Source organism: Leptodactylus fuscus, chromosome 9, assembly GCF_031893055.1.
Source record: "Leptodactylus fuscus isolate aLepFus1 chromosome 9, aLepFus1.hap2, whole genome shotgun sequence".
NCBI classification, from domain to species: Eukaryota; Metazoa; Chordata; class Amphibia; order Anura; family Leptodactylidae; genus Leptodactylus; species Leptodactylus fuscus.
In genome coordinates, this window is record NC_134273.1 from 22553285 (window position 1) to 22841642 (window position 288358).

General features: G+C 42.9%; 1 protein-coding gene and 1 pseudogene across 1 annotated transcript; one reads left to right on the plus strand and one right to left on the minus strand.

The window, feature by feature from the left end:
* Window positions 1-5824: 5824 nt before the first annotated feature.
* BRINP2 (BMP/retinoic acid inducible neural specific 2) lies at window positions 5825-236538 on the plus strand. The gene is made up of 8 exons (XM_075287107.1): window positions 5825-5914; window positions 18180-18475; window positions 48054-48238; window positions 95033-95214; window positions 199448-199553; window positions 208020-208256; window positions 217747-217969; window positions 235268-236538. The coding sequence occupies exons 2-8, from the start codon at window positions 18231-18233 to the stop codon at window positions 236382-236384; spliced, it is 2295 nt and encodes a 764-aa protein (XP_075143208.1). The 5' UTR covers window positions 5825-5914; window positions 18180-18230; the 3' UTR covers window positions 236385-236538.
* LOC142219011 (small nucleolar RNA SNORA17) lies at window positions 45586-45700 on the minus strand (annotated as a pseudogene).
* Window positions 236539-288358: the final 51820 nt, after the last annotated feature.

The following is a 288358-nucleotide window of genomic DNA, read 5'->3' on the forward strand; positions in this document are numbered from 1 at the left end:
GTTGCTCCGCGGACATGGCGGCGTAATCTACTGTGGAATCCATGGCAAGAAAGGTCAGCTCACTTCTTTTTTCCACCAGTGGCATAAAACCGCTGGCGGAAAAAAGAAGTGAACGGCTCCCTTTGAAGTCAATGGGAGGCTTTTTTTTGGAGCCAGATTCTGCGTCAAAAGCTGGTCCAAAAAACCCTGTGTACGGGCAGCACGGTGGCTCAGTGGTTAGCACTGCAGCCTTGCAACGTTGGAGTCCTGGGTTCGAATCCCGCCAGGAAAAACATCTGTGAGGAGTTTGTATGTTCTCTGCATGTTTGCGTGGAGTATTTCCTGCCATTCTACAAAGACATATTGATAAGAAAAAAATTGTACATTGTGATCCCCCTATGGGGCTCACAATCTACTGTACATACTCGAGTATAAGCCAAATTTTTCAGCACAGTGTATGTGCTGAAAATCCCCCCCCCCCCTCGACTTGTTTGGGGGGGGGGGGCAAGACCAGCTGCAATAGTAATGTATAGAATCTTCCATAAGATAGTGAAAAAAAAAGAAGCTTTAAAAAAAATATAATAAAAAAACAAAGTAAATAAAAGTTCTGAATCCCTCCTTTCCTTAGAATACATATAAAAGTAGAAAATTTCTATGAAACACATACACATTAGGTATCCCTGTGTCTGACAGTGCCCGGTCTACTGAATATAGGGGATCTGCAGTGCTCCTGTTCCATCCGGAAGGGGTTAATAGAAGCACTGCAGATACCCTATACTCAGCCAGGCTGAATTCCAAATGGGGGAAAAAAAATCAGTCCTTATGCTCAGGAAAGGGGCAGACAGACAACCAAAACACCCCCTCCCCTTTCCCAGCAACTACTGCACCCAAAAACTCCAAAATTTTAATTTTTGAAATTTTCCAGTAGCTGCTGCATTTTCCCCCCTCGGCTTATACTCGAGTCAATAAGTTTTCCCAGTTTTTTGTGGTAAAATTAGGGGCCTCGGCTCATATTGCACCCGGTGATGGAACATTATATAAGTGGTCCAATGGGTTGGTGCATGTAGAGTTTGTATCACTGTTATTTGGCATCATCCCTATTCCTAGCACAAGTATGTTTGAGGCACATGGAGATACAGTATGGGGCCAAATAACACCGATCTATATAGCAGATCTGTAATTTCGCTATACTTCATCCATTGCTTAGGAGCTATTCATTATACTGTACCACTGTAGATAACAACCCAAGAAGAAAGACTCGGCTCCACCATTGTGCTGAAACACAGGGATCCAAACACCTAGCTGACTTTTTTTTCTAATTCGCCCTTGATGGACTGTTTCACCCGCTGTGCTGTTAAGCAATAAAATTGCATTGGACGCACATTAAAACTCCCTGGTGCCTTTATTAGTTCTACTCCAGAAATAAGCCCGCACCGGCGCTCCATGCGAGCTCCTCGTAAAGGGACATATTACTACCATTTAATAGGGACTACCACTCCTCCCAGAAGGTCTCATATATAAAGATACACAAGTTATTCCCATCTATATGGATATGATGTATATGTAGGAGCTGCGCTCATTATCAAAGACCTATGTGGTTTATATCAGGACTGGTTATTAAAAGTAATTGACTGAGACTAAGGGGCTACGCTCGAGGCCGGCCGGTGGAAGCTCTACCGCAACCACAACGCAAGGAAGAAGCCTCCTGCAAAGCACTGGGGACGAGTAACCTTGGTCAAACGAAACATCTGTGTGGCTCCCAATCCCTTTCATATAAGCCTACATTCACACCCCAGTCACGCGGCTGCATTAAATTCACTATAGGTGAACGGGGAATATTGGACAGACCGTCCAAAAAAATAGGACATGTCCATTTCACGGATCCAGCATTACACTGAAATTTATGCGGAATCCCTAAAAACAGCCATTAAAAATGTCCTTTTTTCACGGCCATTTTCTACCACGGTCATGTAAATCTAGGCTAAGGGGCTCAGTAGTCGACATCTCATTTTAAAAAGTAAGTTTTCCTTTAAGATGAAAGGTTATTCAAGATTTGAAAGCACGTTCTGAGTTATTTCCCCCCAACAACAGCGCCACCATGGTGTACAGGTTGTTTGTGGTATTGCAGCCTGGATTTATTTGCTTGAATAAAACTGAGTGACATGGCAGGCACAAGACAAGGAGAAGAGGAAAGTAAAAAGACAAAAAAAAACAACATTTTATTACATTTTATACATGTCTTTTAGATGAATGCTTATGGCGGAGGCCACACTTTGCAGATTTTACTGCAATTTTGAGCCACAGCCAGGACTGGATTTAGATGAATGGAGAAATATCAGATTCCTCTTAATTTACTCCTGGCTTTGGCTCAAAAAACTGCAGCAAAATCTGCAACAAAAAAATGCAGCTTTCCTGCACGATGTGATTGCAGCCTATATCTTTGGTTTTTTTACCGTGCACTGCTGCATTGTGTGTGATCCTGTTCATCCTGAGCTACCTGATTCATAAACCTAATGTTATCAATTCACAGAAAAATCAGTAAAACAGCAGAAAATGCAAAAAGATATTCTGTAACAGTGTGTATCCAAATGCTATTCGGGCACGTTGGAAAGCTGGGTGGCCATTGAAAACCCCTGACTATTATCTATGGAGTTACTTATTTTGGCAAGGTATTGTAACACAGACAGGACTGCACAGAATAAGAGGCTGCACCACCCGGGGGGTCTTTGAGTATAAATAGAGACAATAAGGAGACTTCACAATGGCCCTATTATCTGGGAATGTAAGGTAACATTCCTTTAGTCTGGCGTTTCAATAATCTAGAAGGTCTGGACATCCAGCTTTTTTTTGTGGTGTTGGATTGAGAATCCTTGGGCTAACCAGATAACATGATCCTGGGGCCCACCTTCCAATATCCATAGGAAATAGACCATGGTACCCTTCAAATGCAGGAGTCTTCTGCAGGACCATTATTGGTTGAGAGCTTGGACCCACTGATACTCTTCTGGGCCAGTTTGTTTCTAACCCAGCGCTGTCACATTGTCCATGTAAGATTGTCCAACCGCAAATTGTTAACCTGTATCTAAACACCCTAGTCCAAGGTAGAGCGGCTTCTTGGCATGCCAACATGGCACCCAAAACCCAGGATACATGACCACCAGACCAGCCCTTCGCAACCCACCCCTGAGCAAAGTGTTACTAGTAGATTCTGTTTTTATATTGTTTTTTATCTTTACAAGAGAGTTTTATACAGGAATAAGCCATAACAAAGAGAATAACATGGATACTTAGTGACAATGTCAACCATGTGGTGGTGGAATACGTCAGGTGAGAAGATAGCTTTATGGACATCATAGCTGTATAACTTAATATATACTGGTAGGGGGTAGGGTAGAGTACTCAACTGCCCCCCTGTCCACTACCGAAAGTGCCTACAATGGGCTCGTAACCAACTGAACTGGACCATGGAGCGATGGATGAAGGTGACCTAACCCGATGGATCACAAATACTTCTACATCAACTCAATGGTCTGAGTTCAGGATACTTTTCCATTGCCATCTGATAATCCGGAATATCTGATAATCCATCACTTTCACTTCCCAATACCGTAGTATATTGAGTAAAGAGTACCGATTGTAGGTGTGTTCCCGAATTCTAATGGGAATGATGCCTCGTAGGCGCTGCTGATCGCTTAGGCACGTCTACAGGTCACTTAGAGGGTACACGTTAGATTTTATTACTTCATTGTCTCATAACATATGACATATGGCCACTATGTGTGCATGTAGATGTGATGTTATAACCTTAATATAAACTAATATACAGATGGCGCCAGTGGCATGTATTACCCAAAGCCTATAGCTATAATAATCGCAAGTATGGAGATGGATGAGATGGATCAGATGGAAGACTTGACCCCTAGAAGTTTTTCATAAATGACGCACCCACCTAGTTATGCGCTAAAAATCAATACACACATCCAGAATAAATATTTGTTCCTTGCATAAACCTACGCCTCATTCTACACGGACGTGGCGGCTATATAGGTCACATGTTAAGGAGTTCCAACCAAGGCGGCTCAATATAATTATCCTCTATGACTATTTTCTACCGGCCATTAACGGCCATTGAAGCAGGCCGCGTGCGAGGCTTTAATAATACCGCCACAGCACGCCTCACCCCACCGCTATAACACCGCACAACACCTTTCCCATGATAAGTACGTCCTCAGCCCATTACCCGCGTGCAGAAAATAAGGAGACAACCCAATTTGGAGACATTACATGATGGGCAGTATAATTATCCGAAAACTGCATGTTTACCATGCAGAAAAGCAAAGAGAGAATAGAGGAAAGAGCTCCATAATGGAGGCAGCTGTCTTAAACCCAAAGGAAATGCTTATTGTCTGTTCTGTTCCTCGCAGCTTAAGTACTTTTCCATAAAAACTGCAGCAATTCAACAGCTAGAATGAAATGACTAATATTTTGCATACTGTTAGCAAATGCACTTACATACCGGGAGTTAAAGCAAATGCGCTTTTCAAGGCGAAAGTGGGGGATTTTTTGTACGGCTGGCACAAAAAGAACCTAATTTTAAAGGACTATAATCATTGGCCTTGTAGGGTTTTTTGGGCATGTCATGTCAATTATCCAGATTATAAGGGATAGCGGGTCCTTGGAAAGCAAATATTTGGCCCCATGCATCTCCCGGTCCAAGGTGCGGGAGGAATCGAACACTTTGTACATGGCAGACAGACAGTGATCACCGCTTTGGCATCAATATTTCATCCGGAAGGGTATTACGGAAATAATTGTAATTCCACTTTACTGCTCCTGTCCCTTCTTACACTACAACCTGTGTGGAGCAGAAATTGCTGCTCTGAATTGTTATTACATGATATACTATCTCCTGGGTGTCTTATTACATTAAGGATCAGGGATTGTAGAACAATTGGTTTCAAACTCAGCTACTTTAAGTGGAAATAAGAGACTTAATAGATTTGTAAATCCAGGCAGCTGCAGCCCTAACTCCCCCCTGCTGCAATTCTCTATAAGATATTGTTCAACACTGATGCTCCGGAAAGCACGGAGGGGGTTAAAGCACAGAGCTCCGAGACGTCCAATCAAGTGTCGCCCCGGGGACGGATTTAACCAATTGTCGTACGGCGGAGGCGTAGCTTTCGGTGCCATTGGCTGCGGTGGGACAGGCATGGAATGGGGGAAAGGATGGGAGAGAGTTTTCACACTGACTTGGTGCTGAACTGGTGCTTGCGAATCCTGCAGGTAACAACACACTTAGGAGCCGAGAGAAGAGAGAGCGACACACAAGAAAAATTTTTTCAAAAATTCGATATTAGGAGAAGGCCACACCGAAGGGACGAGAAGAAGCTGGGAAGGATTGACACCTAAATCCACAGAAGAGTCTGCATCACACCAGTGACAGATCATCTCCATGGCAAGACAATGGGAAGCAGACAGACCTTGATACAAGGGAAAAAGAAGCGAAAGAAAAGCAGGATGACCTTATAGAAGGATTGCACGCTGGGCTCCCTACGTTCCTCAAAATGATTGACATCCGGCCAGACACAGGACATGCACAGCTGTAGACATCCATTTACAAGCACGCAGCTTTACAGCCTTGCAGGGGGTGCAGGGGCATCCTCTGTCCCCAGGTGACTTTTTGACCCGTGGATCCCAAGGATTGATCCCATGTCTGCTTTTTGGATTTTGCACGGACAAAGATGGAAGACAAGTGGACTGATATACAGCTAATCTGCAGTTGCTCAACTTTCAGCCTGGCATCTGGGAAACTATAAGGATCAAGTCAGTGAGCTACCGCTGGATCCCTTTTTCTGATCAAGGCTCGAGCAGTCGTGGACATTTGATTGGCAGTGCCAAGGTGGTGTGTGGGGCCCCCTTTGATATTGCCCTTTGGGTAAGCCATTCTTATTATATTACCGTGACAAGCTTTGTAGCTTAGGCAAGACGTTGAAATGATCTCGGCAGATATGGGAGATGGAGGAGCTTTAATTGCTGGAAGTAAAGTGAACAGCAAGTCATACAGGCATGTATAGCTATATCCAGTATATATTCATTATGTTTGTGCGCCACTGCATGGGTATTATTTATAGCACACTGAAGACATCTTGGCAAAGGTATATAGTATAAGCCAACCTATGTGTCTTTTAACCCTTACGCATTCTCCATGTGCAGGCTCCTATAGCTGAACCTTGAATGGGTTAAACTTCTTTCCCTGCAATAATGCTGTAGGGCACCACTCCATTGACCTGTTCCTTGCTAAAGAGACCCACAAGGCATTGCTCCATTAATCACTTTATCGCTGGGTTTTATGTTCTCAGTGCACTGCAGAAAATCTAATAACCCTCCTGAATAGAGGTTGTGTTACCCCATAACTGCTAGAGGGGCCGCCGGTGCGGACTCTACACAGGGGTGCTCTTAGACTTGCAGAAGATCCATCTCCAGGCTCGGTTAGCAGGCCATAGGCATTGATGCTACTTGAATTTTAGATCTAGGCAAGGCTGGAGGTATACAGCACAGCCAAGTAGGGATGCCAAGAACTGCACCAGTATCATCATGGCAGTAAAGAGCTTCTGCAGCAGCTCAGATCATAGTCAGTATTGTGCATACAACCCACCACTCCCCAGTCATCCACTGCTCATAATATATGGATTGGAGGAATCGACAAACTCCAATACACCCCGTGACTACCCAACTCCAAGTTGAGGCAATAAGTGAATAATTGCAGCTGTTAATATGGCTACTTAGCGCCATCACTCTAAGGAAGTTTTTTTTTTTCCTCCCAAATGTCTTTTCAAGGTAGAAAAATTTCCAGCCTTATAGCAAATCGATCTACTGAGCAATTGGTCACCCTTCAGCGCTGTCCACTACCAGTAAGCATTGCTATAAAATATGAATGATGCTCCTCATTTTCGGAAAAAAAAGGGCGGTAGAAGGGACATCGTGTTCAGCTGCAAAATACCCATTCATGGAATGCACAATTTGTATCCAAACTAAAACCTATATATTTTTTTTAAATGGCTCAAGGTCCCTTAGGGCATTGCAGGCCATTCCAAATATAAAGGGTGAAAAAAAACCCAAGAAGAGAATAATCGGATGAACATAGGGACGAGTTAATGGTAGCGATGAATGGAACACTGTATGGAACCACAGCTGTGCTGTCACGCTCCTATAGGCAAATTAGACTTCCCCTCATGCCCTCTGGCCTCATAACAGGTTGTTTATGGAAAATTATAAAAGCACCAGGGCCCACTTATACGCCGCCGCTAAGTCCTGCCGTGCAGCTGGGGGCTGACTGATAGAGCCGTACGGAGGTTTCAAAGCAAAATACGTCCTGCTTTTAATTTGCTAACGTAATTTACTTTTCCTTTAAATCACTGGAAATTTCTATTGGTGTATGAGGCAGCTGCAGTATGAGCCGACAGCTCCCGCTACATGATGGGCAGTGGGTTTGGAGTCTGGGCAGACTATTGGTGATGCCACATTTGCTAGGAGAACGATCACTTGCAGTCCTCCACCCGTCTAAGCCGTGGAGGCTGCTGCTGACTCTGGAGGTGCAGTGTAGGCACAATCCGCCTCACTCGCCTTTTTTTTTTTTTTTACCGTGCCGTATTGATTGCATTAAAACAATGATGTATCTGCCAGGGAAAAGCTCCATTTATCCAAAAGCGAAGAGGCAGAGAAGTCACAGCTCTTCCTAGCAGTAGTTATTATACATGGCGTGTCATCTTTTTGACTTGGGGACATGATTGATACTGGCCCGTAGGCTTTCACTAACCCTCGCGTTTCCCGTAAAGGGCTGAACTCTACGCCTATGACATAATACACCAGTCTGTCTGAGAGCTTCTGTTCTCTAGTAAACATGCTATGAAAGCTAAGTGACAACCGTGGGTGAGAAATGCAGAACGTTCCCTCTAAAGTTTTTTTTTTTTTTTTCTTATTTTTTCCCGGGGGCGGGGGATTTTGAGGATCTCATTTTGATTGACTGTGTTGGCTTCAATAGACCAATAACAGTCATTAAAGTAGCAGGTTTTTTGCCGGCCTGTTGGCACATCACGAATTTCTCATGCCAAGGCAGGATTCACCTTGTCGGTACTGAGCAAGGAAAACAAAGAGCAAACAAATGGAGAGAAATATGAAAGGCATCAATTCCGAGACCCAGACAGCTTCTCGTTCCCTTCCACACCTGCCTTGTTCATGTTCTTAGTGTCGCCTGCAATTCGGTGGCAGACTGCTTGCTTGCTTGCCAGCCTACCTGTCTATCAGCTCCGCCAAATCTGTCTCTCATTGTCCCATAGCTGACATTGCTGGAGCTTCTGCACTCCATCTAGCTCAGCTCTCTTCTTCTTCCTCACTCGGTGCATCAACATATACCCCAGGCATGGCAAAATTTGTCAATTGGTTGTGTTGTGTACCAAAGGAAATGTCTCCAACCACTCTGTTCTTGGTGCCAACCTTACCACCTACAGGCCTCGATATAAGCAGTTGGCATCACCAGATAACCTTCTCAGATGACCCTTATGTCCTCCAATCTCAGCATGTAACACACTCCCCTTATATATCCACACGGCTCAGGTTTTTGTGCCTTCTGTCAACTTTAACTTGACATTTTCAATGGCATTTAATGTGTTAATTGACAAAGTTTGCTGAATCATGGCATGGAGTGTGTTGAATGTCAAGTTAAAGTCTGCTAATATGGTGTCATTGGTGACCTCTGGGTTGATTTCCTCTGGATCATTGAACATGATGGACTTGCGTCAATGTTCACCCTTCTGTATCTGTGTAGGACCCTGCTAAAGGGTTAATCGACTCAGTTAGATGCAAGGCATAGCGGTGATGGCCGTCTACTTTAGGAAGGCTAAAAGTTACAGGGGTCCTGTCTTCTAGTCTCGTGGCCCTAGTTCATCTAAGTGGTGGTCTGGACAAATTTAGGGAACTGCGCCCATCCCGATAACCTCTTTGATATTAAGTCTAATCGTCCAAGAGTCATGGAAATAAATCACAGCATGAAGGTGTCAATGGCAACATCTGATATAGCGAAGCGTTACATAGTGCATAATATAATACACATAGGCACAGTATATACAGTAAAGTATATATAGGACAATTTCTGAACTGGAGATTAGAGACAACAGGGCAAACGATTTTCTGGACTTCCTATAGTGATCCAAGTAAGGAATAGTCCGATCAATCGCTTGTCAGCTTGACATAGCAGATAACAGGGAATAATAGATTACGTTCTCCTATATAATAAATGGAGATGACATAAAGTAAGTTACGGTTGTTAGTTCATTGTTGTAGCATGAGCTTAGACATTCCACCATGGAGACTTGGTCTTGAGATTGTTGGGATGTAGATGACAACCAGTGTGGGCAATATTATCATGAACTATAGGCATAGGCTAATAGCCACATTATTCATTGCTGTATAAACACTGTAACCACTCACAACAGTCCCTGCCCCAATGGGCATAAGTCACCTGAATCACATACACTGAGACCAATATAATAGGGAGTCAATTAACTGATCAGTATTGATCCCCTATGGATAGTCCATTGGAAGCAACTACAAGTTACGCTAGGTTCACACTATCTTTCGGGTCCACATGGGGAGACCCTGTCTGCTTAAAAAACTATTACCTGGGCCCCGTAGAGTATAATGGGGTCACCCAGGTTTCCGCCAATTTTATACTGAAACTGGCGGAGAGTAAGTCTTTCTTGTGAGACTTCTCTCTCCACAGATTTTAGGTTTCGCCCATGGAGAATCCAACGCAAATATGAATCCAGCTTTATATGTGAGGTTCATGATGTAACGTCTCCATCCTACTTAAGACTAGAGTCAATTTCTTAGTAATCCAATCTATATGAGTGTGTAGTATAATGTAAATGGATCACCCTGGAGTAACCCTCTAAAATACTAAACTTTTAGGGGAGTCTATCACCAGAACCCAGCTCTGTAGATAGATATGTTAGGAGAACCTTGTAAATCTCTTTTCAGCAACAAGGGCGTGGCCACTTACTTCTTTGGAGCAATGGGAGTGCCCTTATTGCTCCAAAGGAAGCTCATTTGCATATTGACAAAAGCAGTGAAGGCACCAATTATCAATGGAAAAACACTGTCTGATTCAAGTGACTCCCAACCTAAGTATCTCCATGAGTGGGTTGATATATTGGGTGACCCCAACCTAAGTATCTTCAGGGTTGGGTTGATATGTTGGGTGCTGGTATCAGACTCCCTCTAAGCAGAGTGATTTTCAGCTAACATGACCAAAGCCATTGAAAAAGTCAAGTTAAAGTTTCTTCCAAACGTGTTATGTGTCAATTTAAAGTTTGCTAGATCTGTACAAGCTTCAATCTTGACCAGATAAGAATTCCCAGTCCCACCGGAAGACATTGCTAACCCCTATACGCAAATGAAAAATCCTTCTAACTTTTTTAAGTTTTTGAAATCTTGGTCAAGTTTCTTAAACTTTTACGAAGCAAAAATAGAGACAGTATACAGCCCATATATTATGTCATTACCTCGGGCTACATATGGCGCATACCGCTTTACAGCCGGCTCCATATTTTCAGCCACAATCTCATGGGCAGGCGAATGACTCTATGGCTTAGGGATTGTGAAAAAGTCGATTTCACATTTCATCAAATTAGATGTTCTCACCCTTTGCCACCAACATTAATATTACACTACCCAAAGGCCCCTTTGCTGCAGAGTGTTCATATCATGTCCGCCCATTGAAAGCCTGAGGTGGATAGAGATTGAGGTAAATATATGGTCATGTCTTTGAGTAGAGACTTGTGCTCTTATCAGTTTCAGTGCCATAGGGGTCAGCGGTCTATTGCATTGTAAATCACTGCAGGCCCCATCAAGATTAAAAGTGTATCCTCCAGCAGCCAGGAAGATCCAGCGTTTGTTTTCGCCCTCTGCCTAACCTTGTGCTTTTATAAAGCGCTAACCTCCGTGCCATACCTTACTGTATTGGCAGATGCTCCATTTATACGCGGGAACATTTTCACAGACTCATAAAACAAAAGTGCCTTCATCATACATTAAAGTTACCACCTGGCTCACATTCATACGATCACATTAAACCATGAAACGCGTGAGCCCGGACTGGCGCTGGCGCTTACTGGACGATCAGAAGAGAACTTCATATCTATTTACGTACACGGTTTTCTAGAAAGAGATCGCTCTGATACATAGGAACAATTTATAATGGAAATGGGCGCTTTCATGTCTGCCCATGATGGACACAGTACACAGATTATGGTAATGTATGGATACACTCTAGCAAATAATAAGCACTGAATGCAGATGATGTCATAGTGCGTTAACGGTGATGTCATTGCATTAGTCATCATACAGACAATTGTAAGGGATAAGGCTTATTGCCAAGGTCAAACTGATCCCTTATGAGGATCGAATTTGGTTAGGGGTTCCATTCAATATAACCTAATGGCATGCTAACAAATCTTTGAAGGACTGTAGTTCAGAACACAATCATTGGTTGGACATACGTAGGCACCTATAGCATATCGCCTTGTGACAAAATATCACAAAATAATATTGTCTTGAAAAGCTGCTCACTATGAACACATCACCATGGACATGTCCGGGTAAGTGTGAGGAATGGATGCCTCTGGATATATCTATACATGCCAATTATCCTAAAGTTGAAATTTTTCTGGAACTATTGAAAGAAATTGGACCTTCGAGGGTTTGCACAACTCTACCCAAAAGTAGGGAATTACAGTAAACAAAGTACCCCAATTTTGTTAGCTGAAATTTTGGCAAATATTCATACCATATAGGTAGTCTATAGTAGGACATCTTGCTATAGGAGATCATGAGGAGAGGGGCCCAGCTCATTCTGGCCCCTGAGTGGGGAAGTTATCCAGGGGCTGTTTAGACAAGCGGGCTTACTGGCCCCATCCAAGAATAATAAAAACATTCCTAACTGTCTATTAGGTTGGGGGGATATTGTCACTCCATAGGGAGAGAACCACCTTTTTAGGTGTGTGGAGTCTTATTAAGCCATGAGCACTCCACTGTGCAAGGGAACATGGGAAGAATATGCAAATCTGACTTCCATGATGTAATTAGTTAGCCAGTGCCTCAAGTATGCACACCAATAGAGGGCGCTTACTGAGAATGTGCAAGTCTATCTTCCATGATGTAATTAGGCAGACAGAGTCTCAGTCAATCACACCTATAGAGGGCACTCCCTTTAACATCATGCCGACCTTCTCAGAGGCCTTTGTTTGCAATGATGTTGGGATTATACCAGGTACAGTCTCTTAGCTAAGGACAGCTGTTTCGATGTGTTGCATCTCATCAGCTTGGGGCAGAGAGGATGGACCTGGCAGAGGTGAGAGGCTTAGACAGGGTTGGGGTGATATCATCACTTCATAGGTAGAGAACCATCATTTAGGTGTGTGGAGTCTTATTAAGCCATGAGCGCTCCACTGTGCAAAGGAACATGGGAAGAATATGCAAATCTGACTTCCATGATGTAATTAGGAAGCCAGTGCCTCAAGAATGCACATCAATAGAGGGCTCTGACTGAGAATGTGCAAGTCTATCTTCCATTATCTTCTATTAGGTGGCATGCAAAGCATGGTGCTAGTGACTCTCAATTCGGTGGATGGAGAGCCTTAAGGAGAGCCTTAAGGCTGAGTATCCGCCTCAAGATCCTTCCCAAAAAGACAGCTCCCATTGAAATCAATGGGAGCCGGTCTGTTCTTTTTTCCGGGAGCGGTTTGTTCCAGCTCCCGGAAAAATAGACATGCTCATTCTTCAGACTGAGTCACCTTGCAAATCTGTCTGAAGACACTCCCGACTAGGCCCATTCATTTGGGCCTAATCCAAAGAGGATTGCACAGGCATCCAATTGCAGCTACCCGTATTTTGGACCGAAACTTGAGGCGGCCTCCACCCCAGGTTACGGGCCAAAAAGACCCACGTGAACTCAGCCAAAAGGGATTCTAAATCCAGAACCCAGCATATCAACCGGCATTATAGGTATTGTTTCTAAAAGTTCTTCACTGCCCCCAAACATTTGGACAGTAGGAAATTATGTTAATGATTACTCGTATTGTATTGCTCCATCAATAAATATAGCACGCATCCTTCTAAATAGTACAACAAACAGTCTCTGGCCAGGGGCGCACTATAGGGGAGGCAGCCGCTAAAAATATGCCACTATTCTAAATAATACAAGGTAGTCAGGAGACTCAGGAGCTTGAGGGGATGCCTCTGGCTCTGGCTGATAACAGAGAACGTTAGTTTGCACAGGACTGAAGTACGACTGCAGATTTTAGACTTTAGGCTTAGTATTCTTTTAACAAACCACATCCCTGCGGAGGAAGAAAAACTCGTAAGAATACAATAATCCCGCACTAAAGTCGGCAAAACCTGCTTTTTGAAAAATATCTTGTATTGGTGGGCTGTAATCCGGAGTGTGAATTATGGCAGTAATCTTGTATTCTGTATTTCTTTTGTGAGGCCTAATGCCGGCTATTATTTATTTATAATTTTTATTGTGAGTCGGTGATAATTATAAGCTGCGGGCCATAATACAGGGCCATTACTAATGCATATTACATTCCACCGGCTCCCGTTACCGACAGCTCCGGCTTTGCTCATTTCTCACTGATTTAATTTGGGCCAAGTTAAATAATGTTAATAAAAGCCACATTTTACCACCAGTGTCTTAATTCCGACCGGTTTCATACAATACAAAGCAAAAATGTAACGCAAAAATAGGTACAAGGGAGATCGGTCGTAGAACCGCCAGACTACGGGAAAAATTCTAAAGATCTTTCAAGGCTTGCCATGGTTACTTTAGCTGCGACTCCTGAGATCAGTGATTATCCTGTCACTCCTTCACTAATGTAATGGAATGGATTGGCGTTGCGACCTGAAGGGTGCCGAGAATTATAATCTAAAAAAGAGTCCGGCAGTGCTTGATCTTTTTGTCACCTGGAAGTCACGGGGCAGCACCATTAGGATCGCAACGTTACTCCGCTTACTTGCGTTAGTGAAGGAGACAGGGGAGTCACGACCAAAGTCTACGTGTAGCCCTAGTCTATAGAGACAAAAACACTGAGAAGATGTCAACAAGGTCTTACTATGGGACTCCTTGTTCAACATACAGGGAATAAACTCTGGCCTTAAAGAGTAAGGCCTTGTTCACATGGGCACGAACAACAATTATTCATATGGCAGTGAGAAATGTTTTTGAAAAAGTCGCCACTTGGCCACTGGAGAACCCATGAATTTCAGTAGGTCTATTCACATTTGTCCGTTTTGCCAGACAAATATAGTACATGTCAATTTTTTGGACGTGAAAAACGAACCTTCAAAACAACGGACATGTGAACACACCCATTGATTCCATGGACGTTGAAAAAATGCACAGTACAATGCCTCCAGATTGTCCACAATAGGTCTACACTAGGATTGAGCGATCGGGATAGGAAAAGATCAGATTTCGATCGGCGATCGAGAAAATTTCACAATCGTGATCGGAATTTCGACCCGATCTTTTCCAGTGGGATCGAGATCGGAGGTGATCTCAAGATCGGCTCAACCCTAAAAGTGACTTTTCCCATAGAGAAGCATTGACTAGGGTTGAGGATCGGGTTCGGAAAGGATCAGATTCCGATCGGCGATCGAGCAAATTTCATGATCGCGATCAGGATCGAGATCGGCTGGAAAATGATCGGAAATCGGATTTTAAAATCGATCTTGAAATCTCAAGATCGGCTCAACCCTAGTCTACACTTCTCCTCCTCGTCCACCATAGACAAGGCCCGCTTCTTCCTATACCAAAAACTTTCAGAACAAGTTTTTTACATCCCCTAGACATTGACCTTCTCAGTGCCCAGACTCCATTAGTCGTACCACGCCATAGGGGTCAGAAGACTTTCAGGACAGGGGAGAGGACATAAAAGGACCACTAGGTAGAACCTGTATAACTATATTTTGCCTTATTCCATAGAACTTACAACTTGTAATGCCCATCAGTAATATATCCCCGGAGTTCACGTCCAACTAGGTTTTCCTGATACGCAATGGAACAAGTTGGTATCTATGGGTAAATTCATCTGCTGGATTTTGCTAAATCATCTAAAATCCATTTCACCTAAACCATCAGGCAGGGAATTTATTTTTTCCCGCTTGCTTCATTTTTTTCATCTAGCGGAAAATAAAGCCTCCCATTGAAATGAATGGAAGTGGAATTTTTTTTACCGGGCAAAAATTCTGCAGTATGAATTTAGCATCACCCTTTAAGTTCTATGGAATAAGACGATATACATTATTTTAATACAGATTCTATCTAGTAATCCTTTTTGTCCTTCTCTCCCCTGTCCTGGCTGTCTTCCGGCTTCTATGGAGCGGTGTGACTAATGGAGTCTGAACGCTGAGAAGATTGATGTCCAGAGGCTGTAAAAAACTTACTGTGGAAGTGTCATGCTATAGGAAGACGTGGGTCCTGTCAATGGAGGCTCTAATAAGGAAGGAGGCGACGTGTGGACATATTGTGGGCAATCTGGACGTGTCGTACGGTGCAAGCAGTGTTGCATATGCATTAAAGAGGCCATGCTGGCTCCGGACATATATGTTTAATGAACACCTCCACTCACTATAAAACAGTTTCCTTGTTTGCATATTCATATTTGCATAACCTTATTTCAATATTCGTTCCTAGAATTCCCAGCAGAGCATGCACAGTTTGTAAGACTGCATACTTGGTTGCTTGTAGGAAAGATCTGCCAGGTCTTGCTGGGCAATCTGTTCTCTAGCTATATAAGGCCTGGTTCACATCAGCGTTCGGGTTTCCATTTGAGGAGTCCACTCGGGGACCTCCCCAAACGGAATCCTATACGCATTAAAAAGTGGTTACCTAGCATATCCGCAGACCCCATAGACTATAATGGAGTCTGTGTGATTTCCGCTCAGTGTCCACATTAAACTTGCGGAAAGAAAAGTACTGCAAACACCACATGGACTCCATTATAGTCTATGTGACCGCGCCTTTCCTGACGGTAACCGCTTTTTAATGCATATAGGTTTCCGTTCAAGGGTCCCCAAATGGACTCCCCAAACGGAAATCCGAATGCTGATCTGAATCGGGCCTAAGCCTTCATACATAATGTCCTATCAGTTCTTCTGCTGCTAATAGCCCCATTATTGAATAGCATATTTTGCATTTGATTCTGAGGCAGGGGGTTTGTTGAGAGCAGTCTGAGCCCCTCCCCCATCCACTATCACTACTACTGTTTTCTTTATATGTCATTCTGGAAAGTAGAAAACATACATCAGCTGAGAATGGCCCAAGTGACCATAACATATAAGTGCCAAGGACACACTAAATTACATATTCAGGTTATGATGTGGCTAAAACGTTCCCTGATAGAGAAAACTAAAAATAACACAACAGTAACACAAGCAGCTAGTTAGAAGTAGATAGACTCAGTCAGGAGATAGCTGGAAAGAGAGAACTTTCCCTGCCCCTTTACTCAGTGTATTCCCATCTTGAACTTACTGGTTTCTAAAGACAGAACTTCCCTAGTAACAGGAAGTAAACGGAAATTAGCAAGAAAGGAGACACCTAGTGGCAGAAACTTCAGGTTTTCAGACAGAAAACAGCAACATTATTTTTTAAAATAAAGTGCATTAAATTTTGTCATGTTGCAATCATGAAGAATCAGATATTGCAACATGACCCTATAAACAATCATTAGGTGGGATATAGTTGATCTTCAGGTTGTGCGACACACGTCAGCCTAGCCTTAAGTACAGCCAGCGCCGCACCTCCCATGAGGCGACCTGAAGCATTTTTGCTTACCTAAGCCAGTCCAGGACAAGCTGTCCTAGACTGGCTTAGCGTCAACCTCTCGGCAGCCCGGCACGGGAAGCGAGTGGTGGATTGGGGAGGCCCTGTGGACGCAGCGCTGCTCCAGCGGCCTCCCCTCACGCTCAGGCAGAGAGCAGGTCCTCTCCCTGCCTGCTAACACCGCTCCGCCAGGCCCCCTTCGCTCCGCCCCCTCCTCCCGGAGGAGGGGGGCAGCTTTCTGTCGTCCACCTCGGGCGGCAAAAAAGGTAGGTTCACCCCTGAGTACAGCGAAGGGTTTTTTGATTTTTGAGACCATATAAAATAAGACCACTTGTGGAGTATGTATATTTTTAGTTTTTAGCTCATTCCACTTATACCTTCCGTCCTTTACGCTGATGTTTAGTCATTATTGCATTTTCAAGTATAATACTCCATGTACAATCTCTTCTGTCGATATGTTTCTTCCTTAAAGTACCTTCTCAGATCTCCTAATGTCTTAGACCTATTAATGACCTACGCCAAGATGACTAAAAACAAAACACTCAATATCCCAAAGCGTTTTTTTACAACCTAATAGTATCATTCTGTTTACCAAATACCCGTTTCATTGAGACGCGCACTACCCACACGTAAATTGATTTTTCTCGCCCTTTTCCTTTTTTTTACCGTAATTGTCTAATTATGTGATATCCAGACAAAGACATAAGTGCAATAACACCGGATGAAAATAGGATACTTCATACATAAAATTATAGGCCATTAAGCTTTCACAATTTTTAGTGTTGATATTTCCAGCGTATTGCTCGCAAATGCTAAAACCGATGAGGATTATTATATAATTCGCTCCCTCGGAAAGCGATGACCACCAACGCCTAATCTTTAATTTCACATCGACTAGACCTGTATCCGGATGGAACGGAAATTTAACGAACCCGAAGGATACAGTAAAACGAGGACTCTTTGGAATGTTTACGTTTCAAGGTGACGGAATGTTTACAGAAATTGTAAATTTGTTGCCATTTTATTAAATGAGGAAGTTTGAAATATTTCTCAGCGAAACTTGTTTTGTGGTCGCTATCAACAGTTAACGGTAACCGTGCCGTCGATTTAATGAGTGTTAATGGCGGGCATTTTAACTTCTCAGGGAAGCAAATTCTGAGCTATCGGTATTGTCAATTTTTGATTATGCAAAGTAAACACAACAGAATGTTCAGTACATAAAGATGGAAATAGGCGAAATGGAAAGTGACTGTTCATAACCGTGATTTTCTCTCTGCTGATTTTCCCGTTTTTTTTTTCTCGTTTGTGTCTTTCTTCACAGGGAGAGAGGGTGTGAGGGGGAGAATGAAGCATTTCGCTGCGTCCGAGAAGCATGAGGTGGCACCTGTACACCCGCTCTGACTGGGCATGGCTGGTGCTGACTTGGTTGTCTGTAATGCTGTGTTTGGCAACCGCTACAGCCACACTTTCTAGGCAACATGGCTCGGCCGCTTCATCCGGTCAGGCATCACTGGACTGGTTGCTTAGTAACAGAGGCCCATTCCATGGGGCCCAGCAATACATGGACTTCGCAGAGAGGTACCAACAAGGGTATACCACCAGGTATCGCGTTCACAGGTGAGAGGTCATCCGTTACTTTTATATCGTAATGTGTTGTGCATGTTTATGTTCTATTGCAATGACAAATATACTGTAACAAAGTTTAACATGAACCTTATAACTCGCTTAGGCCCGGTTCGCATTTGCATTCGGTATTCCGTTTGGGTAGTCCGCTTGGGGAACGGAAACCTATACACATTAGAAAGCAGTTAACTAAGAAACCACACAGACCCTATAGACCAGGGGTAGGGAACCTTCGGCTCTCCAGCTGCTGTGAAACTACAACTCCCATCATGCTCTAGTCACTTCCATGGGAGTTCCAAGAACAGCAGAGCAAGTATGCATGCTGGGAGTTGTAGTTTTGCAACAGCTGGAGAGCCGTACGTTCCCTATCCCTGCTATAGACTATAATGAGGTCCGTGTGGTTTCCGCTCGGTGTCCGCACGAATCATGCAAGCACCACTTTTCTCTCCCATGTTTTGTGCGGAAACCAAATGGACCCCATTAGAGTCTATGGAGGCCGCGGGTTTCCTTAGGTAACCACTTTTTAATGCATATAGGTTTCCATTTGGCAGATGTGAACTGGGCCTAACCTTGTTATGTCTGTACATACATATATATATATATATATATATATATATATATATATATATATATACAGTATACACTTTAAAATATACCTTGAGTTATACAACAACTCTTCATCAATAAGTAGTGCAGATGAATATAAGAAACGTTGTAATATAACTTATTAAAGGAATATGTTTACTTATCATAGGGCAAATGACCTATTTTTTAAATATGCATTAGGCACATTTTAAAGAATTTTTGGTGAGTTTTTTTTATTATCTATTTAACAAAATCCTAAAAATCCTGCAGTTCTGACTCTGGCTACAAAGCCAAATACTATGCAACAACTTCCTATTTTCTGTAAGAGGATTTTTAGCAGTAGCCACCTTATATATCAGCACATCGATGCTCACATCTGTCACGTCTATATAGATAAGACTCCACCAGTCACAATAGATGATTTCACTTTTTATGAACTTCCTTCTATGCAAAGACTCCTGCTGAGGTCACAGACCATGACTAATAAACTCATCCTTAAACTTCAATAGGGTCTTCTCCAGACCACTGTCTTTATCGCTCATGGTCCATCTCCAGGAGACAAGAAGTCAGAAACGAATTTAGAATTGGTGGGAAGAGTTGGAATTAAAAGTTTTTGTTTGTGCATAAATTACAGTTTTGGCTAAATTCCATATCAAATGACTTAATCATCTTACTGAACTTACAAACTCAGCACTACTCTGGGTTCAATGATTCCAACATGAAGAACCAAGTAGAGTTGAAATAGGGACCCACTGCCACTTTCCCACCTAGAGGGCCCCCCTGCTGCCATAGGGCTCAGTACAGGCACATCATTGGCCCTATGGTTAAAGCAGTCATGTCTGTATACACTGTTGTTAAATATATTGGAGCTGCTGATTGTAAAAGTTGGTGGCCAGTTATACTATCTAAATATATTAGGGCTCCTCTAAGGACAGCGGGACACAACAAATTAATATCCGTGTAGCATTCCTCTGTGGCGGGTATGATTGTCTTATTGTGTTTGGAGACCAAGGAGCCCCATCACAATTTTGCAATGACATTTTAGATAAACCCATATCTGCAAATCATCTTATAAATGAGTGGATCTGACTGTTCAATAAATAAATGATGGGGATTATCCTTTTAATTATACCGGGACGACGGAGTGTATTTATATCAGCCTTGTTAGCGTCAAGCAGAGATCTGTGTATGTAAGGACTAGAGATGGGCGAATCGCTTTGTCATGAGTCGGGTTCGACCCGAATATCCCAAATTATTCAGACGAACTAAAATGACATGTATTTCGGTAAATTATTATACTCTGGGGTTTCTTCAAAGTATAATAAGTGGAGGCACAGGGAAGATGAAAAAAAAATGAATTCTCACCTTTCCTCCCCTCTTTTGGACCTCTTTGAGGCATCTGGTGGTCTCATGGTGGCATCATGTGCACAGGGTCACCACTGAGGCCTGGTATTGGACCAACATCAGTCACATGGGCATGCCGAGCAATAATAGGTCATGATGCTTGGCGTACCCAAACATAGGCATCAGCGATGACTCAGGGCACCACCAACAAGACCATGAGATAGTGCCCAAAAGAGTTGAGGCCTCCACCTATGTTATACTCTGGGGTCCGAAGAAACCTCAGAGTTAGAGATGAGCGAACAGTAAAATGTTCGAGGTTCGATATTCGTTTCGAGTAGCCCCTCAATATTCGACTACTCGAATCTAATATCGAACCCTATTATAGTCTATGGGGGGGAAATGCTCGTTTCAGGGGTAGGCAACGTTCGAACAAATTATACTTACCAAGTCCACGAGTGAGGGTCGGGCTGGATCCTCCGAGAAGTCTTCTCCTTGTAGCGTCCCCGCGGTGTCTTCCGGCTCTTCATTCACTCTGTCAGGCATCGGGCCTGGGCAGAGCCGACTGTGCATGCCCGCACTACAAGCGGACATGTGCAGTCGGCTCTGCCCAGGCCCGATGCCTGGCAGAGTGAATTCAGAGCCGGAACACGCCATGGGGAAGCTGCGCAGGGAGAAGACTTCTAAAGGTAGGAGAAAAACCAGCATTGATTGGCCGACTGTATAGCATTCGGCCAATCAATGCTGGTTCTGCATCGAACTTTTACATTCGAATAGCGAGTGGTACTCGATCGAGTATGAGTATTTCGAATACCGTAGTATTCGATCGAATACCTACTCGATCGAGTACTACTCGCTCATCTCTACTCAGAGTATAATAATTTCACTTCCGGTTCCACCCGAACTTGTTCGACCAGAAACAAATGAAGGACCAGAGACACCCGAACCCAAAACGAAACAATTCTTGGGAGGTTCATCTACCTCTACCAATGACCCTGGCTCAAGCCAAAGTAGATTTTCAGCACCCCATTATCATTAGCACCTAGGTCACATGTCAAACCAACCCTGCTCATCCTCGTGAGACTATGCTCATGCATCAAGTCTAATATATGGTCAACATCTTCTTTTCTGCTTCATGTGAAGAATCCCTGAGCACGGCATGAAGCCTCAATGTACAGGATTAGCATCAGCCGTGAAATCCGTAGACTATAATTTAGCCACAGGTGGCTCATACTTATAATGAAAGACAAGTGAGTCTCCGAGAAAATGCTTCGCCAGAGTTTCGCCAAAACACTAGTTTCGCAATATAAAGCTATGTATGCAACGGTGGATCCAAAATACCGCCTCCATTTCTTACGAAAAAAAATAGCATTTCATCCATCTCTATCATACTTGCTCAAAATTTGCCAAAATTTTTGCCAACAGATTAAGCTTGTCCCAGTTAATTTCTACTCAAAAAAAGGAAGGATTTATGGAAACTCCACTCAAAAGTGAGCGTTCCTATTTGGTGCAATGGATGCCTCAGCAAATGACCCACCCTGACCTCCCCTCCGTCATCCCCCCCATAAATTCTAAACTTTGACAGGGAGAGAGCGTCATTTTAACTTTCACAAATGCAATATTAATAGGAGAGCTGGAACGAGCGCATGAATGCAAATGAGCGAATATCAAAAGATCAGCTATTAAACTATATTCTCCATTCCCATGTAGTGATAGTCCAGAATATCAGTTATTCTGTCAGTAATATTATGTGAACAGTAGGCTCCCGCGGCAACAAAACTATCTACTATCATACACTGTAGTAAATCCTCTTTATAGTCTTCCTATAGATATACTGTAGTTTACGCAAAAGCTCTGCAACATTGCAAAATACTAATTCTACATAGTACAATGTATTCCCTATCTGGGAATATCTGCATTTGGTATTCCGTTCGAGGAATGGAAACTTATATGCATTAAAAAGTGGTTAGCTCAGAAACCACACGGACCCCATAGACTATAATGGGGTCCATGTGGTTACCACTTGGTGTCCACACAAATCGTGCAGAGAGAAAAGTGCACACAGAGCAGAAACTACATGCAACCCATTACAGTCTATGGTGTGGTTTCTTAGCTATCCGCTTTTTAGTGTGTATAGGTTTCCATTCAAGGTGGTCCCCAAGTGGATTCCCAACAGAATACAGAATGCAGATGTGAACCGGGCTTAAGTGTAGAGTGATTGCTCCCTGACTATGTCATCAGCAGATGTCCTCCCTATGCACAGTGGTGCTAGGACTCCTAGGACTGATGGGAGTCCTAATGCAGAGATATGCAAGGAATATAGTTGGTTGTAGTCAGCTACGCTAAGCCCTTGGTATCTCACCGAGGTTAGTGCAACAGTTAGGGCTGGTGATAGTAGTTATCCCCAGGGCACTCACTGTAGTATGTTTTCTGCTTGATGATGGTTGAGGTGCCCTTGAGGTTGGTGCAGCATTGAGTGAAATGTTTCGGGACATAGACCTTTGTCAGCCGATGGATATAATTGGAGGAATGGAGCAGTCCAAACATGGCGAATGGAGGGTAGAGGATGCTTGGCCACTATGCTGTGAGTAGTACCTATGAGGTCTGTCCAGACATTCCCCATACAATCTCTGTCAGGCACACAATTAAAGACAGACACAAAAATCAGGTTCAAACTGTGTGTTTATAAAAAATAAACAAGCCTTAACTTCAGGCAAAAAACAATAACATAAATCCTGCTCGTCTGAGCTACTAACTAAACAAAGAAACCCTAACTGTACCTGTGGCTTGCTTCAGCCACACGGTCAACAAAAAAAGCAAAAACAAAGGCAACAGTTCACATGGGTCTCTGAGCAATTGTCAGGGTGTTAGGACAGAACCTGGCTCCTCCGCTCTCACCCCCAGAAACTGTCCAGGACAACCTTTTATAGGCCTTTAATGAGGCCCAGCTCTCACTAGCGCTAGAAGGGTCCTTCATGCTGTAGGATAAGGGGGCATTCACATGGAGTAACGCGGCGCTGATTCTGGCATGATAACTTGTGTAAGAATCGGCGTTACAAAACAGAATCCCATTGACTTCAATGAGTTCCGTTTAACGTGCGTAACACATTGAAATGGGTTAGAAAGCCTCCCATTGATTTCAATGTGTTACACGTGTAAAACGGAACCCATTAAAGTCAGTGGAATTCAGTTTTACAGCGCTGATTCTGCTGCGAGTTATTGTGCCAGAATCAGCTCCGCATTACTGCGTGTGAATGCCCCCTAAGAAATGCTTAATTGAAAAGCCATCTCACAGCTGAGGTTTTGTTACAGACCTGTGTTGTGACCTCAATCACCATACATAAATGAGGAATCTGGGGGAGATATAGCGACCTTCCAGAACTTTACCTGTCACCTTCTCAAATAAGATACAAGCCATATTATAGCTTAAAGTTGCCTCCACATCCTGCTGGTTGTCATTGGGAACAGTCAACAATCTTGTTGTCAGAAACACCCCTAAGGCCTCGTTCATATCTGCATTTGTATTCCCTCCGGGGGAGTCCGCATGAGGACCCCCTCGAATGGAATACCGAACGCAACTGCAAGCGTAGTGCCAGTGAAAGCACACAGACCCCAAAGACTATAATGGGGTCCATGTGCTTGCCGCCAGATTTCCGCAGGGATCATGCAGACAGGAGAGTAGTTCACAATCTACTTTCCTGTCTGTATGATTCATGCTGGCAGCGCGCGGCAAGCACACGGACCCCATTATAGTCTATGGGGTCCGTGTGCTTTTGAACAGTGCTTGAAATTGCATTTGTAATTCCGTTCGGGGGGTGCTCATGCGGACTCCCCCGGATGGAATACCAATGCAGAGGGGTAACAGTGTATAATGCAATGGGAAGCATTAAGAACATCAGATTGCTGAAGAGTAGCCCGTGCAAAGATGATATTTTCCATAATGCATATCAGTAGGACAAGCTGTATGCAGACATTAAGCCACCAAGGAATGCTGGGAGGCTGCAGAATTGTGAATGCAGCTCTGGGACATCGCCTTATTAGATATTCCCTTATACATGCATTAATAAAGCAAGCAGAGGTGATTCAATATTAATCCTGCCAGACTACAGGGGACTGCCTTGCACTCAGGCACTAGATACTGAAAGAGGAGGGGGATTAATTCAGATTTTAATATAGGGTCATTTTTCTTTAGGGCCTTTGTCAACATTGAACTTATTGCTGCTTAAATTATCCTCCCTATAGACACAAGTGTGACATGTTACGTAAATTTTTCTTCCCGAGAAGTATATACCAATAAAGGGAAGATTCTTAACAATGTGCAAGTAACACGAGGGGGTCAGGGGGAAAAAAGGGGTTCCCAGACGAGCTTGTCGCAGCATAGAGAGGTGTCAGTAGTGTTACTGCATAAGGAAGAGTGGAAGTCCGAAATCACTGAGCAGCACTCACAGGGATCAACCTGTCGGAAATCTTCTAGGTTCAGGAATAGGGAATCATGCATTGAATTCTGATAAGCAGCGGAGCACAGATAGCATGAAAGTGGAGCTGTGTGTGCAAGAACAGAGTATTTACAGAACTGTACGCATGGAAGATTTGCAGCTGCAGAGAAGGGGGATAGGGCCCAGGCGCAGTATACAATGAAGGACTGAAATGAGAGAACTGGCAATGGCAAGGACAGGAACTGCAATTAACAGAGCGGTACAGACACTATGACAGCTCAGTGCACATGTAGGATGGGGATCAAATGTTAATGTATATAAGGAGCTGAGAATCACAGATCACTGCACATAGCTTGCTGATGTCACCAGATCAGTGCAAGGATCACAGTGATAGTCATAGAGCAATGCACTCAGGTGATAGTCACAGATCAGCGATCATAAGGAGCTGATAGTCACAGATCAGAGCACATAGGGGCGTGATAACCAGAGATTGGAGCACATAAAGAGGTGATAGTCATATATTAGTGAACATAAGGAGGTTATAGTCACAGATCAGAGCACACAAGGAGCTGATAGTCACAGATCAGAGCACACAAGGAGGTGATAGTCACAGATCAGTGCACATAGGGGCGTGATAACCAGAGATTGGAGCACATAAAGAGGTGATAGTCATATATTAGTGAACATAAGGAGGTTATAGTCACAGATCAGAGCACACAAGGAGCTGATAGTCACAGATCAGAGCACACAAGGAGGTGATAGTCACAGATCAGTGCACATAGGGGCGTGATAACCAGAGATTGGAGCACATAAAGAGGTGATAGTCATATATTAGTGAACATAAGGAGGTTATAGTCACAGATCAGAGCACACAAGGAGGTGATAGTCACAGATCAGAGCACATAGGGGTGTGATAACCAGAGATTGCTGCACATCATTAGTGTGATAGTCACAGATTAGTGAGCATAAGGGGGTATAGTCACAGATTAGTGCATTTAGGAACATGATAATCCGAGATTAGAGCACATAGGGATGTGATAACCAGAAATTGGTGCACATAAGGAGGTGATAGTCACAGATTAGTGCACATAGGGGAGTGATAACCAGAGATTGGTGCACATCATTAGTGTGATAGTCACAGATTAGTGAGCATAAGCGGGTTATAGTCACAGATCAGAGCACATAAGTAGGTGATAGTCACAGATCAGTGCATTTAGGAACATCATAATCCGAGATTGGAGCACATAGGGATGTGATAATCAGAGATTGGTGCACATAAGGAGGAGATAGTCACAGATCAGTGCACATAAATTGGTGATAGTCATGGATCAGTGCACATGGGGACGTAATAATCAGAGATTGGTGCACATCATTAGTGAGATAGTCGTAAATTACAGATAATAAGGAGGTGATAGTCACAAATCAGTGAACATAAGGGGGCAATGGTCACATATCAGTGAACTAAAGGAGATAATAGTCACAGATTAGTGATCATTAGGAAGTAATAATAGATCAGTGAACAAAAGGAGTTGATAGTCACAGATTAGAGATCATAAGGGGGTGATGGTCACAGATCAGTGAATATAAGGAGGTCATAGCCAGAGTTCTGTGAACATAAGAAGGTGATAGTCACATATCAGTGCACACATGAAGGTGGTAGGTATCTGTCGCATGTCCGTCTCACAGCGGGGCGAGGTAGGACATAGTGTATATGAGTTCTTGGATATTAGAGAGCTTAGACGAAGGGACAATCCCAGACAGCAGTTGTTGTTAAGGTTTTACTTCTCTTCTCTTCACACAGTCTCCACAGCTATCACATACAGTACATGAGTCTTTCATAACAGATATCACTGTATACTGGCAGTTGTACTTATCACTGGGAAAAGATGGATGTCTCAATCAGTTCTGGCCTTCAGCTGCTCAGCTAAACTCCCTTCTGTTCTCACTGTTCTGTTCTACAGTCCCAGGTTTCTAGCTTTGTTTCAGGACCAACATGGCATCTCTTCCCTTTCCCTATTACTCCCCTAGATCACTGTCTCTCTCCCAGTACACCCTGCTGTGTCAGTGACCACTTCCTGTGTCTCTTTTGTTAGAGCTTTAACTCCACAGGTGCTGGATGATTTTACATCATGGCTGCAGTCTGTTTCTACCTGTCACACTCTCCCCCGCTAATTTCATGTCGTCCCTGACATTGGCCCAAAAATATGGCCTACGTATGGTTAATTTGGACCCAATTGGAACTGTCCTTACTCAAAGGTCAACACCCCTTTTTCCTGATTGTAGGACGTCTCCCACATCCAGGATCCCAGTATCTAACTGGTGGATGTCTCCATTGTCCCTTCTACTGTCCTTAGTGAAGAGGTGTGAGACAGTGTCCATAGTACTTCCCTTAACATTAACACATCAACGATAACCATAACCTGACTAAACATAACATTAACAATAACCTTCTTTTCATTCTTCAGCTGGAGCTCTTCCTCCGTCTTCAACCAGCTCTGAACAACTATCCTGAAAGTAGGTTGATTCTATTCAAGATAACCAAACTAGTCTATTCATCACAGTTAAAGTCCTCAGTAAAGTAGATTGTGGGTAGATACCACTCTGGTTGGTTTACCTGACCCTTAGGTGTCCACACCTGTCTGACCTGGACAGTTCTTGGTACTTCTCTTGGTTCTCCTAGAGTGTCATACGTCAGGATCACCGGTTTTCTTACTTCTCTACTTGATACTTTCCTGCTGGGTAGTTCTCTTGATGATTCAGTCCTAGCAGCTCCAATGGTCTCTGCTTCCATGTCGCTTGTTAGTTCATTCTCTGATGTGTTCGGAACTGCATCTGTAGGTCCTCGCTCTTCCATTGGACAACCTATTTCTGCATCCTCTAGGGGTTCCTCTGCTCTTACCTCTTCAACCATTTCTTCAGTAACTGGTGACGGATCATCTGAGACCATACAGTTATTGGGTGCATTTTGAGGTACAAACTCAGGAGCCTTAGGACATAACTCACTTTGTTGAGGAATGTTGGTTCCGCGTCTGTTCGGTATACGGAATACAAGGGTTTGGTTTTCCTCATCTGAACTCTCACTGTCATCACTTCCATCAATAACTTCCTTCCTAGGTCGTTGTCTGAGAGGTTTTGATCGACGTTTATCAACTTCCTGAATGGCTTGCTGTGGTGGCAGGTAATCACATGGTAGGAGTATATTTCGGTGCAATATTCTTGTTTTATCACCTCCTATTTCTGGTCTTACTTCATAAACAGGGCTGTCATCAGATTTTCTTCTCACAACCACATAAACCTTATCTTCCCAATATGATCGAAGTTTTCCTGGACCCCCTTTCTCTCGTAGGTTTCTGACTAACACACGACTTCCCGGTGTCAATTCTGCTCCATGACATCTTCTGTCATAGTATTCTTTGCTCTTTTTCTGCTCTTCCGCAGTCACTTTTGATGCTATGTTGTATGCTTCATTCATACGTTCCCTCCATACTCGGACATACTCAGGATACGTCTTGTATGTTTCTGAAACTGGGGTATCAAACATAATATCAATGGGTAGCCTTGGGGATCGACCAAACAAAAGGAAGAATGGCGAGTAACCTGTTGCTTCACTCTTGGTGCAGTTATAGGTATGTACCATTTTTGTTAAGGAATTCTTCCAATCTCTTTTCTCAGCAGTTGTCAGAGTCCTCAACATTGACAGTAATGTCCTATTGAAGCGTTTTACTTGTCCGTTTCCTTCTGGGTGATAGGGCGTAGTGTGCGATCTTTGGATTCTACAGTATTTCCCTAACTTGGCAAAGAGTTGGTTCTCAAACTCTCTTCCTTGGTCATGATGTAGTTTGGTAGGAAATCCAAACTTCAGAGCAAAATCATTGAAGATCTTTTCTGCTGCTGTCCTGCCTGATTTATTAGTAGTGGCATACGCTTGAGCAAATCGAGTAAAATGGTCCATTACCACTAGGATGTATTCATATCCACCCTTGTACTGCTCCAGGTGTAGGAAGTCTATTGAAACCATTTCAAACGGGTAAGTAGTTTGGATGTGGCCCATGGGCGCTCTGGTCGCTTTGTTAGGATGTTTGTCTTTCAAACACCCACATTTTCTGGTCACAAAACTTTCGATATCTCTTTGCATATAGGGCCAGAAGAACCGTTCACGAATTAGGTTCACTGTTCTTTCTACCCCCAGGTGTCCCATCTCTTCATGGAGTTCTTTGAAAGCCAATCTGTGGTATACTCTGGGTAACACTAACTGTTGATTCGGTCCTCTCTGACAGTATAAGATACCGTCTGAGCTGAAGTATAGCTTTGACCATTCTCTCAGTAAATTAGTTACTTCTGGTGATTCCGACTCCCTCTCTCGTCTTCCTGGAACCCTGTTCTGGTCCATATACTGGAGGACCCTTCCAATTGTTTCATCTTCTTGTTGCGCTTTCCTGATAGATTCTTTTGACAGTTGTTGGAGGGACATGGAGGTGTAATCTTGTTCCCTCACTTCCGTAGCACTTGCTACTGTCAATGGACACCACAGTGGTGTATATTCCTGCTTCTGAATTTCTATCGCCTGAGTGGTGCTCATAATGGTTCCCAGGCAGATTTCCTCTGAGCAAGCTTGCATAAATTCTTCAGGCTCTAACGGCATCCTAGACAATCCATCTGTGTCAGCATTGCATCTTCCTGGCCTGTACTTAATACTGAAGTTGAAGTCAGCCAGTTCTGCTACCCACCTCTGACCAGTCGCGTTCAGTTTTGCTGTCGTGAGGACATAGGTCAAAGGATTATTATCAGTGTAGACCTCAAACTCTTGACTGTAATACAGATAATCCCTAAATCGTTCGCAGATAGCCCACTTCATTGCAAGGAACTCGAGTTTCCCAGAATGTAGATGGTAGTTTTTCTCAGCGGCTGTCAGTGTTCTGGAACCATAGCCGATGACTCTTAGCTTGCCATTCTGTCGTTGATACAGGGCAGCTCCAAGCCCCACCTGAGAAGCATCACAGTGAAGGACGAAAGGGTGGTTAAAATCTGGATATCCCATGATGGGCGGTTTCACAAGATAATTCACTAGTTCTTCTAGTACTTCCTGGTGTCCTGCAGTCCAATTGATTGGTTGCTGCGCAGAAACAGTGTTTCTTTCCTTCGGCTGTGACCCGCCTCTGGTCTTTTTCCTATTTACTGATGTGGGTGAGCTAATTGGCATGCCCAAGAGGGTATATAGTGGAGCTGCAATCTGGGAAAAGTTCTTGATATATGTTCTGTAGTAGGAGAGGAATCCCAAGATCTTCCTCAACTCCCCCACTGTAGATGGAGGCTTGTCTTTAAATGACATTACTGGAGCGATCTCTGCTGGGTCCATGGTATAACCATCTCCAGACACGATTTTTCCCAGAAATCGAACCTGTCTCTTGAACAGTTCACACTTCTTTGGTGTCAACTTTACTCCATGTTGCTGGTAACGTTGGAGTACTGATCTCACATGTTCGACATGTTCAGCAAAGGTCTTGCTGTGTACCACCGTATCGTCTAAGTAAGGCTGGCAAATGTCATCTCTTAATCCTTCTAAACATGTTTCCATACTTCTCTGGAATTCTGCAGGAGCAGAACTAAGTCCAAACGGTATACGGATCCACTCGTACAGTCCCCATGGTGTGATGAAGGCTGTTAAATGTCGGCTGGATTCTTCCACAAAACCTTGGTGATAGGCCTTCCCTTGGTCAAGAACAGAGAACCAGGTACTTCCTGACAAGTTATCCAGCATGTCTTGGATTTTAGGGATTGGGTGCCGGTCAGGGATTGACTTCCTATTCAGTTCCCTGTAGTCACAACAGAGTCTCAATGTACCATCTTTCTTCCTGACACATACGATCAGGGAGGAATAGGATGATTTAGACTTTTGGATCCATCCCCTGTTGATTAGATCCTGCAGGTATTCTTTCACTTCTTGGTGTAATGGTTTAGGTACAGACATATAACTTTTAGTTACTGGGGTAGTGTCTCTCAATTTGATCTTCAGGTTCAATGAGGGTATACAGCCTATGTCAGAGTCATCTTTAGAGAATGCATGGCATTCTTCCCTCAGCATCTGTTTCACTACCGGCAGTTCTTCAGCACTCAGCTGTTCCAGAGGTACTGGGGGATCCCACAGTTCTGGTGTAGTTTGTACAGGTCTTTCGACTGGACCACCATTGTTACTGGGTTGTATCACCAAATTCATGGAAGAGAACTGCACTGGTCTCACATTGGCAGGATACACAGTCTTAATGGTTTCTAGATGGCCTAACACAGTCTTAGGGTTCAGCCTCACTTCACGCTTTGTCGTATTTCTCACTAACACAGCCACCCGAGCAAAACCACCAGTAGGTATAGTCAATATGGTCTCGCCTTGGATAATGCCCTCAGGAAGATCTGAAGAGTCTTTCGGTACGAACAGTCTCTCTTGTGGTTTTCTTCCTGGTTCCATTCGTACACCACACTTCACTCTCACCGTTCTATTCGCAGGAATGATGGTTGGACGCGAGCCGAGCTTGACTTCCTTCACCCTCACTGTGTTCTGTGCTTCCTTTATCCTGCTGACCACCTTCTCCGCTTGCCTGCTAGATATGGTAAACGAGGTGGCTATGGCATCGATTAACGGTGAGAAGGAATTAGTTCGTTGAATGACCTCAATGATCACATTGTACCCAAGGATCGGTTCTTCAGGCACCTTTGGATCACTTGTGACTAGAAAGGGTACGAGTAACTCAATAGTGTTGTTCCTCTTAGCTTTCAGCTGAAACATCACTTCCACCCAACCTAGAAAAGGAATTTCAGTTTGGTTCACGGCTAGACCACAGAGTTCTACCGGACCCATGAGTTCTGCAACTGGATGAAGACAAGTTTGCGGCAAATGACTCCTTCTCCAATCTTCATTTATAATGCTGGCTTGAGCTCCTGTGTCCCACAAAGCTTTCACTAGGAGTCCATTTAGCTTACATTGAATCAAGCACTTCTCACCAATTAGGCTAATGAGTCTGTCTTCACTACCTGAGAACTGTCCTTGGTTCTGGGGATGCCTGATCAGACTATCACACTGATCGCCGAGTGGTTGATGCCCCTGTCCGCCTTGCTGTAACTGTTGAAGGCGATCAGCTCGCAGTTCCCCAAATGCTTTCTCCCAATTAGTGTCGGCTGTTGTCTCTGTCAAAGATGATTTGGTGTGCACAGCAAGTGTAGGAGAATCTTCTCGCCTACCTTCCGGCTGATCGCTAGACATATTCATTTTCAGCTGGCCCAGCTTGGTCATTTTAGTTATAGAGCCCTTCTTTAATTTTTGTTCACTCTCAGACCCCAAACTAGCTGCCTCATTCATCTTCTCAATTAGGGTTTCATCTGGAATGTTAGGATCTTCCAGGTACTGCTTCATTTGCAACTTTATGTCCTTACTTATTAACCCGGTTCCTAAAGATCTCAAAAACTTCTTCTGTACTAGTCCTGCATCAAACCTTTCCTCTGCATCTACTTCGCTGGATGCAAACAACAGCTTGTCTTTGAGTTCTATGGCTCTGAACAAGAAGCTTTGAGGAGATTCCTTGGTATCCTGAGAGATGTTGATGAGTCTATGGAACAGCTCTGAGGTGTTTTCTTCTTTGTAGTGCCCCTTTAAGATCATCTTTAGTTGTGGTAAGGTCAAGTGACTTTTCATTTCTAGCATGTTCCGCAAATTCAGTCCTGGGCTGATAGCTTTTACCACTGCCTCGATAATTTCTTCCGGCAGATAGCCTTTCTGCAATCCTGCCTCTATCTGATGCATCAGGTTTGTGTAAGACAGTTTCTCTTTTTGTTCACGTTCTCCAATCTGTCCCAGGATCTTGAAATCTTTCCTGATGGTGATTTGTGATGCTAGAGAGGTCTGTTGTCTTGACTTCCCTAACCTGGGTGGGCTACAAGTTCTACTGGGTTCTGCTGCTCGTTCAGGGGTTTTGGTTGATTCTTGCACGGCTCTCTTCAATGCTACCAATTGCTCTTTTAATTCCTGCAGCTCAGTCTGTGGGAGGGATTTCTCCCTCTCAGTGTCCTGCACTGCCTCTTTATACCCCGGTCTCAAGCTGGTGATGAACTTCATTAAATCATTAAGGAATGTGCACAAGACATCCTCCTCCTCACTATCCCCTAGCTCATCCATCTGCTTGTTGATGGCTGTTAAGAGCTGTCTGTGGTTGCATGTCTTAGAGACCTGTTCTTCTGACACCTTCACATGTGCAGCTACAGCACCCAGTTCCTCATAAGTCAATTGAAGGAACAACTTACTGATGCTGTTAAGCCGTGTCTCAACATCCATAGCTGTCTGTTTGATACTGTGTCTTTAATTGTTGTGGCAGTCTTTACCCAGAATCCCACCGCTGGCAGTCTGATCTTGTCTCTAAATATCCCCGTACGGGCCACCAATGTCGTATGTCCGTCTCACAGCGGGGCGAGGTAGGACATAGTGTATATGAGTTCTTGGATATTAGAGAGCTTAGACGAAGGGACAATCCCAGACAGCAGTTGTTGTTAAGGTTTTACTTCTTCTCTTCACACAGTCTCCACAGCTATCACATACAGTACATGAGTCTTTCATAACAGATATCACTGTATACTGGCAGTTGTACTTATCACTGGGAAAAGATGGATGTCTCAATCAGTTCTGGCCTTCAGCTGCTCAGCTAAACTCCCTTCTGTTCTCACTGTTCTGTTCTACAGTCCCAGGTTTCTAGCTTTGCTTCAGGACCAACATGGCATCTCTTCCCTTTCCCTATTACTCCCCTGGATCACTGTCTCCCTCCCAGCACACCCTGCTGTGTCAGTGACCACTTCCTGTGTCTCTTTTGTTAGAGCTTTAACTCCACAGGTGCTGGATGATTTTACATCATGGCTGCAGTCTGTTTCTACCTGTCACATATCAATCACATAAGGACTTAAGGAGGTTATAGTTACAGATCAGAGAATATAAGGAGGTGACTTACTGATCAGTGCAAGCAGGTGAGAATAGATACCAATCTCCACCATTGCTGGCTGCTAATTTGCCCAGATTAGTGTACAGATGGCGATCACAGATCAATGCAAACAAGAAGGTTATAATAAGCGCAGTACGTCTTACTGAATACACTGCGGATACTGTAGGTGATAGTCACAGACCTTACACCAAGGAGGGGATAGTGACAGATCAGTAGAGGAAATATCAGGAACTAGCTGCACAAATGTCAGTGCACACAGGGAAGTGATAGTCACAGATAAGAGCATACTGGGGGAGCAATACATCATCTATGTACCCCAAAGGAGCAGATTCAGAGATCAGTGGCCATAGAGAGGTCAGATAACTTAGGGTGACTTTTTGGACCATATAACTGGGTAGAGGGGTTGTATTCATGTGTGTAATCATTTTGGTCAGGTTCACACGTCAGTTCAGTGTACAGTAGAAAGTCCTAGATCAGAGTTAGCAGTGCAGTGTTTGCACAGGGGTGTATAGATCATCACACATTAGGAAAGTAATAGCCTGCATAAGAGAAAGAACCCTATAGCAGTGCCAGCAATCACCAGAGATCACCTGTGTATTGGGGGAGTGCACCCCCCCCCCCATCATTGTATACATGGAAGCTAAGGTCTGTGGGGGCAACTAAACTGTCTTATGGCATTACCTGAAACTTAAGGAATGATTAAAGATATAAAAAAAATATTTTAAAATGTATGGAAATCTGAGATTTTCTCCATGCAATGCTTCATAGACTGGTTGGCATGATATGTAAGTATATACATAGGTGTAGATTAGCGTGCGGCGTTCACAGATGAATGATTCTTGCAGATCTGCGCTCACGTGGAATTGATACGCCCGGATCTGTGCAACACAAAGGTGACAAAAACAAGAGGTGAAACTTACCATTACACATTCAGTGCGATAATGTTACCTGTTTATACCGACACAGCAGAGCTGAATATGTCACGTATTGTGATGATACATGGATAGCAGAAGGATTGGACATGGATCAACAATGGAAATACACTACAATGTACAATGTCGCCAAGCTAAGCTTTACTATATCCGATAAACTTGGTACTTCTACATTTTGCAAACCAAGCCTTTGTACATGTGACAAACTCAGCCCTGCTATATGTGTGAGACTTGTCCCTGAAAATACTGCTGAGATATTATATACTAGTAACTTAATATTATGCACAATTGCTATAGGTTGCCTATAGCAAGGCATAGGTAGCCAGTCATACACCGGACGAAGGCTCGCATCAAACACAGCTCAGCCATTCTGGAAGTTTTCAGCCAGCTATTGGCCAATTATACCAGTGCTTGGCATTATCGACACTTTTACCCCATAAGTAGCCAACCTATGTAGACCTATGTTGTACTTCCACGTCTGCATTTAGCGGATGCGTGATGTCATAATGATGATAATCGTGGACGGGGATCCATCTTGTTCATTGGTGAGTGGTCTGCTGTCCGTGGCTGATCCGTTTTTTTTTCCCCTTCCTATACTTTCTACGTTTCTAGTCTGGGAAAAAATAGATGTCACTCGGATGCCATTTGTCTCTCTTCACAGACCCATAGGCTTGCATTGATGTGATTCATGCATTAGAAATTTTACATTATCTAATTTTGGACAATTGGGCAATTTATTTGTGAATGTTGACTGTACAAACAATCTCATCATCATCAATCCTCATCCGGTATGGCGGCCATCGTCAATCTAATGTGTATGTCTGGCTTTAATAAAAGTAGAGTTGTACAAAATGAAAAACTCTGCTATACCTATCTAGATGCCATAATATGCAATAACTTAACGCATGTTCACTGGCAGACACTGGGGGAAATTATAAACCCATCTATATCAGTTTTCTGGTGTTGCTAGGTATTCATATGGTGCTTCTTTGGTGCATGGCTCTTTCTTGTGCCATATCCCCCATTGTGCACTTTGCTCACCGTTTTCTGCGAACACGGGCGGGCTTGCCTTATATAGGAGATCTATGATGTTCATTTCCAAGTCTGGTGCATGGGCGTGCGCTTGATTTATTACAGAGGACCTTCCATGTCCTTGGGCACATGCAGTTTTACGCCGGGTTTTGGGAGCCGGCGGTGCTATTTTGCGGCCGCCGCAAAATCATGCCCGCAAAATAGCGCTGCGTATACGGTACCGGCTCCCATTGAAAACAATGGGAGCATATACAGCCTGCAAAAGCTCCCGCGGCGTCTACGTGCCACATTACGTGCCAAAATACATCGTGTGAACCCGGCCTTAGGGGGCATTCAAATGGAGTAATGCGGCGCTGATTCTGGCACGATAACTCTCGTAAGAATCAGCGCTGCAAAACAGAATCCCATTGACTTCAATGGGTTCCGTTTAACGTGTGTAACACATTGAAATCAATGGGTTAAAAAGCCTCCCATTGATTTCAACGCGAGTTATCATGCCAGAATCAGCGCCACATTACTCCGTGTGAATATTCTCTTATATACCAATAGAAAGCCGACTGTGCGCTGTATTCAGTCCATTGTCAGCTTTCCTGTTATATGCCCAGGGCTGGAGATATTGGTGCCGTTACCGATCTCTGTCTACTGTCAGAAGGGCGTCCCTGACAGTATAGTTGGGCTGTGAGCAATGCCCCCCTAGTACAAGTCTATGCAGGAGAAGCATCGGGAGGGGGAGGGCGTTCCTCACAGCCCAGGAACGCTCTTCTGACAGTGAAGAGATACCGGTAACATGAATGGTCCTCTTTAAGCATGTGGGACGCCTTGATAATTCCACCACATCTCATCCCAATTAGGACCTTTACTAAGCCTGGCATACGAAACATCCCCCACTGAGGATTATATAAAGCACCTATAGCATAGCACTCCATTAAGTTACAAGTTACTACGCGTTACGCCAAATGACAAACTCAGCTCTGCTACATCGGATAAGCTGAGCCCAGCTACATCTGTCTGATATATAGAAATAATATGCCATCCGTTCACAGTCCTGCACGGTCGCTAGTAGTGGTGATTATATAGAGTGCATCCAGCCACCCATCATTCTCCGAACAAGTGGCCCTGACACTCTGCTACATAAAGGCTTGTATAATCACAGGGCTGCGCACAAACAAATCTTCCAGCCTGAATATTCACAGCAAACTAATAGTCACAAAGTAATGCTGCCCACAGCGAGGCTCCAGCTGTAAATGAGTGCATGCAGAGCGCAGTGCACACAGGGAGCGGATAATCAGATTGCTGCACAAAGGGAGCGCACAGTCCCAGACCAGTGCACTGTGAGCACATTACCATAGATCAGTGCACACAAGGAGCCGCAAACACCATTCTTATCCATCACTGAATTGTCACATGCCAGTAGTCGCAGCTAACACTGCCATCGCACCGTACAGACTGGGCAAACGCATTACCGAGGGGCATTCATGGGTAACTCAAGTGCCATCCTGACGGGGGATGGGGGAGGTCGCCGCCACCCGCATACGGATGTTTAAGTCACACAACACTGCACACAGGTTTGCGGCAGCCAAAAGTCAAAGCATGCAGAACTAGAAGCCTTGGAAGCGTCCATGGCCTTCAAGCTGGCATCCAGATAGCGGTGCGGCCTACGTGCCCGAGATCCATTCTAATTCCAGCAATAAAAAGGCAGACAATGTGCTGTTTTTCTGCTCCATAAGCTTTATGGCAGGTACCGTCTTATTGGAGCATCCACTAAAACTAATATGGTGCCAGCTGAGCAGTGGGCACGACGAGCATCTGGTACGATCAATCCTACCACACCTGTTGCCATAGCATCTCGGTGCCATGGAGAGATGGGAGGCGGGAATGGCTGCCTTGTATTCTTTCCACCTTTGTGCCAAGGGGGCCATTATACCTCTCTAGAGGAGGCAGAGTGACGGAGGAGGGACAGGAAGGGGCGCCCCCGGGGGGATCCCTACTTACTTCCACACACACCAGTCAGGAGGATGTCTATGTGGCGACGGCAGAGAGGATACGAGATTAAAGGAAAGAAGTAAGATGGGGGGGGGGAAGCGAAGGAACGGACATGAAAGTGAGCGATATTACAGAAGTACATCTTACTCCGCCGCCATACATTATTCACTCCACTTCTCTCATTATTCGTATTAAGAAAATAAATATTTCCCGATAGCCGCTTTTCCCTCCACTTTCTTTTATGTGTTTTCGGCGTCCTGAATAAATATGGACGCTACTAAATGGAAGGCGACTTTTATTTTTTTATTTTTTTATTTTCTTTTTCCCCTTTTTTTTTTCTCATTTCAGAACTCTGCCGGCGAGAGCGACACGGGGGAAAAAAAAAATATGTTCCTTTTTTTTTTTTTTCTTGGCTATTTTCATTCCCTATCATATTAAAGGTTTCCATGGTGACATTAGCGGCAGCGATTCGATGCCTTTAGGCTTTAAACTTTTATCAAAATAGCTAAAAAAACAGCTGCATTTTTATTACAGTGTCTTTGCCGCTTACTTGCTCGCTTTTTAGTACGGTACAAAATGTCACCGCACTGAGCATGCTCCTTGGATCATCTTAGCTGCCTCGGAGTGCGTTTACAGCTCCATATCATCCTCTATGTGATGTCTGAGCAGTCGTATCTGCCTGCAGATGTAGCAGCGCTGAGTATACATGCGGCACAATGTCACCGAACAAATCTTACAGTGGCCCTCCACCCTCCTTACTGGCCCATTGGTTTGATCTAGTTGGCGGGTTTATATCTTTAGTTAACCATTCTGCAGGTTTCTGTAATACATATGACTTGTGAAAGCCTGTGATAGACTTGTGATTATACACAAGAGCCAATCAGAGGTGAGAGAGCTGAAAGGGGAGGGGCAAAGCAACAGACTGAACCAATGACAAGATAGGAGGTGTGTCTCAGACTACTACAGATCCCCTGTAGACAATGCAGCTAAGCTGTAGTCACAGATCACAGCACAAACTAAACTGAGCTTTAAAGCAGCAAAGCAGAAAGATCTTAGAAAGAAAAATAGCAGGTAGTCATGCGCTATAGGTACTAAGCGACATACCGTTTTGGATCTTATCCTTGGACAGTCACTTTAAGGCTCAGATTTGCAGAGGTAAATCTATGTCATATCGATTACGTCTTGCGAAACGGATCCGTCTAATGACGGACAACAACGTATCCCGGGGGACCCTATTGGCTATAAAGGGATTCGTCAGGTATCGGACAAAGATCTTGCAAGAGTCTAACAGGAGTTTTCGACAGCAATTTTTAGATGTACTCTGTGCCAATGGACCCTTATATATTTATTCATTTGATATAGCCTTGCGTTGTTTATATCAGATGCATGTGTGTGTGTGTTGGGGTGTTACATGGTTAAAACCACCCCCTTGTAGCCCCCAACTGGTCACAGATCTCCAACCAAGCTGTGTTGCAGCAGGAGAGTGGTGGGGTGCCAGTGCTTGCAGGACATCAGGTAGTGGCAGGAACACGTGCAGATCATCTATCCCTTCCTGATAACCTACAAGTGTCATCGCCATCGTTCTGGGACTTTCATGAATGTTGATCATAATTAAAGTCCGATGCAGTGGGAGACATGGGAACTTGGGGAAGGGGGGTATCAGTAGCCGGAGGAGGGTTATTTGGTGGAAGGTGGAGGGTTGACCAGACAACCCCCCCTGGAGGAAATGTTCTATTTTCCCCTGGCTTGTCTTCATTATGAGTTATATTATATACCCCAGAGCTGTAATCTTAACGCTGCCTGAGCTCCTATACTGCAGCGGGATACTTAGTTTTATCATCCTCCCATCACTGTACAGGACTTGTAAAAATTCTCCTTTCCAGAATACAACCAGCGCCAACCACCAAGCAACTCATTTGGAAAGATTTCAGCTCTGAAGCCTACAGAATCCTAAATGCAGCTGTGGGCAGTAAAACAGGTTGTGACTTGGGATCAAGAAGAGTGCTAAGACTATAATATAGTAGTGAGCAAACGCTGAAGTTAACCCTGACATCCATGTCACAATTCCAAGGATCCGGATATAATGTAACGTCCTCCTCTTGGGCGCCTGAGACTGGAGAGCTGATTTAGCTGTATCTGTGTCTGCAGACTGACATGGACATAATAATCCAATACTGTACAGTATATAAGGAAAGGAATCCACCGGTGACATGTTCTTCCTCCGTGTGACAAGGATACACAAAACGAAGCAGAGCCGAAGTTGTCATTTAACCCTTTAGGCTGCACCGAGATAACTATAAGATAATACAGTAGGGTGACTTGCACTTTGGATATTGCAATGTATTGTGCCATCTCAGCTCTGCTACATCTGCTGTGCCGATCAATGCATCTCCAGTATACCACGTATGAATCAATCTTCTGGATGTCTATCAATATAAGGTAGCTTTTCATATCAGGTGATCAATCTTGTCCATGTCTTTGTGATCTATTGTCCTTCGTCTCAGTCTCTAGAAATGTCATAACCCGTCCATCTTATCAATGAATCTTTCCCTGTCTTGTCAGTCCGTGTCATCGATGATTTCCTATTATCATTTCACCGTAATGGTGTCATCAGCAGCCATATACATTAGACGGCCATGGCCATCATAAATCTCTACTATAATGCTTTCGTGCATACGACAGACATCACTGAAGATAGAATCTGGTGAATGAAAACGTGAATGGAAACACTCCGCCTCCGGCGTGCCCATAAGACATTCGGAGTACCCGCCCTGACAAGAGAGACCCTGTTCTCCAAAGTCTGCCTGATGTTGCCCAGATTGTCCTATGGCTTGAAGAAGTATTGCAGCACATGGAGTCCGTACGGTTCCATACCGCAGACTAGTAGGCACTCCAAGTACTGCCATATGTTGTCTCCATATGGCACTGTATTACAGAGGTTTTTACCCAGGAAGTATTACGTCTAGGGAAAAATATCTTCAGGAATATTACTTAGTTTTCTGGTTTGGATTTCACAAGCATCCAATAGAAAAAACCTCTATGTGAAATCGGAGGCAACAAGGTGCAGTATGAGCCCATAGAGGTGCCTTTTCTGCCATATTACTGTCTTGTGTATGAGGCTTTATATGGTTGCTAATTGTGAATTCAGCTTTATTTTGAAGAACCCATATACCTTAAAGGGATTGTCAAAATTGGTAGGGGCCAAACACCCGGCACAGCCATGGATCGGTTGTATGAAGCCACAGCAGTGCCCTGGGAGTGCCGATTTTGCTTCATAGTCCATGTAATGTTGTGTTTCTTGTTCACATAACCTAATTGCCCTTCGAATGAATGGGGCTGAGCCTCAAAATCGAGCATAACCTCTGTGCAATGTAGGGCACCATGTATGGTTTTCAATGAAGGGGTCACTCAAAGCATTCACGGAGCATCATGTAGCTTCAAAGAGCTGAATGGCGGGAGTTATGTTTGCCGCACCCTCACCGATCTATGATTGATGCCCTATCCAAACAGGCCATCAATCTGAAAAGCCAAGAAAAGTCCCTTTAAATTGTTATTTCTCCTGACACCTAGACCCTCCAATACACATATAAGTACCCTGAATTGGGAGAAGGGGTAAGCCAAACACCCTGTAGCTTAGCTCCTCTGACAACAATTGGATCGGGCATCGACATATGTCCAGTCCTTTCTCTAGACCTCTGTCTGGAGAGAATCAGAACAAGAGATGCCCATATGCGTAAGGGCTCATTCACACTACAAGATTCATCAGCCGTGTGCTAGCCGCTGTAATAACAGACCTTAATATGACCATTAATGATCCGTGTGCACAATCTGAAAAAATAGAGAACTTCACAGATCCCTTAATCGATGGATCCATGAAAATACATTACCTTGAGGCATACACTTGTACTTTTTTTAACCACTGCCATGTCAATGTAGCTTGAAATGGTTGGCCATATCTGGCCAATAGGGTTGAGTGATCGGGATTGGAAAAGATCGGATTCCGATCGGCGATTGAGTAAATTTCACGATCGCGATCGGAATTCCGATCCCGATCTTTTCCGGCGGGATCGAGGTCAGAGGTTATCTCAAGATCGGCTCAACCCAATTCATATATATATCATAAATAGGGCTGAGCGATTGGGATCAGGAAAGATTGGATCGGAAGTTTCACAATCGCGATCGGAATCGGATCGGCTGGAAAATGATCAGAAATCGGATATTAAAATCGATCCTGAAATTTCAAGATCGGCTGAACTCTACTGGCCAACTAACAGATCAGGTTTGGCCAACTTAATGTGATGTGTATAGGGGCTAAGACTATCTCTGCCTGTCCCGTCTCCACTTTATCAGAGGTATCTCTTTCATGTGGCTACATAGAGTAACGTCAACTCAGACTGAAACCGAGATCACTTAGAAATCAACCCTGAAAAATATACCCTATACCAGATCTCATGCCAATAATGTCTTATCGAAGACTTACAAGTCTGTATCCTCGGGGGCCGCTCTATCTCCAATGATAGCTGGAAGAATACATGGCCATACCGTACATACATGCATATTGTGTTTGGCGGTCACATACCTGTCTATAAGTGTTTTTATATTCACATAATCTTAGCGTATTGTCAGTCACTTAAGGACTCGCCTTACACTAGAACTGTCTCTATTCTCCTTAGTTTGTCCTATTGAATGAAATATTTCCATATAATACAGAGAAAATATTTATTCATAGGAATTCCTTGATACGTACTCTGCTTATTCTATAGCTGTAGATATATATGTCCTTGACGGTATAATAAATATTGTGCTTGTATGTAACAGGGATTGGATTGGTTATTGTCATGACCGCGCTACCCCTTTCAAGGGTGTCTACCATGAGTACGTTAGTGACATAGTAACCGTTTTGTGTCAATCTCGCTGCAAAATAAATAATCTTTTCCTTTGTATGATCAGCGTGGTGCACCAGGGGCATGGACGTACCTGGAAGAGTGCCCGTTTTCATTTATGGCTGTCCCAATGAGTCTCAATAACTGGGTGCTCCGATAGATGCAACGATGTCTGTAGTTTACAGAACAGGTCATTTGCATATGGATTAAAAGTTGCTTTAATTGGCAACAAGATTAGCACTTTGACCTAAAAACAATAGGGCAGATAAACTAATACTAACTTTTAGTCAGTGCAAAGTTAGACCAGAGAGTCGTAGGCTGGTCTTACACGGCCGTAATGTAAGTCCGCAAATGGTCCACAATTGAGGGTTTTCAATTGCGGACCATTTGCGGACATATTATATTCAGTGCAGCCTCTTACACTACCGTCTACCGGATATTTTATCTGTGGTGTGCCGGGCCGCAAACGAGGTCTGCACTTTATAGAGCAGATCCGCAAAGGCCATGAATTCACGGCACTGCACGGACTCACCCATAGAACTGTGTCTGCGGTATCTATGTTGCCGATCAGCAACTAGTGTTGCTGATCAGCAACTTGCGAACCGTAAAATCATTACGGCCGTGTAAGACCAGCCTTAGGGTAACGTACACAGCAGACAATGAAGATTAATTCCTCTTCATCCTCCACCACCGGCATTTTCGCATTTTTGCCATGGTCTAGCTGCAACGGGATGTCGATGCAGTGCATCAGCATTCTAGCGTGGCATCCCACTCATGATTAGGCCCGGATGAATGTACCTAAGAAGGAAGGAGTCCCGAGCCACGGACCCCGCAGCTGAATCATCCATGGAATCAGCAGCAAGTTCAAGCAGGACACTTCATTCCGAGTCCTGCTTCGATCTCTGCCTCCCATTGAAAACAATGGGAGGAGGATTTTGGGAGGAATCCAACAAATTCCTCCATGGAAACACACGCTTAAAGTGCGCCAGATTTTCCAAAGTGTCTAATTCAGTTTGGAAATCTACCGTCCTTTTTGACTGTCTAACTTTACACCACTGGATTACACCAGAATTTTTGCCCATTTTTGTGGCACAATATTTCCATATGTCACTAACCTCCCCTACAACAGTATGTAAGTGGTTTACAAGGTATTTTGCTGTTGGTAGACTCCTTTTACATTTGCTGTTGATGTTTCCCCTACTATAATGTTTACGGTACCCATACTACTTTTCATTATTGTTCAGCTGGACCTCCCCATAAATGTGCAAGCTTTATTTCATCTCTGGAGGTTATTTCCTGGGGCAAGAAATATAAGACATGTGTCTGATCCCTCCTTCCCTTGACTTCATCTATCTGGAGGGAGTCAGAAAACCCCAAGCACATACGTAATTCCAGGGCCGCCATCAGGAATTTTGGGGCCCCATACAGCCTAAGTGTCTGCCCCCCCCCCCGCCATTTTAAAACGACCTTATTTTGCGACACATCAATTCTGTATTACATTTCCCTTTATTTAGCAGCATTACAAGGCTTCATCAGATTCTATTTGCAGGTAAAATCTGCTACGTGTGACAGCGCCTATAGACTGCCAACACCATCTATAAGAGCCCTCCTAATAAATCCTCAGGGCTTATTCACATTGCGTTTTTGGCCTCCCTTGCCGGGATACGTTGGTAACCAGTCAAAATCAGCTGTCACCTTATCCCTGCACGAAGAACTGGCCATTAAAAAAAAGGAGGGGCCTGCAGTTCACCATGCAGGGATAAGTGGGGAGCTGATTGTGACTGGTTACCAACGTATCCCGGCAAGAGAGGCCAAAAACACAACGTGAACACTCCTTTACAGCGAAAGTCCCACCCCCAAACAGGCTGCTATGCTAGTAACATAGCGGCCTACATCATTATTATTCTCCAGCTAAAAACTTATATATTATATATTATTGCCCCAGTTCCCTCTCCGCAGTGCCGCACACCCGATGTCCCAACAATCCCCCCCGTCCACCCTCTAACATCTTTCCATTGCCCCCTGTACCCATACCTCCCAATTGTTGAAGAACCAAAAGAGGGATAAAATGTGCGGCGCGCTTTGTGCGCCGCGGGAAATTTAGCCCCACCCACTGTTATGTTGACTCCGCCCACTCATTAATTTTCATGTGCCCGCACACTGTATAATCCTCCTACAGTCCCCCGTAAATTATATGTCCCCCCCTCCGTCTCTCCCCCAGCTTCATATACACCCTTCATCTGCCCCCAGATTCATGTCCCCCCATCTCTGCCCCCAGATTCATGTACCCCCATCTCTGCCCCCAGATTCATGTCCCCTCCATTTCTGCCCACAGATTCATGTCCCCCCATCTCTGCCCCCAGATTCATGTCCCCTCCATCTCTGCCCCCAGATTCATGTCCCCCCATCTCTGCCCCCAGATTCATGTCCCCCCCATCTCTGCCCCCAGATTCATGTCCCCCCCATCTCTGCCCCCAGATTCATGTCCCCTCCATCTCTGCTCCCAGATCCATGTCCCCTCCATTTCTGCCCACAGATTCATGTCCCCCCATCTCTGCCCCCAGTGCCATGCCGTCCTCTCCATCTCTGCCCCCAGATTCATGTCCCCCCATCTCTGCCCCCAGTGCCATGCCGTCCTCTCCATCTCTGCCCCCAGATTCATGTCCCTCCATCTCTGCCCCCAGTGTCATGCCGTCCTCTCCTTCATCTGCCCCCAGTTTCACGTTCCACATAATCCACATTACACTTACCTTTTCCTCATTCCCCCGCTGCTCTCTGCGCGCCTCTCTCTCTTACTGGCGCACAGTTACACTGCCGGGTAGCCGGCGGCAGCGGCGAAATGAGGAGCTGACACAGGTCAGCTCCTCGCTTCAGCGTCTGAAGCGAGCTGACCTGTGTCAGCTCCTCGCTTCGCTGCCGCCTCTCTCGCTGACGCTGACACATATGCGGCTGAAGCGAGGAGCTGACCTGTGTCAGCTCCTCGCTTCGCCGCTGCCTCCTCTCTCGCTGACACATATGCGGCTGAGCCAGCCGCATATGTGTCAGCGAGAGAGGCCGCAGCGGCGAAGCGAGGAGCTGACACAGGTCAGCTCCTCGCTTCAGCCGCATGTGTCAGCGAGAGAGGCGGGCAGCGGCGAAGCGAGGAGCTGACCTGTGTCAGCTCCTCGCTTCAGCCGCGTATGTGTTCAACTCAGATCTGCGTCCTCTGGACGCAGATCTGAGTTGAAACAAGCAGGACATACAATGACTGCTGCCGGCGCCAGGGGCCCGGGCCCCCCCAATTTTTAAATTTGGCCGGGCCCCTGACGCCAGTAGCAGTAGTACTGGCCTATCGGCGGCCCTGCGTAATTCTCATCTTGTTTCATTGAAATTGGCCACTTTGGAATTGTTTTCTATAGTACAATATGGAGGCTAATAGACTTGGGATTTGCTATAAAGAAGTCGCCAAAGGCTATGGTAGTGAATAGAGATGAGCGAGTAGTTAAATACTCGATATTCGATATTCGTTTTGAGTAGCCCCTCAATATTCGACTACTCGAATCGAATCCTATTATAGTCTATGGGGGGAAAATGCTCGTTTCAGGGGTAGGCAACATTTGATCAAACTGAACTTACCAAGTCCACGAGTGAGGGTCGGGCTGGATTCTCCGAGAAGTCTTCTCCGTGCAGCGTCCCCGCGGCATCATTCGGCAATGAATTCACTCTGCTAGGCATTGGGCCTGGTCAGAGACGACTGCGCATGCCCACACTACAAGAAAATGGCCGCATACAGTCAAAGCGGCCATTTTCTTGTAGCGCGGGAATGCGCAGGCGGCTCTGCCCATGCCCGATGCCTAGCAGAGTGAATTCAGAGCCAGAAGACGCCGCAGGGACGCAGCGAGGAGAAGACTTCTAAAGGTAGGAGAAGAACCAGCGTTGATTGGCCGACTATATAGCATTCGGCCAATCAACGCTGGTTCTGCATCGAATTTTTCGATTCGAATAGCGAGTGGTACTCGATCGAGTACAAGTATTTCGAATACTACTCACTCATCTCTAGTAGTGAAACAAGAAGGCCACAAAAAGAGTTATCACTATGTATGAGTAAATCTATAAAACTGTCTTCTCTCCAAAATTTGTCTCTCATTTAATCTTTAGACAGTTCCTTTATCTGAAGAAGTCAAAGGTTGCTAAGACGCAATGGCGCCACACATCTCTTTCCAGTTCCGTACACAGGGCAGAAATTATCCATTCATTGGGGTTGCCAGGTGTAGGACCCCCACAGGTCTCATATCCTAAGGATAGACCAATCAGGGCTCATCCCACATCACGTTGAGTAGATTTACACTTCTGTACCCGATACATAGACTCTGTAGCGTTGCATTTCACAGGTCATAGTGGGTAATATTGTTTTTTTTTTTCTGGCCAGGAAACAATTATGTCAAAAAGTTAGCTATATAGCGGTGGCCTGTGTAGGTAGGAAGTATAGGTTGTCATAGAGATCAATTTTCCCCGAAGCGGCAGCTTTTTGTAGGTGGCTAAAAAACAGTTTAGAAAGAACAGCGGGCAGCCGTCCATCTATCCAGCCCCAAACCCTGTGCTATTCTATTAGTCCCATACTAACCAGAAGTGGAGACGTGCAAAGAATATAATAGAGGGAGCATCGTTTTTATAGACTGTAGGTTTTCTGGAAAGTTTGGTGACCTCTTATCGGGCCAGTTTGGCTTTTCGATGGGAATTCATTGAGCGTTGGTAATGGCGTCAAGATGAATGGGAAATATAAAGGATGGACTTTGCACATTGGGGTTATATTTCATTATCTATCACTTAAGAACATTATGTACTTGGTGTCGCCTTATATTTTTTTGACTCCTTAGTAGAGATGAGCGAACACTGTTCGGATCAGCCGTTCCGAACAGCACGCTCCCATAGAGATGAATGGAAGCACCTGGCATGGCGACCGGCCGCCGGCAAAGTGTATGTACCAGGTGCTTCCATTCATTTCTATGGGAGCGTGCTGTTCGGAACGGATGATCCGAACAGTGTTCGCTCATCTCTACTCCTTAGTACTTTACTCAGAACTTTACTTGAGTGCTCGGCTCGGTGGAGCCATTGAATTATCTACGTCGATGATGTCTCGTGATATGAGTATATGGGACTTTAGTATCTTTATAGTTTAATATGAAAATTCATATTAGTTGGAAAATTGGTTTAAAAACACATAAAGTGCTGTAGAAATTCTGTAATAATGGTCCATTAGAGGCACGGCTCCATCAGCATCTACTGCTGGGAGATGGCATGGCGCTGCCATCTGTTAGATAAAGCAAATATGAAGAACAATAAGCTTTATGTAGAGAGTGAAATGTAATTTCTTTTTATTTGATACATTTAGTCTTGAATACGTTGTAAAATGATCTTTATCTTCTCAGAGAGTTTGGTCGCTGGAAAGTGAAGAATATGGCGCTGGAGAGTAAGGAATTTCCTAATCTAACGTTAGCGCCAGAGTTTGTCCGGAACATCCGCCAACTGGGGAGGAGACCCACCTCGGCGCAGATCACAGAGAACTTGATAAAGAAATATGGCACGCATATTCTGCTTTCTGCTGTGCTGGGAGGTGAGTTGAGTTTGCCATTGTCATAATCTTAACTTTAGGAGAGTTAGAGGTCATGAGAGACAAACGTTTGGCTGTTGACCATGCCATTTACCTCCCAATATCCATGTAGTCAGTCCAGTGATTTTACAGTGACATTTCAATGACCTGTATGACTTGTACGGTATGTTTAACCAAAGAATAACTATATCCAAAATACTCTTGTTACGTTAGACTTTAGCGCATACAGCTCTGCCAGAAGTATCCAGCAACATATAAGGACTTTGACTTTATAGGACTAGTCTCTCATTGCTTTTGGTTGTCCTAGAGCTGTGATGGCGAACCTATGACATGGGTGTCAGAGATGGCACTCAGAGCCCTCTCTTTGGGCACCCATCTGTGGAACAGATTATACTGTGTGGGGGCCACTGTTCAGCAGATTATACTGTGTGGGGGTCACTGTGGAGCTGATTGTACCGTGTGAGGGTCACTGTGAAGCAGATTATACTGTGTGGCAGCCACTGTGGAGCTGATTGTACTGTGTGGGGGTCACTGTGCAGCAGATTATACTGTGTGGCGGCCACTGTGGAGCTGATTGTACTATGTGGGGGTCACTGTCAAGCAGTTTGGACTGTGTGGGGGTCACAGTGGAGCATAGCACTCTATAAAGCCCCATTCACATGACCGTATTTTGCAAGTACGTAATTGTCTGCAATTGTGAATCTGGATATTATTGAGGTTAAATTCCCGTGTTGGCACTTTGTGATAAATTAGTGAATTTTGGGTTACAATTTGTTCACTTGGTCTCTAAAAGGTTCGCCATCACTGTCCTAGAGCAGTTGTTTGATGGAGCTCCAGCAGATAAAATATCAGTTGGAATTTTTTTGCTAGCCATTACAGTTCCTGAGCATTTGGTGTCTTAGTTTCAGCACCCCATTGGTTAATTAAGTTCTCTGCGGTCAGGTGGGTGGTTCAGAACTGGATTAGATGGCTTAGAACCACCCAAACCACCCCATGACAGTAGAGAGCTTAATTAGAATATTGGGTGCTGAAAATATCAGAAATTAATACTTTGTATTGTTTACAGAAAAAATTAAATTTCGCTGGATTAAGGGGAGCATCAGCTATTGAAGGATATAGAGATGAAAAACCCTCTTTAGTAGTGGTCCACTTTTGACAATGCCCATTGGTTATAGTGCCCTTCTGGGTCCATCGCCACATAAAAATATACTGAACTTGGCAAACATATATGTGTTCTGAATGGGAGAGTGGAGTAAATCATAACCAGATATCTCTGGCAGTGTCTTATTTTCCCCTAGGAACAAAGGACTTGATGTTGAAATTCAACATGCCCAATCCATTTTTTCCCCCAACACTTTCTATCGGGGTAGAATGAGGAGGACTATAAACATAAGATAATTTGGAGGTCCCACTGAAGTCGGGGGGTTAAGTTGACTTTGCTATAGTGTGTATGGAGATCATTATAAGGTTCCTCAAAGATAAACTGGTCACATTGTTGTTGTTCTGATGAGAATTGAATGATCAGCTACGTCCTGTAGAGAAATCCAATAGATTGATGACCTATCTTAATCAATGGACTATAGCACAGGGGTCAAACACAAGGCCTGCTGGTTTTCTGGCCCACGGTGGCATGGCTACCTCTGCCATGAGGTGAAATGAGGCAATAGCCTGAGGTGGCGCCTCATGGCATGAACTGGTGGTGGCAGTTTTTTTAATTGGGCACTACCTATTGTATTATTGCCATAGGTAGCAGGCCAATAATTAGCCTGGAATGGAGCATGGATGGGGGAGTAGTATATACTTTGTGGGGGAAAAAAGGGGGTCTTTAAATATCCTTTTGGCCATGCTGTCTTCCGCTCTATGGTACCAATTGTGATACCATGGTGCAGGTGTCAGGGTAGTCAGGAGGATAACAGAAGAGGCGCACAGCCGGGCAGTAAGAATGGTTAGTATAAAATTACTAGACTTTATATAATATAATCTGGGGTGGGTGGGGAGGACTATTAAGTGTGGGGGTCACTAATATCTCTGTGGGGGGATAAAAAGGACACTATGACCTATGTGGGGACTGTTACTTATAGGCGAGATAATCAGGACTAGTGTTGAGCAAATAGTATTCGTTGAATACCTCGCTCCCATAGGAATGCATGTAAGCGGCCGTCAAATATTCACTGCACTTAACCCCTTGGTTTCCGGCCACTTACAAGCATTCCTATGGGAGTGAGGTATTCGACGAATACTATTTGAATACTATTCGCTCAACACTAATCAGGACACTATTACCTATGAGTAATAACACTATGTTAACATCAGCCTTATGGTTGTCTTCAACAGGCTATAAATGTAACTACACCTAACTGGTTCATCTACAAAAATTCACCAAATTACCAATGGCCCTTACAGGACAACCATAAAGCTGATGTGGCCCTTGGCTAACATTAGTTTGACACCCTTGGCCGATTGGAATAGTTGGACTGTCTTCCAGATCACTTTGAAGGGTTTCCAAAACCAAAACATCCGTGAAGTTATAGTGTTTATCTCTATGTTTTACGGCCACCTAAGGTTGGTCACTAGAGATGAGCGAACAGTAAAATGTCCGAGGTTCGATATTCGTTTTGAGTAGCCCCTCAATATTCGACTACTCGAATCGAATATCGAACCCTTTTATAGTCTAGGCGGGGAAAATGCTCGTTTCAGGGGTAGGCAACGTTCGATCAAATTACACTTACCAAGTCCACGAGTGAGGGTCGGGCTGGATCCTCCGAGAAGTCTTCTTCTTGCAGCGTCCCCGCGGCGTCTTCCGGCTCTTCCGGCTCTTCATTCACTCTGCCAGGCATTGGGCCTGGGCAGAGCCGACTGCGCATGCCCGCACTACAAGCGGACATGCACAGTCGGCTCTGCCCAGGCCCGATGCCTGGCAGAGTGAATGAAGAGCCGGAAGACGCCGCGGGGAAGCTGCGCGGAGAAGACTTCTAAAGGTAGGAGAAGAACCAGCATTGATTGGCCGACTGTATAGCATTCGGCCAATCAATGCTGGTTCTGCATCGAACTTTTAGATTCGAACAGCGAGTGGTACTCGATCGAGTACGAGTATTTCGAATACCGTAGTATTCGATCGAATACCTACTCAATCGAGTACTACTCGCTCATCTCTATTGGTCACTTATTTCCAACAATTTTTGGTTTTTCGGTCGGAACCATCTTTCGAATACAAAATTCCAGACTAGTATTTGTTAATATATTTAACCTCCTGTATATTTGCTTGGATATAACCTGGTAGCATTATATAGAGATAAAAGCACAACGTCGCGCCCACCACTGAGAAGCTTTACCGTCATAAATGCAAAAGTTACACAAAGGTGAATAAATCTTTTAAAAACAAGTATATATAAGACTTGTATCGGATAAAGAGCAAATTATTTGCTGCTATGGTAACAAATCATATAGGTAACAACATCCAGTTACCGACAGATGTGCAACAATATGTTTTCTCTATTCAACTTGTTCTTTCTCCTACTACTTCACCATGATCTGTTTCTTCCTTTAACATTAAAAAACTATAATCTTGAATAGCTCTTATTGTGTTTCTCTCAACTCTAAAAGGATACATTGGATAGATGTAAAAGTTCCCCACCATGACGGATGCACTTAAAAGTATATAAATCCAAAGCCAAGAATGGATTGTATGTATGATTATGTTAGATGGCATTATCTCCAGTGTTGTGCAGTTCTCCATTAGCCTACAGTATATACAGGCAGACATCGAATCAAGTATATAGCTTCATAATCACAGCCACAAGGTTGAAATATGGGATATATACTGTATATAACCTGAAAGCTAAGAGGTTTGACGGTACGATGATATGGGATGTTTTTAATATACAGTACTTAAAGGGAGTTTGTCATTAGCAGCCAGCATATCTCCCCAGCCCTACAGATAGATAGGTTAGTGTCACCAGAACCAGCATATCACCCCAGTCCTACAGATAGATAGGTTAGTGTCACCAGACCCAGCATATCACCCCAGCCCTGCAGATAGATAGGTTAGTATCACCAGAACCAGCATATCACTCCAACCCTGCAGATAGATAGGTTAGTATCACCAGAACCAGCATATCACTCCAACCCTGCAGATAGATAGGTTAGTGTCACCAGAACCAGCATATCACCCCAGCCCTGCAGATAGATAGGTTAGTGTCACCAGAACCAGCATATCACCCCAGCCCTGCAGATAGATAGGTTAGTGTTACCAGAACCCAGGATATCACTCCAACCCTGCAGATAGATAGGTTAGTGTTACCAGAACCAGCATATCACCCCAGCCCTGCAGATAGATAGGTTAGTGTCACAAGACCCAGGATATCACCCCAGCCCTGCAGATAGATAGGTTAGTGTCATCAAAACCCAATATATCACCCCAGCCCTACAGATAGATAAGTGACCCCAGCATATCACCCCAGCCTTGTAGATAGATAGGTTAGTGTCACCAGAACCAGCATATCACCCCAGCCCTGCAGATAGATAGGTTAGTGTCACCAAAACCCAATACATCTCCCCAGCCCTACAGATAGATAAGTGAGGGTTACCAGACCCCAGTATATCACCCCAGCCTTGTAGATAGATAGGTTAAGGTCACCAGAACCCAACAAATCACCCCCAACCCTGAAGATAGATAGGTTAGTGTCACCAGAACCCAGCAGATCAACCCCGACCCTGCAGATAGATAGGTTAGTGTCACCAGAAATCAACATATCACCCCAACCTTGCAGATTAGGGTTATAGGTTAGTGTCACCAGACCCAGCATATCACCCCAACCCTGCAGATAGATAGGTTAGGATCACCAGAACTAAACAGTATTCTCCTTGTGAATCGCTGCCTCCATTGCCGAGATATAACTGTTTTTGTTAATATGCAAATCAGCACCTTGGAACAATATGGACATTGCCATTCCTCCAAAGAGGAATTTGTTGCTCCAAAGAGCTCATCTGCATAGTAACAAAAAAAGGCTATGTCTTGGCAACAGAGGCAGCGATTCTCAAGACAATTTGTTGGGTTCCGTTGAAGGGATTATCAAGCCTGTTAATCAATAGAATAACACATCAATTTTAGATTAGCAGGGGTCCAATTGCCAAGAACCTTCACAGATTAGCCGCTTCATTGTAGCAGCAAAAGCCTAAGCATTCACTCACCGTACTTTTACTAGTGAGTACTACAATTGGTAGTCCAATAGACTTGCATGGGACAACCACTGCAGCTCATGCCAGCATGTGGAAGCATCTGATCTGCAGGGGTACCAGCAACCAGACTCCCTTTCTGTCTAAAACTGATGTCCTACTCTATAGATAGGACATCAATTTTAAAAAGCTGGACATGTTATTCTGTACATTGCATTTGAAGAGTATGTATTGATTCAGTCCGGAGTGTAAATATCAGAGATGTAGGGGTAGCATAAAATATAAAATATACACCACATGAAATATACCGCTATACTAAATAGCACAAGAAATCCTGGACAAAAAAGTTCTGCAAAGATTGTCCTGAATTGTTATTTCATGAAGTATTTAGTACAACAAGCATGTTAGAAGGAGTGACAGGTCATCTTTAAGTGTATTATGGTTGACCAACCACAAACAGATTGAAGTTATTTTGCCACCAGCAGATATTTTTGACACTTTTGTCTGTCAGTGGATGGAGGTGTTGTTACAATGTGCTGGAAGCCATCATGGCAGTCCTTGTCAATTACAGATACAGGTAGTGCATGGTCCTTGTATTCTGCTGAGGGCGCCAGGAGTGCTTGCTGCTTTCCTTACCTATGACCCAAAAACTTCTCCCCTTAAAGGCAGATATCGAGGTGTAGGAATAGATGTTGGTTACAGACTTGACAATACATCCACCAAAGGAAATTGGGGATTTAAGTTACTGTTTAGTGACCATTGCCTCTATGTTTAGCAATATTATGTTCAACACTTGGCTCCCATAATTGTAAGGGCAACATCTAAAAGTGGTCATACACGTGAATCTTGTGTTATCAAAACTTGCCAATTTTGGCTGGAGCAGCCAGTTTTCTATTGTGTATAGGGGTGTCTTGAATTTCCCCTATTGGTAGAAATCAGAGGAAAGAAGGATTACACTGTTGGATTCCAACATGATTGATCTTTTTGTTCCCAGGGCAGATAGGGGCCATGAGAGATGTCTGGTAGAGGTAACTCCTCTCCTTTGGGTCAAAACATGTGCACGCTCAACCAGAGCAAGAATTCATGAGTAGGTGGGGTGATCGGTATTAATACCTGGTGTCTCAATGTGCTAATGTGTATAATAAGCTTAAAGGGAACCTCTTAAGTGAATTTGCGATGGCCTAATGGGCTGGTGGTTAATATGCCAAATATCCTATAGTAAGCCTATCCCTGAGAAAGTCCTAGTACTTACCAAGAGGTGAGTCTGATATTCTGATAGGGTATGTATATATCACTAGAGAAGCAGATATATTACACCACATCTTCACGGTCCATGCACTGGATATCTCGCGCATGCGCAGTGAAGCCCAAGTATACTCTACTGGTGCATGCACTAACAGCACTCACTTCTTCATATTTAAGTACTAAGCCACCCGTTCACAAGGACATGCTCATAGTTTAGTGTCCCATTTACACCTGACAGATTCCCTTTAAAGAGGACCATTCACCGCCTCCACCACTTCTAACTATTTCCATCCTTCATGTGCACTGCTCCACTGATTCCAGGGCAGTTGGAATTTTTTCTTTAGCCCCACCATTACTGAGCAATCATTTCTATAGGCTTCAGCGCCTGGTATGTTAAGCAGGCTGTCTACTGTCAGGTGGGCAGTCCCTGTCTGCCTGATCCAATCTAGGACCGCCCATGGGAAGTCTAGGACCGCCCACCTGGCAGTAGAGATCTACTTAGTGTATTGGATGCTAATACTAAAAGAAGTTATTGCTCAGAAATGGTGTGCGCTAGAGAGAAAACTCCAAATGAGCACGAATTAGTGGAGCAGCCCCTATTATAGTAGGCAAAGAGTTGGAGCCGGTACAAGTGGTAAAATGTCCTCTTTAAAAGTGCCCATGCTCCTAGATAAAGGTCAAGTGATCCTGATTATTGTAGTGGGACTGGGTGACTATCTTAAGCATCCAATTCACCCTTGATGGCAGATGTTAAGGGAAAGAAAGATTTGGTATATTACCAGAGGAGCCTGGAGGGGACAAAGGGGTCAGCCAATTGACCCCCACATGTGTGCATGTATATGCCTACTTGGGAGACATGGCTAAGCTTGTGTGAGCAGCTTAGCTATAGTACAATATATCTGTTCATCCTACAACGGGTTTCCTTCGCGTGCAGATTTTCTACCGAAATGTAAGCACATAGAGTTCTATACTAGCGCCATAAATTAGATTGTGAGCTCCTTCGAGGACCAGGACTGGTGTGAAAGATGACAATCTCGATTCCGGCACTGTGAAATATTCTCTATAAACAATGGGAAAATAAGATAGCGTATCCCCTTGGTAGACTCCGTACAAAGTGCTGCTGAATAAAGTCAACTCCTCGGTGTATTTGTTTCTTGAGCACAATGGTCGTGGGAGTTTTCTCTGAAGACCGTGGTGTCAAACACGATCTCATGCCAAACTTATTTTCAACTTTTTGTTTCCCATATTAAAGCAAATGGAGCAGTCTAATTGTAAAGAAAGCCTTGCACTCTGGGCTTATATTGGTGAATGAGCTCCATTATGCCAGGTTGACCTTCTGTATAAGCGGATGTATTCAGAGTCAGCCCAAAGATTGTTCTAATGAGCTTTTGATACCATGTACTGTTAGGTAACAAAAAGACACCCACTGTTATTTGACTAAAGCTGCATTAACTCCACTAAGCCATAATACGCTATAAATAAAGATACAGGCTCCCAGGAAAGATCTGGAGACTTTTGTTAGACCTAATTTTACAAGGATAATGGTAAGAGTAGAACTCAATGTAAACCCCCTCGAGCACCTTCCGAGCGGTGAATATACAGAGTCTCTACAGTACTCAGACAGGGTGTGATATTTATATATACACCTTACATACTTATTTATTGCAGCCAATGTACAGATGTCGCAGCCACCAAACCAACATCCGTATCATAGGAGACCATGTATTTTGAATGGAAAGCGGAGCAAAAAATTGTGTAAATGATCCTTCCATTTGGCGACTGCTACGATGTGCAGAGATTTTATTCCCTGATATCTTTCCTTGTCTCCAGTAAGGATCACAATCTACTTTTTCTGTCTCAGGCACGCACATAATAGGGCCGATTCCATGCAAAGACAAAGGGGTGGGACACATGCAAGTAAGAGAACTGGTTGTCATTGGCTGAGTTTAATGCCAGGACCCTAGAGCTGCTGGACAACACTGCCAGTTGCTAACCACTAGCCCATTGTAACATCTCTGCCTGTTCGGGTCTCTGCGCCACCCTCTACTCGCATGCTGTGGCGCAGGAGTGGTGTGCAGTTTTCTATTGCCTTGTGCGTACTTGCTTTTTTCTGTCACTGTTATTCCTTGTATTCTAATCCTTGACCTCTGGCTTTCCCTACTGACTATTCTTTTGGACTTCGATTTGGCACTGCATTGCTCGACTGTTTCCTTATGCTTGGCTAGCTGACCTCCCTTTGTTGTTGTTTGTCTTGTCTGCGTTTTGTGTATCTCATATATAGGAAGGGATCATCTTCGAGTTGCCGCCTATTATGTAGGATAGGGCCTGGCAATAGGAAGGGACAGTGGTGGGCTTCAGCTTAGGGCTCACTGTCTCTTGTGCCCCACCCCAGGGTTTCCAGCAGCTACTGGGGAATTGCTGTCCTAGCAATTCCGTAACACCCACCTTGATATTTTGCTTAAAGGGAAAGTGTCACCTGGAAGAATATCCTAAGCCAATAATGCGCAAAAATTAAGGCAAGGTTCACTCTATTGTTGTTTGATGTCCGTTGTTCTTATCTGTCACAGGATGAAATCAATGGACATTAAATGACAAAGGCAGTCGCAGCTCCCTCAATGGGTGTCCACCTGCATATATCCCAATGTAAAAAACACATGATGGAAGCTTTCTTACCTCATTTTCAATACATATTACAAAGCCCATAATCCATGCCCGTACTCCATACACAGTTACTCAGTGAGAGACAAGAACAGCTCTCAGTACAGTAGTGAGGGAAAGAATAAAAAGATTCAGGATTTCACAGAAAGGAGTCGAAATGTGTTCATAAAGTATATTAAGAATTTGTTATCGACACAAATACTGCCAGAAAATCAAAGGTTGTCCAAACGTTTAGTTATGCTTTAATGTCCATCGCTGCCATCCTATGACAGATGACAGCAACGGACATTAATAACGGTAGTATGAACGTAGCCTAAGTGTGCTCAGGCAAGGTTCATATAAGCGCTCGGTCCCTGTTGGGGTTTCTGCCCCCCATTCTGCTTGAAAAAAATTTTGGGTGGAAACTTGTCAGACCCCTTTATAGCCTATGAGGTCCGGGGGTTTCCATGGGTGAGGAATGGAAACCCAAGCGTAGGTGTGAACCAGTGTCAGCTCTTGCTTCTACAACGCAGAGTTGTGCATTCCCCTTTCAATTCATTCTCCGTTCACATCAGTTGGGAGTTAGGTGACCCCAGTTGTAGAGATAGGTATGAAGCCAAGAATCTATAAGAAATGTACGGTATATCCAGTGGACATGCAATAAAGGATTAAGGTTGGAATACCCCTTTAATGAACTCCTTTATACGGTTGAGTTAAACAGTCTAGAGAATTGATTTAGATTGCCGTCCACGCAGTCTATTATTTTATATTCCAGTAACTCATTTGATGAATACTCATTTTTGGGCAGCTTTAGACCTTCTTCTGGTGGCCGAGGTACGCTAGGCGGTTATTAACTTTGCAGGAAAACCCCCTCCATTACACCTTATAATTACCGCACTTTGAACAACGTAAATGAACACTTTTCTCGCGACTCTGCCGCAGTTAATTAGACAACCTCTACAAGAAGCGGGTCAGAAAAACCAAAATAAACACGGGGACATTTAAGACAAAACAAAAACATAACCTCGACATAATTGGCCAATGTCTCGCACCAAGCGAATCGATCACAATTCAGAATAAGCCGAGAAACTCTGTTTTAGTAACAATGTTATGGGAAACTTCCCTCAATCTGCAAAGTAATTACATGAAATCTAATTCCGGCCGAACAAGGCGCCGAACGGAAGAAAAGCAAAAATATACAAAACAGTCATTGATTCGCGATGATGATTTACTTATATGGGCGGCTTTGGTGCACTTGATGAATTTTGATTTTGTTCTTTTAAGTATTTATGTGCGGAATTTAATAGGAATGATGAAGTCAATGTGGCGTGTCGTAGGATTTCTGGTTGCGTTCGGTGGTAAGGGGGTGATTCAGTGCGAGGCTCGGGGACTAGGCATAGCAAGCTGCTTTGATGGAAGGGGGTCTTGTTCTGTTTGTGATTATTTTGTTAGGTATTGTTACATTATTCCGGAGGAACGCAAAGTAAATAAGGCTGGAAGTAAATGATTTCACCGCAGGTTGCGGCTTTTATGTTGTCATTTGTTTATTGTATACTTAAAGAGAATTAAATAATTGATGCGGAACATCTGAAGGGAAACTTGAAATTTACTTAAGGCACATTAAGGGCTGTATTTCAAGACGTGATGCCCTACATAGAATCGGGAAACGCATCTTGCATCGAGTTTCGGTTGACGTCTGTGATTTTTTTTTGTGTGTTGCTCTGTTTAAAGCACCACTTTGCGATCTTAGGATAAATCTGTATTGGGGTCAGTCTATGTTTCTCTTTGATCGAGATAACCCAGAGGAAGACAAAAAACATTCTTTATTATGTATATAAGGACATAGGTTTTTTTAAAAATATATATTTTCATGTTATGGTTATTTCTTCTCAAGTTAATTTTTGGAAACCATCAGCAAGCTGGTCAAGAAATATTATGTCTGCACTTGTAATCTCTTCTGACCTCAAAGTATCTCCTAATGTATCATCAAAAAAATTGCTGTATTTAAAGGGAATGTCCTGCCATTGATTACAATTGCCTTTTTTTCTATTTTTTTATTTTTTTATTTTCTGATTGTAATTTTTTTTAATTATTATTATGGGGCGGCCATCTTTTCTGCACCCCTCCACTACTCTGTTTACAGCATTTAGTGATATGCTTTACAAAATAGTCATGACCATAGGTAGGTAGCAGTAGACTGAAGTAATTGAGGTTTATAAGAAAGTTCTCCCTATGCAGGAAGGGGGAGCAGATAAGATGTGACATCATGGATGCAGTGATGGGTAGGGTTGAGCGATTGGGATCAGGCGATCAAGCAAAATTCACGATCGGGATTGGCTGGAAAATGATAAAGAAATCGGATTTTGAAACCTCAAGATCGGCTCAACCCTAAAAGTGACTTTTCCCATAGAGAAGCATTGACTAGGGTTGAGCGATCGGTTCGGAAAAGATCAGATCCCGATCGGCGATCGAGCAAATTTCACGATCGGGATTGGCTGGAAAATGATCGGAAATCGGATTTTAAAATTGATCCTGAAATCTCAAGATCGGCTCAACCTTACTGATGGGTATTATGTAGTATTATCCATAGAGCTGTTATTTTCTATTGTAATCCTATCTGTGATGTAAACAAGGTCACTGCTGAAAAAAACAAACAAAAAAACCTATAAAGAATTGGAAGTGTCACTCTATTAGTAGGATTAGTAGCCAGAGAGAAAATTGTACATTCGGTATATTTGTTCTTCTAAAAATAGATAGTGACATGGAATTAAAAAAAAAAAAAAATCAAAACTTCTTAAAATATAAGATGTTTTCCTGATATTTTATGTTATTATTAGAGATGAGCGAACAGTAAAATGTTCGAGGTTCGATATTCGTTTCGAGTAGCCCCTCAATATTCGACTACTCGAATAGAATATCGAACCCTATTATAGTCTATGGGGGGAAAATGCTCGTTTCAGGGGTAGGCAACGTTCGATCAAATTATACTTACCAAGTCCATGAGTGAGGGTCGGGCTGGATCCTCCGTACAGTCTTCTTCTTGTAGGGTCCCCGCGGCGTCTTCTGGCTCTGAATTCACTCTGCCAGGCATCGGGCCTGGGCAGAGCCAACTGCGCATACCCGCACTATAAGTGGACATGCGCAGTCAGCTCTGCCCAGGCCCGATGCCTGGCAGAGTGAATTCAGAGCCGGAATACGCCGCGGGGAAGCTGCATGGAGAAGACTTCTAAAGGTAGGAGAAGAACCAGCGTTGATTGGCCGACTGTATAGCATTCGGCCAATCAATGCTGGTTCTGCATCGAACTTTTACATTTGAACAGCGAGTGGTACTCGATCGAGTCTGAGTATTTTGAATACCGTAGTATTCGATCGAATACCTACTTGATCGAGTACTACTCGCTCATCTCTAGTTATTGTGTATATTTAAAAAATCATATGTTGCAGTTTTCATTGTGGCCACTTAGCCTAAATCTAGGCTGACGCTTCCTTCTCTGTAAAGATCACTTCTTACAAGTTATCTCTTTATTATCAAAGGCAGGATTACAATGAAATATAAAACTTTCATACAGATAACATAGGTTCATCATTTGGAGTCATCTCTAATTTACAGGTTCCTATGGCCTATGTAGCATCGGTGAACAGATAAGGGCAGTATCTCTGGTACGATAGTCCCAAAGCGCGTATGGTATGATACTTGCCTTGGTACTTGTGGAGGGGGACTTGGTGCATGTCTGTACTTTCTTAGACTCTGCAGATTTTTCCTTAGGTTTGCCCAAATGAGAGCACCTGCCAATGAGCAGCTCTTCGTGCTTGTCCATAAAGGACTCCGTTGACTATCAGACCCCCCTTTTATGGCATTTTGGATCAATCCCTATTAGTGCAAAAGAACTTGTTACAATAAATGTTTAACTTGACATCTATTACAACAAGGCAAACGGTCTTGGCCCGTGAGGCTCTAAACAGCTGCCATTTACAATAATATCCCGACCCGAGTAATCAGATCATTACCGGGCCTGCTGGTAAACCCAATTGGAAGATGGCCACAGTCAATATATGTGTAAATTTTTCATGTGATAACTCCATCAGATCCAGGCGGCAGCAGGATGGAACGCACATAACAATGATTCAGATGATTGTCTATGGTCCCATTACCGTATATTGTATAATGCGCTATTATTTACTGCACTACGTGGCAGTTTTTATCAGATAATGTAACTCATGATTCTCCATCCATATAAATGCTGACCGGTGTCGCCAGATACAGTAGCTTTCTATATGATTTGTGAACTGTACAGTTCAGTAATGTTCATATAAAAGTGCTATCATATCGTAGGATAGACCGTAGTGACTTCTGAAATTCTAAATGGTGGAGGTAGGGGTAGTGGGACCCTTAATGATAGCTACCTCTCTTTGAAGTTACCTCTTGGGAGCAATAACAACTAGAGATGAGCGAACAGTAAAATGTTCGAGGTTCGATATTCGTTTCGAGTAACCCCTCAATATTCGACTACTCAAATCGAATATTGAACCCTATTATAGTCTATGGGGTGAAAATGCTCGTTTCAGGGGTAGGCAACGTTCGATCAGATTATACTTACCCAGTCCACGAGTGAGGGTCGGGCTGGATCCTCCGAGAAGTCTTCTCCGTGCAGCGTCCCCGCGGCATCTTCTGGCTCTGAATTCTCTCTGCCAGGCATCGGGCCTGGGCAGAGCCGACTGCGCATGTCCGCACTATAAGCGGGCATGCGCAGTCGGCTCTGCCCAGGCCCGATGCCTGGCAGAGTGAATGAAGAGTCGGAAGACGCCGCGGGGAAGCTGCACGGAGAAGACTTCTAAAGGTAGGAGAAGAACCAGCGTTGATTGGTTGACTGTATAGCATTCGGCCAATCAATGCTGGTTCTGCATCGAACTTTTCCATTCGAATAGCGAGTGGTACTTGATCGAGTACGAGTATTTTGAATACCGTAGTATTCGATCGAATACCCACTCAATCGAGTACTACTCGCTCATCTCCAAAGAGCTAATTTACACATGGACAAAAACAGCAATAGCAACCAAGGCAATAATTCACAAGGGAATAATACGGTTTGGTTTTGGTAACCCTAGCTGCAAGGCTGGGTTGGTATGCTGGGTTCTGGTGGTAGACTCCCTTCATAGGGCCACCATTTCATTAAATGGGTAGACCCTTTAATCCCCTTATATATACTAAAACTTATTATATCATATTAGGATATAACAACCTCTTTCTCCTCTTCCAGCAGCTGTAGTTCCTCTCTCTTTGCCTGCAGGATCTGCATTTTTTCTTTGCACAGCATGCTGTGAGAGGGAGGGGGTGAGAACAGAAATAGCATCGCACCAGGTAGAGCTCTTACAGGAGCTACATGGGCTACCTGATGGAACCAAACACATTTAGACCGTCTTTAAAAAGTTTCTCATAGTGTGTAATTTTTTTTGCAATTCTAACTGATAAATTTGGTCACATGAGATTCTAGCTTTTGCTGGACATCTCGTAGCAATGAAGAGGATCATAGATACATTGATATTATGTTATCTGTCAGACAGGCACCACACTGTTACGGGGTATTCAGTGAATAAGATCTGTTCATGGAAGACGTCTGGCCATTGTTTCCTTCCTGCGAGCCTTCGTAATTTGGAGAGGAATGAGTTAAAGTAATATTTTGACGAATTCTGCAACCCAATAGCATCTGTATCTGTCAACAGGGTTTGGAATATTTAACAAATTTCTAGAGAAACGGGGGCAGACGTGCCATATGTGCAGCATGTGCACAGGGCCTAGCACTATGCTGAAAGATATTATTTCATCTTAAAGGGGTTGTGCAGGATCCATCTAAATTTCTAGAATTTAGATTCATTGCTGTAAGAGCAATAGGGCTATGGAAGTCACTGCCACACGGTGTTGCGATGGTAGATTTATTGTACAAGTTCAAGGGGGAACCGGGACACTTGTGATAGAAGGAAAAATATTAAAGGTTATTGGTATTAGATTTTTGTAGATTAGGTTGATCCAGGGTTTTATACTCATTGCCAGATTTGGAGTCAGGAAGGATCTTTTTTATCGGACATGGGGCAATCGTCATCAGTTCCATGGCTATTTTTGCCTTCCTCTGGATCAACACTGTAGGGATATTGTGCAGACTTGACGGACCGGTGTCTACATCCAACCTCATCTACTATGTATTACCTATTAGATCCTCTGCTACTCCAGCACCTTTACTCTGGTGCCACTATCAGTATTTTGCAATGGCTCAAGACTGATGTCACATTGGTTTACACCAGTGATTGGCTGCAGCAGTCACATATAATATCATGACATCACTGCTCAGTACAGTAAACAAACATTCCCCTGATGAGAACCAAAGCAACAGCACTGGATCAGCAGTGGATGGAACAAGTAAGTAATGCTTTTTTTTAATAATTTTATAGTATTTACACCCATTGACCAGGTTTTGGTTGATCCCTGACAACTAGGGTTGAGCCGATCTTGACTTTTCAGGATCGATTTTAAAATCTGATTTCTGATCATTTTTCATTTAAACCCGATCTCGATCCCAATTCCGATCCCAATGCAAGTCAATGGGATTTTTTTTATTAATTGGAGATCGGATTTTAAAAGCAATCCTATTCACTATACAGCATGGAATCTAACAATTGTTAGAATCCATGCTGTGAAGTGAATCACTAATGTAGCCAGAGGATTTTTTTTTAATCCTCTGGCTACTTAGTCCCCCCTGGTGTCCACTTACCTCCAGAGATGGCTGGTCCTGTGCCCAGTGCCTTCCTTCTTTGCTTTGCTGCCACTCCACGCTGCTCCCTGCCCCCTCCCTGCCAGGTTAGGAGAGTGTGGGCGGTTTAGGAGAGTGTGGGCAGGTACTGGGAGGGGAGACATCATGTCTCCCCGCCCTGTACCCGCCCACACTCTCCTAAGCCACGAGCCCCGCCTACCTAGCGCTTTAAACACTAACCTGGGAGGCGGGGCAGCGAGGCAAGAAGAAGGAGGGCACTGGAGCAGCCATTTCTAGAGGTAAGTAGCTGCTAGAGATGTTAGTTTAGCCTCCCATTAGAATGAATGGAGGCAGCCGGCACGCAGGGGGTTAAGACTGTGTGCCGGCTGCTTCCATTAATTCCTATGGAACTGCAGCGGAGCCTTCACACTGAGTATACAGCGTATACTCAGTGTGAAGGCTAAACAAAGAATTGTGGGAAAAGATAACCTATCTCGATCCCACATAAAAAGATCGTGTTCGGAATTCCGATCACGATTGTGAAATTTTCTTGATCGCCGATCGGAATCCGATCTTTTCTGAACACGATCGCTCAACCCTACTGACAACCCCTTTAAATAGGGCGAACATTCCATTCCACTAGAGGGCGCTCACTTACTAAGGACTGATATAGCTCAGTTTGGATTTAGTGCGAACCCAATAGGCACTGAGCTCCCCAAGTGACAGTCAGAATGATAAAATTGAGAGTAAATCTTGGTATATTGGTATTATATATATATACCCTAACGCGTTTCAATGCTCTCAGATCTATAGAAGTGGACTCTTACTGGACAACTCCGCAGTTGGAGAGTGTATGGCCACCCCATGAGCGCAGCTTTTCTGCATAGTAATGCTCCCGTGCACAACGCCAGGCCAATTCTGAAATACTTGAAATAAATTTACACATAGAAAATAAATTGATAGCCAACAGTGGCGGAGGAAGGAATCGCACAGAAAATGGATGAGTCTTAAACACTACAATTGGAGGAATCTGTCTTCTCTACACATCAATAATTGTCACCCGGTGCTGGCGAGGAAACACTCCGTTCCATCTTGTATCTTGGAATACGTGAGAAGTCCTGGAAGTATTTGCATGCGCACTGAGATATTATATTCTTGGGTGATCAGATCACCTTCACCCTGTGTAAACCTGTCAGTAGCGCGGCACGGAGCGCCCGTCTGTTTAGGATTACTTTATTGTGTGCCGACATATTTGCATTCTTTCTTGCAGTTTGTGCACACTTCCACCAAGGTTAGTAAGATGTGTCCCCGCTCTGGCATTTGTTTTCTCTGACATTGACTTATTAGCTCTTTTCTTACAATCCAGGCTTCACTGACCAGTGTTCAGATGAGTTCTGCCGGGGCTTTCGTACACGTTGCATTGTTGTGTGGGAGATGATGTATTTTTGCTTTTGTTTGTCACCGTTGTTGCTATATAGTGCTGCTCAGTTCCTTATTATGTTACTTGTTCAACATTTTGAATAGAAACATATGTAGTACAGTATCTCAGTGGTTAGCAGTGTTTCCTTGCAGCCAGTTCTTAAATTGGGCCGGAACGCGCCGGAACTCAGCTCCAAAATAATTACAAACTGTCTTTCAGTGTTCCGGTATAAAGAAATCAAAGTTTCGATAATTAAATGTGTCAGAAGCGGAATCCAGAACATAAAAAAACACAATGACTTACCTCTCCTGGATCCAGAAGGCTTCAGGGCAACGTGGTGACTTCCCAGACGTCACGTGAAGACTTCCTTTTAAAGGTCATATTATGGTTTGGCTTTAACCCCAGATCATGTCTCGATTAGAGATGAGCGAGTAGTACTCGATCGAGTAGGTATTCGATCGAATACTACGGTATTCGAAATACTCATACTCGATCGAGTACCACTCACTATTGGAATGTAAAAGTTCGATGCAGAACCAACATTGATTGGCCGAATGCTATACAGTCGGCCAATCAACGCTGGTTCTTCTCCTACCTTTAGAAGTCTTCTCCGTGCAGCTTCCCCGCGGCGTCTTCCGGCTCTTCATTCACTCTGCCAGGCATCGGGCCTGGGCAGAGCCGACTGCGCATGTCCGCTTGTAGTGCGGGCATGCGCAGTCGGCTCTGCCCAGGCCCGATACCTGGCAGAGTGAATTCAGAGCCGGAAGATGCCGTGGGGATGCTGCAAGAAGAAGATTTCTCAGAGGATCCAGACCGACCCTCACTCGTGGACTTGGTAAGTATAATTTGATCGAATGTTGCCTACCCCTGGAACGAGCATTTTCCCCCATAGACTATAATAGGGTTCGATATTTGATTCGAGTAGTCGAGTATTCAGGGGCTACTCAAAATGAATATCGAACCTCGAACATTTTACTGTTCGCTCATCTCTAGTATCTACGTTTCTAGAAAAACAAGCATTGATGTATAAGAAGCTACCTTCCAAAAGGTGGCACTAGAGAGAGTTTAACTTTTTTCATATTCCTTTCCCAGGATTCTTAGCAAAACATATATGGTCTGTAAGACTCTTCACACCTTAAAAGGTTGCTTTCAAAGGCAGTATCCTTAAGAATTCATGTCTTGATCATGTGGGAGAAAAACTGCTGCAAAATGGCCCGCAAAAGCAGTCTCCTTAAAAGGAGTCTATCACTAGAACCCAGCATATCCACCCAGCCAGTCACCTGAACCAGACAATGTTTTCCCCTCCATTGCTGAGATCTTGACAAGACAAGAATGAGCTCTTGTCTTTGGAGCAATGATGGTGTTGCAGCTTATCTCTTTGCTGCAATGGCTACATCCTCATTGCTCTGAACACCTCATTTGCATATTGACCTAAACGGTGCTATCTCATCAATGGAGGAAGCGAATGACTAGGGAAAATCAATATCTGAGTCGGGAGATCCTAAGCTATCTATCTGCAGGACTGGTGTAATATTTTGGGTTCTGGTGACAGACTCCATTTAAGGAGACTCAGTACCCTTCTGACCCACTGTGTGAATACAATGAAAAAGAAAACAGTGATAAAAAAATTTAAATAATAGCTAAATCGCTGTGTCCTCGGAAGGTAGGTATTCGCTCCTAAAACCATTGTCATGGTGAAATGTCAGAAGTTTTGATTGGTGAGGTCCACATGCTGAGACCCCAACTGATCACTAAAGCAAAGGGCAGACATGTTCACCTGTGCTGTGTCCTTTCATTTCTAAATGGCTCTGCTACGCCCTATTTTGAGACTAAAGCCAGTGGTATACAAGAGCGTAGAACATTTCCCAAAAAGGAGTCCATACATTACTTACTAGATCTGAGTTGACCGGGGTCGAGACTCTAAATAGACATGAGTCAGGGTCATTATGCATTATCAAAATATTTCAGGTTCAGCCAAACCCTACATTTTTTGGATTCACCACCCATGAACTATTATTATTTTGGGGGTCTTTTCAGATCCCAGAATATAAGAATGGACGTCCACAGGTTGTGTGAACGAAATAAAAACACCAATACTCATTACTCATACCAATTCCTCACCTCTCCTTTGCATTTGGTCTTCCTTCTTGGTGTCTGATCTTCATTGTCTATTTTGCAGCCTCTTCCATCCTCTTCTAGCATCTTCACCCTCCTTAGGGTCATGTGACGTCTGACGCCCAATCACAGGCTTCAGCAAAGACCTTGGGGCTTGTGACAATAGAGAAGACACTGGCAGAGGCTTCAAGAGCTGATGGGTGAAGACTGGATAATGGGAAAGATGACTGGGTGGTGGAAAGGAAGACCCGATGCCCAGTTTATGTGAGACCCTAGAGCAGGGGGAGGGAACCTTCGGCTCTCCAGCTGCTGTGAAACTACAACTCCTAACATGCTCCATTCACTTCCATGGGAGTTCCAAGAACAGCAGAGCAAGTATGCATGCTGGGAGTTGTAGATTTACAAGAGCTGGAAAGCCGTATGTTCCCTACCCCTGCCCTAGAGTGAAATAATAGAAATCCCTCGCAAAATCATTCCATGAGGTTCACCCATTACTATCTTTACAGGACACCTCGCTTTAGAATCCAGTCCATAACCTTAAGACTATATTGGGACAAAGCAGTCAATGGCTGAGTTATCATAATGGTGACCCACGGTACAACTCTATGGCACAAACAGATGCATTCCAATCCTGTTTACTAGAATTTGCCATAATCTACCAAATTCTAACCTTTGTTTCTCCACTTAGGTCACACCTACAACTACCAGCATGCCCTTTCCATATACGTTGGGCGTTCTACAACATCTGTAGAGCCACAGGTTGGAGACCGCTGCCCTAGCCTATTATTTTTGATCGTGGCGCGGCCAGTAAATCACTCTGTGAATCTCACCGATGCTGATTAAAATACATTGCCGAAAATTGCAATTAATCCCCCCCAAAAAACTGATTAGGTATGAAGGACAAAATGGCTTCTAATGCGTGTAGGCGACAGGTAAATTTAGATTGCTGTTAATCTAGAAGTGGAAGGGTAGCGCGACTTTCTGTACACTCCTCAGTTTTCCTGACAACTCCATAATCATTGTTGTATGACATAATTATATTAATTGAATGGCGCCCACCAGGGGTATAATTTAAACATTATTTTCAGAAGTCTCCTCCGGTGTCACACGGCTTACATTGCCGAGCATGAGATTTCCATTTCTCACAGTAGACTTATATCCTAATTATATTTTATTTGTGCATATATATTTTCTATTAGCTTGTTTGTGCTCGGTTGCTTCAGATGATATTCTTAAGATCCGAGGCGCGCGGAACGTGAAATAATATCTCTTACTAATTAGCGCGTTTGGTGGACTAAATTCATTAAATATTTACCAAATATATAAGTGATAAATAATAGGTTTTTGTTAACATACTGTATTCTCAAGCAATGTTTTATGCATGGCGAGATATATACTTATGTAAATGGAGCAGATTGCATGGGAATACGAGGATTTCACATCCATTAATGATGAATATTGAATGCCGTCTCCCATCATTTTTCATGACGATTTGCCGAAAAGACAAACGCGTTCCTTAACAAATTTGGCTGCTTTTATTTAAACATATATTTATGTGTTGTCACAACACATGGCGACTTCTGCTGTGAGATTGTCACCTTCACACCGGGTATGGCGGATCCGTTAGGACGCTTTCTGAGGATGCAGGAAAATCCGGAGTAGGCACAGAAAGGTGGCGGTGGCGTAGAAGTTCTGGAGCAATGTCTAGAATTGGCACAGGTTTAGCCGAATGACAAGGAAATAACTGAGACTTGGGATACATTGATGTAATGGAGATGACTGTTGGGGTTGAGCCGATCTTGAAATTTCAGGATCGTTTTTAAAATCCAATTTTCGATCATTTTCCAGCCGATCCCGATCGTGAAATTTGCTCGATCGACAATCGGGATCCAATCTTTCTTGATCCCGATCGCTCAACCCTATTATTGATATATACATGAATAGGGTTGAGCCAATCTTGAGATAACCTCTGACCTCGATCCCGCTGGAAAAGATCGGGATCGTGAAATTTACTCGATCGCCGATCGGAATCCTTTCTGATCCCGATCACTCAACCCTACTGACTATTTGACATGGATGTAGCAGAGTTGACTTGGTTAAAATTGATATAGCAGGGTTGGGTGGAGAAACTTGGCAGACAATGATGCTGTAGTACAGAGGGCAATGGTCCTACCATAACAGCTGGACACTACCGCCGCTGTCTGTCCTAAACCCTGGTGAAACTGGACAAGGGACAGCTTGATGGCGGTTAACTTTAAAAACTATAAAAAAAACTGGACAATTCCTTTAATTTGCAACCGTGCGTAGTGTACTAGTAATTCTCCTTGTCCTCTTCTTGCCATCCCTGGATCCTTCCACGTAGAATGGGCAATTTGCAGACAGGGTTTGTTGCATGTTATTGAGCAGAAGGAGCTGAGCAGGTTGATATATAGTATTATGGGGAAAGATTCAGTGTAACTTGTATGGGTGATAGTCCCATGCAGTGCCATCGCCAGTGTATAAACCAGTGCCATAAAGATTCTGTAACACTGGCTGGTAAGCTGAAGACCTGGAAATAAGGAGAGGAGCAGAGCACAATGTGATCCAGGGTAGTATAGAGGACAGTATGGACACTGGCCAGTCCCTGCTAAATATAAAGGGATCAGTGACTAATACACATAGGGACAAGTCCTTCACTATAATCATTTATTCTGAAACTGGAGATAAGATTTAGGCCTGGCCTACCTGCTCACTAGTCTATCTCTAATGCTGGGATCAATGAGCTGACATCAGGATTGATACAATGTTAACCACAGAAATTGAGAGCATTCCACATTGCATGTATAACTTTGTAACACCTAAGGATATACAATAGTACAGCTATGTGATATGAGATATGAATATTGAGATTATGATAGATAGATAGATAGATAGATAGATAGATAGATAGATAGATAGATAGATGATAGATAGATAGATAGATAGATAGATAGATAAGATAAGATAAGATAAGATATAGGTAGATGGATGAGTTGGAGGATGGATAAATATACAAATATATATAGCAGACATGTCCTCACCCCAGTTTCCAGTGAATGCTTTCTTGCAGTGACGTCACTATAAGATTACTAGTGAGGAGACAGTCAGGAGATATATAAAGCGTCTTCTTACTGACTGTGCTATTAGCATCAATGGGAGGTTTCTTCTCTTAGCTCTTTCACATTTCTCTCTTACTAGTATATTTATCTCTATATATAATGCATTGGTATACCGAGGAATAACTGTATATGCCAATACATTGTATGCTGAACTATATACTTATAAGGAGACATCTGGTTCAGTCAATGGGGTGACAGTTTTGCATTATACCATGTTGTAGGATCAATCCCTGCCTTATATACCGGATGGAAGAAATAAGACATAGATTTAAATGGAAGGATATGCTCAGGAGCTTTCTGAAAGAAGTAGTCATTGGAATAAATTCATATCAGTTTTTTTTTAACTACTTTGGACTGCTAGATAGATAGACAGATAGATGATAGATAATAGATAGATAGATAGATAGATAGATAGATAGATAGATAGATAGATAGGAGATGATAGATAGATAGATAGATAGATAGATAGATAGATAATAGATAGATAGATAGATAGATAGATAGATAGATAGATAGATAATAGATAGATAGATAGATAGATAGATAGATAGATAGATAGATAGGAGATGATAGATAGATAGATAGATAGATAGATAGATAGATAGATAATAGATAGATAGATAGATAGATAGATAGATAGATAGGAGATGATAGATAGATAGATAGATAGATAGATAGATAGATAGATAGATAGATAGATAGATATGACATAGATAGGTAGATAGATAGATGATAGATAATAGATAGATAGATAGATAGATAGATAGATAGATATGACATAGATAGATAGATAGGAGATAGATAGATAGATAGATAGATAGATAGATAGATAGGAGATAGATAGATGATAGATAGATAGATAGATAGATAGATAGATAGATAGGAGATAGATAGATAGATAGGAGATAGATAGATGTTAGATAGATAGACAGATGATATATAGATTACAGGTATAAGATAGATAGATAGATAGCTTTGCCACTTTTTGTTAACTCCACGTATAACATGTCAGATTGATTGGACATCCAGGCAAATAACTTTACATTCCCACCCAGTCATTCTGAATGTGAGAAACTTGTCAGACATCTTTATATCTCTTCCATTAAACACATTACTAAATTGATTTTGGCAAATTAGGAATGTCATTCTGCTTCTCCTCGTGAATAGACGTTCCATCTAAGTATTTCTTTCTATAAGCAAATATTTCAGTACTGTGAGAATTTAGACAGTCAAACTTCATTTTTGGTGTTTTTCAGCTATAGGGATGTGTGTGAATCTATCAGTAGGTCGTGTCTGGGTGTCTGGAGGTAATTGGATCAGGGCCATGCTATGCAGATATCTGCTGTAAATTTCTAGCAAAAAAACCCCCCAAAACTAAATGCAATGCTGTGCAAAACAAGTAGAAGGCAATAAATTCATGTGCTGGGTACTTGCAAGAAAATGAATGATTGTGCATACTTTGATGTAATATATAGTAACTGGTATAAAGGAGGGACAGAAGATGCTGGAGGAAGGAAGGAGCTTACAATGGCTGACATGTCTGAGAAATGTCTTTGTTTTTAGAGTTGGTGGGGGTAAACAGTCCTCAATATGTAGTAGTGATAGCCCAGGTCTGGAGAGTTAAGGGGATTAAAGGGGATTTTGAAAACAACCTAAACAGCAGCCAATGTGATAAAAGATAATTTCCATAACTTTAAGTCATTCTCCACTCCTAAGATAAGATAAGATAATCCTTTAATAGTCCCACCATGGGGAAATTCAGTAAAAAATTGGAAAAAGATAAAAAGCAATAAGGATAAAAGAGTCGTGAAACAGCAAGGTATGTCCTAGGGTCTCAGGACCACCAAATGGATAAAAGTGGTGCATGGCATCCATTTGAGTCCAATTAGGAAAAAGGTGGCCATTTGAGTAGCCCCTGTCTTCAGGATATCTATAGGATAAGTAGGGTTGAGCCAATCTTGAGATTTAAGGATCAATTTTAAAATCCGATTTCCGATCGTTTTCCAGCCGATTCCGATCCCAATCATGAAATTTGCTCGAATCCGATCCTTTCCGATCCCTATCGCTCAACTGTAGTCAATGCTTCTCCATGGCAAAAGTCACATTTAAGTTTGAGCCAATCTTGAGATTTCAAAATCCGATTCCTATTATTTTCCAGTTGATCCCGATCGTGAAATTTGCTCGATAGCCGATCGGGATCCGATCTTTTCCGCTCAACCCTAAGGATAAGTCATCAGTATCTGATCTGTGTGGATCTGACACCTGGACCCCAGAAACATCTGCTGATCCTGCCGCCTCCAGGCACCGAAGGGTATAGCACTGTATGGGGAGGGCAGAAGAAGCTCCCATCTAAGTAATAGGCTCCATCCACTGTATGGCATGGGTGCCAGGGAACTGCAACTCCACTTTTATTACTTGAATAGAAGCAGACCTATCCATTGCTGCAGTTTTTGGCCCTTGAAGGCATTCAGATGGGCAGGTCCATCCAGTGTGGAATTGCCATGAGCATCAGAAATTCATTTGGGGCCACAAAACCCCCTTAGAGTTGTGAGCCACAATATAGTTTAATGCAATAAGTGTTTTTTGGCCAAGATGATACTGATAATATTCGTGGGTTCTGGTACCTAGACCCTAGAAACAATCTTTTGTTCTAGGGGCACACCATCACCGGAATCTATACAGGGGAACCAGATGGCTCCATTGACCGTATAGAGATGGTGATGGGGGTACTGCTTTACTGCTCCCATTCATGCGGCAGTACCCTAGTACCACATCTGTACAATGGACCGAACTTTCTGCTTCTAGCTCTGTCCCCTGTGTTGGTTTTGGGACTAGTGGCTCTCTAGACTAACTCATCGATGTAGGGCTCAGTTGTTGGACCTCCACCATTGTGTTACCGATGATGACCAATCTTGAGGATAAGTCAAAAAATGCTTCTAAAAACTTGTTTAAACTTTGCTAAATCTATAACTAAGATTTTGGGAAGTAGGTAAGGACATCATGTACATGTGACACGTCTGTCGTTTTACTCAGACATATTAGGAGCGGTCCAGCTAGTTTTGTATATCTCCAGATGATCCTCCACTTACAACGGCTTATCCGATAACCATTGAACCTCCAGTGTTTGGCCTACAGCTGTGATGAGGACTTGCTGACTGTGAAAAGTCTTCGTATTTAGTCCCATCAACGTCATTATTTCCAGCAACGAAGCGTATGTTCCTCTTTGTTCCTTCTACAGCTAGATTGATGTAAGCACCCTGGCATGAAAATGGTGTCTACTTATGGCCAAGAACCTCTTGTTTACTGCATAACCCATTGCTTTAATAAGTAGTCAGGGGGAAGAGTGATGGGTTTTCTTTGCAGGAGTTCTGGATAGTTGGTTCTATCAGCCATGATGAAGGTTAAAATGAAGAAGAAGAAGAAGGAAAGGACAGGAAAGAATTGTACAAATTGACAAAATTGCCTGACTTATACATTGTGTCAAAGAAATGGTTATTGTAGCCGGGGAGAAATCGCTTGTGGAACACAAGCTCGGAGTACAGTGTATAAAAATAATGGGAACATGTCAGAATAAATGGGATTGTGACAGATGTAAGAGAAGTTGGAAGATTATCACTATAGAGTCCACGTCTCCAATTGTAACGCTGTAATTAACTTAAACGGCAAACAAAGAGAGCGCGTAAAGGATAACTAAACTCGCAAAATTATTTTAATGTGTGTTTCCAAATCTGGTGAAAAATCTAATAGGGCTGTTCGTTTTCATTTGAATGCAGGGTGCAGTTTTTCCTCTTCATTGTTTTCAGTTCCCTGACAGCAGCCTGCTGTTACTGACACTCCATACACCATGCCTTAATATCTCCGGAGCTCTTTGTTTTCTTCCTGACTGCTCACCCTCAACCAATGCGTCAGACCTTACATCCCCAAACTGCTTACAGCACTTTCAGCTTTAGGTACTTGAGAGATCCCCTTATGTGAGGTTGACACAGGGTGTTTGTGTGGCCCTTGTCTGACGGTTCACTATATGAGTGGCCAGGCTTATTATTTTTTTGTTCCAGGGGGGCTAATGGGCACATGTGACATCACCTTGGGGAGCCCTTGAGGATAGAATCCAACTACTAACTATCCTAAAAATGGTTAGCAAGCAGTCCTGGCTTATAGTACATTAGGATAGACATCTTGTGATAGAGTATCACAAAATCATGTAGTTTTGTAAAGCATCCCTGTATGTGTCCAGTCAAGTGTAAAGCAAAGTATGACATGTCTGTACATAACTTAAAGGGATTCTATCCTTAGAATCCCGTTTTTAGCTAAACCCACGTCGGAATAGCCTTAAGAAAGTCTATTTTTCCCCTACCTTTAGACGTCTTCTCCGCACCGCCTTTCGGTATATATTCCTAGTTTCTTTATCATGGTAATGAGTAGGGTTGAGTGATTGGGATCCGATAAGATCAGGATCCGGAAAGATCGGATTCCGATCAGCAATCAAGTAAATTTCACGATCGCGGTCAGAATTCCGATCCCGATCTTTTCCAGCAGGATCGAGGGCGGTGGTTATCCCAAAATCAGCTCAATTCCATAGAGAAGTATTGACTAAGGTTGAGTGATCGGGATTGGAAAAGATCAGATTCCAATCAGCGATCGAGCACATTTCACAATCGCGATTGGGATCAGCTGGAAAATGATCGGAAATCGAATTTTAAAATCAATCGTGAAATCTCAAGATCGGCTCAACCCTAGTAATGAGCTTTCTCGCAGCACTGGAGGTGTCCTCAGCGCTCAAACAGCACTGGGGGCATCCCCTGTTCTGCGAGTAAATTCTCCAGTGCCGCCGCCTTCTTGTTCTCTGCTTCTTCTCTCCTGTTCGGCCACATGAAAATGGTTTCTTGTTATACTCTGTCTGAATACAGCTCTATCCCCTCACCTCTGCTATTCATTCTTCACCACACCTATCTCTTCCACTCTCCCATTCAGCCACAGGAGAATGGTCGATGGACATGGGCAGTGGGCACAGTCGGCCATTTTCCTGAGGCCGAACAGGAGAGGCCACAGTAAAATGGCCAACAGACATGTGAGTTGAAGAACAAGAGATGGAGGAGAAGAACAAGAAGAAGGTGATTCTGGATGATTCTCTCGCAGCACTGGGGGTGCCCCCAGTGTTGTTTGAGTGCTGGGGATGGTCCCCAGTGCTGCGAAGAAATTAATTAGCATATGGACAAAAACTGTGATATATAAGGAATGGTGGCGCAGAGAAGACATCTAAAGATACTGTAAGTAAGGGAAGAATAGACTTTCTTTCCGATATGGGTTTAGCTATAAACTGGATTCTAATGATAGAATCCCTTTAAGAAGTGGCCTTCTTTATGGTCAAAATCTAAGACTATAGCCAAACATTTCTTGGCTTTGAAAAAAACTGACAAATTGGCTCAATTTTAACGCTCATGGTGCATCTATTTTGCATCTGTTCCTTGTCTGTTTGTCCATTTTGCTTCCTTTTTAATGGACTGTTAAAACAATTTAAGATAAATTTTATTAGTCTTTCTTTTACCCAACGCAGTGATCCATTTTTAAGAGCCGTCACTACCATGCAAATCCAATTTCATAGTCATTAAAAAAAGACCCATTGAATCCAACGATGGCCGTGTAGCCGTCAAAAAAGACAAAAACAGACAAAAGACAAGAACATCTTTTTTGATGGACTTGTAAAACTGCAGACAACAAAACGGAAAAACTGATTCACTCTCACAGTTTGTAAAATGGCCGTTTTTCACTTTCCTGTGACTAACCCCTAAGGTGTCCAATGATCCAGCTATTTTTTGTGTTGAATGAACAACTAGAGAAATATATAGTGCCGATCCATATTATTACGACACAATTCATCTAAGTGAGTGTCATTGATACGCTGAGCTCTAGAATACAGATCTGTTTTGTCCTTATGGAAGACAATAAGGTCTAGAAGACAGAGTTATAGTTTAGACCGTATTGACTGATACAAGGATCCATGTTATTTTATATTTTCATTCTTTTTCTTACAAGTATTTTTTTGCTATTATTGTAACGTCCGTATCTGTTCAGGATTTGGCACTATTCTATGGCCATATGATACAATGCAGGAGGTGAGTCTGGCTATGATTTTATGCTTATCGGTTTCTTGTTATACTCTGTCTGAATACAGCTCTATCGCCTCACCTATGCTATTCATCCTCCACCACACCCATCTCTTCCACTGTTTGTGTAAGGGAATTGCTAGGACCGCAATTCCCCAGTAACTGTTTGAACCCTGGGACGGGACACAAGAGACAGTGAGCCCTAAGCTGAAGCCCCAACTTTCCCTTTCTATTGCCAGGCCCTATCCTACGTAATAGGCGGCAACCATGAAGACAGTCCCTTCCTGTGTAGGTGAGACACAAAACGCAGACAAGATGGACAACAACAAAGGAGGTCAGCTAGCCAAGGGTCAGTAACAGTCGAGCGATGCAGTGCCAAATCGGAGTCCAAAGAATAGTCAGTGAGGAAAGACAAAGGTCAAGGATAAGAAAGCAAGAAAAAATAGTGACAGTACGAAGCGAGTATGCACAAGGCAATAGCAAGCATAGGTGTGAATGAGAGCCAAGGTTAAATAGGAAGGAAGAACCCGCCCATGGAGTTGACAGGAAGGCACTGTCAATCACAGGGCAAGGCCAGATTAACCATTAGAGGAGCAGAGACAAACAAGGCAGAAGACAAGTGTGGTGCAAATACAATCATAGCAGTAGAGCCATGTTCACACAGTGCAACCAAAAACTTTAAGCCATGAACCAAACTGCACACGCCTCCTGCGCCGCGGCAGAGGGCGGCGCAAAGACCCGAACAGGCAGAGATGTTACAGTTTGTTTCCCTCTGCTCCTCAAACAGTGAAACTCAGCCTTGCTTTTGTAATTGACATCCTTCCTTTCCAATCAATCCTGGGGCCGATTCCTGACATCCTATATATAGTTCACTAACCCACACCTGAGTGCTTGCCATTAGTCTCTGTGGATATGCTTGCGGTTTTCCCCTGTACCTCTGTTTTGCAGACCTTCTTTTGTTCCTGACGCCTGACTGTTCAGACCCTTACCTGTTCTCCTTTATTTGTCTTGTGTTTGCACTTGTGACATAGGAAGGGACCGTCACCCAGTTGTCCTCTGCCGCTTAGGATAGCTGAGGCAAACAGGCAGGGACTTCGTGTGGGTCTAGTATTAGGGCTCACTGTCCTTGTCTTCCTTTGTTCTTCTTGTCCTTGTCTTGCTAATTGGTTTTGTAACGACTATGGTGCATTTTATAGGATCACGTTAATGGATGATTTATCACCCGTGTTTTGTAGTATTTGCTATTTGACTAATTGAAGTAGCAGCCTTAATAACCACAGGATTGATATATTTGCATCACTTTATGTTGCTATTTACTTGGGATTAATGCAATTTGTATGCAAACCTGTTCCACTAAATGTGTACGTTGATGGTCTTCGCGGAACGGGTGTGCGTGGCACAGCGCAACTCCACTAGATGATGGGACATTATTGTACCCTGACTGTATATAAAGGGAATCTTGGCTGACCATGACAAGCTGCTTTTCAATCCTATATGGAAGATGAAAAAGGGATTAAAAGTAGTATAATGTCATAAACATAGGATTAAAGGAGCAGCGTGCACACAATATAGAGGGCTAGATATGGCTGAAAGACCAGGATCAAATCTAGAAAATGGAACCCATATTATGTTATAAAATATTACATTTTTCTGAAACACTTGTCGAAACCCAGAACACATTTCCAGCCGCCGTAGCTCAATGTACATCAATAGACCAATTTCAATGTGCTGAGGATACACACAGGGCTGTCCTGAGAATAAGCCATTAATTAGAAAGGCTGACTAGATGGACCGACGGGTCTTTATCTGCCGTCAACATACTGTCCTATGTAAATCCATAATCTGTACAGAGCGCGCCGGTGTCCTTGTAGATTGCAGGCCCATCACTTGGGTCTCTGTGTTATCACTGGTCCAGAGTAAGACTGAATTAACAAGTGGTGACCCTCTAATTTCCAAGGAACGGGATTTATGCAAGGTTTAGTACCATGTAATAGGGTCTTGTTTTCATTAATTTTTCCCATTGTTCTCATGTGTTCGGTTATTTCTGCTGAATTCTGAACTGAATACAGATGTAGCACTATAACGTTTCTCGGTGAAGCAGAGGTGAGTTTGTCATCGGAATACTTTGCACCATATTAAGTCCCTCAAGCTTTAGGGACTTGGGTTCCTTATGTGCTTTGTCAGTGGTTTTAATGGCTGGACGTGATGTCATTGCCTAAGAAGAGGAAGTAGAGCTCAATACCAAGATTCCTAAATCTGTAGAGTTAACCAGTCCTTGGAGTGACTGATACCTCTGCACCCCCTATAGCTATGACTCTGCTATTTGTATTAAATATATTGCATCTTCCAACCTTTTTAATGGAAATAGAGATTTCATTGTAAGCCCAACAATTTGCAATAACTGTCAAGACATTAGACCATATAAATCAATGCAATTGCTCCATTGTTCTTGTATAGGTCAGTACTGTGCCGAACTCATCACAATGCATGCTGGGTGATGATGGATACGGTGTTCACTGCACCAAAGTTACAAACTGTAATATGACCCAGTTCCTACTGACTTTAAAGGGAAAGTCAACCTTAAAGGAACTTTGTTAACAGATTTGACTCCTTAAAGCTAAGGCCACATGTTTCGAAAAATATGCTTTTTTTGTTGCAGATTTTGCTGCGTTTTTTTGGGTCGAAGCCAGGAATGGATTGAGCGGAAGGTAGAAGTATAAGAGCCCTCTTTGAAGTTGACTTCCTATTTCAAGTCAATGGGAATTGGGATATAATATAATATGTGATATGTGATTTCGGAACAGCTACTGACCTATACAAGAACAATGGTGCAATTGCATTATTTGCATTCCAACATCTCATTGAGGTCCTACTAGATTAAGGATTTCTGTCTGAAGGGCCCAAACAGCGCTATGCCAGGGCCCCGGGCGGGGGTGGGGGGGCGGCATTTTTGCTGGACTGGCTTAGCATCACCATCTCAGCAGCCCGGCACGGGAAGCGAGTGGGGGATTGGGGAGGCCCTGTGGATGCAGTGCTGCTCCAGCGGCCTCCCCTCACGCTTAGCAGAGAGCAGGTCCTCTCCCTACCTGCTCTCTGCCTGCTAACGCCGCCCTATCCGCCCCGCCCCCTCCGCCCCACCCAATCCGCTCCGCCCCCTCCGCTCTGCTTTCTGTCGTCCGTCTCAGGCAGCAAAAAAGCTAGGTTCACCCATGGGCCCAAATCATAGTGCCCTGTAATGTGCCTAATGTTTCCATATTGGACCATGTCAATGGTGAACTAGTGGTTTCAGAACCCTAGTGGTGGAAATGTCCGAATAGCACCAGCGTGCACACCCTTCCTGGCACGTAGGATTCTGACTCTTTGCTCCACAACCTTGGTAATGATGGAGGATTCTTATGTTTGATCCTTACCATAGTACCATATAGTGTATGCACATTTATAGACTTATCTTCCAAGATAATTAGAATACAGATATCTAAATTGTAGATTTCCTTGGAGAGGAATCCATCCCTTGAACATAACATTGTGAAATCAGTATACAGTACATGTAGTAGACTATTACCTATATGTATAGAGGATAAGAGAAATAATATCTCCTGATATCTTATTCTCCTATTACTCCGGCTATGTGCTTAGATTTATGGCATGTGGGCCATGTTTTTAGATTATTTCTACATGTGCAGGCAGAAATTTGCACTTGGTAAGGTCCTTGGAATAATTTGCTTCTCATTTTTCTTAGTCACCGTTTATAGTATGGTAATGCATAGCACTGGTTGATACATCAAAGTCATGTTGGATGAAAATGAGTGTAATTATGTGCCCGGGAAAGCACATTTTCTCACCTGTATCTGCCCAGATACTTGACAGTTCTAGAACATTCCATGGATGACTTGGAATTTTTTTTTACATAAGATAGGGAGTATTGTTCTGTAGGTATACATACCGATATTCATACCTGTCAGCACGCCTGATATGTCTGTTTTAAACAGTCGAATTCATGGTAAAAAAAAAAATCGAGATTTTTTTTTTCTTAAAAGCCTAGGTTGTGCCGTTATTACTGCTGGAAATTTGTCAATGAATTGGGTGTTAATGCGGCAGCCATAGTGGGAAGGATCTTAACCAGATACTTCTATGCTCCTCCTGGGCTGGTGCTTGTTGGTGGTTGGAGAACGAATGATGGTAGGAGCAAGAATGAGACACAGGAGGCAGGGCTTGTGTTCAAGGCAAATAAAATACCCCCAAGGCCCGATTCACATCTGCATTCGGGCCATTCCGTTCCCGTATCAGCATGAAATATGTGGAGAGAAAAGTCCATTAAGCAGCACTTTTTTTCTCTGAATTTTTCGTGTGCAAACCAAGCGGAAACCACACAAACCCCATTATAGTTTATGGGGTCTGTGGGTTTCCTTAGGTAATCAGCTTTTTTATCTGGATAGGTTTCCATTCAGGGAATCCCAAAGTGGACTCCCCAAATGGAAACCCGAACTGGGCCTTAAACAGCTTCTTGTAGATGACTTTTCTTCCATTTGGAGGAGATATTCTGGTCTGGCTTTAAACTCAGGTCATGTCTTTACTAGAGATGAGCGAGTAGTTAAATACTCGATATTCGTTTCGAGTAGCCCCTCAATATTCGACTACTCGAATCGACTATCGAATCCTATTATACTCTATGGGGGGAAAATGCTCGTTTCAGGGGTAGGCAACGTTAGATCAAATTGAACTTACCAAGTCCACGAGTGAGGGTCGGGCTGGATTCTCCGAGAAGTCTTCTCCATGCAGCGTCCCCGCGGCGTCTTCTGGCTCTGAATTCACTCTGCCAGGCATCGGGCCTGGGCAGAGCCGACTGCGCATGCCCGCACTACAAGAAAATGGCCGCTTAAGTGGCCATTTTCTTGTAGCGTGGGGATGCGCAGTTGGCTCTGCCCAGGCCCGATGCCTAGCAGAGTGAATTCAGAGCCGGAAGACGCCGCAGGGACGCTGCACAGAGAAGACTTCTAAAGGTAGGAGAAGAACCAGCATTGATTGGCTGACTGTATAGCATTCGGCCAATCAACACTGGTTCTGCATCAAATTTTTCCATTCGAATAGCGAGTGGTACTCGATCGAGTACGAGTATTTCGAATACCGTAGTATTGGATCGAACACCTACTCGATCGAATACTACTCGCTCATCTCTAGTCTTTACGTTTCATGAAAGCCAAACTCTGACCTATAGAGAGCTACTGTCTTCCTTTTTCGGTTAAGTAAAACTTACTTGCATATTCTTTCCTACATTAACACTCCGTACATCGCCCTATAACAAAGAGAATGCTAAAGCTCATCTGGCAATTCATTCAAAGCTTCCAGAAGGAATAACAACGGAGCAGCCAATAAAAAAGTTCTTACAAAAGTTGCTCCCGAAATGTTATTTTTCTAAGAAATACAAGAATTTCTTAAACCAAATACTTCCGGAGAGCTGACAGGTCTTCTTCAAAACCCAAGTGAGGTCTACATGGAGTCTACATGGAGTACAGCAGTCAGGATGAGAGCGATGGATTTTCTTTTGTTTCCTGACGCTTCAGGATATTTTGATTCCAAGATGGCGTCTGCTTACAAATAGAGGTTGAGAGGTTATACAAATGAGTAGAAAAATAACATTGATCCGCCATAAACTCTGATTATTTTGCGCATTGATTTTCAGCCGAACATTCACAAGGCTCTCATGAGAGCTCTGACGAATACAGTAAATTGTAACAAACACTTGCATGCGCTTGCAATGAAAATGAACATGCTTCTCCAGCCTTGACAAATAGATCCCCCTGAGTTTGTCGTTTGCAATTTTGCATGGCTGAATATTTTTTTGTTCAACCAAATGTTTGTTGTCACCCTCTGTGTTTTGTCAGCGCTTTGTTATTATTTTTTGACTGTCGTAACTGGGATTTATGTCTTCTCCTCTGTGTACGGCATGTTAACGGTGATTCATATTGAAATGTACATCGGTAGGCACATAAATGGAGCAGGGCGGATGTCTTTTTTTATCCTTGCTAGTTTTATTCGTTATACTTAGACTCAAGCAACATCACAACTTCTGTCATGTGATACTGGTGCATGTGGGTTGTAGAGTTCAGGTCACGGAAAGAAACATCTGCAGTTTAAGGCTGGATTCACACCTGCGCTTGATTTCCATTGGGGGTTTCCATCCTCCATTCCGCTTGAAAAATTTGTACAGAACAGTCTTGCGAGCAGAAACCCAGTGGACCCCATTATAGTCTATGGGATCCATGGGCTTCCATGGGTAACTGCTTTTTAAGAGGATTGGCTTTCCATTTTACGTGCCCCCAAAAGGAGCCAATGGATGGAAACCCAAGTGCAGAGTAAGACATACTGAGGTTGATTCATCAATGCTTTTACGGTTTTCTTAAAGAGGACCTTTCATGTCCCCAGGCACATGCGGTTTTACATACCACTAGAAAGCCAACAGTGCGCTGAATTCAGTGCACTGTCAGCTTTACCATTATGTGCCCTGTGGCTGGAGATATCCTTGCCATTATAATGGCACAAGCACAGCACCCTACATTGAACTGTAGTTGTGATTAGTATTGCAGTTCAGTACCAGTTACTTGACTATAACATCACATGACATGTGAAATGGTAGTAACATTCACTGGAGTGCTGCTGCCATTGATACATCCATGTGAATCCTTGATGGCTGACCGTGGGCAATCTGAAACTGAAAACCTATGGCACCCTATCCTTTATATGAAGCTGCATCAACTTATCAGTGTTTGCTACTTCTGTATACCGAGCTATTAACATAGAGGGCTCAGGGACCCCTATTTATGTAGGCCATACTTATATCACTGATACTGTGGACACGTGTAACATCTCTGCCTGTTCGGGTCTCTGCACCGCCCTCTGCTCACGTGCTGTGTCGCAGGAGGCATGTGCAGTTTGGTTCTTGGCTTAAAGTTTTTGGTCGGACTGTATGAACACGGCTCTAGTTCTGTGATTGTATTTGCACCACACCCGTCTTCTGCCCTTGTTTGTCTGTGTTCCTTAAGTGTTAATTGGTGTGATTGACAGCCTGCCTTCCTGTCAACTCCTGGGGTGGGTTCTTCCTCCCTATTTAGTCTTGACTCTCATTTACACCTATGCTTGCTATTGCCTTGTGCGTGCTTGCTCCTTGCTGTCACCATTCTTGCTTGCATTCTTATCCTTGACCTCTGGCTTTCCCTACTGACTATTATTTGGACTCCGATTTGGCACTGCATCACTCGACTGTTACTCAACCCTGGCTAGCTGACCTCTCTTTCTTGTTGTCCGTCTTGTCTCCGTTTTGTGTATCACATATACAGGAAGGGACTGTCTTTGTGGTTGACGCCTATTACGTAGGATAGGGCCTGGCAATAGGAAGGGTCAGTTGGGGGCTTCAGCTTAGGGCTCACAGTCTCTTGTGTCCCGTCCCAGGGTTCAACAGTTACTGGGGAATTGCTGTCCTAGCCATTCCCTAACAACATGACAAATACCATTTAAGGGCCAAACCGTTTAACTTTAATAAAGGAGAAGTCATTTTGCGGAGCTTCCAGTGGAGTCTACTTTGAATTCTTTTATGGGGTTCTCTGATTTCTGTTTAAGCTCCTTAATATAATAATAACCATAATTACTCTCTAACACTTCTAGCTATTGTATAATACTTATGGTAACAATTTTTTACAAGTGTAACACAAATTATATTATTACATTATAATTATTATAATTATTTTAATGAATTTGCATATGCAACTCACGATTTCCTATGAAAAGCAGGGACAACCCAGTGAAATGTTTACAAATAGGACCTATGTCTTTAGGAGAAGAAAGGGTCATTTTCCAGCCTCCCAGGAACATGAATGCTGATTTCCTGACAGTTACTACGGACAATCCTCAGCCAGAGCTTCTCGGTCACGTTTGTCCTCACAAAGCTCATGCAAATTCTGCTTCAGTTCAAACAAAGCACTTTCCAGTCAAGATGACGTCTACCAGTAAATGAGACTGACTGCAGGAGCAGAGGAAGACGAGGAGATGGAGAACAAAACTGGGTGGGGGAATTGAGTATAGACGGCGGCACAAAGAGGACAAAGACACTAAATGAAAGGCAGATTTAAAGAATTTGTATGCAAGATGTATGTAAAGCAGAAATATGTCAAGTCATCATTTCAGGGAAAGAGGTTTTTAGGGGGTTAAATTAAACCTTCTTATAGGTTTAGGCAAATTTAGGTAGATGTCTTCTTTCCTCCTTAAATTAGTAGACCAAGCAGAAAAGAAACTTTATGCTATGTATTATTACATAGATATTCACTTAGCAGATTCCTCTCCTCCCCTCTGGTCTATTGCACAGATTGCTCGCTATAAATTCACTGGTAATATCCATCCTCAGTCGAGAGATGAGAAACATTATCAGTTACTATGAGGGATCTGGTTACATCTGTGACTTATAGAAGGCTATGGAGAGGGGAGGATGGAGTAGCTGCAGAGAGATACACAACGAGGCTGCTGTTTATAGTGTCCTACTACATCTCAGTGCTGGATTAAAAATAACACTGTTTGGTACTGCTGTGTAATGTGCTGCACACTGCTGCTACTTCTAAGTATAAGTGTAACATCTCTGCCTGTTCGGGTCTCTGCATAACCCTCTGCTCGCGTGCTGCAGTGCAGGAGGCATGTGCAGTTAGATAATTTGCTTAAAGTTTTTAGTTGCACTATGTGAACTCGGCTCTAGTTCTGTGATTGTATTTGCACCACACTCGTCTTTTGCCCTTGTTGCCTCTGTCCATTCAGTGGTTAAGTTTTGTCTTGCCCTGTGATTGACAGCCTGCCTTCCTGTCAGGTTCAGGGCGGGTTCTTCCTCCCCTATTTAGTCTTTGCTCACATTAACACTGGTTCCTGTTATTGCCTCATGCTTGCTGGCTGTCTCTTGCTGTTTAGTTACTTGTATTCTAATCCTTGACCTCTGGCTTTCCCTACTGACTATTCTTTTGGACTTCGATTTGGCATTGCATTGCTCGACTGTTACCGAACCCTTGGCTAGCTGACCTCCCTTTGTTGTTGTTTGTCTTGTCTGCATTTTGTGTATCACTTATACAAGTTGCCGCCTATTACGTAGGATAGGGCCTGGCAATAGGAAGGGACAGTTGGGGGCTTCACCTTAGGGCTCACTGTCCCTGTGCCCCTTCCTCCAGGGTTCGCCAGCAGCTTCTGGGGAATTATCATCTGGCTATTCCCTAACAATAAGCTATAGAGAGGGAGGAGGAGGATCAGCTCTTCTCTGTTTATGTCCCATATGGGAGATATTTTAGAAGCTACTCTACTCTACAAGAATTAGAAATGGAGCATAAAGTGGGCTAAAACTGTTGATAAATGCAATATACAAGTCATATAGTAGATAAAAAATGGTGGCATTGCTTATATATTATTTACTTACTCTTATTTGAAAAAAAAAAGGCTTTATCTATGTGTGAGTAAGGGGAGCAGAACTCATAGGTTTTATCTGTGTGTGGGTTGTGGTAGCAGGACTCATAGGCTTTCTCTAAGTGTGACTAAGTGGAGCAGAACTCACAGGCTTTTTCTATGTGTGTGTTGGTGGAGCAGGACTCATAGGCTTTATCTATGTATGAGTAAGGGTAGAAGAACTCATAGGCTTTATCTATATGTGCGTTGGGGACGCAGGACTCATAGGCTTTATCTATGTGTGAGTAAGGGGAGCAGGACTCGCAGCTTTCTCTATGTGTTTGTTGGTGGAGCAGAACTCATATGCTTCCTCTATGTCTTAGTGGAGTGATTGGGACTCTATGGCTTCCTCCATGTCTTAGTGGAGTGATTGGGACTCTATGGCTTCCTCTATGAGTTCCATAAACATGTAAAACAGCTTTTTACTAGAGATGAGCGAACACTAAAATGTTCGAGGTTCGAAATTCGATTCGAACAGCCGCTCACTGTTCGAGTGTTCGAATGGGTTTCGAACCCCATTATAGTCTATGGGGAACATAAACTCGTTAAGGGGGAAACCCAAATTCGTGTCTGGAGGGTCACCAAGTCCACTATGACACCCCAGGAAATGATACCAACACCCTGGAATGACACTGGGACAGCAGGGGAAGCATGTCTGGGGGCATAAAAGTCACTTTATTTCATGGAAATCCCTGTCAGTTTGCGATTTTCGCAAGCTAACTTTTCCCCATAGAAATGCATTGGCCAGTGCTGATTGGCCAGAGTACGGAACTCGACCAATCAGCGCTGGCTCTGCTGGAGGAGGCGGAGTCTAAGATAGCTCCACACCAGTCTCCATTCAGGTCCGACCTTAGACTCCGCCTCCTCCGGCAGAGCCAGCGCTGATTGGCCGAAGGCTGGCCAATGCATTCCTATGCGAATGCAGACTTAGCAGTGCTGAGTCAGTTTTGCTCAACTACACATCTGATGCACACTCGGCACTGCTACATCAGATGTAGCAATCTGATGTAGCAGAGCCGAGGGTGCACTAGAACCCCTGTGCAAACTCAGTTCACGCTAATAGAATGCATTGGCCAGCGCTGATTGGCCAATGCATTCTATTAGCCCGATGAAGTAGAGCTGAATGTGTGTGCTAAGCACACACATTCAGCACTGCTTCATCAAGCCAATACAATGCATTAGCCAGTGCTGATTGGCCAGAGTACGGAATTCGGCCAATCAGCGCTGGCTCTGCTGGAGGAGGCGGAGTCTAAGATCGCTCCACACCAGTCTCCATTCAGGTCCGACCTTAGACTCCGCCTCCTCCGGCAGAGCCAGCGCTGATTGGCCGAAGGCTGGCCAATGCATTCCTATGCGAATGCAGACTTAGCAGTGCTGAGTCAGTTTTGCTCAACTACACATCTGATGCACACTCGGCACTGCTACATCAGATGTAGCAATCTGATGTAGCAGAGCCGAGGGTGCACTAGAACCCCTGTGCAAACTCAGTTCACGCTAATAGAATGCATTGGCCAGCGCTGATTGGCCAATGCATTCTATTAGCCCGATGAAGTAGAGCTGAATGTGTGTGCTAAGCACACACATTCAGCACTGCTTCATCAAGCCAATACAATGCATTAGCCAGTGCTGATTGGCCAGAGTACGGAATTCGGCCAATCAGCGCTGGCCAATGCATTCTATTAGCCCGATGAAGTAGAGCTGAATGTGTGTGCTAAGCACACACATTCAGCACTGCTTCATCAAGCCAATACAATGCATTAGCCAGTGCTGATTGGCCAGAGTACGGAATTCGGCCAATCAGCGCTGGCTCTGCTGGAGGAGGCGGAGTCTAAGGTCGGACCTGAATGGAGACTGGTGTGGAGCGATCTTGGACTCCGCCTCCTCCAGCAGAGCCAGCGCTGATTGGCCGAATTCCGTACTCTGGCCAATCAGCACTGGCTAATGCATTGTATTGGCGTGATGAAGCAGTGCTGAATGTGTGTGCTTAGCACACACATTCAGCTCTACTTCATCGGGCTAATAGAATGCATTGGCCAGCGCTGATTGGCCGAATTCCGTACTCTGGCCAATCAGTGCTGGCCAATGCATTCTATTAGCTTGATGAAGCAGAGTGTGCACAAGGGTTCAAGCGCACCCTCGGCTCTGATGTAGCAGAGCCGAGGCTGCACAAGGGTTCAAGCGCACCCTCGGCTCTGATGTAGGAGAGCCGAGGGTGCACTTGAACCCTTGTGCAGCCTCGGCTCTGCTACATCAGAGCCGAGGGTGCGCTTGAACCCTTGTGCACACTCTGCTTCATCAAGCTAATAGAATGCATTGGCCAGCGCTGATTGGCCAATGTATTCTATTAGCCTGATGAAGTAGAGCTGAATGTGTGTGCTAAGCACACACATTCAGCTCTACTTCATCGGGCTAATAGAATGCATTGGCCAGCGCTGATTGGCCAGAGTACGGAACTCGACCAATCAGCGCTGGCTCTGCTGGAGGAGGCGGAGTCTAAGATCGCTCCACACCAGTCAGGTCCGACCTTAGACTCCGCCTCCTCCAGCAGAGCCAGCGCTGATTGGCCGAATTCCGTACTCTGGCCAATCAGCACTGGCTAATGCATTGTATTGGCGTGATGAAGCAGTGCTGAATGTGTGTGCTTAGCACACACATTCAGCTCTACTTCATCGGGCTAATAGAATGCATTGGCCAATCAGCGCTGGCCAATGCATTCTATTAGCCCGATGAAGTAGAGCTGAATGTGTGTGCTTAGCACACACATTCAGCTCTACTTCATCAGGCTAATAGAATACATTGGCCAATCAGCGCTGGCCAATGCATTCTATTAGCTTGATGAAGCAGAGTGTGCACAAGGGTTCAAGCGCACCCTCGGCTCTGATGTAGCAGAGCTGAGGGTGCACAAGGGTTCAAGTGCACCCTCGGCTCTCCTACATCAGAGCCGAGGGTGCGCTTGAACCCTTGTGCAGCCTCGGCTCTGCTACATCAGAGCCGAGGGTGCGCTTGAACCCTTGTGCACACTCTGCTTCATCAAGCTAATAGAATGCATTGGCCAGCACTGATTGGCCAGAGTACGGAATTCGGCCAATCAGCGCTGGCCAATGCATCCCTATGGGAAAAAGTTTATCTCACAAAAATCACAATTACACACCCGATAGAGCCCCAAAAAGTTATTTTTAATAACATTCCCCCCTAAATAAAGGTTATCCCTAGCTATCCCTGCCTGTACAGCTATCCCTGTCTCATAGTCACAAAGTTCACATTCTCATATGACCCGGATTTGAAATCCACTATTCGTCTAAAATGGAGGTCACCTGATTTCGGCAGCCAATGACTTTTTCCAATTTTTTTCAATGCCCCCAGTGTCGTAGTTCCTGTCCCACCTCCCCTGCGCTGTTATTGGTGCAAAAAAGGCGCCAGGGAAGGTGGGAGGGGAATCGAATTTTGGCGCACTTTACCACGTGGTGTTCGATTCGATTCGAACATGGCGAACACCCTGATATCCGATCGAACATGTGTTCGATAGAACACTGTTCGCTCATCTCTACTTTTTACACCTAAATATCGAATCACATCAAAGAGCACTGCATATGCCTGAGCTCATCTTCTGCTCCTTTATCCTAGACTGTTCTCTTACAGGAGACCTGACAGAGACCTGAAATAATTATAATGATTTTGGAGGAATTAAATATCAACCATCTCATTTGTGGTCCCAACCTGCTGCCCACTTGTCTCATTCTCACCTACTTCACACCACTGATTTTTTTTTCATCATCCTTCATATGTTTTGCCCCTTCTTAACCTCCATCTTCCCCCTCCTTTTCGCATCCATTTTCCTTCAGAGGAGACTTGGCACATGTTTACACAAGATGTGAATAGAAGTGTGCGGATGGCATATCATCGGCGCTGCACTTGTCAAAAATGTTACAGCAGCGATGAAGATGAAACTCCAAGCCGGAGCCCTCACAGCCAAGTAGACTGCTCACTTCTGTGAAAAGATCATTTCACTTATTACATGGAAAACTAATTACTTGTTTACCTCAAAGGGCTCCATATAATGTCAGAAGAAAGAAGAGTCAATACATTGTTAGAAATTATGATGGAACTGTAACTAGTCCGTGACCTGTAACCACGAGAGTATGAAGAAACATAATTACTCTACGGTTCCCAGTATTCATGATGGGTTCCAGGAATTGCAAATGTTGGATAAGTAGTATAGATATGCATATAGCAAAGATGCCAGGTCATTAGTATAACTAATATGCCAAAATACCTTTACTTTTGGCGGTATTGGTTTTTAATGTCATGTATGAGAACTGCATACCTTTACCTTTGTATAAAAGTACTTTTAGGTATGATTTCTTTGACATGTTTTACATGCAAGCTCTGAGCTCAATGGGTGTTCCTCAGTGAAGCATGTTCCTCCCCCCCCCTTCTTATAGCACTCTAGCCTGTGTGCTTACAATTAGAGATGAGCGAGTAGTTAAATACTCAATATTCGTTTCGAGTATCCCCTCAATATTCGACTACTCGAATCGAATATCGAATCCTATTATACTCTATGGGGGAAAAATGCTCGTTTCAGGGGTAGGCAACATTCGATCAAATTGAACTTACCAAGTCCACGAGTGAGGGTTGGGCTTTATTCTCCGAGAAGTCTTCTCCGCGCAGCGTCCCCGCGGTGTCTTCCGGCTCTGAATTCACTCTGCTAGGCATCGGGAATGGGCAGAGCCGACTGCGCATGCCCGCACTACAAGAAAATGGCTGCTTACAGTCAAAGTGGCCATTTTCTTGTAGCACGGGCATGCGCAGTTGGCTCTGCCCAGGCCCGATGCATGGCAGAGTGAATTCAGAGTTGGAAGACGCCGCGGGGACGCTGCGCGGAGAAGACTTCTAAAGGTAGGTGAAGAACCAGCGTTGATTGGCCGACTGTATAGCATTCAGCCAATCAACGCTGGTTCTGCATCAAATTTTTCGATTCGAATAGCGAGTGGTACTCGATCGAGTACGAGTATTTTGAATACCGTAGTATTCGATCGAATACCTACTCGATCGAATACTACTCGCTCATCTCTACTTACAATTCTTTTCCCCCGTTCCATATCTGCTAATAGGCCAATGCAAGCTGAGATTACTATGAAGAATTCTGCAAAGATTCTTTACATGACTGCAGTACCAGACTACACCCTTGGTATATGTCTAGAAGACTATAGCTTTAACTATGCAGCAGCCCATTATAAGTAGGGCCAAGAGGTTAGGAGTAGAAGTAGCTGTGGTCACAGTGAGAAGGATCTCTATTAGACCCCCCCATCTTCCTGAGGGTTGCTGCAGTATAGAGCGGCTCGGAGAGTGTATGGTTCTGATTGTAGTTTTCCCCTCATTGTAATGAAAGACTCCTCCTGAGTCTGATGGTGGTTGGAGTGTCCTTGATGGTGAATACAGGAGTAAGACTCTCTGAGAAGATGGTGTTGTAGATTACCCAAACTCATAGTTTACTGATAAGAACCAGTGACAAACAGTTGAACTAAATCAATGTAATGGAGGAAAAATTCTTAAAAACATCCCCTGAGATGGTGCGGAAGGTTGTATGATAATAGATGATGGACAGTCTCTCCCTCACATGGACATTTTTCCTCTTGTACAGTATGCAGTAAGTCTATCTCTATCCAGAAAATATCTGTAATTCCCCTGGCACAGATACAAAAGGGTTTTCTGTCTGACCTGAGTCTAACACACCGTGGTAGCCATGAGCTCTATATAATGATTTCTCTCTGTGAGGTAGGTAGCTTGGTAGCAGCAGTGGTGCAGACCCAACCAGTCAGAGACAGGGACACAATGTCTGGTGCAAACTGATTTATTTGAAAAATAAATTAACCTTCACGTCAGGCACAAAAATTAGCAAAATGAAATACAGTCTTAACTTCAGGCAAAAGGGAAAACAAAACCCTGCTCGTCTGAGCTGTAACTAGTACAGAATAGGCTAACTATACGTGTGGCTTACTACCAACCACACGGACAAACAAAATAACACAGTTAGGTCTCACCAGACTCTGAGTATTCCTGGATACACCCAGACTTCTCTTCTCGCTTCCAGGCTCTGCAGCCTTTTATGGCCCAGAAACAAGCTCAGAAACAATACCTGGGCTGAAGCCTACTCAAGACCCACACTGGACCACACATAAGTTAAAAATCTGGGGGGAGATATAGCCCCCAGATATATGTCACCTTCTCACACCTCATAGTATCTTCTTGCACTCAACTTCCACCAGATGAGCAGGGATTGCTCCCATCTCCTGACTACAGAACAACACAATGACTGACATCCAGCCTTACAAGGGACTCTAGCTCAAACTCCCAGCGCCACACCTCCCATCAGGCAACCTGAAGCGACCGCTTCAGGCGGCGCTATGCCAGGGCCTCGGGAGGGCAGCATTTTTACTGACCTAAGCCAGTCAAGGACAAGCTGTCCTGGACTGGCTTAGCGTCACTGTGTCTGCAGCCCAACACGGGAAGCGAGCGGTGTACTGGGGCGGCCCTGCTGGACGCAGCGCTGCTCCAGCGGCCGCCCCTCACACTCAGGCAGAGAGAGCAGGTCCTCTCCCTGCCTGCTCTCTGCCTGCGAACGCCACTCTCTCCACTCGGCCCTGCCCCCTTTCCGATCGGCCCCACCCATTTCTTGTGACCACGCTCCCTCCTCGGGAGCTTTCTGACATCCGCTTCAAACGGCAGAAAGCCCAGGTTCACCCCTGCAAACTCCTTACTATTTCCTCCTCCGAACACAGGGAAGAGGAGACTGTCTTCTCTTCTAATGTTACTAGAGGTTACTAAGCTATCGAATCATCATCTTAACTCTCAATATGTCCTGTTAAAGGTGCATTGCAGAAATGACAACAGTGTAGATATGGCAATACACATATACAAAGTAGGGTTGAGCTGATTTTGAAATTTCAGGATCGATTTTAAAATCCTATTTCCGATCATTATCCAGCCGATCCTGATCGTCAAATTTGCTCGATCGCCGATCGGAATCCAATCTCTTTTCCGATCCCGAACGCTCAACCCTAATACAAAGCAATGAAACCAACTTCTGCTCCAACTGGGGCACCAAATGGTAGGATGTTTGTTCTGAACATAATTTGACTAATGGAAACAAATGATAGTTTATAGGGTTAATATAGCCTTTAAGTGGGTCTTCAAACACCTATGACATCACTGTTCAATATCCTGTATAGAATATAATTCCATATATTCTGCATATATGAAATAAGTAGCCTAGTGAATTGTTGTAATAAGGAAAAGAAACACTGGCGGTAATAGTTAGTTACTGGGAATTCATAGATTTCGGCTTCCTTATCGCTGCAGAAATGTTTCTTTAGCAGGTTTTTAATGAAAGAAGCCCCATGTAGCCTTGGACGCAGGAGCAGAGATACATTTTATGGCGATGAAGTTCAAGCTTCTATAAAATATTAAATATATTACATTTTTGCGTATTGGCCCTTAAATCATCATTAGTTCAGCGCACAAGTTATACATCCCTAATTTACAGCGAGAAAATTATTATTTTGTAATTAACTTGCTCAATTTTTCTGCCTTCCAAACTGCTGCTTGAGGCATCTACTTCATGTTGCCAAATGATAGTGGCACCTCTGTGTATAGCCTTATTGCTTTTATGGTTTTGCGTAATAAGCTGTGATTTATGTTAATCTGTTTCTGAATATCTGTTGAGCGGTGTTCACCTCTGAACGCAACGAAAGACCACGTGGGAAGACCGGTTACTAAATCTCATGGACAACATCTGAAAAGCTTGAAGGTCCCGAGCTAAAGAGAATATTTGATTTGGGTCAAGACAACCCCTATCTATATGTCCTGTTGGGTGACCCACGTAGGACTTGTCCTGTTACCAAAGGTTGGGTCAAGACAACCCCTATCTATATGTCCTGTTGGGTGACCCACGTAGGACTTGTTCTGTTACCAAAGGTTGGGTCAAGACAACCCCTATCTATATGTCCTGTTGGGTGACCCACGTAGGACTTGTTCTGTTACGAAAGGTTGGGTCAAGACAACCCCTATATATATGTCCTGTTGGGTGACCCACGTAGGACTTGTTCTGTTACCAAAGGTTGGGTCAAGACAACCCCTATCTATAATTATATATATCCTCATGATGCCCCCCTACCATGCACAGTGGCTGGTTTGATATTTTGGGTTTCTGGGTTGTAGACTCCCTTTAAGGGTCTACATGTATGAAAAAGGGCATTTCCAAACATCAAGATATTTTTAGCATGATATTTGTTCTAAAGGGGTATTACAAGTTAAAATGATTTCATGAGCTAAAAATATTGATGACCCCATTCACAGCAACTGATACAGAGAACGGAGCAAGAAGCAGACAACACCGTTCTCTATAGAGTTACTGCAGATTAGTTCCCATTCATTTGAATGGGAGATAAGCTGCATTGACATGATTCAGCCACTATGCAGATAACGGCGCTATCTGCTTCCTGCTCCATTCTCTGTGTATCAGCTGCTGTGAACTGCTTATTGATGGAGCGTTGGGAATCAGACCTGCACCAATTTGATACTGAAGACCTCTCCTTGGGATTGGTCATCAATATTTTTAGCCTTGAGTCCTACATTTTGTCATGTTGGTTGGAAATGATAAGATATCTGTCATTATTACGGTATCGGTATACATGTAATAATATGGCGAGCTCTTTGTAACCTACAATTACTCTTATATTTGCTTCTGTTCTCAGGTGAAGAGTCGCTCACTATGTTTGTGGATAAGGGAAGACTGAAGCGAGAAGCCGGAGTGCGTGGGAACGCATCTGCCCCCACGTTGGATACTCTACACCAGCTGGCAGCTTCATATTTCATGGACCGGGAGAGTGCGCTAAGGCAGCTGCACCACATTCAGATCACCACGGGAGCCATTAAGGTACACGGAGCAGGGGTTAATGAAGCAGTAGCCTCTGGACGATAGTAGTGATTAACACCTCTGCCATGAGAGGAGCCTTGAGTTGCATCTCCGAGTTTCATTAAGATATGCATTGTAGGAAAAGCGAATAATTCCCAGAATGCAGGGAGCTAAGGATTTACAGGACTGGATAAGACAGTCCTGTCAATGGAAAGTTGTTTGATCTCTTAGCTCTGCGAGGGGTTTGGCAGTAGGAAAATTGCCTTTGGTTGATTATCTGCAGGAAGTTCATTATCCGAGCAATCCCTTGACAATGTATTTAGATAGAATCAGGAAGTTAATGTAATGGAATGCAATATTCTCCCGATCTGATGATTATAAAAGTGCTCGCCATCTCCGCCATCCATATACATAACACGTTCAGGTGTATTCTTCATCCTAGCAGGTCTAACTAGCTATTTTTTGGTTGCCCGAGGCATAATGAGAGATAACATAAGGCTTCGTGTCATGTGAGACAAACACTTTGGATTTGTATCAGCTGAAATTGAACCTAGTGATGTTGGACATAGATTTCCCCTTAGTAATAATATCCCTCTATGACAGCGTGCCGCAGTTATCCAATTTCTATTACGCGGGGAAACCTTAAAAAAGCCCATAGGGGATACATTTCAAATTTAGGATTTGTAGCGTAATGAATGCACCATCTTATCTTAGTCTATTGCCTACATAATATGGAGGCGGATAATTCGCCCATTGACCTTATATTGATGAGAACGCATGCAATTTATGTATATACTTCATTAGTCCCAGGTTGCTTGGGACCACCGCATACAATTGTTGTAGGGGCCAACAACCCCTAGGAAATGGACCATAATACTCTGCAAATTTGGTTGTCTTCTGCTGTATCATTATTGTCGGAGTCTGGGTCCATCGGATGGACCTTTTATACTCTGATGAGACAGTCTGACAATGTATGAGATAGAAGAAGAACCTTCAAAATGGAACATTTTTTTAAGGAATTTTTTAATATGTTTGAATTTTTTCTGTAACTATATGTAGTGCCATTTCATGTATAATAAAAAAAAACTGACACTTGGAAATTCAGTAGGGTAGTGGTAGCAGTCATGATTACAATAGAAGATAACACCTGTATAGACAACATTACTGACTCATCATTACATCTACTACTGCCAATAGATGAAGTCACATCTTATCTGGGGGTCTCTTCAAAAAACATTCATACTCACCTTCCCTCACCACTTTTGGGTCTCTTCTTGGCATCTTGCGTTCCAACTCTATCTTCTCAGTGACATCATGCGTCCAAGGTCACCACTGAGGCCTGTGATTTGGCTTTAGCCTCTGAGCCCCAAACACAGGCCTCAGAGGTGACCCCAGGCACATGAGGAGACTAGAGATGAGCGAGTAGTATTCGATAGAGTAGGTATTCGATCAAATACTATGGTATTCAAAATACTCGTACTCTGTTGAATACCACGCGGTAAACGTAAAGGTGTTTACCGCGTGGTATTCGACCGAATACGAGTATTTCGAATACCGTAGTATTCGATCGAATACCTACTCGACCGAATACTACTCGTTCATCTCTAGAGGAGACCATGCAAGGAGGCCCAAAAGAGGTGAAGAACGGTATGAATGTTTGTTTTTTCTTACCACCGCTGGGCTTCCTCCTATTATTCTGTGGGGTCAGAAGAGACCCTGGGTATAATAGTTTACCGCAATGTATATCACGGAGGCCATTTTGGTTTGTCCAAGTCAAATCCCCAATTTTCATTAAAATCTGGACAATTTGGAATATTTGAATCGAATCAAGTGGTTCGGCCATCTCTAGTCATAACAAATGGATGCATCTTCTTTCTTGTAGAGATGCTTAAGATGCCCATAAACAGATGGACAAACCAGACCTATAAGGTATTAGTAACATATCTAAACAGTCTTTGGAAAGGGGGGAAAAAAGTATGGGGGCTATGAAAAACATCACCGTCCTTGCAAAGTATAACCGTTGCACGGTTAATGCACTGAAGGTAGAATGAAGACAGCAAAAGGAAATCCAGCATCCGGTTACTCCATTAAAATGTAACTTATAATATGTCAAGTCAACATTTACATAGACCCTATAAACCTCCATATGATGCCAAGGCATATATGACATTATATGGAGGTTCATAGTACCTTGTGCATTTTTTCTAAAAATTTACGTAAATATTGACTTGACCGGATGCCGGATTTCCTTTTGCCGCATTAGTAACATATCACCTAAACCGGTTTCCGAGGCTCTCCCTTGGCTCGCCAAAAATAGACTGATTCTTAATGTAAAGAATAGCTGCTGTATATTTTCTATAGGATGACACAATGTCTTTACAAACCTCTCTAGAGTCTGTTTACCTGAAATAGTTGACATTGAAAATTCCCATTTCCAGACCCCTAGTGCGTCCTGCCTGTAATAAATCTGCTGTAGTGTATTCGATATAACGCAAAACATATTATTTCGCTTCTGAGCAAGTAGATGACAGCGTTATAATAGCTGAAGTCAAACTGGCAGAACACCTTTCATGGAACATTGGGTGAAAAGGTCTAACGATAAAAATGTATTCTATCCTAAGAACAGTTAGAGTTGTTTTTTTTGGACTTCAGTCGCAACGTAAGCCATTAGGTCTATAGATTAGAGGTAAGCAAAGCAATCTCTCCAGTACGGGGGTGGTTCAGGTCACAGTGAAATTGACTTTGTGTCTGGCTCTTCACTCTGGCATATAAGGGGCTATCAATTAAAGGACCCCCTCTATAACATCCATATAGCCTTCATGCTTTAAAGGGTATCCGTCACCCTGAACATGGTGTCCAATCTACAGCAGCATATTATAGAGCAGGACTAATATATAGTTTTTTGAGAAAATATTAAGCATAACTTGTTATTTATTCATTCCAATTCTTACTTTTTCTGGATTTTAGGAGTCCAGTGGGCGGTCCTACTCAGTGATTGACAATGACAAAATAAGTTTTCATTAGTGAATATTACAATTTAATATAAGCAACTTTGTAATATATCTTATGTAAGAACAGGTTTTCTTCTCCACTTATCAGGCTGAGTTACTGTTACATAGAAGTCTATGGAGAGGGGAGGGAGAGGAGGCGACTGCTAGAAAAAAAATAAATGCTGCTAAACACTGTGGGTTAGGAAGTTCTTCTGAAACTATTAACATTCAAGATATGAGTCTACCACTTCACCAAATGGGATGATAAATCTGCCAACAACAGCCTCTTCCTCTCCCTCCCCTCTCCATAGACTATTGTGAAGCTAAAAGAGGAGATTAGACTAATAAATGGAGAAGGAAACCTTTATTTAATAAGATATATTATGAAGTTTTTGTTCTATTTATTTGCGCTATTCATGTATGAACAGTTGTTTTATAAGTGGACGGAACCTTTAAGCCCCCTATTATTCTGGGAGCCGAAAGTGTTCCGAAATCACAAATTGCACCTATAAATTTTTTGACATGTATCGATGACATATTGCAAGGACATTGTGGCTCTATTTCATCCTTAAGAACCACCTTTAACTGAACAGTACTCAAATTAAAGGGGTTGTTCGCTTTCAGACCAATCTTAAGAGACAAATGTTATTGTTTGTATAATAAAAAGTTGTGCAATCTTCCAATATACTTTCTGTATCAGTTCCTCGGGGTTTTATAGATCTCTGCTTATTGTCATTCAATCTGCTTACTGCCAGTGGATTTAAGTCAGACAATAGTCATGTGATATACAGTCCATGGTCATGTGATATACAGTCCATTGGTCATGTGATATGCAGTCCATGGTCATGTGATATACAGTCCATGGTCATGTGATATACAGTCCATGGTCATGTGATATACAGTCCATGGTCATGTGATATACAGTCCATGGTCATGTGATATACAGTCCATGGTCATGTGATAGACAGTCCATAGTCATGTGATAAACAGTCCATGGTCATGTGATGTACAGTCCATGGTCATGGGATATATAGTCCATGGTCATGTGATATACAGTCCATGGTCATGTGATATACAGTCCATAGTCATTTGATAGACAGTCCATGGTCATGCGATATACAGTCCATAGTCATGTGATATACAGTCCATGGTCATGTGATATACAGTCCATGGTCATGTGATATACAGTCCATGGTCATGTGATAGACAGTCCATGGTCATGTGATAGACAGTCCATGATTATGTGATATACAGTCCATGGTCATGTGATATACAGTCCATGGTCATGTGATAGACAGTCCATGGTCATGTGATAGACAGTCCATGATTATGTGATATACAGTCCATGGTCATGTGATATACAGTCCATGGTCATGTGATAGACAGTCCATAGTCATGTGATAAACAGTCCATGGTCATGTGATGTACAGTCCATGGTCATGGGATATACAGTCCATGGTCATGTGATATACAGTCCATGGTCATGTGATATACAGTCCATAGTCATGTGATAGACAGTCCATAGTCATGTGATAGACAGTCCATGGTCATGTGATATACAGTCCATGGTCATTTGATAGACAGTCCATGGCCATGCGATATACAGTCCATAGTCATGTGATATACAGTCCATGGTCATGTGATATACAGTCCATGGTCATGTGATATACAGTCCATGGTCATGTGATAGACAGTCCATGGTCATGTGATAGACAGTCCATGATTATGTGATATACAGTCCATGGTCATGTGATATACAGTCCATGGTCATGTGATAGACAGTCCATGGTCATGTAATAGACAGTCCATGATTATGTGATATACAGTCCATGGTCATGTGATATACAGTCCATGGTCATGTGATAGACAGTCCATAGTCATGTGATAAACAGTCCATGGTCATGTGATGTACAGTCCATGGTCATGGGATATACAGTCCATGGTCATGTGATATACAGTCCATGGTCATGTGATATACAGTCCATAGTCATGTGATAGACAGTCCATAGTCATGTGATAGACAGTCCATGGTCATGTGATATACAGTCCATGGTCATTTGATAGACAGTCCATGGCCATGCGATATACAGTCCATAGTCATGTGATATACAGTCCATGGTCATGTGATATACAGTCCATGGTCATGTGATATACAGTCCATGGTCATGTGATAGACAGTCCATGGTCATGTGATAGACAGTCCATGATTATGTGATATACAGTCCATGGTCATGTGATATACAGTCCATGGTCATGTGATAGACAGTCCATAGTCATGTGATAAACAGTCCATGGTCATGTGATAGACAGTCCATAGTCATGTGATAAACAGTCCATGGTCATTTGATGAACTTACAGGTGCACAACTTGTGACTAGTCAGATGACCATGGACTGATTTTTATCCACTGTAAGTAAGCCGAATGAATGACAGCAAGCAGAGATCTGGAAAACCGTGAAGAACTAATACAGAAAGTATATTGGAAAACTATAGAACTTTTCATTACATGAACAATAACATTCTCCTCCTAAAATTGGTCTGAAAATGGACAATCCCTTTAATGGACTTAGCAGACATTGAAAATATTTATTTTTCGGCGTTGATATTCAAGGAGATTTCCTTTGGGTTGCTTATGTATGGAAAAGTTAATGGAGCAGAATTGACTTTGTATTGTGAGTGGAATGGGTTAATGGAGCAGAGTATCAGCAAAGGGAAAAGCTGCTGTAGCGACATTATTAATGGAACATTGGCCCCGTTAATGAACTTGCCACTCATTAAAAAGCAGCCAGCTCCCTTCTGTTCCGAAAATGAGCTCCTTCAGTTTTTTTTTTTATATTTCCAATCTTCGGCAATTTCTCTCTTACCCCACTTGTCGCACCTCCTCGTGGTTAAATGATGAGCGGTTTACAATATGTTCCATCAAATATTGCATGGTCCATGTAGATCCTCTATTGGAATCCGGACCTGAGACACATGGGTGTTTGATTACCGGGTCCCTCTCAAACCTCACAACAGATGTTGTTGTAAGCTAATGATATCACCACCTGGCTTATGATTACTACGACAGGTCCAGGACTTCATAAAGAAGCGTCTCTGGTGGCAAATACAGTTCTACAAGCTGGCATTTCCGAAACCAACAACTTAGACTTACTATGTGACCAGTCAACCTTGCTAATTTTGGATTCAGATGGAAAATCTCCAAAATTTCAAGCGCAATAAAGACAATTAATTACTAGAGAATGCAGGATGTACAGATGTAGCAATCGCCAACCTGTATGGCACAGTGTGCTGCAAAGTTATCGTCGAAGCACACCTATGCTAACGGCATGGCACGCCAGTCAGTGAAACGCAACGGCAGCACAAATTGCACAGTGAGCTAAGCAAACATTTGGTACATTAAAGCGGTTGGCCATAATTTTTTAGAATCCTTAATATGGGCAATAATAATCTGATCGGTGACGGCAAACAGCTGGCTGCCATATGGATCTTTGGGTCCACTTTTGATGTCCATACAATGCATGGAGGCAGAAGCCGATAGCTACATGGGCTGTATAGGGGCTGAGCATTGACTGCTACCCGGCCACTATATAAAGTACCGAGCCACCTGCTAGTACACATGCCCCATTGAACAACTGTTTTTTGTAGGTGCCCACCACCACTCAGATGTTTATTGTCTCTCCTAAGGCCAGTTGCAGATGAACGTGGCCGTGTCAATGTGATATCCATGTATTTCATGGATAGCACACTGACCCATTCATTTCAATGGGTCCGTACACATGGCCGTGAATTTAGGATCCCTTGCGAGAGTCGACAGTCCAGGCCGCCAAATATACAACAGGTCCTATTCTTGTCCTATTTTGCGTCCGTTGCTTCCATAGCTCCTATTAATTTAATGAAAGGAGCCGCAGAAGCACAGACCGTGCACGGGCGACATACGGGGGGCATCCCCGTGTCCCTTGTGTGCACCTGTGCTTTTAGTTCACAGCTGGCCGGATGCAACACAGTCATCTGCAACCAGCCTAAGAATCAGCAGCTCAGCAACCATTGGCTTCTATATGAGCTGAGCTGCAATAACGGCTCCTGGCCACTATGCAGAGCACGGAGCCAAGCTCTGTACACTGTATAGTACACTTCCCCCTGAATCTGCCATTGTTGGACATTCACCCACCCGTATACAGTGAACGTTTGCTTAGGCCCATCAAAATTTGTGGCAACCTTTATCGAATGATTTTGGTCATCGTAAGAGCTCCTTCACACAGCGTAAGAGCTCCTTCACACGGCGTAAGCGCTCGGCTCATTCCGAGCCGTACACACGAGCGCTTCTAAACACTTCCCATTCACTTCAATGGGAGCGCATGTAAAGCCGGCTTTACGAGCGCTCCCATTGAAGTGAATGGGAAGTGTTTAGAAGCGCTCGCGTGTACGGCTCGGAATGAGTCTAGCGCTTATGCCATGTGAAGGGGCCCTAAAAGTTTCCACAATTACATTGCTGCTTCCATCACTTCTGGTCCTTCAAGCCTTAATGAGCTTCATCTATTCTCTAAGTAGTTGTATGCGGTTTGCTGACATCATGTTAATATTACTTTTATCATTAAAGGAGTCTCAACTTTTTCTTACTTTTTAAGGTCCCTTGACAGGTCTTGTATATATTAATCCCAACATAATCATATTGTCAAATTTCAGACAACTTTTTAAATAAATTTCCACTTTAATATACCGAACACAAATCCTCGAAAAATAACCCATAATTATAATGGGGAAAAATAAAATTTGTGGCTGAACCTTTTACTGTATAAAGCCAAATATTCGCTTAGGGATCAAAAATAAAATAATATTAAATAGACCGTATTAAATAAGCCTCTCCGGATGTGGCGGCGGCATACAGACCTTCATAGAGTCAACACTTTTTTCCTCTAAATTGTTCTCATTTTTTGTCATAAAAAGTACAGAACATTTTGGCCAAAGTGCGGCAGACACCTTAATTAGGCTTCTGTACTCCCTGTGCACCCCATTAAAATAACTCTTATACATCTCACATAGTAAAGCTCATCCATCTATATCTCATCTTTAACGCTTACTCCATTTTTTCCCAAGGATTATTTATTTTTCGGATGTACAATCATATAATTAACATGGGACTTAGGATGTACGATCTGAAACTAGTCTGTTCCCAAGGAGAGTATGATTGGGATTAATAATTGGGGCTAATTATTATTATATATACTGTATAATGACCTATTAATGTGTTTCCATCTAGGTAAAAAGGAAAAAAAAAACTCAATTCACTTCTATGTCATTAATAGAGATGGATAAACTGATTTGGCATGAGCCGGGTTTGAACCGACTATTCTAAATTGGTGGGTCAACATGGTGGCTCAGTGGTTAGCACTGTAGCCTTGCAGCGCTGGAGTCTTGGGTTCGAATCCCATCAGGAGCAACATCTGCAAGGAGTTTGTATGTTCTCCCCGTGTTTGCGTGGATTTCCTACCATTCTACAAAGACATACTGATAGGAAAAAAATGTACACTGTGATGCCTATATGGGGCTCACAATCTACATTAAAAAAAAAAAAAAAGAATATTCTAAATTGGTGAGTTTTTAACAAAACCGAAACATTTTAGATAAATTTCGAATGACTTAAAAGGTCTGCTGTAACATGCAGTAGGTGGAGGCGAAAATGAATTAAAAACATTTATACTCACCTTCCCTCACCTCTTTTGGAGTGTCCAGAGATCTCCTGGTGACATCAGGCGCCACAGTGGTCACATGGACACACCAAATGTCATGATGTCATGATGTTCAGCATACTTATGTCACCTTTGAGGCTCAATCATAGTCCCCAGCGGTGACCCAGGCGCATGATGTCATTGAGGAAACATAGAAGGAGGTCCGAAAGAAGTGAGGGAAGAGGAGAATTGTTACAGTCAGCAGGATACTATATAAAAAACTAAATAATAAATATCCTGCGGAGCCCAACTGGGCTTTGAGCCGCAGAGCTACTCTGGTGTGAACAAGGCCCGACAGTTTATGTCACTGCCAGGCTAAACTCCATCTGGGTAAACACAGTAATTTAAATATAATTCTCTGCAGGACAGAGCAGCTACAAATGAATTCTAAAGGCTTGCAGTTACTCCACTGCAAGACAAACACAAACCATGACCGTGTGCTCCCAGAAAGCTCATTGGGCCGCACTCACCACAGGCACCTTCTGTGGAGCACCACAGGTAGCAGCCTGACTAAATTAGGAGATTCCCACATTATTAACTAGGGAGGAGATTCCCACGATTTTAAGTCAAGGGTGGAAATTCTCACTACCTATCTAACTAGGCAGCTTGATGCCAAAACTAATGTCTTGCACTGACGTGCACAAAATGCAATTGAGGCTAGAGCATCGGGCTACCAAAACCTGCCTCCTTAAATGGAGGGATAGCAGGCCTGATCAGCCAATTCAGGTGCCCAAGCCAGGTGCTCAAAGGTTAGCACCGCTGTCAGTCACAAGACATAATACATCCACCGGGCGCAAAGGGATTAACCCCTGCTATGCTGGACTGAGCAGTTACAGCGGAGAAAGCTGCGACCCTGCTACCTTGGCTGCATCTGCCGCACAATCCTAACAAGAATAAATGTTTCTTATATTTTACATCTCCCCTGGGCCTTCACCTACTATATTCTCAGGTCTGAAGAGAAGCCAGAGTATACAGTAATAATTTCATTTCTAGTTGTATCTAAATGAACCAAAGGACTACTTCGCCCGAACTCAAGAAGAAACAGATCTTCAGATGTTCAGCCATCTCTAGTTGTTACTCGTGTTTATGAGCGATCTTGCTATATGGGTACTTGCAACCATATCTAAGTTGTCATAATAAACTGATACCTGGTGACTGAATATCCTGTTGCAAGGCTCTTTAATGAATAGATATTGATGCTCAAGGTAATTACCTATATATATCTCCTTCCTTACCTTTCCTCTTAGGGAGATATGTCCAGCTATGTGTATCAAGGGATGAGCAGCTTTTCGTGATATGATATCACAAGGTGGTGAGCTATTACAAAGTAATATTCTGTCTAGATGGGCTATTACAGAGCGATATGCTCTCTATCCTATATATGTTTATGTGCAGCCACCCAGTGCTTGTGTTGTGAATTGCAGTCTGTCAAAGTTGATCTCATGGAGTTGCGATATTGTTATGAGTTGGTTTAAATGGGTTGTGTGGTATTACAAAACATGGCTAATCCTCTTCTTAAGAAATGACATTCTGTCCGATCGTCACCAAACGAGAGACCCTAGACTATAACAAGTGGAAGCCAGGGGAGGTGAGTAAACTAACAAACAGTTATACTCACCTCTCCTGGGTGTCCAGTGGTCCCTCAGTGTCCTCTTCTGGCCTCTTCCAGCCTCTAGTTTGATATAGTCTAGAAATGAAGGAACCAAGGCTAACAATATGAACACTCTGTAATGCACCATCCTTCATTAATGCAGAGCAGGGTCTGGTTGGAGGTATGAGAGTATGGGAACGTATTCTTTAAAGGGAGTACTAACGCTGTAGAGTCTGCTTTTGGGGTCAAGACCTCTAGTGAGCCTCATTTGGTTAAGGGTAATTTTTCTTTTCCGATAACTTTTTTTTTTTTTTTTTTTTTTTTTTTTTTTTTACAATGACTTGGTCTTAGATCTAAAAATGGACAGAAAATTAAAGGCCTGTAGGGGCCACATGGTGGCACAGTGGTTAGCACTGCAGCCTTGCAGCACTGGAGTCCTGATGTTCAAATCCCACCAAGGGCATAAAACCATCTGCAAGGAGTCTGTATGTTCTCCCCATGTTTGCATGGATTTCCATCCCATATTCCAAAAAGACATACTGGTAGGGAAAAAATGTACATTGTGATCTTTATTGTATGCTCACAATCTACATTAAAAAAAAAAAAAGAAAAGAAAATTAAAGGCCTGTAGTATCTGTAGGCGTCTTAAAGCTATCTGTTGTCAGAGCAGAACCTCCAAACTAGCAAGTAAGTGAGCTGAACTGATGCCTAAGTAAGAGATCTCCGGGGATGGCAATTTGTTTTGCCCAATAAGCTCTGAAAAGCTTCCAGCCATTAAAGGACAGTAACGCTTAATAGTTATACAGTATATACATTATAACGTAAGTGGGATCCAGGATTTTAGGTGTGTGTTATTGTTATACCCTTGGAAGATATTCATAGATAGGCCTGTCAGCAGCTCAGAGATCTGGAAACAGTCTAGAAAATAATGAATACTAAGAATAAGTAAAAGAAAGCAAAGAGAATAACTCCATGTGATGGCAGCAGCAGATGACTCAGGAGATTCAGCGTCATGTTTCAGTTTCGAGCTAATATCATGTGTTGATAGACAATGCATTTCTGCAATGTTATGATGTCCTAGACCCCATATACAAAGCCATGTGTTCTCAATAGGGGTGTAAGCCACTGCCAGGCACCTCCGGGTACAACTTAGCACTTACCTTATCTGAGAACAAAAAGTTTGGCATGTAGAAATCAGACTGCCAGATCCTCCTAGATTCAGGAGGCCACCACAGGCATTAGATGGTCAGCGGACCACATGGAAATTGACTGGTTCAGCCCACATTAAAGGAGTTTTCCAGGGTAAGGGTGCATTCACACTGAGTAAACGCTAGCTTATTTTGTAGAGTAAAATTACACTTGTAAATTTTGCTATCCCATTGACTTCAATGATATTTTTTTACAAGTGTAAAAATACGCCTGTAAAAAATACGCCTGTAAAAAATACGCCTGTAAAAATACGCCTGTAAAATGTCATTGAAGTCAATGGGATAGCAAAATTTACAAGTGTAATTTTACTCTACAAAATAAGCTAGCGTTTACTCAGTGTGAATGCACCCTAAAGTTAACTGGGGATGTGGGGTAAAATGACCCACCTAGCCCTGGTCCTTGTTACAGGTGCTGAGTAGGGTTGAGCCGATCTTGAGATTTCAGGGTCAATTTTAAAATCCAATTTCCGATCATTTTCCAGCCGATCTCGATTGTGAAATTAGCTCGATCGCTGATCGGGATCCGATCTTTCCCGATCCCAATCGCTCAACCCTAGTTAACACTACTTTATGGGAAAAGTCACTTTTAGGGTTGAGCCGATCTTGAGATTTCAAAATCTGATTTCCGATCATTTTCCAACCGATCCCGATCGTGATCATGAAATTTGCTCGATCACCAATCGGGATCCGATCTTTTCTGAATCTGATCGCTCAACCCTAGTGATGAGTACCCCCATCAAGTTCCCAATTCCCTCCAGTCCTTAGTTGGTCAGGTGACCACAATGGCCTCAGTTTTCACATATTGGGTTTCGGTAACATCATTAATGATACAGAAGGGGCAAAATTTAACATGACTTATAACGCATCAGATGAACAGTTGATAACTCTTTTTTTCCAGTGCTTTTAATGGCTATTGTAAGTTATCTTGGTGTTGCGAGTTATCAGATTCAAGGTTAAGATGGCTACATTTGTGTGTCAAGATAGCTAACATGACGCCAGTGATCAGTTGCAATTAGAGATGAGCAAGTACTATTTGAAACTCCCGTTTCGAATAGCACGCACCCATAGGAATGAATGGACACAGCCGGCACGCAGGGGGTTAAGCGGCCGGCCGCTTCCATTCATTCCTATGGGTGCGTGCTATTCAAAACGGGAGTTTCAAATAGTACTTGCTCATCTCTAATTGCAACTGATCACTGGCGTCATGTTGCAAGTTGCAAGTTGCATGTTGCTAGCTGCAAGTGGTGACCACTTTGCCCCTGGCTCGAGCAGTACAAGGACTGGGGATAGATGGGTCTCATTTATTTTTTTATTATTTTACCCCACCCTAGTTTTTCAGTTAACCCCTTAAATCTAATGTATATGACCGACTTTGTGTCTCTCAGTATATTTTTATTTTACTAGCGTTCAATATAATGATCTCCCTCCTGACATTTCCATATAACTAGATTCAGATAAATTGCATATGTTCAGTCCCTTTAAGGCTTACAGACTTAATACTTCAGAGATACAGTAAAGCAGATAACACAGTTATCACACATGCTGCCTTGGACAATATGATGAATGTTCCTCCTTACCTCATGTAAAGATCATGCCGAGATACATAGGGACATAATTACCACACACCAGATTTGCATATGCCGTTTTAGCGGCACTAATTACGTTACTTTGTAATTTCATGGCCAAATCCGGCATATGTTATCCTTAATGTATAATGTAGGCGCTGAATCGGCTCTGCCCTCGCCATCCCTTTTATTGTTCTTACCTTGCCTTATATCTTGAAAACTAAAAAACAATGGCAACAAAACAAAGCACCTTTAAGTATTTTATATAATGTGAAGTATAGGGTTGAAGTGACTTTCTATATTATTTCTTACTGGATTGTCCAAAACTAAAGAAAATGGTTTACAAAAACAGCCCCACTTTTGTACATGGGCTATATCACCGTAGAGATGAGCGAACACTGTTCGAATCAGCCGATCCGAACAGCACGCTCCCATAGAAATGAATGGAAGCACCTGGCACGCAGACTTTGCCGGCGGCCGGCCGCTTAACCCCCCGCGTGCCGGCCGCTTCCATTCATTTCTATGGGAGCGTGCTGTGAGCGTGCTGTTCGGAAAGGCTGTTCCGAACAGTGTTCGCTCATCTCTAGGCCACTGACTAACCCTGAGCTATATGGTCAACGGACAATTAAAATTTTACAAAAGTTTTGGGCTATTATACTCTGGCATCTGAAGAGATCCCCTAGAATATAATAAGTGGAAGCTTGGGGAGGTGAGTAAAAATAACAAACAGTTATACTCACCTTGCCTTGCCTCTCCGGGGTGTCCAGTGGCTATTGGCGTCTTCTTGAGACTTCTTCCAGCCTCTAGCTATGGTCACGTGCCCCAAGATCACTGCTGTGGCCTGTGATTGGGCCAAAGACTGGGCAACCCCAAGATACATGATGTCAGCCAGGAGGCTGGAAGGATGTCCAGGATTCTATAACTGTTTGTTATTGTTACTCACCTCTCCTGGGCCTCCACTTATTATACTCTAGACGTATCTAGGAGGTGTTGTCTCATATATCACAATATATCACACCCCGTAAATCTTCAGGTATACCAGTGACATAATACAAGAATTTCTGTTTTATTAAAGGGATTGTCTGGTTTACAGAACCAATTTCTTAATACAGAGCGTCTACTGTTCTGAGGTTCATGTCTGTAGCACCTGGATTTTATGGACAGCTCACTCATTTGACTGAATAATGTTTAATTCTTCACAACCCCTTTGGTGGTGCTGCAAGGAAATTGAACTTTTGCCCCCAGGCTCCCCCATAGATTGCAGCTAATCACTAGGGGTCTCAGCAGCGAGAAAAACTCTCTTCGACTTACTCTCTTAAGAATTTGCTGCCTAAAAGGCAATGTTCATGTCAGATAACCACTTTCTCATCAATTTATGTCAAGGTAAATCTCTAAAATAAGACATCATCATTTACTGGTCGATATCATGAGATCCTGGGCCCTGCCATGTTCTTGCTCCATCATTGTTAGTCTCCAGTCCGCACCTACAACTCTCTCTTGTGCGCTTTACTCAGATTCCTAGTTATGGCAGCACAAGTCTGTATTCCCTACTGCTGGAAACAGATGAATCCTACTCCCTTGTCCTCCCTGGATTTTGAAGGTCTCCCTTCTTCCATTGTTCCAGCAGCAGCAGCTCTAGGAAATTGCACAACTAGCAATTCCCTTACAATATTCACATGGAGGAATTTGGTCAAACAGAAAAAAATCTGTTTCAAGAATTTGAATCAAATTTTGGAAAAAAATCTTGATGCCTTTTTTTAAATACTTCCAAAACCTTTAAAGAAAATTCCAAAATCTTCCTTCCATTGATTTCATTGAGTCTCCAGAGGAATCCACCTATAGAATGGGCATGACATTTCCTTATCATTCTAGTTGGAAAAAAAAATCAGCTAACATAAAAAAAAACAACCTCTGTCTGACACTGAAATGAATGGAAGGCAGATTTCATATTGATTTTGCAGATGGAATTTGCCTCAAAATCAACTCCAAATTCCTCTATGTGAACGAACCCTAGAACTAAAGTACTGTAAGTCTATGTTTATGTGCCACTCCATAAACGCAGTCTGTAGTTCCCTGTTAGTAGCCATTTCAGGATGACTGTACGACAATTACCTAGTAAACAAAGCCATCTAAACCCAACTGGGTTTGGGTAGGATGGAGCTACTATCTTATGTGTATAGGATTGTCTTGCCTGCCTGGCCCCCCAAAAAGTCGCGAGTGGTAATATTTAGTTGGGCCACCATGAGCACGAATAACAGCACGCATCCGTCTCGGCATGGAGTCTATAATGTTCTGTAGTGTAGACTCAGGGATTTTGATCCAATTCTCGAGTATCAGGGAGCCCAGGTTACGCAGATTCGTTGGCGGTGGTGAGTGACAGCGCAGGTTCCTTTCCAGCACATTCCAGTGTTTTGTGTGCTTCTCGTCGCACCCGGATACGACCATCACTCTGGAACAATATGAAATGTGATGCATCTGACCACATGACCTTTCTCCACTGCTCTAGGGTCCAATCCTTGTGGTCTCTTGCAAATGACAGGCGCTGACGTTTGTTGGTCTCTGTCACCAATGGCTTTGGTGTGGCGACACAACTGTTGAGATCCATTCCTTTGAGTTCTTGTCGCATTGTTTGCTCCGAAATGTGTTTCTCCGTCAAGTTGAACATCTGTGTGAGCTCAAAGGTGTTTTTTTTACGGTGGTTATTCTTCACCAGTCGCTTTAGGGACCTACGACCTTGAGTTTCGAGTATAGTCTTACGCCCACACTTTCCACGGTTGGTGGGGGGTTCTCCACCATCTCGCCATGCTCGTATGATACGCTGAACAGTTCTCTGTCCGATACCAGTTACTTCGGCTATTTCCTTGGTCGATTTGTTGGCCTGATGCAATCCAATGACTTGCCCCTTCTTGAAGGCACTAAAATCTCTGGTAGCAATTCCGTTGGTAGACATCGCTTCACACCTTTAATTATGATCTGCACTTGACAGGCTACAGCTCAATTATATATATTCAAGAATATATGCAAATTCCTGTCATGAACAGTTCATAATTATATCAGGGGTGGAACGGTACCTTGTTGCACAACGCGACGTTTTTTTTGGCCAGGCAGTATAGCTACATAGTTACATAGTAGATGAGGTTGGATGAAGACATCAGTCCATCAAGTCCAACCTATAACCCTACAGTCCCCTACTGTGTTGATATGTGGGGTTAAAAGGATTGTCCATGCTTAGCTTCAACACCTGATCCTTTTGTTGTCAGGGGAGAAAAGGTGATGTCATCAGTCAGGCACACTTGACCAACCCAGAATTTGGGAGTATGGGGGTGCTGAGGAAGATGAGAGTGTGGCCATGTACATGTATTGACACCTACTCCTGCCCCCACGATCACTACTTTATCTCACTTACCTCCCGTTCTGAGAACCTCCACAGATATATTTACATATGTGTCAATGACATCATCGCCTCTTTTTATAAACTCATAAACTCTCCGAATAGGTTTATGTGCCTGACTATTCACAGGAATACATCTCCTTATGTGTCATCCCTCGGAGGCTGAGTCGGTTTATTTCAGTTATTTTTGCCAAGCATTCCTAGCGTTTGGGTGTTGCGATATGATTTATGATTCACCGTTCCCATTCAGAGCTCATCATGAGATTTTTTTTCATGTTTTTGTGCATTTTTCTTTTTTTTTCCCCCTGAAGAAAAGAACTTTTTGACCCTCCAGTATTGAAACATATTGTGATTCATAAGTGACATTGAAAGGATTCTATGGCTTCATTAAAGGACCAGCAATTATAAAAATTCAAGTGTCGGATCGGATGTAGAGTGGGATCCTAGCAACAGAAGACAAGTACGCTGCGAAAATTCAGGAGCCACAATTAGAAACTCTTTATCAATTACAAAGGTTCATGGAAAATGACCTGGAGCCATAATAATGTCTTCCACCTAGGAGTGGCTGGTTTTTGGGGAGGGGAATGTGATTATTTTGTAGTTGGTATGAGAAGGGGTTAACGAAAGAGAGTTCCAAGGGCAATTCGACAACTCGGAAGGAAAAAAAATCTCAGCAAAAACTGGTGAGGCCACATCTGAGCTCCATTGTGATCAACCCGTATTCTCCGATAATGAAGTTACTGTGTAGAGATGGTAAACTGAGCCTTCCTGCATTAGCGCCGAACAGATGGCTCCGAATACACAAGATCTAATAGAAGACTACATGGAACGGTGAAAGGAGGCTTGTACTGATGGCGGCTAATACCAGCAATAAAGGCAGACAATGCAAGACAATCACTTTTAATATAAGTAAATGTTTGCATACAATAAACAGCTGCCGAATCGGATATACAGTAAGATGGTGAATTTAACAATATAATGGGACGCGTTGGGTATTCAGACTATATCTTCTTTGTATTTCATGTTATATCCATGAATGTAGTCACTCCAAAGTTTTGTGATCCAATGCAAAATCTGTGACTACTAGTATTAAGGTGTTTTGGACCCTTCAAGGAACCCGGACACTTTGTATACCCTGTAGAGTTTCATATCGTTTTTCATATGTTATAGAGAAAGTGGCGTAACTAAGAATGGCGGGGCTCCATGGCGAACTTTTGACATGGAACCCCCCCCCACCGAAGACGCTGACCGACCCCCCCCCCCCCCTTCCTGCATTCCTGTACACAAGTATGGTGCCCCATAGTGGCCTATACATACAGTATGATGCCATTAGGAGTCCCTGCACACAGTATTATTCCCCATAGTGACCCAACTCCGGAGCCAGGATCGGTAAGTAAATAGGGCCCGTTACCTGCTGGGGTAATGGATAATTAAAAAAATAAATAAAAACACAGCAGTAGCAGCTGCTGCCATGCCCCCTAATGTCCCGGGCCCCCTAATGTCCCCGATAGTTACGCCCCTCCATGAGAGAATGAAACATTGTGCTTTGACACTTTGTACACAATATATTACATTTTTTTATTCCCTTATGTCCTTCCAGCAGCACAATGTGGGGCAGAAATATCCCATATTGTGCTGCTGTTAGGACAAAGGGAAAACAGATTAATATCATAATCAATGATTGAGTTGTATCTATAACATCTATTCAGTAACAGACAACAAACACACATTGTGTAGTCTGATTCTGAATCATTGCCATCCATCTATCCTTTACTTTGTGCTAGCCTACTAAATATAAGGCAGGGTAGAGATGGAAGGGAGTGTTACGCTATGATCAGACTACACAGGGTTTTGCTTGTAGTCTGTTACCATAGAGAACCAAAGATCTGCATAGAAGCTGAAGAAGCAATTAGTACAAAACATTGTTGCAAAAACTTGGTTGTGATGGCGTACATAGCCTTTAGAGTTATATTACCTATAGAAGATTATATAGACTATGATATTGACTTTGATATCAATTCTGTGAGCGTTCACAATCCATAGTACATTATTTTGTGGGATATTTCTGGTGATGTAAAAAAGCACTTCAGGGGCAGCCAGCTGAAGATTAAGCCAGATGGAAGTCCAGCCCTGTAAATTGTATAGTTCTATAGAATTCTGTTTTTTGTCATGGATGGGCAGTTAGGCGTTGCTTTCCCAGGAGGAATGGCACAGCATCTCAGGCATTTGTAAGGGTCTCCGGCAGAAGAACCCTCCACGATTAGCTGCAGGGAAGGACTCAAAATGGAGATCTGCTTCTATGGGTAAATAAAATATTTCCCTATAGATGACTAATAGAGATGAGCGAACAGTAAAATGTTTGAGATTCGATATTCGTTTCGAGTAGCCCCTCAATATTCGACTACTCGAATTGAATATCGAACCCTATTATAGTCTATGGGGGGAAAATGCTCGTTTCAGGGGTAGGCAACGTTCGATCAAATTATACTTACCAAATCCACGAGTGAGGGTCGGGCTGGATCCTCCGAGAAGTCTTCTCCGTGCAGCGTCCCCGCAGCGTCTTCCGGCTCTGAATTCACTCTGCCAGGCATTGGGCCTGGGCAGAGCCGACTACGCATGTCCACACTACAAGCGGACATGCGCAGTCGGCTCTGCTCAGGCCCGATGTCTGGCAGAGTGAATGAAGAGCCGGAAGACGCCGCGGGGAAGCTGCATGGAGAAGACTTCTAAAGGTAGGAGAAGAACCAGCGTTGATTGGCCGACTGTATAGCATTCGGCCAATCAATGCTGGTTCTGCATCGAACTTTTCCATTCGAATAGCAAGTGGTACTTGATCGAGTACGAGTATTTTGAATACCGTAGTATTCGATCGAATACCTACTCGATCGAGTACTACTCGCTCATCTCTAATGACTAACAATAAGAGCGTGTGGAATCAACTTTTTTGTTTTTCAAATTTGCAATGGTCAATGTTCTGCCTCTCGAAATACCAATAAATGCTTTAATTTGGGACCCTAAATGTACCACCTGCCATTTTCTGGAGCCTCTAACAAGTAACCCGTCGGATTGAATATGGTGTCTGATCTGCAGGCTGCATGTTACAAAGGGGAAATTATTTAGAAAATTGTAATTTATTCATGTATGGTCGTGCTATAATATCAAGACAGATTTATCAAAACTAGGGTTATTTAGTTTGGAAAAAGATGACCCATTAACAAGGCGGTATCATCCCTTACGTTTACAGGAAGAAGCCTTCTTCACCAACATGAAAGGGGTTCTTTACTGTAAGAGCAGTGAGATTATGGCACCCTGTCCTGGAGAACGTTGTAATGTAGAATTCCCTCAAAGACTTGACGAAAGACCTGAAAGCTTTCTTTGAGAGCAACAATATTGAAAGTTATATCTCCTAGTTTTGGGGCTTTGATCCAAAGGTCTATTCTGGTTACTAGACTGGAGTCCGTAAGGAATATATCCAATAAAATGTGGAAAATTGACTTCTACCACATCGAATTTTTGACTTTCTCCTGATCAACTTTGCAGGATAATAGGCTGAACTTTGTTGACATATGTCTTTGTTGTCCCTACATGCTACTTTGTTAAATCCCTGCTCTTTCTATTATTAGGAGTCCAGTGGACTGTCCTACTTAGTAGTTGATAGCCTTCCCTGAATCACTGTGTATAGAGACATAACTGTTAGTTAATGATTAGGACTGCCCACATGACTCTTAAGCTTAGCTATAGCAGGGGTAATTAATAATTTTAAGCATATAATTAATTAGATGTATAGTTTGTTACATATTTACTTTCATAGGAATTGTCACTCAATTTTTTGATAAATTATGGGAGCCACTAGGGTTGAGCAGTTGGGATCGGAAAAGATTGGATCCCGATCGGCGATCGAGTAAATTTCACGATCACGATCAGGTTCCGATCCTGCCTAAAAAAGATCAGGAAGGGAATTCCAATCCCAATTGCTCAACCTTAGTTACCTGCACAGAACCACTACCACTCCCTGGAGCTCTGGGCCATTGTTCTCTGTCCTCTCCTCTCTTATTCAGATGCTGGCCGAGTGCCGTGCGCGCCCCCGCCTCCCTAGGCTAGTGTTACTGATGCTGGGAGTAGGCACAACAAGCCCCGCCTACTCCCAGCATCAGTAACACTAGATTAGGGAGGTGGGGGCACTCACGTCTCCCCGCCCTGTACCCGCCTATATTCTCCTAAGCCACAAGTCTAGCTTAGGGAGGTGGGGGCGTGTACGGTGCTCTGCTGGCATCTGAATGAGAGTGGAGAGGACAGAGAACAACGGCCCGAAGCTCCAGGATACGGCAGCGGTTCTGTGCAGGTAACCAGACAGCAGGGGGGACTAAGTAGCCAGCAGATTTTTTAATCACTACACAGCATGGAGTCCAAAAATTGAAGCCTTCAATTTTTGGACTCCACGCTGTGTAATGAATAGGATAATTTTTAAAATCTGATTTTCGATCATTAAAAAATCCTTTTGACTTGTATTATGATCGGAATCGGGATCGGGATCAGATGGAAAATGATCGGAAATTGAATTTTAAAAACGATCCTGAAATCTCAAGTTCAGCTCAACCCTAGGAGCCACTACTACTTGACAGTAGCCTACCTAGTAAACTAGTCCATGGCTGTCAGTCATTTATGAAGAAGTCAAGATCAGGCTGTGGGAGGTGGAATCAGAGTTGGAGCTGGTTGTTTGGTCTACTAACTCTACTCCATGAGGATCCTTTGTCTAAAGTTGGATTCGTACCAAATGCTCGCACTCCGTTCAGGGTTTCCATTCATGAATCCGCTCGGAAAATGCACTATTCAGATGGAAACCCAGTGAACCCCATAATATTCTTTCCATGGGGGATCCACTTTTTAGGTGGATTGGGTTTCCTTTTTTTGGGTCCTGAAGAACGGGAACCCAAACTCTAGTGTGAACCTAGCATCAAACCATCTTGAAAACATAAAAAATATAATACTAATAATCAATTACATGAATATACTATCTATATAGTATAATTATATAGCTAATCCTGTAGCTCGAAACATTTGGTAGAGGTTGGTGTCCTACGATACAAAGTTACCATACTCCCAGAACATAAATTTTTCCCATTGATAGGGCCACACGTAGAGTATGAATAGTTCATATTCTCTCCATATACGAGCCCTAGGACATTGCTGGATGAACGCATGGTGAATATAAAAAAAAACGAAAAACTGGAAGATGCTCAGCATGGACTCAATCAGACTTACACATCTCAAAAGTAATAGAGACAGGATGGGAGCGCCCCGAACAATTGTCTGGTAGAGCTAAGCAGGAGGCTAGAGGAGTAGTTTAAAATGAGAGAACTGTCAAGGTAGCAGCAAGTTGGAGACCATATGGGAACGAACAATAAAGTGGAAATGTATGAAATTCTTATTATAACCTAAGAAATGGATTTTATACAGTTCTCCTCGGCAGCACGGCGTATTACTTGTTACTGTACTGCGGAATGAAACTTTCATATAAAATAAGCAGTGTGATTCCGAGGATGTATGAAACATCTCAAAAAAAATCTGGATTGGTTATCGAGGTGGCGTACAAATCACCTCTGTGAGGAACACAGAACCGAAAAAGCACAACCATGGACACTGGTGAGGAACAAACTATGGGTCATCTAAGAAACCTGAAACAAGATGAGGCAAGTCCACAGCGGGATACGTAATGTCTATCAATGGCTTTTTATTTTTTCTTACAAGGGTCTGTATAACTCAAAGCATCATGTGGTGCAAAGAGGCCATGACGGACAAAGAGAAAGGAGAGACTAAAAGCCAAGGAGCTTTTGAATGTCAACAGGTTGCCAACACATAAAAACACTATAGGAGAGCATTGGATAAATGTGACCTGCAGGCTGGAGCTGCCGTGGAAGAATAGCGGCAGCGTTTGTGATGCCAGCGAAAATGAGGGAATCAAATACAAGAGATGATACTTTATCAAGCAGAAGGCAATAAAGGTCATCTACCCTACTGAAAAGTATGCACCTCACACTGTGCCTATGATATTTGGCTCTGTTTAAACTCAGCTGAATCTGGTTGTAAGCAGCACAAACAGACGATCCAAGGTACAATGGCCACGTTTACAGGGAATGCCACATTCAAGTCTAAGTATACTTTTATTTATTTATTTTCATATATCCAGAGTGAAGAGATCCCATTTTTCATATACTTTGGCTTTTTCTTAACTTGAAGAATACAATAGAAGTCTATGGAGAGGGGAGAGGAAGAAATAGGAGAGACATCTGCACCATGGGGAGACAGTTTTCTTTCACAGTACAACTGGCTTATTGAGAATTACTATCTAATAGGGTTGAGCGATCGGGATCGGAAAAGATCGGATTCCGATCGGCGATCAGAATTCCGATCCCGATCTTTTCTGGCGGGATCCAGGTAGGAGGTTATCTCAAGATCAGCTCAACCCTATTCATGTATATATCATGAAATGGTTGAAATTTCAGGATCATTCTTAAAATCCGATTTTTGATCATTTTCAAGCCAATCCCAATCATGAAAGTTGCTTGATCGCCAATCGGGATCTGGTCTTTCCCGATCCCCATCGGCGATCAAGCAACTTTCATGATTGGGGTCAGCTAGAAAATGATCGAAAATCGGATTTTAAGAACGATCCTGAAATCTCAAGATCGGCTCAACCCTACTATCTAGTCTTCTTGTAACAGAAATGACTTATTTAGTGCTATGTCTGTTTTTGTCCTTCTCCTCCTTCCACTTCCCCTCTCCATAGACTGCATTGTAAACTGACACTGCTTGTGTATGGAGTATGGACTAAAATCGCTCAGATAAGAAGTACAGACAGGAGTAATAGTTAGACACAGACACTTTTCTTTAGTGTAATAAGATGCCTGCACTATTCTATATACTAAGTATCCTATTTATATTGTATCTATATGTGTCCATATCTATATGAGCGGAGAGTTGGATGAATTGCAGCTTTTCTAAGCTTTTGCTGGTTGGCAGCATGTCGTCTAGAATTGGTTTTATGAGAAATTGAAGTCCTTAAACGAATTGGAGATCAGTTGAGTGTGGACACATCTGCACCTCCATATGTGAGCTGCAAATTACTAAGACATTGTTTCCTTCAGCATATGCTTTATTGATAAAATAAAAAATTTACTTCTAAAGGAATTAGATAAAATTAGAAAAGGGTCACCTTTGTCGCAGATAAAGATGGGGTCGGGCATTGTGTACGGTGCCGTAGCTTAGCCCCAATTTACTTTGCTGGTGAATTGTCTTTTTTATCTCCTATAACCTCTTTGCAAGTTAATGGAGCAGAAATATCGCACAACAGCGCAAAGTTCTATGTAAGACAAGTGTTTCACTTATTACGGCACATTCACATTCAATTGCATATACTATAGGAAGTCATCGAAAGAATCATAAAATCTATTCACCTACAGTTGACCTTCAAAATTAGGACTTTAATTCTATTTCACTTCTACTTTTACTACGTTTTGTCAAAAATTCTGCTAGAGTTCTACTTTTCTACTTATTTTTTTTTAACTTTCTACAAACCGCTGAAATGTACCGTAATGAGCGGGTTGTGAAAAAGTAATGAGAGATGGCGATTAAATGATTAAATATACATAAAGAAACCCAATGATTTGGTTTAACTCCTTATAAACTTACTGGAAAGGGTTTTCTTACAAACATGACCATATTTATATGTATAGAAAATTAAAAATTTAAACATTTTTGCAAAAATAAATTATGTAAAATTTTGCAGAATTTTCAAGCTTTTTCTATAGTAGTGATAGTCTTTTTTTGTTTTGATCTATCGCCAATGGATACAACTGTGAATGCAAGATCTTTTTATATTCTGGGACTTGATACAAACACTGTCATCGGTGGTATAACACAAGTAGAGATGAGCGAACAGTGAAATATTCGATATTCGATATTCGTTTCGAGTAGCCCCTCAATATTCGACTACTCGAATCGAATATCGAATCCTATTATACTTTATGGGGGAAAAATGCTCGTTTCAGGGGTAGGCAACATTCGATCAAATTGAACTTACCAAGTCCACGAGTGAGGGTCAGGCTGGAGTGAGTCCACGAGTGAGAGTCAAAGCGGCCATTTTCTTGTAGCGCGGGCATGCGCAGTTGGCTCTGCCCAGGCCCGATGCCTGGCAGAGTGAATATAGAGCCGGAAGACGCTGTGGGGACGCTGTGCGGAGAAGACTTCTAAAGGTAGGAGAAGAACCAGCGTTGATTGGCCGACTGTATAGCATTCGGCCAATCAACACTGGTTCTGCATCAAATTTTTCCATTCGAATAGCGAGTGGTACTCGATCTAGTACGAGTATTTTGAATACCGTAGTATTCGATCGAATACCTACTCGATCGAATACTACTCACTCATCTCTAAACACAAGTCTTTTGGGCCCCAATGCAATTTTTTTATCCGGAGGCCCCCTACCTCATCCCTACAATGAATTCTTGATAGTGATGGTTACGGGTGCTAAGGAGTTTAATCCACCTTAGTGTGGTTAGGGGTAATCTGTGGGTCTCCTTGGTTTATGGGCCAGATGGAAGCTGCAATCCCAATACTGTTGCCAGTAGGGCTCTTGGGCTTTGGTGCAACTGCACCCTCTACACCCCCTCAAATTATGCCTCTACCTGTTATGATTTCCTTATTCTGGCTGAATTATATTTGCACTTGCAGAAGATAACCCAATCATAATATGAAAACCATAGTAGGGCTTCTGACAATTGCAGGCCATGGAAAGTTCCAGCATTCATGATTGTATTTATCGGCAACCAATCAAGACAAAATCAAGACACCGATGAGATGGTTATTGGTTAATGAAATTTTTTTAAAATTCAGCCAAATTTTTACGTATCTAAAGTTGAGAAAATGTTTCAGCTTTAATTCTCTATGGTTATGTTGATGGGGAACCTCCCTTAAAGATAATGTGTCGACTCTCCTGACTTGTTTGTTTTAAGAAATAAGTGCCAGACTATAGAAAGTTCCTACATTCATGGACATGTCCATTGGCAACCGATCAAGACAACAGACTGTCACCAGATTTTTAGAGGAAATCTTCAAAATTTGCTAAATTTTTCGTTACTTATCCTTACAAAAATGTTTAATTATCCACAAATTTTAAATTGTTATGTACATGGATAATCTCCTTTAAATAGAACTCGTCGGTTCTCCTGACGTGTTTTAGGAAATACTTTAATTCTCCATTAAATTCCAATGGTGGACCATCTTTTTGTACAACTCTACATGACCCTATATGTTCTTCTTCCCAAAAAATTATGTACACGTGGACAATAAATTGGGGTTGTCCTTGCAATGCCTGACATTGTTAGCTCTCATTGGACAGAGTCAAGGTGTATAGGGTCACACCCCCAATTGGTAACAATTTATTCAAAAATTTCTAGGAGGACTAACAGAGGAACGGTAAAACGAAGAGTCATAATAAAAATTATCCGGAATATTTGACAAATTCAAGTATTTACTAAAATAGACATGTCAGAAGAGGCGACAGATCCTCTTTAACTGAAACTCAAGTGAACTTGTAATTTTCTTTTAAATTACTTTCTATAAATCATTAGTGTCGAAGAGAAGAAGAAATAGATACTTCTGAAAATCCCCGTACTCATCAGCCTTCTGCGACTTTCCATGCTACCTTGATTGAGGTCTCCAGTGAAGTATAGTGACTGCCCCCTGCCGTCATTGACTTTGCCATTAACAAGCGGGTGATTACTCTTCTGCATATTAAAAGGAAATACTCCTTTATTTGAAGGTGAGAAGCCAAAGAAATTTATGAGATCTTCTTCCCTGAAGAAAAAGTGGAGATGATATGTCAGTGTGTGGATTCCGTATGCAAATTCACCATATTTTCTGTTAGATGCGTCTCCCGTAATAAGAAGCAACACAACTGAACATAACATTTGGCAGTGGAAGGCGCTGTCATATTTCGTTAGGAGAGGTCCATTTGCATAATAGGTATCTTGTATTGTATTTGCTCCTCAAACATGAAGTTGTTTCCTTGAGCCAGAGGCTTTCTATAGACAAGGTGAACATGTAGACTGTAAACTCAACAACAAGGTGCAATAAGACAAAAATTACGAGGAGAAGGAGGAAGAACACATCAATTTGTATGTTGGGCTGTCTATAGCTTTGGAAAGAGTAGACCAGTCACCAGACATATGGTAATGCTTTATATTTCTACTCACAGTGATGGAACGAGGTTCTTTGGATTCACCAGATAAAATTATTCTGAGGTCTACCCTGAGGAACCCCAAGGGAATAAAACATAACACCCTTGAAATTTGGGTGTCTTCTGCTAGGCCATTATTGGGTTAGAAGTTGAACCTGTTTCCACCTGAGGATCTTCTGATAGTTTGGTGGGCCAGTAATGTATACTTCAGCCACTGTTGTTCAATGTATCCCACAATTGAAGATACAAAATGATCATCTCAATTGTTCTAAATGGAACTTGATGGAAACCCCATTTTTGAATATGTCATTAGGGTGAGTTCCTAAGATCCGTCCATTGGAGGTAGCAAAGAGCAACCCAAACAGAGTTGTCCTATCAAGAAGACTTGAGACATCCATTTATTATACAGATCCTAGATGCAATACTTTATTTTCCCTGTGGAGGCACTGCAGGCAAATTCATCAGCAGGTTCCTCTGCAAGTTAAAGCTGGTGGCTGAGGATCCTTGTGTGATGCAATGAGGTTAATTCCAGGGAATCCTCTATTAGGCTGAAGCCCCAAGTTTCAGAAATTCAACACTACATAGCTTGCTCTAATCTTTCACGTATAGTATAGAGGAAAAGTTTTAGGCAGGTGTGGAAAAAAACATTGCAAAGTATGAATGGTTTCAGAAATAAAAGAGTTAATAGGGAGCCAAACACAGAATGAACTACTAGTATCTAGATAGTGTATTGTATAGGTCCCCAACCTTTTGTTTACTGAGATCTACAGCCAACTTTGACTGGTGGTCGAGAGCATCATTAAATTTTTTTTAAAAGGAAGTAAATATGGAGAAATAAATTATGAAATTACAAACTTTTTGGGATATTTTTCTGTAATTATATCAAATTGGCACTGCAGAGAGGTTTGGAGTCATATTCAATATTGCCAGTATTGATGCTGTATGGTAACCCATGCTGATGATCATAACTGGAGGCTTCCATGGAGCCATACAGTTGGGGCTTATGAGCTACTAGTTGTGGACCACCGCTGTATAGCAATAAAATGTGGGGAATTCTGTATATTGTCATGTTATCTAGCACTGCATATCAGTATTTATTGGGCACTATTATTTGGTTAGAATTCAGAAAAAAATGCAATGAAATGTTTCCATTATGGATGAGATTCTGAATTCCAGGGGACTATTTGGCAGTTTACTGTATATAGTGGGTGTACTGAACTTAGATGGTATATTGTACTTGGTGGGTATACTGTACTTATTGGGTTTACTGTACTTAGTGTATATACTGTACTTATTGGGTATACTGTACTTAGTGTATATACTGTACTTATTGGGTATACTGTACTTAGTGTATATACTGTACTTATTGGGTATATGGTACTTAGTGTGTATACTGTACTTATTGGGTATAAGGTACTTAGTGGGTATACTGTACTTAGTAGGTGTACTGTACTTAGTGGATATACAGTGTGTAGTGTGTGTATATTGTATTAGTGGGTGTACTGTACTTAGTGTGTATACTGTACATAGTGGGTATACTATCCTTAGTGTGTATACTGTACTTAGTGGGTGTACTGTACATAGTGGGTATACTATACTTAGTGTGTATACTGTACATAGTGGGTATACTGTACTTAGTGCGTGTACTATCCTTAGTGTGTATACTGTACTTAGTGGGTGTACTGTACATAGTGGGTATACTATCCTTAGTGTGTATACTGTAGTTTGTGGATGTACTGTACATAGTGGGTATACTATCCTTAGTGTGTATACTGTACTTAGTGGGTTTACTATACTTAGTGGGTATACTGTACTTAGTAGGTGTACTGTACTTAGTGGATATACAGTGTGTAGTGTGTGTATATTGTATTAGTGCGTGTACTGTACTTAGTGTGTATACTGTACATAGTGGGTATACTATACTTAGTGTGTATACTGTACATAGTGGGTATACTGTACTTAGTGCGTGTACTTTACTCAATGTGTATACTGTACTTAGTAGGTGTACTGTACATAGTGGGTATACTATCCTTAGTGTGTATACTGTACTTAGTGGGTGTACTGTACATAGTGGGTATACTATCCTTAGTGTGTATACTGTAGTTTGTGGATGTACTGTACTTAGTGGGTTTACTATACTTAGTGGGTATGCTGTACTTAGTGTGTATATTGTCCTTAGTGTGTGTAAGGTACATGGTGTATATACTGTACTTCGTGTATATGCTGTACTTAGTGTGTACACTGTACTTACTGGGTATATTGTACTTAGTGGGTTTTTAGTGGTATAAGTTGATCGTCTCTATATAGGTACCTGGTAAATATTGTAATTTTCAAATGTCTATTACATCTACAGATCTTCTACAAAATTCACAACTTGCTTTTTTTTTCTTTTTTTTTTTAAAAACAGATTCTAAAATCTTTGTGTGCAACCTGAAAATGGAGATTTTAATCTTTGGTAATCAATTTTTCTCTAAACCATAACTGAAAACAGTGCAATTCTGAATTAATTACGTTTATTGGCCGCTCCGGCTTTAGTATTGAACACTGGCCAATAGAAGACATTGCCAGAACCGCAGTTGCCAGCTTCAATCTCAGGAGACGATGAGAGTGTGGAAGAAACCACAGTGCAGGTGGAGACGTAAAACGATCCATTTTACAGGAAGAGCAGATAGCTGGAGAGTTGCTTTGACCTCCAGGATATATGCACCAATTAGAAATAAATAGTGCACTTGCTGGTGTCTCTAATTGCTTCTTCTCTATTGATCTCTGGCTGCTAGAATTCACTTAAGGTACCATGAGAGTGGGAAATGATGATCATGAGGTTAAATTATAGAGTAGCCATCCTGCTGCTCTGCATAGAGTTTTTGTCTGTTTTTTGTGGTGTATACATGGTTTGGGGTTGCATTGTAGTCCTAACCTCAAATTAGGCAACAGTCAGGGCATCCCGATCAGGAAGACGGCCATATGCTTAAGATTAATGCACAGCCAAACCCTAAACTTTGAACTGGCTGACCATCTAAGGCAGGGGTAGGGAACGTACGGCTCTCCAGCTGTTGCAAAACTACAATTCCCAGCATACATACTTGCTCTGCTGTTCTTGGAACTCCCATGGAAGTGAATGGAGCATGATGGGAGTTGTAGTTTCACAGCAGCTGGAGAGCCGAAGGTTCCCTATCCCTGATCTAAGGTGTATGGAATATAGTCTAATGTATGTGAGGGGGTTTCTGATATGGAAAATGTTGGGGGAAAGAAGGAACAAAGGACAAAGCTAGGCCAGGTCAGGAGGAATAGCTTCACAGCGTTCGCTGACATCTATCTAAAGTGAATGACCTTCATGCTATCCACATAATGAGTAGGAACAGCTTTCTTTCTGAAACTAAGAGAGGCCTCAAAAGAAATGAGCACCCTTGTACCTTCTTGGTATAACATCTTCCAAGCACTCCAGTAAAAAAAAAAACCCCTAACATCTCATTTGAAAAGGTCTGTGAGAACCTTGATAAGACTCCCATAGACTTTCATTGTGAGTGTGACCTCTTGTTCACACAGGAAGCACTGTGTGCATCAGAGGAGCAGAGAGGAAGTCAGCGCTCCTGCGAGGAGCATATAACTTCACTATAAACTAGTTACTTATTCTATAACATTACACTACACATGGACTCATTTTAAAATGGCAGCTATTTTTTGTCTTTATACCTGGGTGTTATAAGGTCTGTGAGAACCTTGATAAGACTCCCATAGACTTTCATTGTGAGTGTGACCTCTTGTTCACACAGGAAGCACTGTGTGCATCAGAGGAGCAGGTATCCCATGCATTCTGATGGAAGCAGATATCTGATATCAGGGGCATAAGAGGAAACCAGCATGTCCTCTCTGTATTTGCCTGCCAAAATCTAGTGTTTTTTTTGTTTTGTTTTTTAACTTTAGTAGATAGTAGTGTGGATTTGCAAACTTAAGGGGGATGGCCGAGCAAAAATTTTATATTTTAAATACGCCGGGGGAGGTGAAGAAAAAATAATCATACTCACCTTTCCCTGGTGCTCCGGTGCTTCCCTGCATGGTCCGTTCATGCTGGTCCATTATTGTTTTTCGGAGGATGTCCCCACTGTGCGTGAACACTGAGACCAATCAGCGGCCTCAGCAAAGAACACGTGATGTGACTAGCTACTGTATGATGTCTTGGGGTCAGATCATGTTGCTCCAGCAGAAGGGATCCAAGATGTCACAGCTGGCAAGGAGTTTCACTTCAAGAAAACACCGAAGCGGCAGGATCTAACCTTGTTGGAAGAGCACCGGAGCATCAGGAACAGTTTTTTTATTTTTTATTTTTCCATCACCCCAGACAACATCTTTAAGTCTAACTACATTGATGACTAGAATAAAAAAAATCTGCATTTTTCCATAAGCTGTAAACCGTGACTATTATTGCCGCTCAACCCCTTCACTATAATGGGGATGATTTACAATACCGGACACAACCAAGCCCATTTTGTAAACCTGAGCGACCCCTTTATTTTACCCTTTTAACATCAATTCATTTTCTCCACCATTGATTCCCATTTGTATAAAGGGGAAACCTTCTATTACTGCTTGCCCGGGGTTGAAAGTCCCATAGCCTTTTGTTTCATCCCGGTACATATCTTTTCCATTTCACCGCTCCTTCTTTTATCCATGTTTGTGTTGACAAGACAAATTAGCAAAGTATTTCCCTCCATAGAAACTGGAGAGCCAGATAAGAAGAGAATTTGCACAGAATTTTTTTTATATTTTTGCAAAACATAGGTCACAACAATAGCGGGATTCTGCTTACACAGTGATAGAGATAATGTTATGAATTCATTTTTTAACCCTCAAAAATTAAAAGAAAAAAGTTTCAGAATTTTTTTTCGTTTCTCCCGTACGACAGGGGTATAATAAAATGGGAAATGTTCTCAGTAAGTCCCATGCATTCTGATGGAAGCTATAGGCTGCCAGGATTCCTTGACCTCATTAACAGTTATGTTCATGTTCTGCAACATTTTATAGAACCAGCGCTGTAACGCGTCTTGTCTTCTGGCACCAGTGAAAGCTTTACATTCGGCCCAAATTTAAAATGGGGTCTTTGTCTTTGTGATGAGGCAGAAGATTGGACGGCTCCTTCCTACTAATTTCAGATGACAGCATCGAGAACTGTGCGGAATGAAATTCAGATTGCATTGCACTTCATATAGAACTTTAATTAATAATTTCTACTTTGTCTACCTTACGAAAATGGAAAAAAATAAAGGTTTGTTTTTCTGGATTCGCACAGTACAGTCCAAAAATATTGGTTTCGCAAGTCTACAAATTAGGTATAGTATTGTAAATTTTTCATCAAAAGGATTATTCCAAGCTGCTTAAAGGTATCCCTAAAAATGTTCTCCAATCGACCATCCTCATGTTATAGAGCAAGAGAAGCTGAGCAGATGGATGTATCAGCTTGTGTAAAATTATTAACTTGTAAGTTATGGATACCTAGGAGTCTGATTGTCGGACTTACTCAAGCAGTCATCCTTATGTGACGATGAATACAGAAATGGGTGTCAAGATGATGATGTTGGGGGAAGCAAGGATTGGGCATGCTACATTTCATCATGCCCACTCTAAGATAAGCTGCCAAACACTGGCGTAACAATGGCGTTACAATGGCCCAGCCCATAAACCAGAGGCCTCGCAAGTCATTCTCACCACAATAGGACCAGTTAAGCTTCATCTATCTCCTTAATGATTTCTTTTATTGGCTGGCAGTTTGTACAACATAAATGTATTACCCCTGCCCTCTAGTGCACTGGAGTGAGACATAGGAAGACATATTATACATAGCCTTTCATTGTCAAAAAGGAGAAATTTGGCCTTTTATGTCCAGCAGTTGCCATTGGTCAGCATATAGTCGAAGAAGGCTTCTGTGGGGGTTGGCTGAGGAAGACAAAGAGTACAATCAGGTCCCTTGCACACGACCATGTTTGGGTCTCTGGAATAGGGGCCACGGAAACATGGTCGAAACAACGGACAGGAATAGGACCAGTCCTGAGTTTTACGGACCGGACTGTCAGCCTGTGTAGTGATCCGTGTAACACATGATAATGCGCATGACTTACAGAAATGAATGGGTCACTGTGCAATCCGGGAGAAACCCGAATACCACACTGACCTAGCACAGCTACTACTCTGTAGGTGGAAATGACAGGGATGGTCATCTCTAATAGCCCCTATAGAGGATGAATTTCCCATCAAGAGATTATCTTGTCATGTAAGGTGCAAAAAGTTGTAATTGTATTCAATATTGGCAAAGACAATATTTTATAATATACAATGGTAATACAGTATATTTCAGGGCTCTGTAGGCTCTGCCATCAGAAATGTCTATTTCAATGAATGAGAAGATGATACTAAGTGACAAAAATAACAAGTACGATGTTCAGAGAGCAGTGGGCACCCTTTTTTTGTTAGTGCTCACTTGGGTCTTGGGCAAAGACCAGTCAGTGAGAGATCAAACCTTCTGTACATGGTTGTGTTATCTAACTGGACATATAGAAATTCTGGGGGGAGTCTCCTGCATTAGAAGATGGTGCACCTAGTACCTAGTGAGGTTGTGTCTTATCATAAATTAGGCATATCCTCTAAGTGTCCTGGGAACTAAGTGCTAATCCATGCCATGCCCCTCGCTGGAGTAGGTATGCTATTTTCGTGGCATAAATGATGATGAATTTGGTGTGGGTGGCGAACGTGCCTTACCCCATGTAGTGTTGCAACCTATCCTGTCCCATGTGGTGTGGGTGGTGAACCTGCCATGTTCCATCCTCTCCCACTTTTGGAAAAGTGTCAAGACCTGCACAAAAACTCCATTTGCAACTATTTTAGTTCCAAGTGGTGTTAAACAGTTGCTAAACATTGATCTGTGACTATTCTATGGTACAAAAGTGGCAGAAATATCAAAGCACAAATGTGAATAACGGTGTAGGTTCACTGCAGAATACACACCATAGCTTTCCTTCATACCTGTACATATGTTGTATATCTGTCATTCCACTGTGGGTACAGAGCGGGTCCATACTCTATTTGCAGCACCAGCTGTAGCAGTAAACACAGGAGTCACGTAATATGTTAATTATGAAGCGTTGTTTGCCTTTATCTATTCACCGAAGCCTCTCCATGCAAAGAAATGTTCAATCGGCAGCCAGCGACTCGGGAAATTCTGACCCTTCCAACCTACTGCTTCTGGGCGGTGGAATATTATATCATAACATTAGTATTTCCAGTAAATAAGTCATGGTCCACACTATGGGGTGCCTTAGGCGATGCAATGTCACTCACAAGGACTATTGGATAGAGACTGTAGATAGCAGCTTAGCGGATAAGACAAGGAGATGGGATCTGCGCGGTGATTAGGCATATGGGCATCATTCGGAATAAAAGCTATTCATAAACTAGATCGGCCAGTCTGCCCGAGGCTTCCTTTACAGCATGTGCCTTATTATAAATGTGGCCTACTTTGTCAAGCTTTCAGCTAGAACCACATAAAAGGCAAGGCCATAAGTACTATAAAGAGCGGAGACCATGTGCTGTCTTCATTGTAAAAAATCTGAACTGATTTGCTCTCCAACCTGCGCTGTGATACCAGTCATTGCCCTTTGATGTGTTCACCATCAATAATACTCATGCCTCCTACTCGGTGCATTGGCAGCCATTTTGAGGGACTGAATCAATATTTATGAAACAGCGGTCCTCCAATTTACCAGTTAGGAAAGACTCTCTGAGTCCTCCGGTGATACCTCTGGTGCTCACTAAATGGATAAATGGACGGGCTATGCATTCATTGACTCTGCAAATGCAAGGCAGCTACTCGATGCAACAACAGACTGGGCTTACAAAGCAGGAATTTAGTGGGTACTAAAAATAGTCAGCGTGCCGCTAGCGGACATCAAATTTCTATGTACTTTAATGATATTTCATGGCTATTCTACAGTCTTCGAAGCTCAGTGATGAGATTTATGGGCTTTATGTTATGCCTTTCATTTTTTACAGTCTCCAGAGATTTACAGTCCCTACAGGTCCTAATATTAACCTCAAAGTCCTTGCAGCTTCAATCTATCTGCATGTACATAGTGGATGGGACTCTCCTATCCCTCTTAAAGGGAGTCTGTCACCAGAGCCCAACATATCAACCCTACAGATAAATAGGGTCACCTGAATCAGTGATTCCATGTCAATATTTTTTGCAACATGAAAATTAGCTATTTGCAGTAATGAGGGCATTGTCAGTGACAATACCCTCGTTGTTCTAAAGAGCTAATTTGCATATTGGCAAGAACTATCAGTTTTTCTACTGCTAATAGTCTCATTATGGCTGCAGCACATTTTGCAGTTGGGCAAAATGCAGAGCAGTCTTCCCCCTTCCCTATCCATAATTACTAATACTGGTTTCTTTACATGCACTAGCAAGCAAATGATGAGAAAAGCCCAAGTGACCATAACATAGACCAGGGGTGCTCACACTTTTTAAGCATGTGAGCTACCTTATAACATGACCAAGTCCAAAGATCTACTACCCACTTCTTGTGGGCGGGGCCGGGGCGGGCCTGTGGGCGGAGCGGGGCATGTCGGTGGGCGGGCCGGGCATGTGGGCGGGGCCGGGCAAAGCGTGAGAGCAGGAGACAGCGGCGTTCTGTGGCCGCCCAGGGATCCCTGGTGTCTGCTTGTTCACAGCGCAAGCTGAGAGTTATCTCTGGACACTGGAAGACTGGGGCTGTGGCAGCCCCGCCTGCCAGTGTCCAGAGGTGACTATCAGCCTACGCTGTGAACAAGTAGCACCCCGGCTTCCTCCATCCCTAAGAGCAGGGAGCACATCATCCCCCGAAGCTGCTGCTGCCTAGCCTGCAAGTGTCCGGAGTGACACCGGGGATCCCTGGCTGCATCCCGCGATCGACCCATATGTCCATTGCGATCGACCGGTAGATCGTGATCGACGTATTGGGCACCCCTGACATAGAAGATGCAGGGACACTGGACTTAAAATCCAGGTGATGCAGTTAAAAAAAAAAAATCCATGTCTCAAAGAAAAAAGAATCTGAGCACAAGCAAAAAAGCAGCGTGCTGACTATAACTAACATCCCATCAGCAATAACACAGTCAGCTAGTTAGAAGTATATAGACTCTCCCTACACTCACTGTGAGCTGTGAGAAAGTGCAGACTCCTCTCTGAGCAGTGTACAGGAAAGGAGCACAGAGCAGCAAAGCTGTGAGTAAACATACAGAGGCTGTGAGGAAGACCTGCCCCTCCCCTCTCCATTTCATCTACTTCTTCTGGAACCCGTTGGATTTGAAAGGGAGTGAACAAGAAATTAGGAAGGGGGAAGACACCTAGTCGCAAGTACTTTCGAGAGGTTTTTCAGGCCGAAAAGAGCAACTTTTTTCAATAAAGTGCATTAGATTTTGGTCCAGAATCACATACTGAATAAAATGTGGCTAAGTTGTGTGAAAGGTTAGGACTATTTATAGTTCTATTAGAAACATTGATTTTATATTATTTTTTAATTAGTGCAGATCAACGATAAGCAGCACTACTCGTTCTGTCTATCAGGCAGATGCAGAGCATGTCTAGGAGGAATGATCGCTTAAGTTATTGTCCTCTGGTCTCTTGTGTCACTGCTGAGGCCCAATCACTATCATGATGTCAGCATGCCCCACAGGACTGCTGAGGCCCAATTACAAGCCTCAGTGGTGAGTCTGGGGTGTATAACAACAAGATTCGCCGTGGATCCACTGAACGTCCAGGCCAGGTGAGGCATGGTGAGTATAGCTGATTTTTTTTATGTTGTTGCACCTCTCCTGTGCTTCCACTTACACTCTGGGGTCTGAAGGAACCCCAGAATACAATAATGTTTCACAGGTGATGAACCCCAAACTTTTCGGGTGTGGGTCAAACTAGAAACTTTTAAAAATTTCAGGTTAAATGCTTTGCTTCAAACCGGTTAACTCACATCTAGGGATTAGTGTTGGTTGCCAATGACTAGGCTGTCAATGGTTACGATTAGAGATGAGCGAACAGTAAAATGTTGGCGGTTCGATATTCGTTTCGAGTAGCCCCTCAATATTCGACTACTCGAATCGAATATCGAACCCTATTATAGTCTATGGGGGAAAATGCTTGTTTCAGGGGTAGGCAACGTTCGAACAAATTATACTTACCAAGTCCACGAGTGAGGGTCGGGCTGGATCCTCCGATCAGTCTTCTCCTTGCAGCGTCCCCGTGGCGCCTTCTGGCTCTTCATTCACTCTGCCAGGCATCGGGCCTGGGCAGAGCCGACTTCGCATGCCTGCACTACAACCGATGCCTGGCAGAGTGAATTAAGAGCCTGAAGACGCCGTGGGGAAGCTGCACGGAGAAGACTTCTAAAGGTAGGAGAAGAACCAGCGTTGATTGGCCGACTGTATAGTATTCGGCCAATCAATACTGGTTCTGCATCGAACTTTTACATTCGAACAGCGAGTGGTACTCGATCGAGTACGAGTATTTCGAATACCGTAGTATTCGATCGAATACCTACTCGATCGAGTACTACTCGCTCATCTCTAGTTACGATCAGATATCCAGGAACGTTCTATGGTCTGGTACTTATCAGAAAACCAGCCATGATTTCCTTATTCCTTACAAAGAAACAGACAGGGACAATGCCAACCTGGCCACAGTAAGGAAATCAACACAAAGATGGACCAAATGGCAGATTGGTTGTTGCAAACCTGGACAAGAAGGACCCCCGCTTGCCAAATAGGTGAAAAAAACATACGACTTTTATTGAATAACACACTACGCGTTTCGGGTGTACACTTTGCCCTTCTTCAGGTGTAAAAGTTCTTTGCCGTCAGGCTGGGAGGCTTCTTTTTGAGACAGTAAGGAAATCGGGACTGGTTTTCTGACTATAGAAAGTTCCTACATTCATGGTCATTTCCATTGACAATCTATTGAGACGCAAAAGAAAATTAGAGAAAGTCGTTAAAATTCTGCAAATGTTTTAATTATTTATATATCATTTAATTGTCTTAAAATCTTATTTAATTTAAATATGGTCATTTTCATGGGAAAACCTGATTAAGGGACAAGGTTTATGACAAGGGTGGCACAGCTAGAGATTGAACTGGAATATTAGATGTAATTTATGGACCCTAAATATGCTGGATTTTGGGAAATTTTACTCAAATTTTAAAATATACATCCATGTACTCTTTATATTTGTTGAGTAGGAGGTTTCTAAAAATATTATTTTATAGAATGGATTGACTGCTTTATGATGGGACACGTAGATCCTATTACGCATAAGACGTTAAGTCCTACTAGTTCAGTATCAGGTTGTCCCTGGAAATCTCCTTAACGTCTTGGCAGAACATGTTCTATGAAAGTCAACGAATGAACTGTTGTTCTTGAAATGTCCAGGTTTCCTTTGATTTAGGAGATTTTACATTTTGGAGCCATAATTCAGTTTTATTTTTGGACTTGTCAAACATTTGTAATTTAATGTATTAAGATCCTTCAGGACTTTGTAAGGTGAGGAGTCTAATGCAAATGATTACTCAGAGTGGGAACACGGCAGGATCTCTTGTAGCTATCACCACCTTCTTTAATTTATTGTCCGTCAGACAAAACCTGCTTAGGTTCCTAAGGGTTTGCATTGTGAAGGCATGAGCATTAGTATGAAAAATAAAAACCTTCGCCTAACATACTGTGAATGGAATATATCATCGGTGTAGGGATCCAGAAGTTTTTTGAAACCATACTCCAGCCTTTCAATCATGTATGTTTATGGATAGTGCATTTATTTTACTACTGTAAATGTCTATGCACATAGAGAAGATGCATTGAAGGACACATTATGGCATTGAAGTAGTCTGTGGTATTGGTGATGCTGTCACCCATGGGTATTACCTGTACATGTGTCCAGTTCTTCTTCCTGCAAAGCAATGTAGAACTTACAATATACTTTCCAGGACTTTACATGGTGTGAATGAGTTCACCAAAGGTCCTGGAAGCTGCACCATTTGATGCTGATAATACCTGCGAAGGGAATGGGGGTATGGTGACTTGACTATGATAGAGATAGGAGTTATAGGCAGGGGCGTAACTTGAGGGGGTGCAGAGGGTGCAGTTGCATCAGGGCCCAAGAGCCTTAGGTGGCCCATCAGTATTGAGATTGCAGCTTCCATCTGTTCCATAAGCCAAGTAGACCCACAGATTACCCTAACCACACTAAGGTGGATTAAACTTCTTAGCACCCATAACCATCACTATCAAGAATTCACTCTAGGGATGAGGTAGGGGGCCCCGGACAAAAGATTGCACCAAGGCCCACAAGACTTTAGTGATGCCACTGGTTATAGGCATTGTGTGAGAGTGAGGACTATAGAGAGAGCAGATTATGCAAGAAGGAGGCATTTTCATAGAAGAAATAGGACAGAACAAGGCGGAAGGCTGATGAATCTGAGTTCACACAGTAGCTATCAAAAGTATCTGCTGCCGGCACAGAGAGACATCCTGTTTGCACCTCAACCCGTGCTTGGAAAAAAAGGCCCATTGTGAACATATGATTTTTTTGGATAAGGTGAAAGCAAGATAAGGAAAGACACTATGAGTAGACAACTATCACTATGGAGGAGATGGCAATTCAGATAATATATTGAGAAAAAAAAAAGGAGTGTCTCTTTAAGATCTGTTCTCCCTTTAAGTAAGTTTTCTTGTTTTTCTGTTATACCAAAGGGGCTGAAAAACAAAAACAATAGCATGAAAGATCCATCTTATGATGAGCACCAGTGGCACCTGACGGACCCGGTTGACTTGGGTCTCATGCAGTTCAAGGTGAAGCTCCATTCCTTTCCAAGGATTATAGAATATGTCTTATAGCTGAGTGAAAATAGAAACCAATGTAGCATGGAAGGCTCTTAGATGTAATCTGTGAGTGCCTTCCATTAAAAAATCTGAACCCTTCAGCCTGCATACTCGGACTTACAAAGAGGTTCATCAGGTTCTGCCATGGTGTCCATCAAGAACTGTATGCCGGGCAATTCATGTTATATCTGACAGGGTCTTTGGTGGAGATTGCTGAAGAAGCCACCAATGGAAGTGCCAACAAATAAGCAAATTGTATCTACTCTAAAGTACAACATGGGGTCCTAATATTATCTTTTTATGGCCTAGTGGAAGTTGATGGTGGAACAAACATTTATGATCTCATCAGATTAATAATCTTACTATGGCACTGTTATTTGGACAATGCACGCCAGTATTATTCGGGAATCTGGAATCTTTACGACAACCTACCGCAACCTTTTGCTTCTTCTTTGACAGTATTCTATAAGGGTTACTTAAAAGTAATGTATATACGCAGCAGGAATATTTTTTGAGATACAAAGGTGGGATGTCAGCTGTCAAAACCACTGTTTTAGTCTGTAATGCGTGATTTATGGGATCCATTAGAAGTCAGCACATTTGTGGCAGCTAAAGGGTTTAATGAGGGTTGTTACATGCAGCTTAATTTACTGCCCACTTTGAAGATCAGTCTTTGTCCTGATGAAGCCGCTGTGGGGTACAGCTCTCCTATTGAAGACGAAATTGTTCAGCCAAGGAAGGTGTCAGACGCACTTTACGAGACAAAATTAATTACACGAATGACATACTTTAATTGTCTGCTGTGCAAATTTAACCCCCGAAAATGGTCTTGATGAAAAAGTGCTCTCATTGTTAACATGTGGATAATTGTTATGTCTGATCTGTTGCACAGTGTTTGAGAAGGAAAGAGCTGTGGGTGGAATGACAATCCAGAGTTTTTGGCAGAGCCCAAGAGTGGCCGCGTATTCGGGGGTCAGTTAGGCAATTCCTTAAACTCTGAGTCCAGGGCTTGCAGAAAAAAAATTCAGGTGACTAGTGAAAAATGTATTTTTGGACTAGTATCTCATTGAAATTCTGATTCGGTGAGGCCACACGTTGCAAAAAAGCTGGAGGTTTTTGTTGCAGATGTTTCTGTGGATTTTTTTAGCCAAATTTGAGCACTTTGGAAGTTTGTATTTGGGAACAACTATAAACTAGAGTTTCTATATATGACCTGGGGTCCAGATTGCTCTCATTGTGCACCTTTGCACCTGTTAGTATATAATATATATGTTATGTGGAAAGATAGGCTCAGTGATAGCAGCAGCAGACACAGACAGTCAGAGACAGACACAAAAATTCAGGTGCAAACAGGTTTTACCCTGTACGTTTATTTAGCAAAAAAACGGCAAAATAAAATAAGCCTTAACTTCAGGCAAAACAATAACAGAAATCCTGCTCGTCTGAGCTACTAACTATACAGAAAATACCCTAACTGTACTTGTGACTTGCTTCAGCCACACGATCAACACAGAGTACAGAAGCGGCAACAGTTCAGACTGGACTCTCACCAGTTTGCAGTGTGTTAGGACAGAACCCAGCTCCTGCTCTCTCGCCCAGAAACTGCCCAGGACTGAGATCTTGGTAACCTTTTATAGACCTTTAAAGAGACCCAGCTCCCACCTGTGCTTGAAGGTTCTTCCCTAGTAGATTAACAGTAGGAGCCATCTTACAGGTAAGGCCTCGTTCACATCTGCGTCGATAATCCGTTCGGGGAATCCGCATGGGGTCCCCCCATCCCGAACAGACTACCGAACACATTGACAAGTGGTGTACAGTGAAAGCACACGGACCCATAGACTATAATGGGATCCATGTGCTTTTGGTGTCCGCACGAGTCATGCAGACAGGAAAGTAGATCGTGAACTACTTTTGTGTCCGCATGTCCCATGTGGACACCATGTGGAAAGCACATGGACCCATTATAGCCTATGGGTCCCTGTGCTTTCACTGTACACCGCTTGCCAATGCATTCGGTAGTCCATCCATGCGGATGTGAAACAGGCCTAAGGTGTTACGTGAATTGTAGCCTCACCTACCACATATAAGTGAGGAATCTGGGGGAGATATAGCGACCTTCCAGAATCTCACCTCTCACCTTCTCCCCCTCGCACAGCCCAAGGAATTACATTCACTCCTGATTTTTTTATAGACTAAAATTCTCTTTACACTGAAGACTTCTTTTTTAACTTCTTAATGAGATTAGTTTATATTCTTATACATTTACAAGAATCCTATTCCACCACACAAGCTTTCTCATTCCACTATACCTCCAAGCAGAAAAAAAAAAAAGCTTGTAAATTCCGCTAATAAATGCAAAGGTGAGTAGCAGTCTGAAATATTGAGCATCCCTGACTGTGGAAGAGACGCTGGAAGATATTGTGCCAATAATGAGATATTCACGATTCATCTTCAGGTCAGGGTTTATATAACTTGTCGTGTTTACTCCGGTATCTCTATAGGAACACTCAACAATAGGCTGCGGGCACACTGGAAAGGAGATGAACTCTTGTGGTGACAATCCTATGGAGATATCTCTTGGGCATTAATGGTTAGACTTTCTCGCAATGCAGCCATAATATCTTCCATCTCACGGAACGTTCTCTCATTGCATAGCAACGTACATTTTATTTTCTATCTTGCAAAAAGAACTCTAAGAATTTATGATTTGTACTTGATACTTTGATAGAGATAATATTGTGTTCTTGACATGTCATATACTGCATAGTGGCGTTATACTGCCTCTGTGTCGTGTGGAGCTGTGATTTGGCACCCATAGAAATTTATGGGACTCTCGTGTAGCTCCACATGCTTTCAATTTCATACGATGGCGGTATACTGGAATGTAGCGTATCCTATTACATGTCATGATATGCCGGTATTCTACTCTAGAAGCATTGCAGGGTCATATTGAGGCTATTGTATTCAGACTACTGGAATTTGAAGCTGAATTTTTCCACTCGACAAAATTCCTGCGCAGAACCCCGCACCGGTTAGGCGGTATTTTTCCACCCTCATTGACTTCAATGGAGGCGGAGTCCACCTATACATTAAAATCAGCTGTGTTTCCCATTAGACCCAAATGGGTCATGGTAGCCAAAGTCCATAAGCCAAGGACATCTATAATATTCCATAGCAACAGAGGTTCTTGTGTTCTTCTTCTTCTACATGGCCCATCAATCCTTCATTGCGGTTCTACCGATTTTGTGGTGTTCCACGAAGCAAAATAGACAAGACCTCTTGGTCAGATAACTCCTGTGGCCACAAAGTCTGTCTAAATCAGCGATGCTCACACTTTTTCAGCATGTGATTTACTTTATAACATGACCAAGTCCAAAGATCTACTACCCACTTCTTGTGGGTGGGGTGTGGCGTGTCTGTGGGCGGGGCCAGGCAGAGCGTGAGAGCAGGAGACAGCGGCGTTCTGTGGCCGCCCAGGGATCCCCAATGTCTGTTTGTTCACAGCACAGGGTGAGAGTTATCTCTAGACACTGGCAAGCTGGGGCTATGGCAGCCCCACCTGCCAGTGTCCATAGATGACTCTCAGCCTGCGCTGTGAGCAATCAGCACTCCGGCCCCCTCCATCCCTAAGAGCGGGGAGCGCGTCATCCCCCGGAGCTGCTGCTGCCCGGCTTGCAAGTGTCCGGAGTGCTTGTTCACAGTGCAGGCTGAGAGTCGACTCTCAGCCTGCACTGTGAACAAGCAGACACCGGGGATCCCTAGCTGCATCCCGCGATCGACCCATACGTCCTCCGCAATCGACCGGTACATCGCGATCGACGTATTGGGCACCCCTGGTCTAAATGGTTTTTACTGTTTCTGAGTCTTCTTTGCCCATCCGAGTGACCTATGGTTCCTTCTCATTATTATGATATATATGTTTCCATATGGAGCTCTCTTTTGTGACATTTTTTTGCATTTCTTTTAAAGATCCCCTAAATATCCCAGGAGTTATTTTACATCAGTATTCAAGTCAAAATATTCTTTTCTTTAGGGCTATTTTTTAAACTCTGTTTTGACTTCTCCAGTAAATACATGAAAGGAAGCCATGCTTGGAGGAGGTTCACAGAGAGAAACAAAGCATCAAGTATATAGGACGGTCAGAATAATAATTAAGTGGAGCTTGGGAGCCAAAAATGGAATTGTACTATATGTACCTTTAGTGGAGATGTCTGTAGGGTGGTTTCAGAGTGTTAAAGATACCCCAGATAGGAAGACCAGATACCAGAAGCTGGATATGTTGTCCTACAGGGCACGCCATAGACTTATATAGGGCATGGCAAATGATGTCACAATGATTGGACTGGTTAATAGAGATGAGCGAACACTAAAATGTCCGAGGTTTGAAATCCGATTCGAGCAGCCGCACACTGTACGACTGTTCAAACGGATTTCGAACCCCATTATAGTCTATGGGGAGAAATGCTCGTTTCAGGGGTACGCAAAATTCGATAAAATCATACTTACCAAGTCCACGAGTGACAGTCGGGCTGGATTCTGCTTGAAGTCTTCTCCCGGCGCAGGGTCCTCGCGGCGTCTTCTGGGTGGAATTCACTCTGCCTAGGCATCCGGCCTAGGCAGAGCCGACTGTGCATGCGCGTGTATGCCCACGTGAATTCATAATCAGCCGATCCAAACAGCATGCACCCATAGAAATGAATGGAAGCACCTGTGACGCTGACTTTGCCAGCGGCCGGCCGGCATCACAGCTTCCATTCATTTCTATGGGTGCTGTTCGGATTGGCTGATTTGAACAGTGTTCGCTCATCTCTATTTATTAAAGAAAAGTGCCTGTTTCTTCACTTATTTACCTCCTTCTGCCACTGATCAAACCTGTACAATAGAAGTCTATGGAGAAGGATAGACATCTGCAGAGAGCCAGTTCACTTTCACTATTTTCATTTACTATGCGGTAAACAAATTACTCAATTAGGCTAAGGCCCCACATTGCGGAAATGCAGCTTTTTTTTGTTGCAGATTTTGTTGCGTTTTTGTGAGCCAAAGTCAAGAATGGCTACAAAAGGAATGAGGAATTTATAGGAAGTTCTTATACTTCTACCTTTTGATCAATCCACTCTTGACTTTGGCTCAAAAAACCTCAGCAAAATCTGCAACAATAAAAGCTGTGGGGCTTTAGCCTTAATGTTCTAGATGGCTCCTCCTCCCCCTACTCTCTCCATAGACTTCATTGCCTATCTCACAACAGAGAACATAATTGTGCTGACACTTATAGCAATGGTGTGAAGGGGGGGTGGATAAGTTAGAGGAGAAATTCCAAGTGTGGCCGAATGAACAGAGTGGCACCTATTGAAGGATGCGAAGAGTTGGAGGTAGTGAAAGGTCTTCGAGAAGGTAAGACATCTCTTACCAGCCCCTTAGTGTCACTTTTGGGGATGATTATATAGTTTTCTGCCCAGTACTGAATCCATTTATATTGCATATTGCTCTTTAATCCCCCTCCCTATATTACATTCCGGCTCTGCTACTTTTGCGCAATACTTCCAGACCACTTTAATGAAGTTTTCACCTAATTCAGCAAGAGCCATAGAGATAAAACCGGGATTACCAAAAAATATCCGTATAAATGAATGCAGGGAAGAGAAGAAAATCTCTGATCTATGTCGATCAAACAGACTCACTGAAAAGGTGACATTATTATTTGCATAATGCATCTGTACTCTTATGGGATCCTCGCAAGTGCTGAGATGTAGGTAGGAGTTATTGAAGAGTCCCTAAAACACACCAGGAAAAAAAAAAATCTGCAGATTTAATGCTCCCGGAATGATGTTCTCTCCTAAACCTCTTCTAAAAAGTACATTGCAAGTGAATAAAAATTCAAGAATGCCCAGAATTGTATAAGATAACTGATGCATATAAATAATGCATAGACATTGACTCAATACATGGGTTCTAGGGTAGAGCTAGTAATTTTTGCCTGGAGAGCCAGCACAAGTCAGCGTCCCATGGTATACAAGAAGCTCCATGTTTACTGCTAGCACAGCAACCCGTGATGATGGGAAAGCAATGCCGTGCATAATAATTATAGTCTGGACGCTTTCCTCTATCGGGAGCTTAGAAATACATTTTCTGGAAAATTGCTATAAAGGTCCATTGAGGGCAGACGTATAGCGGTATAGCGGTATAGCAGCGCCCGGGCGGGGCTTGTCTGACTTGATGTACTAAGGAGTCTTCTGATTGGTGATTGAGGTGTGCACCTTCAGTATATACAATGTCCTGTGTACCCTATGTGTGACCTGTGTAAGGCTGAACTCACACCTTGGCCCATATATTATACCAGCACATTGTATGTTTGCATACAATATACTGACATATATCAGAGCCACAGTCTTGTGTGTGCAGGTAGAAAACCAATGTTGTTTCCATTTTTCTTTCTTTTATGTAATAAAGCTCAATCATACTATGTTACAAAGTTCGGTAACTTTATGTTACTCTTTATATAGGATATACTTTACTGGGATATTATAATGACTGCCTGTGACATCACAATAATTACTCTCTTCATAAACTATGATGTCACAGTGTAAGTAGTAATTATTTTAAGTATGCATTATCCCTGTGATGCCATAGTGGGAATAATACCTATGCTGTTTATCCTGTACTGTGACATCACTGTGTATATTATCTCTGTACTATGACATCACTGTGTGTATTATCCCTGTACTATGACATCACTGTGTGTATTATCCCTGTACTGTGACATCACTGTGTGTATTATCCCTGTACTGTGACATCACTGTGTGTATTATCTCTGTACTGTGACATCACTGTTTGTATTATCCCTGTACTGTGACATCACTGTGTGTATTATCCCTGTACTGTGACATCATTGTGTGTATTATCTCTGTACTGTGACATCACTGTGTGTATTATCCCTGTACTGTGACATCACTGTGTGTATTATCCCTGTACTGTGACATCACTGTGTGTATTATCTCTGTACTGTGACATCATTGTGTGCATCATTTGTACTGTGACATCACTTTGTGCATTACTTGTACTGTAAAATCACTAAGTGTATTATCCCTGTGTATATAGGAGAATATATATCTTACACTTTTCCAGTTCTGAATGTGCTGCTTATACATTTCTCCACAGGTTGTTCAGTGGGTTGGTGTCAGGATTACATTTACTTGCTGCCGTGTTTGGCAGATTCGGTTCCTGGGGCTGCCCCATCTGACCTGCTTCTAGTTGCCTAAGTTCACTGTATTTTCACTGAACCTGAACTCCGGCTTTCAATGCATTCCTATGAGAGCTTTATTCTGAGTTCCATAGGAATACATTGAGATCCTGAGTTTCAGTTCAGTGAATAAGACAGCGATCTCCGGCAACTTAGAAGCAGGTCAGATAGGGCAGCCCCGGGAACCATATCTGCCAAATAGGATAACAAGTAAGCTTAACCCTCACACCGCCCCACTAAACCTTCTATAGAGAACTCTGAAAGGCTATAGAAAAAAAGTTGACTGTTTCTTTAAGGTGGTCATGATGGCCCCATTAATAATTTTGCCATTGGACCCCATGCTTACGCCCCGGCCTTGATGTTTCTATCCCTCACTATTTTCCATTGCTGTCAGTGAATGGAAACATGTAACTATTTCTTTATCTCAGAACTGAGAACAAATAGTGATATAATTAATCTATATTAATCTAATGTCTATAGCTAGTTTAATTGTTGTAAATCTCATTTGGGCTATGTCCCCACATGACGGGCCACAGGGAAAAAGCAATGCGGGAAAAACTGCGGTAGAAATGCAGAGTGGGATTGAGCCGATCTTGACTTTTCAGATTGATTTTAAAATCTGATTTCCGATCATTTTTCATTCGAACCCGATCTCGATCCCAATTCCGATCCCAATGCAAGTCAATGGGATTTTTTTATTAATCAGAGATCGGATTTTAAAAGCAATCCTATTCACTATACAGCATGGAATCTAAGAATTGAACGCTTTAATTGTTAGAATCCACACTGTGTAGTGAATCACTAAGTAGACAGAGGATTTGTTTTAATCCTCTGGCTACTTAGTCTCCCCTGGTGTCCATTTACCTCCAGAGATGGCTGCTCCGGTGCCCAGTGTTCTTCTTTGCCTCGCTGCCGCTCCACGCTGCTCTTCTCGCCTCGCTTCCCCCTGCCTCCCAGGATAGGAGAGTGTGGGCGGGTACTGGGAGGGGAGACATCATGTCTCCCTGCCCTGTACCCGCCCACACTCTCCTAAGCCACAAGCCCCGCCTTCCTAGCTCTTTAAACACTAACCTGGGAGGCGGCGGCAGCGAGGCGAGAAGAGCAGCGAGGAGCGGCAGCGAGGCAAAGTAGAAGGAGAACACCGGGCACCGGAGAAGCCATCTCTGGAGGTAAGTAGCTACTAGAGATGTTAGTTTAGTCTCCCATTAGGAAGCCGGCGCGCAGGGGGTTAAGGCTGTGTGCCAGCTGCTTCCATTCATTCCTATGGAACCGCAGCGGAGCCTTCACACCGAGTATACACTCCACTCAGAATGAGCGGAGCATATACTCAGTGTGAAGGCTAAGCAAAGCATTGTGGGAAATAGTACCGATCTCGATCCCACCTAATAAGATCTTCTCGATTGCCAATCGGAATCCGATCTTTTCCGAACACGATCGCTCAACCCTACTGCAGAGTATAACGCGGTGAGCAATTTACTTTGTACGAGACGAATCTCCATTTGTTCGGTTTCATAAACAAACAACTCAGGTCGAACCTGGCTCTCTGCGAAACAATTTACCCATCTGTAATCTTAAGGATCGGTCATCAATTATTGAGTCCTTGGAAACCATCAGGAACACGATAGTCAGCGTCGCTCCGGCATGCAACGGCTAATGGCAGGGAATATAAGTCTGCACGCAGCTGCACAGCAAAAATAGGATAGAATTCAGTTTTTTTTATTCCTTTTCCGGTTGGCAGTGACTCACAATGTCTTGTACCCAGCACAGAATTTAATGGCCTATTAACTCAATACAAATGAATGGGAATTTCCATAAGAAGTTTCTCCTAATACGGTTTTCCTAATACACCATGTTTGTTTTATTTGCCGGTGTTTTTGTGCATTTTGCCGTCCACTGTAAGAACAATCTAGGCCACAAAAGCCGGGCAGTGTGTTCGATACATTGATGTGCCGTCACGCTGAGATAAGAATGCCGCTCATTACATTGTTGCAATAATGTAGTAGTCTGAGTTACGTAACTTGTGTTCTAGGCGTTCAGCCATTGATTCAAGGCTTTGGACGTAGGTGAATGAACTGAGGCCTTTTTTATTCCTTTCAAAATCCTGCACAAAACTGCAAAATGCTACAGACAGAATCAGAAAGCTTACCTAAGTCTATGTAAAAGCAGATGGAAAATTACTCTGGGATAGCTATTTCCAGCGATTTTCACCCTTAGGCGAAACGTGTACCTGCTGCTGAATTACTAAACAGAAATCAACCCTAATGTACAAATAGCTGAAACGTGTTTTCTAATAGACGGATTGTCAGCATATTGGGCAACTCTGCTTTGTTTCAATGTTTCGAGAGTGTCATACTAATGTCCTCTGCTCAACACAATGGGGACAATTCACTAATGTGGTCTAATAGACAGTGCAATCCTAGACTAACAGTCTCATACTGTGCCAGATGTAGCACGATTAGAGATGAGCGAGTAGTTAAATACTCGATATTCGATATTTGTTTCGAGTAGCCCCTCAATATTCGACTACTCGAATCGAATATCGAATCCTATTATAGTCTATGGGGGGAAAATGCTTGTTTCAGGGGTAGGCAACATTTGATCAAACTGAACTTACCAAGTCCACGAGTGAGGCTCAGGCTGGATTCTCCGAGAAGACTTCTCCGCTCAGCGTCCCCGAGTCGTCATCCGGCAATGAATTCACTCTGCCAGGCATCGGGCCTGGGCATAGACGACTGCGCATGCCCGCACTACAAGAAAATGGCCGCTTACAGTCAAAGCGGCCATTTTCTTGTAGCGCGGGCATGCACAGTCGGCTCTGCCCAGGCCCGATGCCTGGCAGAGTGCATTCAGAGCTGGGAAGCTGCACGGAGAAGACTTATAAAGGTAGGAGAAGAACCAGCGTTGATTGGCCGACTGTATAGCATTTGGCCAATCAACGCTGGTTCTGCATCGAATTTTTCCATTCGAATAGTGAGTAGTACTCGATCAAGTACGATTATTTTGAATACCGTAGTATTCGATTTAATACCTACTCGATCAAATACTACTCGCTCATCTCTAGTCACGATGTCTAAGGGCTCGTTCACACGGAGTAAACGCGCCATGCAATGTGGCGCGTTTACGGGACGTGTACGCCGCGGTTTTTTATGGTGCGCGCATATGCCGTGTTAACGCTGTGTGAACGAGCCCTAATATTGTCTGATAAATCTGTTACAGTATTACACAGCACAGCCTCACTTTACACCTCCTATTAGTTGCCTTAGTTTATGCCACAAAAAATTGCCAATTTTTTTTTGACGCACAGTATTAAAATTTAAGTCCCTTTTCACATAAAAGTCTTAAAACTATCAAAACCGTATATAAAACACTTGATAAATGTGGTTCGGCTGGTTCGACATTTGCAAATCATGCCAGAATTCTGAAACATTTTGCTTGACAATTAGTTTTGGTGATCTAATAGTTAAACAATTCTTTGCTGAATTATAATATATCTTTATAGCTCTGCTCCAAATCCCCTGTTTAGACTTAATAAGAAAATAATCTAGCTGCCTGCAACCACCACTAGGGGGAGCTAAACAGCTAACTGCATACAGGTTATACATTGTAATTCATAACTAACAACAACAAAATAACAACATACAGTATACAATTAAGCTCCTCCTAGTGGTGGCTGTAGTTAGTGGAATAATTTAAAGGGGTTGTAATGAGTTTTCAACTGTCTTAGGTAATAAGTGTACTGACTACTGGTAATGTGCTTGGGGGGTAATGGAGATGGGGGTTAAATGTCTAACTACTGGGAATCCTACTGATCACTATAATTGGGTCTTATGTCCCCTTTATGAAAGGAGCAGCAGGTTGAGTATACATTTTGCTGCTCCATTCATGTCTATGGGAACTACCAAAAAGAGGTGAGTGGTGGAGGTGGTGAAAGGTCCTGTTTATGCTGCTACAAATATATTATTACAAGGTAGTTGCTCTACTATGCACACAATTTTGAACCAGAATCATATCCTATAGCACCAAACTTGGAATAAGCGTGCAATATACTCTGGAGAGAGACAATGGACATCCGACCAGTCCTAAGGCATCCAGCTCTATGACTTGCTAAGTATCTCCTCGCCCAGGAGTAGAGCTGATCAGTGTCATCACATCAAGGGGGATCTGACTTGGAGGTTTTTAGCCATAATTTCACAAATGGTAGTTTTGCCCCATTGGCTCCTCAGCTGCGCTCATACACCATCATCAGTAGATAAAAGTAACCTGTCTCACGATGGTGCTAAATCATTCATAGACAGCGCGATTCTGGGTCAGGGTTTTGTGTATAGCAGAGCAGCTACCTCTTATTATCAGACTCCTTTATCACTATCTGCACATCCACTCCACACTTAGTAACGATACTGCAGTTTCCTGTCGAGATTTGCAGGTGGAAAATTCTCAACATAAAGTAAGAAATCTCATCCAGATTCTCTAGAAAAATAGCCAGACATAAATGAAGTTGTGGTGCGGATCTGATTCCACGGCATGTCAATTCTTTCTGCAGGTTTTCACCCTTTGCAATGCATTGAGTGAAATCTGCAGAAAACTCAGTGAGACAATATTCATAGGGATCATGTGGCTTTTGCCATCGATTTTCTGTCCATCCATTTGTCGGGTAACACATGTCATTTAGGGGGGTAGATAGGCTTTCCTACATTGGGCCAATATTACATTTTCAGTTCTAACCCAGTATCTTAATATCCTTGACAAGAAAGATTCCCTTAATGATACCCTCCTCCATATGTAGTGAAAGCTCAGCCAGTTGTCACCCCATTACATTCTTGATGAAAGGTGGACATATACACTCTATTCCCAATATATATCATGGAGGTTGATATTTGTGTAAAATGGAGTCCTCACCCCCAGACAGTTGCTGGGACCCAAGGAAGATAGTCTGTAGGGTGACCATAGGGGAAGAACTGTTGAAGTTTGAGTGTAAGGAAGAATGAGCTGCTTGACCAAGTAGCCAGACCTTCAATGGGTTGAGATTGAAGACTCTGAACAGAGCCAGAGGATTAAGTTCTTGTTTGGTAACCCAGTTTGGAGAGATCAGTACTGATCACGGAGACAGATCCTGTTCCAGTGAAAGCCTGAGGGTTGTCATACGAGAGAGAAATTGGTGAGCCCAGTTGGTGATGAGAGCCAAAGGTGAAGACCATTCTTGGTTACAAAGTTGGCAATTCCACCACCACCACCAGGTTGCACGTGACTGGAAACGAGACTTACCTTGAATGGTTTAGAGGGCTGAAAACAGAATTGAACTTTTTGAACCCTGCTCCAGTTTGTTACTATTCTACCACGTAGAGTAAAGACTTGAGTAAAACTTTATTGAGCAGAATCCTGTTGGTGATCCTTATGTCCTTGCCTGCACATCTTACAATTGAACAACCACCAAACAAAGAATTTCCTGACGAAGGAACATTTCCCAGACTCAGCTACATACATCTTAATCTTTATTGGCCTTACTTGTTCAAAGATATCGGTCGAAGGATGAAAGATCTTTCTGGGAACGTTCTTTCGAGGAAAGATCGGTCGGGCTGGATCCTCCGAGCAGTCTTCTCCTTGCAGTGTCCCTGCGGCGTCTTCTGGCTCTTCATTCACTCTACCAGGCATCGGGCCTGGGCAGAGCGGACTGCACATGCCCGCACTACAAGCGGACATGCGCAGTCGGCTCTGCCCAGGCCCGATGCCTGGCAGAGTGAATTCAGAGCTGGGAAGCTGCACGGAGAAGACTTATAAAGGTAGGAGAAGAACCAGCGTTGATTGGCCGACTGTATAGCATTTGGCCAATCAACGCTGGTTCTGCATCGAATTTTTCCATTCGAATAGTGAGTGGTACTCGATCAAGTACGATTATTTTGAATACCGTAGTATTCGATTTAATACCTACTCGATCAAATACTACTCGCTCATCTCTAGTCACGATGTCTAAGGGCTCGTTCACACGGAGTAAACGCGCCATGCAATGTGGCGCGTTTACGGGACGTGTACGCCGCGGTTTTTTATGGTGCGCGCATATGCCGTTTTAACGCTGTGTGAACGAGCCCTAATATTGTCTGATAAATCTGTTACAGTATTACACAGCACAGCCTCACTTTACACCTCCTATTAGTTGCCTTAGTTTATGCCACAAAAAATTGCCAATTTTTTTTTGACGCACAGTATTAAAATTTAAGTCCCTTTTCACATAAAAGTCTTAAAACTATCAAAACCGTATATAAAACACTTGATAAATGTGGTTCGGCTGGTTCGACATTTGCAAATCATGCCAGAATTCTGAAACATTTTGCTTGACAATTAGTTTTGGTGATCTAATAGTTAAACAATTCTTTGCTGAATTATAATATATCTTTATAGCTCTGCTCCAAATCCCCTGTTTAGACTTAATAAGAAAATAATCTAGCTGCCTGCAACCACCACTAGGGGGAGCTAAACAGCTAACTGCATACAGGTTATACATTGTAATTCATAACTAACAACAACAAAATAACAACATACAGTATACAATTAAGCTCCTCCTAGTGGTGGCTGTAGTTAGTGGAATAATTTAAAGGGGTTGTAATGAGTTTTCAACTGTCTTAGGTAATGAGTGTACTGACTACTGGTAATGTGCTTGGGGGGTAATGGAGATGGGGGTTAAATGTCTAACTACTGGGAATCCTACTGATCACTATAATTGGGTCTTATGTCCCCTTTATGAAAGGAGCAGCAGGTTGAGTATACATTTTGCTGCTCCATTCATGTCTATGGGAACTACCAAAAAGAGGTGAGTGGTGGAGGTGGTGAAAGGTCCTGTTTATGCTGCTACAAATATATTATTACAAGGTAGTTGCTCTACTATGCACACAATTTTGAACCAGAATCATATCCTATAGCACCAAACTTGGAATAAGCGTGCAATATACTCTGGAGAGAGACAATGGACATCCGACCAGTCCTAAGGCATCCAGCTCTATGACTTACTAAGCATCTCCTCGCCCAGGAGTAGAGCTGATCAGTGTCATCACATCAAGGGGGATCTGACTTGGAGGTTTTTAGCCATAATTTCACAAATGGTAGTTTTGCCCCATTGGCTCCTCAGCTGCGCTCATACACCATCATCAGTAGATAAAAGTAACCTGTCTCACGATGGTGCTAAATCATTCATAGACAGCGCGATTCTGGGTCAGGGTTTTGTGTATAGCAGAGCAGCTACCTCTTATTATCAGACTCCTTTATCACTATCTGCACATCCACTCCACACTTAGTAACGATACTGCAGTTTCCTGTCAAGATTTGCAGGTGGAAAATTCTCAACATAAAGTAAGAAATCTCATCCAGATTCTCTAGAAAAATAGCCAGACATAAATGAAGTTGTGGTGCGGATCTGATTCCACGGCATGTCAATTCTTTCTGCAGGTTTTCACCCTTTGCAATGCATTGAGTGAAATCTGCAGAAAACTCAGTGAGACAATATTCATAGGGATCATGTGGCTTTTGCCATCGATTTTCTGTCCATCCATTTGTCGGGTAACACATGTCATTTAGGGGGGTAGATAGGCTTTCCTACATTGGGGCCAATATTACATTTTCAGTTCTAACCCGGTATCTTAATATCCTTGACAAGAAAGATTCCCTTAATGATACCCTCCTCCATATGTAGTGAAAGCTCAACCAGTTGTCACCCCATTACATTCTTGATGAAAGGTGGACATATACACTCTATTCCCAATATATATCATGGAGGTTGATATTTGTGTAAAATGGAGTCCTCACCCCCAGACAGTTGCTGGGACCCAAGGAAGATAGTCTGTAGGGTGACCATAGGGGAAGAACTGTTGAAGTTTGAGTGTAAGGAAGAATGAGCTGCTTGACCAAGTAGCCAGACCTTCAATGGGTTGAGATTGAAGACTCTGAACAGAGCCAGAGGATTAAGTTCTTGTTTGGTAACCCAGTTTGGAGAGATCAGTACTGATCACGGAGACAGATCCTGTTCCAGTGAAAGCCTGAGGGTTGTCATACGAGAGAGAAATTGGTGAGCCCAGTTGGTGATGAGAGCCAAAGGTGAAGACCATTCTTGGTTACAAAGTTGGCAATTCCACCACCACCACCAGGTTGCACGTGACTGGAAACGAGACTTACCTTGAATGGTTTAGAGGGCTGAAAACAGAATTGAACTTTTTGAACCCTGCTCCAGTTTGTTACTATTCTACCACGTAGAGTAAAGACTTGAGTAAAACTTTATTGAGCAGAATCCTGTTGGTGATCCTTATGTCCTCGCCTGCACATCTTACAATTGAACAACCACCAAACAAAGACTTTCCTGACGAAGGAACATTTCCCAGACTCAGCTACATACATCTTAATCTTTATTGGCCTTACTTGTTCAAAGATATCGGTCGAAGGATGAAAGATCTTTCTGGGAACGTTCTTTCGAGGAAAGATCGGTCGGGCTGGATCCTCCGAGCAGTCTTCTTCTTGCAGTGTCCCCGCGGCGTCTTCTGGCTCTTCATTCACTCTACCAGACATCGGGCCTGGGCAGAGCGGACTGCACATGCCCGCACTACAAGCGGACATGCGCAGTCGGCTCTGCCCAGGCCCGATGCCTGGCAGAGTGAATGAAGTGCCGGAAGACGCCGCGGGGAAGCTGCACGGAGAAGACTTCTAAAGGTAGGAGAAGAATCAGCGTTGATTGGCCGACTGTATAACATTCGGCCAATCAATGCTGGTTCTGCATCGAACTTTTACATTCGAACAGTGAGTGGTACTCGATCGAGTACGAGTATTTCGAATACCGTAGTATTTGATTGAATACCTACTCGATCGAATACTACTCGCTCATCTCTAATAATAACTAGATTTGTATTACCAGGCTGCATAAATTTTTTGCATATCTCCTCACATAAAGGCGGTTTTTGTAGCTAGCCAACCATAGCAAATACAACCACAGGCGTCTCATTACCTGATAGATTAAGCTAAATAGGCCAGTGATAAGTGACAAATTGGCATACCTTCCAGCGCCAGGAACGTTCTCCAATGTTAAAGACACATTCATTTATAGTAGACCCTATTCTGCATTCCAATAATGCCCGTCTGTAAATATCACACCGAAGGCGTTTTTTTTAATCTGCCATCGAAGTAAAAAGTGTCATAAATTAGTTAAACTATAATTGAAGCAAAATATAAAAGGTTTTGTAAAATTGGAAATTCACAAGGTCGGACAGCATAAATATTCAGGACCTATGATTTAAATCCAAAGCATCAAAGAACAAAAACATTACCATATGAATTATTAATAAGTCAGACCAGCAGGTCAGATGCCAACCAAAAATGTAATAGGACAGGTGCGAGGAGAGGATGTATAGGAATCTCACAGCGTTCGGTACATGGGAAAGAGCCCAAAGATCTTCGTAATCAGATTTATGCATATGGATATGGCTGCGCCCTCCCCTCCTCTCATCTTAACTAGAGAGCTCAGCAGTCAGCACTCAAATAGAAAATAATTCAAGAAGACATAAGATAGGACTCCAACACAGTTCTCCGGTAATACAGCTCTGAAGTGAAGCTCTGCGGGATCTGTAAATCACACCACGAAGGCTATAAAGCAGGTACCAAAATAGTGTCAGATTATTACCATAGTATATTACTGAGGTTGAGATCATAGTGTTCTTTCTGTTTTCTTCTGCATTACCAGATTTAAAGGGATGCTCCAGTTTGGGGGATGTGTATAGGTACATACAATTAGGGGGACCCAGGCAGATAGCAATTCACTAAAGGATTATTCTGATAAAAAAAAGATATATGCCTCCAAAAATACCTGCAAGTAAACGGAAATTTACAAAAATCTAAGAGAAACTCCTGGATTTGGGGACATTGAACAAACCTATAGCATAATTTATCTGCCGAGGATTTTTACACAGTGCTCTTAGATTACGCGTTTTGGGTTCGAACGCCCCCTTCTGCCAGTCAGGCCAGAGGTGACACGAGCCCGAAACGCGTTGTGATGTTTTATCAATAAAAAGTCTAAGTGAATATCTTTGGTTGTTTCTTTGGTCCTGGAACAATGGGAGCGTGTTTCTCTCCGAGCCTCCATGGCTCTTTGTTGATTGGGTTTAATCTTTTGTCCAGGGCTCCCTACCTCATCCCTACATTGAATTGGGTGCTAAGAAGTTTAATCATGCTTAATCATCCATTTTTTTTGTGGCTGCTTACGCTCTGTACTCTGTTGAACTACTGGAGCATAGTGCGCATGTGCAGTACGCTCGCGTAAGCAGCCACAAAAAAATGGCGGTGGGCATGTGCAGTTGGCTCTGCTCGAGGCCCGATGGCATGTGTAGAAGTTTGCCCGAGAGCCGACTGTGCATACGTAGAAGTTTGACCCCAGTGCCGGAAAAAGACGCGGGGAGAGGCCGTTCCAGACAAAGATGGAGGTGGCGCTGAAGATTTCTCTCACAGCCTTGGGGACGCCCCCAGTGCTGTTTGAGCACTGAGGCCCGCCCTCAGTGCTGCGAGAGAACTCATTTGCATACCGAAGAAAACTGGGATTTCTACCAAACGGCGGTGCGGAGAAGACATCTAAAGGTAGGAGAAGAATAGCCTTTCTTAAAGCTATTCCTACATGTTAGTCAGAAAAAATGTCATCTTAATGCAAGGATCCCTTTAAGGCTCAGCACTTCTTCCTAGTTAACTGTGAGAAAATTCTTATCATTAAGTGCCGTGTTAGATATAGGGGTGCTGCGGACTGGTCACTGGTCAGTGTTTGGGTATACAGGCCCATATTATACTTGCCGCATCTTTCACATTGCTTGCAAAAAATCAATGCTGATGCTGCTGTAAGCACAGGTACATAGATCGATAAATGAAAAGAGATTAATAGATAGATAGACCGACCACAGGAGATTTTTTTTTTGGGGGGGGGGCTCTCTCTTACTACTCGACTGATTAGACTTTGCTCTTATCATTGTCAATTGTGCTTATAAGACTTCTCTTATAGACCCCGAAGGACCCCATTAAAGTCAATAGAATCTTTATATTTGTCTCGGCTCTCGTGGTTGATACATAGTAAGTACCATTGATGGCAGTTTATTGTTCTCTTTTCAGGATATAAATGGATGTTTTTGGATTGTCATTGGCTTGTTTTCTGCCCACTGGGCAGTAAAGATTTTTTTTTAGGATTGTACTAATTTAATTGTGTGTAAATAGATTGCTGCCAGCCCTTGATGCAAGTGTCTAAGCTGATTACGTACAGTCGGGTGGGTGTAGTACCCGAGACTTAGGGAGCCTCTTTAATGATGTCTTGATGTGATCAGTTTGTCGAATACTGTGAATTTCAAGCTTGACAGTGAAAATACATAAAAGGATATCAGAGACAGCGCTGACATTACATGGCTGACATTTTTCTTTTAGTTACTGAGTTACTGAGATACAGATGTCCTGGACTTGTATCTACAGCGTGTCATTGTGCTAAATAAAGCAACCTATAAAGGGTATCTATACACTCCTGTAAATAAAACCTCCAATGTCACGCTTATTAAACATATAGACGTATCCTTCCTTAGCCAACCATGAAATTTGTCCAGATCTTCAATTTCTCACAATACATAGTAGATGAGGTTGGATGAAGACCCAGGTCAGTCAAGTCCAACCTATAACCCTACTGCGTTGGTCTAGGGAAAGGACAAAGACCCATGGCTGGTGGCAATTGCCCCATGTTAGGGGGAATTCATGCGGAATAAAGTGGCGCTGATAACTCGCGGCAGAATCAGTGCTGATACAAAGACTTCAATGGGTTCCGTTTCCCGCGCAGCACACATTGAAATCAATGGGAGGCTTTTTATCCCATTGATTTCCATGTGTTCCCGCACGCAAAACGGAACGTGGCAGAATCAGCGCCACTTTACTCTGTGTGAATGCCCCCTTAGGGGAACAAAATCCCTCCTGACTTCAAATCTGAAAGTCATCACTAGTAAACCTTGGGCCAACTTGTCTCCAAATATCTAAAAACTGTAAATTGTTTCCTTTAAAAAGGTCTTCCAGGTCCTTCTTCAGCTCACACAATGGATCCACCATCAAATAAGAAACTTTGTAATATATCTTATTAAAGAAATCTGTCTCCTTCTCCAAGTGTTGGGCTTCATACACAGAAGTCTATGGAAACGACGAGGAGAGGGCTCATAATTTATTTATTGCCTCAGTCTGTGCATTGGTAGAGTCTCATCTTGAAAGACAGCAGTGTCAAAAGAGCTCCTTGACTCACAGCACCTCTCTATAGACTTCTATGTAAAAGGTAACTCAGTCTGATAAATAGAGAAGGGAACGGATTCCTTTAATAAGATATTTTACAAAGTTTCTTATTTTCACCTGTACTATTCATATACAGTTGTTTTATAGTTGGTGGTATGTTTCAAATCATCCCTTTAAGATTTTAAAGGATCAATATGTTTTCTAGTCCTGCCCGGCTCATGGATATTATTCACCAATTCTGTAATTTGGCTATGTTGTTCTCTGATGAGCACTGAATACGATATATACAATACTATGATCCGTAGCTTGTGTGTTTCAGGCCCTGAGCCGGGTCTCATACTCCAGTGCTGAACAACAATCTGACATGTCAGAAGAACATCTAAAGGGGAATGTACCTTCACTATAGAACCAAAATTATCAGCGAGAAAACCAAGAGCAAAAGAACTGCAAAAACTTCTGTAGCAATGGGCAATGAATCATAGCAACTAAAGAGCATCGGAAAGAATCTCAGGCTTAGTGATATTGATTGTAATGCTTGCAAAAGATATTAAAACTCCTAAATCCATTCCTTATCGTTCTTCTATCCATCCTTCCCAAGCCTCTCTTTAGCAGATTTTAGATTTTCAGTGTTGCTGATATTTTTAGAGTTGAAACTTTAGGCTCACGAGACAATGACATCCTGTCAGTGGAATGGCTACTATCAATGATGATCATTGATAATTATTGGTCATACACTGGGGGGAGGGGGGTCAGGCTTCTTGGTTTTGTGATATAAAGTCAAATAATGCCATTTATTTGAAGGAGCAATAGTTACCTAGCATTAGGGGTGGACTTGACAAATTGGGGGCCCCAAGTAAAATGATGTCTAGGGGTCCCCAAAGCAAACATTTTAGGTCACATCCCCTCTTTAACGCGTATATTCACTCAAGCATCCACGCTCCTATTTGGGTTCACCTCTACTTTGGCTTCCAGAGGACTGGATGTTCAACTCGCGGGTGTCTCAGATGATGTCCCGGCTCCTTACCTTAGGCTGCTCAGACCAGTAATTGGCCGCAGTGGTCAGGTGTGATGGGAACTTCTGCCAAAAATGCCCCGGGCCCAGACAGTGGCCTTGGACACCGGGGAATCAGGGCAGGTGAGTATATTATTTTATTTTTCGCAATGATAAAATGATCCTGGACAACCACTTTAACTGTTAGGTACGGAAGGGGGGAGTTAGTTTGTTGGCCAAGATAGTGGGCCCGTGCATAGAGACGTGTTCTTGTCTTGAGCACTTTTGCCTTTTTAGATCCAGTCCATAATTTGATTGACTTCTGTAACAGCTTCTTGACACTGGTTGCACTTGTAATCTTAATGTCAATGGGAGCTTGACCTTCACCGTCTTGCCCTCTCTCCTTACAGATCACTCCCATGGCATCAGTTATCCCTATTATTTTACTTGACCAGAAATATGTCCTGATTAGAGATGAGCGAACACTGTTAGGATCAGCCATTCCGAACAGCACGCTCCCATAGAAATGAATGGAAGCACCTGGCACAGTGACCGGCTGCCGGCAAAGTGTACGTGCCAGGTGCTTCCATTCATTTCTTTGGGAGCGTGCTGTTCGGAACGGCTGATCCGAACAGTGTTCGCTCATCTCTAGTCCTGATGTCTCTTCCCTACGTCAATTCTCCTCTATGATCTTCACTTGGAGTCATGACCAGTGGTTATACCAGAAATCCTTGCGGGCCGGGGCTTAACTATTATCACGTCTCTGGGGCCCTATTGCATTTTCTCATCCATCACCAAAATCACATGTAATAGATATATCTGTAACTTGCTCCACTGAGGATGACATCGGGGGTGAATAAAGGGCTTCTCGCATTTATTTGCAAACAAATTATAGTAATCTAATCACACTTGAAACTGCATAATGTTATTTTTCATTATTTCCATTAACAGAATGCATAAAAGGTTGGGCCCGGGTTTGCTTGTGGGTTTTTCTTCATTACAAAAGAAAACATTAATTCTCCCGAGTGTTCTGCTACGCTGTGAATAATAATAAGAAGGTATAGTTACTTTTTCCCAGAAATTTTAGGGGCGTAAATAATAAGCTAAAAAGTGCCCATAGCAGTAATATTAATCACAGTAAAATATATACATGCTAGGCTATAGTATTAGCATATTACATTGCTCCGTAACACAAGCAGATCATGCGGATAGTGTTCTTTGTCTGGTTACATCGGTGAGATTGTCCCCATAGGACGTTATAGGTTGTGTAGTCGATCGCTGTCCTAGTTTTTTATTCCATAATAGGTGGGTTGTTCCTTTAACAAGATTGTTCCTTAGTAGAGATGAGCGAACACTAAAGTGTCTGAGGTTCGAAATCCGATTCGAACAGCTGCACACTGTTCGACTGTTCGAACGGATTTCGAACCCCATTATAGTCTATGGGGGGAAATGCTCGTTTCAGGGGTAGGCAACATTCAATAAAATCATACTTACCAAGTCCACGAGTGACGGTGGGGCTGGATTCTGCTTGAAGTCTTCTTCCGGCGCAGCGTCCCCGCGTACTCTTCCGGGTGGAATTCACTCTGCCTAGGCATCTGGCCAAGGCAGAGCCGACTGCGCATGCGCGTGTATGTGTGTAGCATTCTGCCAATCAACACTGGTTCTGCATCAAACATTAAACTTCGAACAGCTAGTAGTGTTCCATCGAGTACGAGTATCTCGAATACCGTAGTATTCGATCGAACACCTACTCGATCGAACACTACTCGCTCATCTCTATTCCCTAGTACTAAGGTGCAGCTTGAAAACTAAAATGAAAAATGATTTTCAGATGATCATCGCTTTGATCCCCCGAGGATTACGGGTTGGAGAATTTGGTCCAAACATCGTCTGGATCTTCCGGCCTGAACTCAGTTTGGAGATGCGGACGCTTTATCATAGTGATCTATGATGGTAGAAGTCCCTGCACTTCTCTGTCCCCTACTGTAAGGATGCAGGGACTCCTAGCACCAGTGATAATCATAGTGGTAGTCATATTCCACCATTTGCATTGGGCCCTAAGGTGAATCTACACCTGCGATAGTTTATGGTAGAGCTTGTCTAAAACTTTTCTTCCTGATCCCCCAAAACAAATTTTATGCCAAGTGTGCATGTGGCTTGAAAAGGGACAAGGGATTAAACCACTGTCAGACTCCTCTGACAAAGGCTTATCTTCCCTGAGAACAAAGGGACTGAGAGTTCAAATACAACATGTCTGATCCTTCTTTCCCTGACATAACTATCGGGGGACTTGGGAGGCCCCTATGTACATAATGACATACTTGACCAGTCCTTCCAAAATTGGCTGCCTTAGAAATTGTATGGAAGATCTTTTGATCAATGTTGGTCATTTTTAAAGGGCTTATATCAATAGGATAACCACTGTCAATAAGGCTCCGTGTACATGACCAAGTATGCATCCAAGATGGCTACAAGTTTTTCATGGAATGCATTCACATCTATGTGGTTCCATTCTGTTCTGACTCCATGGATGTTTATGGAGCAGATCGTATTCTGCTTTGTGTTATCGGAAAAGAATGGATCCGGAAGCCCCATAGATGTGAATGCATCATGGAGGGCATTCAGTTGTCACTCCAAGTGTCATCCAACTTCATTATGTAATATACTTGTCCATCTCGGATGCACACTTGGTACTTAGGTTGTAACACAAGATGGATTTGACACTTGCAGGCTCAGCCACCTGATACATGGTTGGTCTTTTCTTTGACTAGGCTCAATGTAATACTACAATATAGTCCTATATGGCCATTCACAACTTCCCTCAGTGACGCCATCTGTTTGTTAAAAGTTTTAGAAGTGTGACCTGCACTGAAGTTCTGCTGCTCGCCTGTCTCTATGTAAGAAGTGATTGTCTTAATGGCACAATTGCTTTAATTGTATTAATTGCTGATATATGTTGAGGGACATTTGCCTTAGGCTCTGTTCACATCGTGTTGTATGAATATGTTCAGTGCACGTCCTGGTAATTCTCCCAGCTCATATATCAAACATATCCATAGGGCTCCATTCACCTGATACATGCCAAGAGACTCCAGCCCATGATGCTTCGGTATACCTTTTATTTTACTGTATGGGAAAAACGCATTTGACAATGCCATATGATCATGTCCAACAATACAAAACTACCACACAATTGATTAATAAAACATAATAAATTTTATTAATACCTACTAAAACAGTAGAATCACATGACATATATGAGACAATTACATAATACAATTGCTATAAGCAAGTGGGGGTAGACAAAACTACACAGTACCAACTAGCCAGTAGTAGGTAAAAAACAGATGGCCAATAACAATTACATGAAGTAGGAATGGTCCTGGATAAGAACAACAATATATAATAATGTATGGTGCAGGATGCTGATAGATTCTGTTTATTGCTATGGTCTGGTATGTTTGACCTACATAGCAAAATCCTCAGTTATCCATTTTAGTCTGGAAGAAGGTTCAACCCTACGGTGTCGATACTTGGCATAAGCTGACTTTCCTTGAGACAGAGACTCATGACTTGCAGATGCTGCTAGATCCGGCACCTCTGTATAGCAGGAGACACATGGTGTCACTAAAGAGCATTTGTTCTGCAATTTTCTATTATGTAAATGGCCTACCTGGCTCGGTGATATTAACTTTTACAATACGTCTGGATATTTGACATATGCAGAGACATCATGATTGATGACCATTTTTCCTCTGCAAAACTCTGTATTATTAAAATGCTTCCCGGGATTTATTGACAAGCGCCACAATTAATGTATCATATCCTTCACAGAGGTTTTGTGTAGCTTTATAGAAAAGGTGAAGACGGCTTGGCTGATGGGGCAGAGTTCTGCCAAGTGACAAGTCGCCGTGTTAACCCCTTACAAGCAGTCTTAAAAAGAACTCGGTGGAGGAAATGCATGTCTCCTGCTTCTCATCCCTCCCGTCTCCTTTAAAGCAAGATTGAATCAATACCCTGAAGGCTTCGTTCACACATCAGATCAAACTCTGGCGTGCATTATCGTGGCAAGATTCCAAGGCTGACCCTTGGATCTTTGAATCTGAAGCAACCGCAGAATCTACGGGAAGATCGGGCAGGATTGTTCTATCTTCAGATCCTGAAAAAAGAAGAGTCTATGTTTGCCTCGCATTGAAATCAATGATAGGCAGATTTCATAACCTGTTGCAAATTCAAGTCATGTGAACATTCTCTTGGGCCCAGTTCACATCTGCGTTCGGGTTTCCGTTCGGATAGTACACTTGGGGACTTCCACGGAAAACATGTCAATATTCCATGCTAATATGTATGAATGGCAAAGAAATCTTTCACACAAGCAGATTTCCTGACGTAACAAGTGCTGATCAATGATATAGCAAGTCAATAGGAACTCAATAAACTGCGGCTAATAGATGTGTCCCTTAACTGAGCTTTTATTTGGTTAAGGATTCCAATTTCTCATGAAACCAATTTAATACAATATGACCACGTGCTAACAAAACCATTGACTGGGTAAAATGCACGAAACCAACAATAAATAACTAGAAATTAACATATATGGGATATCACTTTAAGATACAATATCATAAAATAGTATTGTCTTGAAAAGCTAGTGATCCATCATGTCCATGTATCCAGTAAATTCATAACACAGCCACATATACACATACAGTGTAACGTATAGGGCAGATAGCATATTACTTTGTGACAGCATATCAGTAGGGTTGAGCCGATCTTGAGATTTCAGGATCAATTTTAAAATCCGATTTCCGATCATCTCGATCGCGATCGTGAAATTTGCTGATCGCCAATCGGGAGCCGATCTTTCCCGATCCTGATCGCTCAACCCTAGTTATTGCTTCTCTATGGTAAAAGTCACTTTGAGATTTCAAAATCCGATTTCCAATCATTTTACACCTCTGTACATGATACACCCATTGTATAGGGACGAATGATTATTTATAAGATTTTGACCACCATATTGTTTGCAGAACATGTCCCCATGTATAGTATGATTTCCATGTCTGCAGAAAAGATGCACACATTGACCTGTTTGGCATCTGATCCGGTGGCCATGCTTATATGGGCAATGATCGGGTATGAATATTCCTACAAACATTCATTCAGCCAACCATGGGATCATATAAAAGGGTCTAACCTGGGCTCTGATGCATTGATAAACTCAGCATTAGACAGCCACTTAAGTTTTTTTATTCCATTTGTGCCTCCTATTCAGAATCAGCATGTTATAGAAGCCTAATATTTAATCTGTTTTTGTAACCCAATAAGTAGAATTGCTAAATGCTAGCTGGTTAAGCAACATAATGTGCACTTAGAGTCCATAAATCTCCTGGCTGTTTAGCAGCACCCTACCACTCCTCCTCCTCCTCCTTTATACTCGGTGTTCTCTGGGCCGTAGATTCACTAAACATTGTTATTTATTTAGTGAGATTTTCAGTGCGGTAACAAAAAGTAAGACTGAAAATATTATCACGATAAAGTAAGAAAAAAGAATGGAGGGCGCCATATTTACCCTATCAATAGAGAGCAGTTCCCCTGAAATGGGCAATTGGCATGAACCTCATTGGGGTTTTTTTGCCTTCCCCTGGATCAACACAGTAAGGGACTGTGGGGTTATTGGTTGGACTTGATGGACTGATGTCTTCATCCAACCTCATCTCATATGTAACTATGTAATAGGACAAGGTATAGTTTTACAATTTACCAGTGAGGCAGAGAGCAGGGATGAGGCGCAAGAAATGGCCCTGTGCCAAAGATGCCACATTATAATAATAATTAGAGATGAGCGAACAGTAAAATGTTCGAGGTTCGATATTCGTTTCAAGTAGCCCCTCAATATTTGACTACTCGAATCAAATATCGAACCCTATTATAGTCTATGGGGGGAAAATGCTCGTTTCAGGGGTAGGCAACGTTGATCAAATTATACTTACCAAGTCCACGAGTGAGGGTCGGGCTGGATCCTCCGAGAAGTCTTCTCCGTGCAGAGTCCCCATGCCATCTTCCAGCTCTGAATTCACTCTGCCAGGCATCGAGCCTGGGCAGACCGACTGCGCATGCCCGCACTACAAGCAGACATGCGCAGTCGGCTCTCCCCAGGCCCGATGCCTGGAAGAGTGAATGAAGAGCCGGAAGACGGCGCGGGGACGCTGCACGGAGAAGACTTCTAAAGGTAGGAGAAGAACCAGCGTTGATTGGCCGACTGTATAGCATTCGGCCAATCAATGCTGGTTCTGCATCAAACTTTTACATTCGAACAGCGAGTGGTACTCGATCGAGTACGAGTATTTCGAATACCGTAGTATTCGATTGAACACCTACTCGATCGAGTACTACTCACTCATCTCTAATAATAATAACTTTATTTATATAGCGCCAACAATCGCCCATCTAGGCCAGAAAACCGCAGTAGATAGTGTGATCAATTTCGACCCAATATCTTTTCCTTTGAGCGATTTATGTTCGTTCTCGCCTCATGTTCCATAAGATTGGATTGCCGCCGTTCTCTCTAATATCAGGTGTTAAATAATTCCATAAATACACTTCTACAACATAACATGTTTTTGTTAGAAAAATGTCGCCGAGAAAAGATCCGCTCCTGATACAAAACAGCCAGAGAAATTACACGTAATGAGATAGTAATGTATTGTAAATTCTTCGCTAGAAAGGCGACTGAGCACGGCTCTCACCTCCTAATATTGTAGTTTCTTATGTAAATCCATCATGATTTGGGATCCGATGCTCATTTTACTACTTTCCGGCATTTATAGGTAAGGTAATTGGTCGATTTATAGATGCATCTTCTGATACAATTACCTCTCTCTCCTGTTGTCATACTATTTGCGCGCAAAGAATAAGTCATTGCCGATGTCAAGCAATTAAAGGAAGGAAACAAGGAAGAGTTGTGGTGCAGGCGCGCGCAGGCGCTGGCGATATACAGTCGCCGCTAATTGTAGGATCAGGCTAGAGCTGACACCTCACTTGGGTTGACCCTTGGGGAAGAAGGATAGGACCATGACCTGCGTAGGCCTCGCAGCCTCTTTGTGATGTAAATCGTTTCCTCTCCCCCTTCCCACCTATTCTATCAGATGTTTGGCCGGCGTTCAGCATACTGTGCCTCGCTGTTAAATTATTCTATATCTGTCTCCGTTGCCGTAGACTTTCTTTTGATCTGCATGGCAAATTCTGAACATTTATGCCCTCTGATCTTCCGAATTTCAATTTCTACATAAGCATTTATGTTTGCTTTAATATTTTATTTGTCTTATTTTGTGTCCGCACGTTGATACACAAGCGTAGGAAAGATTTAAGGCTTCACAGCTGAGAACATATTTCCATTAGGGGCAGATTGTGTATTGTACATAGAATTATTCTGCCTCTAAGTATGTAGGTATTGATTTAATATTTATTACTCCGACTCTATAGCTTTACCGTTCTCGCATGCACTGAACTGCCAAACTAGCTGCTAATTATAAAAAGCAACTCTGTGCAATTTGAGTTTCTCACACGGAATGCTAATCCCGTCCCTTGGTATCCACTGGAGCTGCACAATCTCCAGTGGATAAGCCTTCCGCTGCCATTTTCATTAACCCATCCACTACCAAGGGGGAAATCTAAGCCTTATGTCTAAGACTGCAAAAGAGGCTTCCTATCCTCCTATGAAATGACTCCCGCTCCACAGAATTTGGCGCCCAAACTTGGGCGGAACGCTCGCAAAGGTATTTTGCAACATAAAACCCTATTTAATAAAATATGCGTATTCCGAATGTCTAATCGTCATAATTGCAAATGGGGGGAATTTGCATTTTTTCACTTGTATTTATTGCAACAGCTTTGCATTAATGAGACTTTTAGGATTATTTAAAGGATAGATAAAACCCAAAATTGAAAATGTCATATATGAAGCATGAAGGCGTATTTGCCAGCATTGGGAAACAGATTTCATTTCTTTGCTTGCGGAGTCGCAGAATCTGTGTGGGTTTCATGTAAAGCACTTTATGAAGGTATTATAAATATCTACCAGACGGGATAATAAATAATACGGCTCTGTTAGGCTGTGTATAGAGATTGCTACACTTTTCACGTGGGCTTACCACAACTGCCATGCACAAAGGTCTATATGGCCTGGCTATTTGATATCTCCTAATAAATTTCTATCAGTTTGTGGATAAGTACATGCAACTTGCCAGATGGCAAACTAGTGGACCTCACAATACTATAGCTATATCACATGCTATAGTGTACCAGGGGCCCGATATCAGTAAAGAAGCCAGTGTACGTTAAAGCAAAGTTGGCCAAACCCACTCATTTTGGCAGGACAGATTGACTACTGTATTTCATGTGTGTGGGGCCTTTTTTTAATGCTTGCTTGCATAGCGCCATCATATTCCGCAGCACTTTACAGACATTGACAGTCACTGCCCCATATAGGGCTCACCATCTACATTCCCTATCAGTATGTCTTTAGCGTGTGGGAGGAAACCGGAGAACCCGGTGGGAACCCACACAAACATGGGGAGAACATACAAACTCCTTACAGGTGTTATCCTTGACAGGATTCAAACCCAGGACTCCGGTGCTGAAAGGCTGCAATTGCTAACTACTGAGAAGCCTCCTGTTTTTTCTCTAGACAGATGCTTTCATGGGAAAGAGGGATTAGACATACTGAATTTTAATGCCTGATTGTTTGGTGCCCAATTAAAAAAATTAAGTGAATAAACAAAAGAGAAATCTAAATCAAATCAATATTTGCTGTGAGCGCCCTTTTCCTCGAAGAGTCCCTAAAGGGTCTTTGCTTTCAAAACAACATCAATTCTCTGTACTTGCAGACAGTTTTTGCAGGAACTCAGCAGGGAGATTGTTCCCGCTATCTTGGAGGAATAAGCACAGATCTTCTATGGATGTAGGCTTGCTTCAATCCCTCTATCTGTTCATGTCATCCAAGACAGATTGGTGAATGTTAAGATCAGGGCTTGGTGAGGGCCATGTCATCACTTCCAGGAATCTTCCCCCATAGGGCAAGTTTGCACCAAATATTGGTGGAGTTTATATTCTCTTTTCTCTATTTGCTTTTGAATACTCATTGCAAATATATATATATATATATATATATATATATATATATATATATATATATCCTATTAATATTATAAATGTGAAAGTTTGTGGGTTTGTGAGTTTGGATGTTCGGATGTTTGTTCCTCAATCACGGAAAAACCGGTCCACCGATTTGGCTGAAATTTTCCACAAACATAGTTAATACACCCGATTGCGCAATAGGCTACTTTTTGTCACAATAGCACACATACGTTTGTGCCAGGACCCCCACAAAACCCAAACTCACACCACCATCTCTGCAATCTCACACACTTTGGACCATAGCAAGCCCCAAAATTCATATTGCCCTCTCCAGCCTCGCCCCTAACCCCACACAATCACATATACAGATACTTTACCACTTTGCCCCTCACCTTAACGATACTCCAGGAGGTTTTCTTTAACGCTCCGGAGCAGCCATGTTTGCCGACCCCCACCGCTCTGACAATCCGCGACACCGCCCACCCATGTCAATACCCCTAGGCGGTCTAATACATGCAAAAAAAAAGTTTACAAAAAGTAAAAAAAATGTAAAAAAATACAATAAAAAGGATTAAAAATTCAAATCACCCCCCTTTCCCTAGAACACATATAAAAGTAGTGAAGTACTGTGAAACACATACACGTTAGGTATCCCCACGTCCGAAATCGCCCGCTCTACAAAGATATACAAATATTTTTCCTGTTTGGTAAACGCTGTAGCAGTTAAAATGGTCAAAAGTGCCAAACCGCCATTTTTTCACAGTTTTGATTCTGATAAAAAATTGAATAAAAAGTGATCAAAGCAATAACATTTCCCGAAAATGGTAGAACTACAAAGTACACCCGGTCCCGCAAAAAAAGATGCCCTATACATCCCCGTACATGCACGTATAAAAAAGTTACGGCTGTCAGAATATGGCGACTTTTCAAAAAATAATTTTTTAACACAGTTTGGGATTTTTTTAAGGGGTCAAAATGTAAATAAAACCATATAAATTTGGTATCCCCGGAATCATAACGAAACACAGAATACAGGGGACATGTCATTTTGGTTGCACAGTGAACGCCGTAAAACCAAAGCCCGTAAGAAAGTCGCAGAAATGCATTTTTTCTTCAAATCCCCCCCCATTCTGAATTTTTTCCCTGCTTCCCAGTACATTATATAGAATAAATAATGGTAGCATCATCAAGAAAAATTTGTCCCAGGAAAAATTAAGACCTCATATGGCTCTGGGAGCACAGAAATAAAAAAGTTATGGGGTTTAGAAGGAGGGGAGTCAAAAACCAAAATCAAAAAATGCCATCGGCGGGAAAGGGTTAACTTCAAATACTTCTGTCCCAAAGTCACTATGTAAAGTTTCTCACAACACCGTATAGCAGCTCAAATACAAATTACCTTCAACACAAAAGTCTCACGTATTCTCTGAATTACAAGATACAAAGTTACATTTCATATCCCATCCCTTATACATAGTACGAAAACCTTATCCGCGCCTGTATATACCCACTGCTACAATCACTGCAGACGAAGTCGCGGGTAACAGCTAGTATATATATATATATATATATATATATATATATATATATATATATATATGCACATACACAGATGTGGCAACGTTATCCTGAATTTCTGCATTTGGTTAAACTGCTGCAGCAAGATATCTTATCACAGAAACATTGTTCAATAAGTTTCCATTGTTTTTTGCGAGTTACATTGCACATGACATCATCACTAGAGATGAGCGAACAGTGAAATGTTCGAAGATTGAAGTTCGATTTGAGTAGCTGCTCAATACTCGACTGTTCAATCGAACATCGAACCCCATTATAGTCTATGGGGAATAAATACTTGTTTAGGGGGAAACCACTATTCGACTTAGGAGGGTCACCAAGTCCACTATGACACCCCAGGAAATGATGCCAACACACTGGATTGAAACTGGGACAGCAGGGGAAGCATGTCTAGGGGCATCTAACATGCCCAAGTCACTGTATTATGTCGGGATCCCTGTCAGCTTGCGATATGCGGGAGCTGACTTTTTCCCATAGGAATGCATTGACCAGCATTGATTGGCTGAATGCCATACAGAGTACAGAATTCGGCCAATCAATGCTGGTTCTGCTGGAGGCTCATCTGTGAGGAGGCGGAGTCTAAATCAGACCAGAATGGAGACTGCTGTGGACTGATCTTAGACTCCGCCTCCTCCGGCAAAACCAGCGTTGATTGGCCAAATGCTGTACTCTGTATGGCATTTGGCCAATCAACGCTGGTCAATGCATTCCTATGCCGAAATGTAGCAGTGCTGGCTGTGCGCTCAGCACTGCTATACCAGAGATGAAGCAGAGCTGAGTGTGCGCTGAACCCTGCTGCACACTCAGCTCTGCTGAGATGCAGCAGAGCTAAGTGTGCAGCAGGGTTCAGCGCATACTCAGCTCTGCTACATCTCTGATGCAGCAGAGCTGAGTGTGCAGAAGGGTTCAGCGCATCTCTGATGCAGCAGAGCTGTTGTGAGCAGAAGGGTTCAGCGCATCTCTGATGCAGCAGAGCTGAGTGTGCAGCAAGGTTCAGCGCATCTCTGATGCAGCAGAATTGAAAACTGATCTTCTATAAGGGTGATCTTTCACTGCACAACTCTTGCAAATGCGTTCGGTGGGTCCCCATGCGGACTCCCGAACAGATTACCAAATGCAGATGTGAATCAAGGGTCAGCGTCATCTCCACTTTAATTTAACTCACAGTCTCACAGTTTTGGGATTATTTTAATACTATAACAGTGTTCAAAAATGATGCTGTATTGTATGGGAATAATGGGTGAAGGAGGGAAAGAAGCATTATGCCATCCTATGAGAAATATATAGTATTGATCAATACTGGAGCCAATATAGATTCAACTCTACTGTATGCTCATCCCATCCACCGCCATTGTCACCAAATCAGTCACCTCGATGAGATCACTAGGTAATAAGAAAAATTTATTTCAACTTTTATTTTTAAATTCAAATGAAAAATGTTCTTTTCTCCCAAAAGTAAAGATTCTGCACAAACAATAATTCTGCTATTCATATCTTTGTCTTCTGTATCTTTCTATAAAGTAGCGACATCCATTATTGGGGCAACAATTATCATCTGTCTGTATCATTGTCGATATTCAGATACGTAAGAGCTAAGGGTACGGTGAATACATATCAGGTTTTTTGTCTTGTTTTTTTCCCCTTCTATTATTTGTAGTGCACAAAGCGAAAATCATGAATATTGTATAAAAATGGAAAAAATTAATTACATTTTTCAGTGTTAAGCCGGTGAAGGGAACATTGGTGTTGGACGTCGCCACCTTTCCCGTTTAATTAGTCGTTAGGCGATGTTACAATGTAATGTGTTGAGTTTATATTACAATGCTGTTTATGACCCGCTCTCCTTCGTACGTTTTTGCATTTCCCTGTCTTCGCTAATAATTCATCTGTGCTAATTATTTTTAATATGTTGAGAGCCTTTTCTTCTCGCTTTGTCCTCACCTGTTTTCTCCAACTATAAAACCTTCCAGAACTCCAGAATCCCATTTCTCGCTGCGGCTCTCGTTGCGACCCCCTGAAATGGTTTGTTAATTATATGTTTCCTTCCAAAGGTAAAAGCGAATTTCCTGGGTAACATTTATCTTACTTACAAATGTGCTCAGAGAAAATTCTCTTGTCACCATTGTGCGTTGGTACAGAACATGTGGAGGCCTGCAACGCTCAAGTGTTAAATTGAGAAATGCCTTCCTTAATGGAGCTAAACATTAATTTATCCAGTATAGGGTGAAAAGCTCATTGTGCGCTCCCGACTAACCCTCCTATGACTAGAGTAAAACTCAAAAAACACGTTGGCTATCATACTAAAATTGAAGAGACATAAAGTATATTCACTAGTGTATAAAAATATGTTCATGCCCTTTGGGGATCATGACTGCCCAGAGCCATTCTAGTCTATGGTTATTGTATACAGTATAGTCCAGCATAACTGAGAGCAAAGTAGTTTTTAGAGGATAGTTAACATTGTATATACCACCATGATTCCTTCATGTCCATTGACCAGGTACCCCAGTCCCATAAAAATAATACATAATCTGAATGTGGGTTAAATTAACAACTTACAATCCTACATCCTCAATGGACCTCAGCAAGTCTCAATGATGCAGTGATTTCCACATTGATGTTGGTTGACATGCCACCAGTATGTCCAGTGATTGACTAATGTGGTCACATGTTAGAGGGAGTTTGTCCCTAAAACCCATCATGCCAACCCAGCCCCACAGAAGTAGGTTAAAGAGGACCTTTCATGTCCTTGGGCACATGCGGTTTTATATACCGCTAGAAAGCTGACAGTGTACTGAATTCAGCGCACTGTTGGCTTTTCCATTATGGGCACAGGAGGAGGAGATATTGGTGCATTTACCGATAGCTCTTCACTGTCAGAAGGGTGTTCCTGACAGTCTAGTTGGGAATGCCCATCCTGACAGGCTGTCCGCAGTGCTATACTGTCAGAGGGAGCGTTCCTTACTGCCCAGCCATGTCGCTAAGCGGTGAGGAAAGTCTTCTCCCCCTCCTCCTGATAGTGCTCGCCCATAGACCAGTACTAAGGGGGTGTTCCTCATTGCTCAGCGTCATGGCTGGACAGTAAGGAACGCTCCCTCTGACACTATAGTGCTATGGACAGACTGTCAAGAGGGGCGTTCCCAGATACACTGACAGGAATGTTCTTCTGATACTGAAGAACTATCAGTAATTGCATTGATATCTCTTCCTCCAGGGCACATGACAGGAAGTCCGACTGAATTCAGTGCACTGTCAGCTTTCTAGCAGCATATGAAACCACATGTGCTGAGGACATGAAAGGTCCTCTTTAAGGTCACCTGTTTTCCCCCTGCAAATTGGTTCCTACGTTGCTGAGATATTACAATTTTTGGAGCAATAAGGGCGTTTCTACTTGCATCTTTTCAGCAATGGCAATGTCCTCATTGTTCCAAAGAGCTTAGTTACATATATACAAAAATGGCAATATCTCAGCTGAAGAGGTTGCGATTCACAAGGGGAAAACATGGTGTGATCCAGGTGACTGTATTCCATTTGTATGCTGGACTCGATGAGTATGCTTGGTTCTTGAGACAGACTCTTTTTAAGATAACAAGTAGAAATGTGGAGTTAGAAAGACCCTTTAATGGAGAAAAATTGTATAAAAATAGAGATGAGCGAACACTAAAATGTTCAGGGTTCGAAATCCGATTCGAACAGCCGTACACTGTTCGACTGTTCGAACGGGTTTCGAACCCCATTATAGTCTATGGGGGGAAATGCTCGTTTCAGGGGTACGCAACATTCGATCAAATTCTACTTACCAAGTCCATGAGTGAGGGTCGGGCTGGATTCTTCTCCCTGCGCAGCGTCCCCGCGTCCTCTTCCGGCCTTGAATTCAGTCTGCTAGGCATCGGGCCTGGGCAGAGCCGACTGCGCATGCCCGCACTACAAGCGGACATGCGCAGTCGGCTCTGCCCAGGCCTGATGCCTGGCAGAGTGAATGCAGAGCTGGAAGAGGACGCGAGAGCGCAGCGCAGGGAGAAGACTTCTAAAGGTAAGAGAAGAACCAGCGTTGATTGGCAATACATAGCATTCTGCCAATCAACGCTGGTTCTGCATCGAATCTTAACTTCGAACAGCTAGTAGTACTCGATCGAGTATGAGTATTTCGAATACCGAAGTATTTGATCGAACACCTACTCGATCGAGTACTACTTGCTCATCTCTATATAAAAAATGATTTAGAATTTTGTAGAATAACCAACACAGTCATGCTCAACTCATAGATCCTGAGGCTAAGGTTCCAAGGCTTCTTGGTACCCCTCTGGTTTCTAATTCCCAAACCGGTGATGACATATAACATTGGACCGACCATCACTGCATCCATTCACTGGCTATAGAGAACCAATGCTGTGGTGATTGTAACAGTAGTCACATGGTCCATGTTGAAATGTCATCATTGGACCAAGAAGTAGAGACCAGCGGGGTAACAGGAACTGGAGTGGCAAGGGGTCTGTCAAATAAGTACTTTGAGTTTATTTTACAACATTATAAGGCTGTAGTCACTTTAGCATTTGGTGACTCCTCAACCATATAAGAAGATATCAATAGTATATGGTAGATGACGACCCTGAGAGAATCCATAAAATAGGTCCATACACAGAGGACTATCTGTACTGGTGCAGAGATAGGAGTAGCACCCAAGACCTGGTGCCAGAAGGTGCCACTACCACAATAGTAAACCCCAGTATGAAAATCAGACATGGTACATAGGGTCCAGTTATACATTGAAGCAGGGGTGAACCTGCCCCTTTCACCACCTGAGACGGACTACAGAAAGCCGCCCCCCCACCCCCCGCCGGGAGGAGGGGATGGAGAGGGGGTGTGGCTGAGTGGAGGGGGCGTGGTGAATCAAAGGGGGCAGGGCTTAGTGCCATTTGCCGGCAGAGAGCAGGCTCGGAGAGGGCCTACTGTCTGCCTGAGCGTGAGGGGAGGCTGCTGGAGCAGCGCTGCTCCAGTGGCCTCCCCAAACCACCGCTCGGTGCTAAACCAGTCCAGGACAGCTTGTCCTGGACTGGCTTAGGTTAGCAAAAATGACGCCCTCCCTGGGGCCCTGGCATAGCGCCACCTGAAGCGGTCGCTTCAGGTCGCCTCATGGGAGGTGCGGCGCTGCATTGAAGCCAAGGTGTTCCAAGCAATGCCATATCAGTGCCATGTAAATGACCCATAACACATCATGTCCGATCAGTAGATATATTATTTCTACTTTGCGCCTCTTCCACTGCATTATGGCAGATATAAATCTTCTCTACGTAGTTTCAACATTTATTCCAAAATTTGCTGATTAGTTTTTTGTTTTTTTTTCTAAATAATAAAATTAGCAGCTAAGAATGAGTAAGAGTAGCGAAGACTCTACATGCCTTCAGGCACCATCAAAGTTGCCAGAGTTAGTTTTAAGAAATCTGAATTATTGCTGTGTTTTAGACAAGTCCAGCACTTATTTTGCCGGTGGATGTCTAAGGGCTCGATTCTGATTTCATAGATTGTATCTTTAATATTTGATGATGCCAAATATACACATTTAGGATAAATGTAGTCACGATGTATCAGTGTAACTTTGAAACATCCTATGTACGAAATGGAATAGTTTCCGATATAGGTCAATGGATAGCAGGAGAACTTAATACATTGGTATTACACTGTCATATACCAACATAAATTATTGCAGAGGACTTTTCACCACCTCCACAAGTTATTTGTCTTCTTTAATAGGAGCTGAACCACTGATTTTGGCACAGTTGGAATTTTTTTCTCTAGCCCCCGCCATTCCTGAGCAATCAGCGCTGTTAGTTTTGGTGCCTGATATGCTTATTAGGCTTCTATTGTCAAGTGGATGGTGTCAGACTGGGGCAGAAGAGGGGAACTAATCTAGCACTTACCATTTATTTTGGGAGAGAAGTAAGTTTAGAGTAGACGTTGGTGAGAATTTTTAGAGGAAAGTGCCTAAATTCCAGATCCACTTTCTGGGAAATGCAGTTATTCAAGTATCCGACCTCAGGAAGATAAGATATAGAAGCTACCAAATAATACAATAAGAATAGCCCTAAGGGTCATAATTATAGTGGCAGCTACAAGACATCCAATAACAGTGACCACAACAGATCACCCAATACCAGTAGAACAAACAACGTTCCAATAATCCTGACCAACACAGACACCCCAAATAGCAATGAGAGCCACAAATCCTGAATAACACTAGTGGCCTCTGACAAAATAACAGACACAGTGTTCTGAGTGAGAATGAAAAGGTACCTTGAGGATAAAAGTTTGTAACTGTGATAGTGGTGGCTTCAGAGAAGTGTCCTCTCCTACTTATCATTCACAACATTTGATGTATCAGAAAAATTCCCATGCATGGCAATTTGGGTATTTGGAGTCTTGAATTTCTATCTGTCTAGAATATTGAGATTATAATAGATAGATAGATAGATAGAAAGATAGATAGATAGACTCTCTGCCCACATCCCAGACTTCATATCTGCTGACGAGAAGAGGAAACTCTACATCCTACTGGGAGAAGAAGAGGCTACTGTAGAGATCGCTGCCCAATACGTGTCCAGCTGTCACCAAACAAGAGGAAGATGAGACTTCACGGACTGGTATACCCCAAACCACCCACCCCACCTCCCCATATAGCGGTCACCAACTAAGAGGAAGATGAGACTCCATGGACTGCTATACCCCAAATCACCCCCCCCACACACACACTCACACACACCCTATAGCTGTCACCAACTAAGAGGAAGATGAGACTCCATGGACTGTTATACCCCAAATCAGCCACCCCACCCCCCCATACTCTCCCCCTCGACTCCAACTCCCCCCCACACACACACACACACACTTTACTAGCTTTGGCAATGCCAAATATCCATTCGGTTGTGCCAATAAAGCCTATTTGATTTGATAGATAGATAGATAGATAGATAGATAGATAAAGAGTTCAATGAAGCACAAAAAAAGCGTTATGGGTGCAAATCCAATAGAGGGTGGCTCCCTCTGATATGTAGATAAACAAAATGGCGGCAATATCCAAAAAATGTCAGTGAGTTTATTTCAAGGTGACATTATGGTACAAATCCAGAACCTTTCTCAAGCAGATAGATAGATAGATAGATAGATAGATAGATAGATAGATAGATAGACAGATAGATCTTCCATGATGTTCACCATACCTTGCTATGCATGACCACAATGGCACCTCCTGCCTATGGGTTTTCGTAAAAGCCAAGTGACTCACCCAGTGTCCAAAGACTGCTTGACACCCACTCCATTCTCTAGTCCGCTTCCTCTACCACAATGGCCGAGCCCTGTCTCACCTCTATCTCATCGAAACTTCCACAATTGACGATTGACTCCTGTCGTTAGTCCATTGACACCCCTAGTGAAACCATATCCCTGACCTAAACATTACATAGGCCAATCATAGATCTTCCAGGCACCTTCTACACTCCCCTAACCCAAGACATTACCTTTTCTTAACCCTCTCACATAATATCAACCCCTTACAAACAGATAGACTTATCATTTTTCTCGATTTCCATCATGAAAATAAAGCCATAGAAAAACTGATTTGTCAAAGTTTCCGTTACTCTCGATGGATAATGTGTTCCGTGTGATTCACTACGTATAGATAATACATCATGATATCATGGCACATCATGGCAGGCGACAAACTCAGCTTAGCCGCATTAACCTACTGCCTGCCACATCTGCATAAAAACCTAATGAAAGTCGAGAAAAGAACAGTGAACCATCGAATTGTAGTCGTAGAAACTTAGATCATTATGCATGAATATCTTTCCACATTTGACTCAAGCAGCATTTATGGCCATTAGAGGACAATCGTGGCTGTTGTCAATCAAAACAGAATCTTAAATGGAGAAGTAGTTGAGTTGCGCGAAGAGTATAAAAGATTGCCGAGCATCGTGTGGGCTTTTTATCCACTTAAGTGGAAGACCTTTAACTATCACTAGCAACTATTTCTGCAAATTACACCCCCTTATGATGCTCATTTAAATGTCAGAAATAAAGCTATATTCCTGCACAATAAAAGTAGAAAATGCGGCAAAAATGTGACAGTACGAGGCTTGCCGACTACCATAGCATTATCATCAACGGTTATTTGCAATGGAATGACATATTGAAAGGCTCTTTCCATTGGGAAAGCAAATATTACATTCCTAAAATACTTACAAAATGGAAATCTACATTTTAAAAAGTTGATCTTTACCATTTCCTACTGACAGGGTTAAGAAATGTATGTGAAAGAAACATTAGATCTTCAGACAAGATGGACTGGTGACTGAATGATAGACGAGCTGGAGGTCACGGGTCAACTACAAACATGGAATAGTAAACACATGAGATGGCTAAATTTCGTTTCATATGGCTTCACGATATTTTTCTGTGTCGAAAGTAGGAATTACTGTATCACTGTCTATAGGGTTTTATTTGCCATCATTGTTCTCCCCAATGCCCTGCCACCATAGAAGCTAATATTTTATGTGGCACCTGGTAGGTTGGTTTGGGGTTCATGATGTTCAAGATGAAGGGGAGCTTTCACCACCTTCTCCAACTGCAGCCCTTCGCATTCTTTAGTAGAGATTGTTCTATTGGTTATGATGCAGTTGAAATTTTTGAACTAGCCCCCATCATTCCCGAATAGAGATGAGTAGAGATGAGCGAGTAGTGTTCGATCGAGTAGGTGTTCGATCGAGTAGGTGTTTGATCGAATACTACGGTATTCGAAATACTCGTACTCGATCGAACACTACTAGCTGTTCGAAGTTTAGGGTTCGATGCAGAACCAGCGTTGATTGGCAGAATGCTATATATTCTGCCAATCAACGCTGGTTCTTCTCTTACCTTTAGAAGTCTTCTCCGTGCAGCGTCCCCGCGGTGTCTTCCGGCTGGAATTCATTCTGCCTAGGCATCCGGCCTAGGCAGAGCCGACTGCGCATGCGCGGGCATGCCCTCGCATGTGCAGTCGGCTCTGCTCAGGCATCGGACCAGACAGAGCCGACCGCGCATGCGCAGTCGGCTCTGCCTAGGCCCCAATGCCTAGGCAGAGTGAATTCCAGCCGGAAGACGCCGCGGGGGCGCTGCTCCGGGAGAAGACATCAAGGAGAATCCAGCCCGACCGTCACTCGTGGACTTGGTAAGTATAATGTTATCGAATTTTGCGTACCCCTGAAATGAGCATTTCCCCCCATAGACTATAATGGGGTTAGAAATCCGTTCGAATAGTCGAACAGTGAGCGGCTGTTCGAATTGGATTTCAAACCTCGGACATTTTAGTGTTCGCTCATCACTAGAGATGAGCAAACACTATTTGAAACAGCCATTTCGAATAGCACGCTCCCATAGAAATGAATGGACGTAGCCGGCACGCGGGGGGTTAAGCGGCCGGCATGCAGAATAGCGTTCGCTCATCTCTATTCCTGAACAATTACTAAAATGCTGCGACATCCTCTTCTTCATGGTAATGTCCCTCTCTGATGGACAGAGCTCTGAATCATGCCCCCCTGTATGGCATTTAAAGTAACTGGGCTAGAGGCTAAATTCTACGTGCCAAAATCAGTGAAAAAAAAATTGGAACTGGTCAAGATGGTGAAAAGTCCTCTTTAGGTCCTGGTGTCACATAATATGTGCGTATCAAGATCAACACCATCTTTATCCCTTGAATGGGCTCTGGCCTTGACTAGCCCAACTTTGTTCAATAGATAAAATGGCTTAGGTGGAATATGAACGATGGGATTCTGTACGATGGGATGTGATCATATATGATCAAACTGGATGCAGATACATAGATCCATTTGCATGCCATGTTTTCCCCATTTTAAAATGTGCCCGCTATAGTAGTTGACATGCCCATTAAACAGAACACAATAATAAATTAAATGGCGTGGCATGTTAAAGCTCGGTATACTATACAGTATCTGATCCTCTTTTCCCCCAGCATGGGCTGAAGGAATGTCAGATTATCATCCACAGCGCATTAGATAGGTGGTGGATCCTGCTGAGCCATTCATATGCAAAGGGAGTTAGCTGCTGCTAGACACTTCACTCTTGGCTTATACCGCGCTGGAGAACATAGAATTGGTTATGTTGAAATTCATCAAAGTAGATGACCAGCAAGTTCCGTGGTTTCAACCAAGCGTATATAAACAAGAATGAAAGGCATCTACTCTATCTTATGTCAAGGTTATGGCTTTCTACTTATACCATCGCTATAAAAACAAATATTTATATTATTACACTTTCTGGATTATCCGCAATTGTCAGTAACTTCTATTAAAGATCTATCATCAGCCTATACTTTACAATAGTAAAACCAATGGGTCTCCAGGGTGTCTTTGATTCCTATAAGTAGTGATGAAATACTTTAAAATAGTTAAAAATGGTCTACTCTTGGTCTGTATATACTATTATGTTCACCTTACATTTCCTCCTATCCAGATAGCTGTCCCCAAATGATTAGCTTTTCAAGACAATACTGCTTTGTGATATTGTATCATAAAATAATATACTTTCTGTGTGTCCACGCATTGTTTGCTTATGAATTGCTGCCTGTCAAGGATTTTTACCTTAGAAATAGACAGATATTGTCCGCCGATAGTCTAGACATACTAATATTTCCCCTTCTTTAGACTTGTGTGCCCTCAAATTATTAGCTTTTCAGAACAATATGGTTTTGTGTTATTTCATAGTAATAACTAGAAATGAGCGAACACTAAAATGCTCGAGGTTCGAAATTCGATTCGAACAGCCGCTCACTGTTCGAGTGTTCGAATGGGTTTCGAACCCCATTATAGTCTATGGGGAACATAAACTCGTTAAGGGGGAAACCCAAATTCGTGTCTGGAGGGTCACCAAGTCCACTATGACACCCCAGGAAATGATACCAACACCCTGGAATGACACTGGGACAGCAGGGGAAGCATGTCTGGGGGCATAAAAGTCACTTTATTTCATGGAAATCCATGTCAGTTTGCGATTTTCGCAAGCTAACTTTTCCCCATAGAAATGCATTGGCCAGTGCTGATTGGCCAGAGTACGGAACTCGACCAATCAGCGCTGGCTCTGCTGGAGGAGGCGGAGTCTAAGATCGCTCCACACCAGTCTCCATTCAGGTCCGACCTTAGACTCCGCCTCCTCCAGCAGAGCCAGCGCTGACTGGCCGAAGGCTGGCCAATGCATTCCTATGCGAATGCAGAGACTTAGCAGTGCTGAGTCAGTTTTGCTCAACTACACATCTGATGCACACTCGGCACTGCTACATCAGATGTAGCAATCTGATGTAGCAGAGCCGAGGGTGCACTAGAACCCCTGTGCAAACTCAGTTCACGCTAATAGAATGCATTGGCCAGCGCTGATTGGCCAATGCATTCTATTAGCCCGATGAAGTAGAGCTGAATGTGTGTGCTAAGCACACACATTCAGCACTGCTTCATCACGCCAATACAATGCATTAGCCAGTGCTGATTGGCCAGAGTACGGAATTCGGCCAATCAGCGCTGGCTCTGCTGGAGGAGGCGGAGTCTAAGGTCGGACCTGAATGGAGACTGGTGTGGAGCGATCTTAGACTCCGCCTCCTTCAGCAGAGCCAGCGCTGATTGGCCGAATTCCGTACTCTGGCCAATCAGCGCTGGCCAATGCATTCTATTAGCCCGATGAAGTAGAGCTGAATGTGTGTGCTTAGCACACATATTCAGCTCTACTTCATCGGGCTAATAGAATGCATTGGCCAATCAGCGCTGGCATGAAGCAGAGTGTGCACAAGGGTTCAAGCGCACCCTCGGCTCTGATGTAGCAGAGCCGAGGGTGCACAAGGGTTCAAGTGCACCTTCGGCTCTCCTACATCAGAGCCGAGGGTGCGCTTGAACCCTTGTGCAGCCTCGGCTCTGCTACATCAAAGCCGAGGGTGCGCTTGAACCCTTGTGCACACTCTGCTTCATCAAGCTAATAGAATGCATTGGCCAGCACTGATTGGCCAGAGTACGGAATTCGGCCAATCAGCGCTGGCCAATGCATCCCTATGGGAAAAAGTTTATCTCACAAAAATCACAATTACACACCCGATAGAGCCCCAAAAAGTTATTTTTAATAACATTCCCCCCTAAATAAAGGTTATCCCTAGCTATCCCTGCCTGTACAGCTATCCCTGTCTCATAGTCACAAAGTTCACATTCTCATATGACCCGGATTTGAAATCCACTATTCGTCTAAAATGGAGGTCACCTGATTTCGGCAGCCAATGACTTTTTCCAATTTTTTTCAATGCCCCCGGTGTCGTAGTTCCTGTCCCAGGTGGGAGGTGGGAGGGGAATCGAATTTTGGCGAACTTTACCACGCGGTGTTCGATTCGATTCGAACATGGCGAACACCCTGATATCCAATCGAACATGAGTTCGATAGAACACTGTTCGCTCATCTCTAGTAATAACCTTTATGTGTGCCCAGCCGTTGTTTGCTTTGTGAATTGCTGTTAAGGATATGTATATTTATGTTCCCTGTTGTCAGTCCACACATGGATGTCACCAAATGATTAGCTTTTCAAGACAATATGGTTTAGTGATATTTTATGTTATTGTATAACCTTTTTGTGTCTACGTGTGACCAGCCATTGTTTGCTTTGTGAATTGTTGTCTGTCAAGGATATGTATCTTTATGTTTAGCTTTTTTGCTGCCTGAGGATGACAGAAATTTCCCCCCCCCCCCCGGGAGGAGGGGGCAGGACGGAGGGGGCGGGGTGGACGGGACGGCGTTAGCAGGCAGAGAGCAGGCAGGGAGAGGACCTGCTCTCTGCTAAGCGTGAGGGGAGGCCGCTGGAGCAGCGCTGCGTCCACAGGTCCTGCCCAATCCACCGCTCACTTCCCGTGCCGGGCTGCCGAGACGGTGATGCTAATCCAGTCCAGGGCAGATTTTCCTGGACTGGCTTAGGTTAGCAAAAATGCCCCCCCGGGGCCCTGGCATAGCGCCGCCTGAAGCGGTTGATTCAGGTCGCCTCATGAGAGGTGCGGCGCTGTGTCCATCCACTCATGGGTGTCACCGAATGATTAGCTTTTCAAGACAATATGGCTTAGTGATATTTTATGTTATTGTATAACCTTTATGTGTCCTTGTGTGGCAGCCATTGTTTGCTTTGTGAACTGTTGTCTTGTCAAGGATATGTATCTTTATGTCCCCTGTTGTCCACGCATGGGTGCCACCAAATGATTAGCTTTTCAAGACAATACGGTTTAGTCATATCTTATGTTATTGTATAACCTTTATGTGTTTATCTGTGGCCCCCACTGTTTCTTTCGCGAAACGCTGCCTGTCAAGGATTTTCTTATTATGACATGATAGTGTATTGAATTCATTTCATGAGACATTGCCGAACCGGACACATCAGTAGGACTAGATAAAAAATAAACAAATCATTTTATAACGCAGGAGGCGTCCTTCAAACTTGATAAAAACGAGAAAAACATGATTTGATATGTACAAAAAAAGATCAATATCTTCTTAAAGAATATTGAAAGATGAGGACTGTGGATGAACTACAATACTCCACGCCTTATAGCGATGCCATACACCGGCCGGGCACAGTGAAGTCTGTTGGAGGTCTACGTCTTACTCTTCAATATGGGAGTCAGCACTACAAAGACGTAGCGTGTCATTGATGTAAAATGAAGCACAGGAGGAAGATGGGATGAGTGATGGTCATTAATGATTCAGCCCTAGCAGATATAATCATTGAAGTAGTGTATATTAGCGCGGTGCTGATTAAGGCTCCTTGGAAAAGAACGGCGAAACTTATGAAGCCTCGGGCTAATGAACTCCAGTTGGGCCTCGTCAATAATAGCACGCCGTCTTAAAAGAGACTGCAGAGTGAGCGCACTGATGTCTAAGAGCGCTAATTTGATCATAGTTAGTAACATAGCTATGCAGTCGTGAGCACGTTGCCCTCCCATGTTTGATCGTAGCCTGAGTTACAGCAAGCCGCAGCTATGGGTCATAAAGAAAGAGGTGGTGATCTGAGGACACGAGATATGAGCCCGGAGGGAGTCTGGGTTTTTTTGTGTTTACTGTTTTAAGCACTTATAAACCGAAGAAAGAAAAAAATAAAAACCGCCACGGCATTTTCCTTGATGTATTGTCTTGAAGGGGTTTTCTGAGGTATCTTGGGAAGCGGTATGAAAAAATAGTGATATATGTATTAATCATAACGGTATGTTTTCCTAGAGGCTGTTACTTGGCGGTAATGCGAAATGTAGATAATTTTCTCTTGCTAATACCTTTCACCTATGTGTTGTACGAGTTTATGAGAAAAGAAATTTTCAATAACCAACGTGGACGGACGGGGAAGGGAGGAGAATTTCGGAAATAAAAGAAAGCTATTATATTAAATTGTGTATCACTGTAGGCTTCTTGTTATTGTATGTTTAATATAATATATCATCGTAATTCCAAGAAGTCTTCTACTCCGGTCTTTAAGGAAAAAATTCTTGGTAACCAAATCCTTTGATAGGCTCATGTTAATGAGGTCCGTACGTTTTTTTTTTTTTTGAGCAATAGGGATCGGGAAAGATTGGAAATTTCACGATCGGGATCGGCTGGGAAGTGATCGAAAATCGGATTTTGAAATCTCAAGACTGGCTCATTGCTACTGTATATATAATATTCAATTAGGGTTGAGCGATCAGGATTAAGAAAGATCGGATCCCGATCGGCGATCGAGCAAATTTCACGATTTCGGAATCGGCTGGAAAATGATCGGAAATCGGATTTTAAAGTCGATCCTGAAATCTCAAGATCGGCTCCCAACGTCAATCTTGGTGCCAAAATCCGCTGTACCCCCCCCCCCCCCCTCCCCTGTGTGAACTCAGCCTGAAACCGCATCAGATTTTCAAAGTCTCTGTTGAAAATATGGTGCAAAGTTTTGGTCCAATGTCCAGAATTTTGGTGCACGGTTTTGTACATCAAACTCCAACCACTTTTCAACAAGCCCCACCCACCCCAGACCAAGCATAGAAACTGTTAGAAAGTGTTTAAAATACATAGAAAATGATATATAAATCACATATGTAAGTTTTTGGCACCGATGACACCAGAATTTGGTGCATTTTTTGTTAGCTTGTCTGCCCTATAGCATGTATCATCTATCCATTTATAACCACATGCAGGACACAGAATCCACAAAACCACATCTATATCATAGAGTCTATGTATAGGCTGACATACACTTAAACCTAGGATATCTATATGTATCATATGAAGTCTACTTGTCGGATTAATACTCTTATGTATACAAAAAGTACACAAATATAACTTAGGGAAGCTCCAGAGCCACATCCTCCGACATGTCCATATGGGATGACTCTTCCCACTCTACAGTCCACCGTAAAATCACGTAATAGTGTGTACATATCTGTGTATCAATGTAATATTCCATTCCATTAAAAATGATGCATGTTTAATGGCCACCATAACTTTACTTGGCCCACATTTTTTGTGACAAGTTTCACTTTTTTGGAAAAGTTTATTAAACCTACCTTTGCAATTTTTTCCGCAGAGAAGCATTGTCATGTATACAGCGAAGACGAGACTAGATCTTTAGCTCAGCAGTATACCAGACTTCATGTATCTGCTCCAGTATGGCTGATGTATAGATATTGTATCTAGAGGGATATTCCTAAAAAATGAATAATTCTAACCCATACATGTGCTGCAAAAGTTGTCAGAGATATTTTATTTACTTTTTGACTACAAAGCCTTGTCAGTCATCGTGTGACATATGGAAAGCATAAACTGAGAAGTATAGGAAGAATACAAACTGCTTGAAAATGTATGGCCTTAAAGGGATCAGCTGTGATTGACTGGCCAGTTTCAATATACAAAGATGAGACAGTCCCTTTAAATGAACCTATCATGATGAACAAGCCGTCCAGTCTAGAGACAGCATGTTATAGAGCAGGAGGAGCTGAGCGGATTGATATATGGTTTTGTGGGAAAAGGATCAAGAGAACTTATAAAATTACAGTCAGAGTTTAGGAGTCCAGTGGGCGGGCCTAATCAGTGATTGACAGCGATCTGTGTGCATGCTTGCACAGGAAAGGGGTCACAGGGGTCCGATCTCCATTGAACTTCAATCAATACGTCCTGGAAAACCCCTTTAACTGCAGCATTTATTTTTTTTAGCTATTTTTACACACAACTGTGACATTTTATCAGACAAATCATGTTATCCAGAAAATCTTTTCATCTGTATATATTATATCTGAAATGGACACCACCTATCGATGAATATTTTTCACCCACATCTTCAAAAACAAAGTGTTAGGGGTAAAAGACAAAGCGGGAGACAATAAATCAGCCTGTAGCTTACCTGTGTGTCATTTATTGTTATTATGATTGATCTCCGAGCAGACGAAATATTCTGTATTCTAATAAGATGGCGGAGTGACACCTGGAAAATAATACATAATGAATTGCGCTGTTCACGAAACCCATTAGAGAGCTGGCATAATACACATTGCTGTGCAAACTGACACGTAATAATACCGCCGTGTCAGAACGGGTGAGCGGTGATTTAGGATTATTTATTAGTAATGTACATTCTGGATTATCAGAGACACAATGTACGGTACTATTTACTGCAGTGCATATGGGGCCGATTGCAAATATGTACATAGTATTAAATCATTGCGCTTATCTAGAGGGGATGAGCTGAGACATATTCCATGCTATACCCTAGTACTCAGGCATGACGTTACCTATAGTGTTCACAATCAGTATGTCTTTGGAGTATGGGAGGAAATCCACGTAAACACGGGGAAAACAGAAAAACTCCTTGCAGATGTTGTCCTTGACAGGATTCGAACCCAGGACTCCCAGCTAACCACTGAGCCACCATATAGCCACCACAGCGAAACCATTTTTTTTTTTAACTGGACACAAAGTCAGACATGCAGGACTTTGTGTCCAGTTAAAAAAAAAAAAAAAAACGGTTTCGCTGCGGAGAGGCAGAAGACGCACACGGCGGTCATTTTGCAAACCCATCAAGTGAATGGGTTTGAAAACTGACTGCCGGGTTTCCATCTCCTGTCCAGTTTCTTGAGTAGAAGATGGAAACCCGCAAAGCAGAGACCGAGCACAGGTGTAAACCCGCCCTCATCTGACCACAATTGTGTCTGGTCTTCAAAAGATCTTCATCTTCACCCATCATTATTATGTTGGTGTACTTGAGCATACTGCTTAAAGGAGTTGTCCAAGAATTGCCAAAATTGGGAAATAAATTTGATAAAATAAATGGAAAATAACCTTTAATCTTCAAATCCAGCTCAGCGGCTTCCTTGGCCCTTGACTGGTCTTTTGCTTCCTTCCTTGCACTGATGAATGTCACCACTTCAATGCATCATAACTGCAGGACACCAAAGTGGCAATACTGGGGCAGCCATATATTGAACTGGTGTCAAATTTTACAAAATCCCAGCCAATCCTTACAATATCAATGGGACACATATGGAGATGCTCAAGTCATAGTTTGAAGCTCCTGGGTCACAGTACAAGATCTGCAAAAGACCCCCAAGTTAGCATGTGTTATTTCTAATACTAGTGTCTTCTTCTTGACTTGGTGTCTTATGGCAGATTTGAGCCCCATTGGCTACCGGGACTGCTGCTACACTCTATAGCTACACCTCATTGGAGTTGAAATGTTTTAGCAAGGACCGGGCTTCCTTGGCTTCTGCAAGCGTCTCTCTAAGACCTTCTTGTGTAAATAGTGTTGTCCTTCATAATTCTTACCCACATGTAAGATATATGTCATCTGGAGAACTCATGTTTCTTGTAGAAAGCTGGAAATTTATTGAAATCTTCGTTAAGGTACATACAGGGAAAATACCAAATAGATGCCCCATCTGTCAGTCCATGTGTCTGTCTTAAAGGTGTCATGCAAGACGTCTCAGTAATCTTCCATGTGTGTTCATATGTGCTCATGTCTGTCCATCATTCAGGACATGACAAAGGTCATGACATAGATGACATAAGATATGACATAGGTGTGTATTAGATACTAAGATGTTCTTGGAAAACTTCTGCTATAGCATCTACATACCCATGACATACCCTTGTGTACAAGATAGCAGTGGTATATAGTTAATAGAGATGAGCGAGTAGTGTTCGATCGAGTAGGTGTTCGATCGAATACTACGGTATTCGAAATACTTGTACTCGATCGAACACTACTAGCTGTTTGAAGTTTAAGGTTCGATGCAGAACCAGCGTTGATTGGCAGAATGCTATACATTCTGCCAATCAACGCTGGTTCTTCTCTTACCTTTAGAAGTCTTCTCCGTGCAGCGTCCCCGCGGCGTCTTCTGGCTGGAATTCACTCTGCCTAGGCATCCGGCGCAGTCGGCTCTGCTCAGGCGTCGGGCCGGGCAGAGCCGACCGCGCAAGCGCAGTCGGCTCTGCCTAGGCCCCGATGCCTAGGCAGAGCGAATTCCAGCCGGAAGACCCTGTGGGGGTGCTGCGCCGGGAGAAGACTTCAAGGGGAATCCAGCCCGACCGTCACTCGTGGACTTGGTAAGTATAATTTTATCGAATTTTGCGTATCCCTGAAACGAGCATTTCCCCCATAGACTATAATGGGGTTTGAAATCCGTTCGAACAGCCGAACAGTGTGCTGCTGTTCAGATCAGATTTCGAACCTTGGACATTTTAGTGTTCGCTCATCTCTAATAGTTAACTCTTTATATTTCATTCACATGAATATCGTAACTTATGATATTACTTAACACCGGTTACGAAAAATATTTGAAGCCAAGCTACATGAGCGCTATAGCTCCTTTAATCTAGCGATCACAAGCGTATCGACTTAGTAACCCCACGGGCAACATCTTCTCAATGATACTTTGTCAGGAGATTTTCACTTATGCCCATACCCTTTAATAATCCATTTCACGGACATGGCAGTGACCTTCTGCTATGCGTTTGTTACTCATTAAGATGTAGGAGTGATTCACGAAGGGTTAAAGAAAGCCTGCGAGAGATGATTGGGGATGGGGCGGAAGCAAATGAGTATGCGGTATGGAAATTGTGCTGAAATGAGGCCTAAAATGTGAGACGGGGCAGCATGACTAAGAGATTTTCATGTGCATTTCACTTTGAATTTGATTAAACTGATACCACCGCCATCATCTGCTCAGATAGATTATGTGGCGTGTCTTCGTCCGCCTTTGCTGTGCCATCCTGGCACCGTCTACTGCTATTTTTTATCATCACTGCTTAATCATATAACTAGCAAAAAAAGGTTAATCTGTGTTTCTGATCGTCCATGCCATCTGCGTGGTAGTAAGTGCTCAGATTTACATCTTTTGACCATTTGGCCCCATAGCATCAGTCTTGGTGGAGTTTGGCTTTGGGAATCGGGCGTGCATAACAATTCTGAGCATAATGATTTCCAGTGTACAGCCTGAGTTATGCAATGTCAAACAGAAGGTGAACAGAAGAAAAATTGCATAACAACGCAAGGACATCCCGAGCTCTGGAGACGTAGGGCCTTTTTAATAGGAACTAGTGCCGGCACCGGGTGGAGGAGATGCCCAAAGGAACCAGAAAACTGCATTCATTTTCTAACCCGTACAACTGATTTGTTGGGGCCATGTGCACTTTTTCGTTACTTGGTTTATTAGTATGATACTCCGTATTCTTATATGTTTACTATGAGATTCTACATTAGAATTGTAAATAAGTTTTCCTATATATTTTAATGCACCAAGTCCAGGCTTGGACCACAATTGGAATCAACTTGGTGTCCAATGTCAACTAACGTGGGCGGGAAGCCCATTCAATGGCTCCCATTATTGCTCTGGATCAATGGTAGGGAACCTTTGGCTACTGTGAAACTACAACTCCCATCATGCTCCATTCACTTCCATGGGAGTTTCAAGAACAGCAGAACAAGTATGCATGCTGGGAGTTGTAGTTTGGCAACAGCTGGAGAGCTGTACGTTCCCTACCCCTGCTTTGGATCATTGGGTTGGAGCAAGGGATGTTGGCTTTGGTAACGTTAACCATACACATTAGATTAATGTAAGGAACTGACAATTTTGGCAGGACTGGATGACCATCTAATGTGCCTGCCAAATTACCCATGATGACATACAATGGAAAAGGGATTAGGATTTCGGAGTTCAAGGGCACAGGCGTAACTATAAAGGTCAACAGGCCCAGAAGCCAAGGGGGCACACAGGTCACCCCCAACCACACTAGGACTTCTTTGATCTCCTCTCTGATTTCCTTTGATGGCTGTCAATCTGTGCATCGTACATGTATTCCCCCTGCCCTCTGGTGCACTGGAGTGAGATTTATGATAAACAGCCTTCCACTGTCAGAAAGGAGTAAATTAACTCTTTTATGGCAAAAATAGCATTTGGTCAGCAGCATATAGTAAAGGAGGGATTCTATGGAGAGAGGCTGTGGCTCAAAAAGGGGTTTGATTACTATGTGGGGCACGAATATTGGATAGGAATGATGGGGAGCTTGTGTGCATAGAGATATTATAAACACGTGTTAATGGTGGGCTCAGATAGAGAGGGGAAGGATGTAAACACTGCTACAATGTATTGGTGGGATACGGCTGTTGGTCTTGCAGATGGGCCCAATCTGAGCTTTTGCATCAGGACCTTTAGTAGATAGATAGATAGATAGATAGATAGATAGATAGATAGATAGATAGATAGATAGATAGATAGATAGATGTGTCATTGTATCAGCCCGCACAGGGCATTCCTATTGTTTGTTCTATTACCATAGTACTTTCACTGGTTGCCCCCGTGTCCAGGGTACAGTCGCTCTCCATACACATTCACTTACTTTTTAGCATGCAGATACTCTTAAATATAGTCCAAATTCTGCAATTTCTTTTGTAATGCTCCGACTCCTCCACGCTCCTCAAATAGTTACAAACCAATTTTCTTTCTTTCGTCCTTACATCCTCTTTGTACTCCTGACCCTTCCTTATGATTTCATGCACCAATCCCATCAACAATTCAGCAGAGGTGACGCTTGTACAAATCCCATTGCTATCAATGCTTTGTCTCTAGACTTGCAATTTTGAGCTTGCTTCTTATGGAGATATCCAATAAACCAGACGGTTCTTATTGTTCTTACCTATGATCATAAGAGATGAGCGCTACCTTCATTTTATATTCATCTCGCCGCAATCAATCCTCATCCACTAGATGTTCTTCAAGGTTCCTTGTAAAACTGTGTTTAATGTTACATGGGGAACAATGGTCACGGATACAAAAGGTGCTGAGTAGCGCAGACATCAGTAAATACACAGTAGTTCTAATTTTATCAGCCATTGTTCCCGGGCTTCATCAGAATGCCTCTTCGTAACCTCTTCTGACCTCTCGCAGAGGACACGTTCTTCTCCAGGTGGTGATGGACACTTCGTCGAGTTCATCTTCTTCCACCTTTGGTCACCGTCCAATATTTTGACATCTTTATCTGGGCTGTCTAGAACTTGCTGACATCTCACATCCTTATGGTTTAGTGGAAAAGCTTCGACACACAAAACTCTCTCAATACATCGTCTTTAGTGGAGTCTATCATACTGGTAATTCACCATCTGTTGTCTACATCATTGTTCTTTATGAGTTGGCACGCTACAGCACGCTTTACTAGTTTGCATTACTGCACAGTTGAAAAAAACAAACATATGTAGACAATAGGTGTGTGTTTACAGTACTGTGCAAAAGTTTTAGGCATGCACAGAAAATGTTGCGATTTACAAAATGCAAAAAGTAGAAGGGTTATTAGCAAAATGGAGTGAATGAAGGGAAGAGAGATCTAAATCCCATCAATAGTTGGTGTGACCAGACTTTGGAGGAAGAGTCCCTGAAGTCATGATCCCGCCCCCACAGTTATAGCTCTGATCTCAACATCATCCAGTCTGTCTGGGATGACATGAAGAGACAGAAGTATTGGAGCAAGCCTACATCCACTGAAGATCTGTGCTTAGTTCTCCAAGATGGCGGGAATAACAAATGGTACATAGTAGGTGGTGGTCCTGTAACAGATTTCGCATTGGGACCCAGAAGCTTTAAGTCATGCCTCACTTATGGTGAATTCTGCTTGATGACACCCATTGAGGAGGCAGAAAAAAAATTTGCAAATTGGAATTGAACTCTGACATGGAATTTGGTGAAGCAGAAAACTAAAGCAGCATTCACAATTATGCCGCTGTCAACCCCGGGGTTTCCATCCTAAACCCCGTGAAAACTGGACAGGGGACGGCTTGCCGGCAGTCAACTTTAAAACCCATTCAATTGAATGGGTTTTTACAGATGACAACCAGTGCCCGTATGCAGCCTCTCCACCTGGAAACCAATTTTTTTTCACGGACACAAAGTCGGACATGCAGGACAAAAACAGTTTCCTGGCACAGAGGCCACATATGCCCAATGGCAGTCACCTTTACGAACCCATTCAATTGAAAGGTTTTAAAGCTGACCACCAGCAAGCCGTCCCCTGTCCAGTTTCCATCCTAAACCCCAGGGCGGACAGCAGCGGTAGCATGAACATCTCCTAAAGTTTCAAATTTCTGAAACCTGGTGAACCCTCTGTAAGAGAAAAAAGTGTCTTTGTTCCCCATTGTAGCCAAGGTTTTCGGATCTTAAGGCACCATCAATGGTTGGTATAAGCAACAAAGACTTGTTTTAGACTGTTCTGATTAATCTGCCTATATAGTTTTGTGAACCATTTTTTGGCTATATGTAAGTAAGGAGCTTCCATTGTTTCAGGGGGGGTTACATATTATCTCCCCACTATAGCCAGAGGCATACCTTCAAGTTCCTAGGCTCGAATATGAAATCTGTAACAGGGCTCCTCAGTATGTGACATTTATAATGATGGAGTCTCCTTAGGTAGCAGAGGACCCTTTAAGACCCCTTAGTCTCCAGAGCCCATGTATGACTGCTACCCCAGCACCCCCTGTAGCTGGCCCTAAATAGCAATTACCCAACTGGGAAGAGACAGATAGACTGGAAACTTGTGCAAATTGCATTCAATCTAACGGCAATATTGTACAACATCAACGTCTTATAGCAGTATTTGCAAAGATAACTGAACTCATGTTACATAGGAGGTCTTTTGGTTCTCTTAATCCCACTAAATTATAACCTTCATGGTTATCAGAATTAATGTGGCATTCTCACAATTGATATGCATCACCTACAATTCATACTTGCTATACCAAATTTGGGGCATTAAAGGGGTATTCCCACGTCGCATACTCACCACTCTGCGCTGCTGTAAATTCTTCTTTCTTCCTGCTTTGTTGCGTCATTGGTGGGCGGGGTTACATATGCAAAGCCAGCGGCGGTGCCGGCGGTGCCGCTGGACCTGCATTCGCGCTCATAGATGGTGAGACCAGTCAGTTCTCCAGCCTTCACAATGCAATACAGACCCGGCATCCGCTGTAATAGAGAGGCGGATGCCGGGTAGTGTTAGACGCCGACACATGTGCCTGCAACAGGAGCGATGCTGCTAATCCGGAGGGGGGGGGGGGGGCGGCGGAGGAATAGCAGCATCGCTCCTGCCACTGCTGGCCTCATGCAGGGCAGGAGCGTGGCGATGTTGCAGGCACCGTGTCAGCGTCTAACACTACCCGGCATCCGCCTCTCTATTACAGCGGATGCCGGGTCTATATTGGCGGCTCCTTCCCCCAAAATACAAACTACCCCCCTCCTCCTCCAGGCTCACTCCCGTGCACTTAGCCTCTCCTCCTTCCCCCCTGCATCAGATACATCACTTGACTTATGACCAGATAAGTTAAGGGATGTGTCAACAGAGAAATGAATAAAGTAAGATAGTGGACAAACAAAGCAGTTTTGCTGAAGCAGTGTATTTAGGAAAAGTCTTACATTCACATTATCAAGCAGTACAGATAGGATCCTTGTGATGGGACAACCTTTTTAAACCCTGTTCCCGGGAATGTTTCCACTTTTGTTTGGTTTGCAAAACATTGCCCCTTCTGCAGTCTTGGTTTGTGGGATTGTCCTGCCAAAACTAGAACTGTTGCCAAGTATCCACAGATAAATGTCACTTCTGGGACCCCCATAATCCACTGCAACAGACTCCCAAGCCCACCATGTCTCCTTACTACACACTTATGGTCAGGAGTTGAAATACAGTACAATGGAGGTCAATCTTGCCCAGAGCCTCCTATATGTTGACTATGGAGCTTACAAGGACCACACTGGTTAGACAGTCCAGGTATGTATGGACAAAAGCAACAGTTCTCTTATTTCTAGGAGGCGTAGGAGAGGAACATCATAGTGCAAAGTTCTGAAATTTAAGTTGGGAGAGCCAACAAGTCCAATGAAATTTGCTACAACTTAAAATGATTATTCATATACAATGAAAAAAAAAATCTAAGGTGCCCAAAAATCATTGGTCATGGCCAATGGGGAAAATTTTGCCTTGTCAATTTTTGCATAAATGATATATGTTTGTTTCCAGAATAGGGAGCGTGAAGGGGCTGGGCCATGACATTGCCAGATTTATTAACATTTATACCAAAAATCGGGAGTAAATGATGCTGGAAATCTGTGCCGGCTATGAGCTGGTGTGTATTATCCTCCATCTTATTTATGACAAGGCCTGCTCCTCTTCATATATAAGGCATAATCTCTGCCGGCGATGGGACTGGCGGGGATAACATCGGTCTTAATAAATCTCCTCCTGTGAATATGACAAGGTCTGATATATCTCTATGTATAGCCTGCAGCCAGTACATGGTTAATTCTCCCGCTTTAGACAGAGAACCATTTAAGTATTTTAATATTAGGTTCTCTGTATATTTTTTATTGTGTTTATTGCTATCATTAAATTATTCATGTTGCTAATGCTGCAATCCCTAATGCGCACAAATAATAACTACACTTGTTTCCTTGTGTATTTAACTACCCCAATGAGAAAGATCACCTTCTCCTCCATAAAACACGATGCCGTTGTTTCCACCATGACTCTGTTGGGTATGCGCAGTTGCTGAGCCCTAATATTTAATTTACTTTTATGTCTTTATTGTTTTCTAAAGGAAGTAATGGAAACTATTGTTTAGAAAAGGTAAAATGATCCACAAAAGAAACTCATGTAATAGACTTCTGGATTTTTTAGCGAATTACTAGTTTTTGTTACATTTGCGCCTATTCATGTTTAGAGTTGTCAGTCAGAGGATTTCTGTGATAGATAATGGAGCGACAGATGAGCCCTGAGGTTGAACACGTCATACATAATGCAGATATAAGATGTCCAACTTCAATGCAGCACTCTCAAAGAAAACCGATTCTCTTTTTGGCTGGCAGTCAGTATTTGGGCCTCTCACGATTTCCATTGAGTTTAACTTTAGGCAGACACAGGTTGAAAAGTCTTATGTCCCATTCATATGACAATTGGCACATATTGTTAATGTGTATGATGTATGCAGATGTGTCCTCCTTTCTGTGTCAGTGTGTTCCGGTGTAGATATTCAGATATGTATGTCACAAGATAAGCAGCTTTTCTAAAAAAACAAAAAAAAACAAACATGTGATATGTTGTCACAGAGTGATATGCTATCATTTTTGTGTCTATATGTAACCACCCAGTCAGGAGAGGGAATTGCAGCCTTTCAAGGCTTTTTTCCATGTGTGGTTTAATATTATGTTGAATTGGTTTCAATACAAATTGGAATCCTTAACCAATTTGGAGATAAGTTAAAGGGGTTTCCAGGATTGGGCACAAAGTCAAGGGCAGTAGGTGTAAAACTAAAAAAAGACTTACCTATCCATTTTCTCTTCCTGTTCCATTTCCCTGCTGCACCAGAAGTAGAGAGGCTTATTTGGCCGGGTAAGGAGTGATGTCACTGGTCCCTCTCCAGTGACTACTGGTCTCAGCAGTAATGTAAAGCTTTCTGCTTCTGGTGTGGCAAGCCCTGGCTCAAGAACAAAATGGGGTCAGGACTGGAACACAGCACCCTGGGGATAGATGAATTTGCCTTTTTGTTGTACACCCACCTTGGCTGTCCCTGAGTTTAAACCGAATCCTAGACAAGTGGGGATACATCCAAGTGAATAAAATGTACAATTCTGTTGAATGGTGTTCCATTTGGGAATCAGAACAACTAAGCATCTTCTGCGACCAGTCCTCCCTGCCATGTTCTTATTAAAGGGATTATAAAAGAAAGACTAATGTGTAATATATACAAGTCCCACGGGGCCCCGATCATTAGATTTTGGCTTTCTGAGATATTACTGACCCTGTTTTACTCCTATTGCTTGTCTTTAAAGTAAAGCAGAATTATCATGTGGTTGAGAGTCAGAGTATCAGCAGAAACTTCCAGCCTCCTTCTCTACACTCCCCATATTGCGGAAACGTAACTTTTTTGTTGTTGCAGATTTTGCTGCAGTTTTTTTAAGCCAAAGCCAGGCATGACTACAATGCAATGGGGAATATATACAAAGCTCTTATCCTTCTCCCTACTGCACAATCCACTTCTGGCTTCGGGTCAAAAAACTGCAACAAAATCTGAAACAAAAAAAGCTGCATTTCTGCCATGTAGGACCTCGGTCTATATCTACCGTATTTTTCGGACTATAAGACGCACTGGACTATAAGAGGAGGAAAATAGGGAAAAAAAATTTTGAAGCAAAAACTGGTAAAATATTTAATATATGGGAGTTGTAGTTTTGCAACAGCTGCAAGGCCACATTGACAGGTGACCCTGCAGCTGTACGGGGATGCAGAGAGCGTTTTTTTTGCGGGGCCAGATGTACTTTTTAGTTATACCATTTTGGGGGATATCTATTGCTTAGATCACCTTGTATTGGAAAAAAAACAGGAGGTGATTTAGAACTTTTATTTATTTCATATTTTTAAAGCTTTTTTTTTTTTTACTATTTTGTTCCCCCCGGGGGCTTGAACCTGCAGTCACTTGATCGCAAGTCCCATAGACGGCAATACAACTGTATTGCCGTCTATGGGACATTCTGTCTATTAGTATTACGGCTGGTCATAGACCCAGCCGCAATACTAATACAGCAGTGACAGGCCTGGGAGCTTCATTAGGCTCCCGGCTGTCACCCGAACAGGTCGGCTCCTGCGATACCGCCGCGCAGGAGCCGGCCTGCAACTTTACAGGTACGGGGCCGGTGGGGACCGGCCCCGGGGGAGAAGGGGCCACGGATACTGACCCGGCATCCGCTGTACTAGAGAGGCGGATGCCGGGGAGGGATAGACTCCATCACAGGTGCCGGGGCCTGAGACATCGCTACGATCCTCTGCCCTGCATGAAGCCAGCGGCGGGAGGACGGAGGAGCTGCTGCTGGCTTCATGCAGGGCAGAGGAGCGCAGTGATGTCTCAGGCCCCGGCACCTGTAATGGCGTCTATCACTTGCCGGCTTCCGCCTCTCTATTACAGCGGATGCCAGGCGCCACATTCAGACTATAAGACGCACCTTTCTTTTCCTCCAAAATTTTTGGGGAAAAAAGTGCGTCTTATAGTCCGAAAAATACGGTAGATATCAGGGCTCTGGGAGACTTGCATATTTATCCGTTGTTGAAAAAAAGTTTATTTTTTCTCTGCATAATCCCTTTAAGTCACAATTTTGTCTCACTGAAGAATATTCTGCATTTTTTGTAAAAACCTCCTAAATGGATTCAATAAACTTAGTTGCTACAAGTCTGTTTTACTTGTATGCCTAAAGTAAAAGCGTTATTTGTGAAAGTTCCATAGCAACAGATGGGATTTGCGCTTCTATCATTCTCAAACCATCATTTCCATGGAGATATGAGTGATGGGTACGAGTCTTTTTATTCCGTAAACTGTATAAATAGAAGGAGAACAAAAAGCTTGAAAAGTAGATTTTTCGATGGTATTGTTCAGCGTAAACATGAGCGTCTTACTAGTTTTAAGGATAACAGTAATTCAGTTTCATCGTCTTTCTTAGTTACGCTTGTTTGTCTCCAACATAGTACTATATATGCATTGCGGATAGGTGAACAGCGGCGGCTTATTTTATACCGTATTATTGTCGTCTAGATAGTTTAGATCTTGCGTCAAAACACTTAATGGGTGACAGTATTACAGTGATTCTGTTGTACAAAAAGTATCTTCGAGAAAAATAAACCAAGACAAGTTTAGTGGGAAGAAGTATAAAGGGCCCCATCTACTAAGACAAATCTACGACAGGGCGGTAACTTGTATGGGCCATTTGTAATACTGGTGTCTAATGGGACAGAGACACCTCAGCGGGGCCCTAGAGCAAACTTGTAATGGGGCCCCACTTTACCATGATCATCTGGGGTGGTACAGGAATTGGACAGATCATAGTGGGGGTCATTGAAGGTGTGACATAAAATATTGTGACCTAATATCCTACTCACCCGTCCGTTTCGGCACACTGTGGTTTTTCCATGTCGCGCTTGACCTTTGAAGTCAATCTGTGACCTCAGCGGTTGCAGGAAAGGATCAGGCAATGTATGTGAGTGGTCCTTTACTGGGATTCTTGAACAACCCCTTTAAGGAGTAAGTTCAGAACTTGAAAAGTATACAGTTATTTTGTTCTTTACACACAGTGATGTCACAGTGCAGACATAATACACACAGTGATGTCACAGTACAGGGATAATACACACAGTGATGTCACAGTACAGGATAATACACACAGTGATGTCACAGTACAGGATAATACACACAGTGATGTCACAGTACAGGGATAATACACACAGTGATGTCACAGTACAGGATAATACACACAGTGATGTCACAGTACAGGATAATACACACAGTGATGTCACAGTACAGAGATAATACACACAGTGATGTCACAGTACAGAGATAATACACACAGTGATGTCACAGTACAGGGATAATACACACAGTGATGTCACAGTACAGGGATAATACACACAGTGATGTCACTGTACAGGATAATATACACAGTGATGTCACAGTACAGGGATAATACACACAGTGATGTCACAGTACAGAGATAATACACACAGTGATGTCACAGTACAGGGATAATACACACAGTGATGTCACAGTACAGAGATAATACACACAGTGATGTCACAGTACAGGATAATACACACAGTGATGTCACAGTACAGAGATAATACACACAGTGATGTTACAGTACAGGGATAATACACACAGTGATGTCACAGTACAGAGATAATACACACAGTGATGTCACAGTACAGGGATAATACACACAGTGATGTCACAGTACAGGGATAATACACACAGTGATGTCACAGTACAGAGATAATACACACAGTGATGTCACAGTACAGGGATAATACACACAGTGATGTCACAGTACAGAGATAATACACACAGTGATGTCACAGTACAGGGATAATACACACAGTGATGTCACAGTACAGGGTAATACACACAGTGATGTCACAGTACAGGGATAATACACACAGTGATGTCACAGTACAGGGATAATACACACAGTGATGTCACAGTACAGGGATAATACACACAGTGATGTCACAGTACAGAGATAATACACACAGTGATGTCACAGTACAGGGATAATACACACAGTGATGTCACAGTACAGGGTAATACACACAGTGATGTCACAGTACAGGGATAATACACACAGTGATGTCACAGTACAGGGATAATACACACAGTGATGTCACAGTACAGGGATAATACACACAGTGATGTCACAGTACAGAGATAATACACACAGTGATGTCACAGTACAGAGATAATACACACAGTGATGTCACAGTACAGGGATAATACACACAGTGATGTCACAGTACAGGGTAATACACACAGTGATGTCACAGTACAGGGATAATACACACAGTGATGTCACAGTACAGGGATAATACACACAGTGATGTCACAGTACAGGGATAATACACACAGTGATGTCACAGAACAGGGATAATACACACAGTGATGTCACAGTACAGGGATAATACACACAGTGATGGCACAGTACAGGATAATACACACAGTGATGTCACAGTACAGGGATAATACACACAGTGATGTCACAGTACAGGGATAATACACACAGTGATGTCACAGTACAGGGATAATACACACAGTGCTGTCACAGTACAGAGATAATACACACAGTGATGTCACAGTACAGGGATAATACACACAGTGATGTCACAGTACAGAGATAATACACACAGTGATGTCACAGTACAGGGATAATACACACAGTGATGTCACAGTACAGAGATAATACACACAGTGATGTCACAGTACAGAGATAATACACACAGTGATGTCACAGTACAGGGAAAAAACACACAGTGATGTCACAGTACAGGGATAATACACACAGTGATGTCACAGTACAGGATAATACACACAGTGATGTCACAGTACAGGGATAATACACACAGTGATGTCACAGTACAGAGATAATACACACAGTGATGTCACAGTACAGGAATAATACACACAGTGATGTCACAGTACAGGGTAATACACACAGTGATGTCACAGTACAGGGATAATACACACAGTGATGTCACAGTACAGAGATAATACACACAGTGATGTCACAGTACAGGGATAATACACACAGTGATGTCACAGTACAGAGATAATACACACAGTGATGTCACAGTACAGGGATAATACACACAGTGATGTCACAGTACAGGGATAATACACACAGTGATGTCACAGTACAGGGATAATACACACAGTGATGTCACAGTACAGGGATAATACACACAGTGATGTCACAGTACAGGGATAATACACACAGTGATGTCACAGTACAGAGATAATACACACAGTGATGTCACAGTACAGGAATAATACACACAGTGATGTCACAGTACAGGGTAATACACACAGTGATGTCACAGTACAGGGATAATACACACAGTGATGTCACAGTACAGAGATAATACACACAGTGATGTCACAGTACAGGGATAATACACACAGTGATGTCACAGTACAGAGATAATACACACAGTGATGTCACAGTACAGGGATAATACACACAGTGATGTCACAGTACAGGGATAATACACACAGTGATGTCACAGTACAGGGATAATACACACAGTGATGTCACAGAACAGGGATAATACACACAGTGATGTCACAGTACAGGGATAATACACACAGTGATGTCACAGTACAGGGATAATACACACAGTGATGTCACAGTACAGGGATAATACACACAGTGATGTCACAGTACAGAGATAATACACACAGTGATGTCACAGTACAGGAATAATACACACAGTGATGTCACAGTACAGGGTAATACACACAGTGATGTCACAGTACAGGGATAATACACACAGTGATGTCACAGTACAGAGATAATACACACAGTGATGTCACAGTACAGAGATAATACACACAGTGATGTCACAGTACAGGGATAATACACACAGTGATGTCACAGTACAGGGATAATACACACAGTGATGTCACAGTACAGGGATAATACACACAGTGATGTCACAGAACAGGGATAATACACACAGTGATGTCACAGAACAGGGATAATACACACAGTGATGTCACAGTACAGGGATAATACACACAGTGATGGCACAGTACAGGATAATACACACAGTGATGTCACAGTACAGGGATAATACACACAGTGATGTCACAGTACAGAGATAATACACACAGTGATGTCACAGTACAGGGATAATACACACAGTGATGTCACAGTACAGGGATAATACACACAGTGATGTCACAGTACAGAGATAATACACACAGTGATGTCACAGTACAGGGATAATACACACAGTGATGTCACAGTACAGGGATAATACACACAGTGATGTCACAGTACAGGGATAATACACACAGTGATGTCACAGTACAGGGATAATACACACAGTGATGTCACAGTACAGGGATAATACACACAGTGATGTCACAGTACAGGGAAAATACACACAGTGATGTCACAGTACAGGATAATACACACAGTGATGTCACAGTGCAGGGATAATACACACAGTGATGTCACAGTACAGGGATAATACACACAGTGATCTCACAGTACAGGGATAATACACACAGTGATCTCACAGTACAGGGATAATACACACAGTGATGTCACAGTACAGAGATAATACACACAGTGATGTCACAGTACAGGGATAATACACACAGTGATGTCACAGTACAGGGATAATACACACAGTGATGTCACAGTACAGGGATAATACACACAGTGATGTCACAGTACAGGGATAATACACACAGTGATGTCACAGTACAGGGATAATACACACAGTGATGTCACAGTACAGGGATAATACACACAGTGATGTCACAGTACAGGATAATACACACAGTGATGTCACAGTACAGGGATAATACACACAGTGATGTCACAGTACAGGATAATACACACAGTGATGTCACAGTACAGAGATAATACACACAGTGATGTCACAGTACAGGGATAATACACACAGTGATGTCACAGTACAGGGATAATACACAGTGATGTCACAAGTTAGTAATAATAAACACAGCAATGTCCCAGTATATAGATAATATAGTGCCATAAGATCATGTCATTGCATTTAATATAATACAAAAGCAGTAACAAAATAATAACCACAGAACAAAAACAAAAGAATAATAAAATAATAATAAACATACGATACAAAAGTTAAGAAACTATGCGGCTTCCAAGTAGGCCAACTACCTTGGAACACAATCAGATCGCCCGCCCCGGCTTATGAATAATTAGGTGACCCCGGGAGTTGTACAGAATGCGTTTACCTTGTATGACTTGTTGTCGCTGTGACTTTTCAGTAGGTTAGTAATGAGAATGTAAAACATTCCCCTGTGATTGATAGGTGGTCACATCCTCAGCCGGCGTTTGTTTTACCCAAGGTTTTGTCAACATTTTGAAAAGCCTCATTGAATTCCTATAATTCTTCTTCTCCGTGACCTCTTAAAAGCGAGCCTTGTATCACCTTTTGTATCACTTGGTATTGTTGCGGTTATTTGCGACGTTTGCTAATTATTATTATCAAGATGCGGAACATTGCTGAATGCACTGTGTGAATGGAGGGAGATATTTAGCATTTCTTAATATGTAGGAATTTTTTTATTTTTTTTCTAGCCAGCCCATTAAAAGGCATCATTGCACAACAATGCGTAAATGAATAGGAAATTAGTCATTTATTTTCCACGGCTTTGATTTATCTATTGGGAAAAGCATACATAATTTGTGTTTAGGTCAAAGCAATGTCAGCGACTGGCAACAGACAAGTGAGATAGTCAGGGATTTGGATAATAAAGCAAACGGTTGATGTCCATAATGGCGGAAAATAATTGAATTTTATCATTGTCAGCTTGTAACGCTATGTCCATTTATATAGGTAACCGAGACGAGAACCGGTCCCCTCGGCTGCAGCAACTACGACAACCTGGACTCTGTCAGTTCCGTTTTAGTGATGGGTCCTGAGAGCAAAGTGCAGCTACTTGGTAAGAATAACATTGTATCGGCTTCGAAATTATCCGTGTTATTTAACTGATCACAGCTGTCACCGGGGAAGGCTTTTTGGAACGAGATGAGATTGGTAGATACAAAAAAAAAACAAAAAACGAAAACGCCAAAAGCGACTCTTTATAAAACTACCCAATTTCCATTTAATTACTGACCACTGCTCAGAATTCACTTGATTTACCATTCTGCTGATGACCGAATGTATATAAAAATAATCCAGTGATTCATGCAAGATGCGGAGACGGCCAGATGTGCCGTCATGTTGAATAACATTGTATTAAACTAGGCAGCACTTCATTTTAAAGGGATTGTCTGAGATGAGGAACAGCGCCACTCTCGGATTAGGCTAGATGTGGTATTGCAGCTCAGTCCTATGCACTTAAACTGTGAACACTTATCCCCGTCTTTTGTGTGTCTAATCTAAATAAAATCTTCCTTTCCATTATATCTGGGGGGGTTCTGCTACCCCCTGCAGACACATATACACATGGCGTTTCTACAACAGTCTTGATACTCCCCGCCCTGCTAGAGTTTGATGAGGTGAACGACTTATCATGAGTTAGCTTCTCATCTCTAAACAGAAATCTCTGCCAGGTCCTTGGTGGAATTTATTTTTGGCATCATTTATGCTAGAAAATTGGAGTTAATGATGATAAATCTGAGAGGTCCTAGGGTGCCACCATGGGCCCTTTAAGATATGTAGGGTAAAAAAGTCAAAAAGTTACCATTTGTATCTCCACTTTATGCCTCCACCAAACATATTATGAACCCTATTGCTACAGATACCAAGGGCATGTTCACATGGTAAAATTTGGTGCTGATTTTGGACCAATTAATCTAGGGAATCCAAGGAGGATGCCTATGATAAATTCCTCTTAATTTTCTGCCATGTGGACATACCCTTCATATAACACGCACTTTACCACTTCCTCTAACCCTTCCATAGCTCTTTTTCCACTGATTCTGGCACGGTTTGAATTTTTTTCTCTAGCCCCACCATTCCTGAGCAATCACAGTTGCTAGTTTTGGTGCCTTATAAGCCCAATAGGCTGTCACGGGGGCGATCCTAGGCTGGAGCAGGCAGATTGGCACCACCTACCTTACAGTAGAGAATCTAACTAGTATATTGGGTGCTGAAAACAACAGCATTTAGGTAGATGAACTTCACACAAAATTGCATAAACCAATCACCATTATTTAATAAATGGTGATTGGTTTACTCAATTTTGTGTGAAGTTCATCTACCTATTTGCAAGACAGGCTGGGAGCCTAACTTCACACCACGGGATCACGACTGTATCCCTACACATACTAAAAACAACAGCACTGTTCCTCATTTCAAATTAAAGGGGTTGTCCCATCACAAGGATCCTATCCATACTGCTTGTTAATGTGAATGTAAGACTTTTCCAAAATACACTGCTTCAGCAAAACTGCTTTGTTTGTCCACTATATCACTTTATTCATTTTTTTGGGACACATCCCTTGACTTTATCTGGTCATAAGTCAAGTGATGTATCTACCTGCTCTCAGGGGGGAGGGAGGAGGGGCTAAGTGCACGAGAGCGAGCCTGGGGGGGGGGGGGGTAGTTTACACTCTGGGGGGAAGGGGCCGTCAATACAATCCGGCATCCGCTGTAATAGAGAGGCGGATGCTGGGGACGGTTAGACGCTAGCACAGATGCCTGCAACATCGGTATGCTCCTGCCCTGCATGAAGCCAGCAGCAGCAGGAGCGGAATAACAGCAACTGCTGGCTTCATGCAGGGCAGGAGCATAGCGATGTTGCTGGCCTCTGTGCTGGCGTCTAACCGTCCCCAGCATCCGTCTCTCTATTACAGCGGATGCCGGGTCACATATTCACATATGCATAAGCCAAGCGGCGAGATGCTGCTGGCCCTGCGTGCGTGCTCATAGACCAGTCTAGCCTTCACAATGCGAATACAGACCCGACACCCGCTGTAATAGAGAGAGGCAGATGCCGGGTCTGTATTCGCATTGTGAAGGCTAGACTGGTTAATGAGCACGCACGCAGGGCCAGCGGCATCTCGCCGCTTGGCTTTGCATATGTGACCCCGCCCACCAATGATGCAACAAAGCCGGAAGACAGAAGATTTTGCAACAACGATGACTGGTGAGTATGCGACGTGGGACAACCCCTTTAACATAGCATAAACCTGAGAATTTTGAGAAGACCAGCTACACATCTAAGGCTAGGTTCACAACAGCGCTTAGTTTCCATTCAGGGGTTCTGTCCCTGAATCCACTTGAAACCGGGTGGACACCCAGCATACCCCATTACAGTCTACAGTCTTTTTAAGCAGATTGGGTTTCAGTTTTTGGGTCCCCAAGTGGACCACAAGAACGGAAACCCAACGCATATGGGAACCTTGAGTCTAGTCTACAGGAGTGTCCTGACTTACACTGTCAGGGATAAAGGGATCCACCTATTAAATTTTAGAGATGAGCGAACAGTAAAATGTTCGAGATTCGATATTCGTTTCGAGTAGCCCCTCAATATTCGACTACTCGAATCGAATATCGAACCCTATTATAGTCTATGGGGGGAAAATGCTCGTTTCAGGGGTAGGCAACATTCGATCAAATTACACTTACCAAGTCCACGAGTGAGGGTCGGGCTGGATCCTCCGAGAAGTCTTCTCCGTGCAGGGTCCCTGCGGCATCTTCCGGCTCTGAATTCACTCTGCCAGGTATCGGGCTTGGGCAGAGCCGACTGCGCATGCCCACACTACAAGCAGGCATGCGCAGTCGGCTCTGCCCAGGCCCGATGCCTGGCAGAGTGAATTCAGAGCCGGAAGATGCCGCGGGGAAGCTGCACGGAGAAGACTTCTAAAGGTAGGAGAAGAACCAGCGTTGATTGGCCGATTGTATAGCATTCGGCCAATCAATGCTGGTTCTGCATCGAACTTTTCCATTCGAATAGCGAGTGGTACTCGATCGAGTACGAGTATTTCGAACACCGTAGTATTCGATCGAATACCTACTCGATCGAGTACTACTCGCTCATCTCTATTAAATTTCAACATAACCAATCCTCCTGTTCCAAGAGAAGATAAACCAATGTCCGAACCAACACTGTGAACACATGCATACTTGTTGAAAAACAAAAAAAATACCGCACAGGAATTTTTTTGAGAACAGTTGGGGTTAAATGCTTTATATATTCAATACGTTTTGCAGATGGAATACTAATGTATATTGGCGAAAAGTCTACTAAAAGGATACTTTTTTGGTATCCATTTGGTTAATGATAGTCTGTGGGCACGCTAGATATGTAGGACAAGAGAATTTGTAGCATTATGCTCATTGTGCTGTTGTCATGGCCGTATTTTCTCAGCATGTTGTATATACTGACATGGTATACGGGTGCTCTAGTTCTTCAGCAGGTAGCTTTATTGTAATTCCTCCATTGCAGTTCATTAAATGTAATGTCCGCTTTCATCCTATGGCTTATTGAACATCCAATTTTCTGCTCATTATAAGAAGTCCAGTTGACACTAATGGGATTTCCATTATAAATGCATCATCTTATAATTACTGTTATACAGATATTGGTATATGACTCTACTCGGTAGATTTTACTCGTACTGTACTGCTCCATGACCTTATAGTACTTACTAGTATAAAGCAGTACTCAAGGCAGACCCCCGGACGCCCAGAGGATCGCAAGTCATCTTAATGTTGGTGTGACCTCAGGTCAAGACGATTTGTCATAAATGCTACCAGGGGTCACAGCCAGGCATGATCATGTACACAGATTCCATTACAAAGCCCCGGCTGAAATCAATAGCGGGATATCCGACAACAGTATAATTACCGCTAGGCTAGAAAGCATCATAAAAAATGGAAACTGTGCAAGAGAATTCCATGTAATGAGATTCTCTGAACATAAGAAGGAGCTGGAGGAGATGATGTTTTATGAGAGGTGACATGGAAATATATCAGGAGTTTCCTAATAAAATTCAGGTGCAGGTAAATGAAAATTTAGTAACACAAGGGAATGAAAGTCCAGTTCTGATAATGAGTTAGTACGCCAGTCAGTATTAGGTATTGTTCACACTGTCTTATTATGGATCCATCTTTGCAAAAAAGATTTTGCCGGATTCCCCTGGGAGGATCAAAGCTTTATATGGTTTCCTGCAAAGTCTAAGGAGGACCTGTCACCTCTCCTGATAGATCTGTTTTTCATAAAATAATAAAACTGGGTCATCTTTTCTTACAGTTTTGCATTGTGCGGTTCCTCTGTTATTCTTCCTACAAATTTATGATTAAATTGACAACTGGGTGTCGCCATACACAATCTGGTATAGTCAGCGCTGATTGGATAGTGTCAGTCTATTTAGGGACTAGAGACCAGTAAACTTCTTTGCAACATGTGGTGGGGGTAGCTCGGTATCAGCAATGGTCAGAAAGACAGGGGCACAAAATGTGCAGCAAACAGGTTTATTTAGAAAACATAGCACAATAAATAAATAAACCTACACTTCAAGCAAAAAAGCGATGTGAAACAAAATCCTGCTCGTCCGAGTTCTTAACCAAACTGTAACAATAAACTAACTATACTTGTGGCTTACTATCAGCCACATGAACTAACAAGTTAGCATGATCCAGTCTCACCATATTCAGACTATAGGCACAGATCCAGACACCTCCTCTCACTCCCTGGATCTGGTTCTTCAACCTTTTATGGTCCCAGTAATGATCCCAGTACCCACAGCTGGACCTGAGGCCTATTCCAGACCCTCCCTGAACCACATGTATGTCAGAAACCTGGGGCTGATATAGCAGGACTCCAGTCCTCTGCCTGTCATCTGTCACACATGCCTAGTTCATTATGAATTTACCAAAAATCTTAGGCTCAACCAAATCTAAGATTTTTGGAGTTTGTCACCACCAAATCATTATTATGCTTTTCAGATCCTAGAGTATAAAATCTGGAGGTCCAAGGGAAGTGTTTAAAAATAATAAGCGGTTTGAGTCACGTTTCCTCAACTCTCTTGTGGCAACTAATGTTCCATTGCAAGCATCTTCTGGCATCTTCCAGGCTCCTCAGTATGGTCCTCACCCCAGGGGGTCCTTCCATTGGGACTCAGCAATCACATGGGATGAGGCAGTGTTATGCCGATTGGGAAATTAAATTGACGGGTGAACCTCGTGAATAATTTGTAAATGAATCCCATGAGGTTTGCCCATATTTGGTAGGGACACCAATGAAGTCAAGAGTAGCACCATATACAGAATCCTTCCCGGGAGGGCGTAGCGCACTTCCATCTGGCAACACCAAATGTCAATTTATTCATATATTTCTAGAAGAAGTGGCAGAGCAGTAACACAATCCAGAATTCTGAAGCAAGATGCTCAGGTATACGGCTTAAGGGAGCCCTGCTCCTATTCAAGTGAATGGAAGCAGGGTTGCAGTCCCAAGTACCACCACTACACTGCACAGACCGGAGGCTGTATACAGTATATGCAGCTCTGTGCATTGCAGTAGTGGTGCTTGGAACTGTAGCCCATTTCCATTCACTTGAATAGGAACAGTGATGCTTCTGGCTGTATACCTAGTATATGACTTCTGGTAGCCGAAACACCGGATATGAGCGTGGTCCAGCTGTTGCATATTATCCTATAGATATGTCATCCGTATCAATTACCATCAGGTCCTGGACAATTCCATTAAAGACTTTAATTTGACTTGAACCTAATTCAGCACATTATCACAAAATGCTAACAAATGCCTTGAAATGCTGCAATTCATCCTCCCCCACTGGGGGGGGGGGGGAGGGCGGTCACATACAGACACCCCTCCGAAAATATGATGTGGACTCAAGCTGCAAATTACTTGCACGAAGAAATATGTCTTTACTGACCTGTAACTTTTCAATTAGTTTGTACTACTGCAGCTTTGTTCCTTTCCTTTGTACCTCTGTGCAACTTTTATAAACTGATTAAATATAATAAAAAGAAATGAAACAGAAAGGAAACTTAAGATGTCCCTCCACTTAGAAAACCACTTGTCATCCATGAATAGTACAAGTGAATAGAAGAAACTTTGAAATATATCTTAGAAAAAAAAATCTGTCTCATTGTCCACTTATTAGTCTGTTCTCATTTTTCTTATTGTTCCATAGACTGTTTAGGTCGTTGTCATCTAGCTCACACAAAGAGGTCTATGGAGAGGGGAGGGGAAGGCTCTTCATTGATTTATTTCCTTAATCTGTGCTAGAATCTTATCTTGAAGATACAGCAGTGTTAGATTGCTCACCCTGCTCAGTGTAGCAGCAGGAATTTCTGCATCTTTTCTAGCAGCCTCTTTCATTCCCTCCCCTCTCCATAGACTTCTATGTAAAAGGTAACTTGACCTGATAAGAGGAGAATGAAACAAATTTCTTTAATAACATATCCAACAGTTTCTTACAGCCACATGGACTATTTATTTATTTTAAAAAAGAAAGTTGTTTTATAAGCAAAGGCATGCTTTAAGAATCCTTTCTTAAGATATATGCCCAATTTATTGTATTCATTTATATTGTATTCATTTATTGTATTCATTTATAGAACGTTTTATTAGTGAGGGTATTTTTTTAGTTTGGGATATACTTATCTTGATGACCCCGCCAAGAGATCCGGTATGAGAGGACATATCTACAAGGGTCTTATAGTGCTCAAATAATACCAAATTTATTCAAACTGGCCCTTCGTAGTCAGACTTCATGAAGACCAATTCTTCTTATTAATAAAATCTATTGGACCTGTGAGCGCCGTCCTGCCCTTTTCCTCTTCATGAAGACCACAACAGGCACAAGGCACTGCCGATTTACCAAGAGGCTCCGGTCTCTTCTTAAATCAGTCACACGCCTATAAATTTCCAATATAACTCAAGCCAAAGGAAGCTATAAAAATTGTGACCAGCCGAGGCAATTCTAACCTCCACTCTGCCCTGGTGGTGACCACAGTCATGGAAGGCGGCGAGCGGGTTGCACAATGTCGAATGTGACATGTGAGAGCATCTAACCATGTAATATTCATCAGATATTCAGGCAATTTATTCAGTGTGGTATTTGGCAGCAGCTTATTCCCCCTCTTCCTATTGAGGACACTTATAAACTTGGCCAAACCCAATGTGTATGTGTACGGGGAGATCAGGAGGAATAGTTATCGACCAAATGAGCCCTTGGTCAACAGTACTTGAATATTCATGGCCACTTTAAGGGCCCCTTCACACGGAGGATACTCTGGCTGATTCGGAACGTGTAAACGTTCTGAATCAGCAAGGTTTAAAGCAGGTCCCATTGCTTTCTATGGGAGCCGGCATATGTGCGCTCCCCATAGAAATGAATGGGCAGCTTTTTCCCATTCATTTCTATGGGGCACGCACGTATGCCGGCTCCCATAGAAAGCAATGGGACCTGCTTTAAACGCTGCTGATTCGGAACGTTTACACGTTCCGAATCAGCCAGAGTATCCTCCGTGTGAAGGGGCCCTAAGAGTATGAACGCCAATGGGAATTCTCTGGGGGGCATATTCTTTATCAGTTATGGATGACCCCCCCAACATGTATTCTGTATTGTTTTTTGGAAGGGACCTTCTTGAGACTTTTTGTTACAAAAAAAAAAATTGCTCGCCAGAACACAGACCTCTCCTGTGAGACCGAGAACAAGCTGTGTTTTCAGAATACAAGCCTTCCTGAAAAATTAATGAAACTCTTAGTAAGCTCGGACTTTTTGCCTGGAATCATAGGTCCTCCGATACGAGACCTCCACCTTAAATCAGTCACAGCCCAACACCCTCCAAACTTTCTGGTGTTTTCTTTAAGTCGCCGGGTTTATTTTATACTTGCGCTCTCCGACACTGGGCACTTGGAAATAGGCACAGCACAATTTAGTTCTGTCAGAGAGCTGCTTGCAGGCAAGTGCGGACCTGACGTGAATGCACAATGGTATCCAATTTATTGTATGCAAGGATGTTTACCAATAAAATACTTGTAGTTTTTGCATTTATTATTTATACTTAAAATAGAAGCAAGGATATATTCCCAGGGTTGCTTTGTTAGATCAGACATTGATGTTCAAGCTGCTGTAATTAACTGCAAATTCTGGGCCGCAGCCAATAGGAGACAAGCTATTGAGTTCTCCATTGCTCTCATATGTCGACGGAAATAGGCACAAAGAGTGCACCTGGTTTTAATAGGTGATGCCCATAAATAATAGTTACAGGGCCTGCTAATTAGCAATGGCTATGGGACCGGCTCCTACAATATTCCGAGAAACGCCGGAATGATATCAGCGGGGTTTATATGGAGATGAATGCCCCATCCGCTATATTGAGATAAATGCGGCCACACCGATACGTATACCTTTAAGACATCATAAAAAATCATTGTCTCTGCATCCCGGTGCTAATTGGGAATCTGTGTTTCTATCCCCAGGGTTACAGGCATTGCTTCCTCAGTACTTACGAGTGAGATTTGTGAGAGCTGCACTGTCCTACATTTCATGCAACTCCCAGGGATGGATGGAGTGCCAGGCAGGAGAATGTTGGTGCCACTGCGATGCTGCCTACCCACAATGCAACTGCCCATCCGAAGACATTCAAATACTGGAGAAGAGCCTGACTCAGACGCAAGACCAAGCCACCGGGCAGAACAAAGAGTTTGAGGAATCTGGTAAGTCGCTCGATAAAATTCATCATCGTAAAAAAAAAAATTGGTCTTCTAGTATACGGACGTCACTGCACTTTTTTTTTTTTTTCTTTGGTTCCTTTTGTATTTAACCCTTTACTTGACTTTAAAAAAAAAAAAAAAAAAAAAACCGTTTCACCCTGAGAAAATAAAGCTTAAGTTACTTTTTGGTTTTTTTAATGACCTTTGTCACATTGTACAACTTGGGGCATTGTATAATTGTTACAAGTGTGGACCTCTTCATGCCATTGTGCATCATAGTATAATGGAGGGGAATTCGGCAATATATTTAGGCCAGTTTTCTGGTGTAGAGGTGTCATAATGTGGTGCATCTTTGGCGCAATGTGTTGAAGATGCGCCATAATCCTTGTTTTGCGCCTTGTTCATCACTTTCCGTGAGTGTAGGAATAACAGGACCTGCCTCGGCCTGACATATTGTATGTATGATAACTCACCTCAGTAATGTGCCCAATTACATTCAAAGTATATTCTCACCATCCACTAATTTCAATGGGACTACCTGTACATGAGGGTATATTATTTAGGTTTAGGATTAGACATGAGCGAACACTGTTCGGATCAGTCGATCCGAACAGCACGCACCCATAGAAATGAATGGAAGCACCTGTGATGCTGACTTTGCCGGCGGCCGGCCGGCGTCACAGGTGCTTCCATTCATTTCTATGGGTGCGTGCTGTTCGAATCGGCTGATCCGAACAGTGTTCGCTCATCTCTATTTAGGATCTCTGTAACCCCTTCCATCAATGTGGCATACAGGTACTCTAAAACTGGCTGGTCGTGTCCACAAATCCCCTATAAATGTACTCTACAGTGATAAAAAAAAAAGTCCATAGTGACCCAGGCATCTAAGGTGTTTGACAAAGGGTCTAACACATCCCCTTCCCCAGGGACCCATACAATGCGATTGCAGGCTGCCAATAGGTTGCCATGGCCTCCACGTACCTAATAAAAGCCCTAGCTCGGCTATCTTTATACACCTGGAGAAGTATTGCGCTGTATCAAAGAATTGCATTTTCAAGTCTTCTACTGGGACTGAAAAGAAAAGCTAAAAAAAAAGTTGCAAAAAGCTTTTACAAAAATTCTAAGTGAAAAAAAGAAAACTTATTTTACCATTAAATAACAGTATTTTCTAAAAAAAATGGAAAACAATAGAAAAAGTATCCATACCTGTAATTGGGATCACTGCAGCGGGATAACAATTACCGTAAAACAAGCACACGGGGAGAGAGAATATTTTCTTGTGCAAATTTTTGCAACGTTTTAAACACCAGCTATAGCGTATGTGGTTGCAATTGGCACTCTTTGTGCTGCTCACGGCACTTTTCCTAGAAAAGTCATGTAGCTAGGGCATGTCGGGGGCGGGGGTGATCAGTCCCACGAGATCTCCGCAGGGAACATGTGGACAGGAAAGTACTTCACAATCTACTTTCCTGTCCGCATGATTCGTGCAGAGACCGTGCGGAAAGTACATGGACCCCATTATAGTCTAAGGGGTCCGTGTGCTTTCATTACACAACGCTTGCAAATGCGTTCGATAGTCAGCTCGGGGGGTTCCTATGCGGACTCCCTGAATGGATTACAAAACGCAGATGTGAACCAAGAGTCACCCACAAAAATAAGTTCTCACCTAGGCCCATTGCCCCCAAAAAATATGAAAAGATTATAGCGATACAAATAAATAATAGTAATAATTTTTTTATTAATGTTTTTTTTTATTGTGCAAAAGTAGTAAAACATCAAATAACTACAGTATATAAATTTAATATGAAATATAAATTTGGGGGGGGAGGGTTGCCTAAAAATTTTAAACAAAAACACAATGGTGGAATAGATTTTTTTAAATTTCTGAATCTCTCTAGAAAAATTAAGTAAAAGTTTATCAGTAGGTTGTATATACAATTCCATTGTGTGAATTTACTATTTTTCTATAATGCATATTTTGTCTGTATATTAACCCTACAAATTGTAAAGTGCTCGGGGATAGGATGGTGTCATATAAATAAAATGTATTATTATTACACTGTCTTCCAATAAGTATTTGGACACCTGTGCTCCGAGTGGCACGAGTGGCAAATACAGCCTCAACCCTCCGGGGCTTTCCACAAGTCCTTGTACGACGGCTAGTGGTATTTTATTCCATTCAGTTTGGAGAAGACAGGTAAGTTCTTTCACCGATTTTGGACAGCTTCTGCACCCCTTAGTTCAGCGATCCAACTCATCCCAGAGGTGCTCGATAGGCTTCAAGTCTGGGCTCTGGGCAGGCCAGTCCAGTCGGTTAACCTGATTGTCACTGTATCAAGCCATGGTAGAGTAGCTATCACTAAGAGAGGATCCCTCTTGAAATGCGTCAGCTAACAGCTTGGACTTACCATTTTTTCTGTCATACCATCTGTCTGTGACTTTTGCTATTTTTTTAAAATTTGGAATTAATAAAGAAGAATTTTATCAAACAAGGACACACTGGACCAAAAGTTTTTTTGCATGCTCTTTATGGTAGAGTAGACCTTGCTACATGACAGCTGACATTGTCATCCTGGAAGTAACATTGGTCCAACCTATAGAACCGCCATAATGTAGGAAGCACACTGTTATCTAACATAGTGCAATAGGTGTCGGCATTGAGTTTACCATGGACTGGGAACAAGGGTCCCAGTCCATTCCAGGACAAACACCCCCAGACCATAACTCCACCTCCGCAGAACTTTACTGGGTGTCCAAATACTTATTGGTAGACAGTAAATTATTATTATTATTATTATTATTATTATTATTATCATTAGATCCAACAAAGCTGTGCTGAAAATTGTAACCAGTCCCATAAAAAACAAGACCCCATATGGCTCCACTGAAGACAAATTCTAAAAAAGAAAAAAAAAAGAAAAGAAAAATTGTAGCATTCTCAAGGCCCAATAAACCAGATGAGTCTGTAGACAGCAATAAATTAGCTTTTATACAGCAGATGATACTTATTCATCTGAGAACCTTTCATGACTGCGCACCTTTATCTTCAAACAATTGCACTTGATAATTGATGAAAACAACCAAATCCGGTGTATATTTCTCTGATTCATTCCACAAGTGTTTCAATTACTGTCATATTTATTTGGGTAAACTTTATATATTCACAAAAGGGAATTCCGATTCACTCGACAACAGGAAAACGTTGAAGCCGTCCTTTTATGCTCTTCCAGGGGGTATTTTACAATCATCTAAAAATATTGCGCCCTTTGATGAATCCGCTCGGCAGAGTCGGCTGCTTTGTGTGCGGGCCTCTTTATATTTTCTATACAAGGCAATGGTCCACTGGAGCATAAAATTGGAGACATATACCTTGATTTAAATTCCCCCGTTAGAATTTGCAGTGTGAATTTGTTTGTACCAAAAATATCAAACTTGTCAAAAGCAATGTATGTCTATGGATATGCCACATTGGAGATTTTCGAGGCACGGTGTGGTGGCATTCGAAACGGGTACATGTGAGCTCTAAATTGTTTGCGACAAAGCTAAGGCTAGAAAATTGAGTTTACAAATTTCCTGACAAAGGTCTGAAGTGGCGATCAGTTTGGTGACAACATTCGAATTGTCACGCGGCTTTTGCTCCGCCGTTGCAGTTCTAAGGACTTCGATATTAGCATTTGTGAACATGAAAGTGGAATTATGTGCGGGGATTATACCGAGCATGGGAATCGTTTTAGGAAATTGTACATATTTACAATAGGTAATTGGCGCAGGAGTGACAGAAAGATGACGACTTGCTAATTGCAAAATTTAAGCCGGTGTCTTGTCTTTACTTGACGCTTAGTCCAATGTTTCATCTTTCGTGTCATCTGTGGGAAAAAGAAATGAAAGATTATACAAGGCAAGTTAAAGGGAACTCAAGTGTCTTCAGATATAGTCAAATTACTGTACAGTAGCTGTCAGCCTAAAATATAGTATGCCACAAGATAGATGTCTTGAAAGTAGGGCATCGAATAGATCCTATAAAGGGAACGTCTCATCAGAAAATGACCTATTGTTTAAAGGGGCCCTTTCATGTTGCCAAACTCTTTAAATGTTAAACACCATTAAACAGCGTCTCCTCCATTGCAGATGGCTGATCCCATTGCAGAAATAGGAGAGCTTGTTCTAGCGCCACCTTTTGCAAGGTAGTTCCCTATAGATCAATGCTTGGTTTTCCTGAAACCTAGTAGCATAACCTGGGAATATAACCAGGCCGGAAAATATCCTCCACAAGGAAGAGGGACACTTTTATGTTCCCAAACTCTTTAAGTGTTAAACACTATTGAACAGCGGCTCCTCCATTGAAGCCGACAATTTACGTACTTTTCAGATGGCTGATCCCATTGCAGAAATATCAGGGCTGTTAGTCCACCTACTGATAAAATAATATGCATATAAGACCTCCTTGGAGGAAAAAGGAGATCTTGTTCTAGTGCCACCTTTTGAAAGGTAGTTCCCTATAGATCAATTCTTGGTTTTCCTGAAGCGTAGTAGCTTAACCTGGCCAGAAAATCTCCTTCACAAGGAAGAGGGACCCATCCGTAGATCGCTGTTTCAAGTTTATTTCCTCTCTTCAGTGCGAAGCAGGGTATTGCCTTGTTGATCATGCCACTAGAGTTCAGAAAAAACAGGCATTGATCTATAGGGTGCTGCCTTTCAAAAGGTGGAGCTAGAGCAACTTCCCTTCTTAGTAGGGCATGCAAGATGCCTTGATAAAGCCAACATCTTCTTTAGGTAACATAGTACCACTGCTCATCATACATATAAAACTCATCATATTCATCTATAAGTATAAGGGCTGGTTCACATCTGCATTCGGTATTCCGTTCAGGCGCTTCGCTTGGGGGTCCCCCAAAGGAACATCGATCTCATTATAAAGTGGTGAGCAATGAAAGCGCACAGACCCTATAGACTATAATGGGGTCCGTGTGTTTTCCGCACGGTGTCTGCACAAATCCTATGGAGAGAAAAGTCGTTTATTTGGGGATGTCTTACTAGTTTATAGATGAAGGTCCCCAGTCCAGAATGGCGAGTGGTTACTTAGAGTCTCTCTCAAACCTGTCCTGTCCCACATTACACAACACATTGATGTAACACACAGAGTGCAATGCCTCTTTTACCCTGTGGTGGCGCTGCAGACAAATTGAACAGTTACAGCAGTGGGACACGTTGCGACAAACTGAACTTCCTACCAGGGGTGAACCTGGGCTTTCTGCCGCCTGAAGCGGCGTCAGAAAGCCGCCCCCCCCCCCCGAGGAGGGGCGGAGCTGAGGGGGCGGAGTCACAAGAAAGGGGTGGGTCTGTGCTGAAAGGGGCGGGTCGAGTGGAAAGGGGCGTGGCCGAGCGGAGCGAGTGGCGTTCGCAGGCAGAGAGCAGGCAGGGAGAGGACCTGCTCTCTGCCTGAGTGTGAGGGGCGGCCGCTGGAGCAGCGCTGCGTCCAGCAGGGCCGCCCCAATACACCGCTCGCTTCCCGTGTTGGGCTGCAGACACGGTGACGCTAAGCCAGTCCAGGACAGCTTGTCCTGGACTGGCTTAGGTCAGCAAAAATGCCGCCCTTCCGAGGCCCTGGCATAGCGCCGCCTGAAGCGGTCGCTTCAGGTCGCCTCATGGGAGGTGCAGCACTGCTTCCTACAGCAGGGAACACGTTGCAATCATTTTATTGTCACGGGACCTTGCTGACTAGTAGGAATTGTCCCTTTAAGCTACCGTAGTGGTTGTCAATAGCTGAGCAGAGTTTTACTTTGGAATTTGTCCTTGAAAGAAATCCTTTAAATCGGGAGCTAAGCAATTTGGATTTACATTATTTCCTTTTAAAGATGTTTGCATTATGTCTGTGAGACTCTCCAGGGATAACCTATCTCCTGCAGTGATTCTTGTTGTTCAGCAAAAGGGCCCAGAGCATCTGACAGGTTCTGCATTTAGCATCTGTCCCGTTAATAATATGGAAGTTGTTGCTACAGCAACAGTAGCATGCTGATGTGCCTCAAATTGTAGGGATGCCGAGGAGACAGCTGACAGCTACAGTGCGAGAGAGGCCTCGGACTAATAGACGCCGAGATGCTGTTTGGGACACTGTGACGAGAGCGTCTTAAGTGGCTACAACCAAGTCTTCTCATATCTCCTGCCCGCCTGCAGACATTGTGAAGGTGACCAGTCTGTTTCCTGGGGAAACTTATTTAAACAGTCGCGGGAGGACAATTTACTGTGATGTCCCCCCAGGGTTCTCCTTTAAGAAGAGACGTGACCACTGCCTTATTAAAAAGTAGCGTCTCTATGATGTTACCCCGAGGAGCCTAAGACTTCTATAGCAAGACACCAGAGCCATACTTGTGCCAGGATTGTTATTGCTTGGAAACATCCAGGGAACACATTGTTATTATTAACCTTCCGCCGCAATCTTTTTAACCCTTATGTTACAAGACATGCATTTGACCCTTGGAAAACACTGAGGTTATTTTTTTTCCCCATTGCTCGTATAGCACCAACATATTCTCCGGTTCTGCGCACCGTCATTATTCACATCAGTCCCTCTATCCAATGGGGCTCACAATCTCATAGCGAAGTTTATGGAGTTATAGTACTGATAAAAAATTGCTGTGATGTTACTGTTCTTCGCCTTCCATCAGTTCTTCTCGGTACTTGCAGAGAGTTTTTGAAGGAACTCGGCAGGGAGGTTGTTCCCGCCATCTTGGAGAACTAAGCACAGATCTTCTGTGGATGTTGCTTGCTACAATCCATCTGTCTCGTCATGTCATCCCAGACAGACTGGGTGATGATGAGATCAGGGCTCTGCGGGGGCCGGACCATCACTTCCAGGACTCCTCCTCCAAAGAGCAAAGGTCACACTGAATATTGATGGGATTTACATCTCTTTTATTCACTTAATTTTGTTCATTGACAAAAAATAAACTATTAACCCTTCTATTTTTAGAATTCTTATTTTTTAGCATTTTACACACCTGCCTAAAACTTTGGTACCATAGCTAGCTTTATTAATATTTCTATCACATATGTGCATTTTGCCTTTCATTTTGAATATTGAAAGATAAAATGCTATAGCTACTGTCATTCTTCTAAGCCCAAGAGGTTAGTGCATTGGTCCTGGTGGTCCAGGGAAAATGAATATGTTCAGGAATATTGAATTGATATTGGCCACTTCGGCAGTTGCCTCCTTCCTGGTTGTCCTCATGGATGTACGTCTCCAGATCTGTTACAAGATTACAGGTTTTTCAAAACAACATGATTATTCGATGTCCTGTCACAAGATGTCTATCCTATATGTGTGCCTGTGTGGCCACCCAGTGGCTATGTTGTGAATTGCAGCTTTTTAATAGCTTGTCTTATTATTGTATTAAATTGGTTTCATGAGAAATTGGAGCCCTTAGCTAAATTGGAGAATTAGTTTCTGACCAGTTTTAACTAGTAGAAGATGGAGGTAAACAGGCTGAGTTTTGGAAGTATGTGATATTGGTACAATATTTTGGGGTGACGTTGGTTCAGTAAAGGACTAAGGATCCTGAATAGGGTAATTGACGTACTGGCCTTATGAGAATGGAACGAGATAGGACGGGTTCACATCTGCGCCCAGTGTCCGATATGCGCAATCCGGCGGGTTTCCGTCTTCTGCCCCGAGTCCTGCTTGTCCGACTAGAAAAAAGCGGTTTTGCTACGGACAGGCAGAAAACGCACATGGGCAGTCACTTTGCAAACCCAATCAAGTGAGTTTCCATCCCCTGTCCAATTTCTTGGGGCAGAAGACAGAAACCCACTGAATTGGCTAAAGCAGAGACTGGGCGCAGATGTGAACCCGCACATAGATGCATAATTCCTAGTTGGTGGTTGCATGGTATCCATGATGCCAAAGTCTAGACCTGAACCCCCACACTTGTTAAGTAGACACAATGGCGGTGACACATGTACTGTAGGTTCTTATGTTTCTTAAGCTCCCACAGTGGCGGTGACACATGCTCAAGTGATATGTATACTAAAAGCAGCAGAAGAAATCTTCTACAATAAAGAACTACACAGAACGGTAAAACCCATCTGTTCAGTCCCTTGTTATTTCAGCTAAACTAACCATTCCCTTTCATTAGTCGATACCAACCTGCTAATCTTGCTGTCTGTCATCATAAGCCAGGGCAGCGAGAGGACTGTAAGAATCTACACAGAGAGACAGCGGGAACACCAGTCCTAATGAATGTGAAGTTCTGTGGGGATTTTGTCATTTTACTTAAATGTGATTTCTGGGACTTATATATTGATGACCTATACCAAGGACCCATGCTACCAGGCCATGGCATTCCCAAGGAACTCGTGATAACGTCACGGGCATTAGTGAAATGGTAAAGTCGCATCAGTTCATCAAGATAAGTCATCAATATATATTTTGGAAGACCCCTTTATTTTTACGAAAGATCATCTATGAGGCAAATTCGGAGGTGGTAGAGCTGAGAATATTGGTTCTTTGGAGCCAAAACTGGTCTTTTGGACCACCATAGAGTTAGAGAGTGACATAAAAAGGGTGTGTGTTTTTTTTTCATTCAGATCCACACTCTTGTCAAAAAGTTGACTAACCCCAATTAATTTGGATTATTTTATCCTTTACATGCACCCCATAAGGTTATAGAATCAGATTCGTATGATGGACACTTCCTCTATGAACAAGAGTGGTTCCATTAACGTAGACATGTGTCAACCCAGACTGGTCCATCTTTTACTACATTCCAATGAAATCCATGACCTTCTGCGGCTTCTCCTGTCAATAACTGGTGGCTGTCAACATTTTCTGAAGCCATGCGCATGCGATCAACTTCAATTTCAATAGTATTTGCCACCATGAGACATTTGATCTGTATGTGATGGTTGAACATGTACTTTGAATTTATTTCCAGTTGTTTAAAATTGCTGCAAATGGCAAATGATAAAAGTAAAATAACGTATACTGATCCCCGCTGACCCCCCACCACTGCTGTTCCGACGGTGCCTGTTTTCCAGCTGTGCACCACTCCCTGCACCCAATCGAACATCATAGGAAGTGGCTGAGAATTCCATTCAGACAATCAATGGTCAAAGCCAAGGTTATAACTGGAGGGGTGCAGAGGTAGCAATGACTACTGGGCCCTCGATTCTTAGAGGGTCCAACGGCCTCTCTACAAGACAAGAAACCGCAAGTGTTATAGATAGCACATGGTAAGGCGAAACCCTATTACAGATGTTGCACTGGGGCTCAGAAGTGTATATTGAGCCCCTAACCTGCCTTGCAAATGTTTGACAGAGTGGGTCATGTCAATATTGGTTGTGGGTAGTGGAGTACAGCAGAGACCTGAGCACCTGCATCGATGGGGGATCAACTATTTATCGACCATTTGCAGCCCCCCACCCCCCCACACACCAATCATGTTTAAACTACTAAAACCCCTTTTAACACATCTATAAATATTTGTTGTTTTCGCAGCAGAGTTCCGGGCATTTCTGAAGAGTTTGCCAACAGACCGTTTTCTCAACATCTCAACTATTTCAAGACTTTGGAACGCAGACCTCCACCTCACCCGGCGCTATGAACAGCTACGAGCGGGATTCAAGCAACTCCTGACCAAGTCTCAACGCCAAATGCGACGTCTGATTAACCTGAGCAAACACTGCCTCCGCCAGCCTCAGTACACATTACTGCGGGAGAGGTCAGTACTTGTACACATGTATAAACCTTTTTGTCTGTGTCCTTTCCTTTATACAGTAGCTCAAGATTATGTGCAGAAAGGATTTTCTTCTCTCCATTGATAATAACCTGGGTTATAGGATGGATCACATTCAGTGCATAATATGCGGTAATATATTAAAATCTTTAACTAGATATATTAACGAGGTTACAGTGGTGTAACTAAAGTCTTGTTGGAACCAATGCAATCTCTTGTGGGCTCCCTACCTCATCCCTATGGATTCTTGATAGTGATGGTTACGGGTGCTAAGGAGTTAATCCACCTTAGTGTGGTTAGGGGTAATCTGTGGGTCTCCTTGGTTTATGGACCAGATGGAAGCTGCAATCTCAATACTGATGCCAGTGCTTATGGACCCCGAATGCTCCTGGGCCCCAGTGCGACTGCACTCTCTGCACCAACTCAAGTTACGACTTTGAGAGGTTATATAAAAGTTGCCATGGGGTATTCACTGTATTAGATAAGCAGTATTATAAATGTACTCAAGTTGCAAGTGTTCTAGCTCTCAGTCATGTCACCAACTCTGCTCTTCTCCTGTTGCTTGTGCATAGAGTAGGGCAGGGTCAGTTACATGAGTTGTGTTATCAGCAGAGGAGTCTGAGTGCAGATACTTTCAGTACTCCATATAATAATCCGGATGTCAAGGGGAGTCTATTTCATATGAGTAAGCCTGTATTCACCTATGCATTGATGTCTCCATTGGCTGCCATGTTTATACACCCATGTGCCCACAAAGACCTTTTACCCAGCCAGTCCTCTGCTCAGCACTGATGAAGGGCAGTTATCCTGGAACAGTGGTCTGCAGATAAGTTTATGGCTTAGCTTACATTAAAGCCTGTTGCAAGGGAAAGACGTGGACTTCATGCACTCAACTGAATCTGCAATTTGGATATGTGCTCCGATTATTTTATTAGATCCTTTTTTACAGATATGAGCCACCAATTAAAATCAATGGAACGGTAAAAAATGGACAGCACTTGGTTGTCCTCCAAGTGCTATCCGAGTGCCTTAAGTGTTAAAAAAATGGAATACTCTTGGACTGCAAAGTGGTCAAGTTCATGAATCCCCATAGGATTGGCGCCTTACAACAGATGGCAATAGAGGCAATGTTATCCTATATCACTTCTTATGCCTTTATTGTACTCAACCAAAAGAGAAGTCCCCCAACTTTATAACAATACAGTCTATCTATCTATCTATCTATCTATCTATCTATCTATCTATCTATCTATCTATCTATCTATCTCTCTATAGTAGACTATCCTTGGCAAACTGACAGCAGTTCTGCTACATTTACTCTATGTTCAGCTTACACCAGATGTTATACTGTCACATTTTAGCGTTACAGACTTGGACCCCTATGGCTGCACTGAACTTAGGTCACCATAGAACTTCCTAACAATCTGAATTCAGCTCCGGACCCACGCGGGTTGCATCGGCGTTGCAGCTGTATTACAGCAGCTAATATTCAGCCTCGGTGTATTGTTCCTAGAAATGGCGATTTATTCGTTAGTGATTTACAGATAACAAGGTTACATTTCCGTTCCCATAATGTTTTTCTGGAGTAATTACAGCAACCTTAACATCTTTACCTGTACCGTTAACCTCATCCATTGCTTGGATTGTCGGCGGCGCAGAATTAATCGTCTTGGCGTATATAACATTTTATTATATTAAAGTACATGTTAACATTTAAATTAAAAAAGTAATAATTAAAACTAAATGAGCCAAGGATACTAATATAGCTCTTATAATAGAACCCGACCAGTAATAACTCAGCAAAGCCAAGACTGACTAATCCAAGGCTTTTATTAATGGCCAGGGAGTCCCGGGTCCTATAAAGATGTTTCTTTACAGTAAATTAGATTTATACATTGTACTGGGAGCAGATCATTTGGGAACACGTTTTATCTCCTTTATTTCAGTATGTTTCTAGGTTTCGCCAATCTATAGCGCCTATTATAAAATAAATGTACAAAATTGCATTGCAGATGTGCCCAACGTGTAATTTATCAAGGCAGGGATTAAGGCGTGTGGAAACCAAAAAAAATCCCATTAACCTATTTTTGAGAACACTGGAAAGTCAGTAGTATGAGCTAGTGAGCAGCACCGCCATTTTGCTTCCATAGGGATTCATGTAGAAGTATCAAATCTGTTGGCCCGGGATTTCTTACAAAGTGATGGAGTTAGGGGTGTAACTATGAGGGGTGCAGAAGGCCCTGGTGTTTAAGGGAACCCAAGTACCCCTCTGCCTTATAGAAAGATAGTAGAATTATAAGAGTCACGTGGTAGCTGGAGAGTAGAGATGGCCAAACCTCTGAAGATTCGTTTTGTTCCAGGTTTGGGTGGTTTGGCCCAAAACATTTTTCTGATGAAAGTGAAATTATCCTCATCTGGGGTCTCTTCAGACCCTAGAGTATAATAAGTGGCGGTCCATGGGAGAAGTAGAAACATAACCAATAGTTATACTCAGTTTCCCTCACTTTTTGGGGCATCTGGTGCTCCCCGAGTTCCTCTTTCGCCTCCTGGATGACGTCATGCCCACTGGTGTCACTGCTGAGGCTCGTGATTGGGTTTCACTGGTCACATGGGGTTCACCGACATCATGATGCTTACGATAAAGCATCTACATAAACCCCAGAGTGTAATATGTCACTTCCGGTTCATGTTAAATTGGAATTGGTTTGCTCACCTCTAGTGGAAGGACCTAGTATAGAATTGCATTGAGGACCAGGAACTGAAAAATAAACTTCTGGATGCAGTCAGTCCTGTTTATAAAAGAGCTAACATTAATACCAGTACCATATCTTCTTAAAGAGGACCTTTCACCATCTGGGGCACATGCGGTTTAGTACAGCGCTAGAAAGCCACAGTGCGCTGAATTCATCTGCTTACTGGCTTTCCCGTTCTGTGCCCCCGGTGAAGAGCTATTGGTACTGGTACCGTAGCTCTTCACTGTCAGAAGGGCGTTTCTGACAGTCAGTCAGGAACGCCCTTCCTTACAGTAACGTCTATACTGCTGTATTGTGAGAGGGGACGTTACTTGCGGCCCATGAATGACGCTGAGGAAGGAGGGGGAGGAGGGGGAGGGCTTTCCTCACCACTCTCTCAGTACAGCGCTATAGACGCTGCTGTGAGGAAGGGCGTTCCTGACTTACTGTCAGAAACGCCCTTCTGACAGTGAAGAGCTACGGTACTGTCACCGATAGCTCTGCACCGGGGGCACAGAACATGAAAGCCGATTTGAATTCAGCGCGCTGTCGCCTTTCTAGCGGTGTATTAAACCGCATGTGCCCCAGATGGTGAAAGGTCCTCTTTAAGTTCCCCTGTAGCACCACCACAGGTGAAATGAAGCATTACATGGTGGCAATGAATTCAGTGGTCTTACCATGTAATGCATGGAAGAGAAGGGTCTTCTAGATTCTTTCTTTGTAGATGCTTTGGTCTTTGGCTAATGGGGCTGCCACTCCTCAGCTCCTCCTGACCTATAACATGATGCCTGCAGATTATAATGCATGCTCATGGTAACACATTCCCTTTAAGACTTTTCATTTACCCCTTTTACACTGATATACTACAACAGTATCAGGTACAGCAGTATATGTGGGCCAAAAAGGCATCAAATCTGTATTGCAGATCTAGCTCTGGTGAACGATCCCTGTACATCATGTTGCGCAGGATACCATTATGGGTCTGAAATGAGCACTGTATATGTCTGCACCAAAATCACTGCAATAAAAACTGGACAAGAAGAGGAGCGGGGCGTAAATGCAACATGAAATGGCAAAAAAAGAGAAAAAAAAAAGGAAAAAAAAGAAACACAAGAGTAATGGAACCGAAATAAGAAGAGACTCCCACGTCTCAATTTAGAGTTGTTAAAGCAGTTGTTAGAACGACTTTCAAAGTAACTGTTCCCTGTTACCACAAAGTACTAAGTGCTGTAATAGTAGCAGGTACTGGAAAGTTGGTTTTCGTCGGTGACCTTTCCTTGGAACACGTATAATTAGAATTTTTTTTATTTTTTTATTAAATGGAATGGCTTTTACACAGAACACACAGGTACAACACTGAAAGCAACAAAATCCAGGCTCCATTTCCTACAGCAGCCATGTCGACGTATTTTGGGCCGGCAGCTGCAAACAACACCGTCTCACCTTTTTGCTGATCCATTAAGCATATGTTCACTCTACGACACATTCCGTTAAGCACAGCATATTGTAGGTTAGACGCTCTTCAATGTATTTTTTCGGCACTTAATTGCTCTTCGAATGCTTTTTTTGAGAAAAACAGAAATCCCTTTGACCTTTCTAAGAGGGAGGCATTTCCCCCGAGACGCCCCTACTGTATGGGATACATCATCGTGGCAGACACAATTAGATACAGGTTTAATTACAGCTTAATTATGTAATCACCCTCACCTTTAAAGAGGAGCCGGTAAATAGCTTAAACGGAGCAAGACAACAAGTGAATTCTGGGAACAAGAAATGCTTAAAAGCGCACTCATCCGGTGCATTCACGAGAGTGTAGGCAATGAAGTCAATTCATTGCAAAGAGACAGATGTCATTGACTTCGTACAGATGGGCACATGTTACGTTTGATCTTTGTGAGTCAGCCTAGTGCATCATTATAGAGCTGCGGTACGAGCCCTCGGAGATGGCGGACTGATTATAGATGATAATCGCGTTGTATTTTTACTACATGTATTCTATCTTAGTATATATAATGAATATGCATGCCCGACGCCTGAGCAGAGCCGACTGCGCATGCAAGGGCATGCCCGCGCATGTGCAGTCGGCTCTGCCTAGGCCGGATGCCTAGGCAGAGTGAATTCCAGCCGGAAGACGCCGCGGGGACACGGCACGGAGAAGACTTCTAAAGGTGAGAGAAGAACCAGCGTTGATTGGCAGAATGTATAGCATTCGATCGAGTTCGAGTATTTCGAATACCGTAGTATTCTATCGAACACCTACTCAATCGAACACTACTCGCTCATCTCTAGAAGTATCTACTTACAGTCCTATGAAAAAGTTTGGGCACCCCTATTAATCTTAATCATTTTTAGTTCTAAATATTTTGGTATTTGCAACAGCCATTTCAGTTTGATATATCTAATAACTGATGGACACAGTAATATTTCAGGATTGAAATGAGGTTTATTGTACTAACAGAAAATGTGCAATATGCATTAAACCAAAATTTGACCGGTGCAAAAGTATGGGCACCTCAACAGAAAAGTGACATTAATATTTAGTAGATCCTCCTTTTGCAAAGGTAACAGCCTCTAGTCGCTTCCTGTAGCTTTTAATCAGTTCCTGGATTCTGGATAAAGGTATTTTGGACAAACAATTCAAGTTCAGTTAAGTTTGATGGTCACCGAGCATGGACAGCCCGCTTCAAATCATCCCACAGATGTTCAATGATATTCAGGTCTGGGGACTGGGATGGCCATTCCAGAACATTGTAATTGTTCCTCTGCATGAATGCCTGAGGATTTGGAGCGGTGTTTTGGATCATTGTCTTGCTGAAATATCCATCCCCGGCGTAACTTCAACTTCGTCACTGATTCTTGAACATTATTCTCAAGAATCTGCTGATACTGAGTGGAATCCATGCGACTCTCAACTTTAACAAGATTCCCGATGCCGGCATTGGCCACACAGCCCCAAAGCATGATGGAACATCCACCAAATTTTACAGTGGGTAGCATGTATTTTTCTTGGAATGCTGTTTCTTTTTGGACGCCATGCATAACGCCTTTTTTTATAACCAAACAACTCAATTTTTGTTTCCAAAATGAAGCTGCCTTGTCCAAATGTGCTTTTTCATACCTCAGGCAACTCTATTTGTGGCGTACGTGCAGAAACGGCTTCTTTCTCATCACTCTCCCATACAGCTTCTATTTGTGCAAAGTGCGCTGTATAGTTGACCGATGCACAGTGACACCATCTGCAGCAAGATGATGCTGCAGCTCTTTGGAGGTGGTCTGTGGATTGTCCTTGACTGTTCTCACCATTCTTCTTCTCTGCCTTTCTGATATTTTTCTTGGCCTGCCACTTCTGGGCTTAACAAGAACTGTCCCTGTGGTCTTCCATTTCCTTACTATGTTCCTCACAGTGGAAACTGACAGGTTAAATCTCTGAGACAACGTTTTGTATCCTTCCCCTGAACAACTATGTTGAACAATCTTTGTTTTCAGATCATTTGAGAGCGGGCTGTCCATGTTCGGCGACCATCAAACTTAACTGAACTTGAATTGTTTTGTAGAAAGAAATGGTCCAAAATACCTTCATCCAGGATCCAGGAACTGATTAAAAGCTACAGGAAGCGACTAGAGGCTGTTATCTTTGCAAAAGGAGGATGTACTAAATATTAATGTCACTTTTCTGTTGAGGTGCCCATATTTTTGCACCGGTCAAATTTTGGTTTAATGCATATTGCGCATTTTCTGTTAGTACAATAAACCTCATTTCAATCCTGAAATATTACTGTGTCCATCAGTTATTAGATATATCAAACTGAAATGGCTGTTGCAAACACCAAAATATTTAGAACTAAAAATGATTAAGATTAATAGGGGTGCCCAAACTTTTTCATAAGACTGTATAGGTATCTACAGACAAGTCAGGAGAGAAAATAAGATAAAACACAGGACATTGTGAATTGTGCATTGTATGTCCGGACCGCCTAATGGACTTATTGTAAGTAGAAGTGACCCAAAGCCTACACTGTAATAGAATGGCTAGTCCATTTAATGCACTGCAAAAGTTCTTCATTACGACACCGGCGAGTAGTAGTTCAAGAAAAATTAACCTTTGCTCTATGGTTGACTATCCTGTCCTGTGGCCTGGCATGGTCTGACAACACATGGGTCAAAACTCTGACCCCTTAGATTTACTTAAATGAGACAACCCCTCTAGAATTGCTCGCACCTAATTAAAACTTCTTGTTCAACAGAGCACTAAAAAGTAAGAGTCTGCATGAAGCCGGACGTCCTCGAGAGATTATATTAGAAGCTAACATTGATCTTAGCGTATAAAGCAGTCACATCGTGTAGGCTGGGCTGACTTTTGGAGATAAGTAAAGGGTTACTTTATGGCTCACAGCCTCATTATTCGCTCCTCTTCGCCATGCCTATCTTAATGGTATCGTAAACACAATGGTGTCCTGACCAGGAGATTCATGAATCAGATTAGATGTGAAATCAATAAGTACCAATCCTACAGTATACTAAAGCACATATCACAAAAACAGTATACATATATCTTAGATTTAACGCTCTACTATATTTTTTGGGGTCATTTTAGATTGAAGGGGGGGGATAGAGAATTTAAGAAAATATATATAAAAATATAAAGGAACCTTAAAGGGTTTTTTGGCATTTCTATTAAAATAGTAAAAAAAAAAATGAAATATTAATTTAGTAAATTTCCACCAGCTCAGCTGGTTCTATGGTCCCTGCTGGTCTTGTTAACTTGTATGTGCGACTGCTCATGGGCGAGTCAAATAGACTGGTTGGCAGATGGAGGTGGAAAGTGAATTTTTACCCCTTGCAAAACAAAAAAATGAAGACAAGACACTTTAAGAAAAAGTACTCACCATTAGGGTTGAGCGATCGTGTTCGGAAAAGATCGGATTCCGATCGGCGATCAAGAAAATTTCACGATCGCCATCGGAATTCTGAACACGATCTTTTTATGTGGGATCGAGATCGGTGATCTTTTCCCACAATGCTTTGCTTAGCCTTCACAGGGTGACGTCTCCCCTCCCAGTACCCGCCCACACTCTCCTAACCTGCCCACACTCTCCTAAACTGGCAGGGAGGGGGCAGCGAAGGGAGAAGAGCAGCATGGAGCGGCAGCGAGGCAAAGAAGAAGGAAGGCACCGGGCACCGGAGCAGCTATCTCTGGAGGTAAGTGGACACCAGGGGGGACTAAGTAGCCAGAGGATTAAAAAAAAAAATGCTCTGGCTACTTTAGTGATTCACTATACAGTGTGGATTCTACCAATTGTTAGATTCCATGCTGTATAGTGAATAGGATCTCCGATTAATAAAAAAAAAATCCCATTGACTTGCATTGGGATTGGAATTGGGATCGAGATCGGGTTCGAATGAAAAATGATTGGAAATCGGATTTTAAAATCGATCCTGAAAAGTCAAGATCGGCTCAACCCTACTCACCATATGTGATCACTTAACTTTTCTATGACGCTAATGTAACCTATTCTACATGAAGAAGATTGGGCCCAAGATAAGGACGTGCTAATATGGTGCCCCAGAAGACAAATATCTAGGGTTTTTAGGTTGGTGTAACAAAATGCTTTAAAGTAAGAATGTTTTCAAAAATAGTTTATTTTTCTCATTTATGCAAAGTGAATGAATAAAATAAATAAATAAATCCCATCAATACTTGGAGTGAACTTTGCCCTTCAGAGGAGGAGTCCTGGAAGTGATGATACGGCCCCCACAGTGTACTGATCTCAACATCATCCAGTCTGTCTTGGATGACATGAAGAGATAGAAGGATTGGAGCAAGCCTACATCCACAGAAGTTCTCCAAGATGGCGGCAGGAGCAACCTCCCTGACGAGAAGAATTGATGGAGGGCAAAGGGCAAAGGTCACACCAAATATTAATGGAATTTAGAGACTTAGATTTCTATTAACTTCTCTTTAAACCTTATTAACGCTTCTATTTTTGAAAGTGTTCATACTTTGTAGCATTTTCTCACATCTGCCTAAAACTTTTGCACAGCACTGTGTAGGAAATCAGTTCTCAGTTATTCCTTCTTTTCCAGCATTTAAAAAATCACTTCTTGCGTGAGGTAGAAATGCAATGACTATATGAAATAATAGAACAACATGCCATCGTGTTGGAGATCTTTCCAGTCATAGCAAAATATCTTGAAAATTGTTTGTCTGATTTTTTGATGCCTTTAGTCTGATTTATCTCAATTGCTTCTATTAGAGCAATGTACTAAGTGGTTCAAGACAGAGGAGGTGATTGTGTGATAAGTACAATTGTGATGATGAGTGGAACACGAGAGGATAGAAGAGCCCCATTAATGTGTCTATTCAGCTCCTGAGAATATGCCGATGGTGTGGACCTTGGATTCTTTTCTCTCCTTGGTTCCTGCTGAATTTGCCATTGTTGTTCCTATCCTTGACATTAATGGCGCTGTAGTAGTCATAAATAATAATCACAATGTCCTCATGTATATCATGATGTTTCATAGAATTACTTTATCCACATTATATAACTCTACATCTAATGTCTTGTCTCTATTTGTTCTGAACATAGTTGAATATAGTCTATTATTCCCTGTTCAGATTGATTTGGCCGTGGGAGTAGATAGTACATATGGTTACGTGGCCTGAGTCTTGAAAGCTCAGTATTCCTTATTCCTATTCTTTCCCCCAATCCCTAGAGTTCTCCATCATAATACAATATATAGTCTGCTTGATCCTGATGATTCTGAGTAACAGATAGCCAGTTATGGAAAAGATTCTCCTCTACTTACTGTGTGGAGCAGATTTTCATCTACTTACTGTGTGGAGCAGATTTTCCTCTACTTACTGTGTGGAGCAGATACTCCTCTACTTACTGTGTGGAGCAGATACTCCTCTACTTACTGTGTGGAGCAGATTCTCCTCTACTTACTGTGTGGAGCAGATTCTCCTCTACTTACTGTGTGCCATATATGGTAGCTAGTCTCCACTAACCAGCTCAGGGAAAAAGCTAGATACAGATAGAGCCTACAATGGGGAAAACTATTGTAAATGTAAAATAGTTGCAGATTTTGTTGCTTTTTTTTTTTTTTTTCGAGCCAAAGCCAAGAATGGCTACAAATGGAATCGGAAATATATAGAAAGTTCTTATACTTCTAACTTCTGCTCAATCTAGTCCTAGCCTTGGCTCAAAAACCACAACAAAAAAAAGCTGTGTTTCCACAATGTCTGGCCCTAGCCTTAAATCCTCAAGCATTTTTTAAAAGGGAAGTTTCCAGGTCCATATAGTGTACTGGAGCAAAAAAAAAAAGGCAACAAAAACCATCATAAAAAATGCAACATAAATGGCATCATTCCTTTTCTTAATTCCTGAAAGAGATTTTTTTAGCCTGCAAAAAAAACCTCTGTGTGAACATACTCTAAGGGCTAGTTCACACGGGGGGCGGTGGGGCAGATTTTGTCTATGAAATTGAAGTCATATGGTGGTACTGGAGAGTCCCATAGAATACACTATTTAGAAATAAGCATTTGGACACCCATTAAAGTTCTGCGGAGGTGGAGGTGGAGTTATGGTCTGGGGGTGTTTCTCCTGGTATGGACTGGGACCCTTGGTCCCAGTGCATGGTAAACTCAACGCTGACGCCTATTGCACTATGTTAGATAACAGTGTGCTTCCTACATTATGGCGGTTCTATGGGCCAGACCAATGTTACTTCCAGGATGACAACGCCAGCTGTTATGTAGCGAGGTCTACAATGGCTTGATACAGTGACAATCAGGTTAACCGACTGAACTGGCCTGCCCAGAGCCCAGACTTGAATCCTATTGAGTTGGATCGCCGAACTAAGGGGTGCAGCAGCCGGAAAAAAAAGGTGAAAGAACTTACCTGTCTTCTCCAAGTCGAATGGAATAAAACACCACTAGCCGTCATATGAGGACTTGCCCTGGAGAGTTGAGGTTGTAATTGCCGCTCGTACCGCTCGGACCACAGGTGTCCAAATACTTATTGGTAGACAGTGTATAACTTTTCCTAGTATTCCTTTACTCCATAATGACCCATAGAGCCTACAACATGTAGGAGAGAACTTTACTAGTTACCATATAAGAGGAATAACTTTTGTTCCCGCAACGTATAAGTATCCATGTCAGGGTAAGACTGATACGAGAGGATCGCTTTGAATATATATGCGGCTTTATGGAAGGATGTCGGCTTCAGACAACATTAATGACTCTTTAGAAAAGGATACGGCAGCAAATTTTGTGCAGCTAAGTCTCTGTTACTGTGGATAATACAAGTAAGTCGCTGTCTATTTGTTGCTGTCATCTTTCCAGTGTCAGTAAAAGTCATGGGTTGATTTTGAGCTTAGAATGTTTAACTGGGAGCTTTTGTGGAAAATGCTGACACCAGTGAGGTCACTAATTCCATGCGTTCTGTGGCACAAGATAAAAGAGGCGAATTTATGCCCTTTAAAGCTGTCGGAGAAATATTACTTTTTTATTAGTATTTTCATGGATACTGAGCCTGGGAGATTGGAGAAAGAATATCAGGCTTAAAATGGAATGAACAGACCCATAAAGACACGGAAGAAGAAATAAAATCCGCAAAACACAGAGTAGAATAAAAGCAAAACATGTAAGGTCAGAAGAATAAGAGCTGGCACAGCTAGATAGAGAATTGCTGGAGTCGGAATAGAAAATGCATGTTTTTTTTTTTTTTAAACATATACATAGAAAGTATACTTTAAGATAAGATTGTATAAGTTTAGAAGAAAAGGGTTTCTTAAACAGCCCACTCATGTCGGGCAATGCAACTTTGACCTGAATGGAGCTGAACTGCAATACCAGACACAGCCTGTAGACAAGTATGGCGCTGTTTGTGGGGGGGAAAAATAAGAATTGGTTTAGAATGTAACTTTGGTGCTGAAACAAACAGGAAAAATCCAACTGTGGTTGCAAAGAGTTGGAGTGGGTGGAGGTGGTCCTCTTTAAATGTCTTCTTGTGAATTTAGTTCTTCTATATGCCCAACTAAACAGATAATCTGCCATGTCAGTGGTTTTTTTTAACTCTTCAAGGGCTCTTTTTTTTTTTTTTTTTTTTTTTTATGTAGATTGTGAGCCCCTATAGGGATCACAATGTACATTTATTTTCCTATCAGTATGTCTTTTGTAGAATGGGAGGAAATCCATGCAAACTCCTTGCAGATGTTGTTCCTGGTGGGATTCGAACCCAGGGCCTCAGCGCTGCAAGGATAACCACTGAGCCACCGTGTTGCCCCAAGGGCTCTATTTTCTGAAGGTGGAATGCAAAGTTTCCTTCACCCACCCTTAGTCATCCTCCTGAATCTTAGAAGATGATATCACCAAAACTCTGCTTTAGAAATCCTTATTGCTCTAGAATTGATGTTGAGAGAACATGGCGGTCACCGGGGAATTTCTTTCCTCAACTGATAAAAACCAGTGTCTTCTGTGTCAATGTTTAACCTCCTGACCCTGTAGAGATCCTATTTACAGAACTTAAGCAAGGAATTAGTTTTATTGGTGACATTCCTACTGCCTACATCCATGTTACAAAGATTGCATACAACTCAGATTTTTTATGACTTTTTGAGTATCATATGGCATAAAGAATGCGAGGTTTTGATATGTTGAGATTTTTTGTGATGTTAACCATGAAGCTCCTGGGCCCCTAACCATAATATACCATTTATAGTATTCACTTCATATTGGCAATAGACAAAATAACTGTACCCCTTTAAGTTACGCCCTTGTTGACAAACCCATTGATTCTATCAGGGTCAGCTGACTATTATTATGTGCCTGGGACCCTCCTGACCCTCCTCAGCAGATGATATTGGGAGAAGTAAAGATTAAACACACAGAATTTTAACGTCTAATCCTTTAGTCGTCTCCCCATTGGTAAACCTTGCACACAAACTGAGCATGTACAGGTATGTGTAAATCAGGAAGGATAACTATTGGTTGAGACACCATTTGGCTTAGAGCAATGGCACTAGAGACGGGTGAATTTCTCAAGATTTCGTTCATTTCAGGTTTGGATAGGTCAACTCTCCATTTAGTTTCAGCTTGAACTTGAAATGGAAATTATTATACTCTGAGGTCTCTTCAGACTCTATCGTATAAAAGGTGGAGGTCCAGGTGAGTTGTAAAAAAATAGCAAACACTCACCTTCCCTCAACCTTTCTGTGCCTCCTTGTAGCCTACAGGACTCGCTCTGGTTCCCTTATGGCCTTTTCCAACTTCCTGGATGATGTCATGCACCCTCTTGCATGACGTCAACCTTAGTATTGGAAGAGGACAGAAGAAGAACCAGAGAGAGGCCCAGAAGAGTTGAGGGAAGGTGAGTATAACTATTTGTTATATTTTACACCCCTGGGCCTCCACCTCTTATACTCTGGAGTCCAATATATTCCTCATTCCTTTTCAAGCTACTATTGACTTTGGCTAAAAAAAAAAATCAACAAAGTTCCCAACAATAAATGCAGGTTCTCCACAAAGTGTGGCCTGAGCCTAAAGGGGTTATCTAGGATAAATAATGGATTCCCCTTCCTTAGGATAGGTTATGAATGAAAGATCATCAGGGATTTCACACTCACACCCCAGGATGTTGGAAGAGGCTGCAACATTTGGATAAGTACTGCAATTGCTTTAAACAGTTGAACCTCAGGGACCGGACCTACACCGATTTCTGATTGGCGACCTGCCTTAGGGTCAAGTTCGGGAAACCCCTTTAAATCACTTCAACTTAGGAATCTTTATTTTCCTTAAATTGTATTATTTATATTACATGGATATATTACATGTCACCATTGAGAAGCCACCTCGAGCCACGTGCGATAATTGATGACATTTTTTAAGCTCTATAACCTAAATGCTTTTCAACCTTTCCATCTTAGACAGCTTTGAAAAACTGAACGTGCACCTTATTTGCAAAGAAATTAAATGAAATGCAACCTTTCCTGTTAACATTGTTATATTTAATTAGTTAGGCTGCTATATTTATCTCAAACCTGACCTTTAAGGAGGCATAGCTACTTTAATTACTGGAGTAAACACATAAATCCACTTTGGCGAGAGCCGTGTGTCTTCTCGACAATTTTCAGGAATAAAGCGCTCGCTATGAGTTAGGAGAAAACTGGACACAGGCATCCGGCCTCAACAGCGTAAGCGTCTGGACTAACTAAATTTCCCTTTAATTATAGACCCTAAGGCTCAAAATATGATAAGCCCAGGCGTGTGTATTATTCTAGCCAGATATACGCATTATAGGCAGGAATTAATATTTTGATAACACCAGCGTGTTATACGATCGTGGATCGGTTGACTTGTCTTTGAGCCATGGTGTTAGAAGTTTCTTTGCTTTAGTCCATATATAACAGCTAAGACTAAGCTACATTTTATGGACCAATCAGTTCTTCTGCTAACCAATAATCCCTCTACACCCATTTACGATGACATTAAAGGGGTTGTCCAAGACCCCAAGGTAATGGATATTGATGACCTATCGATCTGATGCTTGTGATGGTCTATCCTGTGGATAAGTTATCAGTAACCACTACCCATGGGTCTTGAACCTCTTTAAAACAATGTAATACTATGTAGGATACCCCTTTTCCCAAAAATTGGTCTAAGTTGTTGAGGCATGGAGTCGACCAATATCTGTCTGGCAAGGACTCCACCAATATCTGTCTGGCATGGACTCCACCAATATCTATCTGGCATGGACTCCACCAATATCTATCTGGCATGGACTCCACCAATATCTATCTGGCATAGTCTCCATCGATATCTGTCTGGCATTGACTCCATAAGTCTTGTGCTGTCTGGAACCAATATATTAGCAGATTTTTTATTTCCCATAAATTGTGAGGTGTGTCCTTTGTGGATATCCACAGATGTTCAGTCAGATTGAGGTCTGGGGACTTTGGAGGCTAAGTCAAGCAGCTTCAATCTTTGTTCTGTTCCTCAAAATATTCTTGAGTGATATTTGCAGTGTAACCATGAAGGTCTACTTGGTCTGCAGCAATGTTTACAGTAGGTATGTGCTACTTGTCGAAGTAACAACAAAATAAACATCTAGGACCCAAAACTTTCTGACAGAACCTTGTCCAGAGCTTCCTCTAGAGTGAATTCTGGTGCAATTTCTTCCCTATTTAGAGTACATGATGTACATCTAGTACAAGTGGCCAACTACATGATGTAAAATAGGACTCATCAGATCAGACCACCTTCTTCCTTTGCGTCCAGTTCTGATGCTCGTGTGCACATTGTAGGGCTTCCAGTTTTGGAGACTGATCAACATGAGCATCTGGTTGATCTGTGGGTGGTACATCCATTCTGCATGTACCACATATACGGAATAGTGTCCAGCACTCAGATGAGAAGTCTGAATGGCATCTACTGAGTACTTGGCTTACACTTCTCAGACAAAGCGCTTAATCAGGGTCAGGCACATGACCTTCTTCTTAAACATCAGTGACCTCCATCATAGATATCAATGACCTTTACTGGCTCAACAAATGATTTTTTTTCTACATGAAAAATAAAGAAGGGCAAAGGTGACAATCCTTACCAAACACAGATGCAAGTGTGAATGTGTATCACAATATCAATTCCATCTATATACCATGTAATTTTCCATAGGGCATAGTAGTTTAGGGGTTCCAAACCTGGTGACAGGTTCCTCTTAATTCAGTTTTCCTATTATGATATGTGTATTTCGTCATTCATCCAAGAGAGTGTTTGGTGAGGATCATTGGTAACAATCATTTTAGATGGGGCAACCTGGCTAACTATCTCCTTTCTAGTTCTGCCCAAAGGTGTTCAGTGGTGTTGAGGTCTGGGCTCTGCCTCGGCCAGTCAGTTTATTTTTTTTTTATATATATGAAACCAACTCAGCCATGTCTTCATGGGCCTTACTTCATCCTCCAGGGCACAGTCATGTTAGAATTTAGAAACATATAATTAGATAATTGTCCAAAATGTCATGGCATGCTGAAGAATTAAGAGAAGTTTCCATGACACGTTTCCAGTCCAGTGGTGGTGTACTTTTCACTAGTCTGTTAATACCAGTGGAGGGTTGGATCTCTGTAGTTGTTGGGTCAGCAGGGCACTGGCAACTTCTTTGTACTAAGTGGTTCAGCATTCAGCACCCCCTTTCTGTTAGGTTACCAGGTCTCTAATTTTTCAACGATGCCATTCAAAGCTGATAGCGCTCTAAGAAGGAAGAAATATCTAAGACTGACTTTTTGCAGCAGTGGCATCCTTTTACCGTATATTCTGGAATTTAGAGAATGTTTTAAAAGGATCCATTGTATATCTAGTAAAGGCATCCCCATACAATGGAATAAAACACATTAGGGCTAGATTCACATCTCCATTGGCGTCTCCATAGGAGACTTTGCTGCAGATTTCATCTAAAATTGGAGAGAAAAGTCAGGATAAAACCGTCAGAAACCCAACGGACACCTGGCGAACCCCATTATGACCCCATTAACAGACATAGTGTATGACCCTCCCGGTGCAAAGCCCATGGGGTGGAGGAAGACTCTGGATAATGTGTGCACATCGTCCTGAGTCTTCCTCCACCCCATGGGGTTTGCACCTGGAGGGTCATAGACTACATTGGTACACGTAACCTAGTGTTCTGCCTCCGTAATCATTGGATATTAACTTAAGGCTGTTTGGGTGTTGTGACTACTCACAGAAAGTAAGAGGCCAATGAGGCTATATTACACTATAATACTACTATTTATTTATTTGCTCAAAATACTACATTATATTTTCGCTCTGTGTCTCCCCCATTGTTTTGACCCATTAACAGATGGGCTGTTTTTCAAACTGCAGACAGTTTTTGAAGGAACTCGGCAGGGATGTTGTTCCCACCATCTTGGAAAACTAAGCACAGATCTTCTGTGGATGTAGGCTTGCTCCATTCCTTCTGTCTTTTCATATAATACAAGACAGACAGGATCGTGATGAGATCGGGGCTCTGTGAGAACCATCTCATCTCTTCTAGGACACCTCCAAACCATGGACACACCAAATATTTAGAATACTCTTTTGTTCATCCTTTTCCTTGTGTAAATTAAAAAATAACTATTAAATCTTCTATTTTGGAGCATTTTCAATTCCATGTATTTTGCTATATATATTGTATATATGTGATTATTTTTTATGTTATTTATGAAGGTTTTCTTGTTGGTTACATACTGTAGTTAGCAAAAATTTTTCTTCTTTATTCTACTAGATTATGTTCTCCAAAGTATCCATCCCTGTTTTAATATAATAAATGTTCTCCATCTCCCGAAGAACAAATGGCTGTAATGATTGTAGCTCTAATCTATCTTGTTATTTACCTTGGCATTACAAAAATATGATTTACAGAGAGTAGAAATAAGTTTGATTTATAACACCCAAAATTGAAGCTTATCAGTGCACATGTGAAAATATCTTCTACACCAAATGCAATGTCATTTTACCTTTCATTTTATTAACACTTTCTTTTCTTTCTTCTAGATCCATTTCTTATTGGTGGCACCACATCCAATCCCTTCTCTATTGCAGTGCATCACTTGTGCCTGGCACATTTCTGGAGGCTTCTCACAGTTGTACCTGTACTCTCCAGCATCCCAACTGCCAGGGAAACATTCCATGCATCCAAGGACCTGGCCTTTTGTGTTCCCTCTGCTCAACAATTCACCCAGCCCAGTGTGCCAGTTGCAATCCTGGATACACATTAACAGCTCAAGGCCTGTGTGTGCCTTCAGTGCCTGAGTCCTCAGAACCTTATCTTGGGACAGAAGGTACTTTGCAAGACTTAGAAGTAAAGTACTTACTTCTTAAACGGGATGGACGCTTGAGAGCTCCAGCTTTCTTTATCTCTGGAGATCTGCGACTAGGCATGTGGTTTCAAATGGGTGGAAGGAAGCGTATGCTCCTGACCTGCAAGAGCAACAAACACTGGCCTAGGCAGCTACATATACTGCTAGGACTTTCAATGCGTCTCTGTCTTGCCGGGAATGGCACCAGAGACCCTCAAGTAACCGTTTATGTAAATCCCTTTGGAGGGAGTCACTCTGAAAGCTGGTTGCTGCCGGCTGGAGAACAAGGTTATCCAAGTTGGGAGAAAACTTGGGACATGGAAGGAGGGGACCGGTGCCAGAACTGGACTTTGATATTGGGCCACCGCTGGCGGTCATTTTTTGAAACTGTCCACTTTTACATGAGAAGCAGTCCGTTGGAAGAAGAAGAAGGTGAAGAAGATTCCGCAGAATGGACTGACAAACAGACTTTGGATGACAAATTAGAAGATCCTGAGTACGTTCGTATTGATGGTCTTCATGCTTTTGGTTACAGTGTACCCTTTGACCCAGAAGCCATCAGGGGCTTAGCGCAACAAATAGACCAACCTGGGTCCAGAGAAATTGCACTGCTAGAAATGCAAGAGCTGAGAAAGCGAGTGAATTTCTTATCACCACCAGGTGCCCGTAAACTGGATCTGTTTAGCTGCTTACTACGACACCGGCTGAAGATGAGCAGCAATGAGGTGGGCAGAATACAGGCCCAACTTGCTTTATTCAGCAGTCAACTCCCCAATGGCTCCACGTATGAGACAACAAAGCTCTGCAGCTAGAAATTCAACTGTTGGATTTGCCCATTCAATAGCTAAGGCCCATAAATAACGTACAATGTCTTCTTTCTGAGAAGTCAATTTTCCGAACCACGTCTGTATTCTTGGGTCTGCAATATCTTGCTATTACGTTGAATAACACAGATGGTTAAATCCAAAAAAGAACGCAGAGGAAACATGTCAAGTTTGGAACCTAACCAATACGATAAATTAAGAGAAAGAGAAAAACATCCCATAAGATGCAGCTCAGTAGGGCAAGTGTCCCAACCAGTGCCAGCTGTGATAGCTCCACCAAGGCAACAAAACTCTAGAAACGATCACGGCCAAAGCCATATTCGCACGATCCGACAAATCAAAAAACAACTTAATCCCCTCTCTATGAACATTGAAGACCGGTTGAGGATTTCACACTTTGATGTATCAAGAGATGACCCAAAACAAGAAAAAGTCACATAAAAGAGTGAACACAAAAAATGTAGTATAAGGATATTTTTTTTTCAAAAAGTGTCAAATGTAAATGTATATGACCTACTCAGAAAGAAAAAAAAAATCTGGGTACCTATATAACTCACTGCTAGTATAACCTAACAGTACAACTATCTCCTAAAAAGCCTTATTACTGTCACCAGTGACATTTCCGAGAGTGTGCTTCGTCTGGTACAAGGGGGTTAAAAGGAGCTTAGTCATTCATTATAAAGGTCATAAAATTTGCAAAAACTGACAAAAAAAGCACAAGAAAATATAAGACTTTCCAGTGACCATTGTGTGTTGATGTTTTGAATAAGTACACATTCTGAGTGTGTCTGTGTGGACACAAGGTTTAGCGTGTGATTATGGCTAGGTCTTTGTGTGTATGGGCTTAAAACAAGACAAGAAGGGAGCATTGTAGTCCCCGATGCAATTTAGTAATATTTAATTTGTATGTAGACCTGGTAATGAATGCGGATCTGTACCAGTGGAACAGAGGCCCATTGAGTGACTGTCTCAAGAATACAGCCTATGTTCACGTAAGTGTCTGAAGCCTAGCAGAGAGATAATATGGTTTCTTCAAGGTCAAGAGAAGCCAGTATTGGCATCTAGTAAATCCGTTCTATCAATGGACACAGGTTGAACTCATTATGCACTGTTGAGCATGACAAAAGATTATCGGTTATTTTCTAAGCCATTCGGCACGTAAAGTCCTTTTGTTTGAATGTGCCATAAGGTGATTTATGACCTACCTGTGGCCACGTGTTTTCAAATATTTGTATCTCAAACAGGGCTCAATAAAGAAAAGGAAGCTTTGTAGGTCTTCATGTCTGACATTTCCCATTGCTGGTAGGTTATTTAAGGACCTTCTTATTGCATTTTAAGTTGGTCATTTTTTATTTAATTTTTTTTTTTTTTTGGGGGGGGGAGGGTCATGGTATCCAATGAACAGGCTTTGCTTATACCGTTTATATTATTTTGAGAAGTGTTCAAGAATTAATGAGAGTTTAGTTTGTTGCTATGGGTAAACAGTAACCGTATATGAACACTAACATTGCTCAATGCTAATTTAGGTAACATCTCTAACACTTGGGGGGATCACTGTAAAAATGTGCCTGCATTACTCACATTGGATAAGGTTTTCTATGGAAGTTACTAAAGAGGCCCTTCAACCATGTTTACCAACACCAGTGCTTTGTATCCTTCAATAGGTGACACACTACTGATTGTGGTACAGATGGAATTTTTTTCTAGCTCATACGTACCTGAGCCATTGGTACTGGTCATTTGAGCACCCAATATGCCGATTACGCTCTCTATTGTTAGATGGGTGGTCTTAGATCATCTAGTCCAGTCCATCATCACCCACCTGATAGCAGAGCCTAAATAGCATACTGGTTGCAGATATGAACAGTAACTATTAGAGATGAGCGAGTAGTGTTTGATCGAGTAGGTGTTCGATCGAATACTACGGTATTCTAAATACTCGTACTCGATCGAACACTACTAGCTGTTCGAAGTTTAAGGTTCAATGCAGAACCAGCGTTGATTGGCAGAATGCTATACATTCTGCCAATCAACGCTGGTTCTTCTCTTACCTTTAGAAGTCTTTTCCGTGCAGCGTCCCCGCGGCGTCTTCCGGCTGGAATTCACTCTGCCTAGGCATCCGGCCTGGGCAGAGCCGACTGCGCATGCGCGGGCATGCCCGCGCATGCGCAGTCGGCTCTGGTCAGACGTCGGGCCTGGCAGAGCCGACCGCGCATGCGCAGTCGGCTCTGCCTAGTCCCCGATGCCTAGGCAGAGTGAATTCCAGCCGGAAGACGCCGCGGGGGCGCTGCGCCAAGAGAGGACTTCAAGAGGAATCCAGCCCGACCGTCACTGGTGGACTTGTATAATTTTATTGAATTAAGCGTACCTCTGAAACGAGCATTTCCCCCCATAGACTATAATGGGGTTCGAAATCCGTTTGAACAGCCGAACATTGTGAGGCTGTTCGAATCGGATTTCGAACCTCGGACATTTTAGTGTTCGCTCATCTCTAGTAACTATTGCTCAAGAACCACACAAGCTACAGAAAAAGATTCCAAAACCAGAGGGGCAACAGCTATTTTAGGATGCAAAGCTTTGATGTTGGTGAAGATGGTGAAAGGTTCTCTTTAAATATTGACATTGGTTTGGTAACTACGACTCCCACCAACAACGTGAGGGTCCTGTTCTGTGTTCACGGGGGAAAAGTCACTGCTTATGCACACTCAGTCTCAATTAAAAAATGTAAATCATGAAAACATTCAAATTTTCTTAAAGGGTACCTAAAATTTTTATTTAAAAAAAAAATGACGTCAGAAGTTTTATCGATGAGAACGCCACCAACCGCTAAAACAAAGGGGTAGAAGCACCGAGCTGAGTAATGTGCCCCTCTGACTTTATTCAGCTCTGTTTGGGCAGAATAGAGCCGAAAATGAAAGTGCTTTGTCCCTTTATGTTAGCCATCAATGTGAGTCTCAACATCCAGAATCCACTGATGTATAAATGATGGGTCACTGTTCATCTCACTTGAGTTGGATTTCTCATTTTTGGCTTCTCATTTGCTTTCTTATCCACTATAACTGGAGAATATTCTTATCTTTTATAGTTTGTCATTTAAAGTCTTTCCTTACAGATTCTTTATATTTCTTAGGAACTGGAATATGAACTTGGAGACATTGACCTTTTTTATTCTGCGAGAACTTTATGGGGTTAATACACGGTTTGAAAGTAGCGACTATTCACAAAGTGGCACATCCACCAAAGAATAACAATGAAAGCACCTAAAATACACGGAAATTGAGTGGATTCATTATTTGGCCAATGTTGGACCATTTCAGCTCCCTTCTGGTAGTTGGAGTAAGCTGAAACCAAGGGCCGAATGATCATAGCAATAGACCCAAAAGACCATAGCCTAAAAAGACCAATAACCAAAAGACCATAGCAATACCATTGCCAAAAAAAAATTGCAATTTCTTCTCAGATGCAGTTTATTAACAAGCACCGAGTGTATCTTGACTATAAGTGCAAAATGAAAGGTCTATGGCCTCTAGTGCCTGGGGACGAGGTCTTTCTCTTCCCTTGAGTTGAAACTTTCTTAAAAAGGTGACTAAAGGATTCATTTAATTTGATTTTATTCATCGTCCTGGTTGAATGAGACTTCATGCAGTCCTCGAAATTAAAAGAATCAACACCTAGTTATCACTTATGCACAGGATCAGGACCGAGTGTAGCTTTTCTGTTGCCTGAGGCGAAAATCGAAATGGTGCCTCTTTCCCGTAGTTAGAAAATTAAGCTTGACTACCAATGTGCATGAGCACTACTCAGCGTTAAATCCTTCTGAATAAGATAAGACACTGAGCCCCCTGTACATGTCCAATAATTGAAAGAAGTGAGAGACATATACCCAGCTTCAGTGGTCAGCTTAAAAAGGGTTGTACGGTATAAGAATTGGGCAAACTCCAGAGGGGCTTAGGGCAGGTGTAACATAAAAAAAACACATACTCACCTGTCCCTGACACTCTTGTGTCCGCTACCGTAACCCATTCAGTCAGAGGGTACAGGGAAATACAGGATAGATTACAGAGTATAATACAGTATATACTCGAGTATAAGCCAAATTTTTCTTCCCAGTTTTTGTGCTGAAAAGCCCCAGCTTATACTCGAGTCAGCAAAAAAAAAACATTTATTTTTTCTTAGGGAGGGGGGGTCTATGACCAGCTCCAATAACAATGTATATAATCTCCCATTAAATAGTGCAAAAAAAAAAAAAAAAAAAGATTTAAAAAAGAAATAAAGTTCTAAATCCCTCCTTTCCCTAGAATACATATAAAAGTAGAAAATTACTGTGAAACACATACACATTAGGTATCCCTGTGTCTGAAAGTGCCCGGTCTACTGAATATAGGGTATCTGCAGTGCTCCTGTTCCATCGGGAAGGGGTTAATAGGAGCACTGCAGATACCCTATATTCAGCCAGACTGAATTGCAAGTGGGGGAAGAAAAAACAGTCCTCAAGCTCAGGGAAGGGGCAGACAGACAACCAAAGCACCCCCTCCCCTTTCCCAGCACCCAGCAACTACTGCACCCAAAAATTCTGACCATTTTAATTTTTTCAATTTTCCAGTAGCTGCTGCATTTCCCCCCAAGGCTTATACTCGAGTCAATAAGTTTTCCCAGTTTTTTGTGGTAAAATTAGAGGCCTCGGCTTATACTCGAGTATATACGGTAATTAGAGATGAGCGAACAGTAAAATGTTCGAGGTTCGATATTCGTTTTGAGTAGCCCCTCAATATTCGACTACTCAAATCGAATATCGAACCCTATTATAGTCTATGGGGGGAAAATGCTCGTTTCAGGGGTAGGCAACGTTCGATCAAAGTATACTTACCAAGTCCACGAGTGAGGGTCGGGCTGGATCCTCCGATAAGTCTTCTCCTTGCAGCGTCCCCGTGGCATCTTCCGGCTCTGAATTCACTCTGCCAGGCATCGGGCCTGGGCAGAGCCGACTGCGCATGCCCACACTACAAGCGGACATGCGCAGTCGGCTCTGCCCAGGCCCGATGCCTGGCAGAGTGAATGAAGAGCCGGAAGACGCCGCGGGGAAGCTGCACGGAGAAGACTTCTAAAGGTAGGAGAAGAACCAGCGTTGATTGGCCAACTGTATAGCATTCGGCCAATCAATGCTGGTTCTGCATCAAACTTTTACATTCGAATAGCGAGTGGTACTCGATCGAGTACGAGTATTTCGAATACCGTAGTATTCAATCGAATACCTACTCGATCGAGTACTACTCGCTCATCTCTAACGGTAATAACTGTTCTGTTTCAGGCATGGTCAGTCCGAATAAAACCAGTGGGTATATCTTACAAGACAAATCTTGCAAGGTTTCACCCAACAATCTGCTGCCTGAGGCGAGAGACTCATTTTGCCTCATGACAGAAACATCCCTGCACAGGATTGATGATAAATGTCTAGTCACCAGAAGGCTCATGTCTTCGATCCCCAATGTGTTTGAATGGAGTAGGGATCAGGCATGTACACTGCCGAGTACAGCGCTTGACTATCTTCGTCAGTCCTAAACACTTTCAAATCATACCACATGACATATAGGAAAAATTAGAATTTGTATATTATGGAACCACTCCATTACATAGTGTAGATGACAATCCTTATTTAGGTGAAATTGATGAAAGACTCGGCAGCTTACCGCCTAACTTTGCTACGTGAATTAAGAGCCTATTAACCACAAGTCATAGCTATGATGTTTGTAATGTTTTTAGTATATAAATGTGTTTTCATGAAGCAAATTTTTCTCGATGTCAATTGCCACCCTAAAATTTATTTACCCTGCCCTCGGCCACTCTACATCTCCCATGTGCGTAGGACAGGCACAAGAGACCTTTACGAAGAATCACAGAGGCCACACAGACCCGGCTTGACATTTTTATGTGTCCTTTACGGGAAAGAAAATAATTAAAGTTCAGGAAAAAATCCATCTGTCCCATCTCTGTTCTATCCTGGATTTTATAAATGACCACCATTATCTCCTGAAGGCCATCTCACTTCCATCAGGTTCTTGAGCTCTCCCAGTGTGTTTGTATGTTTGGTTAGACAGGAGAGGTGACCTATAGTTCAGCTTGGCATCTCAGCATCTGTTGCTTGAGGACAGTTTTAGTCATTTAGGGTCTGGAAAAGTTATGCTATGGTAAGGGTCATTGGATTAACCATCTGCTTATACATAAATTGCTCTTCCAATATGTTTATATTTGTCAGTTGCAAAAATATATGGAAAATTACAAACCCTAACAGCAAATTTTTAATTTGTGCTTTCAAATCGAAAATATTTTTTTAAAAAAATTGCATAAACTACTGAAAATATGGAAAAAGTGTAATGTTGTCATGCAAGCTGGTGGTGCGATGGCTTTCTGCACAGTTATGTCACTTTAGGTGCCACGATCACACAACCAGAGTGGTGGGGTCAGAAATGGGATGTAACAGGTAAGTAAAGCAAAAAGTTAACATTTTAACATTTTCGATCAATTAAAGGGAGCCTATGGCTCAATTTATGTATAAAATTCTCACCAAGAGTCAATTGGGTGGAGTCAATGTCATAAAAAGTTAAAAGGTCCAACAGTCTTGTCTGGAATCCTACCCATTCTGCCCCAGTTATGGCAGAATGACAGTGGTATGTTTAGAAAGGCCCTACCTAGTAGAAGATCAACAGGACAGTGGTTTCATCTGATAATATCTATTGACATGTTACCTTTAAAGCCTACTCCTACCAGTTGGAAAAAAATTTAAGGTAGCCATCTTCTGATTTTTTTGGGATTTTAGTAATATTTAGGACCAGGATCACAGATATATCTATGACATATCATAAGAACTTTGAGCAGGATTTCCACATGACATAAATGTTCCTACAGAAGTAAGTGTGAATACCTCGGATAATTGACTATCACATGACCTGAAACAGACAGCGAGGACGGAGAAGGCGGAAGCTGCAAACAAATCGTCTTCCAAATCCCTTATAAGACATATGAAAAACCTTTTTAAACTCCTAACACTTGACTAGAATAAAGAATTGTGCAACGTGCCTTAAAGGGATTGTCTGCTTTGGAAATTCCTTTTAAGTGTAAGTATCGCCATTAAATTACAAAACAACTTTACATAAATGAATAGTACAGGTGAATATAAGAAACTTTAAAAAAATATTTTTTAATTAAATAAACATGTTTCCTTCTCCAATTATCAGGCTAAGTTAATTTTAACAAAGAAGTGTATGGAGAGGGAATGGGAAGGAGGAGGCTGCTGAAAAAAGATTAAAAAATAACAGCAATGTTATGAGTGAGAGAGCTCATGTGACTCTGCTGTATCTAGAAGATTAAAGTGGCTCATGTAGCAGAATGGTGCAATAAATCATCAACCTATTCCTACTACTCCCTCTCTACTACTTACCTCTCCATCAACTTCTGTGTTTACTCCCAGGAATAGGATGTAATCTGTGGAGAAATCTGACAACATGGGCCACCACAGGGGAAATTAAGTCTAACCAGAATTTAGAATGCCCGCCAATAACTTAAGTAATTCAACAGGGTTTCCTCAACCCCTTAAAGACTCTTACCTTTGCAACCAAGTCATTATGCACTAGTGGATATACAAAGTTTACAGCTATGAAGCACACATTCTTCAAAATTGTCTTGGTTCGTGGTGGTAAAAACTAGAGCTAAAGGGTTAAATCTAAGTCTAAGGAGAAGATGCGTTATGTCACTAAGGACAAACATTCCTTATCGTCATGGACCGAAAAGTAGCCAGTAACTACATTTCCATTCCTATTATTACCTTAGACTGGTTTGCGTTTTATTTCTTTGGATTCTGGTCTGTTATGCTAAAAATACTGTAAGTGGAAATGGTAAGGCCGCGTACACATTGTGTAAATTGAAAGCATATTACATCAGGCATGACCAGCTGTGCCCACTTTAGTACAGGCATGCTGTATTGTAGTTGGAAGGACTGTTTCCATAGAGATAACTTATTTTTACAATAAAGTCACCTTTCTATCCACTAAAAGCGAGTTCCATGTAGGATTTGACATTCGACTTTGTATGGCAGCACGCTGCTTATTGAATATTTAAAGTTTACTACAAAAGGAAACTCAACACCAATTATTTCTATAATGACTTCCATACATGTTACAATTCCAATGCCAATGGCCCAGAGGTCTTCTTTGCTGCACGAGATGGTGCATTGTCATACATGAAGATGATTTTGCTACGGAAGGTACAGGTTCTTCTTTTTGTACCAGGGAAGAAAGCGGTTATTCAGAAATTCTATATACTTTGCAAAGGTCATTTTAACACCTGCCAGTTCCTTGATGACATTGTAGCCTTGTTGGGACATGGTGGCCACCCACCAACCATCCACTACTCCATCCATCTGGACCATCCATCAGTAAACAAGTGTTTAAAAATTAGTCTTCATGTATAACTGGGCCCAATGCAACCGTTTCTACTTATGAGCACTGTTTAGGGGTGCCTTTATCTGCACAAACCCAAAAATCAGCCATATACATGATGCCTAGCAAATTCATTTCAATGGGGTTGATCACATCATTTTTTATTTTTTATTTTATTTACAAAATCCAAATTAGACATGTCCTATCTTTGTCCATTGTCACAGATCCATCAATAAACTCAAGTGTACAGCAGATCTGCGAAAACGGATGCCCAAGCACATTATACGGGCATTTTTCAATGTTCATGTGCATGAGGTCTTCTATTCTTCTGGAGGGCTGGTTAGCCACATTATGAACGTACCTATTTTGTGTCAAAATATGATCTGTTTGGTATACCAAGTGCATGGTAGTGGTGGCCAGAGCATGACTTTGGATATGGGCTGTCCCTCACTCCTTCCTAAAACCACCCAAACTACAGTAAATAATGACTTTGGAATAAATGCACAAAACACTTTATTTTGGTTGTCAAAATGGCCACAGCTTTATTAAACTCACAGAAATAAAATAATGACAGAAGGAGTCACGTGAAGTGCTAACCATTGAGATTCACGTATACTTTTTTTTTTTTTTAATGTAGATTGTGAGCCCACGTAGAGCTCACAATGTACATTTTCTTTTCTTTTTTTCCCTATCAGTATGTCTTTTTTTGGACTATGGGATGGAAATCCATGCAAACACGGGGAGAACATACAAACTCCTTGCAGATGGTTTTTTGCCCTTGGTGGGATTTGAACACCAAGACCCAGCGCTGCAAGGCTGCAGTGCTAACCACTGAGCCACCGTGTGGCCCCCAGATTCACGTATACTGTGAGATCCCAAAGCTGTCTGACATACAGCACCCGGCCAGACAGCAATAAATAAATAAAGGGGGGTGGCACGCTCCGACTTGCAATTCTAGCAGAGCCAGTACACTTTAAGGGCACCAACGACCCTGTGCTTAACTCATGTGCCCGCCCCTGGATGACGTTACTATTACAACATTCTTCAGGCTGACCATTTCCAATGCTCAGACTGTTTACCACCATGAGGTTTAATGTCCTCTATTAGTTAAATTAAGTCCACAATAACTTGCCTGCAACTTCCACCTGACTCCTCAACCGCAAAAGTAAAGCTGTGACAGTTTACCAATGGACCATGTGACACGTAACACTTTATTACACACGACTGACTAAATAATGGCAAACCCCCGACTCACAAAGAGTCATCCTACAGCACTCAGGAGAGTTAAAAACCCCTGTGGAGGAAACCTCTAGGGAACCATGGCTGGAGGACTGCCCTTCCCTTGGGCTTAGAAGGATAATGCCCAACAATAACTCATCAAAGTCATCTCATAATTGAATATATAGAGCCAAATACACAATTACAGTAACACAGCAATGATACAATAATACATTAGACAGGAAAATGTGGAAAAAACAAGTGTAACATAGTGATGAAAAAAGGGCGGGCGGGCGGGAAATGCTTCATCCAGGTCTTGTGATGAGAAAGAGGTTGAAGATGGAGGAGACAGGAAGTGACATCTATTCCTAACTCCTCCTTCCCTACAGTAACACACTAAGCACTATATACTAAAGCTGAATACACACAGATATATACTCCTAAAGCTGAATACACACAGATATATACTCCTAAAGCCGAATACACACAGATATATACTCCTAAAGCTGAATATACACAGATATATACTCCTAAAGCTGAATATACACCGGTATATACTCCTAAAGCTGAATATACACAGATATATACTCCTAAAGCAGAACATACAGATATATACCCCTAAAGCTGAATATACACAGATATATACTCCTAAAGCAGAACATACAGATATATACCCCTAAAGCTGAATATACACAGATATATACTCCTAAAGCTGAATATACACAGATATATACTCCTAAAGCTGAATATACACCGATATCTTCTTAAAGCTGATCCAGTCTGTATAAATCTACACAACTACTGCACGAAGAAGAAACTGCAGGAGTTATTGGTTCCCCCATCCCAAAGTCATGTCCCCCTATGCTGATGGCTCCGGGGGTGTCTTTTGTTTTTACAGCTACGGTAACACCAGCACACAGTGCTACCCTGTATATCTAAAGATTGACAGGTTCCAATGTGCAAAGACCACATGGGTGCTCCAGTCGCCTTGGGACCACATGAAGCTTATGGTCAATGTCCAACTGGATTAAAAATTGATTTTATCAATGACAATATTACACTTTGATATATAAATAGGTACGTTCACTGTGCCACTAAGCACACCTACAACACTACATAAATGGTTGTATAAACAGGCCCAAACCTGAACTGTGGGCCAAAGCAGTGGCGCAACTTAAGTCCTGTGGGCTCCAGTGTAATTTTTGGCCTTGGGGCCCCCTATTTCATCCCTATAGTGATGGTTACAGGTACTAAGGAGTCTAATCCACCATAGCGTGGTTAGGGTAAGTTGTGGTCTACTTAGCTTATGGGCCAGATGGAAGCTTCACTCTCAATACTGATGCCAGTGCTTATGGGCCCACTAAGGCTCCTGGGCCCCGGTGCGACTGCAGCCTCTGCACCCGCTCAAGTTGCACTCCTGGGTCAAGACTCAAAAACAACAATGGTCCAGCAGAAGACTCTCAAATTTGAAGCCTATATCCTGGCCATACCATGGCCTATATCCTAGGAGTTGCTGGAGAGTGCGCCCTAGAATCATTTTACCCAGTTGGTCCAAGTAACCTTAATCTAACATTGAATGACCTAGAACACATTTTGGTGTTGGTAGACTCCCTGTACTGTAATGTGTATGGCCATCTTTAGACTATTCACTCTTCTGCTACCTTGAACATAGCAAATACAAAAATTGTGAAGATGCTTCTATTATCTGCGGCTACGCTTTAATGTACCGTATTATCCCAACTGAGCAATGTCATCATGGCACCTCTCCTTTCCACTTAGCGAAAACTGAGATTATAGATCTCCCGGAATTAATAAATGTATAAAACAATGATTTTCCACATTCGTATGCTAAAGTACAGACTTTTACTCGCAATTTTGAAAGCAATGTTCTCATTGTGTGGATTATATTCCGCTTTAATAAACACAGGGCTGTATTTACTGCGAGCAGACACCGGACAGCACCGATCCAGCGACAGCCGCATATAAATGACTTACTATATTGTTTTTTTTTGTTTCTTTAATAGGTCTCTTCCAGCTGCTGCTTATGCATTCAGAGCTATGTCAGGATAGGTACTGGGCTGTGCAGCCTGAGTTTGCAATTGACCAATTACCGATGGAGGCCGCATTTATTCTAAACAGCGTATCCCAGCAAAATCTCTAAACACAGGCCCAGTCCCTGGGCTGATGCAGCTCAGCCTTATGAAACACTACGGGAAGCATCTTTTCCCTGTTATCAAGCGAAAGTTGGCTGCGGAAGGTGCTGATTACAGGGGTGTGAATCATTTTGGCTTCTGTACTATTAAAACCCTGCATTGCTATATAGAAGCACCTGCTGTTGTTCTACCGTGTTGTCAAAAATAAACACCCGTGAAGGATATTCAGCAAAAAATAGGAATTTCATGCATTTTCTTTATCCCAAATCGCTGGAATTTTCTGAACAGAAAATCCGATACGCGGAGGGTTGTGATCGAAGATGAAGGGGCGTTTATGTAATAAGGATAGGGGTTTAACGTTGTAACTAGAGATGAGCGAGTAGTACTCGATCGAGTAGGTATTTGATCGAATACTACGATATTCGAAATACTCGTACTCGATCGAGTACCACTCGCTATTCGAATGTAAAAGTTCGATGCAGAACCAGCATTGATTGGCCGAATGCTATACAGTCGGCCAATCAACGCTGGTTCTTCTCCTACCTTTAGAAGTCTTCTCCGTGCAGCTTCCCCGCGGCGTCTTCCGGCTCTTCATTCACTCTGCCAGGCATCGGGCCTGGGCAGAGCCGACTGCGCATGCCCGCTTGTAGTGCGGACATGCACAGTCGGCTCTGCCCAGGCCCGATGCCTGGCAGAGTGAATTCAGAGCACGAAGATGCCACGGGGACGCTGCAAGGAGTAGACTTCTCGGAGGATCCAGCCCGACCCTCACTCATGGACTTGGTAAGTATAATTTGATCGAACGTTGCCTACCCCTGAAACGAGCATTTTCCCCCCATAGACTATAATAGGGTTTGCTATTCGATTCGAGTAGTCGAATATTGAGGGGATACTCGAAACGAATATCGAATCTCGAACATTTTACTGTTCGCTCAACTCTAGTTGTAACCTAATAAAAATTCATTATTTTCGAGTACAGAGTTGAACTGCTTTATAGGGTTAATTTTTGTAGAGGAAGTTGTTACAGTGGCAATATAAGGTCAATATCAGTAATGTTATAGATATCATGGGGTTATGGATGAAAACTAGTGCCGAGAAAACAGGGCGCTGTACTTAAACCACATAGTGTAGTGTCTGATCGCTGAAGGTCCACCAGTAGGGATCCCTCAAGAGAGGGTGCCATATATGTCTGAATGAAGTAAAGATGTTACATACGTGCTGTCACTCAATTCTAACTGGGATTCAGTTATAGATGTGTCTATGATTATGAGCGAAAATACTTGTTAGTATTGTCTTGAAAAGCTAAACATCTCATAACACACAAATATGGATGTGTCCAGTGAAGAAAAGAGGTGAGAAAGACAAATCGGTATCTTTATCTGGTGTCAATGCTCATATGCACCTGTTGACCTACCCAGATTGAAGGTCCAAAACCGTTGTGATCGGTTGGATCCCAGAGAACAGTATTTTATCACCAAGCCTAGACTAGACCAAGACCAGAAAGTAGTGAAGACTTCGGCAAGTTTCAAGATTGGGTGCGATATTGGGCCATCTACAAGGTTTGATGGAGTAGAATATTTCTAAGTTCACCCACAAGCATGAAACTGTTTGGCCAAACAGGATATTATGTTATACACCCTTTGGTGCACCTCACTGATACACTGTTGCCCCTTAAATCCTCCTCACTCTTGTCTGGCATTCTCATCTTTCTCCTCGGCTGCTACTAGTAGCACATTCCAGCTTTCTTTGTCTCTTTTCACCTTGGTTTAATCCTGATTATGTTCCCATCTGATGTTCCTTTTCTACCTACTTTCCATGCCTGACCTAGACCTGATCCTGACCTCTGCAACTTTGCCACCCGTCCTGACCATTCTATAGCTTGACAGATGTCTTTCAGTCCCCGGGATAGATGCTTCTAATGCCGGGTGATCTTAGGAGGCAATATATCTCGAAGTAAAATCCTTAAGGGTTAAATAATGAATAGCAGGGAAGTCTGCTTAGACAACACACTTAGAGGTGGCCCAAAGTCAAACGTGTTTAGTAGCACAGTGCATCCACAACCTGCTGACTGTGATAATGTGATACATGAAACAACCCTGACATAAATCTCAGCGCACTCCTGCAACCAGTCCCAGTGTAAAGAGAGACCTGGAGAGTTCTCCGCCATAGAGTACAAGCACGCTTCTGAAGAATTACTAGAATTTTCTTTCTTTCTCTGTCTTGCTTCTTGAAACCATTATGCTTGGATTTTTACCCTGCTAATATGCTTTCTGTCGAGGAAGACCTTGGCGGCACCGATAATCCCTGATGCCCAGCCAGCAATATACCATTCTCCGGTTCTCATAACTGCGTCCCGTGTTTGTACAAATCCATACTTTTTCAATTTGTGGTAGACACAAAGCTTAATGCCGAATTAATAAATAGGTCAACAGAATGATCCTCTGTCGATAGCACCTATCGAGGTCTGCACCACTAGCAATATGTAACCTATTAGAGGGGAGGAAGAGAGGGCAGTGATGGAAAAGTCATGTGACGAGAGATTAAAATTTCACTCTCATTAGACTCTGTTCCCATAGTGCTCAGGGTTGTTGGGTGCTGTACACATTTGAATTAGGGGACAGCACATACTTGTAGATAAAGCCTTGCCTCATTGTACAGAGGTGTATTTGCAAAGGATATTCATTAGACCAGGGGGGCCCAATACGTCGATCGCGATCTACCAGTCGATCGCAAAGAACGTATGGGTCGATCGCTGGATGCAGCCAGGGATCCCCGGTCAAAAAAACAAAAAATTACTCCAGCATGCTCAATTATATATAAAGGGGATCCCCGGTGTCTGACTCCGGACACTTGCAGGCCGGGCAGCAGCAGCTCCGGGAGATGATGCGCTACCCGCTCTTAGGGTAAGTTCACACGATGTAATGTTGAGCGTGATCTGGCATGTATACGACGTGTCAGAGTTTGCGCGCCGTAAAAGATTCCATTGATTTCAATGGGATTTAGAAGCGTATACGCCGCGTTATTTTGTGCCTGTGATTTTGTGTCCGCAAAATCACGGTTGCAAAATAACGCGGCATATACGCTCCTAACTCCCATTGAAATCAATGGAAGCATTTTGAGCGCGTCATCTGCCGGCACGTGTATACATGCCAGATCATGCTCAACATTACATCGTGTGAACTTACCCTTAGGGATGAAGAGAGCCGGGGTGCTGCTTGTTCACAGCACAGGCTGAGAGTCATCTCTGGACACTTGCAGGCAGGGCCGCCACAGCCCTGACAGCGAACGAGTGCATGGCCCCGGCCTGCCAGTGTCCAGAGATGATTCTCAGCCTGCACTGTGAACAAGCAGACACCAGCTCCCTTCATCCCTAAGATTAAGTTCACACGATGTAACGTTGAGCGTGATCTGGCACGTATACAACTGTCTCCTGCTCTCACGCTCCGACCCGCCCACAGGCCCCGCCCCTGACCCTGCCCCGGCCCCGCTCACAGGCCCGCCCACAAGAATTGGGTAGTAGATCTTATCCCTTGGTCAGTTTATAAAGTAGCTCACATACTGAAAAAGTGTGAGCACCCCTGCATTAGACCATGTCACGTCATTATACACACTCAGCACTGAGAGGTTATTTGAGCATTTTGAAGTTAGAACCAATAGATTTGCCGAGATACATTTGTGCAGTTCTTGTTTGGACCGCGAGAAAAAAGAACATAGTGAAAAAGAGCTACTTTATTTGTATCGTTCAGGTTGGATTCACACAGCCATAATACATAGATATTCCTTGACTCACCTGCCTGTTTCTATGTGGGTCCTCGTGGTTGTCGACGTTTGCATTGCAAAGGTAATTTTAAAGTATTCTTACAGACCGTACATGTTTTGCTTGGAATTCTGGGTAAGGAATATGCAAATATTTTTTCTTCAGTTGAAAAAAGAAAACTTACTCTAGAGCCACCTTTTGGTAGGTAGCTCCCTATACATCAATTCAGGTTCTTTTTCTTCGAAACCTAGTGACATTATCTGGGATCAAAGCTCCAAATCTTCTCCAAAATGAAGAGACACCCATCCACAGACAGCTGTTCCAGTGTTATTGTATCTCATCTGTGTGAAGAGAATTGGTTGGGCAGCTGAGAAATAATAGTTGTAGATCCGAATCTGAAGATATTGGGGCAGATAAACGAACTTGTGTAACTTCTAGACAGACTAGACAGTCTTAACCCACACCAGATCTTTTAGTGTCTAATGCTGTTTGAAAATCAGACATACTTTTAGACTGTCTAGGCTAACTTTACCCCACTTATTAGTTGGTTTAGTTTTGGACAATATTTAGGCAAAAAAATTTGACACAATTGCCAAAATTTTCGCACAACTTGCAATACTTTGGCTCCGAGTTTAGCATATTAAGCCAAACACCATTTTCAATAAATGCCCCACCTAAATGGTGTGTAATCTGTTAAAATGTGATTAATACACATAGAAATTGAGGTGTAAATCATGTACACTAGGTTTTTTGGCACAAATGTATTAGTCTATTTACCCCATTGCCTTTATAAGATGTTCTGATTTGGTTTTAATGCCAGTCAATGTCACTAGTTTTCTTAGAAAACCAGGCATTGATCTCTAGGGAGTTTCCTTCCAAAAGGTGGCACTAGAGGAAGTTCCCCTTTAACCACCAAGGAGAATTTACTTGCACATTCCTTCCTCAAGATTCCTAGTAGAACAAGTTTAGTCTGTGACATTCTACACAACGCAAAATGGTCTGCAACATAGTACCCCTTTTAACCTGCATCTATGACCTCTCACCAAGCCAAACCACTAAACTGCATCATATTAATGACCTCCAAACAGATTTCTATAGATTGGTCTCTCTTCAGGAGATGCTCTGTTTTGGCTTTAATCCCAAACAATAGCTCAGATTTACTAATAGTTAGACAATGTAAATTTAGAGAGTCTGGAATGCTCCAGATTTATCACAGTGGCTGATGCTGGATAATAAATCTGATTAATCTAATGTGCACTGTCTAGTCTAATTTTTTTTTTTTTTTTTTTTTGTTTAATCTCTTTTTATTGTAGTCTAAATATATGCTACCGTTTGGTTGGTTTACTTTGAGACAGAATTTTTTGAAAGAAATTTGGGGCATGTTGGTGCATTAAAGTCATGTCAACATGTCTACTCTAGCAAGGAGAAATATGCTAGAGCAAGCTTTCAATTTTCCACCAAGGAGAACATCTTTGCATATACAGTTTCCCAGCCTTCCCTCAAAGGGGTATTACCACGTCGCATACTCACCTGTCTTCACTGCTGTAAAATCTTCTTTCTTCCTGGTTTCTTGTGTCAATTGGTGGGCGGGGTTTCACCTGCAACCTGTCATTTACCTCCGCCCCCAAATTAGTGTGTAGCTCCGCCCACCACATAGCGTGATCCTATGGGGTGGCTGAAGGGCCTGTGATGTCCTCAAAGGTCCTCAAACAACACTATATGCACAATATTGGACTATGAAGTACAGGCAGGAGCAACTCCATTCTATGTTACATACAGAGACTGCCTGTCTCTGCCATAACGAACACAATTGAATTAGCTAGCCTGATAACTGGGAGAACAGAAGACGAGTTCAGAAATGAAAGCAGCTCCTCTGCCCTATCTGAGAGCAGGGAGGTAGGTCACATGGTGTAGACACAGGAATAGCTAGAAACACAGGCTCACTCCCGGGCACTTAGCCCCTCCCTCCTCCCTCCCCCCTGAGAGCAGCAGATACATCACTTGACTTTTGAGCAGATAAGTCAGGGCTGTGTCCACAATGAATTGAATAAAGTAAGATAGTGGACAAACAAAGCAGTTTTGCTGAAGCAGTGTATTTAGGAAAAGTCTTACATCCACATTAACAAGCAGTATAGATAGGATCCTTGTGATGGGACATCCCCTTTAATAATTCCTTGTGTTTTGATCCTCTTGTGGCTTTCACTGATAAAATTGCTACAAACAGATGACCGAGTTCAGCTGAGCCAGTTTCAACCCAAATATTCCACACATTGCACAGTGAAAATACAGAAGGTGTCTGTGAGTTACTGTGACATCTTCACATCCATTCAGTCAATAATCAGTAGACGTTGGACACCTTACAGTACTGATATCCCATACAGTACATAACATACCCTGGGCAGGAACACAAGGCATTTCAGAGATGGTGGAAGTTGGGGGAGATCCAAAGCAATTACTTCATTTTCTTCAGCAATGCACAGTGCTAAGTGCAACAAAGCTAGACGAATTTAGGAGTAGGAGAAATATGGCAAAGTTTAGTCAGACTGAATCAATTACAGACATATAGTGATAGAAATCATAGCTAGGAATGAAGGAGAATATCTGTGCTGTGCAAGACTGACTGCTGCAGTAATACACACAGGCAATGGACAGTTAATAGAGATGAGCGAGTAGTGTTCGATCGAGTAGGTGTTCGATCGAATACTACGGTATTCGAAATACTCGTACTCGCTCAACACTACTAGCTGTTCGAAGTTTAAGGTTCGATGCAGAACCAGCGTTGATTGGCAGAATGCTATACATTCTTCTCTTCTTCTCTTACCTTTAGAAGTCTTCTCCGTGCAGCGTCCCTGCGGCGTCTTCCGGCTGGAATTCACTCTGCCTAGGCATCCGGCCTAGGCAGAGCTGACTGCGCATGTGTGGGCATGCCCTCGCATGCGCAGTCGGCTCTGCTCAGGCGTCGGGCCAGGCAGAGCCGACTGCGCATGCGCAGTCGGCTCTGCCTAGGCCCCGATGCCTAGGCAGAGTGAATTCCAGCCGGAAGATGCCGCGGGGGGCGCTGCGCCGGGAGAAGACTTCAAGGAGAATCCAGCCTGACCGTCACTCGTGGACTTGGTAAGTATAATTTTATCGAATTTTGCGTACCTCTGAAACAAGCATTTCCCCCCATAGACTATAATGGGGTTCAAAATCTGTTCGAACAGTGTGCGGCTGTTCGAATCGTATTTCGAACCTCGGACATTTTAGTGTTTGCTCATCTCTAACAGTTAACCCTTTCATTGCCTATAATATGACTATGGGTTCACACTAGCGTTCGGCAGTCCGTTCTCAGCTTTCCGTCTTCTGCATGCAAGCTTTCAGACCGGGTCCGACCGTGAGCGGCGGTGAGCGTTTTATGCTTTCCACCGCGAAACAGTTTTTTAAAAAAAATTGGACACAGAGTACTGCATGTCAACTCTGTGTCCGATTAAAAAAAAAAAAAAAAAAAAAAAACGGTTTTGCGGTGCAGAGCATAAAATGCTCACTGACGCTCATTGCCGGACATCTTTCAAACCCATTTAAATGAATGAGTGAGAAAGAGTCCTGCAGGTTTCCGTCTCCTGCCTCTGTTTTGTGCAGAAAACGGAAACCTGCAGAACAGAGACCAGGCGCAGATGTGAATGAGCCCTAATTATGTCTAAGTCTCTTTTGCTATAGAGCAGTTTAATCTGTGACTGCCCATAGGGTTTCTTACCTTGATATTGCTAACAACGTCAGTCCTGTTAGTGATTTTTTTTTGTTAAGGGTTTTTTAGGCAATAGTTTAATGTTATTTACTAAATCCATTCTAATAGCAAAACAATGAATATGTTTGTTAAGCGTTTTTATCTGTTTATTTACCCAATACACATACAAACCGCTGCCATTGTAACAGCAAAATAAAAGCTGGCTGACACTGTTCTTGACTGACACACACTGATCAGACCAACCTTAAATGCTTTTAATGCTTTGTTATTTTTTCTTGAAATAGTTTTGTGTATAAATAAAAATAGGCATAGACACAGTGTCAGAATTGTCAATCACTATTATAAATAAGCAGTGTCTACTAAAATGACACGAAAAACAGGGCTAAGAACAGGTAAAAGAAAGGGGAGGAAACAACAACATTGTTGAACTTCTTAAGAATTATCATCTCTTGCGGACTGATCCATTGTATTCCATGCCTTACAGCCACTCATGTTGCCAGAGCTACCACTATTGTCACCACTCAGCTAGACATTTCCTATGGCCCAAAGCATCACATTAGTCCATGTTGTACTGCCACTCATGTGGCACAGCTACAACCACTGCCATCACTCAGTCGGACATGTCCGATAGCCTGGACCGTCACATTCCACTATACCACACTGTTGGTGCCATAGTGTTGGCATTAGAAAGTTAGATTGTAAAAGGTCCATTTATCTCTGAATATTTTCCCCTATCATGTCAATTGTAACTAGTTTGGTTTGTTAATCTGCCAGAAGTAACTGTACAATAGAAATCAAATACCTTAGAAAAACAAAGACTAATATAAAAGATCCAGGAACACTGAACTGCACATATAGGGCATGTACATGCAGGCATGATGAAACTAAAAAGAACATTCTATGAGCATTCTTAGGAAAACTGCTTCCCGTCTGTGAATAATTTCCCATCTGTAATCCCATAAGCAGTCAGAACTAGATACAAGCACATGGAAGAATGTTCCTATATTGTAAGATTTGTAAGATTTGCAGAATGTTCAACCCAGTGAAAAAGAAAACAGTTTGCAGATACGTGTGAAGCTGTGAGGTGACTCAGCCCCTCCTTCTTCTATTCACTGCTTGACAGTAAAAAACCTCCCCCTACGCTCAATGTGAATCCATTTTAAAGCAATGATTGGAATTTCCTTAGTAACTGCAAATTAGCTAGAAAGTTGAGATAACTAATGGAAGGAACTTTAGAGAAGTTTTTCAGTCAAAAAGCAGCAACATTTTTAATGAAGGTGCGTTCAAATTTGTTCCAGACTCAAATGCCCTATTAAATGAGACTAAGCTGTCTGAAAAGTTACAGCCTATTTAAAGTAACTTTCTACAGAGATCTTTATCATTAAGCCATAACACAAATTTGAGTAATACTGTTTTTTTGTGTTTACTCAGGGCTCGTTCACATCTGCGCCCGGTCTCCGTTCTGCAGGTTTCTGTTTCCTGCACAAAACAGGGGTAAGAGACGGAAACCTGCCGGCATGTTTCAAGCCCATTCATTTGAATGGGCTTGAAAAGTCTCCGGCCGTGTGCGCCGGTGAGCGTTTTATGCGCTCCGCAGCTAAACCATTTTTTTAAAACCGGACAGAGTTGGACATGCAGTACTCTGTGTCCGGCTAAAAAAAAAATGATTTTGCTGCGGAGCGCATAAAATGCTCACTGGTGCTCACAGCTGGACTCAGTCTGACAGGTTTCCGTCTTCTGCATGCAGAAGACAGAAACCTGAAAACGGAGTTCAGGTACTGGTGTGAACCCAGCGTCACTTCCCCTGGGCCTCCACTTATGAAGAAACCCACTTATGAAGGTATGGGGTTTGGCAAACCACCAAAAAATTTATAATAAGAACCAAGTCATTTATCCTTATGTATGGGTATTTTTCATTTTGTTAACATAGTAACTGCTGACTTCACTGAGCTGCCACTAGAGGTCATTACACTGCATTGAGGGCTGCTATGAGACATTATACTGTGTGCAAGGGCTACTTTGGGACATTATACTGTGTGTGGGGGGCCACTAGGGGACATTATACTGCTTGAGGGCCGCAATGGGACATTATACTGTGTGCAGGGCTGTTATGATACATTATACTGTGTGGAGGGGACACTATGGGACATTATACTGTGTGGAGTTTCTGTATTGGACATTATACTATGTGGAGGGCTGTTATGGGACATTAGACCGGTGGAGGGCCACTATAGGACATTATACTTTGTGGAGTGTCTGTATTGGATATTATACTATGTGGAGGGCTGTTATGGGACATTCTACTGTATGGAGAGCTGTTATGGAACATTGTACTGTGTGGAGGGTCACTATGGGTCATTATACTGTGTGGAGGGCCACTATAGGACATTATACTGTGTGGGGGGGTCACTATAGGACATTATACTGTGTGGAGGGTAACTATAGGACATTATACTGTGTGGAGTGTCTGTATTGGATATTATACTGTGTGGAGGGCTGTTATGGAACATTATACTGTGTGGAGGGTCACGATAGGACATTATACTGTGTGGAGGGTCACTATGGGTCATTATACTGTGTGGAGGGTCACTATAGGACATTATACTGTGTAGGGGGTCACTATGGGTCATTATACTGTGTGGAGTGTCTGTATTGGATATTATACTGTGTGGAGTTTCTGTATTGGACATTATACTATGTGGAGGGTCACTATAGGACATTATAATGTGTGGAGGTCTGTTATGGGTCATTATACTGTGTGGAGGGGTCACTAAGGGACATTATACTGTGTGGAGTTTCTATATTGGACATTATACTATGTGGAAGGTCACTATAGGACTTTATACTGTGTGGAGGGCTGTTATGGGACATTAGACTGGTGGAGGGCCACTATGGGATATTATACTGTGTGGAGTGTCTGTATTGGACATTATACTATGTGGAGGGTCACTATAGGACATTATACTGTGTGGAGGGCAGCTATGGGTCATTATACTATGTGGAGGGTCACTATAGGACATTATAATGTGTGGAGTGTCTGTATCGGACATTATACTATGTGGAGGGTCACTATAGGACATTATACTGTGTGGAGGGCTGTTATGGGACATTATACCGCACGGAGGGCTGTTATGGGATATTATACTATATAGAGGGCTGCTATGTTACATTATCCTGTCACAGGGATCTTTCTTGTGAATGGGGGGTATGTGCACTTTCACAACAGCTTGGGGCCCATGATCCCATTAACCTGCCCATTCTTGTTATATTGATGGATCGGGTGATATCTATATATAGGTGACACCTGTTGTTGGCTGTCATGATAATAAGATGACGGGTGAGAAATAATCTCTACAGAAGAGGAAGTGTCAGTTCATTATTAAACTTAATGGTCACATTGAAAAGTATAGGATGTCAGGTTGTATTAAACTATAGCGCCACATGGAAAATTAAAACACCAATAAAATTCTTATAAAATACGTCTAGCACAAAAAACTCGATTTAAAAAATAGGTCACTTTTTGATAACACATTCCATTTCATAAAAAAAAAAAGTACCGTAATTCTAAGTCAACATGGTTGATAGATGACAGCTTCAGAAGAATGTAAGTCAGCACATGTTCTATCTGTATACCGATATCTCTCTCTTTGCAGATCCAATTACTGTAATATCATGGGATTTCCTGACAATGAAAAAACAACCTCACAGAAATGTAACAAAATCACAGTGGTAAGATAAGAGAAGCCCGCTAGTGCGGCCGTGATTATGTGACACACATGGACAATTGAATTACTTCGTCGGTAACAATGAAGATTTTAGTTCTTCATTGTGAGACGTAAATGTTAAACAGAATAAACACCATACATTATAGCGCCACATGTTTAGACTCTAAACCTTGCTATAAGTTGACCTAAGACGGTATCCACGATAATTGCTGTGCTACAGACGAATACATTTGCATAATTGTCTGTGATTTTCTTAGTTTTCCTACATTTGCTTACCTGGGTTGTAACTTCATTCAGGAGTACAAATGACTGATTTGCAGGCGGAGTGACATGAGATGGAATTTGTCTTCCGAGAAAAAAATTTGAGGGTTTTTTCTTATTGTGCAAATGCACTTGAAGTCTGTGCATGTCAGTTTTGTACCCCAAGCCAATATATTTTGTAGAAAGACTCATGGGTGAGCCTTATGAATATTTGTGAGGTATTCATTTTGGACCAAATTTGATCCAAACCAGGAGAGTAGGGTTGAGTGATCGGGATCGGAAAAGATCGGATTCCGATCGCCGATCGAGTAAATCTCACGATCAGGATCGGATGGAAAATGATCGGAAATCGGATTTTAAAATCAATCCTGAAATCTCAAGATCGGCTCATCCCTACTCCATAAACATAAAGTAACTAGGGTTGAGTGAGCGGGATCAGAAAAGATCAGATTCCGATCCGCGATCGAGTAAATTTCATGATCGGGATCGGATGGAAAATCGGATTTTAAAATCGATCCTGAAATCTCAAGATTGGCTCCACCCTACAGGAGAGCTATTATTATACCCTGAGGTCTGAATATAGTCAGAGGCCAGATACTGATATTGATACTCTCCTTCCCTCATGTCTCCTGGACTGCCTTGTGGCATCCAATGTTCTTTCTCGGGACATCTTCTGGTTTAATCCCACCGGTTGGTTGACATCATTCAGAGATGTAGCTAGCAGGGGAGGAGGGCATCTTCCCCAGGCCCACTGACTCTGTAGGGCCCACCCGAGGCCGCCATTAATACATGCTTTACTTTTAACTAGATCGATGTCTGCAGACACCGATCTAGTTAAAACACATCCTGTAACCTGTCTTGTAAACCACAAGCCACTTCAGGTGTGCGATTTACAATGAGGACCATAGACAGCGTGTCTGTTTTTCGGCATACACAGGCACAATGACGTCATGCCCACTTGGAAATGTTCGCCCACCTGTGTTGAACCCCTAGCTACACCTCTGACAACATGGCATTTGTGTCAAAGCATCATGATGTCAACTCGATGGATGTGACCTTTGTGGTTCAATCACATTCCTCAGCATGGACCTGGGGTGGAAGACATCACCCATGAGGATGGAAGAGGTAAGAAGATGCCCTGGAAAGAATACTGAACGTTGCAAAGGATCCCAAAGTTTGCCAGAAGAGATGATTGTTTATTACTTTTTCACACAACCCCTGGGTTTCTTCGCCTCTTCACACCCCAGAGTAAAATAATGATTCATGGGTGTCAAATTCCCCAACAATTGAGCTTTGCAGAAACCCATTCTTTTTGGAGGTTCATAAGGAATTTGGCTCATGACATGCCAGTTTGCCCAACTCTAATCGCTCACATTAGTCCCTTTCCCCAGCAGGGATCAGAATCAAATTTCCCTTCATAGGTACATGTGGAAAACTGGAGTACCCCTCAAACAAGAGGAAAATCTATGGTACAAACTCTACTTTACCCTTGGACATATTCAATTTCAGTGCTGCAAAATAACAGGACTATTGTTACTTCATACAAAGATTAAGGTTAAACCATAAGGTAAAAATCTGATGCCGACAATATAAAGCCAATGGTTTTACTTTAATTGACAATTGAGTTTTCGACATTGAACCTGTACTTTGCTTTTCACATTTGGTTTTCTATATTGTTTATGCGGTCAGTGGATTCTGTATTGTCAATAGATGTTCCACATGAATCTGTACCCCCATTGACCAGTCGTTTTTTAGGACAATGCATAGGGAAACAATACCCCAAACAGTAAAGAACAAGGTCTAATGTGGCGGCCCTTTTAGTTTGTCCAGTGTCATAAAAAAATATGGAATATTCAGAATAGTTCCCCATGTCTAGTTTTTTATCACCTATTCTTATGAAAGGCTATATTTATTTAATTGATGTAGAGCCAACAACTATCTCCCACACCGATCAGCTGTACAGAGTCAAATCTAGTGCCCATCCTGTGCTCAATACAGGCCGAAAGTTCAGTGCCCACTGGCTTTGTATTGTGTATAGTAGGGAAGCTGCACCATACAGATGATTGGGGTTGGGCTGTTGACCTCCCACCGATCAGCCTTTTATTGTCTATTCTGGTGACAGTCTGTTGTCCTTAATGGTTACCAGTGGATACAACCATGAATTCAAGAACTTTCTATGCACAAAAAGATTGCCAAGCAAATGGAAGAATATTGTAACTGTATTGGTAATATAAAAAGCCACAGGACATGCAGCCACAAAACTGTTACTTCCAATGTTGTTATATTGTCATAAACCCAACCATGATTTCCTCATTGTGGGCGGGTTATCTTTTCTTACATGTAGTGTCCTCCTGACAATCCCACATGATTTCCTCATTGTTGTCAGGTTATCTTCTCATACATGTAGTGTCCTCCTGATAACCAGCCATGATGTCCTTATTGTGGTCAGGTTATCTTCTCATACATGTATTGTCCTCCTGATAAACAGCCTTGATGTCCTTATTGTGGTCAGGTTATCTTCTCATACATGTAGTGTCCACCTGATAACCAGCCATGATCATCTTATTGTGGTCAGGTTATCTTCTCATACATGTATTGTCCTCCTGATAACCAGCCTTGATGTCCTTATTGTGGTCAGATTATCTTCTCATACATGTAGTGTCCTCCTGATAACCAGCCATGATGTCTTTATTGTGGTCGGGTTATCTTCTCATACATGTAGTGTTCCTCCTGATAACCAGCCATCATGTCCTTATTGTGGTCGGGTTATCTTCTCATACATGTAGTGTCGTCCTGATAACCAGCCATGATGTCCTTATTTTGTCCGGGTTATCTTCTCATATATGTAGTGTCCTCCTGATAACCAGCCATGATGTCCTTATTGTGGTCAGGTTATCTTCTCATACATGTAGTGTCATCCTGATAACCAGCCATGATGTCCTTATTGTGGTCGGGTTATCTTCTCATACATGTAGTGTCCCTGCCTGATAACCCATTCACAGATTTTTCCAACATGTCCCAGACCATAGAAAATTCCTCCGTTAATGGTTGAATCCATTGGCAACCGATCAAGAAAAAAGATGATCATCACTAAGATAGTTAATGAAAAATCTTTTAAAGTCTCCAAAAATAATTACTTAAATTTACAAAAATATAACATGTTTATTTGTCTACAAATATAAATAAGAAACGTTTGTGGGAAAACCCTTTAACATGCAAGTCAATGGGACATCCATTTGTTATCTAGTTTTTAGATCTAGTTCTTTTTTCTAGTTCTTGTATCAAAATGCATCCCATAATCATATTAATACAGCTTTGGCTAGGTCATATAGTAAGTTGTACTGATAGAAGAATCCTTAAGCATTCTTAAAGTCTTTAGTAGGAGGTCGTAAGACTGATTTGGGCTGGTTTAATTAATTGGACCCATACATGCATATTATTGCCTATGGGACAGGGATCATTCTTTTAGTATAGGGGCAACTGTGTGAGTCCAATTCAGTAGTAGGGCAACTGATAGGAGAGAGTTCACACATTGGTCTAGACCCCTGACTACATCCCCTATACTACTCCTTTGAAGACAGTCGTGTCACTGACTATTAGTCGTTTAGAGATTGCCTGGAGTATGAAGGCTTCTTACTACCGACTTGGATGTGATGGTTGTTTTTGTATTTTGCCACAATTTTTTTTTTTTTTTTACCTATAGTAGGTATTTTATTCAGATACATTTTTTATGTCTCCCGATAATATGACCTTTTAAGGATTCCAGAATGAAAAACCACAATGGCAAAGACCTTATCTCCCCAGGGTACAACTTATTCCCTTGCTACGACTTCCATAATCAGACTTTTTGTAGAACAGAGTAGTCTAACTTTGGTGAAAACGTGACTGTTACGAGTAAGAGAAAAGAGATTGACATGCCAGTGAATTGGGTCAAAAGGGTCATCGGTATCCATATTACTGTAACTGCTCATCTTGACCTTAAAGTGTGAATGCACGGTAAGAAGCATTACCTGGATTCATCAGAAAACCCAAGTTTACTTATCTACCCACACAAATGGAACATAAGAACTTTAAAAGCCTTTGTGCGAGGAAGCACTCGCAGTGCAGAATTGTAGGCGCCCATTGCTGTGAGTGTATGCATGAGTGCCCAGTAGTAAAAGCTGATCAAACCTTAATAAATCAACCCGGTGCCATTAGTGCTCAGCTGCCACCAAGACAAATGTCACCAGGAACAAATTATGGGCTTTCTGTATCATTCAGTAACAATTGAATCAAGGAGCTTTCAGTGGAAAGAAGAGGTCATGCCGCAGTAAGCGTGTCACATGGAAAAGAGGCTTACAGCCAGGAGAGGAAACATGGTACAGTAAGACAGCGGCACGGTAATGGAATTACACTCGGCTTTTCTCCCATTATATTAAATAAAATGAAATCCCACAATATATCTAAAACATGCAGCATGGATAACAATAGACAAACCACAGAATGTAATGTCAACATTGACCGGATACATTTTATAAGTGCCAAGTTTAAGGTTGTTTTATGAAAGGTGGACGGCATGGAAAAATGTAGGGAGTGCAAAGCCAGAACCGCGCACGTGATGAATGGCAGTGATGCCTCTGAAATGGTGCTGTGTAATGTAGACCTGATGATAGCATGTGTCCCTATTAGAGATGAGCGAACACTAAAATGTTCGAGGTTCGAAATTCGATTCGAACAGCCGCTCAATGTTCGTGTGTTCGAACGGGTTTCGAACCCCATTATAGTCTATGGGGAACAGATACTCGTTAAGGGGGAAACCCAAATCCGTGTCTGGAGGGTCACCAAGTCCACTATGACACCCCAGGAAATGATGCCAACACCTCTGGAATGACACTGGGACAGCAGGGGAAGCATGTCTGGGGGCATCTAACACACCAAAGACCCTCTATTACCCCAACATCACAGCCTAACAACTACACACTTTACACACTCAATACCACCTCTCTGACAGTAGGAAAACACCTTGAAACATGTGTATTTGGCACTTGCAGTGAGGAGAGCTTGTCACCAGCAGTGAATTTGGCCCTTGTAGTAAGTTGAGGTTGGCACCAACATTTGTTTTGAAAATCAGGGTGGATTGAGCCTCTAACCAGCAGAGTTTGGGCAAATTCATGGTGGAGGGAGCCTCTAAACACCCCAGTTTGGGCAAATTCATGGTGGAGGGAGCCTCTAAAAACCCCAGTTTGGACCAATTCATGGTGGAGGGAGCCTCTAACCAGCCCAGTTTGGGCAAATTCATGGTGGAGGGAGCCTCTAAAAAACCCAGTTTGGACCAATTCATGGTGGAGGGAGCCTCTAACCAGCCCAGTTTGGGCAAATTCATGGTGGAGGGAGCCTCTAACCAGCCCAGTTTGGACCAATTAATGGTGGAGGGAGCCTCTAACCAGCCCAGTTTGGACCAATTAATGGTGGAGGGAGCCTCTAACCACCCCAGTTTGGACCAATTCATGGTGGAGGGAGCCTCTAAACAGCCAAGTTTGGACCAATTCATGGTGGAGGGAGCCTCTAAAAACCCCAGTTTGGACCAATTCATGGTGGAGGGAGCCTCTAACCAGCCCAGTTTGGGCAAATTCATGGTGGAGGGAGCCTCTAAACAGGCCAGTTTGGGCAAATTCATGGTGGAGGGAGCCTCTAACCAGCCCAGTTTGGACCAATTAATGGTGGAGGGAGCCTCTAACCAGCCCAGTTTGGACCAATTCATGGTGGAGGGAGCCTCTAAACAGCCAAGTTTGGACCAATTCATGATGGAGGGAGCCTCTAAAAACCCCAGTTTGGACCAATTCATGGTGGAGGGAGCCTCTAACCAGCCCAGTTTGGGCAAATTCATGGTGGAGGGAGCCTCTAAACAGGCCAGTTTGGGCAAATTCATGGTGGAGGGAGCCTCTAACCAGCCCAGTTTGGACCAATTAATGGTGGAGGGAGCCTCTAAACAGCCAAGTTTTGGGAAATTCATGGTGGAGGGAGCCTCTAACCAGCCCAGTTTGGACCAATTCATGGTGGAGGGAGCCTCTAAACAGCCCAGTTTGGGCAAATTCATGGTGGAGGGAGCCTCTAAAAAACCCAGTTTGGACCAATTCATGGTGGAGGGAGCCTCTAACCAGCCCAGTTTGGACCAATTAATGGTGGAGGGAGCCTCTAAACAGCCAAGTTTGGACCAATTCATGGTGGAGGGAGCCTCTAACCAGCCCAGTTTGGGCAAATTCATGGTGGAGGGAGCCTCTAAACAGCCCAGTTTGGGCAAATTCATGGTGGAGGGAGCCTCTAACCAGCCCAGTTTGGACCAATTAATGGTGGAGGGAGCCTCTAACCAGCCCAGTTTGGACCAATTAATGGTGGAGGGAGCCTCTAACCAGCCCAGTTTGGACCAATTAATGGTGGAGGGAGCCTCTAAACAGCCAAGTTTTGGGAAATTCATGGTGGAGGGAGCCTCTAACCAGCCCAGTTTGGACCAATTCATGGTGGAGGGAGCCTCTAAACAGCCCAGTTTGGGCAAATTCATGGTGGAGGGAGCCTCTAAAAAACCCAGTTTGGACCAATTCATGGTGGAGGGAGCCTCTAACCAGCCCAGTTTGGACCAATTAATGGTGGAGGGAGCCTCTAAACAGCCAAGTTTGGATCAATTCATGGTGGAGGGAGCCTCTAAAAACCCCAGTTTGGACCAATTCATGGTGGAGGGAGCCTCTAACCAGCCCAGTTTGGGCAAATTCATGGTGGAGGGAGCCTCTAAACAGCCCAGTTTGGGCAAATTCATGGTGGAGGGAGCCTCTAACCAGCCCAGTTTGGACCAATTAATGGTGGAGGGAGCCTCTAACCAGCCCAGTTTGGACCAATTAATGGTGGAGGGAGCCTCTAACCAGCCCAGTTTGGACCAATTAATGGTGGAGGGAGCCTCTAACCACCCCAGTTTGGACCAATTCATGGTGGAGGGAGCCTCTAACCAGCCCAGTTTGGACCAATTCATGGTGGAGGGAGCCTCTAAAAAACCCAGTTTGGACCAATTCATGGTGGAGGGAGCCTCTAAACAGCCCAGTTTGGGCAAATTCATGGTGGAGGGAGCCTCTAAAAAACCCAGTTTGGACCAATTCATGGTGGAGGGAGCCTCTAACCAGCCCAGTTTGGACCAATTAATGGTGGAGGGAGCCTCTAACCAGCCCAGTTTGGACCAATTCATGGTGGAGGGAGCCTCTAAACAGCCCAGTTTGGGCAAATTCATGGTGGAGGGAGCCTCTAAAAAACCCAGTTTGGACCAATTCATGGTGGAGGGAGCCTCTAACCAGCCCAGTTTGGGCAAATTCATGGTGGAGGGAGCCTCTAAACAGCCCAGTTTGGGCAAATTCATGGTGGAGGGAGCCTCTAACCAGCCCAGTTTGGACCAATTAATGGTGGAGGGAGCCGCTAAACAGCCCAGTTTGGGCAAATTCATGGTGGAGGGAGCCTCTAAACAGCCCAGTTTGGACCAATTCATGGTGGAGGGAGCCTCTAAACAGCCAAGTTTGGACCAATTCATGGTGGAGGGAGCCTCTAAAATCCCCAGTTTGGACCAATTCATGGTGGAGGGAGCCTCTAACCAGCCCAGTTTGGGCAAATTCATGGTGGAGGGAGCCTCTAAACAGCCCAGTTTGGGCAAATTCATGGTGGAGGGAGCCTCTAACCAGCCCAGTTTGGACCAATTAATGGTGGAGGGAGCCGCTAAACAGCCCAGTTTGGGCAAATTCATGGTGGAGGGAGCCTCTAAACAGCCCAGTTTGGACCAATTCATGGTGGAGGGAGCCTCTAAAAAACCCAGTTTGGACCAATTCATGGTGGAGGGAGCCTCTAAAAACCCCAGTTTGGACCAATTCATGGTGGAGGGAGCCTCTAACCAGCCCAGTTTGGGCAAATTCATGGTGGAGGGAGCCTCTAAACAGCCCAGTTTGGGCAAATTCATGGTGGAGGGAGCCTCTAACCAGCCCAGTTTGGACCAATTAATGGTGGAGGGAGCCGCTAAACAGCCCAGTTTGGGCAAATTCATGGTGGAGGGAGCCTCTAAACAGCCCAGTTTGGACCAATTCATGGTGGAGGGAGCCTCTAAAAAACCCAGTTTGGACCAATTCATGGTGGAGGGAGCCTCTAAACAGCCCAGTTTGGTCAAATTCATGGTGGAGGGAGCCTCTAACCAGCAGAGTTGTGGGAAAGCAGGGTGGAGGGAGCCTCTAACCAGCAGAGTTGGTGGAAATCAGGGTGGAGGGAGCCTCTAACCAGCAGAGTTGGGGGAAATCATGTTGGAGGGAGCCTAGTATTAGCAGAATTGTGCAACGCTTATGGTGGATGAGTATGAGGATGCGGAGGAATTGGAGAGGTTGAGTACAGACATGGAGTTTCATGTTGGGGTGCTTTACACAGGTGGGCACAAAAATGAAGGCTCTATCCAGTGGTGGTTCATTTTTATCAAAGTGAGCCGGTCGGCACTCTCAGCTGACAGACGGGTGCGCTTGTCAGTGATGATGCCACCGGCTGCACTGAACACCCTCTCAGATAGGACGCTGGCGGCAGGACAGGACAGCACCTCCAAGGCATATAGGGCAAGTTCAAGCCACAGGTCCAACTTCGACACCCAATATGTGTAGGGCGCAGAGGGGTCGGAGAGGACAGGGCTGTGGTCGGAAAGGTATTCCCGCAACATGCGCCTATACTTCTCACGCCTGGTGACACTAGGACCCTCCGTGGTGGCACTTTGGCGAGGGGGTGCCATCAAGGTGTCCCAGACCTTAGACAGTGTGCCCCTCGTTTGTGTGGACCGGTGAGAACTTGGTTGCCTACTGGAGGAACTGCCCTCCCTGCCGCCAACGTCACATGCTGGAAACATCTCCATCATATTCTGCACCAATTGCCTGTGGCAAGCATTGATGCGATTGGCCCTCCCCTCTACCGGAATAAAAGACGAGATGTTGTTTTTATACCGGGGGTCAAGGATAGCAAAGATCCAGTACTGGTTGTCCTCCATGATTTTGACAATACGCTTGTCGGTTGTAAAGCACCCCAACATGAACTCAGCCATGTCTGCCACAGTGTTAGTTGGCATGACTCCTCTGGCCCCACCGGAAAGTTCAATCTCCATTTCCTCCTCATCCTCCATGTCTACCCATCCGCGCTGCAACAATGGGACGATTCGAAGTTGCCCGGAAGCCTCCTGTATCACCATCACATCATCGGACAACTCTTCTTCCTCCTCCTCCTCCTCCTCCTCCTCCATTAAACGCAGTGAAGCGGACAGATGTGTGGACCTACTCTCCAGCTGTGACGGATCGGATGCTATCCCTAACTCCTCTGTGTGATCTGAGTTATCCCTGATGTCAATCAGGGATTCTCTCAGAACACACAAGAGCGGGATTGTAAGGCTCACCATCGCATCCTCAGAGCTCACCCTCCTTGTGGACTCCTCAAAGACCCGTAGGATGTCACAAAGGTCTCTCATCCATGGCCACTCATGGATGTGAAACTGAGGCAGCTGACTTTGTGGCACCCTAGGGTTTTGTAGCTGGTATTCCATCAAAGGTCTCTGCTGCTCAACCACTCTATTCAACATCTGAAACGTTGAGTTCCAGCGTGTGGGGACGTCGCACAAAAGCCGGTGTTGTGGCACATGCAGGCGTTGCTGGAGAGATTTTAAGCTAGCAGCGGCTACTGTCGACTTGCGAAAGTGGGCGCACATGCGCCGCACTTTCACCAGTAGCTCTGGAACATTGGGGTAGCTCTTTAGGAAACGTTGCACCACTAGGTTGAAGACGTGGGCCAGGCATGGAACATGTTGGAGTCCGGCAAGCTCCAGAGCTGCTACCAGGTTCCGGCCGTTATCACAAACGACCATGCCTGGGCCCAGGTGCAGCGGCTCAAACCATATTGCCGTCTCATCGAGGAGGGCATCCCTCACCTCGGAGGCAGTGTGCTGTCTGTCCCCCAAGCTGATCAGCTTCAGCACAGCCTGCTGACGTCTACCAACGCCAGTGCTGCAACGTTTCCAACTCGTAGCTGGGGTCAATCTAACAGCGGAGGAGGAGGCGGTGGCGGAGGAGGAGGCGGTGGCGGAGGAGGAGGCGGTAGAGGAGGAGGAGGAGGGGGGTGTTCTTCTCGTGTCCCTGCCAGGAATGTTAGGCGGGGAGACGAGGTACACCGGGCCAGTTTGGGAAGCAGTCCCAGCCTCAACTACATTCACCCAGTGTGCCGTCAGTGAAATGTAGCGTCCCTGTCCGCATGCACTTGTCCACGCGTCGGTGGTCAAGTGGACCTTTGTGCAAAGCGCGGAACTAAGGGCCCGCCTGATGTTGAGTGACACGTGCTGGTGCAAGGCGGGGACGGCACACCGGGAGAAGTAGTGACGGCTAGGGACGGCATAGCGAGGTGCCGCAGTTGCCATCAGGTCCAGGAAGGCGGGAGTTTCAACAAGCCGGAACGCCAACATCTCCTGGGCCAGCAGTTTAGCGATGTTGGCGTTCAAGGCTTGCGCGTGTGGGTGGTTAGCAGTGTATTTCTGCCGCCGCTCCAATGTCTGAGAGATGGTGGGTTGTTGTAAAGAAACGCCTGATGGTGCCTTTGATGGTGCAGGAGAAGGAGATAAGACAGGACCAGGGGAGGATGAGGTAGAAGTCAACAAAGTGGCGGAGGCAGATGAAGTGGTGTCCTGGCTCGTCCTCTGGAGTGCATCGCCAGCACAGTCAGCAGTGGCAGTGGCAGAGGCAGAGGCAGTGGCAGAGGCAGTGGCAGTGGCGTGAACGGCAGGCGGCCTTTGTCCTGCCGTTGCTGCCTGCCACTGATTCCAGTGCTTGGATTCCAAATGACGGCGCATTGAAGTGGTGGACAGGTTGCTCTTCTCAGAGCCCCTAATCAATTTCGAGAGGCAAATTGCGCAGACAACACTATATCTGTCCTCGGCGCATTCCTTGAAAAAACTCCACACCTTCGAGAAACGTGCCCTCGAGGTGGGAGTTTTTCGGGGCTGGGTACGAACTGGAACATCTTGGGAGATTCCGGGTGTGGCCTGGCTTCGCCTAAGCTGCTGACCTCTGCCTCTGCCTCTAGCTACCCTTTTTGGTGCTGCACCTGCCTCAACATCCACACTACTTTCCCCGCTTGACATCCCCCCTGTCCAGGTCGGGTCAGTGTCCTCATCATCCACCACTTCCTCTTCCAACTCCTGTCTCATCTCCTCCTCCCGCACAATGCGCCGGTCAACTGGATGCCCTGACGGCAACTGCGTCACATCATCGTCGATGAGGGTGGGTTGCTGGTCATCCACCACCAAATCGAACGGAGATGGAGGAGACTCTAGTGTTTGAGCATCTGGACACAGATGCTCCTCTGTTAGGTTCGTGGAATCGTGACGTGGAGAGGCAGGTTGAGGGACAATGAAAGGAGCGGAGAACAGCTCTGGGGAGCAGGGACAGTTTGGGTTATTGTTCTGTAAAGCTTCGGAATTTTGGGAGGAAGGAAGACAAGACTGTTGGGTAATAGGAGGAGAGGAGGCAGAGTCTGACTGGCTGCTGGACAATGTGCTGTAAGCGTTCTCTGACAGCCATTGCAAGACCTGTTCCTGGTTCTCGGGCCTACTAAGGTTTGTACCCTGCAGTTTAGTTAATGTGGCAAGCAACCCTGGCACTGTGGAGTGGCGCAATGCTTGCTGCCCCACAGGAGTAGGCACGGGACGCCCTGTGGCTTCACTGCTACCTTGCTCCCCAGAACCATTCCCCCGACCTCGCCCACGGCCTCGTCCACGTCCCTTTCCGGGAGCCTTGCGCATTTTGAATTCCTAGTTAGAAATTGGCACTGTATACCAGTAGTAAAAATTGTGGGTGCACGTAACCCCAATATATTCTTTGAATTCCCAGTCAGAAACTGGCACTATATGGCAGTAGCAAGAAATGAGGGTATTTGTATTCCCAATATACTCTTTGAATTCCCAGTCAGACAATGGCACTGTATACCAGTAGTAAAAATTGTGGGTGCACGTAACCCCAATATATTCTTTGAATTACCAGTCAGAAACTGGCACTATATGGCAGTAGCAAGAAATGAGGGTATTTATAACCCCAATATATTCTTTGAATTCCCAGTCAGACAATGGCACTGTATACCAGTAGTAAAAATTGTGGGTGCACGTAACCCCAATATATTCTTTGAATTACCAGTCAGAAACTGGCACTATATGGCAGTAGCAAGAAATGAGGGTATTTATAACCCCAATATATTCTTTGAATTCCCAGTCAGACAATGGCACTGTATACCAGTAGTAAAAATTGTGGGTGCACGTAACCCCAATATATTCTTTGAATTACCAGTCAGAAACTGGCACTATATGGCAGTAGCAAGAAATGAGGGTATTTATAACCCCAATATATTCTTTGACTTCCCAGTCAGACAATGGCACTGTATACCAGTAGTAAAAATTGTGGGTGCACGTAACCCCAATATATTCTTTGAATTACCAGTCAGAAACTGGCACTATATGGCAGTAGCAAGAAATGAGGGTATTTATAACCCCAATATATTCTTTGAATTCCCAGTCAGACAATGGCACTGTATACCAGTAGTAAAAATTGTGGGTGCACGTAACCCCAATATATTCTTTGAATTACCAGTCAGAAACTGGCACTATATGGCAGTAGCAAGAAATGAGGGTATTTATAACCCCAATATATTCTTTGAATTCCCAGTCAGACAATGGCACTGTATACCAGTAGTAAAAATTGTGGGTGCACGTAACCCCAATATATTCTTTGAATTACCAGTCAGAAACTGGCACTATATGGCAGTAGCAAGAAATGAGGGTATTTATAACCCCAATATATTCTTTGAATTCCCAGTCAGACAATGGCACTGTATACCAGTAGTAAAAATTGTGGGTGCACGTAACCCCAATATATTCTTTGAATTACCAGTCAGAAACTGGCACTATATGGCAGTAGCAAGAAATGAGGGTATTTATAACCCCAATATATTCTTTGAATTCCCAGTCAGACAATGGCACTGTATACCAGTAGTAAAAATTGTGGGTGCACGTAACCCCAATATATTCTTTGAATTCCCAGTCAGAAACTGGCACTATATGGCAGTAGCAAGAAATGAGGGTATTTGTATTCCCAATATACTCTTTGAATTCCCAGTCAGACAATGGCACTGTATACCAGTAGTAAAAATTGTGGGTGCACGTAACCCCAATATATTCTTTGAATTACCAGTCAGAAACTGGCACTATATGGCAGTAGCAAGAAATGAGGGTATTTATAACCCCAATATATTCTTTGAATTCCCAGTCAGACAATGGCACTGTATACCAGTAGTAAAAATTGTGGGTGCACGTAACCCCAATATATTCTTTGAATTACCAGTCAGAAACTGGCACTATATGGCAGTAGCAAGAAATGAGGGTATTTATAACCCCAATATATTCTTTGAATTCCCAGTCAGACAATGGCACTGTATACCAGTAGTAAAAATTGTGGGTGCACGTAACCCCAATATATTCTTTGAATTACCAGTCAGAAACTGGCACTATATGGCAGTAGCAAGAAATGAGGGTATTTATAACCCCAATATATTCTTTGAATTCCCAGTCAGACAATGGCACTGTATACCAGTAGTAAAAATTGTGGGTGCACGTAACCCCAATATATTCTTTGAATTCCCAGTCAGAAACTGGCACTATATGGCAGTAGCAAGAAATGAGGGTATTTGTATTCCCAATATACTCTTTGAATTCCCAGTCAGACAATGGCACTGTATACCAGTAGTAAAAATTGTGGGTGCACGTAACCCCAATATATTCTTTGAATTCCCAGTCAGAAACTGGCACTATATGGCAGTAGCAAGAAATGAGGGTATTTGTATTCCCAATATACTCTTTGAATTCCCAGTCAGACAATGGCACTGTATACCAGTAGTAAAAATTGTGGGTGCACGTAACCCCAATATATTCTTTGAATTCCCAGTCAGACACTGGCACTATATGGCAGTAGCAAGAAATGAGGGTATTTGTATTCCCAATATATTCTTTGAATTCCCAGTCAGACAATGGCACTGTATACCAGTAGTAAAAATTGTGGGTGTATATAGCCCCAATTCTATTGCTAGGGGACTTGCAGGGTATTTCTGGGGTGAAGGTGGGGGGGCACACCGTTGGAACGGGTATCGGGGTATATATCGGGTATACGGGAATACACTGACAGTGTATTCCATTCAGGATCCTGGGAAAGCTGGGTTGCGGCGATTGAGCCCGTCAGTGCCACGTTACACTGACAAGCTTCTCCCTGGAATTTAGCTCTTATAAGAGCTGTTGGTTGTCTTCTCCTTCCTATCCTAGCCTGTCCCTGCCTACCCAGAATCTAACCCCTAGCTAACTGGACGGAAACCTCCGTCCTCGGTGAATTGCAAGCTCAGAATGACGCGAACCTGGGCGGCGCTGTTCTTTTAAATTAGAGGTCACATGTTTTCGGCAGCCAATGGGTTTTGCCTACTTTTTTCAACGTCACCGGTGTCGTAGTTCCTGTCCCACCTACCCTGCGCTGTTATTGGAGCAAAAAAGGCGCCAGGGAAGGTGGGAGGGGAATCGAGTAATGGCGCACTTTACCACGCGGTGTTCGATTCGATTCGAACATGCCGAACAGCCTAATATCCGATCGAACATGAGTTCGATAGAACACTGTTCGCTCATCTCTAGTCCCTATATCATCTCACATGGGATTCGGTCAAAGACGCAGACATGCCCCATTGACAAAGAAAATAGTTGTCAATCTATTCATTCAGGAATAACAAAGTATCAAAATATGCCCAGAATTGTTATTCTATGGGGAAAAAAAGCATGTACCAAAACAGAACTGAGCTGATGGGTCCTTTCACGGGTGGATTAAGACTACCCTGGGACATTGGCTGTACAAAGATTGTGGACCCCCACCAAGCAAAAGTTTTCAGCTGGATGAGTATTCATAGGAATGTCCATTGTCTATCAATTTCCATTGTTAGGTTCAGTTTCCGCATTGCATGTCCACCACACAACAGGCACTCGGATGTTCCCAAGCCCAGGAATCAAATCACAATTTTTTTTTTACTGGCCGCAAGGTACGGTATGGGGATTTCACCGTGAAAGAGTAGTAGACTTCCTCTATTTCTGTAGTAGGCATGGACTGGAAACACTATGATGTTGCCCCCTTCCTTATGGGAAGACTAGTGGCAGCCATGCGTGTATTTACAGGTACGTGTAAAAGTCTACTCAGGCCACTTTTAAGCTTATAGCTGGTAACAGCCATAGGCCCTGGGTGAACACCCAAAAAGATTTGGTTATAATCCAGTGCTGGAAAACAGGACCACAGGTGGTGACCTCTGCCGGCTTTTGTGATTCTGATACTGTCATTGAAGACCATCAACTGCAACTGTTGTAACTCCAATGTGAACCATTTGTAACGTCAACTACCTTTAGTAAAATGCCAGGTGAACCCAAATATTGCATATGAGAGTCTATTTGGCCACATCTCACTAAGAAGCACTCAGGGTAAGCGCCGCATTAGCTGCCCTGATCTACACCACTGGGTTAGCGAAAATTACATGAGGTGGTGTTACATAGTTGCATGATGTTAGGGTGTATCTTCAGGTGGTGGTGGTATGTGCACCCTGTATCTGTTCATGGGGTTGTATTTGGGTAAATCTAATGTTTATTGCTAACCCTACAGAAATGTCTACCTATTTCAATCATGGAAGTATAGAAGATCATGGCACAGCTAACAAGGAGATCTGATCTCTTATTGAGTGGATTGTCTAGCAAGTAAAAAATTTTCTTAAAGGACTCGAGGCTCAGTCCTCATTCACATCTGTGTCGGAAATCCGTTCAGGGGAGTCCGCATTGGCCGAGAGTGAGTATTTTATTTCCAGTGTGTAAAGTCAGGACCAAAAACTAAAGGCCAGAGAGGGCCCACTAAGTGTCTGAATGGGAGTGGAATTGTATGAGTTACCCATGATTCACATCTGCGATTAATAATCCGTTTGGGGAGTCCACATGGGGACCCCCCGAACGGACTACCAAATGCATTTGCAAGCGGTGTGCAGTGAAAGCCCATGGATCCCCATAGACTATAATAGGGTCCGTGTGCTTGCTGCAAGGCCTCTGCAGGGAACATGTGGACAGGAAAGTACTTCACAATCTACTTTCTTGTCCACATGACTCATGTAGAGATCTCACGGCAAGTACACGGAGCCCATTATAGTCTATGGGTTCCTTGTGCTTTCACTGCACACCACTTGCAAATGTGTTCGGTAGTCCGTTCGGGGGGTCCCCATGTGGACTCCCCAAATGGATTATCAATCGCAGATGTGAATCAACGGTAACTCATACAGTTCCACTCAGTGGCATAACTAGGAATGGCGGGGCCCCGTGGCGAACTTTTAACATGCCCCCCCCCCACCTTGACCGATGCCGAAGACCTCGACCGACCCCCTCCTACGCATTTCTGCACATTATATTATGCCCCATAATGGCCCCTTATCACAGTATTATCCCCCATAGTGGCCCCTGCACACAGTATTATCCCCCATAGTGGCCCCTGCACACAGTATTATCCCCCATAGTGGCCCCTGCACACAGTATTATCCCCAATAGTAGCCCCTCCATACAGTATTATGTCCCTTAGTGGCCCCTGCAAACAGTATTATGTCCCACTGTGGACACCCATAAATAATTATTATACTCTGGGGTCTTTTCAGACCCGGGGGAATAAAAACATAAAAAACTACTGTTACTTACCTGTCCCCCGGCTCCTACGCGGTCTTCGCTACCTTCTGCGCTGCTGTCCTTGTTCAATGACGTCGGACGTCACATGACCCGGGACGCAGGCCGGGTTCATGTGACGTCATAGATGTCAGGATGCAGGCCTGGCAGGATCATGGAGAGGTAAGTAACATGTTTTTTTTTTATGTTTCTTACCTCTCCCGGTCCGCCAATCATTATACTCGGGGGTCCGAAAAGACCCCCAAGTATAATGATAGCTGCGGTAGCGGCTGTCACCAGGCCCCCAATGTCCTGGGCCCTGTGGCAACTGCCTCCACTGCTATGGTGGTAGTTACACCACTGGTTACACTCCCATTCAGACACTTAGTGGGCCCTCACTGGCCTTTAGTTTTTGGTCCTGTCTTTATACACTGGAAATAAAATACTCACTCTCGGCCATTCACTGACCAGAACATTGAGTTGCCTCAGCGACTGACATTTCCCACTTGTCAAGACAGGACCAGCAGGTATAGACTAGTGGGGGCTCAGTAAGCATCTACACAGAAACAAAGGAGATTACGTGGCGAGCATCGCTTGCTAAGCAAGCCAATAATCTATTGGTATGGTCCCCATGTCATCCGAATCGCAAATATTAACCAGAAAACCATATGGCATCCATATACATCCTCTGACCGTATAGAAATCTCAATTACTTACCTCCATTTGTGACAATACATAACTTAGCAGGTAGTATTTACTGAAAATGTCACACTTGCTAAGATCCAGCTGTTTTCTAATAAAGCCTGTGTAATGGAGACATTGCTCACGATATCCGCATTCTCTAATTCACGTCACAGGGTATTTGTTAATGAGAGACAAAATATTCCGCGCATTCGTAAGTGTCGGAGAAGACGGATTTACCTCTCATTACTAGTACAAATACAGAAATCTTATATCCCCCAAATCTCTTTACTAATGTAAATTTAGATTTTATAATTGACATTTTCAGTACTTTGGATATCCGTGTTAAGAAATTCCCGTAATATGTGTCGGAAACAATAACCTAGACGCGTAAAAAGATTCTTTAACCCCTACGTTCCCAGTGAAATGGAACAAAGCCTGGGATATATTCATTTGGTTACTTAACCGGCACTCATTTTGTTTCCTAACTGGTCCCATGGCGCAGATGTGAAAAAGGAAACTAGATGGACTACTGGGTGTCAGCCTCAATTTCATCAACAACATGAGGCAGAAAATCAAAGCCGTGTTAGCGGAGACTCATCAGTCAAGAGAAGTGTTTGGATCTCTCGGCAAATAGGCTCCAGTCACTGCATCAGAAGTTCTCGGGTAATGCTGTCAGAGCTTCCCACACCATCAAGATAAAATAACTGGCCCGATACAACGTACTGTACCCAGCGCCTATTATGTAGCATCAGCTTTCCTATTCTCATCCATTACGTATTCCATATTCCAATGTGATTACCATGCAAAATAGATCTGCTCTGCAAATGCATTGTTTCCTTGTCTTCATTAGTAACATACACCTGGTATAATGTAAGGGGGTATGCAAAAAACGAGGGCAAAATATAACTTTTGTGCCTGGTTTGCTATTAATAACATTGGCAGAGATATATGCGATCTTCATAAGTTGGATTGAAAAGGTTTAAGAGCTGCTTAACATTTTGGTATTTTGTGAATTACAGGCAATCATATGCTATAGATAATCTTACAGGGAAAGAGGTTGGCTGTGCAGCTGTCCCAGAGACAACACAGGGCACTGCTGCAAGATCCGAAGTGCAGAGGCTAGTCTTCAATTTAGTTTATATTAGTACAAGACCCTCCCTCTTCAGTGCACGCCCCTGTGGAGCAACTTATCCAACATTTTAGGAGTATTTTGCTTTTTTGTTTTAAAATCCAATTTCTGATCATTTTCCATTCGAACCCAATTCTGATCCTAATGCAAGTCAATGGGATTTTTTTAATGATCAAAGATCGGATTTTAAAAACGATCCTGTTCACTACACAGTGTGGAGTCCAAAAATTGAAGCCTCCACGCTGTGTAGTGATTAAAAAATCCGCTGACTACTTAACCTCTCCCACTTACCTGCACAGAACTGCTGTTGCCTCTTCTCCCGATATGTACGCCGCTCCCCAGAGCTCTGAGCCGTTGTTCTTTGCTGTCCTCTCTCTCTTCGAACACCGGCAAAGCGCTGTACACGCCCCCGCCTCCCAGGCTAGTGTGACTGATGCTGGGAGAAGGCAGGGCTTGTTGTGACTTAGGAGAGTGTGGGCGGGTACAGGGTGGGCAGACGTGAGTGCATCACTCACGTCTCCCCTCCCTGTTCCCACCCACTCTCTCCTAAGCCACAAAAAGCCTAGAGAGGCACGCACAGAGCTCTGCCAGCGTGCGAAGAGAGAGAAGAGAGAACAATGGCCCGGAGCTCCGGGAGCAGCAGTGGTTCTGTGCAGGTAAGTTGGTTGAGCGATCGGGATAGGAATTCCGTTTCCGATCTTTTTTAGGCGGGATCCAAACCGATTGCAATCGTGAAATTTACTCGATCGCCAATTGGGATCCAATCTTTTCTGATCCCGATTGCTCAACCCTAGTCAGCGACCTTACCAGGTTGGACAAGGAACAGAGAAATACCCTTTTGGAAATAGGTGCAGGTTCAAATGGTGGAAGGGAAGAGACATCTAGGTTGGGAATACCCCTGTAATAGATTACTTTTTTCCACTGTATATATACCCCCTATGTTATTCCTTGTAATACTCCCATTTCTTTCCACAGAAACATCCAGTACTGACTGGTCTATTGGCTTTCATGAATATGGCTTATATCCAGTTTCATTAAGGAATAGTACAGTTGAATACAGGAAACTTTGTAATATATCTGATTAAGGAAATTGGTTTCCAGATTTCCTTCATAATTAGTCTTATAAATAATTAGACTTATTGTTCTGCTCTCCTCTTCCTAATCTTCACTCTGTGCAGTTTGTTTACATAGAGTCTGTCTCTATATCCAGCCTAAACAAAGAACACTATTAAGATGGGAGGGAGTGGAGGAAGCTGTTGATTTATTGCCTACAAAGTTTCTTCTATTCACATGAACTATTCAAGGTATTTTATAATTGGAGGTACATTTAAGGTTTGGAAGGGAAACTGGATTGAGGGAGATGAAATTCTTTGTATAAGAAACAAAGCCATGTAAGAAAATATAAAACATAAGATAAAAACAATCAACCAGATGAAAGCACAAATGTCCGACTAGTGCTGTACATGTTTTCAGAACCCTTGCACACGGCTCTTATAATGCTGCCTAATGCACTACCACATTCCCTTGGGATTCTGTATAGAGGTTTCATGAGGTGCCCTTGTCTGTTCCTGTATCCTCTGTTACTGTGTGGAAAGTGAGTATTCTCCAATGTTCATGCTATGAAAGGTGGATCTGAATCCATATAGGTAGATATCGCTTGTATCAAAGAGCCAATACCACATCAGTCTGGGTGTCAATGACTGATTACTGTAGCAATGAATCCTGTCACTCCAAGGAGAGAAACACGTGTTAGCTGTTGCCGTTTAATAACCTGTTTATTCACACAATGCCCTGAACGCCGGCAATGAGTTGATTGCAGATTAAAGCGCTTTCTCTTGAGCATTTACCCTGGGACTGATGTTTTATTGGCAGTCTTATAAATTGCCTCCATGACCTGGCATAAGGGATGCAAGGCAATGTTAAGGGGAAGTTACGTGCAAGCTGGACAGACCAGGGAAGCCATTACGTGTATAGTATGGGACTGCTTCTAATGAGGTAAAGGATGAATGTATTGAGGTATGAGGGAGGCATGTAACATGTATGTGCCCTCGATACAAGAGATTTGGGGTAAAGGGACTAATACATAAGACCATTACTTCCCTGAAATAGTCTAAACATTGTGTAAGGATTGGAAGCCTCCCCCTTACCCAAAATGGTCTTAGGTGGGTGACTTTGCTAGGTCCTTGGAGTCGGGAAGGAATTTTTTCCCTGAAATGGGGCAATTGGCATGAGCCTCATGGGGTTTTTTGCCTTCCCCTGGATCAACACTGTAGGGATTGTAGGGTTATAGGTTGGACTTGATGGACTAATGTCTTTATCCAACCTCATCTACTATGTAACTACAGTCCTATGAAAAAGTTTGGGCACCCCTATTAATCTTAATCATTTTTAGTTCTAAATATTTTGGTGTTTATAACAGCCATTTCAGTTTGATATATCTAATAACTGATGGACACAGTAATATTTCAGGATTGAAATGAGGTTTATTGTACTAACAGAAAATGTGCAATATGCATTAAACCAAAATTTGACCGGTGCAAAAGTATGGGCACCTCAACAGAAAAGTGACATTAATATTTAGTAGATCCTCCTTTTGCAAAGGTAACAGCCTCTAGTCGCTTCCTGTAGCTTTTAATCAGTTCCTGGATCCTGGATAAAGGTATTTTGGACAAACAATTCAAGTTCAGTTAAGTTAGATGGTCGCCGAGCATGGACAGCCCGCTTCAAATCATCCCACAGATGTTCAATGATATTCAGGTCTGGGGACTGGGATGGCCATTCCAGAATATTGTAATTGTTCCTCTGCATGAATGCCTGAGGATTTGGAGCGGTGTTTTGGATCATTGTCTTGCTGAAATATCCATCCCCGGGGTAACTTCAACTTCGTCACTGATTCTTGAACATTATTCTCAAGAATCTGCTGATACTGAGTGGAATCCATGCGACTCTCAACTTTAACAAGATTCCCGATGCCGGCATTGGCCACACAGCCCCAAAGCATGATGGAACCTCCACCAAATTTTACAGTGGGTAGCATGTGTTTTTCTTGGAATGCTGTTTCTTTTTGGACGCCATGCATAACGCCTTTTTTTATAACCAAACAACTCAATTTTTGTTTCCAAAATGAAGCTGCCTTGTCCAAATGTGCTTTTTCATACCTCAGGCAACTCTATTTGTGGCGTACGTGCAGAAACGGCTTCTTTCTCATCACTCTCCCATACAGCTTCTATTTGTGCAAAGTGCGCTGTATAGTTGACCGATGCACAGTGACACCATCTGCAGCAAGATGATGCTGCAGCTCTTTGGAGGTGGTCTGTGGATTGTCCTTGACTGTTCTCACCATTCTTCTTCTCTGCCTTTCTGATATTTTTCTTGGCCTGCCACTTCTGGGCTTAACAAGAACTGTCTCTGTGGTCTTCCATTTCCTTACTATGTTCCTCACAGTGGAAACTGACAGGTTAAATCTCTGAGACAACTTTTTGTATCCTTCCCCTGAACAACTATGTTGAACAATCTTTGTTTTCAGATCATTTGAGAGTTGTTTTGAGTAGCCCATGATGCCACTCTTCAGAGGAGATTCAAATAGGAGATCAACTTGCAATTGGCCACCTTAAATACCTTTTCTTATGATTGGATACATCTGGCTATGAAGTTCAAAGCTCACTGAGGTTACAAAACCAATTTTGTGCTTCAGTAAGTCAGTAAAAAGTAGTTAGGGGAATTCAAATCAATAAAATGATAAGGGTGCCCATACTTTTGCACCAGTCAAATTTTGGTTTAATGCATATTGCACATTTTCTGTTAGTACAATAAACCTCATTTCAATCCTGAAATATTACTGTGTCCATCAGTTATTAGATATATCAAACTGAAATGGCTGTTGCAAACACCAAAATATTTAGAACAAAACATGATTAAGATTAATAGGGGTGCCCAAACTTTTTCATAGGACTGTATGTAACTATGTAACTTACTAGAGATTGACGAACCTCACGAGATTTGTTTTGATGAATATTCATGAAGTTTGGCCCTTGGAATTTGTTGAGCATGAAATGGAGATGGTATTATTATACTCTGGGAGCTGTGCAGACCCCGGCGTTTAAGAAGCGGAGGCCTAGGGGAGGTGAGTATACGAAACAATCAGTTATACCCATCTTACCTCCACTCCTGGGCATCGTTGTGGTGTCTGATGGTGTCCCACCATCATCATGCACGCTAGACTCAGCATTGAGATCATCTCAATGTAATTCAAGAACTGTAGGATAAAATGAAAAAGGTCATATAGTTGTTCAGGACCTCTCTAAAGTTCGTGAACACCGTGTGAAGTACTGCCATTGCTATAAGGCTGTGTTGGCGAACCAATGGCACACGTGCCAGAGGGAGCATTCAGAGCCCTCTCTGTTGGCACATGCACCGTCGCCCGGATCGCTCATTAATGGGGAATCCAGTACAAGATTCCTCGTTAGTGAACAATCCCTTCTTTCACCTGTTTGTGCAAATGCACATACATCCATCTGAAAGCTGTCAGTGTAGGCCATGAGCCCTCAGGACAGCAGCATACACTGATTGCAGAGTATGTCCTCTGCCCCAATGCAGGCATGTTGACATAAGTCATCAGCGCCTGCAGGCAGGATAAAGAGGACCCTGGCTGCTTATCGTGGGACTTCAGGTAATTATAATACTGTGTGGAGGGGGTGGGGGGTGCCTATTGTGGATCATATAATACTGTGTTTGAGGGGCCTACTGTGGATCATAGAATATTGTGATGAGGCTACTCTTTAGCATAAATACTCTGTGGGGTGGGTCTATTGTGGAGCATATAATATTGTGTGGAGGTGCAAAGTGGAGCATATAATACTGTGTGGGTGCCTTTGTGGAGCATATAATACTAAGCAGAGGCCCACTGTGAAGCACATAATACTATGTAGGGGGCACTGTGGAGCATATAATACTGTGTGGGGGCCAATTGTGGAACATATAATACTGTGTGGGGGCCCACTGTGGAGCATATAATACCGTTTAGGTGCCCATTGTGGAGCATATAATACTGTGTGGGGGCCCACTGTGGAGCATATAATACCGTGTAGGGGCCCATTGTGGAGCATATAATACTGTGTGTGGGTCCACTGTGGAGCATATAATACCGTGTATGGGCTACTGTGGAGCATATAATATTGTGTAGGGGCCCAAAACGGAGCAAATAATACTGTGTGGGGGGCCCACTGTGAGGTATATAATACTGTCTGGGTGACACTGTTAAGCGCTTTGTACTGTGGAGGACCACTGTGGAGCATATAATGCTGTTTAGGGGCCAATTTGAATCACATTATACAGCCTGGGAACCACTATGGAGCAGATTGTCCAGCCTGTGGACACTGTGGGGCACATTGTACTGTGTGGGGGCCACTGTGATGTATATTGTACTATGTGGGGGCCCCTTCACTATTTATACCACACAGTATCTGTTTTATAGCAGACATGATATTAGTACAGGCTGTAATAACATTGCACAGTAACTATAAAACAAATCCTGTGCGATGTAAATAGTGAAAATTAATTGTTCAAAGTACCAAATGCAAAGTATTACCTTTCAGTACAAAGTTGTTTGTACTACTGACAGCTTGGTAAAGCCTCATTTACACAACTGTATTTTGCTACTCGTTAATTGTCCACAAATTTTGGATCTGTACAGTATTAAGGTCAAATTGTCGTGTTGGCACGTTGCAATAATTTAGTGGATTTTGGTTTGCAGTTTGGGCACTCGGTCTCTAAAAGGTACGCCATCACTGCTCTAAGGCATGTCAAGGTAGTCCATGTTCTAGCATACATGTTCCTCTGTAGCCATGGTAACTCGAATGAAAACATCCATTGTTTGCATTGCAGATCTGCATTTAATTCTTGTTATATGACTATTTTAATAAGGAAGGCTGGCAAGGCTAGGTCACTGACTCGTAAGAGAGAAAATATAAGAGGGAAGATGATAAATGTGGAGGGTTTTTAAATAAAAAGAGAATTTTTCTGTAGCTGCTTGTACAAAATGTAGCACTTTGCACTGTAATAATAATAAATGGTTCAATAGAATAAACCATTCTAATATACAATATTATTCTAGATAAGCTCCTTTGTACTTCTTTGAGTCAACGGCCTTACAAGGGGTTATGAACTTTAAAGATGTTTTCCGCTCTTAATGTGAAAATGGTTTGCACAAGGTGAAATTATTCATTTACTATTGTACAGTGTGTAGCTGAGATGTCTGTGTAAGCCAGACTCACCTGTACTCACCAGGCTCCTAATATACCTGGATGGTCTGATATCTATGGTTATCTATCCTCTACCTATGCACTATGGAATGTTACAATGATATCTCCACTGATCTCTGGTTCTCCATTTCTTTCCCTATGAAATCAGGTTTCACATGCTGGGCAGCTGATACACTATGTAGTGAATAGTAAGAAAAAGAACACTGGAGCTATTTTTTCAGTATCAAATTCGAGTTTCCTGTGCAGGTAGTGATAACCACAGCACTATAGATGAGTCCACCCTGGTTTAATTCATTGCATTGGTAATTCCACCCAATGCAAGCCCTGGCAGCATTAAAACAAAGGTGTAGTACAGAGCTGGGCCATCTAATGGAAAATAGAAAATTATGATCTAGGGTAGCATCATCTGGTGAGTGTTCAGGTACATATCAGGTACAAGTTTTATATTCCTTTTGTCATTTATTTTTTGTTAGAAGCTTTCCACTATCATAATTGGATCAAAAGATTATCTATTAATGTAAACCCTTGTACTTAGATGTAATCTGTGAGAGAGCCTGACAGCAGGTTTTAAATGTTTTTGCAGAGCCTCCATACATAAATTGAAATATTACACAAGGACTATTGAAATCGTTGGGGTGTCCATGTGATGCATGGGCATGCTGGGTCCAGAACAAAAAGAGAAACTCTTATTACTTTGCTCAAATAGCATTTACGATTAATTTTGTAAACCATGAAACCTCTTCAATATATAGCATTTGTACAATCATCATGACTAAACTGGAAAACTCAAACATGGTAACACAGCAACCCATTTGGACAAAGCCACGTGGTTGGGAGTAGCGATTCTGGCTATGGCCACAGTGGGTAAAGACTTAGTTAATTCTTAAGCCCAGTTCACATCTGCATTTGGGTCATTCCATTCCCCTCTCTACATCCTGCAAGCAGCACTTTTCTCTTCACAAATTTCCTGCAGAAACTACATGGACCCCATCATAGTCTATGGGTTCCGCGGGTTTCCTAAGGTAACCGCTTTTTTATGCAGATTAGGTTTCCGTTTGGGGGTTCCCAAGTGGACCCCCAAATGGAAACTCATGCACAAATGTGAACTGGGCCTTGCAGCCCTCCCTACTAGGCTGTGGGGACCTGTAGGGAATCTTATGTTGGCAGTAGCATTTTCGCCAGGGCATATCCCTTGTCAACAGCCTTCTTGAGTTTTATGGAAGTTGGTGTGGCAATGCTGGTCGTGCAGGAATAAGTCTCAGGATGTGAGAAGCATGCAGAAACAGGGTAGTGTATGATTTTACTAGCAGTAGAGCAACGGCATCCAATTCTTCTTATTTGCTGAGGCAATTGCTATTTCAATTTACGTGCAAATCTCTCTCACACAAAAGTGCGTAATGTCTACACAGGTTCCCAATTTGGGGTGTAGATCAGGAGGGAGCTGCCCTGAGGCTTAGCAAATTCCATGGCTCTGAGATCCATATAACATCTAGAGATAGGACAATCGGCTCCTAATGAACCAGATTTGACCTGAATATTCCAAAAGTTTTAGGTTTGTCCCGAATCAAAACTTTGGGGGTTCATCAACCCATTCGTCACCCCTGAAACAAAAGTTAAATTATTTTTCTCTGAGGTCATGACATTTGGAGTGCCCCATGTGACACCAGATGAATGATGTCACCCAGAAACCCAGAAAAGGACTAAGAAACAGCACAGACACCACAACAAGGCCCGGAAAAGATGAGGAAAAGTGAGTATAGTTGTTTGTAACTTTTTTTACACCTCCCGTGGTACTCCATATATTAAACTCTTGGGTCTGAAGAGATCCTAAAATATAATAATGTCACCAATAAAGATGAGCGAACAGTAAAATGTTCGATATTCGATATTCATTTTGAGTAGCCCCGCAATATTCGACTACTCGAATCAAATATCGAATCCTATTATGCTCTATGGGGGAAAAATGCTCATTTCAGGGGTAGGCAACATTCGATCAAATAGAACTTACCAAGTCCACGAGTGAGGGTCGGGCTGGATTCTCCAAGAAGTCTTCTCCGTGCAGCATCCCCGCGGCGTCTTCCTTGTCTGAATTCACTTTGCCAGACATCGGGCCTGGGCAGAGCCGACGGTGCATGCCTGCACTACAAGAAAATGGCCGCTTACAGTCAAAGCGGCCATTTTCTTGTAGCGTGAGCATGCGCAGTCGGCACAACCCAGGCCCGATGCCTGGCAGAGTGAATTCAGAGCCAGAAGACGCCGCAGGGAAGCTGCACGGAGAAGACTTCTAAAGGTAGGAGAAGAACCAGTGTTGATTGGCCGACTGTATAGCATTCGATCAAATACCTACTCGATCGAATACTACTCACTCATCTCTAGTCACCATAGGTGAGGAACCCCCAAAGTTTCATGTGCGGGACAAAATTTCAGGTGTGTTATTATTTGGGTTAAATCTGGTTTGTTACTATATGATTCTCCGATCTCTTCTCAGAGTCAAACAGTCATTGTTCCCATCTCAAAGTCATCCCATTGTCAAAGTTAAACAGAGGATTGTTCCCATCTCCTGACTCATGGATCCACAAAGAACTGGGTTATATGGACTTTAGTTTGGGGTCAATCTTCCTTCACGCTCAATACTTGGTCGCTACTCCAAGGACAGAAGAAGACACTCGTTTCCCTAGGTGAGTCATCTCAAGTCTAAGCTCCCATTTTTTTTTTTTTTTTTAATGTAGATTGTGAGCCCCACATAGAGCTCACAATGTACATTTTTCCCTATCAGTATGTCTTTTTTGGAATATGGGATGGAAATCCATGCAAACACGGGGAGAACATACAAACTCCTTGCAGATGGTTTTATGCCCTTGGCGGGATTTGAACACCAGGACTCCAGTGCTGCAAGGCTGCAGTGCTAACCACTGAGCCACCGTGTGGCCCTAAGCTCCCATTTCACAGTGGTTCAGCCCCATAACTACACATTATATACAAGTCACAATGTAAACAGATTGCACAAGGCACAAATGAACTGTGAGCATTTCGTAGTGATCCCAGTGGGACACTACAGACACATTAATACGATGCCCAGCAGTGGCCAGTCTCCTATGAAGCCACCGTTAGATTTACCGTGCCGTTAAATACCTTCGATTATTTTCTCTCGGGGACCCAATGTTTTGCTGATATGAACTAGCTGCCATTCAAGTCATGATCCTGCTATTTCCATTCCGAAAAACAAGGGGAAGCAATGTTACTGATACAAACATGGATTGCAAAATAATTTATAGCTTTGATGTGCGAAGCAGGCCTCGATACATCTTGGTGCAGGTGGCTTTAACAAAAAGACATTAGCATAATGATATATAGCGTAATGTGTCAGCGGGAGGAGGTGAATTCTTGTCAGCAACTGATTTCACATCCTGCAAATAAACAGCAGCTTGAAAACAAAACTCCAAGGAGAGAAAAGCTTGTAGACCTCTGGGACGCGACGAGAACAAGACATAAGGAGAGGCAAACCCAGCTTTGTTGTCCTGCTGGTCCCTCATGACGTGTGGCTGCTTCCTACTCCTGTCTATAGGTAGATGCAATAAATACATGAAAATTGGATGAAAAACTCATGAAAGATGAAGCAAATCATTTCCTGTGGGGCATTTCACACATGCTGTGGATTGTGAGATATCACAGATACGGCGTGATGTATTTTTTATATTCCTTCTTTATTTGTGTTTATTCAGTCTATTGAAGGATCCTTATTCCGCTGCTTTACACCGATTTTACGATGTACAAGTTATCTCTAGCCTATACAGAGGAGACAGACGCTTTGAGGATATTGTCAGCCTACATGCTGAGTATGTTTCTATCACAAT

What these genes read in the sequence shown, in the direction of transcription:
- BRINP2 (XM_075287107.1), top strand. Translation starts at nt 18,231, where the DNA reads ATGAGGTGGCACCTGTACACCCGCTCTGACTGGGCATGGCTGGTGCTG. An exon ending in TCACCACGGGAGCCATTAAG is followed by an intron (nt 95,215 to 199,447) that starts GTACACGGAGCA and finishes CCATTTATATAG; the next exon opens with GTAACCGAGACGAGAACCGG. An exon ending in TACACATTACTGCGGGAGAG is followed by an intron (nt 217,970 to 235,267) that starts GTCAGTACTTGT and finishes TCTTTCTTCTAG; the next exon opens with ATCCATTTCTTATTGGTGGC.